At 44.4% G+C, this 264,083-nt stretch overlaps 6 protein-coding genes across 10 annotated transcripts; 5 read left to right on the top strand and 1 right to left on the bottom strand.

Moving 5' to 3' along the window:
- Positions 1-20,586: 20,586 nt before the first annotated feature.
- On the top strand, positions 20,587-91,153 carry LOC120024965 (talin-2). The gene is made up of 56 exons (XM_038969356.1): positions 20,587-20,746; positions 21,006-21,103; positions 21,611-21,740; positions 22,358-22,510; positions 23,439-23,581; positions 24,720-24,847; positions 25,242-25,305; positions 25,902-26,006; positions 28,121-28,276; positions 29,610-29,711; positions 29,955-30,031; positions 31,066-31,246; positions 31,406-31,519; positions 32,085-32,193; positions 35,983-36,191; positions 37,231-37,329; positions 37,505-37,672; positions 41,081-41,215; positions 41,334-41,493; positions 46,182-46,348; positions 49,969-50,097; positions 54,988-55,101; positions 55,265-55,378; positions 55,625-55,759; positions 55,944-56,072; positions 56,197-56,299; positions 57,461-57,669; positions 61,858-61,977; positions 62,215-62,412; positions 63,186-63,325; positions 64,078-64,171; positions 64,495-64,584; positions 64,774-64,896; positions 65,239-65,382; positions 65,682-65,843; positions 65,937-66,077; positions 66,263-66,444; positions 66,762-66,894; positions 67,179-67,280; positions 67,449-67,619; positions 69,868-70,014; positions 71,458-71,559; positions 71,872-71,991; positions 72,227-72,373; positions 74,753-74,919; positions 81,662-81,845; positions 82,100-82,225; positions 83,245-83,361; positions 83,957-84,142; positions 84,402-84,509; positions 84,610-84,715; positions 85,229-85,353; positions 86,449-86,637; positions 86,796-86,978; positions 87,203-87,328; positions 87,982-91,153. The coding sequence occupies exons 1-56, from the start codon at positions 20,611-20,613 to the stop codon at positions 88,108-88,110; spliced, it is 7,629 nt and encodes a 2,542-aa protein (XP_038825284.1). The 5' UTR covers positions 20,587-20,610; the 3' UTR covers positions 88,111-91,153.
- A 7,070-nt stretch (positions 91,154-98,223) lies between these two features.
- Positions 98,224-110,903, top strand: LOC120024970 (tropomyosin alpha-1 chain). Of its 5 annotated transcripts, none has more exons than XM_038969363.1 (9): positions 98,224-98,337; positions 98,916-99,041; positions 101,336-101,469; positions 102,366-102,483; positions 105,493-105,563; positions 105,745-105,820; positions 106,031-106,093; positions 106,322-106,391; positions 109,907-110,903. In XM_038969363.1, exons 1-9 carry the CDS (start codon positions 98,224-98,226, stop codon positions 109,978-109,980), a joined length of 846 nt encoding a protein of 281 aa, XP_038825291.1. In that variant the 3' UTR covers positions 109,981-110,903. The 5 variants fall into 5 exon arrangements, with proteins under 5 accessions (XP_038825291.1, XP_038825294.1, XP_038825290.1 ...); XM_038969366.1 differs by lacking the exon at positions 109,907-110,903 and adding an exon at positions 108,315-108,486 and having other exon boundaries at positions 98,916-99,020; positions 101,441-101,469; XM_038969362.1 differs by lacking the exon at positions 109,907-110,903 and adding an exon at positions 108,315-108,486.
- A 1,909-nt stretch (positions 110,904-112,812) lies between these two features.
- Positions 112,813-118,144, top strand: LOC120025228 (F-box only protein 22-like). The gene is made up of 7 exons (XM_038969706.1): positions 112,813-112,994; positions 113,554-113,686; positions 114,319-114,406; positions 114,652-114,750; positions 115,581-115,733; positions 116,051-116,216; positions 116,598-118,144. Exons 1-7 carry the CDS (start codon positions 112,864-112,866, stop codon positions 116,989-116,991), a joined length of 1,164 nt encoding a protein of 387 aa, XP_038825634.1. The 5' UTR covers positions 112,813-112,863; the 3' UTR covers positions 116,992-118,144.
- A 17,795-nt stretch (positions 118,145-135,939) lies between these two features.
- On the top strand, positions 135,940-193,386 carry LOC120024783 (transmembrane protein 266-like). The gene is made up of 11 exons (XM_038969066.1): positions 135,940-136,010; positions 136,069-136,290; positions 168,716-168,870; positions 169,821-169,894; positions 172,344-172,400; positions 174,595-174,733; positions 179,261-179,376; positions 187,143-187,329; positions 192,418-192,483; positions 192,602-192,867; positions 192,961-193,386. Exons 1-11 carry the CDS (start codon positions 135,940-135,942, stop codon positions 193,384-193,386), a joined length of 1,779 nt encoding a protein of 592 aa, XP_038824994.1.
- A 6,008-nt stretch (positions 193,387-199,394) lies between these two features.
- LOC120025155 (electron transfer flavoprotein subunit alpha, mitochondrial-like) lies at positions 199,395-215,447 on the bottom strand. The gene is made up of 12 exons (XM_038969609.1): positions 215,310-215,447; positions 214,536-214,685; positions 213,997-214,078; positions 213,700-213,782; positions 212,737-212,836; positions 211,844-211,954; positions 211,535-211,636; positions 211,366-211,434; positions 211,101-211,183; positions 203,719-203,784; positions 201,891-201,971; positions 199,395-199,647 (listed from the first exon to the last, which is right to left on the bottom strand). The coding sequence occupies exons 1-12, from the start codon at positions 215,346-215,348 to the stop codon at positions 199,612-199,614; spliced, it is 1,002 nt and encodes a 333-aa protein (XP_038825537.1). The 5' UTR covers positions 215,349-215,447; the 3' UTR covers positions 199,395-199,611.
- A 1,077-nt stretch (positions 215,448-216,524) lies between these two features.
- LOC120024732 (insulin gene enhancer protein ISL-3) lies at positions 216,525-220,677 on the top strand. The gene is made up of 6 exons (XM_038969010.1): positions 216,525-216,582; positions 217,017-217,206; positions 217,700-217,962; positions 219,124-219,404; positions 220,069-220,236; positions 220,561-220,677. The coding sequence occupies exons 1-6, from the start codon at positions 216,525-216,527 to the stop codon at positions 220,675-220,677; spliced, it is 1,077 nt and encodes a 358-aa protein (XP_038824938.1).
- Positions 220,678-264,083: the final 43,406 nt, after the last annotated feature.

Raw genomic sequence — 264,083 nt, 5'->3', positions numbered from 1 at the left:
TGGTGTCCATTCCAGTCATGGTCAATCAGTGCAGTACCAAGGCCACCAGCTCTCAGGGCTAATGGATCTCTGATTGAACTAGCACCATAATAGTAGCAGCTCTTTTGTGGTTAAGAAACGTTCTAGAAAACTGTAGTGAAGGTAGTTTCTTCATTTATGCATTACTTTACACATGCACACACACACGTTCAGTTGCCTTCATTTCCACAGTTTATAGATCTGGAAGATTAGTTTATCATCTTGAGAAGGAATGCTCAGTAAATAAAAAAAACTCTTGAGAGACGAGCCAATTGTGTGGTGAGATTGGACTCAGATGAGTGGCCGTCTTTCCTGTTTGGTTTTGCCTGAGTTCGTAGATAAGTAATCCAAGTTGTGCCTTGGATATCTGCCAAGTCTGGCTGTGTGAGATGTTTATTGGTGCTCAGCTACAGCATAATCACTACGGCAAATATCTGACTGTGTGAGATGTTTATTGGTGCTCAGCTACAGCATAATCACTACGGCAAATATCTGACTGGGGTGGTTTGTTGAAGGTTGTTTTCAATCTCCATGAAGACTGCACTGTTGCTTGGGTTGTGCTTGGCCTAGCTTTCACATTTCAAGCTATTGTATTATCAGCTAAGTGTTTCTTTAATGTGTTTTATTTAATTTGTCATTTATCAGACACTCTTATCCAGAGGGACTTACAGTAATGAGCGCATACATTTTTCATACTTCATACTCTGTACTGGTCCCCCGTGGGAATCGAACCAACAACCCTGGCATTGCAAGCGCCATGCTCTACCAACTGAGCCACACGGGACTGTTACACTACTTAGAATCCCGTTGTACCTCTTTTGTGCACTTGGTCCCCTTGCGATGAATAAAAAGCCTAGTTTGTACGGTGCTTTGGGATCGTTTCATTACTTCTCAATTAGGCAGAAGTCATTTACTTTCATGGGGATATTCAATGTTGGAAGCATATGTTCTGGCTTATTTCCACAGCCAGGAGAAATTGATATCCTAATAGCTTTTTACAGCTGGTTTGTGTTACACTGTTTGTTGCATTCAATTTGTAAAAACAGATCCATATATTATAATTACTTACATATGGATAATTGCCTAAATATGGGGCATTAGTTGAACAAGGGAAATTAGTTGTAATTTTCCTATTTAGAGCTCTAACCTCTCCTGAGGGAAGGCAGTGGTTTCCTACTCAATCAAGTAGTGGTTTCCATAAGTTTTCCAGGATGCTAGATCGAAAGCGCAGATCATTAGCAGCTCAGGTCTGAAAGCTAATTTCCTGCAATTCTATCCATTTTGCTATGGGGTTTGGTTCTGTGTATTTATATGCTGTATTCTTGACGTAGCTCATTCTAATATTTCTACTACTTTACATTGTCTTTTAGTTACACTGTTGATACACACCACATACTTTTATACTGTATTCTTGACACAGCTCACACTAATATATCTACTACTGTACATATTATTCTTATTATATCTTGTGTAGATTATCCAGTGTAGATTGCATTTGGATTACTTTTACAGTGCTATTTGGGTTGTTAATTATATTTTTTTCAGACATTTCTTTATATTCTTAAATTTCACTTTTTGGAATATGTTTGTTTTGTGTTGCTAGGCATTACTGCACTGTTGAGAGCTAGAAACACAAGCATTTCATGGCACCTGCGGTAACATCTGCAAATCTGTGTACCCGACCAATAAACATTGATTTGATTTTAGAAAAAATACAGGTTAAGACCATGTAAGAATTCCATGCGACACATCTGCAAATCAACACATTAATTGGGCCAGCGCTGTTGCTGATTTTACAGGATTAACATTGAAAACACGACTAGCGGTCGCAAAAACGTGTAATAAAGTGGTTGTAGATCATTTGAAAAATGTTTAAATTAATGATATTACAGGAAAACAGTTGTGTTTGAGTAGTTAGCTGATATTTTTTTATGGCAGACTTTCTTTACTGCTACCATTCACTACATCAGTTTTCTAACGATGCTGGTCCAATGAATTTATTTACACTATATATACAAAGGTATGTGGACACCTCTTCAAATGAGTGGATTGGGCTAGTTCAGCCACACAGGTTGCTGACAGGTGTATTGGCAGTAGAATGGCCTTACTGAAGAGCTCAGTGACTTTAAACATGGCACCGTCATAGGATTCTACATTTCCAGCAAGTCAGTTCATCAATTTTCTGCCCTGCTAAAGCTGCCCCAGGCAACTGTAAGTGCTGTTATTGTGAAGTGGAAACGTCTAGGAGCAACATCGGCTCAGCCGCACAGTGGTAGTCCACACAAGCTCACAGAACGGGACCGCCGGGTGCTGAAGCACGTACGATGTAAAAATAGTATGTCCTCTGCAACATTCACTACCGCATTTCAAACTGCCTCTGGAAGCAACGGCAGCACAAGAACTGTTCGTCGGCTGGGGTAGCATAAAGCTTGCTGCCATTGGACTCTGGGCAGTCCGACTGACAAATCTGGGTTTGGCGGATGCCAGGAGAACGCTACCTGCCCCAAATGCATAGTGCCAACTGTAAAGATTGGTGGATGAGGAATAGTGGTCTGGTGCTGTTTTTCATGGTTCGGGCATAGGCCCCTTAGTTCCAGTGAAGGGAAATCTTCATGCTACAGTGTACAATGACATTCTAGACGATTCTGTGCTTACAACTTTGTGGCAACCATTTGGGGAAGTCCCTTTTATGTTTAAGCATGACAATGCCCAGTGCACAAAGCAAGGTCCATACAGAAATGGTTTGTCGATCGGTGTGGAAGAACTTTACTGGCCTGCACAGAGCTCTGACTTCAACCCCATCAAACACCTTAGGGATGAATTGGAACGCTTACTGCGAGCCAGGCCTAATCACCAAACATCAGTGCCCGACCTCAATGCACTTGTGGCTGGAAGCAAGTCCCCGCAGCAATGTTACAACATCTAGTGGAAAGCCTTCCCAGAAGCAGCAAAGGGGGATCAACTCCATATTAATGCCCATGATTTTGGAATGAGATATTCCACGTGCAGGTGTCCACATACTTTTGGTCATGTGGTGTATTTTTCGTTCTCTTAACCTTTATCGTCAACCTTGCCAGGGTAGAACCTATCCTTTTGATTGTGTTCTCTTGCCAAGAAGATCAATTGAGTGTTGCAGTGTAGAGCCCTTTAAGCACTTTTTAAGAGCCCTTAATGGTATTTGTAGTGAGAACCATGCCAGACTGAAATAGATCAGGAAGGTCATTTCAAGGCTGACCTGACAGAAGAGTGAGCAGTATGATGTGAAGTGGAGAGGTTAAGGAAGGTCATTTCAAGGCTGACCTGACAGAAGAGTGAGCAGTATGATGTGAAGTGGAGAGGTTAAGGAAGGTCATTTCAAGGCTGACCTGACAGAAGAGTGAGCAGTATGATGTGAAGTGGAGAGGTTAAGGAAGGTCATTTCAAGGCTGACCTGACAGAAGAGTGAGCAGTATGATGTGAAGTGGAGAGGTTAAGGAAGGTCATTTCAAGGCTGACCTGACAGAAGAGTGAGCAGTATGATGTGAAGTGGAGAGGTTAAGGAAGGTCATTTCAAGGCTGACCTGACAGAAGAGTGAGCAGTATGATGTGAAGTGGAGAGGTTAAGCTACTGCCTAGACTATCCTCTCTGGAAGTAAGACAGGATCTTCACTCTTTTTTTGAACGCAGATGTTTATTTAGTGAGAATTTATGACACTACCAACAACATCAAACAACATAAAAACCTACTAAATGTAATAACAATTAATATATCCAACAGTGTTGGACTGAAGCAGACTGTTAGTTGGTGGTTGCTTATTTTTGACTTGTTTGATGTAATTTAACTACCTACAAAAATGCTTTGTTTATCCGTCTTCAAAGCTCTCTTCTACTATGAACAGTGTTGCAATAGCTTTATTCAATGGCTGAGAAACCAACACGTTTCAGTGCAGACATCACATTCAATTCCCATGGACTGTTGATGTGAAAATATTTAGTGAACAACATGGCGTCATTGAATTGCCTGTCTAAGCCTCCCTCAATTCATAAAATACCAGTTGTTGGAAAATGGTAAGAGACAAGGGCACATGTTGTTGTGGGACTGTAGCTAACGGCTGTGAGCTGTTGTGTGTTGAGGTTTACATGATGTGGTTAGGCTATTAAGTGTTTCCTAAAAGAGATAAATTACATGCTCGATAAATAAGTGATGTCGTGCTGTTGACAGGTTTCACATTTTTCAGAGGGGTGCAAGGAACTGAAGTGTTTGCCAGAATGTTCCATCTTTCGTTATTCTTCTCTAGTATTAATCAAATGAATCAACTGTTCAAATCAGTAAGCAAAAGTCAATAGCTCTATACGTTTTACAAGGGCATGTAGTTATGTATTCATGTGGCTTTAACTGTCAGAAGGTTCAGTCTGAGTATTGCTGAAGTGAAACCATGAGCTTTATGCCTGATGAGAACTCTGGGGGGGGGGCGTAGCTGCAGGCCTCTGCAGGCCTCTGCCTCACACGGTCATGGTCACACCGTCATGCTCTCACTCTCTCACACTCACACACATCTGTCTTCTTGCTAGTGGTTTTCAATTCACTGGTATGGCTGTTGGCTGGGTCTGGGTTAGAGGCCACTAGGCCAATGCCCTTGCTGCAGCTGGCTGGCACTGGAACAGTCGTTTGTCACCTTCCAGGCACTCGATGCCATCAGGGCCATTGTGCTTTCCACAGGGCATCACAGTCAACTTGTATAGCCTGGGCAGAAACCCAGTGGCCTGTACCTGCACCTGTCAGGACTGGGAAGCAGGCCAAGCAGAGAGATGTCTTCTGGAGCCGAAGCCTTTAGGAACTGGAGTTTGAAACTGGAATGTGTCCTGTGTGTTCTCATTCCAGCTAGCAGCTGCAGTGACGAGGCTTGAGGGGAATCATGAGTAGGAGGATTATGTGTACCTACAGTTGAAGTCAGAAGTTTACATACACATTAGCCAAATACATGTAAACTCAGTTTTTGACAATTCCTGACATTTAGGATCACCACTTTATTTTAAGAATGTGAAATGTCAGAATAATAGTAGAGAATTATTTATTTCAGCTTTTATTTCTTTCATCACATTCCCAGTGGGTCAGAAGTTTACATACACTCAATTAGTATTTGGTAGCATTTGCTTTAAATTGTTTAACTTGGGTCAAACATTTCAGGTAGCCTTCCACAAGCTTCCCACAATAAGTTGGGTGAATTTTGGCCCATTCCTCCTGACAGAGCTGGTGTAACTGAGTCAGGTTTGTAGGCCTCCTTGCTCGCACACGCTTTTTCAGTTCTGCCCACAAGTTTTCTATGTGATTGAGGTCAGGGCTTTGTGATAGCCACTCCAATACCTTGACTTTGTTGTTCTTAAGCCATTTTGCCACAACTTTGGAAGTATGCTTGTGGTCATTGTCCACTTGGAAGACCCATTTGCGACCAAGCTTTAACTTCCTGACTGATGTCTTGAGATGTTGCTTCAATATATCCACCTCATTTTCCTCCCTCATGATGCCACCTATTTTGTGAAGTGCACCAGTCCCTCCTGCAGCAAAGCACCCCCACAAAATGATTATGCCACCCACGTGCTTCATGGTTGGGATGGTGTTCTTTGGCTTGCAAGCCTCCCCCGTTTTCCTCCAAACATAATGATGGTCATTATTGCCAAACAGTTCTATTTTGTTTCATCAGACCAGAGGACATTTCTCCAAAAAGTACGATCTTTGTGCCCATATGCAGTTGCAAACCGTAGTCTGTCTTTTTTATGGCGGTTTTGGAGCAGTGGCTTCTTCTTTGCTGAGCGGCCTTTCAGGTTATGTTGATATAGGACTCGTTTTACTGTGGATATAGATACTTTTGTACCTGTTTCCTCCTGCATCTTCACAAGGTCCTTTTGATGTTGTTCTAGGATTGATTTGCACTTTTTGCACCAAAGTACGTTCATCTCTAAGAGACAGAACGCGTCTCCTTCCTGAGCGGTATGACAGCTGTGTGGTCCCATGGTGTTTATACTTGCGTACTATTGTTTGTACAGATGAACATGGTACCTTCAGGCGTTTGGAAATTGCTCCCAAGGATGAACCAGACTTATGGAGGTCTACAATTTTTTTTGAGGTCTTGGCTGATTTCTTTTGATTTTCCCATGATGTCAAGCACAGAGACACTGAGTTTGAAGGTAGGCCTTGAAATTCTTCCACAGGTACACCTCCAATTGACTCAAATTATGTCAATTAGCCTATCAGAAGCTTCTAAAGCCATTACATAATTTTGGGGGAATTTTCCAAGCTGTTTAAAGGCAGTCAACTTAGTGTATCTAATCTTTTGACCCACTGGAATTGTGATACAGTGAATTATAAGTGAAATAATCTGCCTGGAAACAATTGTTGGAAATATTACTTGTGTCATGCACAAAGTAGATGTCCTAACCGACTTCCCAAAACTATAGTTTGTGAACAAGAAATTTGTGGAGTGGATGAAAAACGAGTTTTAATGACTCCAACCTAAATGTATGTAAACTTCCGACTTCAGCTGTATCTAGTACATGACAGAGTGTTGATTTCCCTCTCTTTAGGATAAAATCCATGCTGCTGTGTCACTGATGGGACTCCCACATGGTGAAAGGACTTGAGGGACAGAATGTAGCCTGTAGAATATTGTGTTGTAAGTCATAGGAAATGATCAAGTGCGCTGAAACTGAAAATAGATAATATATGTAGGCTGTGTAATGCATTGAAAGTAATGTATTGAATAGTGTGTACACAGTACTCTATATGGATAATATGTACAGTACATTTTAAAGTATTCACACCCCCTTTTCCACATTTTGTTGTGTTACAGCATGAATTTAAAGTGGATTAAATAGAGATTTTTTGTCACTGGCCTACACACAATACCACATAATGTCAAAGTGGAATCACGTTTTTAGAAATGTGACTTGTTGACATGCTCCTCTCTTGCCTACTGTATTGAAATGAATTAAAATGAAATGCTGAAATGTCTTGAATCAATAACTATTCAACCCCTTTGTTATGGCAAGCCTAAATAAGTTCTGGAGTAGAAATTTGCTTAATAAGTTGCATGGACTCACTGTGCACAATAATGGTGTTTAGCATGATTTCTTAATGACTACCTCATCTCTGTACCCCACACATAAAATGATCTGTAAGGTTCCTCAGTCGCAGTGAATTTCAAACACCGATTCAACCACAAAGACCATGGAGGTTTTAAAATACCTTCACCTTTCAGCACTATAATAACCTATAACACAAGGCCAAATCTACACTGGAGTTGCTTACCAAGAAGACAGTGAATGTTCCTGAGTGGCTGAGTTACAGTCTTGAAAATCTATGGCAAGACCTGAAAAAGGGTTGTCTAGCAATGATCAACAACTAGAGCTTGAAGAATTTTGAAAAGAATAATGGGAAAATGTTGCACAATCCGTGTGTGGAAAGCTCTTAGAGACTTACCCAGAACACTCACAGCTGTAATCACTGCTTAAGGTGCTTCTACAAAGTATTGACTCAGGGGTGTGAGTACTTATGTAAATCAGAGATTTCTGTTTCAAATTTGCAAACATTTCTAAACTTGTTTTCACTGTGTAATTATGATGTATTGTGTGTAGATGGGTGAGAGGGAAAAAAGCTATTTAATCCATTTTGAATTCATGCTGTAACGCAACAATGTGGAATACATCTATGGGTATGAACACTTTCTGAAGGCACTTTATTTCAGCCATTTTGATGGAATTTTAAGTGCACCTACAGCCTTGTAATGCCTAGATCCCACCTACACTATTGTCTACAGAACAGACTGGTAGTACTATTCTTTTGTGAGATCTTCCTGTAGGGAAGTCAGTGGTCACATTTTTTCAAAAGCAGACGTTCTTGAGCGTCTCAGGAATCCCTCTGTTTGGAAGAGTGTCCCAGGTTGCATCCCAAATGCACCCTATTCCCAATTTGTTGCACAACTTTTGACCAGAACCCTATATCCCCTGGTCAAAAGTAGTGCACTAAATATGGATGTGGTGCTATTTGGGACGCTACCCAAAGCAAGTTGTGTGTTCCAGGGAGATTGATGTGTGCTGTATGGAGATGTTTATGCCTAGGCAGGCAGGCAGCGAGGCAGGCAGGCAGCGAGGCAGGATTGACGAACACCCACCCAGAACCATAGTATAATGACTCACTTCTGAGCTTGGCTCATCTAGTGCTTTAGCTCCTGCTGCCTCCAGCTGACATGGAGATATAGTGGAGTGTGAAGAGGATCTCACACAGGGCGAACCAGAAGAGGTGTGTGTGTGACTGTTTAGTTATCGACAGTGCTTGCTTACGCAGCATGTTTCAGGAGGTCCAGGGGTGGTAAGTGCAAATGCTGCTGTCATGTCTGCTCTGGCTCAGCCCTTCGTTGAGTGGCCGGTTCAGGAGCTGAGATTTATGCCTGATGCCTTTTACTTCCTGTTGCTGTCTTTTCAAAAATCTTTCACAACCTTCTTATGACTGCAGGGAAACAATCTAAGCTGGTGGAACAGAAACATGGAAACCGTATCTGTTCTCTGTCCCTGAAAAGCCCCTCACGAGGGATTTTACCAGACATGACTAGTAATCAGACTACATGTATGCAGAACTACATCATAAAACCCACGTTTGGCCTGTCATTTGATATCTGCACCTGACATCATAGGGGACTCCCTATTCCTGTTTCCCTGCGTTGTAGCTGGCTTTGATCATGTTACTCCTTGTGCATAATGTTGTGGGTGGAGAGTTGTGTGGGTGAGTGACCTCCTGGTGCTGTATAGGGGTTTGGTCTTGGAGAGAATGTGTCATTCAGTATCTGCAGGGTATATTTTACTCACTCACTGATCCAAGCTGACTGCCTTGCCTTTTTGATGTGGTTTTACTGCCTCCACTGAGAGAGGAGAATCTACTTATCGTCCATCTGGGACTGTTGCGGTGTGGGTACATTGACTGTGTGTAGTTGTTCCCCCTCTCTTTTGTTTTGAAAATGTCAGGACAAAGATTACTGCAAGCAGTTTATGTAACCATGGCAACCCATGACTGAACGGACATGTTGGAGATGTGGGCTGTCAGTAGCCATCAGGTCGCAGGTAGGAGTAGAGTACTAGGGGTAAATTCCCGGTATTTTGTTTCGGACCGGGAGAGGCTAAGCTGGTCCTAGATGTGTCCCTGCAGGCAGGCAGCCTTGGCTACATGGAGCGTCCAGAGACAGTGGGTTGAGAAGATGAGGGAGGCTGTAGCCATTAAGTTGATAGATGAGGCTGGAGATGGCCTCTGTCTTGCTCCTTTTCTAGTTACCCGCCAGCAGGTCTGTCTGGGGTCAGAGGCTCCTCTCCTCTCCTCTCTGGGTGAAACCTTACCTCTGTGTTTAATGCTGCTGCCTACTGACACAGACCTCCTGACCCCAACACACACACACACACACACACAGACACACACACGTAATTCAGCGTCGCCCACTGTGTTTGTGTATTGGAGAGAATCCAGATGCCGTGCTAATGAGATACATGTGAAGTTGATAAATCACCAAGTAAACCAGGCAGCAGGGACACACCACCTAACTTCTGCAACAGTGTGTGTGTCTTTTGATTGTACATAGTAGGTTTGCATGTGTGGTACCCATGCACTAAAGCACTGGCATACTGTGTCTCTACCACACCTACAGCCCTGGTCCTCACACACCGACCACCCTTTGGTGTTTCTTAGGACTTTTAATACACAATTCTGTACACAAGTAGACATGTCCACACACTCCATCAAACTAATATGGCCCATCCTGTTTAGTCTGAGAAACTCATGTATGTTTCTGTAATCATTCATGTGGGGACTGGCTGCATGGAGAAGATGGTCTGACATCACTAACCTATTTATTATCCACAGGCGCTCCATGTAAAATGGATGGATCATAGTCTGCTACATGCTCCGGGAATGCATTAGAACCTTTAGCCTCAGTTTATCAAGAAGATATTTAAGAAGCCTGCTGCGTCTCTCACTGTTAGCTTCGCACCAGATGTTGCTCTCTTTTTCTTTTTTACCACGCCCTTCTCCCCAAACAAATCTATCTCACTTGCAGCAGGCTAATTTGAGTTCATCTGAGTTCATCATGGTTGAATGTAGAATTGGCCGTAGGGATAAAATTTTTGCAAAATGGAACTTGATCAAATCTGAGGTAGATGTGATTCTATTCCAACCTTCATTGTGTTACCCCGAAGGCCATGTGCTGTTGTAGAGCCAGCCTGACGGTCATAAGATGAGGCTATATTGTATTGGTGGACACACACACACACACAGTATTGTATTTGCGACCACATTGATGTGTTCTGTCCGTGTATTGAATGTCCATCCCAGTGGCCCTCCAGTATTGTAGTCTCCTATTGGATTGGAGACCATGTTACAGTAACCAGGCCTGGGGATTCCCAGCAGGACCAGGCTCATTCATTGATCTATTGAATCACATGGTCTCTCTCTATGTACTCTCCTCCTTTATCTCCCTATTTATCTCTCTCTCTCTCTCTCTCCCTCTTTCTCTCACTCTCTCCCTCTTTCCATGCTCTAACCCTTTTCTCTTTCTCTGTCCATCCCTCTCTCTCCTCTGTCCATCCCTCTCTCTCCTCTGTCCATCCCTCTCTCTCCTCTGTCCATCCCTCTCTCTCCTCTGTCCATCCCTCTGTCCATCCCTCTGTCCATCCCTCTGTCCATCCCTCTCTCTCCTCTGTCCATCCCTCTCTCTCCTCTGTCCATCCCTCTCTCTCCTCTGTCCATCCCTCTGTCCATCCCTCTGTCCATCCCTCTGTCCATCCCTCTGTCCATCCCTCTGTCCATCCCTCTGTCCATCCCTCTCTCTCCTCTGTCCATCCCTCTCTCTCCTCTGTCCATCCCTCTCTCTCTCTCTCTCTCCTCTGTCCATCCCTCTCTCACTCCTGCTAAATGAAGTGGTTCAGATTTCACCTTGGGTTGTTTTCCTTACAATGTGTTGTTGTTGACCTGAAGTATGCTTCAGATACTATTCTGCTTTCAGATAATATTCTGCTTTCAGATACTATTCTGCTTTCAGATACTATTCTGCTTTCAGATACTATTCTGCTCTCCTTTATTAGACATTGAGATGTATGATAAACGTGAATCAGGTGTGAGGCTGTGTGCGCACAAGAGGGTCTTTCACCTCTCTCTGTCAGACCGCTTGCCTGGAGATGACCTTGGTACTGCGGAACAGGCAGAGGTGTTTGCCTTTGTACCCGTCTCTGCCTGCCTGCCTGCCTTGTCAATACGGGCTGCAGCCACCCAAGTGTTAATTGAATGGATGTGGTCTGGAGGACAGGACAAATGACAGGTGGCTATAGAGGTGATGTCACACAGTAGCAGGGAGTCAGACATGGATATGGGGTCATCTGGAAGCCAAGGGCTTAGCCTGCTCACAAATGACCATAAACACCACCCCATTTACTTGCCTACTGTAAACCTAATAATCTGAACATTAAGCTATGCCAATATTCTACCTTGTCATTTCACTGTACATTGTGGTTTCTATATCCCTTTCTCCCACTGTGGGTTTGCTTTTCAGTGTACTGGAAGGTGTTTCAAAACCCGACTAGATCTCAGCAAATCCTTCCTCGTCTGAGGGAGAGAATAGGAAGGATGGCAGGCTGGTGTGGTAATCCATGTTTGATAGCAGGGCATCCTCTCGTTAGCCTGCCGCAGTCATCTCATGCCAACCGTATTCTTATGACAAATATTTGTATTTATTATTGCAATAATCAAGACCTACTTGTGTAAATGATGAGTGATGGTTTGGTTGTTACTAAGAACATTAATTGTCAGTTCTCCCGTTGCATTTTTTTAAGGCTCCCTCTGGCAGCCTAATAAAGAGAGAGATGTTTCAGTTTATTGATAGTGAAGAAAAGAGCCAAATGGTTTTCAAGGCTAGGAAGTGTTTTAACAGCTGAACCTGACCTGTAAGATCCACTAAACTTCAATCAAATTGTATTTGTCACATGACTTTACTGTGAAATATTTACTTACAAGCCCTTAACCAACAATGCAGTTTTAGGAAAAATATTTACTAAATAAAATAAAGAAAAAAATTAAAGAGCAACAATAAAATAACAATAACGAGGCTATATAGGGTAGAGGTCGACCGATTATGATTTTAACGCCGATACCGATTTATTGGAGGACCAAAAAAAGCCGATACAATTTTTTAATATATCTTTTTATATATATATGTGTGTGTAATAATGACAATTACAACAATACTGAATGAACACTTATTTTAACTTATTATAATACATCAATAAAATACATTTTGTCTCAAATAAATAATTAAACATGTTCAATTTGGTTTAAATAATGCAAAACCAAAGTGTTGGAGAAGAAAGTAAAAGTGCAATATGTGCAATGTAAAAAAGCTAACATTTAAGTTCCTTGCTCAGAACATGAGAACATATGAAAGCTGGTGGTTCCTTTTAACATGAGTCTTCAATATTCCCAGGTAAGAAGTTTTAGGTTGTAGTTATTATAGGACTATTTCTCTCTATATGATTTGTATTTCATATACCTTTGACTATTGGATATTCTAATAGATACTTTAGTATTGCCAGCCTAATCTCGGGAGTTGATAGGCTTGAAGTCATTAACAGCGCAATGCTTGAAGCACAGCGAAGAGCTGCTGGCAAATGCACGAAAGTGCTGTTTGAATGAATGCTTACAAGCCTGCTGCTGCCTACCACTGCTCAGACTGCTCTATCAAATCATAGACTTAATTATAATGTAGTAACACACAGAAATACGAGCCTTAGGTCATTAATATGGTCAAATCCGGAAACTATCATTTCTAAAACAAAACGTTTATTCTTTCAGTGAAATACGGAACCGTTCCGTATTTTATCTAACGGGTGGCATCCATAAGTCTATATATTGCTGTTACTTTGCACAACCTTCAATGTTATGTCATAATTATGTAAAATTCTGGCAAATTAATTACGGTGTTTGTTAGGAAGAAATGGTCTTCACACAGTTCGCAACGAGCCAGGCGGCCCAAACTGCTGCATGTACCCTGACTCTGCTTGCACAGAACGCAAGAAAAGTGACACAATTTCCCTAGTTAAAAGAAATTCATGATAGCAGGCAATATTAACTAAGTATGCAGGTTTAAAAATGTATACTTGTGTATTGATTTTAAGAAAGGCATCGATGTTTATGGTTAGGTACACATTGGTGCAACGACAGTGCTTTTTTTCGCGAATGCGCTTGTTAAATCACCCGTTTGGCGAAGTAGGCTGTGATTCAATGATAAATTAACAGGCACCGCATCGATTATATGCAACGCAGGACAAGCTAGATAAACTAGTAATATCATCAACCATGTGTAGTTAACTAGTGATTATGTTAAGATTGATTGTTTTTTATAAGATAAGTTTAATGCTAGCTAGCACCTTACCTTGGCTCCTTGCTGCACTCACATAACAGGTAGTCAGCCTGCCACGCAGTCTCCTCGTGGAGTGTCCAAAAATACCGATTACCGATGTGTTATGAAAACTTGAAAGGCAGTGATGCATCCAGTCAGGATGCTCTCAAAAGGTTCTACAGCTGCACCATCGAGAGCATCCTGACTGGATGCATCACTGCCTGGTATGGCAACTGCTCGGCCTCTGACTGCGAGGCACTACAGAGGGTAGTGCAAACGGCCCAATACATCACTGGGGCCAACCTGTTCCACTGCAGCCCCATCGATGAGAATGGGGGGCATGCTCAGTCCTCTTTTTCTTGTAGTCCACAATCATCTCCTTTGTCTTGATCACGTTAAGGGAGAGGTTGTTGTCCTGGCAACACACGGCCAGGTCTCTGACCTCCTCCCTATAGGTTGTCTTATTGTTGGTGATCAGGCCTACCACTGTTGTGTCATCAGCAAATTTAATGATGGTGTTGGAGTTGTGCCTGGCCGTGCAGTCATGAGTGAACAGGGAGTACAGGAGGGGACTGAGCACGCACCCCTGAGGGGCCCCTGTGTTGAGGATCAACGTGGCGGATGTGTTGTTACCTACCCTTACCATCTGGGGGCGGCCCGTCAGGAAGTACAGGATCCAGTTGCAGAGGGAGTGTCACGCCCTGACCATAGTTTGCGTTGTATGTTTCAATGTTTTGTTTGGTCAGGGTGTGATATGAGTGGGCATTCTATGTTGTATGTCTAGTTTGTCTGTTTCTATGTGTTTGGCCTGATATGGTTCTCAATCAGAGGCAGGTGTTAGTCGTTGTCTCTGATTGGGAGCCATATTTAGGTAGCCTGTTTTGTCTTTGTGGGTTGTGGGTGATTGTTCCTGTGTTCGTGTTCACTATACGGGACTGTTACATTTTCGTTCGTTCACTTTATTGTTTTGTTAGTTTAAGTATTCTTATTAAAATTAATACTCACCACGCTGCACATTGGTCCTCCGATCCTTCCTACTATTCCTCCTCAGAAGAGGAAGAAGACGAGCGTTACAGAGTCACCCACCACCAAAGGACCAAGCAGCGTGGTAACGGGCGGCAGCAGCAGCGTTCGTAATCTCAAGACTCCTGGACATGGGAGGAGATTTTGAACGGAGAAGGACCCTGGGCTCAGGCTGGAGAATATCACCGCCCCAAAGCAGAGCTGGAGGCAGCGAAAGCTGAGCGACGGTGGTATGAGGAGGCAGCACGGCAGCGCGGTTGGAAGCCCGAGAGGCAGCCCCAAAAATGTCATGGGGGGGTACACAGGGGGTGTGGCTAAGTCAGGTAGGAGACCTGAGCCAACTCCCCGTGCTTACCGTGGAGAGAGAGGGACCGGGCAGGCACCGTGTTATGTGGAGATGCGCACGGTGTCGCCGGTGTGCAGGCATAGCCCGGTGCGTTACATAGCAGCGCCTCGTATCGGCCGGGCTAGAGTGGGCATCGAGCCAGGTGCCATGAAGCCGGCTCAACGCATCTGGTCTCCAGTGCGTCTCCTCGGGCCAGGGTACATGGCACCAGCCCTACGCATGGTGTCCCCGGTTCGCCAGCACAGCCCAGTGCGGCCTATTCCACCTCGCCGCACTGGCCTGGCTACAGGGAGCATTCAGCCAAGTAGGGTTGGGCAGGTTCGGTGCTCGAGACCTCTAGTGAGCCTCCACGGTCCGGTCTATCCGGTGCCTCCTCCACGTACCAGACCTCCGGTGGCAGCCCCACGCACCAGGCTGTCTCTCCGTTTCCTTCCTCCAGGTGCTCCCGTCTGTCCAGCGCCGCCTAAACCTATAGGGGAGGGTCTGGGTGGGCATCTGTCCGCGGTGGCGGCTCTGGTGCGGGACGTGGACCCCACTCCACCATAGTCATTGCCCGCTTCAGTGGCCTCTTTAGAGCGGCGACCCTCGCCGCCGACCTTGGACTGGGAACCCTAATAAAAGGCCCCACTGGACTGAGGAGCGCCTCTGGACTGAGGGGCGCCTCCGGACTGAGGGGCTGCTCCGGACTGAAGGACGGCTCGGGCGGCTCCTGACTGAAGGACGGCTCGGGCGGCTCCTGACTGAAGGACGGCTCGGGCGGCTCCTGACTGAAGGACGGCTCGGGCGGCTCCTGACTGAAGGACGGCTCCTGACTGAAGGACGGCTCCTGACTGAAGGACGGCTCCTGACTGAAGGACGGCTCCTGACTGAAGGACGGCTCCTGACTGAAGGACGGCTCCTGACTGAAGGACGGCTCGGGCGGCTCCTGACTGAAGGACGGCTCGGGCGGCTCCTGACTGAAGGACGGCTCCTGACTGAAGGACGGCTCCTGACTGAAGGACGGCTCCTGACTGAAGGACGGCTCCTGACTGAAGGACGGCTCCTGACTGAAGGACGGCTCGGGCGGCTCCTGACTGAAGGACGGCTCGGGCGGCTCCTGACTGAAGGACGGCTCGGGCGGCTCCGGACAGACGGGCGGCTCGGGCGGCTCCGGACAGACGGGCGGCTCGGGCGGCTCCGGACAGACGGGCGGCTCGGGCGGCTCCGGACAGACGGGCGGCTCGGGCGGCTCCGGACAGACGGGCGGCTCGGGCGGCTCCGGACAGACGGGCGGCTCGGGCGGCTCCGGACAGACGGGCGGCTCGGGCGGCTCCGGACAGACGGGCGGCTCAGGAGTCAGGACAGGCGGCTCAGGACAGCCGCCTGAGCCGTCCTTCAGTCCGGAGCCGTCCTTCAGTCCGGAGGCGCCCCTCAGTCCAGAGGCGCTCCTCAGTCCAGTGGGGCCCTTTATTAGGGTTCCCAGTGCAAGGGTCGCCGCTCTAAAGAGGCCACTGAAGCGGGCAATGACTATGGTGGAGTGGGGTCCACGTCCCGCGCCAGAGCCGCCACCGCGGACAGATGCCCACCCAGACCCTCCCCTATAGGTTTAGGTTTTGCAGCCGGAGTCCGCACCTTTGGGGGGGGGGGGGGGGTGTACTGTCACGCCCTGACCATAGTTTGCGGTGTATGTTTCTATGTTTTGTTTGGTCAGGGTGTGATATGAGTGGGCATTCTATGTTGTATGTCTAGTTTGTCTGTTTCTATGTGTTTGGCCTGATATGGTTCTCAATCAGAGGCAGGTGTTAGTCGTTGTCTCTGATTGGGAGCCATATTTAGGTAGCCTGTTTTGTCTTTGTGGGTTGTGGGTGATTGTTCCTGTGTTCGTGTTCACTATACGGGACTGTTACGTTTTCGTTCGTTCGTTCACTTTATTGTTTTGTTCGTTGTTTAAGTATTCTTATTAAAATTAATTCTCACCACGCTGCACATTGGTCCTCCGATCCTTCCTACTATTCCTCCTCAGAAGAGGAAGAAGACGAGCGTTACAGGGATGTGTTTAGTCCCAGGGTCTTTAGCTTATTGATGAGCTTTGAGGGCATTATGGTGTTGAACGCCGAGCTGTGGTCAATGAATAGCATTCTCACATAGGTGCTCCTTTTGTCCGGGTGGGAAAGGGCAGTATGGAGTGCAATAGAGATTGCATCATATATGGATCTGTTGGTGCTTTATGCAAATTGGAGTGGGTCTAGGGTTTCTGGGATAATGGTGTTGATGTGAGCCATGACCAGCCTTTCAAAGCACTTCATGGCTACAGACGTGAGTGCTACGGGTCAGTAGTCATTTAGGCAGGTTACCTTAGTGTTCTTGGGCACGGGCACTGGTGGTCTGCTTAAAACATTTTGTTATTACAGACTCGGACAGGGAGAGGTTGAAAATGTCAGTGAAGACACTTGCCAGTTGGTCAGCGCATGCTTGCAGTACACGTCCTGGTAATCCGTCTGGCCCAGTGGCCTTGTGAATCTTGACCTGTTTAAAGGTCTCACTCACATCGGCTGCGGAGAGCGTGATCTCACAGTCTTCCGGAACAGCTGGTGCTCTCATGCATGTTTCAGTATTGGTAAAGGCAGTTAGATAGTCCTATATAGGGCTGTGGCGGTCACAAAATGTAATCAGCCGGTGATTGTCAAGCAAATAACTACCGGTCTCACGGTAATTGACCATTAATTAACATAAACAAATTTAGCGTCACTTGGCTTCAATACAAGCATCTGATGCAGAACTTTGTAACGTCTATAAAAAGTCTAATAAAACCATGTAATATAGCCTACACCTTCACAATAAATACATTATTAATTTTAGACAGCTCTAAAGAAACATGATATGAAGAAAATGTAGTCTATTTCAGAAGAACAGGATAGTGTACTCTGAGTTGTCTTTATGTTAGGTCCTGGCTATGCCATATGGCTGTGGGCTACACTAGTTCATTTAGCAGACAAGATTTGCTTAGAATTCTGTGGCATTATTTTAGATTATTTTATAGTATGAAGAATACAATTGAACAAAGCTGAACAAAATAGAAATTATATTTTCTCCAAAGGATTTGAGGGAGTGTGCACACACTATTCTGTGATGAGCGGTTAACAAAGAAATAGGTACTCCTATATGCTTAATTTAGTTATACATGTAACTTTAGTTCTTCAAACGTTGGGCTACATGTTTAGATTTGTAAGACTGCCTGATGCGACTCTAATCGTGATTTGAAAAAAGTTGCATGAAATGCATGAGCTTTGCTTTGTTTTATGCGCAGGCTGTACACACTTCATCAGTCTCTCATTCACAATTGGACAAGCAGTTGATAATGCCTCGAATTTCCCGGCAGCATCCCCTTTGTGTGGCCGTAATGCCCCCTAAAATAATCTGTGCCTTTTGCGGCCAGTGCCCTTGGGCTGAATAAAATAATGATAATTCCCTTCTCCCTGAGTGCTGCATCCTCCAAAGCACCTCTCACTCAAATGGCTATCCATCATGTGATTGGGTCTTTCTCACAGGCTACAAATGAAGACAGACACATGCCAAGGTGCATATTGAAGATATTGGAAGAACTGTCCACATTTACTTTTCGTCAGCCAACAAGATGAGTAGGCTTAACGAACAGTAAAAGCACTAGCCTATGTCAATCTACTATCCCCCATAGTACAAAAGTTGACCTATTCTGTGTGAGGTGATAAATATTCCAAACATAGTCTGGGACAGTTGTGGGATGCGATTAGATATCAAATTAATACAGCCACTAGCATCAACAAAAACTTTTACGCAATGAGGCTGTTTTACATAAGCGTGAATGTTCCATTAGCGGGAAAACACCATTATCAAAAGTGACCGCAAATGCGATTATGCATGTAATGCTTGTTATTAAAAAGGTGAATTTTTATTGTGAAAATTATCATCCCCAAACTTGACTCACTCGCTGATTTATTGCTTTTATATATAAAAATGCACCTTTTTAATAACAAGCATTACATGCATAATCGCATTTGCGGTCACTTTTGATAATAGTGTTTTCCCGCTAATGGAACATTCACGCTTATGTAAAACAGCCTCATTGCGTAAAAGTTTTTGTTGATGCTAGTGGTTGTATAGCTATATATATATATATAAATAAATTAAATCACCAGCTTCTATCTAAAGGCCATCAGACTGTTAAACAGCCATCACTAACATAGAGGCTGCTGCCAACATACAGTCACTGGCCACTTTAATAAATGGATTTAATAAAGGTATCACTAGTCACTTTAAATAATGCCACTTTATATAATGTTTACATGCCCTACATTACTCATCTCATATGTATATACTGTATTTCATACCGTCTATTGCATCTCTATGCCGCACAGCCATCGCTCATCCATATATTTATATGTACATGTTCTTATTCCATCTCTTTACACTTGTGTGTATAAGGTAGTTGTTGTGAATTTATTAGAGAACTTGTTAGATATTACTGCACTGTCGGAACTAGAAGCACAAGTATTTCGCTACACTCACATTAACATCTGCTGACCATGTGTGTGACAAATAAAATTTGATTTTTATTGTTTTATTTGCGAGTTAGGCTCTACGCCCCTTGTAAAGCGGTTTAATGTGCTTAATTTTAAGAAGTTATTTATCCACTTTAGTTGTAATACAAACCTTATCAAAACATATAGGCCTATGGGCTAGGCTAAATGAAGTGTGCCACTATGATTTTTTTTTAAAGTAGCCAAAACAATGCATTGTTTCTTGCCTTATGCTGGGCATCATTCACAAATGATAATATATAATTCACAAGCTAATGTTGTCATCCATCAGACTATTCTTGATTTATTCTTGTCTTTAGATATACTAAATAATATATGTTGTGCAACATGAGCTCATGAAGTGTTTGATTTGATTTTCGATCACATTTGCATTGTCAGAGTGATTAGAAGGACAGTAGAGTGCAGAGTACCAGGCAGTTAGCAAGTTAGGTAGGCTATTAATGACCATCCGCAGCATCAGAGCTTGGAGAAGCCTAATTACCGTAACTAAACAGTCATGTGGAATTTTACTTCCTTCATGACTCGTGACCACCGGTGTGGCGGTAATATGGACACCGTAACAGCCCTACTCCTATAGATTGTTGGAGAGTGATTTCCTAACTTGAGCAGGTTGTTCTGGTCAGTCCGGAAGGTTGTATATGACGTAGGAAATCCTCCCCTTACGCTGTCAAATCAAATTTGATTTGTCACATACATTATTTTAGCAGATGTGATTGCAGGTGTAGTGAAATTGTTGTAGGTATATGTCTAGGTATATAGACTGATTAGACTTGCACCCTCTGAGTGTGTATCAACCAGGTGCAGTTATTTCTCCTTGTCAGAGTAATATGCAGGATATGTTCTCTCAGTCGTCTCCGAGTGGCACATGGCTTATTTCTGTCTGTCTGGGTTACAGATAAATTGAGTTTCAGGTTGTCTGAGTGGCTGCCCAGTCTGCCCGCTCAGTGAGACAGACAGATGGCAGTGTTCTTCTCACGTTGTTTAAATCCAGATACAGACATGACTTCAGTTTTGACCCCCTTCGTTTTTCCCCAGACAACAGATGGACTGTATTTGAAAACTTGTGAATTTGTCATCGGCTCTAACTCACAAGAATGAATTCTGTGAAATATTACTAATGCAGTGCGGTATGGTCACGTCTGTGTCTTGGCTTCATGGAAAATAACTAAGTAGTTGTATTTCCTTTGTTCTCATCCACATCTTATACTGATCTCACCCTCCATTCTCCGCAGGTGTAGACGTACCCCCCACACCGCCCGCCAAGATGGTGGCCCTGTCCCTGAAGATCTGTGTCCGCCAGTGCAACCTGGTGAAGACCATGCAGTTTGAGCCGTCCACGGCCGTCTACGACGCCTGCAGAATCATCAGAGAGAGGGTTCCCGAAGCCCAGACTGGAAAAGGTACAAGACACAGACATACAAGCGACTGAGGCCACGTTCAAGTTCCTTAATAGAGCATCCTTCCTTAACAGGTGAAAGCAAGGGCACCACGTGGCTTTCATCTGTCCAGTCATGTCTTAGCACTGATTACTTCAAGGAAGGGAGGATGCACTTTGGAAGAATTAGAATGGTACCTGCCTCTCAACACTAGAAACAAGGGCTTAGAAATGCATCATTCATCCTATTGCTAATGGTAACTTCTATTCCTATTGTCTTCCAGCCTCAGACTACGGCCTGTTCCTTTCTGATGAGGACCCCAGGAAAGGAATCTGGCTGGAGTCAGGAAGAACTCTGGATTATTACATGCTGCGGAATGGGGTAAAAACCTACCTAAAGCATACCTACAGTAACCCTTAGTAATCTGACCAGTCCTATACTGTAGCGAGGGTTCTCTACTGTAGCGAGGGTTCTTTGTAGTTGTTGCCATGGAGAAAGTATTTAAAGTATGAGAATCACATACTGTAACACACACACACACACTGACACTATTCTTGATTGAAGTCGGTCCTCAAAGATCACACACACCAAACGTGTTCATAGGATGTGTTTTCCATTGGTATTTCCTCTCTAGACAAGTGCTGTGTGTTTAATGCAGGGTGAAGTACCAGGCCTGTTGGAATGACAGAGTATGTAGTTCAGAGGAAAATCTTTTTCATATTGCTGTGTGTGAGAAATGAGAGAGTTGTGGGGATGGAATAGGCAACCGTTAAATTAGATTTTCTGCCCTCCATTCATCCTTCTCTCCTTCGACTGGCTAAATGTTTGATCACTCGCTCTACTTTTCGCCACATTAACAGTTTATCTTTTTCTCTCCCTCCTTCTCAGGATATCCTTGATTATAAGAAGAAACAGAGGCCATTGAAGATCAAGATGCTGGATGGAGCTGTGAAAACCATCATGGTGGACGACTCCAAAACAGTGGGAGAGCTGCTAGTGACGATATGCAGTAGAATAGGTTATTATTTGTAAAAACACCTTTCATAGGAAAGCTAGTGAGTTGAGGTTGTCTCAAAGTGATGATATGCAGTAGAATGTAAGTCTGCTTCCTTTTGTACCACAATTAATTCCCCTTAACAATTAACATTGTGTCACGAACGTCGTAGTGAGGAGACCAAAGCGCAGCGTGATGTGAATACATACTTTTAATGTAAGACGAATAAACATGAAGAACACTAAACAAACTAACAAAATGAACGCTATAAACAATGAGTGCAGACATGCAACTTCACATAGACAATAACCCACAAACCAAACTGGAAAATGGCAACCTAAATAGGATCCCCAATCAGAGACAACGATAAACTGCTGCCTCTGATTGGGAACCAATCTAGGCCACCATAGACCTACATATGTCTAGACTAGACACGCACACCTAGACATACACAAAACCCTAGATAAGACAAAAACACACATACCACCCTCGTCACACCCTGACCTAACCAAAATAATAAAGAAAACAAAGATAACTAAGGTCAGGGCGTGACACCTGGATTACATGATTTGTTTTAACACCTGTCAAAGGAGAGCCAGTGGTTTGAGGTTGTGTCTGAAAGCGTTTCCCTGTGATTTCAGGAATCACCAACTACGAGGAGTACTCTCTGATCCAGGAGGTAATGGAGGAGAAGAAGGAGGATGGGACGGGCACCCTGAAGAAAGACAGGACCCTGCTCCGAGACGAGAGGAAGATGGAGAAACTCAAAGCTAAGCTTCACACAGACGACGACTGTGAGTTTAGGCCAACTTTACTTATTATTTTTAACTCCTTGTGAACCATAGGGCCTCAGTTGAGGCCAAACATCTCTAGCAGACGCTCTTATCCAGAGCAATTGGGGTTAAGTGCCTTGCTCAAGGGCACATCAACAGAATGTTCACCTTGTCAGCTTGGGGATTCGAACCAGTGAACTTTCGGTTACTGGCCAACACTCTTAACCACGAGGCTACCTGCCATCTCTACAAATTGCCACTAGTTCTGGGAACATGTCGATGCTGAAGCCAATTTAATTTCCCTTATGGTCATTTTTTTAATAATTCAACCAAGTTGATCATTTGAGCCAAATATGTTTTGAATAAAGTTAGCAGTAACAGGATTATTTAGTTAGCTAACTTGCATCTGCTATCCTTGAAGGTATTGCTCTGTCTGTTCTGAAAATAGATTTTGATACATCTGCGTGTTTCATAAGAGTTTGGACAGAAGCAACATTATTTGCCGGTTATTGATTTGACAGACATTTTTGGTTAAGGTATTATTTTAATAGTGATTTGAGTTGGATACTGTTATCGCACATCAAATTGTATTTTCCTCCTTTTTTCCTGGGCGGTAGTGTCCATTTCTCATGTGCTGTAGGCAATGGATGTCTGTCTTGGCCTGCTGTGAAGTGTTCAGTCATACATGCCATGGACAGGACAGCTCCTCTCCAGCCTCTAGATATTGGCACATCCATCAAACTGATGGGCAGCTTTACACCACTATTGACATTATCACTACCCCCCTTCAGGGGAACACTGACGCCAACATGGATTTTGGTTTTACAAAATATTGAGTCAACACATGGGTTGACTATAATGGAGAGAATTATGGTTAGATTTTTAAGTTTATTGAGAAGGTCAGAATCTGTGCATTTACGAGTTAATATCAATGTGTGTGTGTGTTCAGTGAACTGGCTTGACCACAGCAGAACGTTCCGTGAGCAGGGGGTGGAGGAGACCGAAACTCTTCTGCTCAGGAGGAAGTTCTTCTACTCAGACCAGAACGTGGACTCACGAGACCCGGTCCAGCTCAACCTGCTCTACGTCCAGGTCTGACCCTCACCGCGGTCTCTCCTCTCCTACTGCTTTTAACACGTCTCTGTCCTTTCCTCTTCCCTCTCTCCTACTCTTTCTTACTCTCTCTCTTTTCATCCTTCCCTCTTCAATAACTCTTTCACTCTCCCTCACTCTCTCCCGCCCCTCTCCTTACCTTTTTCCTCTCTCATGCCTTCTCCTCTGTTGTACTTGTCCTGCATAGTAGTCAGCAATTAAGCTCTTCACCAGAAACATGCTGTAATGGATGAATGTTGATGGATAGAGAACATCTGTTATTCCATTTTTTTTGCCTTTTATAATAATAATTGAACACACACAGCCAGAGCTGGTGCTTCACACTCTGGTGTCTCATTATCACCACCACAATGATTACTGCCTCAAGGTGTGTGTGTGCACGCATGTATATTTTCCTGCATCTCTAAATCATTTCAGTCAGTGCATTTGCGATGTATTGTATTTTGATGTATGCAGCTGGCATATTGAATTTGTGTCATTGTCAAGTCATGGTGGGACTGGGACCCTATTCCCTTGTCTGCTGACAGTGTCCTCTTCTGTGTGACATATGGTCCCAGGGGTCCTGCCTAGTCTTTAACACACCTCTCCTCTGACCTCTGCTCTTCCTCAAAAGGACTAAAGCACCACTTCCATTGCTAGTCATGTTGTGCTGTCTGTGTGTAATTACCTGTTGTTGTAGTGTGTGTAAATGGCTGTGAGAGATGGTTCAGCCAGATAAAGGATCTGGTTCAATAAGTAGGTATATGAGACTCAGCAGGCTCTCTGTTCTGGGCTCATTATTCTCTGTATGAGAGTTGTCTCGATCAGGCTGATGGGCTGTACAACATTAAGGGATCAGGGTTGAGATGAGGTGATTAGAGGTACTAGGTGATTAGAGGTACTTTGTTTTGATAGGTCACCATGGTTGGGGTCAGTTCCATCATTTCAGGAAGTGAATTATTTCCCAGTCAAGAATGTAAAGAAAATGGAGTCAGCCGCTCCATATTACTAGTGATATATTGGGTTTCATCTTCATCTCTTACCATTCCAGAATTAAAACATCCTTGGAGAACTTTGAGTGGCACGTCTCTTATGACGGTGATTATATTAAATGTGTGTGTGTTTATCTCTCTCCCAGGCACGAGATGACATCCTAAATAGTTCTCACCCTGTGTCCTTCGACAAGGCCTGTGAGTTTGCAGGGATTCAGGCTCAGATCCAGTTTGGACCGCACATAGAACACAAACACAAACCTGGATTCCTAGAGTAAGCTTCACTTCCTTCTGAAGACTACTTTAACTTTACATAAGGTGAAGGGAAAGTGGGATACCTAGTCAGTTGTACAACAATGCATTCAACTGAAATGTGTCTTCCGCCTTTAACCCAACCCCTCTGAATCAGGGGAAGGATGATGATGATGATGAACATGGTGATGATGATTTTTATCATGAAGGTGATGCTATTCAATACAATGAAGACATATTGCTGGAAGGAATGTATTACTTCAGGGTACTGATAGAAATCTGTTATTTGTTTTCATAATACAAATCCTCACCATATTAAATGGGGTTTTGTTGTTTTAAACCAGCAGACTTTTCATGGTTTTATGTATGAACTCTCAACCTGTATGAGCTCTCAACCTACCTGTAATCTATTTTAGCCTCAAGGAGTTTCTACCTAAAGAATATATCAAGCAGCGAGGGAATGAAAAGAAAATCTTTCAGGTTGGTCCAGTTTGTTTATAAATCTTATAGAAGTAGATATTGGGGCGGCAGGTAGCCTAGTGGTTAGAGCATTGGGCCAGTAACCAAAAGGTTGCTAGATCGAATCTGTCATTCTGCCCCTGAACAAGGAAATTAACCCACTGTTCCTAGGCCGTCATTGTAAATAAGAATTTGTTCTTAACTGACTTGCCTAGTTAAATAAAGGTTAAATAAAAAAAATCAATATTGCCATTTTATCTTCAATTAAATTGCTTGTATCTGAATTAATTATTTATAGCTTTTGGTTCCTATTCTGTCAACTTCTTAGTCCCATACAACTGCTGATAGTCTAAATAAAAGTATAACCCTGGTGGTTCAAGCACTGAATGCTGATTGGCTGAAAGCCATGGTATATGAGACCGTATACCGCAGGTATGACAAAACATGTATTTTTACTGTTCTTTATGTTTGTAGCCAGTTTATAATGGCAATAAGGCACCTCTGGGTATATGGCTAATATACCACGGCTAAGGGCTGTTCTTAGGCACGACACAACGCGGAGCACCCCATCATGCCTTACTGCTTTAATATATTCTATTCTATTTTCAAACTCACAGGACCACAAGAACTGTGGTGAGATGACAGAGATAGAAGCTAAAGTAAAGTACGTGAAGCTAGCCAGGTCCCTAAGGACATACGGAGTGTCTTTCTTCCTGGTGAAGGTAAGATTGTGTGTGTGTTTGTGTGTGAAGCACTAGCAGGTGCAGAAATGAGTGGGTTACAGCTGAATATCAGTAGCTTGTTGTTGCAACACCAAGGCCTCGTTGCACTCTTTCATATCAGAGGAATGTCTTCTCTTTGGAGTGGACAGAATCCAAACCCACCTGAGCATTAGGTTTAAGACCAACCAGATGACTGAAATATGCTCATCTGGCTTCTACAAAACTACACGTTTCCTAGCCTGGTCCCAGATCTATTTGTGCAGTCTTGCCAGCAACAACCATAGGAGTTGGCTAGTACTGTACAAATAAGATCTAGTACCAGGCTAGAAAAACTGACATCATTATTCAGACTCCAGAGTCACACTTTCCTAGTTAAGATATGGCAGAGCAACACAAGGCAGTGTGGTAATGATTTGAATGAATTAGACTGAGGAAATATTGCACGTTTTGGCACACCCATTAATCTTATGTAGATATGAGCTAAACAAAAGGGTTAGACACATTTCTTACAAATGCTTCATATCTGGATATAGACGTTTGAGTAGGAGTTCAAGCAATACGTAGAAGTGATGAACAATAAACCTTTTGATTCAAACACATCCCACAGTGGTTTATGAGAAGGTAATATCAAGACAAAGGAGTCGTAGTTGATGGATTTAAATGGCTCTGGTTAAGGTGGTAGAACTGTAGCAAAGCAGTGAACACTAACTTACTCCCATCATCATCACCTCTGTGAGGTTCATTGTGTTCCTGGAAAGTGACCAACTGTGTGCCTGCAGCCTGTGCACTGGAGTGTGGCGTAATGATTACTTCCCTGTGAGCAGGGAGAGAGCGCGAGGGAGGGAGACAGAGAGCGAGCACCTGGAGAGTTAACTAGTGGCTTCTGGCTGCACCTCTGCCAGGCAGGGTCTGTCCTTTTACTGCAGACTCCACAGGGAGATAGGAGGGGCCTCTCCTGGCCCTCACCCCTCCAGCTCCCCTGGTCTCCCTGGCCCTCACCCCTCCAGCTCCCCTGGTCCCCCCCGCCCATCACCCCTCCAGTTCCCCTGTTAACCCCAGCCCCCCGGTCCTGGCCCCTCCAGTTCCCCTGTTAACCCCAGCCCTGTGGCCCTCACCCCTCCAGTTCCCCTGTTAACCCCAGCCCTGTGGCCCTCACCCCTCCAGTTCCCCTGTTAACCCCAGCCCTGTGGCCCTCACCCCTCCAGTTCCCCTGTTAACCCCAGCCCCCCGGTCCTGACCCCTCCAGTTCCCCTGTTAACCCCAGCCCTGTGGCCCTCACCCCTCCAGTTCCCCTGTTAACCCCAGCCCTGTGGCCCTCACCCCTCCAGTTCCCCTGTTAACCCCAGCCCCCCGGTCCTGACCCCTCCAGTTCCCCTGTTAACCCCAGCCCTGTGGCCCTCACCCCTCCAGTTCCCCTGTTAACCCCAGTCCCCCGGTCCTGACCCCTCCAGTTCCCCTGTTAACCCCAGCCCTGTGGCCCTCACCCCTCCAGTTCCCCTGTTAACCCCAGCCCTGTGGCCCTCACCCCTCCAGTTCCCCTGTTAACCCCAGCCCCCTGGTCCTGACCCCTCCAGTTCCCCTGCCCCCCCTGGCCCTCACCCCTCCAGAGCCCATAGAGACCCACTCCACCAGCAAGGCAGTGTTGAGCAACTCTTAAACACTCCTCCCCTCTGTCCCGTGTCACTCCCAATCATCTCTCCTCTCTCCCTCTGATCAGTCAGAAAAGCCACATGAGATAGAAGGATGCCATTTCTATTTTAGGAAAGTGTGAGTGAAAGGCAGTCCATGATTCTTGATGGATTAGACACATTAAGGACTATCTTAACCGTTCATGTAAATATGAAGTTTAATGAGGTTTTGGATGCTTATTTCACTCTGTTCTCTAATGAAGCTTTGTTGCTTTTTATTTTCCATTGTTTTCTATTGACTGTTTGTAATTGTATTAGAAGATGAATAGTATGAATTTGTTGCGTATTTTCCACTGTTCTCTGAGTGTTAGTTGTTGCTTATTCTCCCATTGTTCCCCAATACGTTTTTGTTGCTTATTCTTCATCATTCTCCAATAGGCTTTTGTTGCTTAATATTTCCCATTGTTCTGTCACACTGTTTCACAGGAGAAGATGAAGAGTAAGAATAAGCTGGTTCCCAGGCTGTTGGGGATAACCAAAGAGTCAGTGATGAGGGTGGAGGAGAAGACCAAAGACGTGGTGCAGGAGTGGCCCCTCACCACTGTAAAGAGATGGGCCGCCTCGCCCAAGAGCTTCACCCTGGTGAGAACCCCAGCGTGTGTGTGTGTGTGTCTGGTAAGACTCCCTTCCTCGGTGATGCCGCCTCCACTTCCTATAGTCCACTGGAAGACTGACAGTGTCCACAGAGACCTCTTGTATATTTTATATGCAAACACCAATCCATTATCTGCTCTCTAACATGTATGTCCTTTGTGCTCTATTTCTTAGGTAAATTACACATAGATTGACTCTCAGTAAATGAAATGTTCATCTGAATGTTTCTCTTCTCATAAACAATTAGTATGACGACTCTTCTCTTCACTCATTCAATTGTTTAACTTAATTTATTGAACAAACCCCCTTTGTCTTGCCTGCCAATGACTGCCCTTTGTGACTTTACTAAGAGTCAGTGACTAAAGAAATGCCTAATCTAGAAGATCTCTTTTTGTAGACATGCAGTCTTTACCAACACTCAATTGAATTAATCCTCTCTGTGTTGGTACAGTTCAGGAATGTTCCCTCTGTGTCCCAAATAGAACCATATTCCCTTTAAAGTGCTCTACTTTTGACCGGAGGGAATAGGGTGCCATTTGGCATGCAGCCTCTGTACCTTGATACTGAGGAAGCTGTTGAAGTTAAGCTGTACCATTTGGTGAATGCTTTTAAATATATTCATAGAATTTTATTCAACCAATCATGCGTATTCCTTTGTGGAGATCCTTTCATCCATTTTCAAACCCCTGTTGGCAGGGTCAGATCAGTTTCATATTCTAAAAGATGATGTCCAGAAATATGACTAAGAAATATAGAAGGATATTCTATGGAATGTCTCCTGATATTTAACGTCCGAAGTGATTTTCTTCTTTCCCCACACAGTTTCTTCCATGCAAAGTGTGCCTTTTATACGACAATAACTGTAATTGGTTTAATCTGACAGTGGCTACAGCCGGCTAACAGTTTGATGTCTAGCCTCCAGCAGCACAATGTCTGGCGTCTGTTATAACAAACTTATTCCATACGTTCACATTAATCCCCACACACTGAGCCAAGTCCTCTATGTAAACAAATGACAAGTGAAGCCACTGCAGTGGTTGGGATCTTGCTCTGAATATTATTCCAGTAAGAGATGCTGTATACAGTTTGCCATTAGCTGGAGCATTTGTCATGAACCTCTGCGTGTTATTCCAGTGTGAGATGCAGCATTTGGCGTTGCTGGCCTGTGTTTGACTGTTGTAGGATTTGGTATGAAGCAGTGTGTGTTTGTTTCTGGTAGGGATGTATAGGATTTGGTATCATCCTCTGTTTGTCTGTCTGTTGTAGGCTTTTGTAATAGTCCAGTATAAAATGCTATATTTGGTATGGACCTCTGCTGTAGGATTTTGGGGAGTACCAGGAGAGCTACTACTCAGTCCAGACCACTGAGGGAGAACAAATCTCTCAGCTCATCGCTGGTTACATCGACATCATCCTCAAAAAGGTGAGTGTGGAAAACCCTTTCCCATCGTAGCTACATCGTCCTTGATTATTGATTATCGATTTGTTAAAGTGAGGGACACTGCTTCTAGAAAACATCAATACTCCCATCCATGTCCAAATAGTTATGCCTAAACTTACCTGCCAATCACAATATGTGTTGCCTTTTAGAGATAGAATAGCCATTGTCACCTTTGATCCAAATGTCACTTTGGGAATTTCTCTCTCTTTCTCTCTGTCTCTGTAGAAGCAAAGTAAAGACCGTTTTGGTTTAGAAGGAGATGAAGAATCCACCATGCTGGAAGAATCCGTCTCCCCAAAAAAGTATGTGAACTGTTATATAATGCTCAGTAACACACAATAGTAGTGTCCTACAGACCAGGGTTGTGTTCATTAGGGCATGCAACAGAAAACATTTCAAAATGAAAAATAGTGTTTATTATTGGAGAGGTCCAGGTAGTCTCGTCTGTTTTTGTCTGTTTTCTTCCGTTCAGTGGCTAATGAAGCCAACATGGCCTCAGTCCCATTTTATGTTCCAGCTATAATGTATAGATCTCATAAATACACCTGCCTGTACTCATGAACACTTCCCCTCAGTGAGGATAGTTTTGTCTCTTAGGATCAACTTCCTCAGTTGGAGTTTCTCGTTCTCTCCGTCCGGATAAACAACATTTTTATCTGGACTTCCCTAATTACACGCGTATTAGTCCCTTTATCTACATAGAGCTGTCATTAAATAATGTAAGCTGTTTTCCTGTCTAGTCTCAATTGATGTTTCCTTTCCTGTACTGAGGGAATATTGGCCTTGGTAGTGTCCCAAATGGCTCCCTATTTAGTGCATTACTTTTGGCCAGAACCCTATGTGCCCTGATCAAAAGTAGCACACTAATTAGGGAATAGGGTGCCATTTGAGACGTGGACCTTGTGTTATTCCCTTATCTGGGCCAGTCAGTGTGGAGGATAGCATAGAGAGCCTAAGGGAAAACACAGGCATTCATTCTGCAAACTCACAGGAAACCAAACCTGGAAGGCTTCATCTGAAGAATAACAGTCTTGTTCCTGGAAGAACACAATGAAGGTTTGATGTCGGCCGTGGTTCCTGTTAGCACCACACACACACACACACACACACACACACACACACACACACACACACACACACACAGAGTCTGGCAAACAGACACCACCATCCTTCGATAGTTGGACCACCTGTGGATGGGAAAGGTGACGCTGTCACCTGAAATGCTATCGATAATTAAGTGATGAATATGAAGTATCACAGATGCGTTTTTTCTAAAATCATGCACAGATCATAGTTATTTCATGTAGAATTTGTCTGTTTATCTGCGTGTTTCCAGGTCGACGATCCTGCAGCAGCAGTTTAACCGTGTGGGTCGTGTGGAGCATGGTTCTGTGGCTCTACCAGGGGTGATCAGGTCTGGCTCTATAGGAGCAGAGTCTCTCAGCATGGGCACCATGCCTTCTGCACAGCAACAGGTCATCATGGGACAGATGCACCGAGGACACATGCCACCACTGGTGAGAGCAGGAATGCAATGTTACATGTTCTCTCTATCTCTATCTCTATCTATCTCTCTCTATCTCTCTCGCACATCCTCTTTTTATATGTTTCTCTCTCTCATATCTCTATACATGTTTAGTAGATATTGATCATGTCTGTGTGTTTATTCTCTCCAGAGCTCGGCCCAGCAGGCCCTGATGGGGACCATCAACACCAGTATGCAGGCAGTACAGCAGGCACAGGCTGATCTGGGAGAGGTGGACAACCTGCCTCCTCTGGGACAGGACATGGTGTGGACACACAAACTCACACACACACACACACACTTGTCTCCACTGGGACAGAACATGGTGTGGTTACACACACACACACACACACACACACACACACACACACACACACTTGTCTCCACTGGGACAGGACATGGTGAGGTGGACATACAACAGCATACTGACCATCACACACGGACAAGCACACACAGCACTCAGCTAATTTCATGCCCTATTAACTTATAATTAAGTTGTTAATACTCTTAAAGCTTCTGATCCAAATCTTTACATTTTATATTGTCATTTTCTGACGTTTGATTTTTATGCTTAATGGCATGTTTAATGTATGTACATAACACTCCTTAAAATAAATGTAACTACGTCTATGCTCACCCTAGTGCTCTTTCCTCAATGCCATTCTCCCTGCTTCAGCTCCTAGATCACCATTCATCCTTCAACTCCCATCCTGACTTTCTGATGTTTAATTGTTCTTATTTACTTGTATGTTCTGCAATTCAGCTTTTAGCTGCCAAGTACCACCTTCATGTAATAATTCTGATGAACCAGTACCATCTCTCTCCTCCAGGCGTCCAAGGTGTGGATCCAGAACAAGGTGGATGAGTCCAAACATGAGATCCACTCCCAGGTGGACGCCATCACCGCAGGAACAGCTTCTGTGGTCAACCTCACCGCTGGTACGTGGCTTTGGGATGACTCATGAAATGACATGCTGTTCAATGGAAGAGCTGAATATTCCAGTGCTGTTGAAGTGACAGTAAAAAGGTTTTGAGCTTACATTTTTACAAGCAGTTTTTTTCTTCATTTTTACATCTTGCGGTTTTAAATTATTCACACTTGACATTTTTCAAGTTAACGATCTGGTTTTCATTACATGTAAATCTACAGTAATGGTGAACTGTTATCCATTATAATGTGTGCTAGTGGGCCAAGCGAGCTGGCAGTATTCTTCATATCATTGGTTTGGTGCCATGCGGAACCCAGCCAAGGGACAGTCGGTGCTTCAACCATCTGTTTCAATATAAGGGGACTTCCCTGCTCTGTTGTCCAGTAGCAATCAGAGAAGAGTGCTGATATAGGATCAGTTTGGCCTTTTAGGCCATCGTATAGTGATTAAGATGACATTGACCGGGGATCCTGATCCTGGACCAGCGCTCTGAGATGCTTTATACGGTCCCTGACCCTTTTCCCCTTTTATCTAAACGTCTGGTCATTTCCACCAGCAGTCTCATGTCTAAACAGAATGATCTAATGTGACATGCTGAGTTGACTGGCTGAGTGTAACATGGGTACATGTTTATTGTGACACATACTGGCTCACTGTACTGCACCCTGTTAGGTGTTAATTCGAAATGACACAACGACAAGGTTCCAGTTTAACAAAGTTTACTCTACTATATGAACACACTACAAGGTAGCCATTACACTCAAGGCTAGGTCCAACAACGACAAGACTTCCTGCGCATGCGCACTCTTGACTGAGTGATAGCCCTGTAATAACAGAAATATAGGGATACTTGTGACATTTTTCCACCTGTATTCAGCATTGTTGCCTTGACTTTGTTGTACCAGTAGAGTGATCCATCTGCCAGTCCATACACACACTTTTTTATTTTCCACAGTGTTCCTTCACTTTTAGCTTCGGGCGGAGGTCGGATGTGAATGTCCCTTGACAGCTCTGTTCCCTGCAAAAATCCAGATTTGATGTCTATGGAATTAAGTTTCCATTTTTTCTGGCAGATCACTGACATCAGCAATCTGAGTGACTCTGAGGCGCATGTCGGTGAGTCTTTTGGGAGTTCTTTAGCAGCCAGCTCCTCAAAACCTCTAGCCACTAGACGTGCTTTGGGCACTATTCCAGTTAAGGATTCTTTAAGGGTACACACCCACCTTGTTGAGACGCACTTTTGGCCAATGTCTTTGACTTCCTCAAAAACTCAATTTTTCCTCCAATTACTGAGCTCATCTAGCTTAGCTGAGTCAAATGACACGTCCTTTGTTTCAAGTACATCATCATTTTGAATGTCATTCTGTTTTTCTCGATTTTCCATTGGTTCAATTCTGATATTATCTACAAGTGGCAGGTCAGCTGACCCTGTTGTACCAGAAAGTGTAGCTGGTTCAGAGTACTGCAAGTTGTACCAGTTCTTGTGTTTTGCTTTTCCTGCTCGTCCAATGACGGTTGCTGTATGTGGAATACCACTTTCTCTGTCCGTGTATTTAACAGTTTATCCAGTTTTCAGATTGGAACAACCATGTTCTCTTAACACATGTGGCTGTTGAATGTTTTCCTCATTTGAACGCTCAACAGTATTACCTGTGGCATGGTTGAAGGTCTCTGCTCCATTTCCTGTGTTAGTTTCGGTGTCCATATCATCGGATGCGACATCTGGTAGGTTTGTGTCTGTTACTGTGTCCTTTTTGTCATTTTCATTAGGAGACTGATTCTCAGCAACAGCCCCTCTATCTTGTTGATCATTTACTTTCCGCAATCTTGAGTGATGCACCCTGACAATCATGCCTCCGTGCCTCACAAATATCACCACACCATCTTGACCAATGACTACTCCCGGTCCTTTCCACTCTTGACAGTCAACTCGTTTGTAGTACACTTTGTTTCCAGTTTCGTACTTCTCATCATCATTATTCCCTGAACTGCTGAGTAACTTCTGAAGTCTGTCAACTGTATCATGTCCAAACTGTTTGTAAAGCTTTAACAATACTTTGTGTTTTTCTTTAGTGCTCATGTTCTCTGTGACTGTCAGAATCTTCATGTGCTCTGTGTCAGTCAGAATCTCATTTTTGCATGGACTCTGTGTGATGTCTTTGTCTAAAATGTTTACACAATAGTGGCCTGAGGTAGTAAGTTCAAGAGTCACTGGTTGTTTAAACATCACTGCCTTGTCATTTTTTATGTCTAGTACAGCCTCTGCCTTCTTGAGGGAAGCTTTGCTTAATAGTAAGGGGATATCTGTAGGGACCACCTCTGTTTCAATGTGACACTTAGTCTGACCAATTTTTGCTGGTATCTTAACTCTCTTGGTAGAATGGACAATTCTCCCGTCTCCAAATTTGAAAGCTCTGTTGCTTGGTGTGTCAATCATATTTTGTACTTCTTTCATATTTAGTTCACTGACATAGCTATCAAGCCATTTTGCACCACACACTGTCCGTGTACATGCAGTATCAATCACAGCAGATCCTAAGGATTCAACTATAAAAACTCAGTATCAGAAGCAGATTCATTTGAAAACAGTGTAATGTTACACTGCTCTATCTCTGTGTTTACATTTTCCTCTGTTAGTTTAACTTGTTCATTTTATGAGGACAGTCTTTAACCCAATGGTAAGTGCTTTGACAAATTGCACATTTCGATCTCCTTCCATATTTGTCCAGTGGATTTGTGCCGGGAAATGGCGCCCTCTTCTGGTTGTCTTGAGAATGTGACTTGTTGGCGCCTTTTCTGTGCTGCTCGGTGTAATATGCTGCGTCACTCACTTGCATTCCATCTGTTATTGGCGCGACAGACGTCTTCTCACCAAATATTATTTTTAGTGCCGACTTCATAGATGCAAAAGTCAGCACAGTACAAGCAGTCAAAGCCAACTGTTTCTCCCTACCATCTAGACAGGCAGTGTCTAGCAACTTGAACCCTAACACTGCATCTGGGAGAACCATGTCGTACTTGCGCATTCTATTGTACCTCTGTTCGAAATCAATGATGTAGTCTGCCATTGCAACCGAAATATCTCTCGTAACACTGTCAAAGTTTGAATATGCCTCGTAGGCACGGTCTTTCTCTTCTTTGAGAAATACAGAATCCAGTGCTGTGATCAAAGTTCCCATACCGTCATCCTTGTTCAAATCCTCAACGGATATTTCCAGTGCTGTATCTCTCGCTCTTCCCTCGAGCGATAATACCACCGCAAGTGCTTGCTTTTTCGCATCCAGATTAGTAACCCGTGTCCAGATTCCCAGTTCATTTTTCCATCTTTCGTACGACCTCTTCTCGTCGAAGCGAGGTGGCACGTTGTAGTTAGAAGCCATCCTCTGCTACCAATGTTAACTCGAAATGACACAACGACAAGGTTCCAGTTTAACAAAATTTACTCTACTATATGAACACACTACAAGGTTGCCATTACACTCCAGGCTAGGTCCAACAACGACAAGACTTCCTGCGCATGCGCACTCTTGACTGAGTGATAGCCCCGTAATAACAGAAATATAGGGATACTTAAAACATGAACTTAACATTAGGTACCCAGAGGACAGGCCAGAAGGGCTTGAGATGGTTAACTTGGCTCTCTTTATCTCTCTATCTGTCTCGCTTTTTCATTCTCCTTCTCTATCCTCTCTGCCTCTTTCCATCCCCACTCTCTTTCGCTTACTATACTCTATTCCCTCTCTCTCTCTCTGCTCTCTCTCGCTCTCCCCCTCCCCTCCTTCCTCCCTCCATCTTATAGGCGACCCGACAGACACAGACTACACTGCAGTGGGCTGTGCCATCACCACCATCTCCTCCAACCTGACAGAGATGTCTAAGGGTGTGAAGCTACTGGCTGCTCTTATAGAGGACGACACGGGCGGGAGCAATGACCTTATGGGTGCCGCTAGGAACCTTGCTGGGGCCGTCTCTGACCTGCTCAAGGCTGTGGAACCTGCCTCCGGAGAGGTGAGACAGGGCTGGCGGAGGCAGATAACTGCCTCAACTCTGGTCCAGGAGAGCCCAGAGTGTTTACGGCGTTTGTTCCAGTGCAAAGCAAGCACACTTGAAACAAAAGCCTGCAGACTGGCCTACTGCGGCTTTCCGTGGCCAGAATTCTATACCAACAATGCTTTAGCCCAACACCTGTGGTATCTGAAGAGCACATGAGCTAGCTTCTACACATGATTCAACGTTATAGACTTACTTGGACCTCTCATTAAGTTCCATTGTCCCTGATATAAGGCATTTTATATTGTCTTTAGTAACAGAACAAACAACACAGTTTATATTTTCCCAGTTGTATTGCCTGTAAAGAGAGGGTAACAGAAGGCTGTAGAGTTTGTTAGGTCTGACCTCTGATTGATTGGAAGTGTTTATACTGTACTTATCACTAATGCACCACTGGCCTCAATAATACCAACTGAGCTCTTACTGTATTCATATGGTGGCACTCCTCCCAGTTACAAGGCTTAATTTGATTACTATTTCCCTTTTTTAGGGAGTGTGTGTGTGTCATGTGTTGGCTGTCTATTGTATTCCTGCCCTCATGTCTGAACAGAGACAGGCGGCCAGAGACCGACAGCCAGGCAGAATCATAACAAAATATGGCCATTTGAGCTATTCACCCTTCCTTTGCTACTGTGTGTTCACGTTGAACAAAACAAAGCCCGGTGAGGATAATTCTGTTGTGAATGATTCATCACTGCCATGTTGAATAATGGATTTCACATAGACCTGCACCTGCAGGCCCAGTTCACTACGCTCACAATGTTCTCTTCAAGGCCAGTTGGGATAATAATGTTTTTGGGAGATTCTGTCTTGACAATATGAAAATACCCTGATGTGGATTCAGAAATACAGTAGCTCATCTAAGCTAGTCTGGTGTGTCGACTTTCTGGGGCTAAGCGTAGATGCCGAGCCAGCTGTAATTTAGGTCTACCTACCGTAGACCCCACGTGGGCTAACCCTTGTGCCATAGCTGTACTCTGACTTCCTGTTCCCTCAGCCCCGTCAGACAGTGCTGAGTGCAGCAGGCAGTATAGGCCAGGCCAGTGGAGACCTGCTGCTTCAGATAGGAGAGAACGAGTCAGACGAGAGGTTCCAGGTAAGAGTCTGTTTATTTTCAGTTTTCTCATTACAACCGTTCACATGCGATTCAGACTCAGCACATTTAGAGGGATTATTCTGCAGTTGCACCCAATCTGAATTTCAAGCGTAACCTTTGCTTATTAGAATTTATTAAGAGGGATGGACATGAATAATGGTGATGACGATTTCAGGAGGTGCTGATGAACCTGGCCAAGGCGGTGGCCAACGCGGCAGCCATGATGGTGCTGAAGGCTAAGAACGTGGCCCAGGTGGCAGACGACACGGTCCTACAGAACAGAGTCATCGCTGCTGCCACGCAGTGTGCCCTCTCCACCTCCCAGCTGGTCGCCTGTGCCAAGGTACAACACTGTAGACCTTTCACACACTCCCACTGACATTTCATCATGATGAGAATGATGTGAGAAGGTATAAGGTTTGTGGCAGTGCTACGGTGGATAATTCAACAACAGTAGCTATGATTCTTCCACTTCAGGAACCCCAGGTAAAGTTACTAACTTCAATAATATACACGTAGATGTTCAACGGAAGTGTTTTTGATCTTACATGATTTGTTTACTTCATCTTTTTTCCTCTTTGTTTCTCTTTCAACACATTCTTTTAAAAATCCACCCCTCTAAAAACAAGTCTCTCACCGTTGCCGCCTGCTATAGACCACCCTCTGCCCCCAGCTGTGCTCTGGACACCATATGTGAACTGATTGCCCCCCATCTATCTTCAGAGCTCGTGCTGCTAGGCGACCTAAATTGGAACATGCTTAACACCCCAGCCATCCTACAATCTAAGCTTGATGCCCTCAATCTCACACAAATTATCAATGAACCTACCAGGTACCACCCCAATTCCGTAAACACGGGTACCCTCATAGATATCATCCTAACCAACTTGCCCTCCAAATACACCTCTGCTGTTGTCAACCAAGATCTCAGCGATCACTGCCTCATTGCCTGCATCCGTAATGGGTCAGCGGTCAAACGACCTCCACTCATCACTGTCAAACGCTCCCTGAAACACTTCAGCGAGCAGGCCTTTCTAATCGACCTGGCCGAGGTATCCTGGAAGGATATTGATCTCATCCCGTCAGTAGAGGATGCCTGGATATTTTTTTTAAATGCCTTCCTCACCATCTTGAATAAGCATGCCCCATTCAAGAAATTTAGAACCAGGAACAGATATAGCCCTTGGTTCTCTCCTGACCTGACTGCCCTTAACCAACAGAAAAACATCCTATGGCGTTCTGCATTAGCATCGAACAGCCCCCGTGATATGCAACTTTTCAGGGAAGCTAGAAACCAATATACACAGGCAGTTAGAAAAGCCAAGGCTAGCTTTTTCAAGCAGAAATTTGCTTCCTGCAACACAAACTCAAAAAGTTCTGGGACACTGTAAAGTCCATGGAGAATAAGAACACCTCCTCCCAGCTTCCAACTGCACTGAAGATAGGAAACACTGTCACCACCGACAAATCCACTATAATTGAGAATTTCAATAAGCATTTTTCTACGGCTGGCCATGCTTTCCACCTGGCTACCCCTACCCCGGTCAACAGCACTGCCCCCCCCTCTGCTTCTCGCCCAAGCCTTCCCCATTTCTCTTTCTCCCAAATACAGTCAGCTGATGTTCTGAAAGAGCTGCAAAATCTGGACCCTTACAAATCAGCCGGGCTAGATAATCTGGACGCTTTCTTTCTAAAACTATCTGCTGAAATTGTTGCCACCCCTATTACTAGCCTTTTCAACCTCTCTTTCGTGTCGTCTGAGATTCCCAAAGATTGGAAAGCAGCTGCGGTTATCCCCCTCTTCAAAGGGGGGGACACTCTTGACCCAAACAGCTACAGACCTATATCTATCCTACCCTGCCTTTCTAAGGTCTTCGAAAGCCAAGTCAACAAACAGATTACCGACCATTTCGAATCCCACCATACCTTCTCCGCTATGCAATCTGGTTTCAGAGCTGGTCATGGGTGCACCTCAGCCACGCTCAAGGTCATAAACGATATCTTAACCGCCATCGATAGGAAACAATACTGTGCAGCCGTATTCATTGACCTGGCCAAGGCTTTTGACTCTGTCAATCACCACATCCTCATCGGCAGACTCGACAGCCTTGGTTTCTCTAATGATTGCCTCGCCTGGTTCACCAACTACTTCTCTGATCGAGTTCAGTGTGTCAAATCGGAGGGTCTGTTGTCCGGGCCTCTAGCAGTCTCTATGGGGGTGCCACAGGGTTCAATTCTTGGACCGACTCTCTTCTCTGTATACATCAATGATGTCGCTCTTGCTGCTGGTGAGTCTCTGATCCACCTCTACGCAGACGACACTATTCTGTATACTTCTGGCCCTTCTTTTGATACTGTGTTAACAACCCTCCAGGCGAGCTTCAATGCCATACAACTCTCCTTCCGTGGCCTCCATTTGCTCTTAAATACAAGTAAAACTAAATGCATGCTCTTCAACCGATCGCTGCCTGCACCTGCCCGCCTGTCCAACATCACTACTCTGGACGGCTCTGACTTAGAATATGTGGACAACTACAAATACCTAGGTGTCTGGTTAGACTGTAAACTCTCCTTCCAGACTCATATTAAATATATCCAATCCAAAGTTAAATCTAGAATTGGCTTCCTATTCCGCAACAAAGCATCCTTCACTCATGCTGCCAAACATACCCTTGTAAAACTGACCATCCTACCAATCCTCGACTTCGGTGATGTCATTTACAAAATAGCCTCCAAAACCCTACTCAATAAATTGGATGCAGTCTATCACAGTGCCATCCGTTTTGTCACCAAAGCCCCATACACTACCCACCACTGCGACCTGTACACTCTCGTTGGCTGGCCCTCGCTTCATACTCGTCGTCAAACCCACTGGCTCCAGGTCATCTACAAGACCCTGCTAGGTAAAGTCCCCCCTTATCTCAGCTCGCTGGTCACCATAGCAGCACCTACCTGTAGCACGCGCTCCAGCAGGTATATCTCTCTGGTCACCCCCAAAACCAATTCTTCCTTTGGCCGCCTCTCCTTCCAGTTCTCTGCTGCCAATGACTGGAACGAACTACAAAAATCTCTGAAACTGGAAACACTTATCTCCCTCACTAGCTTTAAGCACCAGCTGTCAGAGCAGCTCATAGATTACTGCACCTGTACATAGCCCATCTATAATTTAGCCCAAACAACTACCTCTTTACCTACTGTATTCATTTATTTATTTTGCTCCTTTGCACCCCATTATTTCTATCTCTACTTTGCACTTTCTTCCACTGCAAACCAACCATTCCAGTGTTTTTTTACTTGCTATATTGTATTTACTTCGCCACCATGGCCTTTTTTATATTTTTATTTATTTATATATATATTTTGTTTGCCTTCACCTCCCTTGTCTCACCTCACTTGCTCACATTGTATATAGACTTATTTTTCACTGTATTATTGACTGTATGTTTGTTCTACTCCATGTGTAACCATGTGTTGTTGTATGTGTCGAACTGCTTTGCTTTATCTTGGCCAGGTCGCAATTGTAAATGAGAACGTGTTCTCAATTTGCCTACCTGGTTAAATAAAGGTGAAATAAAAAATACAAAAATAAATACAAAAATTCACTCATTTTTCTCCATCATCCCTTCCTCTCCAGGTGGAGACTCTCACCATCAGTGCTCTGGTATTCCAGGAGCAGCTGATCCTGCCCTTCCTGTCCCTCTCTAACTCTATATCCCTCTCTCACATGCTCACTTTCTCCATCTCCCTGCAGGTGGTGAGTCCCACCATCAGCTCCCCAGTGTGCCAGGAGCAGCTGATTGAGGCAGGGAAGCTGGTGGACCGCTCAGTGGAGGGCTGTGTCCAGGCCTGTCTGTCTGCCACAGTCGACGGGGAGATGCTGAAGCAGGTGTGCGGAGTTGGGGTCAACTCCATCTCAATTTCAGTACAATTTTCTCATTTAGAAGCATTGAGGAACATTGAAATGGGATGTCAGTGTACTTCCTGAATTGAAACACATCCTGCAGGTGAGTGCTGCAGCCAGTGTTGTCGGTCAGGCCCTGGGGGACCTGCTGGAGCACGTATGCCACTACGCCTCCCACGGCGAGCCCATTGGTCGCTACGACCAGGCCACCGACACCATCATGACTGTAACAGAGAGCATCTTCAGCTCCATGGGAGACGCAGGTGAGGAGGGAAGGGGATTCCCTAGTAGTGGTAGTGATGAAGTCGCTAAATAGAACTGTGAAATTAAATTAAATGCCAATAAAGCTTGATTGAATTGTTTAAATTGATGAATGTTTGTTGATATTTAGATTTAAAGCCTCTTGGTGTATAGAAAGTGTCTGCCAGCTACTCTATAGAACCTCATTCTGTTCTGTACTGTGGCCAACCAGTTGAAGAATGCTGGCTTTCAGCCAACAGCAAATATGTGGGTTCCAGTCACACCTGACACAAAAGCCTCAGTTAGTTGAGTATAAAAATGTATTGGAAATAGACTCATTCTCTCTCCCAGTGGAGTGTTGGCAGATTGGCTTGAGTTCTCGATGCTGGCTGCCAGATGCCTGCAGTTTAAAGCCATGTGTTCTTTAATAGAGAGAATAACTACCCATCTCTCGTCTCCTTGGACTAGCAGGATTTAGTCATACAGTAGCCTAACTTCGTCTGGTTCTTTCTCTCCGCTTGTTGACTCGCTCCCTGGCTCTCTCGCTCGCTGGCTCTCTCGCTCCCTGGCTCTCTCGCTCCCTGGCTCTCTCGTTCCCTGGCTCTCTCGCTCGCTGGCTCTCTCGCTCGCTGGCTCTCTCGCTCGCTGGCTCTCTCGCTCGCTGGCTCTCTCGCTCGCTGGCTCTCTCGCTCGCTGGCTCTCTCGCTCGCTGGCTCTCTCGCTCGCTCTCTCTCTCGCTCGCTCGCTCTCTCGCTCGCTGGCTCTCTCCACTCGCTGGCCTGCTGGCTCTCTCCGCTCGCTGGCCTGCTGGCTCTCTCGCTCGCTGGCTCTCTCGCTCGCTGGCTCTCTCGCTCGCTGGCTCTCTCGCTCGCTGGCTCTCTCGCTCGCTGGCTCTCTCGCTCTCTCGCTCGCTGGCTCTCTCGCTCTCTCGCTCGCTGGCTCTCTCGCTCGCTGGCGCTCTCGCTCGCTGGCTCTCTCGCTCGCTGGCTCTCTCGCTCGCTGGCTCTCTCGCTCGCTGGCGCTCTCGCTCGCTGGCTCTCTCGCTCGCTGGCGCTCTCGCTCGCTGGCGCTCTCGCTCGCTGGCTCTCTCGCTGGCTCTCTCGCTCGCTGGCTCTCGCTCGCTGGCTCTCGCTCGCTGGCTCTCTCGCTCGCTGGCTCTCGCTCGCTGGCTCTCTTGCTGGCTCTCGCTCGCTGGCTCTCGCTCGCTGGCTCTCTTGCTGGCTCTCTCGCTCGCTGGCTCTCTCGCTCGCTGGCTCTCTCGCTCGCTGGCTCTCTCGCTCTCTCGCTCGCTGGCTCTCTCGCTCGCTGGCTCTCTCGCTCGCTGGCTCTCTCGCTCGCTGGCTCTCTCGCTCGCTGGCTCTCTCGCTCGCTGGCTCTCTCGCTGGCTGGCTCTCTCGCTGGCTCGCTCGCTGGCTCTCTCGCTGGCTCTCTCGCTCGCTGGCTCTCGCTCGCTGGCTCTCTCGCTCGCTGGCTCTCTCGCTCGCTCTCTCGCTGGCTCTCTCGCTCGCTGGCTCTCTCGCTCGCTGGCTCTCTCGCTCGCTGGCTCTCTCGCTCGCTGGCTCTCTCCACTCGCTGGCCTGCTGGCTCTCTCGCTCGCTGGCTCTCTCGCTCGCTGGCTCTCTCGCTCGCTGGCTCTCTCGCTCGCTGGCTCTCTCGCTGGCTCGCTCGCTGGCTCTCTCGCTGGCTCGCTCGCTCGCTGGCTCTCTCGCTCGCAGGCTCTCTCGCTCGCTGCTTCTCTCGCTCGCTGGCTCTCCACTCGCTGGCCTGCTGGCTCTCTCGCTCGCTGGCTCTCTCCGCTCGCTGGCTCTCTCCGCTCGCTCGCTCTCTCGCTCGCTCTCTCGCTCGCTGGCTCTCTCGCTCTCTCGCTCGCTGGCTCTCTCGGCTCGCTGGCTCTCTCGGCTCGCTGGCTCTCTCGGCTCGCTGGCTCTCTCGGCTCGCTGGCTCTCTCGCTCGCTGGCTCTCGCTGGCTCTCGCTGGCTCTCGCTGGCTCTCGCTGGCTCTCTCTCTCTGTCGCTCGCTGGCTCTCGCTCGCTGGCTCTCTCTCTCTCTCTCGCTCGCTGGCTCTCTCTCTCTCTCGCTCGCTGGCTCTCTCGCTCGCTGGCTCTCTCGCTCGCTGGCTCTCTCGCTCGCTGGCTCTCTCGCTCGCTGGCTCTCGCTGGCTCTCGCTGGCTCTCGCTGGCTCTCTCTCTGTCGCTCGCTGGCTCTCGCTCGCTGGCTCTCTCTCTCTCTCTCGCTCGCTGGCTCTCTCTCTCTCTCTCGCTCGCTCTCTCTCTCGCTGGCTCTCTCTCTCTCGCTGGCTCGCTCGCTGGCTCTCTCTCTCTCGCTGGCTCGCTCTCTCGCTGACTCGCTCTCGCTCGCTCGCTGGCTCTCTCTCTCTCTCTCGCTCGCTGGCTCTCTCTCTCTCGCTCGCTCGCTGGCTCTCTCTCTCTCGCTCGCTCGCTGGCTCTCTCTCTCTCGCTCGCTCGCTGGCTCTCTCTCGCTCGCTCGCTGGCTCTCTCTCTCTCGCTCGCTCGCTGGCTCTCTCTCTCTCGCTCTCTCGCTCGCTGGCTCTCGCTCGCTCGCTGGCTCTCTCTCGCTCTCTCGCTCGCTGGCTCTCTCTCGCTCTCTCGCTCGCTGGCTCTCTCTCGCTCTCTCGCTCGCTGGCTCTCTCTCGCTCTCTCGCTCGCTGGCTCTCTCTCGCTCTCTCGCTCGCTGGCTCTCGCTCGCTGGCTCTCTCTCGCTCTCTCGCTCGCTGGCTCTCTCTCTCGCTGGCTCTCTCGCTCTCTCGCTCGCTGGCTCTCTATCTCTCGCTCGCTGGCTCTCTCTCGCTCTCTCTCTCGCTGGCTCTCTCTCGCTCTCTCTCTCGCTGGCTCTCTCTCTCGCTCGCTGGCTCTCTCTCTCGCTCGCTGGCTCTCTATCTCTCGCTCGCTGGCTCTCTCTCGCTCTCTCGCTCGCTGGCTCTCTCTCGCTCTCTCGCTCGCTGGCTCTCTCTCGCTCTCTCGCTCGCTGGCTCTCTCTCTCGCTCGCTGGCTCTCTATCTCTCTCTCGCTGGCTCTCTCGCTCGCTGGCTCTCTATCTCTCGCTCGCTGGCTCTCTCTCGCTGGCTCTCTCTCGCTCTCTCTCTCGCTGGCTCTCTCTCGCTCTCTCTCTCGCTGGCTCTCTATCTCTCTCTCGCTGGCTCTCTCGCTCGCTGGCTCTCTATCTCTCGCTCGCTGGCTCTATCTCTCGCTCGCTGGCTCTATCTCTCGCTCGCTGGCTCTCTATCTCTCGCTCGCTAGCTCGCTGGCTCTCTATCTCTCGCTGGCTCTCTCGCTCTCTCTCTCTCGCTGGCTCTCTCGCTCTCTCGCTCGCTGGCTCTCTCTCTTTCTCTCGCTCGCTGGCTTTCTATCTCTCGCTCGCTGGCTCTCTCTCTCTCGCTCGCTGGCTTTCTATCTCTCGCTCGCTGGCTCTCTCTCGCTCGCTGGCTCTCTCTCGCTCGCTGGCTCTCTCTCGCTCTCTCGCTCGCTCGCTCGCTGGCTCTCTCTCGCTCGCTCGCTGGCTCTCTCTCGCTCTCTCGCTGGCTCTCTCGCTCGCTGGCTCTCTCGCTCGCTGGCTCTCTCGCTCGCTGGCTCTCTCGCTCGCTGGCTCTCTCTCTCGCTCGCTGGCTCTCTCTCTCGCTCGCTGGCTCTCTCTATCTCTCGCTGGCTCTCTCTCTCTCTATCTCTCGCTCGCTGGCTCTCTCTCGCTCGCTCGCTGGCTCTCTCTCGCTCTCTCGCTCGCTCGCTCTCTATCTCTCGCTCTCTCGCTCGCTGGCTCTATCTCTCGCTCGCTGGCTCTCTATCTCTCGCTCGCTGGCTCTCTATCTCTCGCTCGCTGGCTCTCTATCTCTCGCTCGCTGGCTCTCTATCTCTCGCTCGCTGGCTCTCTATCTCTCGCTCGCTGGCTCTCTATCTCTCGCTCGCTGGCTCTCTCTCTCTCGCTCGCTGGCTCTCTCTCTCTCGCTCGCTGGCTCTCTCTCGCTCGCTGGCTCTCTCTCTCTCGCTCGCTGGCTCTCTCTCTCGCTCGCTGGCTCTCTCTCTCTCTCGCTCGCTGGCTCTCTCGCTCGCTCGCTGGCTCTCTCTCTCTCGCTCGCTCGCTGGCTCTCTCTCTCTCGCTCGCTCGCTGGCTCTCTATCTCTCTCTCGCTGGCTCTCTATCTCTCTCTCGCTGGCTCTCTCTCTCTCTCGCTGGCTCTCTCTCTCTCTCGCTGGCTCTCGCTCTCTCTCTCGCTGGCTCTCTCTCTCGCTGGCTCTCTCTCTCGCTGGCTCTCTCGCTCGCTGGCTCTCGCTCGCTCGCTGGCTCTCTCTCTCTCTCTCTCTATCTCTCTCTCGCTGGCTCTCTCTCTCGCTGGCTCTCTCGCTCGCTGGCTCTCTCTCGCTCGCTCGCTGGCTCTCTCTCTCTATCTCTCGCTCGCTGGCTCTCTCTCTCTATCTCTCGCTCGCTGGCTCTCTCTCTCTCTCTCCCTCGCTGGCACTCTCTCTCTCGCTCTCTCGCTGGCTCTCTCGCTCTCTCGCTCGCTGGCTCTCGCTCGCTGGCTCTCGCTCGCTGGCTCTCGCTCGCTGGCTCTCTCTCGCTGGCTCTCTCGCTCGCTGGCTCTCTCGCTCTCTTGCTCGCTGACTCGCTCGTTCGCTGACTCAATCTCACGCACGCACACGTCTCCACCCCCTCTACTTCTACCCATCCCCCTCTTTCTCTGCTCTGTCTCCCCCAATCAGGAGAGATGGTTCGTCAGGCCAGGGTCCTGGCTCAGGCCACCTCTGACCTGGTGAATGCCATGCGGTCAGATGCTGAGGTGGAAGTGGATGTTGACAACTCTAAGAAGCTTCTTGCTGCAGCTAAACTACTGGCAGACGCTACAGCCAGGATGGTGGAGGCTGCTAAGGTACAGTAAGTAATAATGGCTTACTGACTGTGCTAAGCTTTCGGTCAACGACAACCTTTGTCAGAACCGGTCTGATGAAGGTCGTTGTTCATTAAAAGCGTAGCACATTAAGCACTGAAACTTGCATCTGATCAAGTGTGCGGAGACCTCTTTTCATTTATTTAGTTAAAGGGTTTAGAGACGTCAAACTCATTCCACAGAGGCCCAGTGTCTGCTGGTTTTCACTCCACCCTTGTACTTGATTGAGGAATTAAGGTCACTGATTAGTAAATAACTCCCCTCACCTGGTTGTCTATCAATCAATCAATCAATCAAATGTATTTATAAAGCCCGTCTTACATCAGCTGATGTCACAAAGTGCCTTACAGAAAACAAGCCTAAAACCCCAAACAGCAAGCAATGCAGGTGTAGAAGCACGGTGGCTAGGAAAAACTCCCTAGAAAGGCCAGAACCTTGGAAGAAACCTAGAGAGGAACCAGGCTATGAGGGGTGGCCAGTCCTCTTCTGGCTGTGCCGGGTGGAGATTATAACAGAACATGGCCAAGATGTTCATAGATGACCAGCAGGGTCAGATAATAATAATCACAGTGGTTGTAGAGGGTGCAACAGGTCAGCACCTCAGGAGTAAATGTCAGTTTGCTTTTCATAGTTGATCATTCAGAGTATTTCTACCGCTCCTGCGGTCTCTAGAGAGTTGAAAACAGCAGGTCTGGGACAGGTAGCATGTCCGGTGAACAGGTCAGGGTTCCATAGCCGCAGGCAGAACAGTTGAAACTGGAGCAGCAGCACGACCAGGTGGACTGGGGACAGCAAGGTGTCATCCGGCCAGGTAGTCCTGAGGCATGGTCCTAGGGCTCAGGTCCTCCGAAAGCGAGGGCGAATTGGAGAGAGCATACTTAAATTCACACAGGACACCGGATAAGACAGGAGAAATACTCCAGATATAACAGACTGACCCTAGCCCCCCGACACAAACTACTGCAGCATAAATACTGGAGGCTGAGACATTGTGGGGGGCCACAGTGTCGGGAGACACTGTGGCCCCGTCCGATGATACCCCCGGACAGGGCCAAACAGGCAGGATATAACCCCACCCACTTTGCCAAAGCACAGCCCCCACACCACTAGAGGGATATCTTCAACCACCAACTTACCATCCTGAGACAAGGCAGAGTATAGCCCACAAAGTTCTCCCCCACGGCACAACCCAAGGGGGGGCACCAACCCAGACAGGAAGATCACGTCAGTGACTCAACCCACTCAAGTGACGCACCCCTCCTAGGGATGGCATGGAAGAGCACCAGTAAGCCAGTGACTCAGCCCCTGTAATAGGGTTTGAGGCAGAGAATCCCATTGAAGAGAGGGGAACCGGCCAGGTGGAGACAGCAAGGGCGGTCTTATTTGAATGGAAACACTAAAAACCTGCACACATTAGGCCCTCCGTGGAATGAGTTTGACTCCCCTGGGTTATAGATTCTCCATTATGTATGTACTAGAGGAGTTGTCCAAATGGAAGGTTAGTAAAGTAGGTTGTAAGATCAAGAACCGATGATCTGTCCTGTTCGTTGTTTTCCCCATCCTGTACACACAAGGTGACCTTTTCGTTGTCTGCCTGGATGTGCTGGGGAAAAGAGGACCCGGCTGGAGTCCCTAGAGAGAGATGTCTGTTTTTGAATACCAGAATGTCTGTCAGAGCAGTGTATGGCTGCAGCAGGATGTCCCGTGTTGTCCCTCAGATCACCATGTTCCCATGAAGTGACCTCATCACTAATGAACCACCAGTGACCTCTGAGGTATCACTGATTGTACCGCTGTGACCAGCTATGGTGGCCTTCCTATTTAAACACCACCCAGAGACCAAGAGACTGAGCAGTTCTCACTGACTGGAGGAGGACAGGCATCGCTATGGGGTCTGAAAGAATTTGGCTAGTCTAACCTCTTTCTATGTCATACTTTCTCTAAAAATGGCCCTTTCCAGTGAAAAACTACAGGTTGTAATTCGCAGAGGTGCCAGTGTATTGTTTTTATTTTGTTTTTATTTAACCTTTATTTAACTAGGCAAGTCAGTTAAGAACAAATTCTTATTTACAATTTACATTGACATGCATTTCATGTATGTTTGATATGGTTATCCAAATGGGGTTGTATTGCATTTGATTACATTAATTCAAACCAGAGCTTTTTCCACAGTGCTATTTGGGTGCTTCCAGGTTGTCTAATTAAATATCCGTCTACTTTTATTCAGGCAGTCCACTTGATTCTTCATCTGCTCCTCAGCCTTACAGACAAGTATTAATGTCCCTGCCATCATGAATGCTAAATGGGGCCATATCTTACAGCTGGTTAAATGCTTTTGATTCCACATTAATCACATTATAGCAGCTATCTTTATCACTATCAATGCAGGATTTGCCCAGCCACTGTTTCCTTGGTAACTGTCAGAAAGGGGACTGTATTCAACACTACCCCTAGTTGCAGGTAGCCTAGCAGTTAGAGCGTTGGGCAGGTAACCAAAATGTGAAAAATCTGTTGATCTGCCCTTGAGCAAGGTACTTAACCCTAATTGCTCCAGGGTTGCCGTCAACATTGGCTGATCCCTGGCTGTAACCCCACTTTCAGAGGGTCTCGGAGGGGGGGGGGGGGGGGGGGTGGGTATGCACAAAAAATATATATTATATGATGCTTATAAAAGCATCATATAATTGATTGAGGGTAGAGAATGTTTTGCTGAGGCATGGAGAAAGGATTGTGTCAGTAGTGGGGAGTCCACAGAAGATGGCAGATCTTCGTTTGGCTTTCTCAAATCGTGTGTTGAGAAATCTGGACATAAGCCATGTGGTTTAATTTCGAACACTACTCTGTTTCATTTCCAATCCCTTTTATTATTAGGATACGATTGTTTTTCCCTTCAGTGACTATTTCCGATCACACATAGGTGACCAGTTAACCTGGCGTATAGGAAGCAGTGAATAGTATGAATAATAGCCTGTACTGGGCTGGCTAACATGACACACTGTTATGAAGAAAGTGTTTTGCATTTCAACAGTCAATCACATTATTCCCATCTACTCTTGAGGATTTAGTACTGTAACGTCTCTTCACATTAGTCTGGGCTTACTATAAACATCACCTTGTGGCTGTGGGTGGTATGCTTTTAGTGTGTGTGTGTATTAGTGAGATATAAGATGGCTGCTGTAATGTACTGTAGAGGGTTACATTCAGCAGCAGGTGAGGGAAGCGCCTGGCTGCTTAATTAACTAAATGGCATGGAGGCTTAGGCTCTAGATTCTCTTCATTCCCTCAACAATAGGACGCACAGAGGCTCTTAGGATATTGGTTTGTGTGAACTGAACCCAGTCACGTACAATCAGAGACAGCTGGAGAGAAAGAGAGAGGTAAAGAGAGCTGGAGCCAGAGGAGGAGGTAATGAAAAGGAATCTTGACGTTTCCTCATCAACAAGATGTTGATAGATAGACAAAGAAGAGCTGCTGTCATTACAAACGGACATGATTACAGTTGGTCTTTCCCTGGATGCATCTCCATCTGCTCCAGTTTAATGATGGATGAGGTGTCTTCCTTTGTCTCTGTGTGTCTGTCTCTGGGTGTGTGTGTGTAACAGGGCGCAGCGGCATACCCAGAGAACGAGGACCAGCAGCAGAGACTGAGGGAGGCGGCTGAGGGGTTACGCGTGGCCACCAACGCTGCAGCTCAGAACGCCATCAAGAAGAAGCTCATTAACAGGCTCGAGGTCAGTTGGATGGGTCTGAGCTAGGCTGGGCAGAGCCATATATATGTACAGTATACCTATGGGTGGCTCCACGAGTTTGGTGCTAAGATGGCGTCCCATTAATGGGTTTGCCAAACTCTGTATATGGCTCTGGGGCTGAGTAAGCAGGCACTTCCACTTGCTTCTCCTCATCATAGCTCTTGCTCTACATACACACCACATTGTCAATCACATGGAAAACACCAGGCTTTGAGTGAAAGTCTAGAAATAGTATTTTTTTATCTGCTGTATTATTTGGGGCTTTAGGTTAACGTGCAGAGGTGATTACATTACCAGAGTTATTATTTCCAACTGTTGATGTAAACCATGCAAGAACAGTTATATACAGTACAGGACATTACTGAGTGTGTTTGGAGAGCTACAGTGTACTGTGTACTGTGTACATTCAACTGTTATAGAAACTTCCTTTCCCTTCCTGTTTACATTCTGAGAAGTCCTTGTAGGTTTTCCTTCATATGAAAGTAGAGACCATCCAGTATCATTCTTCGATCGTCATCCTACTAGCCACTGAAATGTAAAAGGAGAATTTTACATATGACTGTTGAAAGCGGAATGAGGGAGAGCTCGGTTTGTTGTTTTGGAAAGTTTGGTGTTTTGAAAGTGTGTTATAAAGTTTCTTAGTATCTAGCTACCTTTTTGAGTTTGGATCCCGAGACGCAGTTGGCATCAGTTGCTGGGTCTGCTACTCTCTGTCCAGTGATCCTGCCGACCAAGACCGGTTCTGAGGAGCTATTTGGTGTAGCTGCTTGCTAGCTGCCTATCAAGCTAGCGGGGTTTTCTTGAGGGCTTGAACGCAGCTCGTGGCTGGGATCACAGATTGTCCCAGGCTTGCGGCTGTCTAGATCCCTGCTGTTTGTTGTTTTCAATCTTCCCTGCGACCTGCCCTGTCTGGAACTGCGAGGAGTAACAGCGTAACCTACGTTGCTAGGTACCATGACAAAGACCAAAGCCGGCAGGAGTACTGTTGAGGACAGTGGTGTGTCTCTCTGTCACAGGTGAACAAACAAACATCTACATGCAGTTTCAACAACAAGAAAATGGCTTGTAGTGTTTTGTCCAAATCCTGGTAGAGTCAACTAATAAAAGAATGGACGACCTGACCAGAGAGGTCCAGGACCTGAAGAACAATACTGGTGGACTCAACTAATAAAAGAATGGATGACCTGACCAGAGAGGTCCAGGACCTGAAGAACAGTTTGCAGTTCTCCCAGGGTCAGCTCGATGAGTTTAAACAGGAGAAGGGCAAGATGATAGCAATCTGTAAGTCATTGAGAGGGGACATCAGTTCTGTGTGTGAATCCATGATAACAATGACGGAGAACAAATTATCTTGAGGGACAATCAAGGCGGAACAACATGGTTGTGGACGTAATTGCAGAATCGCCACATGAGACCTGGATGGAGTCTGAGGACAAAGTGAGGGAAATGATCTCGGCGAAACTGAAGATGGACCACAAGAAGATTGAGGTGGAGCGCGCCCACAGAACTGGAAAACCCACCACCGGCCCATGTGACAGGCCCGTAGTGGTCAGGTTCTTGAGGTTTATTGCCTTACCTCCCTAATCTTACTACATTTGCATACACTGTATATAGACTTTTCTATTGTGTTATTGACTGTACGTTTGTTTATCCCATGTGTAACTCTGTGTGTGTGTGTGTCGCACTGCTTAGCTCTATCTTGGTCAGGTCTCAGTTGTAAATGAGAACTTGTTCTCAACTGGCCTACCTGGTTAAATAAAGGTGAAATAAAACATTGTAATAAAAAAGGACACGGTAGCTGTTCTGGAAAGAGCCAAGAACTTGAGAGGAACGTGTACCTTCCTCAACGAGGACTATCCTGAAGCTGTGCACCAGAAGAGGAAAGAACTTATCTTGGCCATGAAAGCTGCCAGAGTGCGTGGGGACATTGCTTACATCCGCTATGACAGGCTCGTTGTCCACCCTCCCTCCCAAAACCCTGGAAGGGATGAGAGAGCAAAGCCTATGGGTTTGTAGCTTCAACCCCACAGCACACACAGACTCACTTACACACACAGTGATTCATGGAATATTTATTTCTTGCAAAGAATAGAATAGGTCGACTTTTGTACTATGGGAGATAGTAGATTGATATAGGCTAGTGCTTTTGCTGTTCGTTAGGCCTGCTCATCTTGTTGGCTGACGAAAAGTAAATGTGGACAGTTCTTTCAATATCTTCAATATGCACCTCGGAATTGGATATGACAGAGAGCCGTGTGAGTGAGAGATGCTTCGGATTGTGTTGCACACTCAGGGAGAAGGGCACAACGCAGCACTGCAAAAGGCATTGATTTTTTTAGGGTGCATTACGGCCACAAAGGGGATGCCACTGTGAAATTCGAGGCATTATCAAGTGCTTGTCAAATTGTGAATGAGAGACTATTGGCGTGTGTACAGCCTGTGCAAAAACAAAGCCGAGCTCATGCCTTTCGAGAGTTTTTCTAATCATCATTAGTCTCATCATGCAGCCTTACAATGTATTAAAAATCAAAACATATAGCCCACTGTTTGTAGAACAACTAAAGTTACATTAATACATCAACTAAAGTTACATTAATACATCTAAATTATGCATATAGAAGTACCTATTTCTTTGTTAACCGCTCAACACAGAATAGTGTGTGTGCGCAAGTGCGCACTCCCTCAAATCGTTTTGGAGAAAATATTTATATTTTATTCAGCTTTGTTCAATTGTATTCTTCATATTATAAAATAAAATAATGCCACAGAATTATAAGCAAATCTTATCTGCTAAATTAAGTAGTGTAGCCCACAGCCATTTGGAATAGCCACATCAGGACCTAACATAAGGACAACTCTGAGCATGCTATTCTTTTCTTCTGAAATAGACTACATTTTCTTCATATCATGCTTCTTTAGACCTGTCTAAAATAAATAATGGATTTATTGTGAAGGGGTAGGCTATATTACATGGATTTATTAGACTTTTTAAAATGGCTTGTAGGCTATGTGTGGAAGCCAGGAGATGCTAAATGTGTTTGGTAATTAATGGTCAGTTACCGTGAGACCGGCAGTTATTTGCTTGACAATCACCGGCTGATAATTTCATGACCGCCACAGCCCTAAACAAGATTGTTCATGTATCGATCACATAAAGCGGCCTTTACTGGTTCTAACAGCAGACCTATCAGCTTGCTGCCAGCTCTTAGCAAACTGTTGGAAAAAATGGTTTGACCAAATACTGTGCTATTTCTCTATAAACAAATTAACAACAGACTTTCAGCATGCTTATAGAGACGGGCACTCAACATGTACTGCACTGACACAAATGACTGATGATTGTTTTATAAGAAGATTGTGGGAGCGGTACTGTTAGATTTCAGTGCAGCCTTTGATAGTATTGACCATAACCTGTTGCTGAGAGAACTTATGTGTTATGGCTTTTCAATCTCTGCCATATCATGGATTCAGAGCCATCTATGTAATAGAATTCAAAGGGTTTTATTTAATGGAAGCTTCTCTGTCAAACATGTAAAGTGTGGTGTACCGCAGGGCAGCTCTCTAGGCCCGCTACTCTTTTATATTTTTACCAATGACCTGCCACTGGCATTAAACAAAGCATGTTTGTCCATGTATGCTGATGATTCAACCATATACGCATCAGCAACCACAGCTAATTAAGTCACTGAAACCCTTAACAAAGAGTTGCAGTCTGTTTTATAATCGGTGGCTAGTAATAAACTGGTCCTAAAGCTAAGAGCATTGTATTTGGTGCAACTCATTCCCTAAGTTCTAGACCTCAGCTGAATCTGGTAATGAATGGTGTGGTTGTTTAACAAGTTGAGGAGACTAAATGACTTGGTGTTACCTTAGATTGTAAACTGTCATGGTCAAAACATATATATTCAATGGTTGTAAAAATGGGGAGAGGTCTGTCCGTAATAAAGAGATGCTCTGCTTTTTTGGACACCACACTCCTAAAAGCAAGTTCTGCAGGCTTTAGTTTAGTCTTACCTTGATTATTGTGTGGTCGAGTGCTGCAAGAAAAGACCTAGATAAGCTGCAGCTGGCCCAGAACAGAGTGGCACACCTTGCTTTTTATTGTAATCAGAAGGATGATATAAATACTATGCATGTCAGTCTGTCTTGGCTAAGAGTTGAGGAGAGACTGACTGCATCACTTATTTTTATAAGAATCAATGTGTTGAAAATCCCAAGTTGTTTGCATAGTCAACTTACACAGAGCTCTGACACACACACTTACCCCATCAGACATGCCACCATGGGTCTTTTCACAGTCCACAAATCTAGAACCGATTCAAGAAATTGTACAGTATTATATAGAGCCATTATTGCATGGAACTGCGTTCCATCTCATACTGCTCAAATGAACAGCAAACCTGGTTTTAAAAAAACAATAAAGCAACACCCTATTTGACCTAGATAGTTTGTGCGTGTATGTATTGATATGGAGGCTACGTGTGCCTTTTTTAAATTGATGAAGTTTTGTCCTTGAGCTGTTAATGTTCTGTATTGTTCATGTTTTGAGTGGGCCAGAGGCTCTCACAACAGCCAATGGGGATCCTAATAAAATACCAAATCAGGAGACTGTTTGAACCCTGCTGCCCGACATTAAAGATGGCATGACAAATATTTGATCTCTGACCTGAGGAACCCTGGCTCTAAACGGAGACTGTCTGCCTCCCAAATGGCACTCTATTCCCTTTAGTACGCTTCTTTTGACCATGGGCCTCCTGGTCAAAATAAGTGCACTATAAAGGGAATGGGGTGCCATTTGAGAGGCATCTTGTGTGTGTTTTGATTCGTCGAGGCAGTGATTCTAAACATGCCTGACGTGTGACATTCCAACAGAATGCGGCCAAGCAAGCTGCAGCTGCAGCCACCCAGACCATCGCTGCCTCCCAGAATGCAGCAGCCTCCAACAAGAACACCGCCGCTCACCAGCAATTGGTGCAGAGCTGCAAGGTACTGGGGATAAGTCTCTTAATGCCAGGGGACATTGCCAGTTGCTTGCATTGAACAATTTCTATGCCTACTGTAGTTATACAGTAGGTGCTACAGCTATATAGAAACTGTGGTTGAATACTGTATGTGTGTTGACTGTTTATGTATGTGTGCGGCTCACTAGGCCATGGCAGACCACATTCCCCGGCTGGTCCAGGGGGTAAGGGGCAGCCAAGCCCAGCCTGAAGACCTCACTACCCAGCTAGCCCTCATCATCACCAGCCAGAACTTCCTACAGGTACACCCCCAGTGCCAGTCTGGCTCCTAATCTCACCACATATTGAATGAAGGGATCTCAATATATTGTACAGTGCTGATATGTGTGTGTGTGTGCTTGAAAGCTTCTAAAGATATCTTATTGATGTCTTATACTTGGGCAAGGCTGGGTTTTGTAGTCATAATAGATTCAAATAAAGAAATCTATTCTCTGGTACAAAACATCTTCTTGGGATGAATTTGACATTTCCTGTTTCTCTCATGACAGCCTGGCAGTAAGATGGTGACATCAGCGAAGTCGTCTGTTCCCACGGTGATGGACCAGGCCGCTGCTATGCAGCTGGGTCAGTGTGCCAAGAACCTGGCCACCAGCCTGGCAGAGCTCAGAACCGCAGCACAGAAGGTACATACACACACACACACTTAAGTCATACCTGTCGCTTTGTCACTTTGTGAGGGTACCTATCCCCTGTTAGGACTAGCCAGCTTCTGATAGACTATGGCACTAAATACCAGCTCAGATGGGTTAAAAGCTGTCAGTCTAGAATGACTAATTCAATGGTCTGCTCTCTCCCTGTGCTCTTTAGGCCCACGAAGCCTGCGGCCCCATGGAGATCCACTCAGCTCTCACAGCCGTCCAGACTCTGAAGACTGAGCTCCAAGACGCCAAGATGGCTGCCATAGACATGCAGCTGAAACCACTACCTGGAGAATCGGTCAGGGAAATCTGATTCATTGAATTAATCAACGTCTCTCATTACTTCTAGTGATTACTCTTTCATCCATTGCTGAGTCTGTTTGTCTGGGTGTCTGATGTACTGTGTGCTGTTCTCTCTGCAGTTGGAGAAGTGTGCTCAGGACCTGGGCAGCACCTCCAAGTCTGTGGGATCCTCCATGGCTCAGCTGCTCACCTGTGCTGCACAGGGCAGCGAACACTACACAGGTACTGTACTACTGCCCTGGGGTTCCCATTCTAATTAGAGCAATACCACTAAATAACAAACTCCATAGCACCACCAGGATGTGTCTATAATAGTATATTTCACTTTTGACTACAGATTTTACTGTTACTACTGAAAGCTTCAACATATTTTGATGCTTCAAGGTCAATAGTAGATTAGATTTGGCCTTTACTCTCTGAAAGGTAGCACAAAGACTAAAGCAGAATAAATCCTTCCCCTACTTCAATAGATGTGACATTCCTTCAGTAATCTTGTCTAGATGAATGGGGTAATGCAAGCTGATTCAATTTACTAGATTCCTCCCCAATGTGTTGTGTTGATGCTGAAATGTTGCATTCCCTTGTTGAGGCAGTCAGTGGTTTAGACGTTATGAAACTAAACCAGAGGCTCTCGCTACCTGGTATAGCACACTGTCAACGTGAGAGGGCTATGGATATCGGAGGTCATAACATGCATTTATTAAGCCTTAATTCAATCTTCTGAATGTATTTGGATGTTTGACACATCTGAATGCAAACAGTCCTTTTCATTTAATACATTTTATTTGTCACATGCTTGGTAAACAACAGGTGTAGACTGACAGTGAAATGTTTACTTATGGGCCCTTCCCAACAATGCAGAGAGAAAAATATAGAAAAAAATAACAACACAAGGAATAAATACACAATGAGTAACGATAACTTGGCATTATACACGGGTACCAGTACCGAGTCGATGTACAGAGGTACGAGTTAGTGCAAAGAGGGTCAATGCAGATAGTCTGGGTAGCTATTTGGTTAACTATTTAGTAGTCTAATGGCTTGGTAGTAGAAGCTGTTCGGGGTCCTGTTGGTTCCAGACTTGGTGCATCGGTACCGCTTGCCGTGTGGCAGTAGAGAGAGAGCTTGCCGTGCGGCAGTGGCGAGGGAGCTTGCCGTGCGGCAGTGGCGAGGGAGCTTGCCGTGCGGCAGTGGCGAGGGAGCTTGCCGTGCGGCAGTGGAGCGGGAGCTTGCCGTGCGGCAGTGGAGCGAGAGCTTGCCGTGCGGCAGTGGAGCGAGAGCTTGCCGTGCGGCAGTAGGGAGCTACTTCTGCTACTTCCGTAATAACTCTTCTTTATTTGTAACATTCCAAACCCTACTCACCATTTGTACATTTGCCTCCAGGGTTAGCAGCCAGAGAGACAGCCCAGGCCCTGAAGACTCTAGCCCAGGCAGCGCGGGGCGTGGCAGCCTCTACCACCAACCCTCAGGCAGCGGCGTCCATGTTGGATTCAGCCTGTGATGTTATGGAAGGCTCGGCCATGCTGATCCATGAGGCCAAGCAGGCCCTGGTCTCTCCCGGTGACGCAGAGAGCCAGCAGAGGCTAGCCCAGGTGAGGAGGGGACTTCAGTACAATAACGTGCAGAGCCATATAGGGATGAAGCTACTGTACAGTCGTGGCCAAAAGTTTTGAGAATTACACACATATTAATTTCCACAAAGTTTGCTGCTTCAGTGTCTTTAGATATTTTTGTCAGATGTTACTATGGAATACTGAAGTATAATTACAAGCATTTCATAAGTGTCAAAGGCTTTTATTGACAATTACATGAAGTTGATGCAAAGAGTCAATATTTTCAGTGTTGACCCTTCTTTTTCAAGACCTCTGCAATCCGCCCTGGCATGCTGTCAATTAACTTGTGAGCCACATCCTGACTGATGGCAGCCCATTCTTGCATAATCAATGCTTGGAGTTTGTCAGAATTTGTGGGTTTTTGTTTGTCCACCCGCCTCTTGAGGATTGACCACAAGTTCTCAATGAGATTAAGGTCTGGGGAGTTTCCTGGCCATGGACCCAACAAATTGATGTTTTGTTCCCCGCGCAACTTAGTTATCACTTTTGACTTATGGCAAGGTGCTCCATCATGCTGGGAAAGGCATTGTTTGTCACCAAACTGTTCCTGGATGGTTGGGAGAAGTTGCTCTCAGAGGACTTGTTGGTACCATTCTTTATTCATGGCTGTGTTCTTAGGCAAAACTGTGTGTGAGCCCACTCCCTTGGCTGAGAAGCAACCCCACACATGAATGGTCTCTTGATGCTTTACCGTTGGCAGCGCTCACCTGGTCTTCTCCGGACAAGCTTTATTCCGGATACCCCAAACAATCAGAGAAAATGACTTTACCCCAGTCCACAGCAGTCCAATCCCTGTACCTTTTGCAGAATATCAGTCTGTCCCTGATGTTTTTCCTGGCGAGAAGTGGCTTCTTTGCTGCCCTTCTTGACACCAGGCCATCCTCCAAAAGTCTTTGCCTCACTGTGCATGCAGATGTACTCACATTTTGCCTGCTGCCATTCCTGAGCAAGCTCTGTACTGGTGGTGCCCCGATCCTGCAGCTGAATTAACTTTAGGAGACGGTCCTGGCGCTTGCTGGACTTTCTTGGGCGCCCTGAAGCCTTCTTCACAGCAATTGAACCGCTCTCCTTGAAGTTCTTGATGATCCGATAAATGGGTGATTTAGGTGCAATCTTACTGGCAGCAATATCCTTGCCTGTGAAGCCCTTTTTGTGCAAAGCAATGATGATGGCACGTGTTTCCTTGCAGGTAACCATGATTGACAGAGGAAGAACAATGATTCCAAGCACCACCCTCCTTTTGAAGCTTCCAGTCTGTTATTCGAACTCAATCAGCATGACAGGGTGATCTCCATCCATGTCCTCGTCAACACTCACACCTGTGTTAATGAGAGAATCACTGACATGATGTCAGCTGGTCCTTTTGTGGCAGGGCTGAAATGCAGTGGAAATGTTTTTTGGGGATTCAGTTCATTTGCATAGCAAAGAGGGACTTTGCAATTAATTGCAATTCATCTGATCACTCTTCATAACATTCTGGAGTATATGCAAATTGCCATCATACAAACTGAGGCAGCAGACTTTGTGAAAATTAATATTTGTGTCATTCTCAAAACTTTTGGCCATGACTGTATAACTCTATAAAAGGCTCTGCTATGTGTATGTACAGTTGAAGTCAGAAGTTTACATACACTTAGGTTGGAGTCATTAAAACTCGTTTTTCAACCACTCCACAAATTTCTTGTTCACAAACTATAGTTTTGACAAGTCGTTTAGGACATCTACTTTGTGCATGACACACGTAATTTTTCCAACAATTGTTTAGACCGATTATTTCACTTATATTTCACTGTATCACAATTCCAGTGGGTCAGAAGTTTACATACACTAAGTTGACTGTGCCTTTAAACAGCTTGGAAAATTCCAGAAAATGATTTCATGGCTTTAGAAGCTTCTGATAGGCTAATTGACATAATTTGAGTCAATTGGAGGTGTACCTGTGGAGGTATTTCAAGGCCTACCTTCAAACTCAGTACCTCTTTGCTTGACATCATGGGAAAATCAAAAGAAATCAGCCAAGACCTCAGAAAATGTATTGTAGACCTCGACAAGTCCGGTTCATCCTTGGGAGCAATTTCCAAACACCTGAAGGTACCACGTTCATCTGTACAAACAATAGTACACAAGTATAAACACCATGGGACCAGGCAGCCATCATACCGCTCAAGAAGGAGACGCGTTCTGTCTCTTAGAGATGAACGTACTTTGGTGCAAGAAGTGCAAATCAATCCCAGAACAACAGCAAAGAACCTTGTGAAGATGCTGGAGGAAACAGGTACAAAAGTATCTATATCCACAGTAAAACGAGTCCTATATCAACATAACCTGAAAGGCCGCTCAGCAAGGAAGAAGCCACTGCTCCAAAACCGCCATAAAAATGCCAGACTACGGTTTGCAACTGCACATGGGGACAAAGATCGTACTTTTTGGAGAAATGTCCTCTGGTCTCATGAAACAAAAATAGAACTGTTTGGCCATAATGACCATTGTTATGTTTGGAGGAAAAAGGGGAGGCTTGCAAGCCGAAGAACACCATCCCAACCGTGAAGCACAGCATCATGTTGTGGAGGTGCTTTGCTGCAGGAGGGACTGGTGCACTTCACAAAATAGATGGCATCATGAGGGAGGAAAATTATGTGGATATATTGAAGCAACATCCCAAGACATCAGTCAGGACAATGACCCCAAGCATACTTTCAAAGTTGTGACAAAATGGCTTAAGGACAACAAAGTCAAGGTATTGGAGTGGCCATCACAAAGCCCTGACCTCAATCACATAGAAAATTTGTGGGCAGAACTGAAAAAGTGTTTGTGAGCAAGGAGGCCTACAAACCTGACTCAGTTACACCAGCTCTGTCAGGAGGAATGGGCCAAAATTCACTCAACTTATTGTGGGAAGCTTGTGGAAGGCTACTCAAAATGTTTGACCCAAGTTAAAAAATGTAAAGGCAATGCTGCCAAATACTAATTGAGTGTATGTAAACTTCTGACCCACTGGGAATGTGATGAAAGAAGTAAAAGCTGAAATAAATTCTCTACTATTATTCTGACATTTCACATTCTTAAAATAAAGTGGTGATCCTAACTGACCTAAGACGGGGAATTTTTACTAGGATTAAATGTCAGGATTTGTGAAAAACTGAGTTTAAATGTATTTGGCTAAGGTGTATGTAAACTTCCGACTTCAGCTGTATATGGCTCTGCTAACGTCCATATTTTCCATCTGTTCAGTATAATTGTCCTCTGTCTGAATGGAGTGGACTGTGGTTGGTGCTCTTCGACAACCAAATCCTACTTGAGTTTTAATATCACCACTTTTATTCAGAAATGCTTGGCTTGTGTTACAGTGAAGGTCAAGTGAGAGGCAACTATTTTTATTGTAGAGCTTCCACAGATCACTTCTCACAACTACAGTATCTGGTTGAATAATAAAATAAATAACTTTTCATTGACAAATAATAGTTCACATTTTATCAGCCCAGCTGAACAAAACACTGATCACCTGTCAAACACAGTGAGGTGTTGATCCTCCGCCTGCTGTAGCAGGAGATTCACAGCTTTATGCACACATCAATTATTAATGCCTGGTCCTCCCCATATAACCTTCCCACCAGATGAATAAATGATGCATCTATAGATGCTTCTGCAGATAAAGGGACAGACGGGACATAGTATTGTGGTGCTTGTTCTGTTCCTTTGCAAAAGAGAGAGAAATAGGACCCATTTTACATGGTGTCGAAGATCCCTTTGTTTTTGAATGGAATCCAATAAAAGTCCTTGAATTCCTCTTTGGATGATGATCTCTTTTAAATCTTACCAAATAAAAGGCTTCAATTGTCTCTTTATCTTTTCAGGTAGTCCTAGTTGCGCATTCAGTAATCCTTTCAGCAGCACGACTCCTGTTCTGTTGCTAGGCCCCACAGGGACACAGACATATTGGTTGGCATATGTTCTGTTGGAAACATAAGTGCAAATTAGGAACATCAATTACTCCGCTATGCTTCTTGGCTCATTAGCATTTTAAGATTGTGATTGCAGCTCAGCAACATCACTACTGTGGAAAACACCTCCGTTCACGCATGAATGATCACACACACACACGCAGGCACGCTCACACACACACACACGCACACCTGTGCTCACACACACCTGTTCTCTCTGCTTCAGGTGGCCAGGGCTGTGTCCCACTCTCTGAATAACTGTGTCAACTGCCTGCCTGGCCAGAAGGATGTGGACATGGCCCTCAGGAGCATTGGAGAGGCCAGCAAGAAACTGCTGGGAGAAACGGTAAGTTCTACACTTCCTTAAGTAAAGGTTACTTTATTGAAAAAACATTCACGTGAAGCCACTGATTACCCCTGAGTTAATCACCCGTTTATTGATTTAAAACTGCCGCTAGGTCAAACACTTATCAAATGTTTTTAAACCAAACTTACATTTATTGCACCACAACCTAAACTCTGACTCGCTATGGCTGTCTTTGTTGTCTCTCTGTATTTCTCTTATCTTTCTCTTTCTCTGTAGCTCCCTCCATCCACCAGGTCGTTCCAGGAGGCCCAGAGCGAGCTGAACCAGACCGCAGCAGATCTGAACCAATCAGCTGGAGACGTGGTCCATGCCTCCCGCGGCTCCAGCACCCAGCTCGCAGACGCATCTGGGAAGTTCAGCGAAGACTTTGATGAGTTCTTGGACGCCGGCATTGAGATGGCTGGGCACACTCAGGTGCAGTCACAGTGGTCTGTCTGTGTGGTACTGAACCTGGAACGTGTTCATTAGGGCATGCCATACCATAGCAATGGAAACCATAATGAACGTTTCTTATTGACAAGTTCACATAGTGCCTCCCCGTTCCACGCACTTTTGTTGTTTTGTTTCGTGCCTAATGAACATAAACGAGGCACCATACTGGATGTGACTGTTTTAGTGACTCATTTATTTACGTAAGCCTCTTCATCACCTTTTGGACCTAAGAACCAACTGTATAATTTATCAAAGCTGATATGATGGAAAATAGAGGAGGAAAAGTTGACCAATTGGCCTCAAAAGACAGCTTGGCCAACCATCAGTCAATCTATTTGTAGATTAACTTTCCATATAGATACGGAATATTCAATTGAATTGCCTCAGAGCGGCGGTCTGTTAAATGTAGTCTAAATAAGATGACAGTTGAAGGTCTTTTCCGGGCTGCCTTGCTGATAAGGAAGGGGAGGAAATCTTAATGGCATGACACTGATTACCAAATCAGACCCAGGTGACTGCAGGAACTGCCAGCAGCAGAGTTGGAACCATAGAGTCTTTGTTTAGAACAGAGTTTGAGGGGAGCAATAGACATGTTAAGCATGGTGCAGCTAGAAAACCATTCCATTCTCCTATTCATCTGACTGATGGAAAGGTGGACCAGGGATAGTCAGTTGCACATGACTTTTGTATATGATTGATTTACAACTAGTGTTTATGACTTGTAATAACTGGTGATTCTGCTGTGGATGTTGTAGAGGAAAGATGAGCAGATCCAGGTGATAGGTAACCTGAAGAACATCTCCATGGCTTCCAGCAAGCTGCTCCTGGCAGCCAAGTCTCTGTCTGTAGACCCTGGGGCAGCTAACGCCAAGAACCTTCTGGCTGCTGCTGCAAGGTACCTACCATACACTACCCTCTATGTGGGCTCTCACAATACCACACCTGTTGATTGGTTATTTATTATGTCATGTTGGATTTAGAACAAGAGTTTTTCCACCCACAGTGCATTCAACTTTTGCAATGTGTTACAATACGCTTATGCCAGGGCCAAAGCAATGGGAGGTTTCACTGTGCCTTAGGAAGGGACAAGGCTTTTGATGTGACACACATGCACTTCTCAATCTCACACCTCCAGTGTAGCTCCACTTCACAGCAGAAATGTCCTCCTAGGTGGTAGATGAAGTGCTGTCTCCCTTCAGGCTTGTGGAGGCTGTTAATTTCCTGTCTGGTAATTGGAAGGTTAAGAGGGAGGTGTGTGACTGAAATGTCTGACTGGCTCACTGAAGCCTGCTGGAATTCTGCTGAAAAAAGAGAGAGAGAGAGAGAGAGAGAGAGAGAGAGAGAGAGGGAGGAGGAGGGGAGAGACCAGAGGGACCCAGAACACAATATTAGATTTGGAACCAATGGAGCCTGGGACCTTGTGTTTGTGTAATGGAGCTGAACGCTGGTCTAAGTGCTTCTCATTTTGAACTTCTCTCGCCCTCTCTCTCGGTTTCTCTCTCTCTCTCGGTCTCTCTCAGGCTCTCTCTCTCTCGGTCTCTCTCTCGGTCTCTCTCTCGGTCTCTCTCTCGGTCTCTCTCTCGGTCTCTCTCAGGCTCGCGCTCTCTCGGGCTCTCTCACTCCCCTCCCTCCCATCCTGTGTTTCAGAGCAGTGACAGAGAGCATTAACCAGCTAATCACACTGGCCACACAGCAGGCCCCGGGACAGAAGGAGTGTGACAATGCCCTACGAGAGCTGGAGGTACCATCAACATCAATAGCTTACATCAATAACATTAGCTTTACTGATAACAGCTGCAGTCATAGTGGTGGTAGCAGGAGTGTTAGATGGAGCAGTAAGGGTGTTAGTAAAAGCAGTGTCATCTGTAGCAGCCTTTGTTGTTATGAGAGATTGGATAGTAGCGTCATTAAAGTGAGTTATGTTAAATGTATAGATTATGGGAGTGCTCTAGGAGAATGTTTTCATGTAGCTCATTTAAGTTGTATCTGTAATGGGTTTCTTTGGTTTTAGTTAAATTAGCAGGTTCTGTTCTAGATGTTAAGATGTTTTCCCTCTCCTCTCAGGCGGTGAAAGGAATGCTAGCCAGCCCCAACGAGCCAGTCAGCAACCTCTCCTACTTCCACTGCATCGAGAGCGTCATGGAGAACTCCAAGGTAGGGAGGGCCATGACCCTGAGCGCTGCTGAAAGAGCAAGCATAACCACAACCTCCAGACAGATGGAAACGAGTAGAGATGGAGAGCAGAGAGAGAGCAGAGAGAGAGCGGTGACCTGCCTGGCTGAGGAATGCTACAGCTTAATCCCTCCCTTCTGCTCTTTTCCTCTGTTCCCCCTGTTCTTTCAGGTCCTGGGAGAGTCCATGGCTGGCATTTCTCAGAACTGTAAAACCGGGGATGTGCCAGCGTTTGGGGGCTGTGTGGGACTGGCCTCCAAGGCCCTGTGTGGGCTCACTGAGGCTGCAGGACAGGTTAGGACATGCTACGAACCTACCAGACATACTGTGTGTCATACTGTGTGAATATGTGAGCACCCTATGTGTGCTCTGCTAGGGAGTGTTGTGCTAGTGTAGAAAGAGAGTAGTGTGGACTTCTGTTTCTCCACTACTGACCATGTCTGGGTTTTCCCTTACTACATCAATATACCACACATGAGTTGGCTCTGTCCATCTGTGTGTAGACCAGATGCTGTGTTCAGTAAAAAGCTGCTATTTAAGCTGCTAACATTGTAGCCTACCTGTTTTCTGCTACTATGAGAGCCACGTCTGGTTCTACAGTATGTTGATGTCTCTCCTCCTGTCCTCTCTCCTCAGGCCTCCTACCTGGTGGGCGTGTCTGACCCCAACAGTCAGGCAGGGCATCAGGGGTTGGTCGACGCCATCCAGTTTGCACGAGCCAATCAGGCGATCCAGATGGCCTGTCAGAACCTGGTGGATCCGGACAGCAGCCCCTCACAGGTCAGTTGGGACATAATAACACAGGTTTGTTTGGTTTTATTTGTTTACTAACTAGTCACCTTGGGTTGATTTGAAGAGTCTATTGAAATGAGATGTTTGAGCCATCAGCTGTTCCCTTTGTCATGTTTATCTCTTGTGATCTACTTTAGAAAAATCCCGAGCTGCTGATTTGTTTGTTGTCGTCCTTCATCTGACGTGTTATGGTTCATCTGTCTAGACATCCGGGTTGCCTCCCACCACGTACCAATGTTCCCATTTAGGGTATGGCTTTCTGAGACTGTTATGGTGGGTGTTTTCAGGTGCTGTCGTCTGCCACCATCGTAGCAAAGCACACATCAGCTCTTTGCAACGCCTGTCGCCTGGCCTCCTCCAAGACAGCCAACCCCACAGCCAAGAGACACTTTGTCCAGTCTGCCAAGGAGGTGGCCAACAGCACAGCCAACCTGGTCAAAACTATAAAGGTAAGACTGCAGACTCCAATGAGGTTTTTTGAACTGATAAACTGGCCCATTATGTGTATATTGACCTGGGTTTCTCCATTTCTTTCCCTCTAGGCTCTGGATGGTGATTTCTCTCAGGAGAATAGGAACACGTGTCTGGTGGCCACAGCTCCACTCATAGAGGCTGTTGAGAACCTCACAGCGTTTGCGTCTAATCCAGAGTTCGCCAGCGTCCCTGCTCAGATCAGCAATGAGGTACGACTACACACTTCTGGCCATTTCTAAACATGGTGCTCCGTTCAACTGAAACCTTATTTTGGACTCTGTGAGACCAACTGCAATGACATTGTGGGTGTAGAAAACGTTTACATTAAACAGTTTATTTTTCATGGTTGTCATGGAGATGTTCATCTTTCTTTCATTCGTTTGTTTATGTGCAGGGCTCTGCCGCTCAGGAGCCCATCCTCCAATCAGCTCGCTCCATGCTGGACAGCTCCACCCACCTGCTGAAGACTGCACGTTCACTGGTTATTAACCCCAAAGATCCACCCACCTGGTCGGTCCTGGCTGGCCACTCTCGGACTGTGTCCGACTCCATCAAAGGTCTCATCACGGCCATCAGGTTAGCACAGTGACAGCACTGCACTTCTTACTGGCCTGGACATGGACAGCTGTTATAACTCATTAAGTTATGATAAGCAGTTATAATAACCTTCAGAGGTTGGACAAGACCATAATGTACATCCTTGATCTCTGATTGGCTGATTTGGCTCAAGGCTGTTGATCGGCTTACTCATGGTTTGTTAGAATTCACCATCTCTCCAGATCTCTCTGATCCTGTTGGATGCCTGCTAGCTGACATAAATAAACATGCTCTTTTTATTTATTTCATCCTCTTTCCCTCTCTACCCTCTCTATTTCTCTCTCTCCGCCTCTCAGGGACAAGGCTCCAGGCCAGAGGGAGTGTGACTACTCCATAGATAACATCAACAGATGTATCCGGAACATTGAGCAGGCCTCGCTAGCCGCAGTCAGCCAGAACCTGGCCAGCAGGGATGACATCTCACTGGAGGTAATGATCGTTAATGAGACACTACACGCTCTGCTGACCCACAGGCAACCCCCCCCTCTCTCATTCTCTCTCTATCCATCCTTCTCTCCCTTTACCCATTTCTCTCAATCTCTCTGTCCGTTAGTGGGCAACAGATCTTTGATCAGGTCTACTGCTAATTGAGACCAACTGCCATTTGAATAAAGTTAAAAGCAGTTTGGACAGGGAGCGTCAGAATTGCCACAGAACCACAATGACCATAATGACCAATGTTGAAATTATTTTACTCTGATCAATCCCATCAGGCCTTGCAAGAGCAGCTGACGTCCACAGTGCAAGAGATTGGATACCTAATCGACCCAATATCTACAGCCGCCAGAGGGGAAGCTACCCAACTAGGACACAAGGTAACTAGTTGCAGCATCATCACTGTTACCAATACTAGGTCTATATCTACTGTCAGGTGCAGTCAATAGCTGCGTTCCATGTTTTTATTTTATTTTATGACGATCTGGAACGTAACAATAATCAGTCTGACACATTAACCTCTGACCCTTGACCCCTTTCCATCCCAGGTGACCCAGTTGGCGGGCTACTATGAGCCTCTGATCAGGGCGTCGGTGGGCGTGGCGTCCAAGCTGCAGGACCACCAGCAGCAGATGGCCTTCCTGGACCAGACTAAGACCCTGGCAGAGTCCGCTCTGCAGATGATCTACGCAGCCAAGGAGGGAGGAGGAAACCCCAAGGTATGGAAAAATATGTTACAATATTTTTCAAATTTATGTCAGTATTTGATGGTATTTTGAGGTATCTGAATAATACAAGTTCTAAACCTGTTTTATGAGTGGTGCATGCCCCTGGGATGGCAAAAATGAATTATAAGTGTTTTTAATGGGCTTTTTCCATTATATTTGTTTTATACTCAACTATGGCAAAACTGACAGTGAAGTAATCCAACTTTCCATGTATTTAGCACTGTATCATATTTAGCACTGTGTCATAGACCGTATTGTAAAAATCCATACGGGTATGTGGATCCATACCTTAAAATAGGATACATGGCCCAACCCTACCCCAGGGTGAACCCTCACAGTTTAACAGGACTTTGGGTCTTTGAAAAAACACTATCTAAACCCTACCATCATTGAAACTTTAATTGATTGGATTGATTGGATTTATAAATCATTCAAAGTGCTTTATAACACAAGGGGGAAACTCCACCTCATCTTTATGAATTATGCAATATAACCTATACAGTTGCTATTAACTAATACGTATGTTGTTTGAACAATAACTAATAGATGCACTTCTCTAAGTTTAACTTAGGAAGTGAAGAGACTAGGAGTCTAACATATACAGTTGAAGTTGGAAGTTTACAAACACCTTAGCCAAATACATTTAAACTCAGTTTTTCACAATTCCTGACATTTAATCCTAGTAAAACTTCCCTGACTTAGGTCAGTTAGGATCACCACTTTATTTTAAGAATGTGAAATGTCAGAATAATAGTAGAGAATTTATTTCAGCTTTTACTTCTTTCATCACATTCCCAGTGGGTCAGAAGTTTACATACACTCAATTAGTATTTGGTAGCATTGCCTTTAAATTGTTTAACTTGGGTCAAACATTTCAGGTAGCCTTCCACAAGCTTCCCACAATAAGTTGGGTGAATTTTTGCCCATTCCTCCTAACAGAGCTGGTGTAACTGAGTCAGGTTTGTAGGCCTCCTTGTTCGCACACGCTTTTTCAGTTCTGTCCACAAATTTTCTATGTGATTGAGGTCAGGGCTTTGTGATGGCCACTCCAATACCTTGACTTTGTTGTCCTTATTTGTTGCCATTTTTCCACAACTTTGGAAGTATGCTTGTGGTCATTGTCCACTTGGAAGACCCATTTGCGACCAATCTTTAACTTCCTAACTGATGTCTTGAGATGTTGCTTCAATATATCCACCTAATTTTCCTCCCTCATGATGCCATCTATTTTGTGAAGTGCACCAGTCCCTCCTGCAGCACCCCCACAACATGATTCTGCCATCCTCGTGCTTCACGGTTGGGATGGTGTTCTTCGGCTTGCAAGCCACCCCCTTTTTCCTCCAAACATAACAATAGTCATTATGGCCGAACAGTTCTATTTTTGTTTCATGAGACCAGAGGACATTTCTCCAAAAAGTACGATCTTTGTCCCCATGTGCAGTTGCAAACCGTAGTCTGGCTTTTTTATGGCGGTTTTGGAGCAGTGGCTTCTTCCTTGCTGAGCGGCCTTTCAGGTTATGTTGATATAGGACTCGTTTTACTGTGGATATAGATACTTTTGTACCTGTTTCCTCAAGCATCTTCACAAGGTCCTTTGCTGTTGTTCTGGGATTGATTTGCACTTTTCACACCAAAGTACGTTCATCTCTAGGAGACGGAACACATCTCCTTCCTGCGTGGTCCCATGGTGTTTAAACTTGCGTACTATTGTTTGTACAGATGAATGTGGTACCTTCAGGCATTTGGAAATTGCTCCCAAGGATGAACATGACTTGTGGAGGTCTAAAAATAAATTGAGGTTCTGGCTGATTTCTTTTGATTTTCCCATGATGTCAAGCAAAGAGGCACTGAGTTTAAAGGTAGGCCTTGAAATACACCCACAGGTACACCTCCAATTGACTCAAATAATGTCAATTAGCCTATCAGAAGCTTCTAAAGCAATGACATAATTTTCTGGAATTTTCCATGCTGTTTAAAGGCACAGTCAACTTAGTGTATGTAAACTTCTGACCCACTGGAATTGTGATACAGTGAAATATAAGTGAAATAATCTGTCTGTAAACAATTGTTGGAAAAATGACTTGTGTCGTGCAGAAAGTAAATGTCCTAACCGACTTGCCAAAACTATAGTTTGTTAACAAGAAATTTGTAGAGTGGTTGAAAAAAGAGTTTTAATGACTTCAACATAAGTGTATGTAAACTTCAGACTTCAACTGTATGTATATCTGTCTGTATGAAGGCGTCCCATACCCATGATGCCATAGCGGAGGCTGCTCAGCTGATGAGGGAGGCGGTGGATGACATCATGGTGACCCTGAACGAGGCCGCCAGCGAAGGGGGTATGGTGGGCGCCATGGTGGACTCTATCGCTGAGGCCATGGGCAGGGTGAGTGGGGGTGACGGGGGGCAGGATGAGTGTGGTGTGGGGGGCATGGTGGATTCCATTGAGGCCATGGGCAGGGTGAGTGGGGGTGACGGGGGGCAGGATGAGTGTGGTGTGGGGGGCAGGATGAGTGTGGTGTGGGGGGCATGGTGGATTCCATTGAGGCCATGGGCAGGCTGAGTGGATGATGCAGCAACACCGCTCCATGTCAACAGACTGGCAATGCTCTCAATGCTCTCAATGCTCTCAATGCTCTCAATGCTCTCATTGCTCTCATTGCTCTCAATGCTCTCATTGCTCTCAATGCTCTCAATGCTCTCATTGCTCTCATTGCTCTCAATGCTCTCAATGCTCTCATTGCTCTCATTGCCAGTCTGTTGACATGGAGCGGTGTTGCTGATAGAGAGTGCTTTTGCCATTATGGTTATCATTTGCATTATAAAGAATCAATATCTTTGGCTGTGTAGGAAGAAGAAGCCTCGAATGTTGAAACAGCTTGTTTTATCTCTCTCTCAAGAAGTGGTCTGGGCAAGCTGTACAATCTGACGTGCTGTGTTTGTCTCCAATTTGATCTGCATCTATGCTGCGGTTTATGTCATAAATCATTAATGCACATTCCTATGAACACTGTATGAATGTGTCTGACTTGAATAAATGGGGATATTGAGATAATTTGCTGAGATAACAGCGTTCTTTAACCTGCATTTGTAGTGGAGGTGAATTACAGGTTTTAACATAGTGGATACCTGTCTATCACTTATCATCAGTACACATTCCAGCCAGTGTGCCAGAAGCATCCATTTGGAAACCATTTGTGTCTTACTCTGTGTTGATGTGGTGAAGTGACTGACATCGTACATTTTATGTTTTGTTTTTTTTACCTTTATTAATCTAGGCAAGTCAGTTATGAACAAATTCTTATTTTCTATGACGGCCTAGGAACAGTGGGTTAACTGACTGTTCAGTGGCAGAACAACAGATTTGTGACTTGTCAGCTCAGGGATTTGAACTTGCAACCTTTCGGTTACTAGTCCAACGCTCTAACCACTAGGCTACCCTGACGGGTGTCTAATAAGTGACAGTATATTTACAGACTGATAGGCTAATGATGAATTGGAATGAGCTAATGTGCATATTCATTATCATATTATGAAGGTGGATACTTTGCCAGGAAGATGTTAGTAACAAAGTATTTTTAAAACAGATCAGTATGCCAAGGGAGTTGGTAATGCAGGTTGAATAAGGGTTGTATGTTTCGCTTAAGGGTTTAATGTTTGGTTGAATACGGTTTGGTTTTTAGTTAGAATAAGGTTTTGTATGTTTGGTTGAAAAAGGGTTGATTTTTGTTTTTTGGGGGGGGTTAGAATGTTATTTCTTTTTTCATGTTTGAATGAGGGTTTATTTTTGGTTGAGTAAGGGTTTTCTATGTTTGTTTCCTTTCCTCAGCTGGACGAGGGGACTTCTCCTGAACCAGAAGGATCGTTTGTAGACTACCAGACTACCATGGTGAAATACTCCAAGGCCATTGCGGTCACCGCCCAGGAAATGGTAAATTAGATTCAGATGGAAATACCTATTTTTTTTTACAATTTATCTCGAGCGATCAATCAATAATATTGTATTTATAAAGCCCTCTTTACGACAACATTTGTCACAAAGTGCTTTGCGGTAACATAGCCAACATTCTTTGAAAGAATTATCCAAACGTCTTGTTTCAGGACTTAACCCATTTTTCTTCCTGTGGACCACAAGTCATCCACAAACTTCCTCCAGCAGACTCTGTGTTGTATAGTTTTCTCTATTCCTTTCAAGGATTCAGGAAGTCTTGTGTTAATGTTGACTGGTCTCTCTGTCCTCTAGATGACCAAGTCTGTGACGTGTCCAGAGGAGCTGGGGGGTCTGGCCTCTCGGGTGACCACAGACTACAGCCAGTTGGCGCTGCAGGGACGTCTGGCCGCGCACACTGCAGAACCCCAGGAGGTATCCAATCACTACAGTCAATCCCATCCATCTATCCACCCATCTCTATTGTCCCAATTTGACTACTACGTCACTCTAATCTGCTTTCTACTCAACAAACCTGGTTCCAGATAACCTGGATTCAAATGTACAACCAGAGAGTATTCAATTAAATCTTTATTTTGTCACCTTATTAGGTTAGCATTAAGTTATGTCTTGGGTTGATTGGTGTCTTCTATGCTGGTTCTGTCTTCAGATTGGTTTCCAGATCAAGGCTGGTGTCCAGGAGCTGGGTCACGGCTGTATCTTCCTGGTGCAGAAGGCTGGAGCGCTGCAGATCACCCCCTCAGACAGTTACACCAAGAGAGAGCTCATAGAGTGTGCCCGCACCGTCACAGAGAAGGTACTGTACTGTAGGAGAGGTCTGCCATCCCAATAAGGTGTCACATACCTGGTTTACCATACACCTTCCTTTTCAACTCCCATCAATTCAATAAGTCCATTGGAATTTGAGTAATGAAAAGAAAAATCATCTTTGAAATCATCTCTCTCTGTCGTCGGTCGGTCGGTCGCTCTCTGTCGTCGGTCGGTCTCGCGCTCTCCGTCTGTCGGTCTCTCGCTCTCTCTCCGTCTGTCGGTCTCTCTCTCTCCGTCTGTCGGTCTCTCGCTCTCTCTCCGTCTGTCGGTCTCTCTCTCTCCGTCTGTCGGTCTCTCTCTCTCCGTCTGTCGGTCTCTCTCTCCGTCGGTCGGTCTCTCTCTTGGTCGGTCGGTCGGTCGCTCTCCGTCTGTCGCTCGCTCTCCGTCTGTCGCTCGCTCTCCGTCTGTCTGTCGCTCGCTCTCTGTCTGTCGATTGCTCTCTGTCGTCGCTCTCTGTCTGTCGCTCGCTCTCTGTCTGTCGTCGGTCTCTCGCTCTCTGTCTGTCGTCGGTCTCTCGCTCTCTCTCTGTCGTCGGTCTCTCGCTCTCTCTCTGTCGTCGGTCTCTCGCTCTCTCTCTGTCGTCGGTCTCTCGCTCTCTCTCTGTCGTCGGTCGCTCGCTCTCTCTCTGTCGTCGGTTGCTCGCTCTCTCTCTGTCGTCGGTTGCTCGCTCTCTCTCTGTCGTCGGTTGCTCGCTCTCTCTCTGTCGTCGGTTGCTCGCTCTCTCTCTGTCGTCGGTTGCTCGCTCTCTCTCTGTCGTCGGTTGCTCGCTCTCTCTCTGTCGTCGCTCGCTCTCTGTCGGTCGCACGCTCGCTCTCTGACGGTCGCTCGCACGCTCTATCGGTCGCTCGCACGCTCTATCGGTCGCTCGCACGCTCTATCGGTCGCTCGACACGCTCTATCGGTCGCTCGACACGCTCTCTATCGGTCGCTCGCACGCTCTCTATCGGTCGCTCGCACGCTCTCTTTCGGTCGCTCACATGCCGCTCGCTGTCTGTCGGTCGGTCGCTCTCTCTCGCTCTCTGTCGGTCGCTCGCACGCTCTCTGTCGGTCGCTCGCATGCTCTCTGTTCGTCGCTCGCTCTCTGTCGGTCGCTCACATGCTCGCTCTCTGTCTGTCGGTCGCTCTCTGTCTGTCGGTCGCTCTCTGTCTGTCGGTCGCTCTCTGTCTGTCGGTCGCTCTCTGTCTGTCGGTCGCTCTCTGTCTGTCGGTCACTCTCTGTCGTCGCTCGCTCGCTCTCTGTCGTCGCTCGCTCGCTCTCTCTCTCTGTCGCTCGCTCGCTCTCTCTCTCTCTCTGTCGTCGGTCTCTCGCTCTCTCTCTCTGTCGTCGGTCTCTCGCTCTCTCTCTCTGTCGTCGGTCTCTCGCTCTCTCTCTCTGTCGTCGGTCTCTCGCTCTCTCTCTCTGTCGTCGGTCGCTCGCTCTCTCTCGTCGCTCGCTCGCTCGCTCTCTGTCTGACGGTCGCTCGCTCGCTCTCTGTCTGACGGTCGCTCTCGGTCGTTCGCACGCTCGCTCGCTCTGTCTGTCGGTCGCTCGCTCTGTCTGTCGGTCGGTCGCTCTCTGTCCGTCGGTCGCTCTCTGTCCGTCGGTCGCTCTCTGTCCGACGGTCGCTCTCTGTCCGACGGTCGCTCTCTGTCCGACGGTCGCTCTCTGTCCGTCGGTCGCTCTCTGTCCGTCGGTCGCTCTCTGTCCGTCGGTCGCTCGGTCTCTGTCGGTCGCTCGGTCTCTGTCGGTCGGTCGCTCGCTCTCGGTCGCTCGCTCTCGGTCGCTCGCTCTCGGTCGCTCGCTCTCGGTCGCTCTCGGGTCGGTCGCTCGCTCTCGGGTCGCTCGCTCTCTGTCTGGCTCTCTCGCTCTCTCTCTCTGTCTGGTGCTCTCTGTCTGGCGCTCTCTTGCTGTGTCTGGCGCTCGCTCGCTCTGTCTGGCGCTCGCTCGTTCTGATTTGACAAATATTCTCTCAGCTGAGTAGGTAGCAGAGGAAATAAGTGTGCCATGTAGCTGTCGTTTTGACTGGACGGGTTCTCTAGTTCCTATGGTCTGCATCTGATATGGATAGACATTAGACCAACACATCAATACATCTGAGAGCACTGCAGTGAAAGAAAACAAAAGGAGGCAAGAGCACAACCATAAAACACTGCAAAAACCACCACCACCTCCTACAACACGAGTCCTGTAGCAACACACCAACAAGAGAAACACACCGACAGCCACACCAACTCCCTTTCTCTGATGGAGCCCCAGTGTCAATGGAGGCTGTGATCTGTGATTGTTTGTTTGTGGCTCCTACAGGAGTCCTCAGTGTGTGTTGTCTCTGCGTGTGTCTTTCTGGATGTATCAAACTGAGCAGTTTGACTGTGTCTGTCTCCCTAGGTGTCGATGGTGCTGTCGGCCCTACAGGCTGGTAATAAGGGCACTCAGGCCTGCATCACAGCTGCCAGTGCTGTCTCTGGCATCATCGCTGACCTGGACACCACCATCATGTTCGCCTCCGCTGGCACACTCAACGCAGAGAATGACGAGTCCTTCGCTGACCACAGGTGTGTGTGTCTCTACAAGAATAGTAATGAAACAAAACCTTGAATAACTGGGGACATTTTGTTAGTCCCCACAAGGTCAAGTGCTATTTCTAGGGGGTTTAGAGTTAGAATTAGTGTTAGGGTTAGGAGCTAGGGTTAGTGCTCGGGTTAGTTTTAGGGTTAAGGTTAGGTTTTTGGGTTCGGGCAAAGCGTCAAACAGGCAAAGTGTCAATACAGAACTAAGATTGATTACCAGGACTTGTACTCAGAGCATGTGGGGACCAACTGGCAAGTGTCTTCATTGACATGTTCAACCTCTCCCTGACCGAGGCTGTAATACCTACATGTTTCAAACAGACCACCACAGTCCCTGTGCCCAAGATAGCGAAGGTAACCTGCCTAAATGATTTGAAAGGCTGATCATAGCTCACATCAACACCATCATGCCAGAAACCCTAGACCCACTCCAATTCGCATACCGCCCCAACAGATCCACAGATGACGCAATCTCAATCACACTCCACACTGCCCTTTCCCACCTGGACAAAAGGAACACCTATGTGAGAATGCTATTCATTGACAACAGCTCAGTGTTCAACACCATAGTGCCCACAAAGCTCATCACTAAGCTAAGGACCCTGGGACTAAACACCTCCCTCTGCAACTGGATCCTGGACTTCCTGACGATGACCCTCAGGGGTGCGTCCTCCTGTACTCCCTGTTCACCCACGACTGCATGGCCAAGCATGACTCCAACACCATCATTACGTTTGCTGATGACACAACAGTGGTTGGCCTGATCACCAAAAACAATGAGACAGCCTATAGGGAAGAGGTTAGAGACCTGGCAGTGTGGTGTCAGGACAACAGCCTCTCAATGTGAGCAAGTCAATGGAGCTGATCGTGGACTATAGGAAAAGGAGGGCCGAACAGGCCCCCATTAACATCGACGGGGCTGTAGTGGAGCGGGTCGAGAGTTTCAAGTTCCTTGATGTCCACATCACCAATGATCTATCATGGTCCAAACACACCAAGACAGTTGTGAAGAGGGCAAGACAACACCTTTTCCCCCTCAGGAGACTGACAATATTTGGCACGGGTCCCCAGATCCTCAAATTTCTACAGCTGCATCCTGACCGGTTGCATCACTGTATGGCAACTGCTCGGCATCTGACCGGAAGGCGCTACAGAGGGTAGTTCGTACGGCCCAGTACATCTCTGTGGCCAAGCTTCCTGACATCAGAAACTATATACTAGGCGGTGTCCGAGGAAGACCCAAAGAATTGTCAGACTCCAGGCAACCAAGTCATGAACTGTTCTCTCTGCTACCGCACGGCAAGCGGTACCGGTTAGCCAAGTCTAGGACCAAAAGGCTCCTTAACAGCTTCTACCCCCAAGCCATAAGACTGCTGAACAACTAAACTAATCAAATGGCCACCCAGACTATTTACATTGAGTACGGGTTAGGTTTAGGATTAGGAGTTAGGGAAAATAAGATTTTGAATGGGACTGAATTGTGTCCCCCCACAAGGTTGTGTGTGTGTGACAGAGACAGCTGGAATCAGGCCTTAGGCCAGGGGTGTCAAACTCATTCCACGGAGTCTGAGCGTCTGCTGGTTTTTGGTTTTTCCTTTCAATTAAGACCTAGACAACCAGGTGAGGAGTTCCTTACTAATCAGTGACCTTAATTAATCAATCAAGTACAAGGGTGGAGGGAAAGCCCTTTGTGGAATGAGTTTGACACGTGCCTTAGGCCAACCCCCGCCCCTGCACTCAGTGACAGGAAGACATATAGCCTAGTGATCAGGCAGGAGGAAGTGTCTGGACTGGAGTCACACTACAAATCATTCAGACTGGGAGGAGAGGAAGTCGCTCAGTACTTCAGACCAAACACTTCAGACGTACTGTACCTTACCTGACCCCTGCCTCTGCAGATGCTCTGACAAAGATCAACCTTTGATATGGAAATCTCTGAAGGTTGAATGATGTCATCTTTTTAACACTAGAACCGCTTGGCATCTATGGACCCCCCTTCAAGCTAATGAGCAGTCATTTTGACTGCAACATTCTAACAGTGTAATTAATATATTTCATGTTATAGCAAAAATTATCATTTGGTTGTGTTTATGAATGCCTTGGGTAACATGATAATCCGATTTATATTTTATTTCAAATTACACAATAGCATTTTCCTTTCTGTGATGCTCAAACACAAAAATTCTAGTTTTGAATATATTTTATTTGTGAAGTGCTTTGTTGCATCTATGAAACAGAAAGCATATGCTTAGGAGCATGGTAACAGCTTCTTTTTAGAAAGACTAAAGAAAATACACCAACCACCAAGAAGTAGGGTCAAAAGACGCGCAATCAAATGACAACATCAGTAGCAGGAACATCATTAGAAGTAGGGTCAAAAGACACATGGTTAAATGACAACATCAGTAGCATGAACATCATTAGAAGTAGGGTCAAAAGACGCACGGTCAAATGACGACATCAGTAGCCTGAACATCATTAGAAGTAGGGTCAAAAGACGCACGGTCAAATGATGACAACATCAGTAGCCTGAACATCATTAGAAGTAGGGTCAAAAGACACACGGTCAAATGATGACAACATCAGTAGCCTGAACATCATTAGAAGTAGGGTCAAAAGACACACGGTCAAATGATGACAACATCAGTAGCCTGAACATCATTAGAAGTAGGGTCAAAAGACACACGGTCAAATGATGACAACATCAGTAGCCTGAACATCATTATAGGCACCAAGTTGTCTTGATAAATAGTGAAACTTGGCACAACAACAATAATGACATTACAATGAATATCTGTTAATATGACAGTAGTCAAAAAATAAACAATTATTGTCAGCTCGTACTTCATCAGTTGGATTTAATTTAGCTATTATCCCTTGTCCTAACAGTTGACACAATTTTCTCAAGTTTCACTTGCTTGACACACTTGGACATACCTTTGTTTGGTTGTAGTGTGTAATAGTATCCGGTTTTCTCTTGCTTGTGTCCCGTTGTCTTGTCATTCTTCAGCACTGTTGTTGAGTACAATGGCTGTGCAGGTGCCTTATTTTGTGCAGAGGGAGGGTGCTCCCGTCTCTGTTTGTTCATGGTGCCTGCCATACTTGTTTTCTTTGCAAGCAACTTGTTCGCCAATGACAGTGAAGGGAAGAAATTGTCCATGGTGACAGTTCTCCCCTTGCTAATGTAAGGTTCCACAAGCCTCATTAACCGCATTCTCTGAAACTTGTGCCTGCTGCGAGATGTGGATATTTTCCCAAAGATTGAAAGCCGTTCAACATTTACGCTCTCGCTGTGTAGCGTCCTCCAAGTAGTCTAGAGTAGTCTCATAAGACTGGTTGGATTTGTTTTGCTGATATAGGGAACATACCATTTTGAGATAATGATTAGAATGGATCAATACAATAGAATGGCCCTCTCTGTTCTTCATTCACAATTGGTGATTACATTAGTAAGCTTCTTTCGCTTCCCCTCGCTCATCAACTCACCCTTTTCCACATCATACTTTACTTCATTTATTTCATCTGTTGTGTGTGTGAAATGAGTTTAGGTTCAGTTTAGGTTCAGTTTCAACTTGGGACTCCACTTTCAACTGTCGGAAGAAGGAGCAGAGCAGGCCCTACTGTTGGGAGGAGGAGGAGCAGAGCAGGCCCTACTGTTGGGAGGAGGAGCAGAGCAGGCCCTACTGTTGGGAGGAGGAGCAGAGCAGGCCCTACTGTTGGGAGGAGGAGCAGAGCAGGCCCTACTGTTGGGAGGAGGAGCAGAGCAGGCCCTACTGTTGGGAGGAGGAGCAGAGCAGGCCCTACTGTTGGGAGGAGGAGCAGAGCAGGCCCTACTGTTGGGAGGAGGAGGAGCAGAGCAGGCCCTACTGTTGGGAGGAGGAGGAGCAGAGCAGGCCCTACTGTTGGGAGGAGGAGGAGCAGAGCAGGCCCTACTGTTGGGAGGAGGTGGAGCAGAGCAGGCCCTACTGTTGGGAGGAGGAGGAGCAGAGCAGGCCCTACTGTTGGGAGGAGGAGGAGCAGAGCAGGCCCTACTGTTGGGAGGAGGAGGAGCAGAGCAGGCCCTACTGTTGGGAGGAGGAGGAGCAGAGCAGGCCCTACTGTTGGGAGGAGGAGGAGCAGAGCAGGCCCTACTGTTGGGAGGAGGAGGAGCAGAGCAGGCCCTTCTGTTGGGAGGAGGAGCAGAGCAGGCCCTACTGTTGGGAGGAGGTGGAGCAGAGCAGGCCCTACTGTTGGGAGGAGGTGGAGCAGAGCAGGCCCTACTGTTGGGAGGAGGTGGAGCAGAGCAGGCCCTACTGTTGGGAGGAGGTGGAGCAGAGCAGGCCCTACTGTTGGGAGGAGGTGGAGCAGAGCAGGCCCTACTGTTGGGAGGAGGTGGAGCAGAGCAGGCCCTACTGTTGGGAGGAGGTGGAGCAGAGCAGGCCCTACTGTTGGGAGGAGGTGGAGCAGAGCAGGCCCTACTGTTGGGAGGAGGTGGAGCAGAGCAGGCCCTACTGTTGGGAGGAGGAGGAGCAGAGCAGGCCCTACTGTTGGGAGGAGGAGGAGCAGAGCAGGCCCTACTGTTGGGAGGAGGAGGAGCAGAGCAGGCCCTACTGTTGGGAGGAGGAGGAGCAGAGCAGGCCCTACTGTTGGGAGGAGGAGGAGCAGAGCAGGCCCTACTGTTGGGAGGAGGAGGAGCAGAGCAGGCCCTACTGTTGGGAGGAGGAGGAGCAGAGCAGGCCCTACTGTTGGGAGGAGGAGGAGCAGAGCAGGCCCTACTGTTGGGAGGAGGAGGAGCAGAGCAGGCCCTACTGTTGGGAGGAGGAGCAGAAGAGCAGGCCCTACTGTTGGGAGGAGGAGCAGAAGAGCAGGCCCTACTGTTGGGAGGAGGAGCAGAAGAGCAGGCCCTACTGTTGGGAGGAGGAGGAGCAGAGCAGGCCCTACTGTTGGGAGGAGGAGGAGGAGCAGAGCAGGCCCTACTGTTGGGAGGAGGAGGAGGAGCAGAGCAGGCCCTACTGTTGGGAGGAGGAGGAGGAGCAGAGCAGGCCCTACTGTTGGGAGGAGGAGGAGGAGCAGAGCAGGCCCTACTGTTGGGAGGAGGAGGAGCAGAGCAGGCCCTACTGTTGGGAGGAGGAGGAGGAGCAGAGCAGGCCCTACTGTTGGGAGGAGGAGGAGGAGCAGAGCAGGCCCTACTGTTGGGAGGAGCAGAGCAGGCCCTACTGTTGGGAGGAGCAGAGCAGGCCCTACTGTTGGGAGGAGCAGAGCAGGCCCTACTGTTGGGAGGAGCAGAGCAGGCCCTACTGTTGGGAGGAGCAGAGCAGGCCCTACTGTTGGGAGGAGCAGAGCAGGCCCTACTGTTGGGAGGAGCAGAGCAGGCCCTACTGTTGGGAGGAGCAGAGCAGGCCCTACTGTTGGGAGGAGGAGAGCAGGCCCTACTGTTGGGAGGAGGAGAGCAGGCCCTACTGTTGGGAGGAGCAGAGCAGGCCCTACTGTTGGGAGGAGGAGGAGCAGAGCAGGCCCTACTGTTGGGAGGAGGAGGAGCAGAGCAGGCCCTACTGTTGGGAGGAGGAGCAGAAGAGCAGGCCCTACTGTTGGGAGGAGGAGCAGAAGAGCAGGCCCTACTGTTGGGAGGAGGAGCAGAAGAGCAGGCCCTACTGTTGGGAGGAGGAGCAGAAGAGCAGGCCCTACTGTTGGGAGGAGGAGGAGCAGAGCAGGCCCTACTGTTGGGAGGAGGAGGAGGAGCAGAGCAGGCCCTACTGTTGGGAGGAGGAGGAGGAGGAGCAGAGCAGGCCCTACTGTTGGGAGGAGCAGAGCAGGCCCTACTGTTGGGAGGAGCAGAGCAGGCCCTACTGTTGGGAGGAGCAGAGCAGGCCCTACTGTTGGGAGGAGCAGAGCAGGCCCTACTGTTGGGAGGAGCAGAGCAGGCCCTACTGTTGGGAGGAGCAGAGCAGGCCCTACTGTTGGGAGGAGCAGAGCAGGCCCTACTGTTGGGAGGAGCAGAGCAGGCCCTACTGTTGGGAGGAGCAGAGCAGGCCCTACTGTTGGGAGGAGCAGAGCAGGCCCTACTGTTGGGAGGAGCAGAGCAGGCCCTACTGTTGGGAGGAGCAGAGCAGGCCCTACTGTTGGGAGGAGCAGAGCAGGCCCTACTGTTGGGAGGAGCAGAGCAGGCCCTACTGTTGGGAGGAGGGGGAGGAGCAGAGCAGGCCCTACTGTTGGGAGGAGGGGGAGGAGCAGAGCAGGCCCTACTGTTGGGAGGAGCAGAGCAGGCCCTACTGTTGGGAGGAGGAGAGCAGGCCCTACTGTTGGGAGGAGGAGGAGCAAGGGGGAAAAACATTCAAAGAAATGACATGCCCTCCTATAACTGGTTATTACACCAGTTCTATTTGTGATATTAAGATTCTAACGACGGCGGTGTGTTTTTAGACTTATTTAGGAAAAGTCAAGGACGGAGTGGGCAAGAGTTAATGGCAGAGTAATAAAAACTAAACAGTTAATGAGCTGTCAAAATGAATGCTTTAGGGTTCTAGTGTTAAGAGCTATCATTTTGAATGGGTTAAGAGTTTTGACATATCTTTGTGTTGGTGGAGGGTCGTCTCATAGCAGGATGGTATTAAGACCATTGGAATTTAAAAAAAAACGTCATGTTTAACCATGAGCCATGGTAACACCTGTAGAAGTTTAGAGATTTGACTCCTTCGGTCTCTCTTTGTCTGCGTCCGTCTCTCCTCCCTCTCCCCGCACCCCCTCCCAGGGAGAACATATTGAAGACAGCGAAGGCTCTGGTGGAGGACACTAAGATGTTGGTGTCTGGAGCAGCGTCCGGTCAGGACAAACTAGCCCAAGCTGCCCGGTCCTCAGCTAAGACCATCACACAGCTCACTGACGTGGTCAAACTGGGCGCCGCCAGCATCGGCTCTGACGACCCAGAGACACAGGTGACCTATTATTCATTTTAGGTGACATATTCTGTTCCCAGAACAGTCCTTAGTGGACAGAATTACTGTACCATTTTAGACTGTTTTTAATTAATAAAACATAGGCCTACTGCAACTTTCCTTTCTTCAAAGAGACTGCTATTAAAAGTAGGAAGTACTGTAGCTATTTAGGGGGACCTATTGATGTACCCAACCTGGGATGGACTCTACCCCGGGTTGTGTCCTTAATAAGCTGATGTGTGTGTTCTGTATAGGTGGTTCTGATCAACGCAGTGAAAGATGTGGCTAAGGCCCTGGCTGAGCTCATAGGAGCCACTAAGTGTGCTGCGGGCAAGGCTGCAGACGACCCGTCCATGTACCAGCTGAAGAGTGCTGCCAAGGTAGGAGACCCAGTGAGACCCATATTGGACTCTCAGGCCACTGTCTCTAACAGGCATTGTTGCATCTTCATCCCTCCTGGCTGTAGCTTATTATACAGTTATTATACATCTTGTTGACAAAGTCTTTTTAGTCCAGCACTAGGCTTAATCTAGGCTTAATCTGTGTCCGGGTAACCACCCCATTCTGTTTGAACTATGTCTAGTGCTCTGAAATAAAATATTGTAAGATTAAATCTTGTAATCTACGCCCAGTTGTCCCCCAGAAACATGGCAGACGTGAACGGGATGCCTCCTCAGTCTGATATGTGCGTAAAGGGTGTTCTGGTGAGCGCTTCCAGTACACCAGATGAAGGCATGCTGTCGTTGTGTGCCATAGCAGCAGATTTCCTCCCCCTCCTTTAGGCCTAGCCATTAATCAACATCCCATCTACCTCTTATATGCTAACGCCATGCTCTCATCTCAGCGCTAGTCAATGACCCAGCCAAGTGGAAAGGAAGCAAGATCTAAAATCACTGTCAGCCACTACCTACCTAGCGCATGCGGTGGGAATGTAGTTTAACAGACTGATGGCCTGTGTCCCAAATGGTATCCTATTCCCTATATAGTGCTCTAATTGGGGCCCTGGTTAAAAGTAGTGCACTATATAGGGAATAGGATGCCATTTGGGACGTAGTCATAGTAATCCAGGGAACTCCTTTTAACCTGCTTTTGGACCTTCTCCAAGCCCTGAGGCAGACAGACGGTAGATAACAGGTAGAGTATGGCTTCTATTAATTTCAGCTCAAACTGCAGTGCTGTGGTTCATGTTGATGGCTGTTGTGCTCCCCGTCTTTCAGTTCCATATGGTGTTTATTTACATAATAATACCAACAGCACACGCAAACTGTCAACAGAAAAAAAGGTTCATCTCTCCGCCCACCAAAGGCAAGATGTCTCTCTGATGCCCCCCAGTGCTGTCTCTCCCACTGACATCCTTGGACCTGTCTCCCTCATTGTCCCCCCTCTGGTAACCCACCAGGTGATGGTGACCAACGTGACGTCCCTGCTGAAGACGGTGAAGGCTGTGGAGGACGAGGCCACGCGGGGGACCAGAGCCCTGGAGGCCACCATTGAATGTATTAAACAGGAACTCACGGTAAGCAATCATCTATAAAGTTATTTATTTAGTCAATGACTTGCTTAGGATAGATGACAATGGACATGCTCTCTCACTTACGCTTTGTGGCCTAAACGTGTCCTCAAACTAAGCTGTAAATGCTTTATTAGTTACGTACTATAAAAGCATTGACATATTGAATCATCAACCATAACGGTTTATATACTTGTCACTAGATGAACTCTAGAACGGCCCAGGCCTTGTGTTTTCCCTGCTATCCTTATCTTTAGTAACTGACAGAGGACCACAGATCTCCATTAGTTTGTGGTTCCAGCTCTAAGCTTTATCAGTATCCCCCCAGGACAGCCTCCTAGTGCAGCTACTACAACTAGAGCCTTGATCAAACACGGCTATTACCATGGGATCAATAAGATAAACCAGAGTTAAAACTCAACAACCAGGGTTGCCACATAGGGACACATTAGTATGCCTGTTGTGTGTTTGGTCATTATAGGACATAGCCCTGTTAGGTGTTACTGCACACAGCTGTACAATTCAACATTATATGGAGAGCTGTTTGATATTTTAAATCAGTGAGGTTTTTAAGAACATATTGAGTGTTGTATTTCTTCAGGTGTTCCAGTCTAAGGACGTCCCGGAGAAGTCGACCACGCCTGAAGAGTTCATCCGCATGACCAAGGGCATCACCACGGCAACAGCCAAAGCAGTGGCGGCTGGGAACTCTGCACGACAGGAGGATGTGATCTCCACAGCTAACCTGAGTCGCAAGGCCATCTTCGACATGCTGACCACATGCAAGGTTCTGATCAATACTCCTTACTAGGGAAGATGCCCCCTACCTTCTGTCCCCTACCCTTCTATCCTGTATAGTTAAACCCTGACCAGCACGGCCATTTTCAACATGCTGACTATATGCGAGGTTGTGATCATCCCTAGGCCCTAAACGTTGTAGATGTTAGAGGAAGAACAGATATTGATATTACTCCTCATCTCATCCATACTGACCACCTGGAAAGTGGATCATCTGACTCCTAACACTGTGTGTCTGTGTCCCTCAGCAAGCAGCTTACCACCAGGAGGTGAACAAGGACGTACGGAGCAGAGCGCTGCTCTACGGGACAGAGTGCACCACAGGTTACATTGACCTACTGGAGCATGTGCTGCTGGTAAGTTGGGTGGGGGTGGGTATGTCTGTGATTGAGAATAGAGTAATAGTGATGATGGAGATGTTTTCCTGAACCACCTCTACTCTGGGTGTATCTCCAGGTCCTCCAGGGGCCTACAGCAGAGCAGAAGCAGCAGCTGGTGTTCTACTCTAAACGTGTTGCTGGAGCTGTTACTGAACTCATCCAGACTGCTGAGGCCATGAAAGGTGAGAGAAGACACTTCACTCAACTACTGTACGCCTGGTTCATAATATAGGACAGTAATGATCATTTAGCAGATATACTGTATGTATCCAGAGTGTTCTTTTAACAGTCTGTTCCTGCCTTCTTTGCCACAGATGGAGGTAAGTTAAGAATGTAACCAGTTGGGATTCAGGGCCGACCATTCCATTGAGATTCATTGTTGAATTGTCCCTCTTTACAGGCTCGTTAGTCTAACAATATCCCCATTCATCCATCATGCTCTTCATTTTAGTTTCCATCTGTCCATAAAGACATGGTGAAATGCTCATCACCATGTCCATTGCAGTGTGGATGCTCTTCATTTGCGTATTTAATGTCACTGATAAGATAATTGCGATTCAATCTTAAACACGCTTAATTTGCTGTGCATGCCGTGTCATGTGGCATTTGTTCTGTCTCTGTGGTCTCCATATTGTGAGGCATGCTCTGTTCATACACTGCTGTGTGTGTGGTAACTCACTGTGTGTGTGTTTCAGGCACAGAGTGGGTGGACCCAGAGGACCCCACAGTGATAGCAGAGACAGAGCTGTTGGGGGCGGCAGCGTCCATCGAAGCAGCGGCTAAGAAACTGGAGCAGCTGAAACCCAGAGCCAAGCCCAAGGTAGGAGACTACACCACCCACAACGCACCTCACAAGTCACATGGGTATTTTTAACCCCCAATTTCTACACTAATAACATAAATGGGATGCATAAGTTGGAGCAAGAATGACAATCCTGTCAGTAATTTTGTCTTGGTGCTTGTCTCATTGTTGGGGTGTTTGTCATTATGTGTTTGGCTGTCTGTTTAGAGACGGTGTCTCATCAGTTTTGACACTAAGACTCTGTGGTGTTCAGTCACCGTGAGTCAGTGTTAGATCCAGAGGGTGATGCTCTATTCACTATTTGAATGTCTAATACTTGTATTGTCTCTCCTCACATACAGTGAAAGTAGTGGCAACCTCTCTGTCTCTGGATTTATTCATGTTTGTACACCCGTCTGTATGTACTTTGGTCTGTCTACCAGTCTATCAGTCTGTCTGTAGCTGATATCATGTACATTGTTCAGGAGGAACCCCCTACTCAATTCTGACTTTGACCTTCTGCTCACCGCGCCCTCCTCTCCCTCCTTCACTCTTTTCCTCTTTCAATCCCTTTCTCCCTCCACTTCCTGCTGTCTATGATTCTAACCCTTCTGTTCCTCCCTCTCTTTCTCTCTCTCCCTCCTCCTGTCCTGTAGTTCTAGTTGTAGCCCATCTGTCCCTATATACAAAGTACTCCTCTGATCAGAGTAAAAACCCTCGAAGCCTTCTCTGCAGGCCTCTGTCTGATATGTTTGATATATTAGGTTGTTATTCAATCCAACTATATATCAAACATATTTCTACAGTGTCCCGCCCTGTCTACAGACTGTGTGTGTGAGGGACTGGTCTAATCTTGGAATGACTTGGCATAGAATAGTTGTAAGTGTTTTGTGTTCTTACTTCGTTTAGTTTGCCCCAAATAACAGATGTTACTGAGAAGTTTCTGTAGTGCAGACAGTACGGATTTGTAAACAATCTGTGTCATTGAACTATTTTGAAATTGAAAGACTTGAACAGCTGTACTCTAAAACTCCAACATCAAAACCATTACGTTTGCCATGTAATATGATTGCTGCCTATCTTTGTCTCTTCCTGTGAGACGTCTGAGTTGTGACTGTCTCGTCTCCCCTTCAGCAAGCAGATGAAACGCTGGACTTTGAGGAGCAGATCCTGGAAGCAGCTAAGTCCATCGCTGCGGCCACCAGTGCCCTGGTCAAGTCTGCTTCAGCTGCCCAGAGAGAGCTGGTGGCTCAGGGCAAGGTGGGCTCTATTCCAGCTAACGCAGTGGATGATGGTCAGTGGTCCCAGGGTCTCATCTCAGCGGTACGTACACACACCTACACACACAATCTAAATAAAGCCTCCAAATAACGTTTATCAATCCTTTTTTTTGGAAGAGCTGGAATGAACACATCATTAATTGTAAGCGATTGCATCTTTGAAATGTATATGAAGCGTTCTCTCTGTGTTCTCTCCTACAGGCCAGAATGGTAGCAGCAGCCACCAGTAACCTGTGTGAGGCAGCTAATGCCTCGGTCCAGGGCCAAGCCAGTGAGGAGAAGCTGATCTCGTCAGCCAAGCAGGTGGCAGCCTCCACAGCCCAGCTCCTAGTGGCCTGTAAGGTTAAAGCTGACCAGGACTCTGAGGCCATGAGGAGACTACAGGTACTAGGATGATGAATAACAAATTGCCCCTTGCCTCCTATGCACTCCTGTAGATCTTACACGCCTATCTAATTGTTTCAGATCTGGAGGGGTGCAGGGGGAGACGGGGCTCGGGGTCAATTTGGAATTCAGTGTAACCCCACAAACACACATCTTGTAATTAGCATTGTGTAATAGTTGTAACATGTTATGTGGTATGATATTGATGGACTGTCCTCCCAAAGGCTGCTGGTAACGCAGTAAAGAGGGCGTCGGACAACCTGGTCCGAGCGGCCCAGAAAGCAGCGTTCCACAAGGCAGACGATGACAACGTGGTGGTCAAGACCAAGTTTGTGGGAGGAATCGCTCAGGTGAGACTTCAGGGCTCTGGCAGACTCCACAGTGACATGTAGACTGTTCAAACCAGATTTACTCTTGTCAAGCCTTTCAGTTCTGTAAGTGGACACATTAAGAACAACTCCAAGCATTTATCAGGAGCTGACAGCACTGTACAGTATGTTGTACAGGCTGCTTTGAATCAGGTGTTGTGTAGTAACTGGTGCCTGTTCTATCCTAGTGTTAATTAGCTAGATGTTGTGTAGTAAGTGGTGCCTGTTCTATCCTAGTGTTAATTAGCTAGATGTTGTGTAGTAACTGGTGCCTGTTCTATCCTAGTGTTAATTAGCTAGATGTTGTGTAGTAAGTGGTGCCTGTTCTATCCTAGTGTTAATTAGCTAGATGTTGTGTAGTAACTGGTGCCTGTTCTATCCTAGTGTTAATTAGCTAGATGTTGTGTAGTAAGTGGTGCCTGTTCTATCCTAGTGTTAATTAGCTAGATGTTGTGTAGTAACTGGTGCCTGTTCTATCCTAGTGTTAATTAGCTAGGTGTTGTGTAGTAAGTGGTGCCTGTTCTATCCTAGTGTTAATTAGCTAGATGTTGTGTAGTAAGTGGTGCCTGTTCTATCCTAGTGTTAATTAGCTAGGTGTTGTGTAGTAACTGGTGCCTGTTCTATCCTGTGTCCAGATCATTGCAGCCCAGGAGGAGATGCTGAGGAAGGAGAGAGAGCTGGAGGAGGCCAGGAAGAAGCTGGCTCAGATCAGACAGCAGCAGTACAAGTTCTTACCCAGTGAACTACGGGAGGACGAGAACTGAGCTATACCGTGCTGCATTGCCATGCTGCCGCTGTGTGTGTGTGTGTGGGTGGGTGTGTGTGTGTATTGAGTGCATTTGTACCTGTGTGTGTATATGTAGTATGTTACCACACACATGAGCGGTGGCCCAAATGGACTTTATTCGTGTGCAACAAGGTTAAGTTGGCCTTTTAATGTGCCCACTCAACCAGTGGGGTCAAGCCCAGAATGGGACATGGATAGCCACTGTCTACTACACCTGCATGGTCTTTAACTACCAGGAGTTGTCTACTACCACTATGACTTGGCTTGTAACGGTCTGTTACCATGCATTACCTGCCAGTTAACCTACACCGGAATAGTCTTCTCTAGAAGCAATGGATTTGTAACAGGTGAACAAGCTGAAAATGTGCATGCTAATAGTTTGAATGTCTTTCTCTATGGAGCTATACATTTGATGTGATTAGATACCAGTGTTGACATTGAATCTACAAACTAAGGGGATATTTCTAGATGTTAGCATGGTCTTAACCTTTTGGTCGGACTTTCTTTCATAAAGGAAGAAGAGTGTGATATGTTAGGTGCATACAGTACATTAGGCATTTACACACACATTGCTATTCATTTCCTCTTTTATGAGACAAGTGAGAAATTATAGCATTTCATAGATATTACTAGTGTTTGAAATGCCACACGTGGGTGATTTGACACTTATGTCACCTTGTGGTCTATATATATATATATATATATATATATATATATATATATATATATATATATATATATATATATATATCCTCCTTGTCAGACAGCAAGTAATTCAGACAGTTGAGGTATTTGGAGCATATTGAAGAATAGCTTATGAATCTTATTTCATGGAAGCATTTTTTGTCGCATTCACCGTTCGGGTTGCGTAGACCCTTTTTAAAAATCCTTGTTTAGATGTGCTCTTGACACTGAAGATTGAAATGTACCTAGTGTTGATAAACGCTTAAATGTGCGTCAAATTGCTAGAGACCTCTTTACAACAACCTCTTATGATGCATTACAATCTAGTACTTTATTATTTCTGTGATTTGGAGACGAAGTTACTACAGAATAACATTTTTAGCAAGTTAAGATACTCTGACATTTACAGTAAGCTTAACTAGTCTCATCCCTTCCACTACTACAGATCTCCTAGCCCTGCATAACCTGGACCGTGGACAGTCAGTTAACTGGCTTCCTTCTACTATTCTCATTAGTTTACAGTTGATATTGAGCCATACAGCTGGAACTGATGTTCATGAAGCAATACTATGAAGGCGCTGTAGGGGGCAGTGTTGGTGTCCTCACAGACTCCTGACAAGCAATGTAATGAAGTGCACTCTTGCTTGATCTTTTCAAACCTCAAACACTACAAACACTGCACCTCTGAAAACCGTTCTGATACTGTAAGAAAAAATACTAATGTAGGAAACAACTGCTGGTCTTGAAAATGTATTACGATTTAAGTAGGAGTTTAAAAAAAAACATCCAGGCAAAAAAATAAATAAAGCGTGATTTCTCTACAACTCATAATGCAAACTTAAATGGATGGCTCTGATATTGTAACACCCCAGACCTCTTGAATGAATGTGAAGTGGTAAATCTTTGTTGACTATACACAATGTACTGTGCTTCTGATGGTTACCCCTGCTGTCTTACACGGGGCAGAGTCCCCCATCCCTCCATAGGGGCCTGTTGGACCACTACCGTGGATCACGTCCTGTTGTTGTTCACCTGTTGAATCCGTCTCACTCTTACTCTAATGGTGCTTTGTGTAACTCTAGTGGGAAGTACTACTATTGCAGTATATTTACCTTCTGTTTGCCAGGGTTGTGTTCATTATGCACCAAAAGGAGGAAAACGGAGGAGTGACTACCTAGAATTGTCCAATATAACAACAAAAAAATCCTAATGAACACAACCCAGGTTTGGTTCTAGCGTTTGGTTTTACTAGTTTTATGGACAGTCAGTGAGTGTCGGTTAGCAAACAAATCATTATTGTGAGGTAAAATTCTGCTCTTGCGTGTCAGTCATATGCATGGCTTCTGGGTTCTATGATTTTCGGAACAGAAAATACATCTACACTTCGCACTGAATGGTATTGGTATTCTGAACTGCACATAAGTACAATAACCCCTAACAAACTGCAAACGGTCCATGTTAAACATGTTTTACTCCGTATTGATGTGTAACAGTAGGCTCTACAGTTCAAACGCTGATACAGTTCTGTCAGAGTTCACGCATCTGGTCTTTGTAGTATTATGTCATTAGTGCCTTAGTCTCTAGCTCATACAGCGTCTGGTCTGCTTGTGACAACTTATCTAGCTGGATAAAGGAGTGTGGTCAGTATCAATGAGTAGGGCCTTGAGTTGTTGCTGTCATAGCCTATTACCAAGACTTTTAGGTCCCATAGAGATGAAAAACACGGCCTCACAGGTACTACTGCGTTGTCCTATAAACTGTACCTCTGTCCCCATCTTTCTGCCTGATGCAACCATGGCCTTGAGGGCAGAGATGAATGTGTTGCTGTGTAAAAAGTACCATCACTATATGTATACGATATATATGAAGACAACACATTTTTGTACTGCATTCCATGGGCATGTACCAAGATGTTTCTGAACTCTGTATGACAGAATGGAGTCTGTCGTTCGGTTATTGTATGTTACAAATAAATCATAGGATTCACACACTCCGGACAATAGGTCTGTACTCTGCTGTCTCACAAAAGTTTTATGGATAGAATTTTTTTCTTTCTCTTTTAAGCCACGAGGAATAGTTTTTTTTTAAGGATAAATGTGATAAGGATATTAAGATGTATAGCTGTCACTGTTAACGTAGTGTGACACATTTCAATGGTAGGGAGAAACTGTTCATACCTGTGTGTTTGTCCCATAATGAATTCAATGATAATTAAAGTGCAGTTCTACAAGAAAGATAGATATGAAGTGACAATGACCTACAGTATGGAAACTATTTATCTGGCCACAAGAAAACATATTTTTTGTATTCACTGAAAATAAAGGGTTTCAAAGTAATATGGCCTGCAGAATTGTGTTTTTACCTGTTGTGTTTTTGTTGTCTTGTTGAATATAGGAGTGTGATCATGAATGGACAGGCTAACATTGTCTGATTCCAGCAGCCTTCTCCTAGACTAATCTACATTCTCAGGTTCAGGCCAGCTGGAAATCAAGTCACAGATGACCGAGAAGTTGTTGTTGTTTAAAGATGAGGTGACAGACTAATGACATGTATACTGTAGTAAAGCTTTAATAATCACAAATCCTAGCATCACATCCTGCACATAAAAACATGCACTACTAGCGCAATAACAGAACATGATCCTGTGGTTTGAGGAGACTTACTGCTCTAGAGGTGACTTTTTCAGGCAGGGTCCCTTTAAGCAGCTCCTCTGTCAGTGAAGGTAGATGGTATTTCTGAGTCAGCAGTGAGCCTTGTTCTATATTTAGCTGGTGTTGGTTAGAGCCGAGACAGGTACTAATTCTGGCCCGCTATAAAATCTGAGGAGGGAGGTGATTTGTAAATTACACTGGCACAGCTGCTCCCTCCTTCTGCAGGATAATACCCAGAATTATTGGCAGAAGGGTGACTCTCAATACTATAATTGCTGATCTCAAGGTGCTGGACAGGTGAAAGCAAAATGGCACCCATCCGATTCTTTAAATCAGTGAAGTAGGACAATCTACTGGTTCACAATTGGAATTGTGTAGCCCCATAAAATAGCCTACAAGCTTTATATGGTCAAGTATCGTGGGGCTGCCCTTCCAAATCTCGTCTTGTTGACACGTGAGAAGCCTGAGCTATATGTGGTTCAATGTGTTCCCTTCAATCAGTTTTGAAAGGAAACTTCTCTGTTAGAACATATTTGGAAGTAAAAGTCAAGCGTGTAGGTACTTTTTTTTAAAGAGTATAGTGCCACATGTCGTCACAATAAAACTTCCTGAATCAGCTTTTGTCTTTTGTCTGAGGCAAGCTGACTCTTAGAATCCTCCCACCCTAACTCTTTGGCGTACATGCTGCCACAGAGGGAAAATGAGACACCAATGACATAACGTTCCCAGGCCAGCTGCAGTCACCCTTTTGAATGCTGCACCCAGAGCTACACATAGACATCACTCATGGATGTTATCTGTGGGTGGGTGACCTCAGAGGTAGCAAGCTTCTGCTCCGCCCAAACCACATTGTAAATGAGATGGGTAGCTGTTGTCAAGCAATTGTTTAGCGTGCCGGTCTCTGTCTTTCGAAGCACCCACATGGTGTGAAAAATGAACAGGAATTGTTCAACTAGTCTTGACATTGTGAAGATGAAATCATCTGCCTTTCTCAAAGTTCTTAAACTATAGTGAAATGCGGGGGTTTGAAAACCTCTCTGCACCCATGTGTTACAGTACAGGCGCGCATGGAAGCCTTTGGAAGGAATACAATTTAGCTAATGATCCCATTGTGGAATTGTACTACTCTGAGAATGTAGACAATGTCTACTGCATTTCAAGCCCCTTTTCACCTGACCCATTGTGCTAAGATTTTTTATCAAAATACCTGAAAGTCCTGGTTAATGAAGAGGACTGCCAGAGGTTTGTAGGGTTCACATAGTTATTACCAGAGACCATTACACTGACACTCACCCACGACCGCGTTACAACCGACCGCATTACAGGACCACATACTTCCCACCAGCCTGAGAATTCTGGGAATACTCTACTCACCCCAATGCTATTGTCATTGGTGTGGGATTGAGGGGTATACTGTTATGATGGGCTTAGAGGCATCAAGGAAGCACATGTATTACATGACTGACAGAGAGATACAGTAAGTTTTATGTTATCCCAAGTTCCCAGTAATGGAGGGCCATAGAATCATAGGGTCAGATACTTCAGTAGTAAAAGGGTTTATCACTTCCCCAGTAAGAATACCTAAATAGAATTTACACAGTTAAGTTAACTCTGTGTAAATTAAATTCCATGTACTTTGTTTTGGCCCAGCCTGGTCGCTGAGCTATTTTGGAGTTGGCTATACAGCACAAACAGATCTGGGACCAGGTTTTCAGAGGCCCTAGATGCTTGGCTAGACTTTTTAAAGCATTATGATGAGTTGGCCAGGTACTGTGTTTGTGTATCTGTGTCTAGTATCTGTCTCCATTAGCCCCAAATGTCCTGGGATAGCATGGCTTCTGCTCTGAGCCTCTCTGATCTCTGTGTATGAGCGGTCTATGTGGTCTTTGATCTGTGTGTATGAGCGGCATGCTGTGCCTGGCAGCAGTTGGACAAAACCCAGGCTAACAAGAGAATGACAGCTGCCTGCCATAAAATGAGATGGGCAGACACCCCAGGGAGAACATTAGTGATCACTGCAAACTATTCATGTAATGCTAGTCTGCTTCAAAGTACATACAGTGCCTTCAGAAAGTATTCATACCCCTTGACTTATTCCACATTTTGTTATGTTAGTCTTATTTTTTAAATGGATTCATTTCCTCACCCATCTATACACAATACCCCATAATGGCAAAGTGAAAACATGTTTTTAGAAATTATTGCAAATGTATTGAAAATGAAAGTATTCACACCACTCAGTCAATACTTTGTAGAAGCACCTTTGGCAGCGATTACAGCTGTGAGTCTTTCTGGGTGAGTCTCTCTGGGTGAGAGCTTTCCACTTCTGGATTGTGCAACATTTGCACATTATTCTTGAAAAAATTATAGGATTCCACTAGGATTTTTCCTCGAGGATTTGTCCTGTGCTTAGCTCCATTCTGTTACTTTTTTATCCTGAAAAACTCCCCAGTCCATAAAGATTACAAGAATGCCCATAAAATGATGCAGCCGCCACTATGTTTGAAAATATAGAGAGTGGTACTCAGTAATGTGTTGTATTGGATTTGCACCAAACAACACTTTGTATTCAGGACAAAAAGATAATTGCTTTGCCACATTTTTGCAGTATTACTTTAGTTCCTTGTTGCAAACAGATATTTTGTCATATTTTTTTGGTCAATCCTCAGTTTTCTCTGTAACTGTTTAAAAGTTACCATTGGTAAAATCCTTGAGCGGTTTCCAAACCTCTCCGGCAACTGAGTTAGGTAGGAAGTCTGATTTCATGGCTTTAGAAACTTCTGATAGGCTAATTGACATCATTTGAGTCAATTGGAGGTGTACCTGTGGATGTATTTCAAGGCCTACTTTCAAACTCAGTGCCTCTTTGCTTGACATCATGGGAAAATCAAAAGAAATCAGCCAAGGCCTCAGAAAACAATTGGAGACCTCCACAAGTCTGGTTCATCCTTGGGAGCAATTTCCAAACGCCTGAAGGTACCACGTTCATCTGTACAACACCATGGGACCACGTATGGGACCACGTAGCTGTAATACCGCTCAAGAAGGAGACACATTCTGTCTCCTAGAGATGAACGTACTTTGGTGCGAAAAGTGCAAATCAATCTCAGAACAACAGCAAAGGACCTTGTGAAGATGCTGGGGGAACAGGTACAAAAGTATCTATATCCACAGTAAAACGAGTCCTATATCGACATAACCTGAAAGGCCGCTCAGCAAGGAAGAAGCCACTGCTCCAAAACCGCCATAAAAAAGCCAGACTACGGTTTGCAACTACACATGGGGACAAAGATCATACTTTTTGGAGAAATGTCCTCTGGTCTGATGAAAGAAAAATAGAACTGTTTGGCCATAATGACCATTGTTATGTTTGGAGGAAAAAGGGAGAGGCTTGCAAGCCAAAGAACACCATCCCAACCGTGAAGCATGGGGGTGGCAGCATCATGTTGTGGGGGTGCTTTGCTGCAGGAGGGACTGGTGCACTTCACAAAATAGATGGCATCATGAGGGAGGAAAATTAGATGGATATATTGAAGCAACATCTCAAGACATCAGTCAGGAAGTTAAATCTTGGTTGCAAATGCGTCTTCCAAATGGACAATGACCCCAAGCATACTTCCAAAGTTGTGGCAAAAAGGCTAAAGGACAACAAAGTGGCCATCACAAAGCCCTGACCTCAATCCTATAGAAAATTTGTGGACAGAACTGAAAAAGCGTGTGTGAGCAAGGAGGCCTACAAACCTGACTCAGTTACACCAGCTCTGTCAGGAGGAATGGACCAAAATTCACCCAACTTATTGTGGGAAGCTTGTGGAAGGCTACCCGAAACGTTTGACCTAAGTTAAACAATTTAAAGGCAATGCTACCAAATACTAATTGAGTGTATGTAAACTTCTGACCCACTGGGAATGTGATGATTAAATAAATCATTCTCTCTACTATTATTCTCACATTTCACATTCTTAAAATAAAGTGGTGATCCTAACTGACCTAAGTCAGGGACTTTTTACTGGAATTAAATGTCAGGAATTGTGAAAAACTGAGTTTAAATGTATTTGGCTAAGGTGTATGTAAACTTCCGACATCAACTGTATTTGTAGTTGTCCACATAATCTATGTCAGAACCGTCCAGAGTAGTGATGCTATTCGGGCGGGAGGGTGCGGGCAGCAATCGGTTGAAGAGCATGCACTTAGTTTTACTTGCAGTTGGAGGCCTCGGAAGGAGTGTTGTATGGCATTGAAGCTCATTTGGAGGTTTGTTAGCACAGTGTCCAAAGAAGGGCCAGATGTATACAGAATGGTGTCGTCTGCGTAGAGGTGGATCAGAGAATCACCAGCAGCAAGAGCGACATCACTGATATATACAGAGAAAAGAGTCGGCCCGAGAATTGAACCCTGTGGTACCCCCATAGAGACTGCCAGAGGTCCGGACAACAGGCCCTCCGATTTGACACACTGAACTCTATCTGAGAAGTAGTTGGTGAAGCAGGCGAGGCAGTCATTAGAGAAACCAAGGCTGTTGAGTCTGCCAATAAGAATGGGGTGATTGACAGAGTCGAAAGCCTTGGCCAGGTCGACGAAGACGGCTGCACAGTACAGTCTTTTATCGATGGCGGTTATGATATCGTTTAGGACCTTGAGCGTGGCTGGGGTGCACCCATGACCAGCTCGGAAACCAGATTGCATAGTGGAGAAGGTACGGTGGGCCTACATGTGATCTGCATAACATTCATGCGACAAACCAATACCAATTGTACATACCTTTGTGTGCCTCCTCGTCAGTATACCTGCAGACACAGACACACACAAATAAGTTGGCAGTTCAGTCATCTGCGCCCAATGCAGCTATAGCTTTCAACATATTCTTACCTCTTTGTTGATTTACATCCACTGAACTGTGTCCATTTTCTGTTTTAGAACTAATTTTAAAAGCGAGAAAGTGCCAAACACAGCCATATACACAAATATGAAAAAATAGATACTATCACCATAAAACAATATCAATTTAGATCATTCAAAGGAGAAACCTTAAATTGAGGAGATATTACAAATGTTTTTAAGTGCCTGAACCTGCTGTTTTCTCAAATTCAAATCCAAATGTTTCTGTTGGGCAGTTAGGCACCTGCAAGAACCCCCAAAAACTAAGGAGGTTCCTTCCTCCACCTCCTATGGGGCATTTTTCAGTGCCAATAACCCTAAGGTTCTTCAAAGAACTTTGAGGATCTTAGAAGAACCCTTGTTGAAGCCCTATGGACAGTATGTAACAGGTGCAACTTGTGCAAACAAGACGCTCCTATAAATACCCCTCAAGAAAACATGGGAGGAACAGAGAGGACAAGAAGAAGAGGTTGTTTGAGTAGATGTCGCTGAGCCAACCCAGGATATGGTGATATAAAGACGTCATTGTTTGTGTTGTTGTTCTGTTCTTCTCCTTTATGGGGTATAGGCCTACAACAGCAGTACCTTTCACACACATATCACCTAAAGTTTAAACCAATGTTATGTATGTATGAGTACTGTAAAGTAAAATGTACTATAAATGTAAGTACTAGACATCATTTTTCCATTATCTTCCCCATAAAGATATATCCTAGAAATAATTTAGCTAAAAGTGAACTTGAGGGTATATGTCCATACCATACAGCCAATCACAATGTGTTTGGACAGGTCTCTGGTTCCTCCTCCACTGTTCATGTGTGACAGCTGTGACTGACTCCCCTGGACCTGTGAACTGTCACAGAGGAAGAGGGGGATTGCTGAAATGCCAAAGCACTCGTTTCTTTCCCTGTGGCCATTTTGAATGAACTCCCAAGGCACTTATAAGCTCGATGATATGCCACTGTTGAATATAACACTATCTGATGCCCCTCTTCAGATTGTGAACAATATCTTGAGGGACTTGTTGACGTGCTCCTCTCCTCTCTACCGTGTGGTATCACTGACAGAACACTTCAGCATAGATAATATGACACCCCTCCCAGGGACAATCCCTTTTAAACATTAGACTAAATTTGTCTGCTTTAATAACTGCTTATTTTGTCTTTGGAGATCAGAGTTACATGACCCCATCTCTCAGGTGTTATGATTCATAGTGGAGACACGATTCATAATCAAGAGGGGTCAATGGCTAAACTAAGTGTGGGTGACACAATTATTTTAAACATGAATTTGGTTGGAGGAATGGTAACATAAACAACGATTACTATGCCATTATTTATTCCTATAAATATTACTCTATCAAGCCTTCTTTGAACTGCTGTGTTGAGGAAATGTAAGTTATCCTACCAGAATGAAATGAGCAATTCCAGTCAAAGATCATGTTTTTGTTGTCCACCTTCACTTCCTTGTGCATAAACTGACCCCCACTCCCCAAACTGACTTCCTTGGCCGTAGCCTACGTCTCAGCACAGTGTTTGAAAAAGGAACAGACGTCTTTGAGGGGGTGCCACTTTCTCGCCCATAACCCATATATAGTCTTATCAACGGTAAAATGTATTGGATCAGCGAATCGCCGAGGAGAGCCATAAAAAAGGCAGGACCCGCGGAAGAGAGCAGCTGCCGTCGTTTCCCCAAAAAGTATTTGGTATCCATGGGGATCCAGTAACTCCTCTGCTATAGTACATATTTGACAAGCTACAGTCAGCTCGAGCACTCCAGCTTCACGTTCAGTGTGGTTCAGACGCGCGGAGCTTCTCAGCGTTTTACTCAGTTTGGTTTTTGTTAGTTGGTGAGGCCACCCCAACAACACAGCAGTCATGGACGCCATCAAGAAGAAGATGCAGATGCTTAAGCTAGACAAGGAGAATGCCTTGGACAGAGCTGAGGGAGCTGAGGGAGACAAAAAGGCAGCGGAGGACAAGAGCAAACAGGTCGGCATCCATAGAGAAATCGGGTTCTGTCTTATTTCGCACGGGTGCCTTTGGCACTGTGCGTCAAATGTTTGGGCACGGAGTGCTTTGGAGCGTTCTCTCTCTCTCTCGATATGGATTAAATTAAGTCTCAGAGGATGCGTATGAGGATCAGTATTGATTGTTGTATTTAATCGTATTAGAAATATATTTGTTTTTGGGGTGTGACAATATTTTACTCCAGGAATTTTTTGATAATATTTCTTGTTTGACCGATTCATTTATACTGCATTATGCAGGATTAAGCCTACTATAAACTAATATTCTTTGATCAGCGTTAGATTTTTTACCATAAAACATGAATAGTGTAGTCTATTGATTAAAGTATGCCACTCTAGTGTTGTGAGTGGATTGAATAAATTAAATGTAAATACTTGTCCAAAGACAAAGAAGATATCATGAAGCATTTGTAAGTGTTTGCCTTTTTTCCATGACTCTTGGCTTTTGTTTTCTTCCCTTTGTTGTCTGTTTCTGGCTGTGCGTCCACGCTGCTTATGGCACACCCCAATTGACTGATGATATTCTCCACCAACTATCAGCTTGAGGATGACCTGGTAGCGCTGCAGAAGAAGCTGAAGGGAACAGAGGATGAGTTGGACAAGTACTCTGAGTCTCTTAAAGATGCCCAGGAGAAACTTGAACTCGCTGAGAAGAAAGCCACAGACGTAAGTTTGAAGAGGTGCGGTGGCATAAACCTTTCCGAAGTGTTAGAGTGGATTCAGGGGGACCACGAACAGTCTGCTAACATTGAACCTCAACATTTTTCATTCTAGGCCTAGTCATTATACATATACATATACGTTAAGATTATTTTATTGTTTCAGTTTGGAATAGCCTACATAATCGTTTATGGTTAATACCTGCGTCTTCATTAGGCTCGACCATTGGCCTGCCATGCGCAATATTCCACATGTGTTCATTGAAACTGAATAAGACTGAGTAGACAAACTGTAGGCTTAACAAATGTGCGTTGTGTGCCACCCTCCTCGAAGATGCAAGCAGAAGGTTAAATTTAGCTGTGTTTTATATGGCCAAGTTACAGCTGACAGGTGTTGGCAGTGTACCCTGTGCACCCCGCAACCTGTTGGGTTAAAATGGGGGCCCTTTAGAACTTCAGTTAAAAGTTTGGTGGAAGTTTTTGAATATTTTAAATACCTTTAATTTAGATTTGTAGGTGTCATACATTATATTCCACTCGTCAAATTAAAACTTTTACTTCTCCTTTTATTGAGAATGTTGTAGGGGACGCCAATAATTAAACGTTTGTTCTTATAGGAAACATGCATCTTATTGTGTCAGTTTAGAAAGAACACCAAATTATGATAGTAATTATAGTTAAAAAAAAACATTAAACAAAAATGGTACCAAAAATATTTATACTCTAAGTAGCCTATCATTATTATGAATTGGGATAATCATGTTACTTTTGTCCTTATGTAATCGATTTTTATTTTTAAATACAATTAATATCTTTAAATACATTTTAAATGCTTATTTTAAAACGTTTATTATAGGTTTAATCCCCCCATAATAAATGAATATCCCAGATATGATGCGCAATCACAACACCACTAACATGAGCCTGTTGGGGGGGGGGGGCTCTGAGCAGAGTGCCCATTATAGGCTAATGGCCAATAAGTCATTATGACATAATCATATTATCTCACTATAATACAAAAAATAAAAACCTCTTTAACAAAATCTTTCTGAATATTTTGAGGCAATTTTGCGCAATGTATGAAATGTGTTACTTCCGGTGTCATTTAGCGCAAGTCCCAGCCTCCCCAGTAGCTGTAGGAAAAAAACACAGAGACGTGAGCAGATTTTCTCATCCCGGCATCGTTGCGCGTTTCTGTCCCGAGAACCGTTAGAAAAAGGCGTAGGCAATAGAAAATAGGCAGTAAACAAGCGAAATGGCCGGGCTAACGTCGTTGGAAGCTGTAAAAAGGAAAATTAAAGCATTACAAGAGCAGGCTGACGGTGCAGAAGAGTCGGCAGAGAGGCGGCAGAAGGAACTGGGTCTGGAGAGGGATGCGAGAGAATCCGTAAGCCCTGGCTAATAATTTAAGACAATTAGTCTGCAGCCTGCCTGACGACAGTATTAGTATAAATCTGATCAACACGCTTGGTAGAACGATAGACAGAATATAGATGATTTTACGGTACTAAAAAATCTATATTTTGTCTGTCATGTGATGTGCTAAAAGGATGGAGAAATGGGACAGTGAGAATCGATTTAATGGTAAAACGTGGCAGGCAGGAAGGCTCCAAAATAAACACATTAGCCTAGGCTGCTGCAGTTTCAGCATGCTCCAGTCCATCATACACTATCATCCTACACCTCCTGTAGCTACATACATTTACATAATTGTCAGCTTATTATGTTTATATTGGTCACTGCCTTTCCAAACATACCAATTAGGCCTATATAAATGTATATTTTATACAATCTTGTCTATAGAATGTTATATATAATGCTGGAGATTAGATTAGAAATTACAGGGGCTCCCGAGTGGTGCAGCGGTCTAAGGCACTGCATCTCAGTGCTAGAGGCGTCACTACAGACCCTGGTTCCATTCCAGGCTGTATCACAACCGGCCGTGATTGGGAGTCCCATAGGGCGGCGCACAATTGGCCCAGCGTCGTCCAGGTTAGGGTTTGGTTGGGGTAGGTCGTCATTGTAAATAAGAATTTGTTCTTTAACTGACTTGCCTAGTTAAATGAAGGTTAAATAAATAAATAAAATACAGTGTGGTCTGGGCCCTTATCCCTTTCTCACACATTTAAACCTTAATCCCCAATAGTGTTAAGAAGCCCCCCACAGAGGTGTCCAAATGTGACCTCCAACCTCCTCCATTACACTACACATCTCTCCAGATACTGTATTATGCAAGAAAGTGTGACTGTCTGTGTGTGCATCAGGTTGACATTGTGGTTTCTCCATGTTGTGCTCACTTAGGCCGAGGCTGATGTAGCTTCCCTGAACAGACGTATCCAACTGGTTGAGGAGGAGTTGGATCGTGCTCAGGAGCGTCTGGCCACAGCTCTGACCAAGCTGGAGGAGGCTGAGAAGGCTGCTGATGAGAGTGAGAGGTGAGCAGCAGCACTCAGAGACTCCGACTCTGTATCATACACTACACTCTTAGACAAAAAAGGTGCTATCTAGAACCAAAAATGGTTATTTTGGCTGTCACCATAGAAGCCTGTGAAGAACCACTTTTGTTTACGGGTAGAACCCTTTTGGGTTCCAAGTAGAACCTTTTCCACAGAGGCCTCTACATGGAACCCAAAAGGGTTTTACCAGGAGTCAAAAAGTATTCCCCTATGGGGACAGCCGCAGAACCCTTTTGAAACCATTTCTTCTAGGAGTATAGACACAGCCATCATCAGACCCGTCAGTCTGTCTCAAACCCAGTCATCAACACCAAACCCATATAGATGACATCAATCCACAAGACCACAGTAATAATGTTATCATTTCACTCTTAAAAGTGTTCAGTAAAGGATGCATGATAAAGGTATTGTATCATTTCAGACAGTAGTTTTAGAAGAAGCCGAGCCAAAATGGAGCCCCGTAAATTGTGCACAATTGTGTACAACGACATCCATTTCTTATGATATGTTACATCCTGCTTTTTTTTTTTACAATATTCTGCAATTCATATGATACAGTATGTTATGAATTCCAATAAGTACAATATGTGACAAATTTGTAAGTGCTTAAGATCATGTTCAATCTCTTTAACTAGCACACTTATTGAGAAGAGTTCTTGTAAAATATGCATAAGCACACTACCAGATTTATTGTGTTACAATAGGCAAGTGCCAAATGTAGTTATGGCCCCCACAGTGTGTGGACTGTTGGGCTGCAGATTAATGTCCTCCTATTCCTTTTAGTTTATCAACATTTTATTTATTTAAAAAACAAGACAACATGCAATGTCCTCCTATCCCTGACATATGTTCCCCCCGTTTATTCCATCCTCCAGAGGCATGAAGGTGATTGAAAACAGAGCATCGAAGGATGAGGAGAAGATGGAGCTGCAGGAGATCCAGCTGAAGGAGGCCAAGCACATCGCTGAGGAGGCTGACAGGAAATACGAGGAGGTGAGTTTCCTAGCATTCCTTAGGCTGATACTTTATTATATACAGTGCCTTCGGAAAGCATTCAGACCCATTGACTTTTTCCTCATTTTGTTATGTTACAGCCTTATTCTAAAATGGATTAAATAAATATACATTCTCATCAATCTACACACAATACCTCACAATGACAAAGCGAAAACAGGTTTTTATAATCTTTTTCCAATTTATTACAGAAATACCTTATGTACATAAGTATTCAGACCCAGACCCTATGAGACTCGAAATTGAACTCAGGTGCATCCTGTTCCCATTGATCATCCTTCAGATGTTTCTACAACTTGATTGGAGTCACCTGTGGTAAATTCAATTGATTGGACATGATTTGGAAAGGCACACACCTGTCTATATAAGGTCCCACAGTTGACAGTGCATGTCAGAGCAAAAACCAAGCCATGAGGTTGAAGGAATTGTCTGTAGAGCTCTGAGACAGGATTGTGTCGAGGCACAGATCTGGGGAAGGGTACCAAAAAAATGTCTGCATTATTGACGGTCCCCAAGAACACCGTGGCCTCCATCATTCTTAAATGGAGGAAGTTTGGAACCACCAAGACTCTTCCTAGAGCTGGCCACCCGGCAAAACTGAGCAATCGGGGGAGAAGGGCCTTGGTCAGGGAGGTGACCAAGAACCCGATGGTCACTCCGACAGAGCTCTAGAGTTCCTCTGTGGAGATGGGAGAACCTTCCAGAAGGACAACCATCTCTGCAGCACTCCACCAATTAGGCCTTTATGGTAGAGTGGCCAGGCGGAAGCTACTCCTCAGTAAAAGGCACATGGCAGCCCACTTGGAGTTGCCAAAAGGCACCTAAAGACTCAGACCATGAGAAACAAGATTCTCTGGTCTGATGAATCCAAGATTGAACTCTTTGGCCTGAATGCCAAGTGTCACATCTGGAGGAAACTAGAGGTCGACCGATTATGATTTTTCAATACCGATACCGATTATTGGAGGACAAAAAAAGCCGATACCGATTAATCGGCCGATTTATAAAAAAAAAATATATATATATTATATATATATATATAACATACACACACACATTTTTGTAATAATGACAATTGCAACAATACTGAATGAACAATGAACACTTTTATTTTAACTTAATATAATACATAAATACACACACACACACACTGCTCTGAAGTGACAATGATACTGAAGAGTCTGCTTAGGAGACAAATACTCTCAACTGTTTGAATAAAAATAGAGTTTAAGTTACCTGTGATGAATGTTGAAAACAAAAACTTTAATTTCTATATGCAGGAAATCCTATTTTAATAATGGGCATGGTAAGAATTGACAACCAAAGTGCGAGTCATAATTCCCATGACACCTAGCAAAATCTGAAAAGCGGTTCCTTCATTTATTCCATAGGATATTTTTAGATTCACTTAAAATAAGGTCTGTGTTTCGTGTAGGCTTACATCACCGTGCCAATTTTATAACTGTGTAGATATCCATAGGACAAGGTAACTCTGATCAATATTGGCTAAATATAAGCGAAGATAAAAAAAATTGTAGAGTGGATTTATGAAAATATGTTGACAAATGTTACCTTGTCCTAGTGAGATTTACACGGGTATCAAAACGTCGAGGCGGTTTAAGCCTGCACGAAACACAGACCTTATTTGAAGTAGATCAAGACATTCTCTATGGAAGACATGAACGGTAAAATAACGAAGGAACCCCTTTCAAATTCAGCCACAAGTTATTACAGGAATTATAACGCGTCGACTATTTCTCTCTAAACCATATACCTTTGACTAATCCGGAAACTATCACCTCGAAAACAAAACGTTTATTCCGTTCCGTATTTTATCTAACGGGTGGCATCCATGAGTCTAAATATTCCTGTTACATTGCACAACCTTCAATGTTGTCATAATTAGGTAAAATTCTGGCAAATTAGTTCGCAAAGAGCCAGGCGGCCCAAACTGTTGCATATACCCTGACTCTGCGTGCAATGAACGCAAGAGAAATGACAGAATTTCACCTGGTTAATATTGCCTGCTAACCTGGATTTCTTTTAGCTAAATATGCAGGTTTAAAAATATATACTTGTGTATTGATTTTAAGAAAGGCATTGATGTTTATGGTTAAGTACACATTGGAGCAATGACAGTCATTGATTGATTGTTTTTTATAAGATAAGTTTAATGCTAGCTAGCAACTTACCTTAGCTTACTGCATTCGCTAACAGGCAGGCTCCTCGTGGAGTGCAATGTAATCAGGTGTTAGAGCATTGGACTAGTTAACTGTAAGGTTGCAAGATTGGATCCCCCGAGCTGACAAGGTTAAAACTCTGTCGTTCTGCCCCTGAAGGCAGAACGTTCCTGGGCCGTCATTGAAAATAAGAATGTGTTCTTAACTGACTTGCCTATTTAAATAAAGATTAAATAAAGGTGTAAAAAAAAAACGGCAAATCGGCGCCCAAAAATACCGATTTCCGATTGTTATGAAAACTTGAAATCGGCCCCGATTAATCGGCCATTCCGATTAATCGGTCGACCTCTAGAGGAAACCTGGCACCATCCCTACGGTGAAGCATGGTGGTGGCAGCATCATGTTGTGGGGATGTTTTTCAGCGGCAGGGACTGGGAGACTAGTCAGGATCAAGGGAAAGATGAACAGAGCAAAGTACAGAGAGATACTTGATGAAAACCTGTTCCAGAGTGCTCAGGAACAAAGACTTGGGCGAAGGTTCACCTTCCAACAGGACAACGACCCTAAGCATACAGCCAAGACAACGCAGAAGTGGCTTTGGGACAAGTCTCAGAATGTCCTTGAAAAATTGAAGGGGTCTGAATACTTCCCGAAGGCACTGTACTTCTGAGGTCCTCGTGTGTATGTGTGCGCGTGTGGGAAACAGACAGCATATAGACCTGTACATGAAACTAAACATATAACATATTGATTGCTTGGTGCACCAATGTGCTATAGTGATGTGTTGTCCTATTATGGGTGAAAACAGGTCGCCCGTAAGCTGGTCATCATTGAGAGTGATCTGGAACGTACAGAGGAGCGCGCTGAGCTCTCTGAAGGGTAAAAACTTTGGAACCAACCACAAAATACAGCACAATTTACTGCTTTGGAGACAACCTGCTGTTACTCTTATTGTGTACTTATTGCCCTGTTATAACTCTTGTTTCTTTCCCCCGTCGGTCCTCCTATTGCATTCGTTCCTTCTCCTCCTCTGCTCCTTCAACCATACCTAAAACACCAGCAAATGCGCTGAGCTTGAGGAAGAGTTGAAGACAGTCACAAACAACCTGAAGTCTCTTGAGGCTCAGGCAGAGAAGGTAGGTGTCTGTTTAGACAAATGTATGTCTTCTCAGGTCGTTGCAGTCAGGGGTTATATCCCCATTGCCTGCTAGTATAGCCATAGAGATAAAGGGAGGTAACTCTATTGAGTAGGCCCACTCATTTCTGCCTGTTATCCCTTGAACCAGTTCATGTCGGTAGTGCTGTGATGATGACTTTCTGACCTGCGCTCCACTATGTCACTACAGTACTCACAGAAGGAGGACAAGTACGAGGAGGAGATCAAGGTTCTCACAGACAAGCTAAAGGAGGTGAGTTCCCTTTAGTGTTAGCAAATTAGCCCCTGTTTCCATTCACTTTACCATTAGCTAAAGTTGGACATTAGCGTTAGCATGTTAGCCACTAGATGTTCTGTAAAGTGGGACCATAGAAAGGGTGGAGAACACTGGACATTGTATTATATATCTATGTTGAAACATGTTTTGGTGTGATGAGGATGGGAGACACTCATCACATCTTGTCTGCCTCTTGTGCCACAGGCTGAGACCCGTGCTGAGTTCGCTGAGAGGTCCGTGGCCAAGCTTGAGAAGACCATTGATGATCTGGAGGGTATGGACCTTTTTCCTTTCAGTTCATATATTGTGAAGCATTTTCTATGTGAAAATCTGAGGTAAGTTGTATAGTAAAACAGGACATATGCAGTGCCTTCAGAAAGTATTCACCCGCCGTTGTATTGTGTTACAGCCTGAATTTAAAATTGATTACATTTTGTCACTGGCTTACACACAATATCCCATAATATCAGAGGAATTATGTTTTTAGAAATGTTTACAAATTAATAAAAAATGATACGTTGAAATGTCTTGAGTCAATAAGTATTCAACCCCAAGCCTAAATAAGTTCAGGAGTAAAAATTTGCTTAGCAAGTCACATAATATGTTGCATGGGCACACTCTGTGTGCAATAATAGTGTTTACAATTATTTCTGAATGACTACCTCATTCATCTCTGTACTCCACACATAAAATTATCTGTAAGTTCCCTCAGTCGAGCAGTGAATATCAAACACAGATTCAACCACAAAGACCAGGGAGGTTTTCCAATTTCTTGCAAAGAAGGGCACTTATTGGTAGATGGGTAAAAAAACTAAAAACACACGCATTGAATAACCCTTTGAGCATGGTGAAGTTATTAATTACACTTTGGATGGTGTATCAATATACCCAGTCACTACAAAGATACAGGCGTCCTTCCTAACTCAGTTGCCGGAAAGAAAGGAAACCGCTCAGGGATTTCACCATGAGACCAATGGTGACATTAAAACAGTGAGGGTTTAATGGCTATGATGGGAGAAAACTGAGGATGAATCAACAACATTGTAGTTACTTCACAATACTAACCTAAAGGACAGAGTGAAAAGAAGGATGCCTGTACAGAATTAAAATATTCAAAAAATTCATCCTGTTTTCAATAAGGCACTAAAGTAAAACTACAAAAAATGTGGCAAAGAAATTACCTCTATATCATGAATACAAAGTGTTATGTTTGGGGCAAATCCAACACAACACATCACTGAGCAAGTGTGGTGGTGGCTGCATCATGTTATGGGTATGCTTGTCATCTGCAAGGACTAGGGAGATTTTTAGGGTAAAAATAAACAAAATAGAGCTAAGCAAAGGCAAAATCCTAGAGGAAAACCTGGGAGACAAATTCACCTTTCAGCAGGACAATAACCTGAAACACAAGGCCAAATATACACTAGAGTTGCTTACCAAGATGACATTGAATGTTCCTGAGTGGCCTAGTTACAGTTTTGGTTTGAAAATCTATGGCAAGACTTGAAAATGGCTGTCTAGCAATGATCAACAACCAACTTGACAGAGCTTGAAGAATTTTAAAAAGAGTAATGTGCAAATATTGTCAAGTCTAACCTTTCATCACCTCCTCTGTGGTGTCATCAGATACTGGATCTACATTCTACACAGTCAGTTCTGTGCTCGGCAGACTAAGCCAGTGCCACAGCTGAAATTATGGCAGCATGAGACATTTCTTTCCCTGGCCTGCACTAGCCTAACAAACACTGTTGGTGTGACTGTGATGCTGTGGAATTACAAAGCATTCACAATGGAGCTCTATATAATTTGGTTGGAGACCATGTCATTTCCTTTTGGAAAAGAAAGCAGCTACACACTATACCACTCCGATGTAATATGTATTAAATAGATACAAACATTTCGACAGCAAGCTGCCTTCATCAGGGTTTCAGTTAGTCGTTTCCTGATTGGTCTAAACAATCTAACAGGGCATTAGTGGCCTGTGCACATCCTATTGCTCCCTTATTCTTTTTCGGTTTGACATTCTATTTTATTTCGTTCAGTTCTCTGACAATCCTTTGTTTTTTCCTACCTTTTCCCCTCCTTTCTTTGCTCTGTCTATCATCTCTGTTGCTGTCCCCACCCTCCTTCATTATCACCCCATCAATGTCATCTCCTCCACCACTCCTCTCCTCCTCCTCCACTCCACCCATAATAGATGAGTTGTATGCACAGAAGCTGAAGTACAAGGCCATCAGCGAGGAGCTGGACCACGCCCTCAACGACATGACCTCCATGTAATCTATCATCTGCTTGTGTCTGCTTGTGCGTTGTGCATAGGTCCCACCCACTCACAATGTTTTCTACTGTATACTCCCTCTAGTGGCATATTTTTCTGTGTGTTTCATCTGTTTGGATTTTTCCACTCACATTTTAGTTTCAGTGCCTACTAATTCTGACTCACTTTACGCTTCTGCCATGCAACAGCAAATAGCTTTTGCCTTTTGTAGTTAACTAGTGGCTTTTTTGTTAGGCTGAGAAAACTATATAGAATCTAACATGCATTGTACAATTAAAGTTGTACGGTCAGTTTTTACATGCTTTTAGAAACATCTAAATTGAACTTCCAGAATAGTGTACCTCTCAACCCTTTTTGAGTACCTGGCTCTGCTTTCTGTTCTGTGTGCTGTGGTTTCCATCCTGCATGTCATATCAGTCACGTGCCTTTCTACGATTTGTCCCTCCAACACGTTCTGTTTTTCCTCTCATTCTTTTCCAGTTAAATTGTTTACATCATCTCACAACCATCACAGATACCACCCGCTGGTTGAGAGGCCTCTCTCTACTACAACTATGTGGCAGTATCGGCCAACATCCTGTCCCCTATGTCTCCACGTCTCTTCTTTACCACAGCACCACCGCACATTGGGCCTCTGCTGCTGCTGCCATCCTATAGACCACCTTTTGTACAGAACCCTGACTCATTTTGCTTTCTGTAAAATAAACTTTACATCCATCCATGTCAGCCATCCTTACCCTTCAAATCTGTAGTTCTTAATTTCCTTCATTTCATTTCCTGTCTTTAAATGTTTCTCTGTTAAATTTATTACTGAGCAGCTTTGAATTAAAACCGAAAGCTCCTCTTCCCAAACATATGTTTTTTGTTTTTGATTTGATTTTGGTTGGCATTATGGTACTATGGTAGTAGTATTAACAAAACATGTGCTTACATTTGGACAAAAGCACATCCACAGAGCTTATTCTTTAAAAAAAGTATAAAGTGTTTATTTACAGGGATAGGCAAGAAATTTAGAGGGAGAGAGATAGATAAAAAATATTGTGTAGAGGTGCGGTGGGACAGGGATTTGACCCCACTCAGGCAGTGGATTGTGTAAGTGCAGAGGGCTGCGGCCATGACCTCTCTACCAACCTCAGGCATGGTTTCAACTTCTTTAACCAGACGAGTTCAATTACATGGATTGATCAGAAACTGAAAATGTACCTGTTTCAGCATTCCCGACGGTCACACTTTGCTTCATGTTCAAAGCCAAAAGATAATAGTGACTTGTGTAACATTGGGGATATTTTGTAAACATATAATTGTCATTTCACAGTCACACCATCTCCACATTGAGGTGAGGGAGCCATTTCTTTGTTTGCAGATAGATGTGATCATTTAGGCAGGGGGTAGAAAACAATGGTATTTGTTGTGTGTGCTGTTGTAGCATGACACAAGACTCTATCTTTCTGTACTAACACACTTTGTTCTCTCTATTCTATTTTCTCCTAACCTGCTTTCTGACTGCAAAGACCCTCTGTACCGGCAGCTTGAGAGAAATCGTCTTCTTTCCAATGAACTGAGAGTGGTGTTAAATCAGGATTAAACTATTACTGGATGTGTTGTGAAATTAGCACTGTGCTCAAATTAGAAGAAAAAATGCGGAGCATCAGAGAAATGAAATGCATGTTCACATTGCAGGTGAAGAGGGCAGGTTTCACAGACTCACAGATGGATTTAAGCGCAGGCCTATTTTTGTTTAGTTAACCAACATCTGGAATTGTTATTTCATGAACAGCAATTCAATTTAGATAACATAAACTGGATCACTGTCTATAAGTCTATGACTGAAAGATTGTCCATTGTACAGGAGTAATTCTGGGCATAATCTGGGTCTGTGAAACTGACCCACAATGTATGATAAGGCTTGATATGAGTGTGCATTATAACAATATCTACTGACTGTGGTTGACTAAGGATATACACAGGGACCACCTTTTAAAGTTTTAACTATAACAATCTTCATTCAATATTATTGGGTCTGTGAAACGCTTGGTTAAGTCATTTTCATTGTGGTCAAAAATTTTAAATAGTCTGCAGGCTTCATTTTTATGTTGCACACATAGTGATGAATTTAACATGTTTAATGGTACTGTATATTGACAGACAAACTCTGTCAGGCTAATGATGAGAACTGTTGGATCAAATGTTGGATCAGACACTCATGGACCTCAATAACATGCAACAACATGGTCCATTATCACACAAGACTGCACCGCTCACCTGCTGTGACCTGGTCCAGCATTACACCATGATCACACCAACACTCACCTGCCGTTGCCATGGAGTGCTCCTCCGTGCCCTCTTTGTGGAGATCTCTGGGGCTTGACTGTTTTCTCAGCTCTCAGAGGGGCTGAGAAAACAAACACAATGGACTTTAACTGGATGTTAGCTAGACAGCAAAGCAGACATATGGCTGAGTAGTCACTTGACTCATATACCATTTATTTTTGTATGTTAAAGTGACATTTAATTGATAAAATGTGCACTTGATTTATTAAAGCTATTATAATGGACAGGATTATTCTTGACCAATTAAGCCATAACCGAAGCCAAGGTTTAACATTTGTACTTTTTTATTCTGCTTTTGTAACTTGTTCTTTAGTTATTTATTGTCCATGTTTCATATGTATGTGCTGGTGCCTCAGTGATATACAATACTTATATTTAAAAGAAAGTAAGCATGTGCAATATGTACACTGATACAATGTTTAGCGAGGCTGGAGGTACAGTATGTTCATTTAATCTCAAATAGATCGACCTAGATCATTTCATGTCCAGTGTCACTGCCACAGGAATGTTTTTTTTTGTCAAATATCATACATGTTTGATTTGATGGTGTGTGTCTCTTGTTCATTTTATTATGTGAATGTAATATATAAATAAAAACCCACAATCACATTTATGAAGTGTCACTTTCAGAAAACATGCTGACATCTGTAATCTGTGCTATTATTTTACAGTGGTTACACTTGTAGATAAGGGGTACAGTTAGAATTGTAGTCCAGTCTCCACTAAGTCAACTGTGATTTTGTTGAAATGTGTTTGACTTGTAAATGCCCTTTAGAAAGATCTGGCTCATATCTTTTACAAGTGGAAGCAGATGTAGTGTGTGAAGACTACACTCTAGTGTTGGTGTGAAGCTACTGCACAATGATCATTAACTCGCTCTCCAAGGCTGCGTTGACACAGGCATCCCATTTCTGAACTTTTTCCACTAATTGGTCTTTTGGCCAATTAGATCAACTTTTTTGCCCCAAAAAATCTGAAATAGGCTGCGTGTGTAAACACAGTCTAATACTACTTTCAACACATAATCATTATCATCAACCAAGGTGGTACCTCCTTGAATCGATCCATTTAATAATAAAAATGATATTTCCAGGACCATGCATAGCCTACTATTTTTGTGTTATTTTGCAGTGATATAGAAACTACAACAAAAAAAAACTTTCTTTGGAGTGATAAAATTTGTTTTTTTTAATGAGGATAATTCTTTCTCAAATGCCAATGGACTGAAAATGTAATCCATTAATATATGACACAAAATATATATATATATATGTGGTGAAAGGACAACAACCTCTCCCTCAACGTGATCAAGACAAAGGAGATGATTGTGGACTACAGGAAAAGGAGGACCGAGCACGCCCCCATTCTCATCGACAGGGCTGTAGTAGAGTAGGTTGAGAGCTAGTTCCTTGGCGTCCACATCGTCAACAAACTAACATGGTCCAAGCACACCAAGACAGTCATGAAGAGGGCACGACAAAACCTATTCCCCCTCAGGAGACTGAAAAGATTTGGCATGGGTCCTCAGATCCTCAAAAGGTTTTACAGCTGCACCATCGAGAGCATCCTGACGGGTAGCATCACTACCTGGTATGGCAACTGCTCGGCCTCCAACCGCAAAGCACTACAGAGGGTAGTGCGTACGGCCCAGTACATCACCGGGGCCAAGCTTCTTGCCATCCAGGACATCTATACCAGGTGGTGTCAGAGGAAGGCCCTAAAAATTGCCAAAGACTCCAGCCACCCTAGTCATAGACTGTTCTCTCTGCTACTGCACGGCAAGTGGTACCGGAGGGTCAAATCTAGGTCCAAGAGGCTTCTAAACAGCTTCTACCCCCAAGCCATAAGACTCCTGAACATCTAATCAAATGGCTACCCAGACTATTTGCATTGTAGGTTAAGGGCTTGTAAGTAAGAATTTCACTGTAAGGTCTACACCTGTTGTATTCGGCGCATGGACAAATAACGTTTGATTTGATTTGTACATACTAGGCAGATAAAGTGTACTCGCCACTAGGTGGCAGTAATTGTGTATTTTCTCCAGAACACTGCTTTCGATATTTAGCTATGCGATTTGCATTAGTGAAAGGTCAAAAGACAAATCCGTAGCTAGCTGCCAAGATCTTGCGAAGGAAATATGGATGGAAATACAGACTTTTCTGGCGTTTCAGATGAATGCACGGCAGAATACATTCTCAGTAATGTGGCAGAAGTAGTGGAGAGAATTTTGACGTTTGTACCAACCAAATCCCTGCTCCAAATTGCTTGGTAAGTGACTAGCTAGCTAACGTTAGCTAGCTAGCTAGATTAGCCACGGTCCGTGCTATCGGGGAACCTTGGGACGCCCCCCCCCCCGGTAAGGGTAGGGTTTCGGGGGGTGGGGGTAGGGATGTCCCAAGGATTCCGGATAACACTGACCGATTAGCCACAGTCAGCTAGCTAGCTAACGTTAGCAAGCACAGTGTTTTTATCAACAATGGCAATGCACGTTCCAAATTCTAAACAGGACTGGAACTGAATATATGTAGCTAACTAGCAATCTACACCAAATGTGTCTGTTAGCTGTATACGTTTTGCTTGCAAAAAAGGCGTGCAGCCATGTGAAACTAGCATACGTTAACTAGCGCAACAGTATTTTAGTAATAATCTTGTATTACAGATTAGTGTTTGACCGCTAAATTAGCTAGCTAAGAAATGCTTGGAATCTAGCTAACATTAGCTAGTTATCCCCAGACTGGTCGTAGGTATCATGTTTTTTTAAAACAACTTCCTTGTCATGCCAGGATGAGAGTGAGAGCTAACGACGACTGTCTTCCTTATTGTGCAGTGTTTGCAGACTGTGGATGAACTGTGCACGGAGAGTACTGAGGGTCCAGCAGAAGTTGACGTGGGTGTCTGCCTCTGGACCGTCCAACTATGACGGCCATGCTCTCTGCCACAGCCTGGCTGAAGAAGTGAAGGTCAGTTTGACTACTGGAAATACACAGGGTCTTTTTCAGGAGAACGTTCATGAATTGTTGATAGAAGTGTCATGAATAGAGCTGACATGATTGCATGCCAGAGAGTAGTATCTCGTGAACAGACTACATAAACATAAATGGTACCGTAGATCTGTCTTTATACTATGAGCTCCGATTGATAACGAGCAGAAGTAGTTCCAGTTTTTTGTCACTGGTTTTATATTTGGACAAATCAAGGTTTCACAGGTGTTAGCATATTTTCTAATTTTGGAAGGGGAGGGGACATCTGGCCCATACATTTACCTATAACTTGCAAAGAGTGGATCTCCTCAATCCGGTTCCACTCCTCGTTCTAGCATCTCTTCTATTAACATGTACAGACCCAGAACTTAATCGAGCATCTGACCAATTACGCAAGACTTTAGTTCTGGGTTAACTGAGATTAGCCAGAGGCATGCTTGTTTGACATTATGCATATCTATCTGTATGCTTTTGCAACAGTCCTACAAGTAGGCTAGTAGAACACAGTAAAGTTATAGCCTGGCACCTACAGTGGAAGACAGTCTGTGTGCAGTATGTGGAGTCTGACATTATTGAAAACTGTAGAAACACCTCTCTCTTAATGTTTGCAGAATGTTTACCTGCTGCCCAAAACAGTCTTGGTTATGGTGGACAGCGAGACCTTCAGTGGACAAGACTCTTGCTACAAGCAGAAAAAGGGTAAGATGTAACATGTACTACATTTACTACTCTGTAGTAAAGCACACTAATAATCCTGGGCCGAGAAGTAAAAAGTACTGTGGCCTCTTATCTACTAGCAAACTTCCATTTAGTTTATGTTACTAAACACGTGTTAAGTTATTAAAAGTTGTAGGCTAAGTTGTGAAACCTGCTGCTTATATTAGAGACCCAGTCAGTAACAATCTAAATGTAAGGCATGTTCTAACCTGTATCCCCTCTTGCAGCACGCAAGACTCACCACAGTCCAGACTCAGTGGAGGAACTGAACAGGCTGTTCCCCAATGGATGTGACATCATGGCCATTGCTACTCCTGGTGTTGTTTGTAAGAACCACAGTATTTTCATATTTCCCTTCCTAATGACCAGAACACCATGTGGTAACTATTTTGTGTGTTGTAATATGTTATAACACAAAATTCCTACAACACTAACCACTGATAGCTAGCTCTTGTGCCATAATTCATGACACAGGCTGCTGCCAGTGCATGACATTCAGGTCCTTTCCTCTTTGATGCGTGTTGTGCATTCTCATCTACCAGAGTTTTTGAATGTTAACCAGCTCACTTAAGCGTATCACAGAGGAATGGGTCACCTGTCAACAGGGGATGGTCCACATTAATCTCCCCCTGCCATATTAGCATAGGGTGCTCTACTTTGGAGCTGGGAAGAGAAGCATGGCGACTAGATATGTCGATAGATAGCCTACTATTCCAGGACTGACAACAGGGTCTGTGCTCTGTATTACTCTATATAATCACTAAGCTGGAGAGAAGTGACACTCCATCAACCAAGTATGCAGATAGTGTCTTTGCTCGTGAACTGAAAATCTGGCTAGGTAATATTGATTTGTTATGTGTTAAATATTGTTATGTCACATAGATTGGGTGCTTAGAGAAGCAGAGAAGTGGAACGCCATGCAATATGCTCAAATGCAATTACTGTTAGCTAGCTAACTACTTTAAATGTACATCATACAGGTGATACATTTACCAATATAAGGAAAAGGACATTGGTTGACAGTATGATTTGTCCTTTTGCCTTTTCCCACAGTTACCCTGAAGAAGGCATTTGCCAAAATGTTGATTTTTTTTAAGCAAACTTCCAATGTCCTCCCAAGAGTTGCTGCTGAGTCTCTTTTCATCTTCCCCCACAGTAACTCCCAGTGGCTCCCACTCGGGTCCACCGAAGGAGTTCCAAGAAGGAGAAGCTGGCTACGCTATCATGTTCCCTAGGATGGAGGGAGTGGACATCCGCCCCTTTCACTTCTGCAAACGCACCATCTCAGAGTCACACCTGGAGGAAGCAGGTTGGTGTGACCGACTGGGAGTTGAAGTTATGATGACCAGTTCAGAAATATACCTTTCTCCGCTCTCCCACATAGGGGTACCACAGTCAACCATTAAGCTGGTCAGTGCAGGTCTTGTTCTAGCCCAATACAAACCCTGCAGTGTAAAGTTGATACTAGGATTAGTATATGAGTGTGAGTGATAAATACCAATATTTACAGAAAAGAGATGGCAACAAACATTTCTACAGTATGCTAAACACATCCTTGGCTCTAGCCAACCGTCCACCATATGATTCCATCTCTGACCCCTCTCTGTTGTCTTCCTGTCCCCTCAGGGCTGGTGAATAACCCTGATCTGCGTGTGGTGCTGCTCTTTGGCTATGAAGCCTACAAACCCGGAGCAGCCCGCTTCCTTAACCAGGTCCTGGAGCCTTTGGCACGCAGCAAGGCTCTCATCGCTGGGGGTCATGTGGAGAATGTCTTCTCCCCTGAAAGAGAGTGGTGAGTACCTGAGTGATCTGTAACATGTACTGTTCTTTTCAATGCTGAGAAAGGTCAGGAGTTCTCAAACAGGGGTCTGAGGTCTTATTTATTGCGACCCCCTAGTAATCTACCAAGCGGCAAAACAACATATTTTTTAAGGTAGTGGGGGTCCTCAGCTGGAGGCTCATCATATTCAGAGGGCCTCGACATGAAAAGTTTGGGAATCCCTACTCTTACTATGCAGCTGTGACTTTGTTTTTGTCTGTCCCGCCATCGTTCTCTGTAACTTGATGGGGCTCGTGCGGTGGTGTAGGTCTGGCCCTGAGTGGTACTGGGGTTAGGGTTTAGCTTAGAGTATTACTATACAGTTATGTGACAGTGGTTTGTCTTTCTCCATAGCTGTGGCCGGGGGTCGTATGGCGTGGTGGGTCTGGCTCTGAGCGGTCCAAGGATCCAGGGGGCCAGTGTTCTCCTGGAGCAGGACGTGAGCAGCCCCAAGGCAGCCGAGGCCACCATACGGAGACTGAAAGCCGCCAACCTCCCAGAGAGGAACACCCTGGGCTTCATGTTTGCCTGCGTGGGCCGCGGACACAACTATTACAACAACCAACGTAACGTGGAGGCTGACACCTTCCGCACGGTGTTCCCCAACATCCCACTGTTTGGCTTCTTTGGTAACGGGGAGATCGGGTGTGATCGTATCGTGAAGGAGGACTATACTCTGTGTGACACGGATACGGACAGTCTGCAGCATGGATACACCACTGTTATGACCCTAGTTCACCTTGGCTGAGGAGTCGATGGTCATATTTACATTCAAACTACAGTTTGTTTTGTTCACTTCAGGTTCCTATTGATTAGGTACGAAACGGAAGAAGCAGAGGTACTATCATAACTGGTCCAATAAGAAACACCTGTTTTACGTTACAAAATGTTTTGAAACGGTGTGCCCTAATGAATACAACCCTGGTGTCTAGTTCAGAAGACTGTCTGTACACATAACAATCAGGATCAACAACATTTTGGTTGTAGAATCTTAACTCTCAGCCATGGTGGTATGTGATGCTGTTTGAAGTGGATTACAACATGTAGATGTCTTTCTTTTTGTTGTGTTCAACTTTTCCCAATGTAAAGTTTTAACTTTGTCAATTTTGGGGGGAAATGCAATGTTTTATTGGCTGCGATAGAGGCAAATACTTACTTGATCATGCATTGATCAGTTTGAAACTTGAAAAGAAAATATTGCTGATATGTTAGTGAGTTTAACAAGGTGCTGATGAGAATCAGAGAAGAAAATACTGTCCATTCATCTCAGTCCTCTGTTACAAAATAATACAGTGGACTTCCCCATGTAAAACACATATATATTATCCTGAATTACTCACCAAATGTTATGCACATATTCAAAACATAGAACTGAAACTAAGTAATAATCTTAACCAGATGGTTTCTTACACCTTATAGTGAAAAGTTACTGACACTTGATGTCCAATTAACAAATATAATTGTTATTAATTATTATAAATACTTGTTGAGATTACCGATCAGGCACTTTTTAGTTAAGAAGATAAGGAAAGTAACAGTTTGTCTTGATTTCAATGTTTTCTCCTGTATGTGCTTTGACACATGCCCCTCTTTTAGTGTTAGATATGGAGAAACCCTTTTTGAAATGCAATTAAATCAAGGCCTATTCCTACTACCTTTATAAGACTATTTCACACACTGGGCAATTCCACAATAACAGAGTGAGGCTGAGACTGATTTTTCACTTGAAATTTTATGTCAAACAGGAAGCAATGATTGCAAAGTTAAACAAACCATCTATGCATAAGGATGACTTTTATAAAGACATTTACTTGAAGAACAGTGAACAGTGGGGCGGCAGGTAGCCTAGTGGTTAGTGCGTTGGGCCAGTAACCAAAAGGTTGCTAGATCGAATCCCCGAGCTGACAAGGTAAAAAATCTGTTGTTCTGCCCCTGAACAAGGCCGTCATTGTAAATAAGAATTTGTTCTTAACTGACGTGGCTAAATTAAAAAAATGTTTTTAAAAGATGCAAAGTTTGGTAACAGAATGAGGGTTTGTGCTGTCATTCTGTTATTGTGGAATTGCCTCACTAGCTTCTATTTACGCAAATGGATTCCGTGGTTTAGACAAAATCTCTTTGTAAGGTCATATTTGTTGCTTCATTGGAACTGATGGTTTTAAAATGTGTGTTATTATTTTACGTGTTCCACTCCCAAACAGGGTATTCCCACCATTATATGATTGTGTGATAAACATACCATGTACAAACAGTTTTGTAGTTGGGATTCTGTACAATATTCTGCTTCATTCATTGAATTTACGAACATATTATAATTCTGAAGACATTCCTGATGACAGTATTTGTTTTGTTTATGAAGGTATGAGGTATGAAGGTATGAGAAATGTTTAGGAAGTTCAAAACAGTTCTTTGGAGATGAATGTGCAATTTTACTAACCTATATGTTTGACTAAATGGTTTTGATTGCTTCTGTTTTTTATTTAGAATAAGCTATTTTAAGGTATAACTTTTCAGGATAGCATACAAGTTTTCTCCTGATACTCTGTAATGGGGAAATGTAAGATCACTGTTCATAGTTTTCTGTGACCTAACTTTTCCCAAATAATACTGTACACTCAACATAGTTTTTCATCTGGATAACAAACTTTTTTTTTATAGCAGACATATTTTAGGAACATGCATCTTTGTCACCTTATACACTTTCATTATGTTCATTAGACAACACACCTAATGATAACACACAACCATTCTGTGTAGAGCTAATGGGATTATTTTAAAATTGTTCTTTAAATCGTTTTTTTTTTGCTTTAATATGATGAGCAAAATGTTTAAGGTTACAAGCACTTTTCAACTATGTGTGCCAAATATGTTTGATTTTATTTCAAATTCAATAAATGACTGCCATTGAAATGTCTCCTCACTCTCTGGCTTTCTCTATCTCTAACTCCTGCACAAGAGTCACAACGTGGACTTCAGGTTTAGGTATCCTGATTTATCATAATGGAGAAAAAATTTGCATCTAATTATTTTCAGAACATCTTCCAATATATTCTACAACCAATGTACTTATATTAACATTTAAATGAAAGAATAACAGAATAGTAAAACTTGCAATTTATATATATGTTTTCTTATATAACAGGCCTAATTGTTCAGAATTGCTCTATCATAGACTACAATTATTTCATATCGACCATTTCCGAAAGCCTAACCTTGACAAGCAGGCGTGTTTGATATAAGGCTGCGAAGACGCTATGAGATTGATTGATGTGCGCTCTAACCATCGACTGGCTATTCCTGGTGAATGACAAACTTCTAAACCAATTGGTAGAAAGATAATTTATATTCCCATAGTATCTTGAATTTACGAAACGATAAAAAACGTAAAGCCTATGGACATGGAGAAAGGCAGCTCGGGCATAAAGCTATAGGGCTACAAATCAAGTGAGGTGACTGTACCTCAGTTTTCATTCGGTTATCAGGATTTGGAACTAGAATCCACTGAGAGCAAACATGTGATTCGTGACCGAAGCAAGCAATGACAATGTTAGAGCTTCGATACTGCCACTATTCGGCATGAAAAGAGACGGCAATGTTTTTGACGTTGTTTCGCGGGGATTATGCTACTATTCTCGGGTTTGAAGGGAGAGAGCCAGGCATCACAGCGTAGCACTAGAGAAGCCGGAGGTTAATCACGTTTTCAGCACCTAGACAGCTCCTTGTGGAAGAGGAGGTCTATATTCGGCAGCAAGGAGTCCCTTCTGCGATCGCGGGGGAAGCCCTCAACCCTCACTAGCAAATTTGGTGCGGTGTAGCCAACAACACACACAACGTTCTGACCTTTCTTCCTCCACTCTCCAATGATGCTGTTAGCTGGTTATTTGGTGGTCAGTCAGGGACACTTAATATAATCTTGCTGAACGACGATGGTGCTTGCATTTCGGCTCCAGTCTTTTCGTTTTGCACAGGATTCTAAGCAGCAGCAGCGGCAGGGGTGCTTGTCCAATGTAAAAGTGCTAAGGAAGGCAGCAGCCTACACATCCCCACGAGCTTGGAGCACGAGCCTCACTCACACTGATCATCACAGAGGGAGACATTATCACGAGCACGCGGCCAACGGGAGGCTCGATTAGATTGTCAACAATGTAAATCAAGACAGGTAGGAAGGTTCCTCTTTGGTTCAACTGAATAATAGATTAGTTGTACATTGCCGGGGCACTCCCTCGGTGTAGCCGACAACGGGGACCACCCCCGCTTTACGCACTAGGCTACTATAGTCTCTCGAGTCTCTGCTTCTATATTCAGGTACTACAGCGACTAAGTATAGTCCTAACGTGGATTAATGCTTGGCTTAGTCCGTTTCAATTACAATTTCCAGTAGGGTTACATTATTATTAGTTCCCGAACAGGGAGGCAAACATTTGCATGTCAAGCTACCTGTAAGTTTGGTTTTGACGTGGATATGGGGCTGAGTTGTGCTTTGAATTTTATGCAGTGCTACAGAAAAGCCTTGTAAAATGAAGTTAGTGTGAAGAAACCTCAGTTATGAAGTAAGGGGCCGTTAGCCTACTTTACTATTCAATGAACTGTGTGAGACCCAGGGCATGTTCCAAATGGCCTACATAGGCTCACTTACATGTAGTGCACTATATAGTAAGTAGATTAGAGGCGAGATGGATCTGAACTGATAGGCTCCTGTAGCTTATTAAGGTCATGCAGAGACCAGTGGACAGACCTCTACTTGATATGTTGTGCTGATCAGGCAAAGCACAGTCTATGAACTCTCACCATTCAAACACCATGGTCGAAAAAAGGGTATTCAAGAGAATTTGCTGAACATAACCCTTTATACAGGAGGTTGGGATGTGCTGACAACCTTCAGTTGTTGTAGTCTTTAGTAGAAGTCTCTCAATAGACCTTCTCACCAGCACCATCTGAAATGTAATGATGGGCAACAGAAAGATTTGACCTGTAATGTCTCTCACATCTTCTCCATTTAAAGTATTGGTACTGTAGTGTATGTCTTGCGTTTAAAGTGTTATTGAATGACACATACCATACTCTCAGGGGGTTGTCATAATAGTGTGTCACTGTCTGTCATCAATCATATCTAAATAAAGACCAAGCACCTGGGTAGGTTTTCACTCATGCATGTCCTGTGTCAAGCGTAATGGATTTTCACAGCAGTAACTCAACAATGGACTCATTCTATGGTGAGAGCAGCTCTTCATGAGTATTATCCAGCAGACATGCAGGTGATGTGCTCTTACCATAGACATAGAATGAATCATCTTTTATGTTGAAGAATTGCTGTTGTAGGTTACTCTTCAAGCTACAATTATAGTTCTTCATTGTCTCAGTATCCCCATACGGTTTCTGGTGCCATTATACAATGTTTTACTGAACTCATAAACATCTTAGTGTAATATGGATGTAATATGGTTGTAGTACATGTCAGGTGTAATTGATATTTAATTTAATCCCCAGGTTCAACATGAGTCCAGCAGAGTCTATCTGGTGTGGTGAACTCAGAAGCTAAGAGAGGCATAGCCTGACTGAGAACTGAGTGAAGATCATAGCCTCCTCCTCTTCCTCTGTCCATCACCATCACCATCCACCAACATGGCTAACCCTCAGTAAGTATAGTACATTACACCACCCAGTGTGTGTATCTCCTCTCTGTCCCCCCCAGAACATGACCTGTGCTCAGTAAGCTCTCTCCCCCCCAGAACATGACCTGTGCTCAGTAAGATCTCTCTCCGCCCATAACATGACCTATGCTCAGTAAGATCTCTCTCCCCCCAGAACATGACCTGTGCTCAGTAAGATCTCTCTCCCCCAGAACATGACCTATGCTCAGTAAGATCTCTCTCCCCCCAGAACATGACCTGTGCTCAGTAAGATCTCTCTCCTCCCAGAACATGACCTATGCTCAGTAAGATCTCTCTCCCCCAGAACATGACCTGTGCTCAGTAAGATCTCTCTCCCTCCATAACATGACCTGTGCTCAGTAAGATCTCTCTCCCCCCAGAACATGATCTGTGCTCAGTAAGATCTCTCTCCCCCCAGAACATGACCTGTGCTCAGTAAGATCTCTCTCCCCCCAGAACATGACCTATGCTCAGTAAGATCTCTCTCCCCCCGTAACATGACCTGTGCTCAGTAAGATCTCTCTCCGCCCATAACATGACCTGTGCCCAGTAAGATCTCTCTCCCCCCATAACATGACCTGTGCTCAGTAAGATCTTTCTCCCCCCGTAACATGACCTGTGCTCAGTAATATCTTTCACCCCCCAGAGCATGACCTGTGCTCAGTAAGATCTTTCACCCCCAGAGCATGACCTGTGCTCAGTAAGATCTTTCACCCCCAGAGCATGACCTGTGCTCAGTAAGATCTTTCACCCCCAGAGCATGACCTGTGCTCAGTAAGATCTTTCTCCCTCCATAACATGACCTGTGCTCAGTAAGATCTCTCTCCCCCCAGAACATGATCTGTGCTCAGTAAGATCTCTCTCCCCCCAGAACATGACCTGTGCTCAGTAAGATCTCTCTCCCCCCAGAACATGACCTATGCTCAGTAAGATCTCTCTCCCCCCGTAACATGACCTGTGCTCAGTAAGATCTCTCTCCGCCCATAACATGACCTGTGCCCAGTAAGATCTCTCTCCCCCCATAACATGACCTGTGCTCAGTAAGATCTTTCTCCCCCCGTAACATGACCTGTGCTCAGTAATATCTTTCACCCCCCAGAGCATGACCTGTGCTCAGTAAGATCTTTCACCCCCAGAGCATGACCTGTGCTCAGTAAGATCTTTCACCCCCAGAGCATGACCTGTGCTCAGTAAGATCTTTCACCCCCAGAGCATGACCTGTGCTCAGTAAGATCTTTCTCCCCCCGTAACATGACCTGTGCTCAGTAATATCTTTCACCCCCCAGAGCATGACCTGTGCTCAGTAAGATCTTTCACCCCCAGAGCATGACCTGTGCTCAGTAAGATCTTTCACCCCCAGAGCATGACCTGTGCTCAGTAAGATCTTTCACCCCCAGAGCATGACCTGTGCTCAGTAAGATCTCTCTCCCCCATAACATGACCTGTGCTCAGTAAGATCTCTCTCCCCCCATAACATGACCTGTGCTCAGTAAGATCTCTCTCCGCCCATAACATGACCTGTGCCCAGTAAGATCTCTCTCCCCCCATAACATGACCTGTGCTCAGTAAGATCTTTCTCCCCCCGTAACATGACCTGTGCTCAGTAATATCTTTCACCCCCCAGAGCATGACCTGTGCTCAGTAAGATCTTTCACCCCCAGAGCATGACCTGTGCTCAGTAAGATCTTTCACCCCCAGAGCATGACCTGTGCTCAGTAAGATCTCTCTCCCCCATAACATGACCTGTGCTCAGTAAGATCTCTCTCCCCACATAACATGACCTGTGCTCAGTAAGATCTCTCTCCCCCCAGAACATGACCTGTGCTCAGTAAGATATCTCTCCCCCATAACATGACCTGTGCTCAGTAAGATCTCTCTCCCCCAGAACATGACCTGTGCTCAGTAAGATCTCTCTCCCACCCAGAACATGACCTGTGCTCAGTAAGATCTCTCCCCCCCAGAACACGATCTGTGCTCAGTAAGACGTTTCCCTCTTTACCAGACTTCTCTGACCTCCTCATCTCTCTCCCTGAATAATAAATATGGTATTGTACACACAGGCATGCACGCAAACACACTGACACACACGTACACACACACACACACACACACACAGACACACACACAGAGAAAGTGAGAGAGACAGAAAGGGAGACAGAGAGAGAGAGACAGAGAGAGGCTGAGCGAGAGGGAGAAAGAGAGAGGGAGAGAGAGAGAGGGAAAACGACAATGTCCCTGTTACAGACAGAGGCAGAGCTCAATGATATTGCTGAGGAGCACCTCATCGGTCAGCTCATTTGGAATTCTGCAGTCTAGCCACTCTTTCACAAATTCCTCTTACCTTGCCATTTTTTCTTGCTTCTTGCTACAAGATAGTTCAACATTTCCTTGCAGAAACATACCCGACTAATGAACAATTGCTTATGCAGTGATGATCTTCTTTGTGGTTACTCCCAGTTGCGTGATCAGTAGGGATGGTGAGAGGCCAGGACAGGTATGGTCTAATGGAGACGTGTAGTGTAGGGCGAGAGGACCAAGGAGACTGAAGAGGAGGCTTACGTCTTTAGGCCTGATCTTGACTGTGGTATCTATAGTTCCTTGAGCTTATTTGGTCTCACTTGACTTAATTATTAGTCTTCAGCAGGCTGTATGTAACTAGCCATGCTCATTATCAAACGTGTAATAAATGAATGGTAAATGAAAAGCCCTCCTTCACTGTTCTCTGTCCGTCAGTGTGACAGCCAGTCAGGGGATGTCACGAGAGACTAGGTGCGTAAGGAAGAATCAGGCGCAGAGAGCATAAGTTCCACAGGAAGAAGTGCACTTTAATAACGCACCGAAAAACAATGCCCACAACACAGGGCGCGGCAAAAATGTGGACCAACCCAAACACACAGGGTACCAGGTCCGGAGCACGAACACCAAATATCATACACACGTAACATAAAAATAATCCCGCACAAAACAAGGGCGGGTAAACGTACTATAAATAAGGAAGCCCATCAAGCACACAAAATAGACACAGGTGCAACTAATAAGACAAAACAAACAGACAACGAAAAAGGGATCGGTGGCGGCTAGTAGACCGGTGACGACGACCGCCGAGCACCGCCCGAACAGGCAGGGGAGCCAACTTCGGCGGAAGTCGTGACAGGGGAGTGGATTTATTCTGTGCCCTGTCGGTCCAATTCTATTCTGTCACTCTGTCTTGCTCAGTCAGTGGCGTAGGGCTGTAGCCTATCTTTGGGCCCAGTTGTTTAAGATTCTGAAGGGTTGTCGTTGCAGGACAGCACCATTCATCTTTCTCTCCGTCGCTGTTGACCCTGTTGTTTATTCAATGCCAACAGGAGGGTGGGGAGGTTGGAGGGCTCTGCCTCTGTTGTTCAGCATGCTGAGGTTGACAAGCACATGGTGTCTGTCTGAGCAGGGTCATATTCCTGTGAGTCTTTTCCAAGCAGAACAGTAACACAGGGATGGATGGATGCTTGGGCCAGCTCATCTATTGGACCTCATCTATTACAGAAGATAACAAGGAATCTGTTAGGAAGTCTCCATTACATGCATCTAGGTTTAGTAGCCGGAAACAAATCGTTTTTGTTGTTGTGAAGAGGCTGCTATTTCATGCTGTAGGTGATTTGCATCTTAGCAAATGTCTGGATTGAAACTGTACTTTATTTCATTCCTGATGATTTTCTGCCTAGAAAATCCTTTCTGGATGTCATATCGTTTAACATATTACAAATCAAGTCCACATCATAATACAGCCCATTCCCATTTCACTGATCACCTTTCTATGCAGACTCTTTAGCTTTGAGCCTCAGGTAACCTCAAACACACTGCAGTTCAGTCCGACTGTAAAGAGCCAAGACCTTTCCTCTGCTGACAGTACAGTACAGCACAGCAGCTCTCCAGGAGGGTCTCTCATCATCAGTGTGTCTCCCAGTCCTGGTATCTGTAAAGGTCAGATGAGACTGGTCACACTGTGCCTGTCTGAAACATGCCATGCCTACAGCTTCCTGAAACCAGACTCATTTATCATTATGGAAATTTCCTGCATAAAGTCAAGGCTGATGGAGTGTACCCATAGGCTACTGTAATATTAGGAAAGGCATCAAGACAAAGCCTAAGAGGAAGAGGTGAAGGAAGGTTTAGGAAGCAGATTCGTGTGTCTTTGTGGATGGGTTGAATGGAGTGGAGTGAGCATGTACATGGATTGGATGGAGTGGAGTGAGCATGTACATGGGTTGGATGGAGTGGAATGTGCATGTACAGTGCCAGTCAAAGGTTTGGACACACCTACTCATTCAAGGGTTTTTTCTTATTTTTGCTATTTTCTATATTGTAGAATAATAGTGAAGACATCAACACTATGAAATAACACATATGGAATCATGTAGTAACCAAAAAAGTGTTAAACAAATCCAAATATACACTGCTCAAAAAAATAAAGGGAACACTTAAACAACACAATGTAACTCCAAGTCAATCACACTTCTGTGAAATCAAACTGTCCACTTAGGAGGCAACACTGATTGACAATAAATTTCACATGCTGTTGTGCAAATGGAATAGACAAAAGGTGGAAATTATAGGCAATTAGCAAGACACCCCCAATAAAGGAGTGATTCTGCAGGTGGTGACCACAGACCACTTCTCAGTTCCTATGCTTCCTGGCTGATGTTTTGGTCACTTTTGAATGCTGGCGGTGCTCTCACTCTAGTGGTAGCATGAGACGGAGTCTACAACCCACACAAGTGGCTCAGGTAGTGCAGCTCATCCAGGATGGCACATCAATGCGAGCTGTGGCAAGAAGGTTTGCTGTGTCTGTCAGCGTAGTGTCCAGAGCATGGAGGCGCTACCAGGAGACAGGCCAGTACATCAGGAGACGTGGAGGAGGTCGTAGGAGGGCAACAACCCAGCAGCAGGACCGCTACCTCCGCCTTTGTGCAAGGAGGAGCACTACCAGAGCCCTGCAAAATGACCTCCAGCAGGCCACAAATGTGCATGTGTCTGCTCAAACGGTCAGAAACAGACTCCATGAGGGTGGTATGAGGGCCCGACGTCCACAGGTGGGGGTTGTGCTTACAGCCCAACACCGTGCAGGACGTTTGGCATTTGCCAGAGAACACCAAGATTGGCAAATTCGCCACTGGCACCCTGTGCTCTTCACAGATGAGAGCAGGTTCACACTGAGCACATGAGCACATGTGACAGACGTGACAGAGTCTGGAGACGCCGTGGAGAACGTTCTGCTGCCTGCACCATCCTCCAGCATGACCGGTTTGGCGGTGGGTCAGTCATGGTGTGGGGTGGCATTTCTTTGTGGGGCCACACAGCCCTCCATGTGCTCGCCAGAGGTAGCCTAACTGCCATTAGGTACCGAGATGAGATCCTCAGAGCCCTTGTGAGACCATATGCTGACACATGCACATTTGTGGCCTGCTGGAGGTCATTTTGCAGGGCTCTGGCAGTGCTCCTCCTTGCACAAAGGCGGAGGTAGCGGTCCTGCTGCTGGGTTGTTGCCCTCCTACGGCCTCCTCCACGTCTCCTGATGTACTGGCCTGTCTCCTGGTAGCGCCTCCATGCTCTGGACACTACGCTGACAGACACAGCAAACCTTCTTGCCACAGCTCGCATTGATGTGCCATCCTGGATGAGCTGCACTACCTGAGCCACTTGTGTGGGTTGTAGACTCCGTCTCATGCTACCACTAGAGTGAGAGCACCGCCAGCATTCAAAAGTGACCAAAACATCAGCCAGGAAGCATAGGAACTGAGAAGTGGTCTGTGGTCACCACCTGCAGAATCACTCCTTTATTGGGGGTGTCTTGCTAATTGCCTATAATTTCCACCTTTTGTCTATTCCATTTGCACAACAGCATGTGAAATTTATTGTCAATCAGTGTTGCCTCCTAAGTGGACAGTTTGATTTCACAGAAGTGTGATTGACTTGGAATTACATTGTGTTGTTTAAGTGTTCCCTTTATTTTTTTGAGCAGTGTATTTTAGATTTTAGATTCTTCAAAGTAGCCACCCTTTGCCTTTATGACAGCTTTGCACACTCTTGGCATTCTCTCAACAATCTTCACCTGGAATACTTTTACAACAGTCTTGAAGCAGTTCCCACATATGCTGAGCACTTGTTGGTTGCTTTTCCTTCACTCTGCGGTCCAACTCATCCCAAACCATCTCAATTTGGTTGAGGTAGGGTGATTGTGGAAGCCAGGTCATCTGATGCAGCACCATCACTTTCCTTCTTTGTCAAATATCCCTTACACAGCCTGGAGGTGTTGGGTCATTATCCTTTTGAAAAACAAATGATAAGTGCAAACCCGCATATCGCTGCAGAATGCTGTGGTAGCCATCCTGGTTAAGTGTGCCATGAATTCTAAATAAATCACTGACAGTGTCACCAGCAAAGCATGGAATTCAATCATGGGGCGGTAGATAGCCTAGTGGTTAGAGCGTTGGACTAGTAAATGAAAGGTTGCAAGATCAAATCCCTGACCTGACAAGGTAAAAATCTGCCGTTCTGCCCCTGAACAAGGCAGTTGATAAGGCAGTTAAACAAGACAAGGCAGTTAAAAATAAGAATTTGTTCTGAACTGATTTGCCTAGTTAAATAAAATAAAATGAAGGCCTGATTCACACAGTCTCCTCTGAACAGTAGATGTTGAGATGTGTCTGTTACTTGAACTCTTTGAAGCATTTATTTGGACTGCAATTTCTGAGGCTGGTAACTCTAATGAACTTATCCTCTGCAGCAGAGGTAACTCTGGGTCTTCCTTTCCTGTGGCAGTCCTCATGACAGACAGTTTCATCATAAAGCTTGATGGTTTTTGCAACTGCAAAGTTCTTGACATTTTTCAGATTGACTGACCTTAATGTCTTAAAGTAATGATGGACTGTCGTTTCTCTTTGCTTACTTGAGCTGTTCTTGCCATAATATGGACTTGGTATTTTACCAAATAAGGCTATCATCTGTATACCACTTTTATCTTGTCACAACACAAGTGATTGGCTCAAACGCATTAAGAAGGAAAGAAGTTCCACAATTTAACTTTTAACAAGGCACACCTGTTAATTGAAATGTATTCCAGGTGACTAACCTCATGAAGCTGGTTGAGAGAATGCCAAGAGTGTGTAACGCTGTCATCAAGGCAAAGGGTGGCTACTTTGAAGAATCTCAAATATAAAATATATTTTAAATTGTTTAACACTTTTTTGGTTACTACATGATTCCATATTTGTTATTTCATAGTTTTGATGTCTTCACTGTTATTCTATTATGTAGAAAATAGTAAAAAATAAAGAAAAACCCTGGAATGAGTAGGTGTGTCCAAACTTTTGATTGGTACTGTACATGGGTTGTATGGAGTGGAGTGAGCATGCACATGGATTGGATGGAGTGGAGTGAGCATGTACATGGGTTGGATGGAGTGGAGTGAGCATGTACATGGGTTGTATGGAGTGGAGTGAGCATGTACATGGGTTGTATGGAGTGGAGTGAGCATGTACATGGGTTGGATGAAGTGGAGTGAGCATGTACATGGGTTGTATGGAGTGGAGTGAGCATGTACATTGGTTGTATGGAGTGGAGTGTGCATGTACATGGGTTGGATGGAGTGGAGTGAGCATGTACATGGGTTATATGGAGTGGAGTGAGCATGTACATGGGTTGGATGAAGTGGAGTGAGCATGTACATGGGTTGGATGGAGTGGAGTGGGCATGTACATGGGTTGGATGGAGTGGAGTGAGCATGTACATGGGTTGTATGGAGTGGAGTGAGCATGTACATGGGTTGTATGGAGTGGAGTGAGCATGTACATGGGTTGGATGGGGTGGAGTGAGCATGTACATGGGTTGGATGGAGTGGAGTGAGCATGTACATGGGTTGTATGGAGTGGAGTGAGCATGTACATGGGTTGTATGAAGTGGAGTGAGCATGTACATGGGTTGGATGGAGTGGAGTGAGCATGTACATGGGTTGGATGAAGTGGAGTGAGCATGTACATGGGTTGTATGGAGTGGAGTGAGCATGTACATGGGTTGGATGGAGTGGAGTGAGCATGTACATGGGTTGGATGGAGTGGAGTGAGCATGTACATGGGTTGGATGGAGTGGAGTGAGATGTGCATCAAGTGTCTAGAGATGCTGTACACATGGAACACACTGTTAGATATGGTGGAGCCTTGAACACTAACTCATACTGATGGCTAGCTTCTCCACTGTTCTCTGTAGCAGCTGGTGGTTTCAATCAGACAGCTGCTGTGTTTTACTTGGCCAGGTTGGGTGTGTTTAGCTCTGCAGGGCTTTCCACAACCTGAGTACTTCAAGGTGTGTTAATCACATACTGTAGCCTAGTCCAACCAACCCAAGTACACTAGAATATGGATTGGTGTTGCTTTTCTGGATTATGAAACCACGGAAGGTTGGTGGCACGTTAATTGGGGAGAACGGGCTTGTGGTAAGGGTTGGAGCGGAATCGGTGGAATGGTATCAAATACATCCAACACATGGTTTCCATATGTTTGGTGCCATTCCATTTACGCCGTTCCATATATTATTATGAGCCGTCCTCCCCTCAGCAGCCTCCACTGTATGAAACACTGATGTGTCTGTCCAACTTACACAAACAACGGTACATTGCAAGTGGTGCGATGATATTCTTTGTGGTTGCTCCCAGTTGCGTGACCTTCTGTATGGTCAGTGGACTGCCTTAAGCCAATTATGCAACATGAATAATGACCTTTTCGACCTGGCCCATAACACTTCTAATTCTATCATTTGGCTGAAGGGGCAGGCTGTGTGTATGTGTCCCAATGCCCCAAGGGAGACTCTTCTTGTCTTTCCCACTGAATAATACACATAACCTCTGCAGAGTGCCATGGCTTTTCCCATTGTCTTAGAGTGAGTTCTATGTACTGTATGTATGTAGTGTATATAAAGTATGCTTCTGAGCTTTTCTGCTGTGGGACTTTGTAGTACACATATGTGATCCCTGTGGGAATTTAACTCACAATCTCTTACCAACTGAGATACACAAGACGGCAGGAGTCTTGGGCCACTACTGTCCATGTACTTCCATTGGCAGCTAGCCACAGCACTGGGTCCCTGCTTTGCATGCAGTTGTGCTGGGATGAGATGATGAGGTGTGGGGCTCTGAACAGCTTGTGTCTGCCATGACTGATCAGATGGCTGTGTTGATCAGAAGGGATGGTGAGAGGCCAGGACAGGTCTGGTCTAATGGAGACGTGTAGTGTAGGGCGAGATGACCAAGGACGCTGAAGAGGAGGCTTTTGTCTTTAGGCTGAACTTGACTGTGGCATCTATAGTTCCTTGAGCTTACTTGGTCTCACTTATAGTCGAATAGTAGTATTTATTTTCTTTTTTCATTGTCTCATGTACACAAACCCACACTGGGAAACACTCAGGGTCACTATCATTTAGGCCTACTGTGTTCAAGTAGTGTTTTGATCCAAGACGAGATGCTCTATATCTGTCTATATTCTGTCTGTATATTTTCTCTGCTGCTGCCTGCACCATTCCAGGTATATGTAAATGTAATTGGTGAATAAAGGTGATATACTCTGATTTACTCCTCACTCTGAGGTAAAAGAGTCACTACCTGACTAGTATTTCTTCCCAGAGGTCTCTGTGTACTTGGGAGCATATTAAGTAGGGATTAGTCATAATGCTGGCCTTCAAACATAGACCACATTAACATTTCAGATGGGGGTTCAGCTAGGGATGATGCGTGCAAGGCAAGAGCGAGAGAGAAAGCTATCTCCACTGATTATGTGTACCATGTAACCTCTCTGTTTCACATGACAGACACTGTTATCCGTCAGGCTTATCGTGAGAATTTCCTTAGAAATCCTTGTTAACCGCTTTAACTATTTCTTATGTGAATGTGTATCAGAAGAACACACCTGGATATGCTAGCATGCACAGTATGCGTGGGTGCAGCCTATGTGGGTTTAATTTGTGTATGCGCGTCTGTGTGTGTGCATGTGTGTGTGTGTGTGTGTGTGTGTGTGTGTGTGTGTGTGTGTGTGTGTGTATGTGTGTGTGTGTGTGTGTGTGTGTGTCTATATGTCTATGTGTGTGTGTGTGTGTGTGTGTGTGTGTGTGTGTGTGTGTGTGTGTGTGTGTGTGTGTGTGTGTGTGTGTGCGTTAGTGTGCATGTGTGTCTATGTGTCTGTGTGTGTGTGTGTGTGTGTATGTGTGTGTGTGTGTGTGTGTGTGTGTGTGTGTCTATATGTCTATGTGTGTGTGTGTGTGTGTGTGTGTGTGTGTGTGTGTGTGTGTGTGTGTGTGTGTGTGTGTGTGTGTGTCTATATGTCTATGTGTGTGTGTGTGTGTGTGTGTGTGTGTGTGTGTGTGTGTGTGTGTGTGTGTGTGTGTGTGTGTGTGTGTGTGTGTGTGTGTGTGTGTGTACGCGCATGTGTGTGTATTCAGTGTGTTTGTGTTTGTTTGTTCGTGGACATACAGTAGGAACCACTCCAGGTGTGGTCTGCTCCCAGTCCGCCGTGTCCGTCGTCCTTGTGAAGGTTAGTGAGTCACTGTAGAGATTAGGTTGGTCCTGGGTGCCTCCGAGGCCACTGACTCCCCACAACACAAGCACTTTACTGCACACCCTGGTCCTAGTGATGGTGATGGGGCTGCCCTCCAACTGCACAGGTCAACCCTGATCCTATCAGCAGACCATTACTGTTGACTTATCTCTTAATACTTAGAATGGAACTACAAGATGGTTTTCTTTCATTATGTAGGAGGTCGATATTGTTTTACTTAGCCTTGAGGAGTTGGAAGTGAAGGTGGAGGTGGACTCTCTAGAGACAGCAGGAGCGGTAGAGATACTCTTAATGATCGGCTATGAAAAGCCAACTGACATTTACTCCTGAGGTGCTGACTTGTTGCACCCTCGACAACACCTGTGATTATTATTATTTGACCATGCTGGTCATTTATGAACATTTGAACATCTTGGCCATGTTCTGTTATAATCTCCACCCGGCACAGACAGAAGAGGACTGGCCACCCCTCATAGCCTGGTTCCTCTCTAGGTTTCTTCCTAGGTTTCGGCCTTTCTAGGGAGTTTTTCCTAGCCACCGTGCTTCTACACCTGCATTGCTTGCTGTTTGGGGTTTTAGGCTGGGTTTCTGTACAGCACTTTGAGATATCAGCTGATGTACAAAGGGCTATATAAATACATTTGATTTGATTTGATGATTTGATTTGGAGGAGGAGGGGGAGGTGGAGATGGAGGAGAAGGTGGGGGAGGAGGAGGAGGTGGAGGAGGAGAATGTGGGGGAGGAGGTGGAGGAGGAGTAGAAGGTGGGGGAGGAGGTAAAGGCAGATGAGGTGGAGGAGCAGGTGGAGGGGAAGGAGGAGGAGGAGGGGGAGGATGAGATGAGGAGGAGGAGGGGGAGGATGAGGAGGATGACTGAGCTAGAGTACAACTGGAGCACTGTCTGACCTTCTAAACCCAGACCCCACAGCCCTGTGAAGTCTCATAATTACACAACCTAAAGGCACAGCCCAGTGGAGCGCCTCACAGTACAGCACAGTGGAGCGCCTCACAGCGCCTCACAGTACAGCCCAGTGGAGCGCCTCACAACGCCTCACAGTACAGCCCAGTGGAGCACCTCACAGCACCTCACAGCGCCTCACAGTACAGCCCAGAGGATCGCCTCACAGTACAGCACAGTGGAGCGCCTCACAGCGCCTCACAGTACAGCCCAGTGGAGCGCCTCACAGCACCTCACAGCGCCTCACAGTACAGCCCAGAGGATCGCCTCACAGTACAGCCCAGTGGAGCGCCTCACAGCACCTCACAGCGCCTCACAGTACAGCCCAGAGGATCGCCTCACAGTACAGCCCAGAGGATCGCCTCACAGTACAGCACAGTGGAGCGCCTCACAGCACCTCACAGCGCCTCACAGTACAGCCCAGAGGATCGCCTCACAGTACAGCACAGTGGAGCGCCTCACAGCGCCTCACAGTACAGCCCAGTGGAGCGCCTCACAGCGCCTCACAGCGCCTCACAGTACAGCCCAGTGGAGCACCTCAAACTACAGCCCAGTGGAGCACCTCAAACTACAGCCCAGTGGAGCACCTCACAGCGCCTCACAGTACAGCCCAGTGGAGCGCCTCACAGCGCCTCACAGTACAGCCCAGTGGAGCATCTCACAGCGCCTCACAGTACAGCCCAGTGGAGATCAAATCTCTGACATGCAGAGAGAGAGAGAGAGAGAGAGAGAGAGAGAGAGAGAGAGAGAGAGAGAGAGAGAGAGAGAGAGAGAGAGAGAGAGAGAGAGAGAGAGAGAGAGAGAGAGAGAGAGAGAGAGAGAGAGAGAGAGAGAGAGAGAGAGAGAGAGAGAGAGAGAGAGAGAGAGAGAGAGAGAGAGAGAACACAATCACTGACTGTGAATCAGTGGGAGACTGCTTAGAACCTCCATCTTCACTTCCTACTCCTCCTCATCTTCTCTCGTTCCTAACTTCACATTTGTAAGAGCTCCGATCCACTCATCTGACAATGGGAGGCTTGTGAGCGTAGAGGAGAGCAACGTCACAGCAGACATGATACATCCGCATCTGCTCTGGTCTAAAAATATGCACCACAGGGCACAACTGAGGCTTGTGGATGGGCTGTGTGATGCTGCTAGAGGCCTGGCCCACAATAGAAACTTCTGATATATTACAGTATGTATACATACTCTGGAGGTGCTGACAAAGCTGTATAGAGGTGTTTAACTATACTACAGAGGAGAATGAAACAACAGTATCAGGTGTTGTGCTTTGTGCTCCCTCAGTGTGTGTTTGCAAAATCAGTTGACGTACACTCTTAGAAAAAAGGGTTCCATAATGGTTCTTAAGCTGTCCCCATAGGAGAACCCCTTTTGTTTCCAGGTAGAACTCTTTTGGGTTCCATGTAGAACCCTCTGTGGAAAGGGTTCTACATGGAATTCAAAAGGGTTCTACCTGGAGACAAAAAGGGTTCTTCAAGGGTTCTTCTATGGGGACAGCCAAATAACTCTTTTAGACTCTAGATTCTAATGTAGGTACCGATTTAACGTCTATAAGTTCAGTCTGCCTGTTTGATGAAATGCTAACACTTGGCAGGAGTGAGACAGAATAATGTTGATATTTGTTCTATTGTTGTTATGTGCCTCCTAAGAAGAGGTAGGTGCAGGAGTCAGGAGCAGGAGAGCAAGGAAGTTCCAGTAGCACAATGTTGATTTGAAAGTCCCAACACAACAACAGGTGGGGAAACACACCCAACGAAGTCGCCACACACAGGGAAGTAACGTCACACACGGAGGAGAAACCTCTACTCCTAATTACAGTCCAAACGGTACAACGACCGCGAGAAGAAAAAAAACCTGTGGCGCAAACACGCACCCCTAACAGAGCAAACAACAGCAAATAATCCTGCACAAAGACTAGCAGGCAGAGGAGGTTAATAAACCCACCGAAATGAACTAATAGGACACAGGTGTAAACAAAACAGACAGACACAAACGAAAAAGAAAAATGGATCGGTGGCAACTAGTAGGCCGGCGATGACGGCCGCCGAGCACCGCCCAAACAGGGAGAGGAGCCACTTTCGGTGGAAGTCGTGACAATTGTGCGACAGGACAGAGCTTTTTCAATAACTTTCTGTGTTTGTATCATTTCAACTTTTGTTCCACCCCAACAGAGGAAGTCATGCATATCAGACAATAATCCATGTCAAATAACTGGATATGCTCAGTTTGTTCCCTTTGTCATGGTGCTCTGGTACCCCCCTGCAGAAGAGGCTCAGCCTCTACCACTACTCAGGTCACTGTGTGTGTTTGAATCAGATATCATTGATGCAAGGTGTGCTGTTTATCGCCAATCGCCAAGTTGGTGTTTTTCTACAGCACTTCAATGGACTTTATTTCCCTGTTTTGTTTGTTTCAAAGTAACACATGAACACCATCATCTCATAGTGTTGATTCTCAGACTTTGATATAGGATCTGGATCTCCAGCAGCCCACAACATTGTGTTTAGGGATATGGTTGAGCAGGCGGTTGGGTTGTCGGACCTGGAGGTAAAGGGTGAAGCCAGACCCAGTGGAGTTAGAAGGTGAAGAGGCTTGAGCTCAGTGGGCTAACACAGTCGTCTTCTCTCCCTGTGTGTTTAGTGACGTGGTGGAGCAGCAGGCTGGAGGCCTATCAGACCTGGAGATCATCTCCCAGCCAGACCCAGTGGAGGAGCATGGTGTGCAGGAGATGGACCCGTCCTGCATGGCTCCTGTCCAGCTGGTCAGCTTCAGCTACAGGGACCTTCCTCTGGCCCACCTGGACCTCTCCCTGGCCGGATCACAGCTCCTCTCTAACCTGGATGAGGACGACAACAGGGAAGGGTGAGGCAATACAACTGTATTCATCCATTGAAAGGCACTGACGCGTTCTGACCGTACAGTAGGTAGCTATTGATTAGGGAAGGGAAGGGTCAGGCGCTGTGGCTTTATTTACAGACTTCAGCCATTACACAAATAGGTCCAAACCTCAATAGGGAAGGGTCAGGCGCTGTGGCTTTATTTACAGACTTCAGCCATTACACAAATAGGTCCAAACCTTGCACGCATCTACAACGGTTCATAAGGGTTTGAAAAGATCTTGGGCAGACGTTTCTATTAATGACTTTCCACACCTTGGAAATGATCAATTCCCAATTATCCTCAGAAACGACCTGCTTCTGGTTTGAATGTGAGACGAAATGATGTAATTGAATATGGTGTCATGTATAATTATGCAGTACATCAAGCATTTAACAGAGTGAAGGCTGGGAAGGAGGGCAGGAACACACCGCCATGTACAGTGTCAGTTATGCTAATGGTACATTGGCCAACACAGAGGGAGAAGTATGGATGATGTTCAATCTCACATGATACATTGGTCCTGTTTAACTCATAGCCAGTACTGTAGCTACAACACAGGGGATGTCCGTCAGTGATAAACGGATTCATATTTGCTATTTGGTCTCCATAAATTTCCTATGAAGGTCTAAATGCATCCCCTGAATGTACTGTGCTCTTCCAAGACCTATATTGCAACATCCATAGTTTACCTTACTTGTGACACTGCCAGTTCCATTTTCTACCCTTAACCAGAATTGTAAGGTGTTAGGTTGATGTGTGATGGATGAGGTCCCAGGCTATTTTAGCTGCCCTGCACGTCTGTTACTGTATGGTCTTAACAGATTGTCTCTTTCATTATACAGTAAAAACACGGTCCCTGCACGTCTGTTACTGTATGGTCTTAACAGATTGTCTCTTTCATTATACAGTAAAAACACGGTCCCTGTATTGCCGTATTGCAATGGCATCCTGTCCAGTAATAGTGACTCAGACCTGGTTCTTACTGTGAGTCCAGATAAACAACACCATATGCTTTGGCTTTACGATCCAGCATCCCAAACAGACACACACCTTCCCTTCCAAGCACTCCGTTTGACACCAGATCAGGTCTCACTCCACTAGGCTCAGTGTTCGCCAGCTATCAGCCGTGCCCCTTAAACAGATGGATCCTACAGACGCACAGTCAACAGTGGGCAGTGCAATGCTGACACTAACACATTACTGTTGTTGTCTCATCATGATGCTGTGAGCTCACAGGCTACATCTCTCGTTTGCCCCATTTTCATGTCAAAAGTGCAACACACAGTAGCTTGCTACTCCCTGCTGCACAACAGAGAATGCCATGCCTATGTCACACTGTTTTTGTAGTTCTGCTTGTTGTGAAATCTGCTGGCTGTGTATGGGCCAAAACACAGGAATTGTCCATCATTGGTTTGAAGGTGATTTGACCTGTATGTTACCACAGCAGTACTACTTCAACTACATTACTGTCAGGGTCACTATTTCATATCCAAGTCATTAGTGCAAAATGGCTGCTTGTAAAAATCCTGTCAGTGGGAGTAGTAAAAGTTATCATTCTCTACATGACATTTAATGAAATCCCATTTCCCATATAGAGCCATTATTGCATGGAACTCCGTTCCATCTCATATTGCTCAAGGGAACAGCAAACCTGGTTTCAAAAAACAGATAAAGCAACACCTCACGGCACAACTCCTCTCCCCTATTTGACCTAGATAGTTAGTATGTATGTATTGATATGTAGGCTACGTGTGCCTTTCGTATTTTTTTTATTGATGTAGTTCCGTCCTTGAGCTGTTCTTGTCTATTAATGTTCTGTATTATGTCATGTTTCATGTTTTGTGTGGACCCCAGGAGACGGGGATCCTAATAAAAAACAACAACATTTAAATCCACGAGGCAGGAACTTGTTCTATCTGGAGTACACCTTAAATGGAACACCAATCATCATTATCAGGCGTTTGGTCCCTCCTCCCCTGGGTCGCTCCATTAGGATTCAGCATCAGAGGTGGCACTGGCTCCATAGTAAAGGACTCAAGGGTGAATCTCTGTTAAAGAAGGCTATTAGCCAGGTGATGGGAAGGTGTCAGTCAAACCTGTGTCCTCTAGGCCTGGGGGCACCATGGGTCAATTTCAATTGTATTTCCTTGATTCCTTGTGTTCTCTCACCTCTTTCGCAAAACTCATTGGAGGAGAAGGTCCGAGGTGAGGAACCTGCACTTGAGATTCACCCAATATTATTCTGTGGGTTTCAGCAGTGTTAGCTCCTGAATGCTTACGCACGTGCTTCTGTCTGCTTATTACCGTATCGATCAGCCCTCCTTGGACAACAGCAGCAAACCTCATTCCTCTTAGTGACCTTTAGTAGCACTATTTAATGGAGACACTCACTACTGTAGCAAGACAGCCATAATATTGTATCATGTTTACAATTTGATGGTGGTCATGGTGGTCACTCTCTAGCCTTTGAGTGTCTCTAGCCTTTGAGTTTAGGAAGAACCTGTCACGGCTCTCGTCGTAATGAGGATCGGACCAAAGCGCAGCGTGGTAAGTGTTCATGATTTTATTTGATCACAAAACACTCGAACAAAAATAAACAAGAGGGAAAACCGAAACAGTTCTGTAAGGAGCATAAACTATACAGAAAACAACTACCCACAACTAAGGTGGCAAAACAGGCTGCCTAAGTATGATTCCCAATCAGAGACAACGATCGACAGCTGCCTCTGATTGGGAACCACACTCGGCCAAACACACAGAAATACAACACATAGAATTCCCACCCTACATCACACCCTGACCTAACCAAATAGAGAAATAAAACGGCTCTCTCAGGTCAGGGCGTGACAGAACCCTTTTGGTTCCAGGTAGAACCCTTTTGGTTCAGGATTGACTGCTGTGGGAACAAGACAAAATTCTAAAGAGAGAGAAAGCCACCTTCATAAAGGAAATGGGAGGGAAATGTTCCTGCTTTATTGCCGTAGCTGCTGAATGATGAAGTGAATCTGGGAGGAATAGAGACGCTGGCGGCATCAATAGCAGCAGTACAGGGAGGGGGTGGAAATACAACATGGCCATCAAATTGATAATGTTCTCAGAGAGGAATGTGTCCTGTGGTCCACTGACTCTCTACAGAAAAGTGGATTGCCTTCCCTGTCTGCATTAGGTGGCTCATCTGCTCTTAGAGAGAGAGGGGTGGAGAGAGAGAGAGAGAGAGAGAGAGAGAGAGAGAGAGAGACTGTAATACACTGTAATACTGAATATTGTAACACTTACAGGAGCATGTACTCTGAAATGAGAATCTCACAACAACACAATGTAGTTATTGTTACGCACGCCTCTGAGAAGAGGGAACGCAACTCCCTGCTACAACTCAACTCTCTGAAGTGCAAGAGGTATGGACTGTAGGTGCGAGCAAGGATGACACAAAAGCAGAATTTACCGTTTACTAGGATTTATTTTCATACACGGTAATATGGGGAAAAGGGGCTGGACGGAACCAAAGCAAAGAAAGTAAATATCAAAGTTCCCCCTCTCCTATCTAACCTGCCTACCCACTTAACTTACCTAACTTAACACCACCTGGTGCCCTAACCAAAATACAGGGGGTGGTCCGCCCAGGTCTTACCTAGTGTGCCTAGACAGTAAATATACTACGGGTATATGTATGCCCGCGGGCCTCTTGCCTAAGCACTCCCAAAGTGCCTTCTCCTTCCCCCCTGGGAACAAATGAAACAGAGTAATTATTAACGATTTCACAAACACTCACAAACACAGGACATAGCAAAACTGCTACCAACAACAACAGTACATACCACACTTTCTGATACACAACCAACACTATATCACAATCTAATTTTTCTCTCTCTCAATCTCCAAATCTCTACTCCTTATCTCATCTCCTCTCTTTCTCTCCTGAGCAGAACACTGGCTTTTATCTTCAGGTGGCAATGTTAATTAGTCAGCTGCTTCTTGACGAGGGGGCGGGGTCAGCTCCAATCATCAATAGCCTGGGGTCGACCAATCAGCTGCTTGGGGAGTTTCAGGAATTTCTCCTGAAACACACACACTCAAATACAAAACAGAACACAGAAACTGGGGAACGTAACATTATTTCATCAAGAATGAGAGAAAGTGGACCGTCATACTGAGTAGAACCCCTCTGATTTCAGTCAGCATGTATCATTCTCTGTATGATAACTGTCCTACATTTAGCAAAGGAAACGTTTATTGTAAATGTGAACATCTCATCTCCAAGAGGTCAATTAGAACCATGTCTCTTATAACTTTACTCTGTGAATAATGTGCAGGGATTGCAGGGCTTGATCGGGTACCAAACTTGACTTTGCTATCGTGTTCATTGCTGACTTCATGGGTACAGTGACCGTATGCAGCTAGTGTTTGATCCACAGAGGCTGTATTTTATCACTGTGCTGCAGCAAGAGGCTGGGTGTAGTTCAGTAGCAACCTCTAGTGGGGCTGAAGTGGTGGAGATTAATCAAGAGAAAGCCTCTCATGTCAACCTGCTGTGTGTGTGTGTGTGTGTGTGTGTGTGTGTGTGTGTGTCAATGGGCCTGGTCAAAGTACTGCACTACATAGGGACTTAGGGTGCCATTTGGGATTCAGCCTGTGATGAAGCACCTACCATCACCGACCGACGGCCATGTTTGTATATCATGGCCTGTAGCATTGTGAAGATGGAGCTGAACTTTCTGTTATCTCTCTCTTATCCACAGCACCTACTCTACAGCCCCCCCCCCTACTCTACAGTCCCCCCTACTCTACAGTCCCCCCTACTCTACAGCCCCCCCTACTCTACAGTCCCCCCTACTCTACAGCCCCCCCTACTCTACAGTCCTCCCTACTCTACAGTCCTCCCTACTCTACAGTCCCCCCCTACTCTACAGCCCTTCCTACTCTACAGTCCTCCCTACTCTACAGTCCCCCCTACTCTACAGCCCTTCCTACTCTACAGTCCTCCCTACTCTACAGTCCCCCCCTACTCTACAGCCCTTCCTACTCTACAGTCCCCCCTACTCTACAGTCCTCCCTACTCTACAGTCCTCCCTACTCTACAGTCCCCCCCTACTCTACAGCCCTTCCTACTCTACAGTCCCCCCTACTCTACAGTCCCCCCTACTCTACAGTCCCCCCTACTCTACAGTCCTCCCTACTCTACAGTCCTCCCTACTCTACAGTCCCCCCTACTCTACAGTCCCCCCTACTCTACAGTCCTCCCTACTCTACAGTCCTCCCTACTCTACAGTCCTCCCTACTCTACAGTCCCCCCTACTCTACAGTCCCCCCTACTCTACAGCCCTTCCTACTCTACAGTCCTCCCTACTCTACAGTCCTCCCCTACTCTACAGCCCTTCCTACTCTACAGTCCCCCCTACTCTACAGTCCTCCCTACTCTACAGTCCTCCCTACTCTACAGTCCCCCCCTACTCTACAGCCCTTCCTACTCTACAGTCCCCCCTACTCTACAGTCCCCCCTACTCTACAGTCCCCCCTACTCTACAGTCCTCCCTACTCTACAGTCCTCCCTACTCTACAGTCCCCCCTACTCTACAGTCCCCCCTACTCTACAGTCCTCCCTACTCTACAGTCCTCCCTACTCTACAGTCCCCCCTACTCTACAGTCCTCCCTACTCTACAGTCCCCCCTACTCTACAGCCCCCCTACTCTACAGTCCCCCCCTACTCTACAGCCCTTCCTACTCTACAGTCCCCCCTACTCTACAGTCCCCCCTACTCTACAGCCCTCCCTACTCTACAGTCCTTCCTACTCTACAGCCCCCCTACTCTACAGCCCTCCCTACTCTACAGTCCTTCCTACTCTACAGCCCCCCTACTCTACAGCTCCCCCCTACTCTACAGTCCTCCCTACTCTACAGTCCCCCCTACTCTACAGTCCTCCCTACTCTACAGTCCTCCCTACTCTACAGTCCCCCCTACTCTACAGTCCCCCCTACTCTACAGTCCCCCTACTCTACAGTCCTCCCTACTCTACAGTCCCCCCTACTCTACAGTCCTCCCTACTCTACAGTCCCCCCTACTCTACAGTCCCCCCTACTCTACAGTCCTCCCTACTCTACAGTCCTCCCTACTCTACAGTCCCCCCTACTCTACAGTCCTCCCTACTCTACAGTCCCCCCTACTCTACAGTCCCCCCTACTCTACAGTCCTCCCTACTCTACAGTCCTCCCTACTCTACAGTCCCCCCTACTCTACAGTCCCCCCTACTCTACAGTCCCCCCTACTCTACAGTCCTCCCTACTCTACAGTCCCCCCTACTCTACAGTCCCCCCTACTCTACAGTCCCCCCTACTCTACAGTCCTCCCTACTCTACAGTCCTCCCTACTCTACAGTCCCCCCTACTCTACAGCCCCCCCCTACTCTACAGTCCTCCCTACTCTACAGTCCCCCCTACTCTACAGTCCCCCCTACTCTACAGTCCCCCCTACTCTACAGTCCCCCCCTACTCTACAGTCCCCCCCTACTCTACAGTCCTCCCTACTCTACAGTCCCCCCTACTCTACAGTCCCCCCTACTCTACAGTCCCCCCTACTCTACAGCCCCCCCTACTCTACAGTCCCCCCTACTCTACAGTCCCCCCTACTCTACAGTCCTCCCTACTCTACAGTCCCCCCTACTCTACAGTCCCCCCTACTCTACAGTCCCCCTACTCCACTGGCCCCCCTACTCCACAGCCCCTACTCCACTCCACATGCGGATTCAGACTACAGGCAATTCACACACACACACACGCACGCACGCACACACGCACGCACGCACGCACGCACGCACGCACGCACGCACGCACGCACGCACGCACGCACGCACGCATGTATGCACACACACATGTGCGCACACACACACCACAGACAGAGAGAAAGCGAGGGCAGACACACAAGCTCTCTGGCTGCAGTACGTAGTGATTGTTATCTAATCGTCTGTAATCATGGTTCACTTCATATTCAAGTTTATGTCTGCCTGTCACATTTCATTAGGACTAGCACAGCTCCTTCAGTGGTGCCTTCCAACATCCAGATAGGCTCTCTCTCTCTCTCTATCTGCAGAGCATTCTCTCTCTCTCTCTCTCTCTCTCTCTCTCTCTCTCCCTCTCTCTATCTGCAGAGCATTCTCTCTCTCTCTCTCTCTCTCTCTCTCTCTCCCTCTCTCTATCTGCAGAGCATTCTCTCTCTCTCTCTCTCTGTCTTTCTGTCTCTCTCTCTCTCTCTCCATCTTTCTCTCTCTTTTCATATATCTCTGTCTATGTCTCTCCTCTCTCTGCAGAAAAATCTCCCCATTGCTGAATATCAGAGTGTTAAATGTAAATAAAATGCCTTGAGTTTATCCCTAGACCTTATTCCCCTCCTGTCAAACACACTCATTCAGACATAACATATCTCAATGGACAAAAAGTTACAGAGGAACCATGCAGGAACCTTTGGTTTGTTTTGCATGAGTCCCTGTTTCTGTGAGGAAGGATGGAAAAGGCCCACACGTGCATGCAGGAGGTTGGTTTTACTGTAAGCACACTGCGCTGTTATAATGTAGCATATCTATCAGTAGGCAGGAGGCGTGGGCGACATTGGGGGAGGTGGTTGTTTTTAGCTAGCTTCAGGGGGAAGTTACAGTGTTAGCAGTTTTGGCGCGCACACACACACACACGCACGCACGCACGCACGCACGCACGCACGCACGCACGCACGCACGCACGCACGCACGCACGCACGCACGCACACACACACACACACACACACACACACACACACACACACAGAGGCCATGGTAAGTGGAGCTCAGTTATTAATAGAGTTGAGGTCATCCATCTTCCTGTCTAACCAGGAAGTGCCTCCCATTCGGAGGATCAAGGTGGCGTGGGACGGACTTGTGTTCAGCACTTTCATCGCACTCCCCCTCTCTCTTCTCTCTCTCTCTGTTTTTTCTCTTTCACACTCTCTCTCCCTCTTTCTCTGTCTCTCTCTGTTTCTCTCTCAGCAGTCAAGCTGTTTTTGTTTGTTGTTGCTTTTTTTCTGTAGGTGTCTTTTGTGTGGGTGTTTTTGTGTGGGTGTTTTTGCATTTCAGCTTAACTTGGGTGGTATGTTGTCCATGCTAGAGGAGCATTGGGTAGCTAACTATGGAGTCAAACAGAATGGGTGCAAAAAACACACACCACGGCACACACAACGTTACCGGAATGATGTCATCTCCCAGATCACTGACCAGCGTGCGGTTGGATGCCAGACATGGGTGGTATCGGGAGCAGAAGCATATGTCGCTGATCTCACCGCTGTGAATATGTGATCCGAGCTCAGAGAGGGACTGGGACTGGGAGCACTCTGCTGCAGGGCCAGATGGCCCATCTAAATGCAGTGTCCTGGTGGTACTGGAGGAAGAGGAGGAAACATAACATCCCATAAAAACAACCCTCTCTTCATGGCCATTACACCAGTCCAGGTCCAAGAGTCCAAATATTCCATATAGGAAATAATGATTTGGTTGGCCCATTTTCCCATTTTCATATTTTAGTTGATCCTGGTAGTCCCTTCTAGTCCCACAACAAAGTGCATTCTATCCTGGGTGATTACTTAAAGCCATTATGGCATTGAGGACTTTGTTTTTCTCTCAGATAGATAACTCTAATACAAATCAGTCCCAGTGACTGGCTAGGAGTGCAGAATGTTAAAGTACTACTTTGTGGCATTAAGCATTCTCTGGATTCGTAACCGGGCCGGCCAATTTGGACTGATGAAAGAGCAGAGGATGTTCAGCCACCATGTGTCACGTTCCTGACCTTATTTTTCCTTGTTTTGTATTTATTTAGTTGGTCAGGGCGTGAGTTGGGGTGGGTTGTCTATGTGTGTTTTTCTATGTTGGGGTTTTGTGTTCGGCCTGGTATGATTCTCAATCAGAGGCAGCTGTCAATCGTTGTCCCTGATTGAGAATCATACTTAGGCAGCCTGGGTTTCACGTTTGGTTCGTGGGTGTTTGTTTCCTGTGTCAGTGTTTGTGCCACACGGGACTGTTACGGTTAGTTCTTTTGTTATTTTGTATTGTGTCTTGTTTTCGTGGATATTAAAATCATGGAAACTTACCACTCTGCACATTGGTCCTCCGATCCTTCTCGCCTCTCCTCGTCTGAGGAGGAGGAAGAAATAGACTGCCGTTACACCATGGGAATCACCAGCCAGAGACCTTGTTATCTCCTGGAGACATCTGTCTGTCTGTCTGCCCAAGGGAGGACTACAGACAAGTGGTTCTGGGCCTGGACAGAGCTGAGGTGGAGAGTTGGGGGTGTATTCGTCAAACAGCTACTCTCTCTCGCTTTCTCTACACACATACAGTATATCACAATGCACTCCTGTACTTCCTGTTCACCCATGACTGCGTGGCCACGCACGTCTCCAACTCAATCATTAAGTTTGCAGACGACACAACAGTGGTAGGCCTGATTACCAACAATGACGAGACATGAAGGAAGTGAGGGCCCTGGCAGAGTTGTGCCAGGAAAATAACCTCTCCCTCAACTGCAACAAAATGAAGGAACTGATCGTGGACTTCAGGAGACAGCAGAGGGAGCACGCCCCCATCCATATCAACGGGGCCGCAGTGGAGAAGGTGGAAAGCTTCAAGTTCCTCTGCGTACACATCACTGACAATCTGAAAAGGTCCACCCACACAGACAATGTGGTGAAGAAGCCGCCAGCGCCTCAACAGCGCCTCTTCAAACTCAGGAGGGTGAAGAAATTTGGCTTGGACCATAAGACCCTCACTAACTTTTACAGATGCACCATTGAGAGCATCCTGTCGTGCTATATCACCGCTTGGTACAGCAACTGCACCGTCCGCAACCGCAGGGCTCTCCAGAGGGTGGTGCGGTCTGCCAATGCATCAACGGGGGCACACTGCCTGCCCTCCAGGACATCTACAGCACCTGGTGTCACAGGAAGGCCAAGAAGATCATCAAGGACCTCAGCCCCCCGAGCCATGGCCTGTTCACCCCTCTACTATCCAGAAGGTGAGGTCAGTACAGGGGCATCAAAGCTGGGACCCGCCCAGTACCCTGCCCTGAACTTTAGTCAGTGTCACTAGACGGCTACCACCTGGTTACTCTACCATGCACCTTAGAGGCTGCTGCCCTATTTACATAGTCATGGAACACTGGTCACTTTAATAATGGAACACTGGTCACTTTAAATAATGTTTACGTACTGTTTTAACCACTTCATATGTATTTACTCTATTCTAGTCAAGGCCTATCCTTTTTAACTATTGCTGTATATACAGTGCATTCGTAAAGTATTCAGACCCCTTGACTTTTTTCACATTTTGTTACGTTACAGCCTTATTCTAAATTGTATTAAATTGTTTTTTTACCTCATCAATCTGCACAAATACCCCATAATGACAAAGCAAAAACAGTTTTTTTTTAAAATGTTTGCAAATGTACATAAAAAAAACAACTGAAATAAGACATTTACATAAGTATTCAGACCCTTTACTCAGTACTTTGTTGAATCACCTTTGCCACACCTGTATTTGGGGAGTTTCTCCCATTCTTCTCTACAGATCGTCTCAAGCTCAGCTATTTCCAGGTCTTTCCAGAGATGTTCGATCAGGTTTAAGCCCGGCCTCTGGCTGGGCCACTCAAGGACATTCAGAGACTTGTCCCGAAGCCACTCCTGCGTTGTCTTGGCTGTGTGCTTAGGGTTGTTGTCCTGTTGGAAGGTGAACCTTCGTCCCAGTTTGAGGTCCTGAGCGCTATGGAGCAGGTTTTCATCAAGGCTCTCTCTGTACTTTGCTCTGTTCATCTTTCCCTCGATCCTGACTAGTCTCCCAATCCCTGCCGCTAAAAAACATCCCCACAGCATGATGCTGCCACCACCATGGTTCACTGTAGAGATAGTGCAAGGTTTCCTCCAGATGTGACACTTGGCATTCAGGCCAAACAGTTCAATCTTGGTTTCATCAGACCAGAGAATCTTGTTTCTGTCACGTTCCTGACCTGTTTTCTGTTATTTTTGTATGTGTTTAGTTGGTCAGGGCGTGAGTTGGGGTGGGCATTCTATGTTTTGTGTTTCTATGTTTAGGTCAGGTGTAATTAGCCTTATATGGTTCTCAATCAGGGACAGGTGTTTGACGTTTCCTCTGATTGAGAACCATATATAGGTAGGCTGTTCACACTGTTTGTTTGTGGGTGGTTGTCTTCTGTGTCTGTGTATGTTGCACCACACGGGACTGTTTCGGTTTGTTCGTTCGTTTGTTGTAGTCTGTACCTGTTCGTGCGTTCTTCGTCATTTTGTAAGTTCTCATAGTTCAGGTCTGTCTACGTTCGTTTGTTATTTTGTAGTTTGTTTTCGTCTTTACTTTAATAAACATCATTATGTCAAACTATCACGCTGCGCTTTGGTCCAATCCCTACTCCTCCTCTTCTTCCGAAGAGGAGGAGGACGACCGTTACAGTTTCTCATGGTCTGAGTCCTTTAGGTGCCTTTTGGCAACTCCAAGCAGGCTGTCATGTGCCTTTTACTGAGGAGTGGCCTGAATAAGGGTCTGAATACTTCTGTAAATAAGGTATTTCGTTTTTTTATTTTTAAGACATTTGCTAAAATTTCTAAAAACCTGTTTTCGATTTGCCATTATGGGGTATTGTGTGTAGATTGATGAGGGGAAAACAATATTTAATACATTTTATAATAAGGTTGTAACGTAACAAAATGTGAATACTTTCCGAATGCACTGTACTATTCTTCAGCTATACTACATATTCTATCCATATTGTTTATACATCCCATCACATATATATACAAGTACCAGTCAAATGTTTGGACACACCTAAGCATTCAAGGGTTTTTCAACATTGTAGAATAATAGTGAAGACATCAAAACTATGAAATAACACATATGGAATCATGTAGTAACAAAAAAAGTGTTCAACAAATTAAAATATATTATTAATTATTAAACATGCTTCAAAGTAGCCACCCTTTGCCTTTATGACAGCTTTGCACACTCTTGGCATTCTCTCAACCAGCTTCACCTGAAATGCTTTTCCAACAGTCTTGAAGGAGTTCCCACATATGCTGATGACTTGTTGGTTGCTTTTCCTTCACTCTGCGTTCCAACTCATCCCAAACCATCTCAATTGGGTTGAGGTCGGGTGATTGTGGAAGCCAGGTCATCTGATGCAGCACCATCACTTTCCTTCTTGGTCAAATATCCCTTACACAGCCTGGAGGTGTGTTGGGTCATTATCCTGTTGAAAAACAAATGATAGTCCCACTAAGAGCAAACCCGATGGGATGGCATATCGCTGCAGAATGCTGTGGTAGCCATGCTGGTTAAGTGTGCCTTGAATTCTAAATAAATCACAGACAGTGTCACCAGCAAAGCACCCTCACACCATTGAACAACCTCCTATATGCTTCACGTTGGGAACCACATGCAGAGATAATCCGTTCACCTACTCTGCGTCTCACAAAGACACGGCGGTTGGAACCAAAAATCTCAAATTTGGACTCATCAGACCTAAGGACAGATTTCCACCGGTCTAATGTCCATTGCTCATGTTTCTTGGCCCAAGCAAGTCTCTTCTTCTTATTGATGTACTTTAGTAGTGGTTTCTTTGCAGCAATCCGACCATGAAGGCCTGATTCACGCAGTCTCCTATGAACAGTTGATGTTGAGATGTGTTTGTAACTTGAACTCTGTGAAGCATTTATTTGGGCTGCAATTTCTGAGGCTGGTCTTCCTTTCCTGTGGCGGTCCTCATGAGAGCCAGTTTCATTCATCATGCCCCCTCCCCTCACCCCCACTTTACACCACTGCTACTCTCTGTTGTGATCTATGCATAGTCACTTTAATAACTCTACCTACATGTACATACTACCTCAAATAACCGGTTCCCCGCACATTGACTCTGTATCGGTACCCCCCTTTATATGGTCTCGCTATTATTATTTCACTGCTGCTCTTTAATTACTTGTTACTTTTATCTCTTATTCTTATCTGTATATTTTGAAACGGCATTGTTGGTTAGGGGTTCGTAAGTAAGCATTTCACTGTAAGGTCTACACCTGTTGTATTCGGCGCATGTGACTAATAAAATTTTATTTGATCTTGATTTGATCATATCGTTGATGGTTTTTGCGACTGCACTTGAAGAAACTTTCAAAGTTCTTGAAATGTTCCGGATTGGCTGACCTTCATGTCTTGAAGTAATGATGGACTGTTGTTTCTCTTTGCTTACTTGAGCAGTTCATAATATGGACTTGGTCTTTGACCAAATAGGGCTATCTTCTGTATACCACCCCTACCTTGTCAAAAAACAACTGATTGGCTCAAACGCATTAAGAAGGAAAGAAATTCCACAAATGAACTTTTAAGAAGGCACACCTGTTAATTGAAATGCATTCCAGGTGTCTACCTCATGAAGCTGGTTGAGAGAATGCTAAGAGTGTGCAAAGGGTGGCTACTTTGAATAATCTCAAATATAACATATATTTTGACTAGTTTAACACTTATTTGGTTACTACATTATGTGTTTTTTGATAGTTTTGATGTCTTCACTATTATTCTACAATGTAGATAATAGTTCAAATAAACAAAAACCCTTGAATGGTATGTTAAATAGGTATGTTAAAACTTTTGACTGGTACTGTATATATTTATACTCTGGACTTGATATTACTCGTCCTTGTCACGCGGGACTAGGTGAGCGAAAGAACCAGACGCAGAGAGAGAGAGCCGCTTAGGAAAAATAATCCTTATATTTACTTTTTTACAACAAACTGAATAAGCCCGAACATCCAGGGCGCAGTGAAAACACTTGCCAAACACCCAACATACACACACGTAACAAAAACAATCCCGCACAAAACAAGGGCGGGTCAAACTCCTAATTATAGGGAAGCTCATTACGAAACAAAAACAACAGGTGCAACTAATAAGACAAAACAACCAGACAAACGAAAAAGGGATCGGTGGCGGCTAGTAGGACGGTGACGACGACCTCCGAGCACCGCCCGAACAGGCAGGGGAGTCAACTTCGGCGGAAGTCGTGACAGTACCCCCCTCCTGACGCGCGGCTCCCGCAGCGCGCCGCCACCGGCCTCGAGGACGACCCGGAGGGCGAGGTGCCGGGCGATCCGGGTGGAGGCGGTGGAAGTCTCTCAGTAGAGTAGGATCTAAAATGTCCCCCACCGGAACCCAGCATCTCTCCTCCGGACCGTACCCCTCCCAGTCCACGAGGTACTGTAGGCCCCTCACCCGGCGTCTCGAGTCCAGAATGGCACGTACTGTGTACGCCGGGGACCCCTCGATCTCCAGAGGGGGTGGAGGGACCTCAGGCACCTCACCTTCTTGCAGGGGACCAGCCACCACCGGCCTGAGGAGAGACACATGAAACGAGGGGTTAATACGGTAATACCTAGGGAGTTGTAACCTATAACACACCTCGTTTATTCTCCTCAGGACTTTAAACGGCCCCACACACTGCGGCCCCAGCTTCCGACAGGGCAGGCGGAGAGGCAGGTTTCGGGTCGAGAGCCAGACCCTGTCCCCCGGTGTGAACACGGGGGCCTCACTGCGGTGCTGGTCAGCGCTCCTCTTCTGCCGTTGTCCTGCTAACTTTAGCGATTCCTGGACGGCTTTCCAGGTGTCCTTGGAGCGCTGTACCCAGTCCTCTACCGCAGGAGCCTCGGTCTGACTCTGGTGCCATGGGGCCAGGACCGGCTGGTAACCTAACACACACTCAAACGGGGACATGTTCGTTGAGGAGTGGCGGAGGGAGTTCTGAGCGAGCTCAGCCCAAGGAACATACCTCGCCCACTCACCAGGCCGGTCCCGGCAATATGACCGCAGAAACCTGCCCACATCCTGGTTTACGCGCTCCACCTGCCCATTACTCTCGGGGTGAAAACCCGAGGTCAAACTGACCGAGACCCCCAGTCTTTCCATAAACGCCCTCCAAACTCTGGACGTGAATTGGGGGCCCCGATCAGAAACGATGTCCTCAGGCACCCCATAGTGCCGGAAGACATGGGTAAACAAGGCCTCCGTAGTCTGCAGGGCCGTAGGGAGACCGGGCAACGGGATGAGACGGCAGGACTTAGAAAACCGATCCACAACGACCAAAATCGTAGTACTTCCCTGGGACGGGGGAAGATCGGTAAGAAAGTCCACCGATAAATGTGTCCACGGCCGTTGTGGAACGGGGAGGGGCTGTAACTTCCCTCTAGGCAAGTGCCGAGGAGCCTTGCTCTGAGCGCACACCGAGCAGGAGGAGACATAAAATCTCACGTCCTTAGCCAACGTGGGCCACCAGTATCTCCCTCTAAGACTCCGCACTGTCCTCTCGATGCCCGGATGACCCGAGGAGGGAAGAGTATGAGCCCAACGGATTAGCTTATCCCGGACCCCTCCCGGCACGTACTGAACCCCCGCTGGACAGTTAGGAGGGGTCTGCTCTAACCGTGAGGCTCTCTCTATCTCCGCGTCCACCTCCCATACCACCGGTGCCACGAGACATGAAGGTGGAATGATGGGAGTTGGCTCAACGGACCGCTCCTCGGTATCATAGAGACGGGACAGCGCGTCGGCCTTGGTGTTTTGGGAGCCTGGTCGGTACGAGATGGTGAACTGAAACCTGGTGAAAAACATGGCCCATCTAGCCTGACGCGGATTTAGTCTCCTCGCTTCCCGGATGTACTCGAGATTACGATGGTCAGTCCAGATGAGAAAAGGGTGTTTCGCCCCCTCAAGCCAATGTCTCCACACCTTCAGAGCCTTGACTACAGCTAACAACTCCCGGTCCCCCACATCATAGTTTCGCTCCGCCGGACCGAGCCTCCTCGAAAAGAAGGCACAAGGGCGGAGCTTGGGTGGTTCGCCCGAGCGCTGGGACAGCACGGCCCCGACCCCCGCCTCGGACGCATCCACCTCCACTATGAACGCTAAAGAGGGGTCCGGATGCGCCAACACGGGCGCATTGGTAAACAGCTCCTTCAGACGACTGAAAGCTCTGTCCGCCTCTGCTGACCAACGCAAGCGCACCGGTCCTCCCTTCAGCAGTGAGGTAATGGGAGCAGCCACCTGACCAAAACCCCGGATAAACCTCCGGTAGTAATTGGCAAACCCTAAAAACCGCTGCACCTCTTTCACCGTGGTCGGAGTCGGCCAATTACGCACGGCTGTAACGCGGTCATCCTCCATCACCACCCCGTAGGTGGAAATACGATAACCCAGGAAGGAAACGGCCTGTTTGAAGAACTCACATTTCTCCGCCTTGCAATACAGGTCATGCTCCAGCAGTCGCCCAAGTACCTTACGCACCAGAGACACATGCGCCGCGCGGGTGGCAGAGTAGATCAAGATGTCATCAATGTACACTACCACTCCCTGCCCGAGCAGGTCTCGGAGAATCTCATCTACGAAGGATTGAAAGACAGCTGGAGCATTTTTCAACCCATATGGCATGACGCGGTACTCATAATGGCCAGATGTAGTACTAAATGCGGTTTTCCACTCATCTCCTCCCCGGATACGCACCAGATTATACGCACTCCTCAGGTCCAATTTTGTGAAGAAGCGTGCCCCGTGAAATGATTCCACCGCCGTAGCGATGAGAGGTAGTGGGTAACTAAACCCCACTGTGATGGAATTTAGACCTCGATAATCAATGCACGGGCGTAAACCGCCATCCTTCTTCTTCACAAAAAAGAAGCTCGAGGAGACAGGTGATGCGGAGGGCCGAATGTATCCCTGTCCCAGTGATTCAGTAACATATGTCTCCATAGCCGCTGTCTCCTCCTGGGACAAAGGATACACGTGACTCCTAGGAAGTGCAGCGTTCTCCAGGAGGTTTATCGCGCAGTCCCCTCGTCGATGGGGTGGTAATTGGGTCGCCTTCTTTTTACTGAAGGCGATAGCCAAATCGGCATATTCAGAGGGAATGCGCACGGTGGAAACCTGGTCTGGACTCTCCACCGTAGTCGCACCAACGGCAACTCCTATACACCTGCCTGAACACTCCTCTGACCACCCCTTAAGAGCCCCCTGTTGCCAGGAAATCACCGGGTTGTGCTGAGCTAGCCAGGGAATTCCCAACACCACTGGAAACGCAGGTGAGTCGATAAGGAACAGACTAATCTGCTCCTTATGACTACCCTGCGTTACCATGTCCAGTGGTACCGTGGCCTCCCTGACCATTCCTGACCCTAATGGTCGGCTATCTAAGGAGTGCACGGGGAAAGGTAGGTCTAACGACACAAGGGGAATCCCTAGCCTTAATGCGAGCCCCCGATCAATGAAATTCCCAGCTGCGCCTGAATCGACTAGCGCCTTATGCTGTAGAGAGGGAGAAAACCCGGGGAAATAGGTTAACACATACATATGACTGACAGGAAGCTCTGAGTAAGTCTGGTGCTGACTCACCTGGGGTGATCGAGTAGTGTTCCGCCTGCCCTCCCGACTCCCAGAAGAGTTCCTCCAGCACCGGTCGGCCGTGTGCCCTCGCCGACCACAACTGGTGCAGGAGGACACTCCTCCTCCGGTCCCCCTTGATGCTGCCCCCCCTAACTCCATAGGGATAGGAGCAGGAGGGCTGGGATGTGGAAACGACAGGACCTGTTCCGAACGTCCGCGGGCAGCCAGCAGGTTGTCGAGACGGATGGCCATGTCAATAAGTTCGTCCAGCGTGAGTGTGGTGTCCCGACACGCTAGCTCCCTGCGGACGTCCTCCCTAAGGCTACATCGAAAATGGTCGATTAAGGCCCTGTCGTTCCACCCTGCTCCTGCGGCCAAGGTCCTGAACTCCAGGGCAAAGTCCTGTACGCTCCTCGTCTCCTGACGCAGGTGGAACAGCCGTTCACCCGCCGCACGACCCTCTGGTGGGTGGTCAAACACAGCTCGGAATCGGCGGGTGAACTCAGGGTAATGATCCCTCGCCGAGTCTGGGCCATTCCACACTGCGTTGGCCCATTCAAGAGCTCGTCCAGTCAAACAGGAGACGAGGGCGCTCACGCTCTCCTCTCCGGAGGGAGTAGGACGAACGGTCGCCAGGTAAAGCTCCAGCTGGAGAAGAAACCCCTGACACCCGGCCGCCGTTCCATCATACTCCCGTGGGAGCGCCAGCCGAAGAGCCCCGGAGCCAGATGCTGTAACAGGAACAGGAGGTGCTGGAGGAGGGGGTGCTGGAGATGAGGTGGGAAGGCCACTCCTCTCCCATCGATCCATCCTCTCCATCATTTGGTCCATAGCCGACCCAATTCTGTGGAGAACACTGGTGTGATGGAGGACCCTTTCCTCCATCGATGGGAGAGGAGACGCGGCTGCTCCTGCTGGTTCCATTTTTGTGGTGCGGGATTCTGTCACGCGGGACTAGGTGAGCGAAAGAACCAGACGCAGAGAGAGAGAGCCGCTTAGGAAAAATAATCCTTATATTTACTTTTTTACAACAAACTGAATAAGCCCGAACATCCAGGGCGCAGTGAAAACACTTGCCAAACACCCAACATACACACACGTAACAAAAACAATCCCGCACAAAACAAGGGCGGGTCAAACTCCTAATTATAGGGAAGCTCATTACGAAACAAAAACAACAGGTGCAACTAATAAGACAAAACAACCAGACAAACGAAAAAGGGATCGGTGGCGGCTAGTAGGACGGTGACGACGACCTCCGAGCACCGCCCGAACAGGCAGGGGAGTCAACTTCGGCGGAAGTCGTGACAGTCCTAATACTTCTATATTTCTTAATTCCATTATTTTACTTTTAGATTTGTGTGTATTGTTGTAAATTGTTAGATATTAGTGCACTGTTGGAGCGAGGGAACACAAGCATTTCGCTACACTCAAATAACATCTGCTGCTAAATATGTGTATGCGACCAATACAATTTAGACCTGTTGTGACATACAGTATAACATCACACTCAATGTCAACAAAACAAAGGAGATGATCGTGGACTTCAGGAAACAGCAGAGGGAGCAGCCCCCTATCCACATCGATGGGACAGTAGTGGAGAAGGTGGAACGTTTTAAGTTCCTCGGCGTACACATCACGGACAAACTGAAATGGTCCACCCACACAGACAGCGTGGTGAAGAAGGCGCAGCAGCACCTCTTCAACCTCAGGAGGCTGAAGAAATTTGGCATGTCACCCAAAACCCTGACAAACTTTTACAGATGCACAATTGAGAGCATCCTGTCGGGCTGTATCACCGCCTGGTACGGCAACTGCTCCGCCCACAACCGCAAGGCTCTCCAGAGGGTAGTGAGGTCTGCACAGCGCTTCACCGGGGGCAAACTACCTGCCCTCCAGGACACCTACACCACCCGATGTCACAGAAAGGCCAAAAAGATCATCAAGGACAACCACCCGAGCCACTGCCTGTTCACCCCGCTATTATCCAGAAGGCGAGGTCAGTACAGGTGCATCAAAGCTGGGACCGAGAGACTGAAAAACAGCTTCTATCTCAAGGCCATCAGACTGTTAAACAGCCATCACTAACATTGAGTGGCTGCTGCCAACATACTGACTCAAATCTCTAGCCACTTTAATAATAAAAAATTGGATGTAATAAATGTATCACTAGCCACTTTAAATAATGCCACTTTATATAATGTTTACATACCCTACATTACTCATCTCATATGTATATACTGTACTCTATACCATCTACTGCATCTTGCCTATGCCGTTCGGCCATCGCTCATCCATATATTTATATGTACATATTCTTATTCATTCCTCTACACTTGTGTGTATAAGGTAGTTGTTGTGAAATTGTTAGATTACTTGTTAGATATTACTGCATGGTCGGAACTAGAAGCACAAGCATTTCGCTACACTTGCATTAACATCTGCTAACCGTGTGTATGTGACAAATAAAATTTGATTTGATTTGACATATTGCGTTATTTTATGGCTGGTTATGACACCTACATAAAAGTGTAAAAATCCACAAAACAAGGCAAAACATTACATTTCACCATAGCCTACGTGTCAACAGTATGTTTATGTTATAACATTTTGGGGGAAACTGACCATATTAAATTATCATTATAATTGCGCACACATTGATGTCAGACATGCACCTACCCCAATGCTCTGTTTGTTGATGACTGGGATGAATGCAGGAGCAGATTTCAGGAGCAGGACAAGACACCCTCTTTTTGACTGATGACTGATATAAGGGCATGTACGTGATAGGCCTATCTGGCTTATATGATTATGATTTGATTTGATAATTTTTTAATTTTTAATTTAACCTTTATTTAACCAGGAAAGGCTCATTGAGATTTAAAATCTCTTTTTCAAGAGCGTCCTGGCCAAGATAGGCAGCACAAAGTCATTACAAAAATTACAGACAAACAACATGAAAAACTACAAGTAATCTAGTAAAAACCATAGAATTCACAAGAGTATAACAAAATCAAAAACAGCAAATTTAAAACATTGACAGGTCAGTGAATCAGTCTCAAGATCATTCATCAGGGATTTAAAAATACCAATCGGGACAAGTTCTTCCAGTTTAAAAGTATTTTGTAAGGCGTTCCAAGACGATGGCGCAGAGTACATAAAAGCCCTTTTACCAAATTCAGTTCGGACATTTGGAACAGTTAGCAGGATAAAGTCCAGCGAACAAAGAGAGTACCCACCACATTTCTGAACAATAGAAAATGCCCAAATAAAAAGGTAGTAAACCCAAAATGGCTTTGTAAATAAAAGTATACCAGTGACTGAGCCTACGAGTGACTAGAGAAGGCCAGCCAACCCTGGTATACAAAGTGCAGTGGTGCGTAAGGGTTTTGCAGTTTAAAATAAATCTCAAAGTGCCATGGTAAAGGGTGTCAATTGATCTCAAACACTGAGCAGAAGCATTCATATATAAAATATCCCCATAGTCTAGGAAAGGCATAAATGTAGCTGATACTAGCCTCCTTCTAGAGGAAAAACAGGCCTTATTCCGAAAATAAAATCCCAATTTCAGCTTCAATTTTTTTGTAAGTTGTTGAATATGCAATTTAAAGAGAGGCCGTCATCAATTAATATTCCAAGATATTTATATGAGGTTACAACCTCAATCTCCTTGCCCTGACAGGTAGTAACAGGTGAAAGGTTCAGAGGTCTATTTCTTGCATTAGAAAACACCATTAGTTTAGTTTTGTCAGTATTGAGGATAAGCTTCAATTGACACAAGGTATGTTGAACAGTATAAAAAGCAGTTTGCAAGTTCTGGAAAGCTTTTGTAAGAGACGAGGCACAACAGTAAATAACAGTATCATCTGCATAAAAAGGAAGTTGCGCATTTTGGACATTTTTGTCTAAATCATTTATATAAATAGTGAATAAGAGAGGACCAAGTACAGAGCCCTGGAGCACACCATTAAAGACAGACAATTTAACAGACATGAGCCCATCAAATCGAGTGCACTGAGTTCTATCAGACAGATAGTTAGCAAACCATGCAACTGTATGCTCTGAAAGACCTACACTCGACAATCTCTGATCAACTGTATCAAAAGCCTTAGAGAGATCAATAAAAAGTGAGACAGTGCTGTTTTATGTCAAGGGCTTCAGTGATATAATTTAAAACCTTCATGGCTGCTGTAATTGTGCTATGCTTCTTCCTGAAGCCCGATTGGTACATTGATAAAATAGAGTTAGTAAATAAAAACTCTTTTAGCTGTTCACTCACAAGGGTTTCAAGTATTTTCATCAGGGGTGACAGCTTTGAGATTGGCCTATAATTTTTTTAAAGAGTTGGATCTCCCGTATTTAAAAGTGGTAGGACAAATGCTGATTTCCAGATCTTTGGAATTTCATTACATTCCAGGGTTAGATTGAACAGATATGTAAGTGGTTCAGCTATGAAATCAGCTGCCAGATTTAAAAAGCAGGGATCCAAAAGATCAGGACCTGCAGGCTTTCTCTGATCTAAGGATTTCAGGGCTTTATGTACCACCTGCACTGAGAATGGCAAAAAGCTAAAAGTTTGACCAGCTCTCACTGGTTCATCCACACAGGGTTGTACAGAGACAGAGGACACTGAATCAAACAGCCTACCAGATGATACAAAGTGCTCATTGAAACAATTCAGCATTTCAGTTTTGTCATATACCGAGTCCTTCAAAACACATGACGGTAATTCATTAACATTACTGCTACCAGACATAGACTTAATAGCCTTCAAAAACCTTCTAGGGTCATTCTAGGGTTATCAGTGGTAACAGACATAAAATATTCAGATTTGGCCTTCCTGAGAAAAAAATAACACTTGTTTCGTAACTGCCTAAAAATAAGCCAATCAGCACCAGAACATGATTTCCTTGCTTTAGCCCAGGCTAGATTACGGTTGTGAATAATACAAGACAGCTCAGAAGAAAACAATGGATTATCCCGTCCTTTAACCCTGATCCTGCGGAATTGGGCATGTTTGTTTACTATTTGGAAAAAAACATCATGAAAGAATTTCCAGGCAGTTTCCACATCAGGGATAAACTCAATCTGCTCCAGTCAAAATAAAACAAATCATGAAAGAAAGCCGGCTTATTAAAACACTTGGTCATAATGCTTCGTGGCAGTGTCATAAAATGTATTTTCTACAAGTTATTTAAAATATGATGAAAAAAACATGACTGTAAAGAATTCATTACAACAACAACAAAGGATTTAAGAAACAAACTTTCAGGCGAAAGGAAACTTCTTGGCAGGGAAAAAACTCATTTGAATAAATGTGGGTTTTGACACTCTTATGTAGGTGTCATAACCAGCCATAGAATAACACAATATATGTCACAACAGGTGTAACTATAAGGGTCGTGTCAGTGTTATGACCATATTCTGACAGGTTATGACAAGTTATGTCAGCTGTTGACATATTAGGACATGGTTATGACTTTGTCAAAAAGTGTTATGACACTGGGTGTCAAGTGAAGTGTTGCCAAAATTTGACTTGAATTGAATGTTGAGATTAAACTTTACTGTAGTTGTGTTTTGCTGAGTCTCTTAACTGTCCTACCTCTGCATATGTAGACAAATGCTATAGGAAGTCTCCAAGGATATATGTGAGTGTTTCTGAGATTGTACGGTTTCAACACCTTATCCAACACATGGAGTATAGGCTAATCAGTGCAGAGCCCACAACAGGCCCTCCAAATAGACCCAGCCTCCCCGCTCTGTGTCCACATCCTGCCCCCCCCCCCCCCCCCCCCCCCCCAAATGGGCCCAGATTGAATCACCTTGACAGGAGGGAAGAGGCAGAGAGAGCCATGGCAGCGGTGGTGGTTGATATTCACAGACATGCAAAGTGTGAGATTGCTTTTCTGGCTAAGAGGGAAAGAGATCAACTGTCCTGGGAAAAACCTATTAGCTCAGAGCAGCTTGTCAGCTTCACTCCAGACGCAGGTAGATCTATCTCACTTTAACCTGTATTAAAAGGCTATTTCTCTGGCAAAGAACATCTTGAATTTTAAAACGTCTTTTTCTGCAGTGGGTGAAGTGAAACTCCCCTGGCTGGATCATGAACAGGGTGTGTGTTGAGGATTGAGAGTGTGATCAGGACTTGGTCTCAGAAACCCAGAACTAAAATCTTGCGTAATTGCATCAGATGCTTGAGGAATTCTGGGGGGAGATACAGTATGTTAGAAAACATGCTACAATGAGGAGCAGAAGCAGGGTGGTACCCCTCTTCTTCAAGTTTCGGGCAAGTCTATGTGCCAAATCTCCCCCTTCTGAAATTCTGAAGCTGTGAACACCTGCGAAGTCTTGATTTGTCCAAATGATCAGTGAGGAAAAATCTGTGCACCGGAACAAAGTTCCTCATTAGTTGTTGCATCCCACAGTCTGTTGACAGAAGCTACGATACCATTTATGTTACATGCGTCTGTCCACGAGAGATTAGGATCGGGTGAAGTTTGATAGAGGTGAGGGACGTACGTATGTCAAAGTCATATGAGTTTTTGAAGCTTGATATCAAGTGACACTACAACTGGGTGGTTTGATTCCTGAATGCTGATTGGCTGACAGCCATGGTATACACAATAGCATTTATATTACAATTAAGCAATAAGGACCTCAGGGGTTTGTGGTATATGGCCAATACACTACGGCTAAGGGCTATATCCAGGCACTCCACGTTGCGTCGTGTCCAAGAACAACCCTTAGCCGTGGTATATTGGCCATATACCACACCTCCTCTGGCCTTATGGCTTAATTCTAATCTAAATGCTATTGTGTTCTGTATGCTGAATCCTCAATGGCCCCCTCTGTATATCTCCAACATCCAGATAGGCTCTCTCTTTGTCTCTCTATCTGCAGAGCATTAAAACACTTAAAATTTCTCTTACGAATAAAACGTGGGTTTGTCTTAGGAACCTTAGTATTTCTAACAGCAACAACAGCACAATGGTCACTTAAATCATTACACAAAACACCAACAGCAGAATATTTATGTGGAACATTTGTCAAATCAAATCAATCAGGGTAGATTTATCTGGGCATTTAAGATTTGGGCGAGTGGGTGAGTTAATCAACTGGGTAAGATTCATAGAATTATAAAACATTTTTAAATCATCAGACACCGGCTTTAACCAACACCAGTTGAGATCACCACTCAAGATCATTTCACTGTAAAGAAGTTTAGACATAAGGTGCGTCAAAGAAGAAAATGCATCACCGAGAGCAGAGGGGGGTCTAACAGCCAATCACAGTTATAGAGAGACCCTTTGAAACCTCAATATTTAAAGCAAGAGATTCCAACTGTTTACAAATAGTTTCAGACTTTGCCACACTTACAGGGAATTTAGTTTTTACATATATTGCCACACCCCCACCTTTCTTAACTCGATCAGGGCGATAAACATTGTAACCACTTATACAAATATCCTTATCAAAAACAGACTTGCTGAGCTTCTCTCTCTCTCTCTCTCTCTTTCTCTCTCTCTCTCTCTCTCGCTCTCTCTCTCTCTCTCTCTCTCTCCGTTTCAGCCATGGGGGTCACATTACTACTGTACAATAGACATGTATGCCAAAAAATCTCACCTCAGATTCACTTTCAACTCCTCCAGTTGAGGTTTTTGTTGGAAGTTGGAACTCAAGCCAACAGAAACAACAGAAAGATAAAGTAGAAATTGTGTGTAGGGCCAATTCATTAGTCCCTCTCAGAAACGTATTCTCTGATTTATTTGTGCAGTAATGCTGCAGTGAGTGTTGCCAGGCATCGAACAGCGTATTGTTCAAATCAATCAAATCAAATGTTAATTGTCACATGCTTCGTAAACCACAGGAGTAGACTAACATTGAAATGCAAACAGAAAAAATATAAATAATAACACAAGGAATAAATACACAATGAGTAACGATAATGTGGTTAAATACACGGGTACCAGTACCGAGTCGATGTACAGGGGTAGATGGGGTAAATGTGGTCGATATGTACATTTAGGTAGGGATAAAGTGACTAGGCAACAGGATAGATAGTAAACAGTAACAGCAGCGTATGTGATGAGTCAAGAGTGCAATGCAGATAGTCTGGGTAGCTATTTGTTAACTATTTACAGTAACTAGCTTAGCAGTCTTATTGTTGGTTGGAGGTAGATGCTGTTCAGGGTCCTGTTGGTTCCAGACTTGGTGCATCGGTACCGCTTGCCATGCGGAAGCAGAGAGAACAGTCTATGACTTGGGTGGCTGGAGTCTGACCATTTTTAGGGCCTTCCTCTGACACCGCCTGGTATAGAAGTCCTGGAAGGCAGGGAGCTAGGCCCCAGTGATGTACTAGGCCGTACGCACTACCTTCTGTAGCGCCTTCTGTCGGATGCCAAGCAGTTGCCATACCAAGAGGTGATGCAGCATGTCAAGATGCTCTCAATGGTGCAGCTATATACCTTTTTGAGGATCTGAGGGCACATGCTGAATCTTTTCAGCCTCCTGGGGGGAAGAGGCGTTATCGTGCCCTCTTCATGACTGTGTTGGTGTGTGTGGACCATGATAATTCCTTAGTGATGTGGACACCGATAAACTTGAAGCTCTCAACCTGCTACACTACAGCCTGTCGATGTGGATGGGGGCGTGCTCGGCCCTCCATTTCCTGTAGTCCATGATCAATTCCTTTGTCTTGCTGACATTGTGGGAGAGGTTCTTGTCCTGGCACCATACTGCCAGGTCTCTGACCTCCTTCCTGTAGGTTGTGTCATTGTCGTCGGTGATCAGGCCTACCACCATTGTGTCATCTGCAAACTTAATGAAGGTGTTAGAGTTGTGCGTGGCCACGCAGTCGTGGGTGAACAGTGAGTACAGGAGGGGACTAAGCAAGCACCCCTGAGGGGCCCCTGTTTTGAGGGTCAGATTGGATGTTTTTTGCTACCCTTACCACCTGGGGGCGGCCTGTCAGGATGTCCAGGATCCAGTTGCAGAAGGAGGTGTTTAATCCCAGGGTCTTTAATTTAGTAATGATCTTAAGCTTCAGTTAGTCAGAAGTTGGACTCTATACATTATCAAAGGAGCCTGCTCCGCGCCACAGCATCAATGAGATTTGTGCTAGCTGAAGGATTGTTTATGAATTTGAATGCCATAATATAGTTCGGAGAAAGGCGTCCAGTCAATACCACAAGAAGTTCAGTTCAGAGAAATACTTCTGAATTGGTCCTCAATTGTTCTCTCTCTCTCTCTCTCTCTCTCTCTCTCTCTCTCTCTCTCTCTCTCTCTCTCTCTCTCTCTCTCTCTCTCTCTCTCTATTCACTCGGGAGCCAGTGAGTAGGTCTATATTTCCTGGAATGATATAAAAGGTCACGTCCTGATAATATGTTTGAAGGGAGGAAAGGGAAATGAAGGCAGCTCAATCCTCCTGTTCCCCCTGATTTTGCTGTGATGCTTGAGCAAATAGACTGTTATACAAATCATCTGTGATTGGCTGATAAGGACTGTTCTAATCCGAGCCCTGATGAAGGCAAATAGGAGATCAGAGAGAGAGAGGTGGTGTATCATCTGCTGCAGTCAGTCAGTGTGTGTAGGAGTTGCAGTCCTTTATCATGGACCGTCTGCACTCTGAGGGAGGGATGTTGGCTGATTGCTGTGTTTAGCACCACACTCCTTGCCCGCTCCGCTCGGTCATATTGATAGCATGATTTAATCTACCTCCTCTGTTTCCCTGTCCAGCCCGGTTCAATCTCCTCCCCACCAGGGCTCCACTGATGCCTTTATCAACCTGTCCTAAGCGGACGTGTGAAGAGGGAGAGAGATGGAGAGAGCGACAGAGACAGAGAGAGACAGGAAGAGAGCACCATAGAAAGAAATAGAGGGAGAGTGCATGAAAGACAGGAAGAATTAGAGAGAGAGGCACACAAAAGAGAGAGAGAGAGACAGACAGGAATAATGCATGAAAGAGAGAGAGAGTGTCAGTGTGTTCCTTTGGGACATCCATGTCCAGACATGAGTTAAGGACATAAGTGATGTCCATATTTAGGCTGTCTGGTGTGTCATTGTCTGTTGACTCCTCAGAGTGTAGCCTATGTGATGTCATGTCCATGATGAACCCCTTTCTGCAGGCCCTCGTCTGTGACATAGTCTGGTGTTGGTCCTTCCTTGAGCGGATGAGCGAAGAGGACTCGATTCAATCCGTATCGCGGAAGTTCAGTGCTATAGCGCGATTGAAATTTAAAGGCATTCACAGTAAACGCTGCATAGGTCCGCTCAATCAGAAATTACCTTTAAAATTGAATCGGTTAAAGTTCCTCTATATGGATTGAATCAAGCCCCTGATGTCTTTATTGTCTGTTGACCTACTGTTTGCAAAAACATACAGGGTTGACTTTCTAAAGAATGTGCCTACTCCTGGACTGAAAAGCATGTTCAATGTAGAATCTTTATTCAAAGTGGTTTTTAGTCCAGTTCTTGGCCAGGAATTCAGCCATTATTGTCTTTTAAGGGATAAGTAATTGTAATGTACAGGTAACTGCCAAAATAATGGAAACACTTGAGTAAATGTGGGATACAACGTATATTGAAAGCAGGTGCTTCCACACAGGTGTAGTTCCTGAGTTAATTAAGTAGTTAACAGCCCATCATGTTTTGGGTCATGTATAAGAATGCTGGGCAGGCCATTGTTTTGGCTACCATGGCTATGCCCCGATAGGATGACAATGGCCCCATCCACAGGGCACGAGTGGTCACTGAATGGTTTGGTAACTGAATGGTTTGATGCGCATGAAAATTATGTAAACGATATGCCATGGCCGTCTCAGTCACCAGATCTCAACCCAGTTGAACACTTACTGTATGGGAGATTCTGGAGTGGCGCCTGAGACAGTGTTTTCCACCATCATAAAAAAACACACAAAATTATGGAATTTCTTGTGGACGAATGGTGTCACATCCTTCCAATAGTGTTCCAGACACTTGTAGAATCTCTGCTAAGGTGCATTGAAGCTGTTCTGGCTCGTGGTGGCCTAACACCCTATTAAGACATTATGTTGGTGTTTCCTTTATTTTGGCAGTTACATGTAGTTACTCTTATGCCGTTTTTGCAGTTGTTTTAAAGTACCATTTCTCCTTTAGTAATGAGGCCCTGAAGTGTTTTTCAGCACATCCAGCTTGTGAACAGAGTCATTTATCTTTAATACTTTGTTTTACTACTCCTACTCAAGGCTTTTTATTGTTTGGGAGAAATGATCATATTTTATCCTCTCTGCGGAGGGCAGTATAAATGAACTATGAAACGATGCGTTCCTGAGATGGACTTTAATGTAGAATATAAATGCAGAGAATTGTCCCAAAGCAAATCAATGCAACCCCTTCAACTGTCAAGTAAGGTCACCACCAGATGTTAGAAAGTCAAATGTTACACAATGGTGTGTAGGTCTATATCCATGAACTAAAGACAATACATCACTTTCACAGCTGGAGCCTTTTTGATGGGAAAAATCAAATCAAACTTTATTTGTGACATGCGCCGAATACAACAAGTGTAGACTTTACCGTGAAATGCTTACTTACAAGCTATTAACCAACAGCGCAGTTCAAGAAGAGTTAAGAAAATATTTACCAAGTAGACAAAAATAAAAAGTAATACTAAAAAGTATCACAATAAGAATAACAATAATGAGGTTATATACAGGGGGTACCAGTACCGAGTCAGTGTGCAGGGGTACAGGTTAGAGGTAATTTGTACATGTAGGTGGGGGTGAAGTGACTATGCATAGATAATAAACAGCGAGTAGCAGCAGTGTACAAAAGGGAGGGTGGGGGGTCAATGTAAATTGTCCCTTGACGATTTTATTAATTGTTTGGCAGTCTTATGGCTTGGGGGTAGAAGCTGTTGAGGAGCCTCTTGGTCCTAGACTTGGCGCTCTGGTACCGCTTGCCGTGTGGTAGCAGAGAAAACAGTCTAAAACTTGGGTGACTGGAGTCTCTGACAATTTTATGGGCTTTCCTCTGACACCGCCTATTATATATTAAAATTGTCTCCATACCTTAGTGTTCTTTTGTTCGTATATACTTCACTTAGATGCTTAGGTACATTGTCTTTCTTCTATATCCCTGTGACAGCTAGAACAGTAGAATGGATTGAAGTTTGCTTGTCCGGGGCTCCAATAAAAATGTCTACTTGTTGGGGGTACTCGAGGACTGGAGTTGGGAACCACTGTCTTAATGGTTCATTTCCATACAGGATTAAGCCCAGTGTTTTACCCAAAATACTCAGACTTTTCTATTTCCATCTACGCAGGTCGGCACCCGGGTCTCACTGGGCCATGGATCCGGCAAACCTGCTCTCACTTGGGGCCAAAGCCAGGCCACTGGTACTTTTCAGCTGGCCTTTACATAACAATGGCTAACTGTGAACTTTAACACCTTCTCACAAAGCAACTGTTTTGATTCTGCAGAGGTTGTCATTCTGCTCTTCAAGTCCCCACTGTCAGCCCTAGCTATGGAACCACAATTTACCTAGTATAACATAAGGGTGTATACATTAGTTTAACACTGGTGTTACAGTCTAAAAGCAGCATAATGGTTAGGGTCTCATGGTTTTTAGCATGGCCATGTTTGGAGGGTTAAACAGGGATTGAGGCCTAGCAGCTTGCGTTTGTTCTAAGAAAACACCCCCTCTAGGATGGTAACATACTGTATGCTGTCAGGTAGGGTGGTTAGAGATGTTTCATTATGTATCACCAGCAGGGTCTAGAGGAAGGTGTTTATAGACACTGAACACTGAAGACATCAGAAGACTTTGTGTACACTTTATTCTTTCATTTCCAAAGTATTACTATTCTCCTAACAGCTGATCTGTGGCAGGTAGCCTATCGCTTAGGAGCGTTGGGCCAGTAACCGAAAGGTCAGTTGTTCGAATCCCCGAGCCGGCTAGGTGAATAATCTGTATGTGCCCTTGAGCAAGGCACTTAACTCTAATTGCTCCTGTAAGTTGCTTTGGATAAGAGTAACTGCCAAATGACAACAAACATGTACAAATCTGATCTGTCAAATCTATGGCAGTTTTCTAAAATGAGCTCTAGCATATGACTCCACCCTGCTGTCTGTCCCCTAAATAAGGGGATGAGGAGATGAGGTGTCCAGGCCCAGGCTGGCATGGTGGTAACTGCATCCTGTGAGTCTGGCTGAGACACGGCCACTGACGGTAGAGAGAGAGAGAGCAGAGTCAACACCATCTGGCCCACCATACACACTCCAGCCCCACCGAACCTCACCGAGCGCCAGAAAGATGATTGCTAACAGCGTGATTATGGCTCTATTAGATTAGCCTAGCATTGTTTACGGGCTTGTGGGTTTGCCCGTGCCAAGTGTACCTACCACTACCCTCAGAGAGAGAGAGAGAGACTGAGAGGAGCAGAAGGAGGTGAGGGGAACTGTTCAGCAGCTGCTGTAAGAGTCCTTTGCTCATTGCCTCGTGTCAGCCTATTCAGGGTGAAGTCTGAATGAATAGAGGAGAATAATATGAATCCTTCAGAGAGGATGCCTGTTTGTCACTCACTGTGGTATAATTGGGCACATCCTGTAAGCACACACACACCCAAATGGTTCATCGTCCTCATTTGCATGAGTAAGTAAGACACAGTTCATGTAACAATTCCTACATAATATTATGAGGCTCATACAGTATCACTTGCATATTCATATCCACATGTCGCTTAACATTTAGACTAAATGGCCCCATTTAAACATCTAAAGTCATTCCAGCCAAGCCTCATTCCCTACTAATGACTTAACAACAGCAGCAGTTGCCCTCAACTGAAGATGTGATACATACAAGCATCTCTACCCTGGGAATATATGTGTGTGTGAGGGGGAATGCCCTGATAGCCACACGCCCAAATCCTCCAGGACTGCTCTTTTCTGCTCTGCTCCCATGCCGTGCCTTGGTCCTATCAGTAACAGTCCAATGGCCACTCTATACAACTCCTGCCTGACAGTATGAAAATCTGATTTGGGGTCAATTTCAGTAAATTCAGGAAGTAAAAGAATTCGAATTTTAGTTTACTTCCTGACTGGATTGAAATGGAATCGACCTCAACCCTGATAAAAAAATACAGCTTTATTCCATTCCACCGCCACTGATTCTGCCCACTGCCACTGATTGTTTTAGCTCTAATTAGCACCATGCTAGGGAATGAAGACATGATCACAGAAGTGGTGTGATTAGCCAAGCTCACTGTATGCCAGGCCCAGTGCATGGGGAGCAGTGAAAGGTGTAGAAGAGGACGAGCCAAGTTTCCATTCTGGCTGGAGCTCTGGCATCGTTTCTCCTGTCTGTCTCCCACTGCTAATAGAGGGAGGGAACAGTGGGTCTGGGAAAGAGCTATGTATAAGATTTTATCCATGTGTTTTCTTTCATTAACTTGAAATTTGATACTGTTGTATGGAGTCTTCTAATATACAGTCGACCCCTTCATTGCCCTCTGAATAGAGTTGCTTTACTAATCCTCTCACTGATATGCCTGAAAGACAAGTCACCAACTCAAAGAGCCTCAGTGTCTTTCTGTCTTAATGCAGTCTCTGTTCTGTTCACACTCTTCCGCCTCCACTGCCCCGGTCCACCAAACCCAGGCTGGGTTTAGAAACTGGTTCACTACATTGCATTGATGCGGTTATATGTGTTAAATAGCACCCCCTGCTGGTAAATAGAAGGAACATCAGTCAGCATACAGTCGGCTGGTACAGTAAGATCTTTGAAAGAATTAAATGGTGAATACAAACCTGTGTCCATACACAAGTACTTTCTCCCTGTCTTTGGTGTACTAACACTGACTCTAGTCCCTCTCTCCTCCTCCTCTTTCCTCTATCCCTCTCTCCTCCTCTCTCCTCTATCCCTCTCTCCTCTATTCCCTCTCCTCCTCCTCTCTCCTTTATCCCTCTCTCCTCCTTTCTCCTCTCTCCCTCTCCCCAGGTCTAACTGGTTGAAGCCGTGCTGTGGGCGGAGGGTAGCCCTGTGGCAGGTGTGTCTGCTCAGTGCAGGCTTCAACTGTTTCCTGGTGGCCCTGGTCATCCTGGTGGTGGTCTTCTTGACCCTGGAACTCCTCATAGACACCAAGCATCTACAATGTAACTATCTTTCCCATTGACAGTAAAGGAGGATCCTTATACACTGTGTTCTAGTGACTGTAGAAAGTTAGACTTGGGTAGTCCTGTGCTTCCTTGATCCTGTGACCCATGTTTTGGGATTACAGCCCATAGAGACAATTATCATGATGCTGCATTAACATGCGTTCCAACCTGTTTTATAAACATGATTACATTTCTTACCAAAGAGAGGAAACTACGGCGACTAAAAGGCCCAAATGAGAGAGAAACAGCATTGCCAACCGGGATAGTAAATTAGTCTATGAACTGGTCTCTATTCAACAGCACTGACTGTCTGGGCAGGTGTCATCATCGCATTACATTACGGACTGTAAGCCAAGGTTACGTCCCGAATGGTATCCTATCCCCAATATACTGCACTACTTTTGACCAGAACCCTTTGTGCCCTGATCAAAAGTAGTGCACTATACAGGGAATAGGATACCGTTTGAGACGCACATCAAGAGACAGGTCTGTATTGACAGATGATTCTCTCTCTGCTCTGGGGACTACAGGACACCAGTCACAGATGCATTACCATAGACTCCGACTGTCCTGGCTGTCCTGTTGCCAGCTCTGGAAAGACACATGGAGGGAGTAGAACGGAGGGAAGGAGGATGGGGGGGAGATGGAGAGGTACAGGGAGATAAAGGGAGGGATAAATGGGCTGATGGACTGATGGATGGGGAAGGAGAAGTAGAGCGGGAGCATTCACAACACTGCTAGATAGAAATGAGGATTAGTGGTAAAAGGCATGATGTAATATCAATGCACCATTCTTCTGCCAGATTTGGAGAAAAAATAAATATGGCTGGACAGATGTAGACATTCACAGGACATGGTAGTGTTGCTCTTGATTCCATTAAGAACAAGCAGTAAAAGTGGAATCATCCTTTAAGATACACATTTTTCTCTTTTGTTATTTATTCCAGTTGCCAATGCTATTCAATTTGCCAGCGTCATCCATTGGATCAGCCTTGCCATCCTTTCACTCTTCTTCACTGAGGTAATGACACACACGCACACACACACACACACACACACACACACACACACACACACACACACACACACACACACACACACACACACACACACACACACACACACACACACACACACACACACACACACACACACACACACACAGGTGTCAGAGGGGAATGGTATTCAAGGTCTATATATTAAAAACGAAACTATAGTTACTGTAACTATAGAGACCTTGACTTATTAAATGGTCATAATAATAATATTTTTCCTATCCACCAATCAGAGAATGTCCCTCGCTGCTTCTCTCTTACAGTGGAGCCGTTGTTGTCACAATGTGCTACTGTATGATGAATGAGACAGGCCACTTTTACATTGTCACCCTTTCATCATGATTAGATTGTAACTCTATCATTTTCCTTTTCAAAATAAAGGACTCTCCCAACCCTGATTCAAATGTAACTATATCATCCTCCTTTTCAAAATAAAGGACCCTCCCAACCCAACACTAGTGTGTGTTACTGTACATACAGTAGATGTATGTAATGGATCAGGTAAGATCAGACAACTAGGAGGGCCATTGTACAGTGTCCAGGATCAATATCCTTTTCCCACATTCTAATTGATCGAAAGACTCTGGTGAAAAAGTACCCTTCAAAGATACAGTTGAAGTCGGAAGTTTACATACACTTAGGTTGGAGTCATTAAAACTTGTTTTTCAACCACTCCACACATTTCTTGTTAACAAACTATAGTTTTGGCAAGTCGGTTAGGACATCTACTTTGTGCATGACACAGTCATTTTTCCAACAATTGTTTCCAGACAGATTATTTCACTTATAATTCACTGTATCACAATTCCGGTGGGTCAGGAGTTTACATACACTGAGTTGACTGTGCCTTTAAACAGCTTGTAAAATTCCAGAAAATGATGTCATGGCTTTAGAAGCTTCTGATAGGCTAATTGACATCATCTGAGTCAATTGGAGGTGTACCTGTGGATGTATTTCAAGGCCTACCTTCAAACTCAGTGCCTCTTTGCTTGACATCATGGGAAAATCAAAAAAATAAATCAGCCAAGACCTCAGAAAAAAAATTGTAGACCTCCACAAGTCTGGTTCATCCTTGGGAGCAATTTCCAAACACCTGAAAGTACCACGTTCATCTGTACAAACAATAGTACGCAAGTATAAACACCATGGGACCACGCAGCCGTCATACCGCTCAAGAAGGAGACGCATTCTGTCTCCTAGAGATGAACGTACTTTGGTGCGAAAGGACCTTGTGAAGATGCTGGAGAAAACAGGTACAAAAGTATCTATATCGCCCGGAAAACAAGTCCTATATCGACATAACCTGAATGGCCGCCATAAAAAAGCCAGACAACGGTTTTCAACTGCACATGGGGACAAAGATCGTACTTTTTGGAGAAATGTCCTCTGGTCTAAACAAAAATATAACCGTTTGGCCATAATGACCATCGTTATGTTTGGAGGAAAAAGGGGGAAGCTTGCAAGCAGAAGAACACCATCCCAACCGTGAAGCATCATGTTGTGGGGGTGCTTTGCTGCAGGAGGGACTGGTGCACTTCACAAAATAGATGGCGTCATGAGGAAGGAAAATGATGTAGATATATCGAAGCAACATCTCAAGACATCAGTCAGGAAGTTAAAGCTTGGTCGCAAATGGGTCTTCCAAGTGGACAATGACCCCAAGCATACTTCCAGAGTTGTTGTAAAATGGCTTAAGGACAACAAAGTCAAGGTATTGGAGTGGCCATCACAAAGACCGGACCTCAATCCCATAGAACATTTGTGGGCAGAACTGAAAAAGCGTGTGCGAGCAAGGAGGCCTACAAACCTGACTCAGTTACACCAGCTCTGTCAGGAGGAATGGGCCAAAATTAACCCAACTTATTGTGGGAAGCTTGTGGAAAGCTACCTGAAACGTTTGACCCATGTTAAACAATTTAAAGGCAATGCTACCAAATACTAATTGAGTGTATGTAAACTTCTGACCCACTGGGAATGTGATGAAAGAAATAAAAGCTGAAATAAATCATTTTCTCTACTATTCTGACATTTGACATTCTTAAAATAAAGTGGTGATCCTAACTGACCTAAGACAGGGAATTTTTACTAGGATTAAATGTCAGGAATTGTGAAAAACTGAGTTTAAATGTATTTGGCTAAGGTGTATGTAAACTTCCGACTTCAACTGTATATGTTACTTTCTGTGACCATGTAGAAAAGGAAGGCTTGAGTCAAAGAAAGCCTACATTCACAGTATAAAAATGGAGACTGTACCTTGTCCTGTCTTTTTTTGTCCATATTCAAATGACGTTTCAGAATGTGTTGAAGATGTGTTGAAACCTGAGGAGAGTGAGAATATTTCGCATGTCATGGGAGAGGTTGTATTTGTCTTTTTTCCTCCCCTTCCATCCTTTCTCGCTCTCCCTCTTTTCACAGACTGTCTTCAGGATTGTAGTCCTTGGGATTTGGGACTATATTGAGAACAAAGTAGAGGTAAGATTAATTGCGTAAGCTTCATAGCAAGTAATGAAAATATAATATAATGAAAATATAATAACTTTCCCTCGAGAAATCATGAGTTTTATCATTGAACAATTTTTTTCCCACAAATCAATTCACATTACACTTGTTAAATGTTAAATGCTGCCAAAAAGTCTGCGTGCATTGTAATCTTCCTCATATAATAAACATCAATGTAATATCTCCTAATGACAGTGTGTAATATCTCCTAATGACAGCGTGTAATATCTCCTAATGACAGCGTGTAATATCTCCTAATGACAGTGTGTAATATCTCCTAATGACAGTGTGTAATATCTCCTAATGACAGCGTGTAATATCTCCTAATGACAGTGTGTAATATCTCCTAATGACAGTGTGTAATATCTCCTAATGACAGTGTGTAATATCTCCTAATGACAGTGTGTAATATCTCCTAATGACAGTGTGTAATATCTCCTAATGACAATGTGTAATATCTCCTAATGACAATGTGTAATATCTCCTAATGACAATGTGTAATATCTCCTAATGACAGTGTATAATATCTCCTAATGACAGTGTATAATATCTCCTAATGACAATGTGTAATATCTCCTAATGACAGTGTATAATATCTCCCAATGACAGCGTGTAATATCTCCTGATAGTGTGTAATAGAGGTTGACCGATTATGATTTTTCAACGATACAGATACCGATTATTGGAGGACCAAAAAAGCCGATACCGATTAATCGGGCAATTTTTATATATATATTTGTAATAATGACAATTACATCAATACTGAATGAACAATGAACACTTTTATTTTAACTTAATATAATACATCAATAAAATACATTTTGTCTCAAATAAATAATGAAACATGTTCAATATGGTTTAAATAATGCAAAAACAAAGTGTTGGAGAAGAAAGTAAAAGTGCAATATGTGCCATGTAAAAAAGCTAACGTTTAAGTTCCTTGCTCAGAACATAAGAACATATGAAAGCTGGTGGTTCCTTTTAACATGAGTCTTCAATATTCCCAGGTAAGAAGTTTTAGGTTGTAGTTATTATAGGACTATTTATCTCTACCATTTGTATTTCACATACATTTGACTATTGGATGTTCTAATAGGTACTTTAGTATTGCCAGCCTAATCTCGGGAGTTGATAGGCTTGAAGTCATAAACAGCGCAATGCTTTTACGCATTGCGAAGAGCTGCTGACGAACGCAGTAAAGTGCTGTTTGAATGAATGCTTACAAGCCTGCTGCTGCCTACCACCGCCTACCACCGCTCAGTCAGACTGCTCTATCAAATCATAGACTTAATTACAATATAATAACACACAGAAATACGAGCCTTAGGTCATTAATATGGTCAAATCCGGAAACTATCATTTCGAAAACAAAACGTTTATTCTTTCAGTGAAATACGGAACCGTTCCGTATTTTATCTAACGGGTGGCATCCATAAATCTAAATATTCCTGTTACATTGCACAACCTTCAATGTTATGTCATAATTACGTAAAATTCTGGCAAATTAGTTCGCAACGAGCCAGGCGGCACAAACTGCTGCATATACCCTGACTCTGCGTGCACAGAACGCAAGAGAAGTGACACAATTTCCCTAGTTAAAAGAAATTCATGTTAGCAGGCAATATTAACTAAATATGCAGGTTTAAAAATATATACTTGTGTATTGATTTTAAGAAAGGCGTTGATGTTTATGGTTAGGTACACATTGGTGCAACGACAGTGCTTTTTTCACGAATGCGCTTGTTAAATCACCCTTTTGGCGAAGTAGCCTGTGATTCAATGATAAATTAACAGGCACCGCATCGATTATATGCAACGCAGGACAAGCTAGATAAACTAGTAATATCATCAACCTTACCGTGGCTCCTTGCTGCACTCGCATAACAGGTAGTCAGCCTGCCATGCAGTCTCCTCGTGGAGTGCAGTGTAATCGGCCATGATCGGTGTCCAAAAATGCTGATTACCGATTGTTATGAAAACTTGAAATCGGCCCTAATTAATCGGCCATTCCGATTAATCGGTCGACCTCTTGTGTGTAATATCTCCTAATGACAGTGTGTAATATCTCCTAAGTCTGTGACAGTGTGGCATGTGATGTGTGTGTGTGTTTGTGTGTACACATGCCTGCATGTGCTTGTGTGTGTGTCTGTGTGTCTGCTCCCTGCAGGTGTTTGACGGGGCAGTCATCGTGTTGTCCCTGGCTCCTATGGTAGCCTCCACGGTAGCCAACGGCCCCAGCAGTCCCTGGGACGCCATCAGCCTCATCATCACCCTGCGCATCTGGAGGGTCAAGAGAATCATCGACGGTGAGACTGAGGGTGGAGCAGACCAGACGCTCCCTTGTGTCCCTGCTTCCCCTGTCTGTCTGTCTGCCTCCTGTCTGTCTGTCTGACTGACTGTCTGTCTGTCTGTCTGTCTGTCTGTCTGTCTGTCTGTCTGTCTGTCTGTCTGAGCCCTGCTGGTGGATGTCTTACTAGAGTGATCCTGACCTAGCTATAGTCATCGTCCCTCTCAGTCAACAGCTTTCCTTAGTGTTCTTGGTATTACTCTTAGATGGATGGTTAGTTAGTTTGGTAGGATTGGTTCTAGTGAGATATTATTGAAAAATTCAACAACCTTACGTTGTACCAACAGATGACTTTGAACTTGAACTATCAGTCCTTAATTATTACACCTGACTGATCTTCTACGAGAGGGACTACGACTGGGATACGTGGTTGTCTCACCTAGCTATCTTCAGATGAATAAACTTTGTAAGTTGCTCTGGATAAAAGTGTCTGCTAAATGACAAAAATGTAAAACATTTATTATATTTTTGATTTACAATTTTAGCGCTAAATTCGAAAATATCATACTTCACCTAAGGATGATAAAGTCTATTGCTTATTCAATACATGATTGGCAGCACGACCCCATTCTCCCCATGATTATACACATTATTTACTATTCACAACAATATAATTATTGATCGTCCCTCGGAGTAAATTGCCACCCGTTCTCCACTTAAACTGGTATTGATCCTAAGCCCTGTTTAAACAGATTTAGAAAAGCCATGATAATGACTATACTGACTGTTCTATGTTATGCTAATGTAATGCAGATGGATTTCTAACAGGAGGTCACCCTCAGTCTCAGTGAGAGCTGTGCATGATCAACCTACAGACCTCAGTCTCTCTAGCTATAGACAGTATACTTACATCACCTCACCATCAGCTCTGCGTGTCTGTTCGACCAATCTCCAGACCAGAAACAGTGTACATACAGTACATCACCCATGTAGTCTACATAAGAGCTACATAGACCTACATACAATGAGTGTACAAAACATTAAGGACACCTGCTATTTCTGTGACACAGGCGGACCAGGTGAAATCAGGTGAAAGCTATGATCCCTTATTGATGTCACTTGTTAAATCCACCTTAAGGGGAGGAGACAGGTTAAATAATGATTTTTAAGCCTTGAGACATCGAGACATGGATTGTTTTTGCACCATTCAGAGGGTGAATGGGTGAGACAAAAGATTTAAGTGCCTTTGAACAAGGTATGGTAGTAGGTGCCAGGCGCACCAGTTTGTGTCAAGAACTGCAATGCTGCTGGGTTTTTCATGCTCAACAGTTTCCCATGTGTATCAAGAATGGTCCACCACCCAAGGGACATCCAGCCAACTTGACACAACTGTGGGAAACATGGGCCAGTATCCCTGTGGAATTGCCCTGACCAATTGAGGCTGTTTTGAGGGCAAAGGGGGGGGCAACTCAATTTTAGGAAGGTGTCCTTAATGTTTCCGCCTCAGTGTAAGAGCTACATAGAATCTGAAATACTGTACATATAGTTTGTACTAGTATTTTTGCCAATACAGGTGAAGTGAACTAATTTGTCAGCTCTGCATGCTAAATACGATAGTAGCATTTTGAGAAAGTAAGTTAAAATCCAACACTAGTCATATCAGAAAATGGTGCAGTGATCATGATGTGGTACATCTAAATCATGTTAACTTGTTTTTATACTTCAACAGAAGAAACACCCAACGGCACTGATTCATTCTGCAGCAATTCAATCACTATAGAGAACAACTTAGTCCTTCACATTCCTTCACAGTATCTGTCTCCAGGCGTGTTCGTTTACATGTGTTTGAGTGATTGAGTTGGGCAGTTAGGCAGCCAGCCACACTCAGCAAGAACATCAAACTCACACCTATACAGTAAGTGCAGGAGTGGAGAGCAACATCGATTACACACCAAGAAATATGTAATAAGATAGAATATATTCTTTCCTCTTTCACTGAAAAAGTATCAGATAGATGAATGGTGGGAGAGAGAGAGAGAAAGACAGGGAGAGAGAGAAGACCCGAGAGAAAGAGATTGAGAGAGAGAGAGAGAGACAGAGAGAGAGAAGGGCAGAGAGAGAGGGAGGGAGGGGGAGAGAGTGAGATGGTGAGAGAGAGAGAGGTGTGGAGGGGGAGAGAGTGAGATGGTGAGAGAAAGAGAGGGAGGGAGGGGGAGAGAGAGAGAGAGCCAGAGAGAGAGAGGTGTGGAGGCCAGGGGCTTTGCACTTGGCCTGAGCTGAGAGGAGAGGTGAAAGTGGAAAAGGCTCTTGTGACAGAGGTGCTGTGGAATCAACCATGGTGCGAATTACACTGCTGCTTGGCATGTCCTGCCACGCCAGCAGCTGTCAGCAGTCACGCACGCACGCACGCACGCACGCACGCACGCACGCACGCACGCACGCACGCACGCACGCACGCACGCACGCACGCACGCACGCACGCACGCACGCACGCACGCACATGCTTATTATAGCCATGCACAAATTGGGTAGCTAATAATCCCCACTTCAGATTCCCCTTGGTGAATGTGAATTTGGCTGTGCCTGCCTGCCCCCTCTGCTCTGCTCCCTTCCCCTTGTTAAGTGTGAGTTCTGCTGTGCCTGTCTCCCCCCTTTGCTCTCCCCGGCCCTGAGTTCCGCTGTTTCATCCTCTCCCCTCTGCTGTCTCCCTCCCTCTTCCTGCGTGTTCACATCAACAGCTCTATTAATAGGCTATTGGAGAGCAGAACAGAGCAGAGCTGCTGTAGAGAGATGGTTGCAGGCACTGCCTGCTGTCAGTAGTTCACTAGTAGGTCTCCTCTGCTGTAGAGGGCTTGGTTATTCACTCTGCTGCTTCCCAGTCTGTATGGCCTAGTAATGTGGCCCTACTCAGGAGAGTCAGCAGTAGCAGGAGAGCAGCTGTGCACTAAGGTCACTGTGTAGAACAGAAGAGGGGATATGACTCAGCTGAAGTCAATACCAGAGCATGTGGACTTCTATGTCTTGTGTGTTTAAATATCACATGTATTGGAGGTGCTCATGAATACGTATAATATGTTTTGTATGGCTCTGAGGCCAGGCTGTGTGTGCATGTGTTTGGTTTTGAGTGAAGATATGGTCTAATCCTGTCTCTCTCTGTCTCTTCCCTCTCTCTCTCTGTCTCCTCTCTATCTCTTCTCTCTATCTCTTCCCTCTCTTCTCTCTCTCTCTCTTTGTCTCTTCCCTCTCTGTCTCCTCTCTCTCTATCTATCTCTTCCCTCTCTGCCTCTTCCCTCTCTATCTCTGTCTCTTCCCTCTCTCTCTGTCTCTTCCCTCTCTCTGTCTCTCTCTCTATCTATCTTTTCTCTATCTCTGTCTCTCCCCTCTATCTCTGTCTCTTCCCTCTCTCTATCTGCACTGATTATTGCACTTTTACATTTAATTTGAAAACATGGCTCAAATTTATACAAACCTGTACTCATGAGTTATCTGTGGTTCCTCATATGTAAGATGACAGTTGATGATAGTGTTTTTATTACAAATAAGTTATTGTTGTTGGAATGATGATATCTCTACTTTTATCCAATGTAAAAAAACACTTTCAAATGTTGCTACATAAGACCGATTTGAGCTGGTCACATATATTATTGGATGTAATCTATTGGTATGTTGTATTGTTTTAGTGGGTATGTGTATTGTGACTGTGTAAAGGTCCTTACCTGTCCTGGGACTACAGGTAAAAATTATATTTTGGCTAACCCCGGCACATTTACATGGATGTTGCATTATTGTAATATTGATGTTGATTAATGTGCATTGTCCCCTATAAATAAATACATATAAAATGTCTCTTCCCTCTCTCTCTGTTTCTTCCCTCTCTCTATCTGTCTCTTCCCTCTCTCTATCTGTCTCTTCCCTCTCTCTCTGTTTCTTCCCTCTCTCTATCTGTCTCTTCCCTCTCTCTCGCTATCTGTCTCTTCCCTCTCTCTCTGTTTCTTCCCTCTCTCTCTCTATCTGTCTCTTCCCTCTCTCTATCTGTCTCTTCCCTCTCTATCTGTTTCTTCCCTCTCTCTATCTGTCTCTTCCCTCTCTCTATCTGTCTCTTCCCTCTCTCTATCTGTCTCTTCCCTCTCTCTATATGTCTCTTCCCTCTCTCTATCTGTCTCTTCCCTCTCTCTATCTGTCTCTTCCCTCTCTCTATCTGTCTCTTCCCTCTCTCTATCTGTCTCTTCCCTCTCTCTATATGTCTCTTCCCTCTCTCTATCTGTCTCTTCCCTCTCTCTATATGTCTCTTCCCTCTCTCTATATGTCTCTTCACTCTCTCTATATGTCTCTTCACTCTCTCTATATGTCTCTTTCCTCTCTCTCTCTCTTTTCTCTCTGTCTTCCCTCTGTCTGTCTCTTCACTCTCTATCTGTTTTTTCTCTGTCTCTTCCCTCTCTCTCTCTTTTCTCTCTGTCTTCCCTCTGTCTGTCTCTTCACTCTCTATCTCTCTCTTCCCTCTCTCTATTTGTCTCTTCTCTCTCTAACTATCTCTTCCCTCTCTCAGCCTATGTGTTGCAGGTGAAGGTGGAGATGGAGTTGGAGATCCTGCAGTGTGAGAAGATCAAGGCTGTCAGGGAGGAGCAGCTGGAACGACTCACACAGATCTGCCAGGAACAGGCAGTAAGTCCCCGCACCATCACCTCACAGATAGCGTTGAGACTAGGGATATGGTTTTGGTTGAAGCTAGGTTATGGTTGAGGCTAGGGCTAAGGTTGAACCAGGATTTAAAAAAATATATAATAATTACATTTATTTCACCTTTATTTAACCAGGTAGGCCAGTTGAGAACAAGTTCTCATTTACAACTGCGACCTGGCCAAGATAAAGCAAAGCAGTGCGACAAAAACAACAACACAGAGTTACACATGGGATAAACAAACTTACAGTCAATAACACAATAGAAAAATCTGTATACAGTGTGTGCAAATGAAGTAAGGAGGTAAGGCAATAAATAGGCCAATAGTGGCGAAGTAATTACAATTTAGCAATTTACACTGGAGTGATATACAGTTGAAGTCAGAAGTTAACATACACCTTAGCCAAATACATTTAAACTCAGTTTTTCACAATTCTCTTAGGTCAGTTAGGATCACCACTTTATTTTAAGAATGTGAAATGTCAGACTAATAGTAGAGAGAGAGAAACTTCTGAGAGAAAGAAACTTCTAAGTTTACATACACTCAATTAGTATTTGGTAGAATTTCCTTTAAATTGTTTAACTTGGGTCAAATGTTTCGGGTAGCCTTCCACAAACTTCCCACAATAAATTGGGTGAATTTTGGCCCATTCCTCCTGACAGAGCTGGTGTAACTGAGTCAGGTTTGTAGTCTTCCTTGCTCACACACGCCTTTTCAGTTCTGCCCACAAATGATCTATAGGATTGAGGTCAGGGCTTTGTGATGGCCTCTCCAATACCTTGACTTTGTTGTCCTTTAGCCATTTTGCCACAACTTTGGAAGTATCCTTGGGGTCATTGTCCATTTGGAAGACCCATTTACGACCAAGCTTTAACTTCCTGACTGATGTCTTGAGATGTTGCTTCAATATATCCACATAATTTTCCTACCTCATGATGCCATCTATTTTGTGAAGTGCACCAGTCCCTCCTGCAGCAAAGCACCCCCGCAACATGATGCTGCCACCCCCGTGCTTCACGGTTGGGATGGTGTTCTTCAGCTTGCAAGCTTCCTCCTTTTTACTCCAAACATAATGATGGTCATTATAGCCAAACAGTTCTATTTTTGTTTCATCAGACCAGAGGACATTTCTCCAAAAAGTAGGATCTTTGTCCCCATGTGCAGTTGCAAACCGTAGTCTGGTTTTTTTATGGCGGTTTTGGAGCAGTGGCTTCTTCCTTGCTGAGAGGTCTTTCGGGTTATGTCGATATAGGACTCATTTTACTGTGGATATAGATACTTTTGTACCTGTTTCCTCCAGCATCTTCACAAGGTCCTTTGCTGTTGTTCTGGGATTGATTTGCACTTTTCGCACCAAAGTATGTTCATCTCTAGACAGAACGCGTCTCCTTCCTGAGCGGTATGACTGCTGCATGGTCCCATGGTGTTTAACTTATTGTTTGTACGGATGAACGTGGTACCTTCAGGTGTTTGGAAATTGCTCCCAAGGATGAACCAGACTTGTGGAGGTCTACAGTGTTTTCTGAGGTCTTGGCTGATTTCTTTTGATTTTCCCATGATGTCAAGCAAAGAGGCACTGAGTTTGAAGGTAGGCCTTGAAATACATCCACAGGTACACCTCCAATTGACTCAAATGATGTAAATTAGCCTATCAGAAGCTTCTAAAGCCATGACATCTGTTTAAAGGCACAGTCAACTTAGTGTATGTAAACTTCTGACCCACTGGAATTGTGATACAGTGAATTATAAGTGAAATAATCTGTCTGTGAACAATTGTTGGGAAAATTACTTGTGTCATGCACAAAGTAGATGTCCTAACCGACTTGCCAAAATTATAGTTTGTTAACAAGAAATTTGTGGAGTGTATGTAATATGGGGATGAAGTAGGTAGTTGGTTGGATGGGCTATTTGCAGATGGGCTGTGTACAGCTGCAGCGATCGGTAAGCTGCTCTGACAGCTGACGCTTGAAGTTAGTGAGGGAGATATAAGTCTCCAACTTCAGTGATTTTTGCAATTCGTTCCAGTCATTGGCAGCAGAGAACTGGAAGGAAAGGCGGCCAAAGGAGGTGTTGGCTTTGGGGATGACCTGTGAAATATACCTGTTGGAGCGTGTACTACGGGTGGGTGTTGCTATGGTGACCAGTGAGCTGAGATAATGCGGAGCTTTACCCAGCAAAGACTTATAGATGACCTGGAGCCAGTGGGTTTGGCGACGAATATGTAGCGAGGACCAACCAACGAGAGCATACAGGTCGCAATGGTGGGTAGTATAAGGGGATTTGGTGACAAAATGGATGGCACTGTGATAGACTGCATCCAATTTGCTGAGTAGAGTGTTGGAGGCTATTTTGTAAATGACATCGCCAAAGTCAAGGATCGGTAGAATAGTCAGTTTTACGAGGGTATGTTTGGCAGCATGAGTGAAGGAGGCTTTGTTGTGAAATAGGAAGCCAATTCTAGATTTAACTTTGGATTGGAGATGCTTAATGTGAGTCTGGAAGGAGAGTTTACAGTCTAGCCAGATACCTAGGTATTTATAGTTGTCCACATATCAGAACTGTCCAAAGTAGTGATTCTATTCGGGCGGGTGGGTGCGGGCAGCGATCGGTTGAAGAGCATGCATTTCATTTTACTAATATTTAAGAGCATTTGAAGGCCATGGAAGGAGTGTTGTATGGTGTTGAAGCTCATTTGGAGGTTTGTTAACACAGTGTCCAAAGAAGGGCCAGATGTATACAGAATGGTGTCATCTGCGTAGAGGTGGATCAAAGAATCACCCGCAGCAAGAGAGACATCAATGATATATACAGAGAAAAAAGTCAGCCCAAGAATTGAACCCTGTGGCACCCCCATAGAGACTGCCAGAGGTCCGGACAACAGGCCATCCGATTTGACACACAGAACTCTATCTGCGAAGTAGTTAGTGAACCAGGCGAGGCAGTCATTAGAGAAACCAAGGCTGTTGAGTCTGCCGATAAGAATACGGTGATTGACAGAGTCGAAAGCCTTGGCCAGGTCGATAAAGACGGCTGCACAGTACAGTCTTTTATCGATGGCGGTTATATCGTTTAGGACCTTGAGCGTGGCTGAGGTGCACCCGTGACCAGCTCGGAAACCAGATTGCATAGCGGAGAAGGTACGGTGGGATTCGAAATGGTCGGTGATCTGTTTGTTCACTTGGCTTTCGAAGACTTTAGAAAGGCAGGGCAGGATGGATACAGGTCTGTAACAGTTTGGGTCTAGAGTGTCTCCCCCTTTGAAGAGGGGGATGACCGCGGCCGCTTTCCAATCCTTAAGAATCTCAGACGATACGAAAGAGAGGTTGAACAGACTAGTAATAGGGGTGCAACAATGGCGGTGGATAATTTTAGGAAGAGAGGGGCCAGATTGTCAAGCCCAGCTGATTTGTAGGGATCCAGATTTTGCAGCTCTTTCAGAACATCAGCTGTCTGGATTTGTGTGAAGGAGAAGCGGGGGGGGGGCTTGGACCAGTTGCTGCAGGGGGTGCAGAGCTGTTGGCCGGGGCTGGGGTAGCCAGGTGTAAAGCATGGCTAGCCGTGGAGGCTAGCCGCATTGAAATTCTCGATTATCATGGATTTATCAGTGGTGACAGTGTTTCCTAGTCTCAGTGCAGTGGGCAGCTTGGAGGAGGTACTCTTATTCTCCATGGACTTTACAGTGTCCCAAAACTTTTGGGAATTAGTGCTGCAGGATGCAAATTTCTGTTTGAAAAAGCTAGCCTTTGCTTTCCTAACTGACTGTGTGTATTGGTTCCTGGCTTCCTTGAAAAGTTGCATATCGCGGGGACTATTCGAGGCTAGTGCAGTACGCCACAGGGTGTTTTTGTGCTGGTCAAGGGCAGTCAAGTCTGGAGTGAACCAAGGGCTATATCTGCTATTCAATTTTTTTGAAAGGGGCATGCTTATTTAAGATGGTGAGGAAAGCACTTTTAAAGAACAACCAGGCATCCTCTACTGACGGGATGAGGTCAATATCCTTCCAGGATACCCGGGGGTGGTAGTTTGACCGCGGACCCATAACGGACGCAGGCAATGAGGCAGTGATCGCTGAGATCCTGGTTGAAGACAGCAGAGGTGTATTTAGAGGGCAAGTTGGTCAGGATGATATCTATGAGGGTGCCCATGTTTACGGATTTGGGGTTGTACCTGGTAGGTTCCTTGATAATTTGTGTGAGATTGAGGGCATCTAGCTTAGATTGTAGGACAGCCGGGGTGTTATGCATATCCCAATTTAGGTCACCTAGCAGTATGAACTCTGACGATAGATGGGGGGCAATCAATCCTCATATGGTGTCCAGGGCACAGCTGGGAGCTGAGGGGGGTCTATAACAAGCTGCAACAGTGAAAGACTTATTCCTGGAGAGATGGATCTTTAAAAGTAGGAGCTCGAACTGTTTGTGCATAGACCTGGATAGTATGACAAAACTCTGCAGGCTATCTCTAATTTCAGAATTTTTGGTGGCCTTCCTAAGCCAGGATTCAGACACGGCTAGGACATCAGGGTTGGCGGAGTGTGCTAAAGCAGTGAATAAAGCAAACTTAGGGAGGAGGCTTCTGATGTTAACGTGCATGAACCCAAGGCTTTTACGGTTGCAGAAGTCAACAAATGAGAGCGCCTGGGGAATGGGAGTGATGCTGGGGGCTGCAGGGCCTGGGTTAACCTCTACATCACCAGAGGAACAGAGGAGGAGTAGGATGAGGGTACGGCTAAAGGCTATAAGAACTGGTCGTCTAGTGCTTTGGGAACAGAGAATAAAAGGAGCAGATTACTGGGCGTGGTAGGATAGATTCAGGACATAGTGTACAGACAAGGGTATGGTAGGGTGCAGGTACAGTGGGGGTAAACCTAGGCATTGAGTGACGATGAGAGAGGTTGCATCTCTGGAGGCGCCAGTTAAGCTAGCTGTGGTCTCCGCATGTGTGGGGGGTGGGACAAGGGGGCTATCTGAGGCATGTTGAGCAGGACTAGGGGCTCCGCAGTAAAATAAAACAATGAGAGCTGCCCTAAACAACAGTATACAAGGCATATTGACATTAGAGAAAGGCATAAAGCAATCACAGGTGTTGATTGGGAGAGCTAAGACAACAACAGGTGAGACAACAACGGGTAAACAGCTAAGACAACAACAACAGGTAAATGGCGATGGACGGGCAGAGAGGGTCAGTTAGCTACACACAGGGCCTGAGTTCGAGGCTGGGGCCGACAGATAAACAAAATGAAGTACAGTGTTAATGAACAGTCCAGCAGGCATCAGCTGTGTAGCCGAGTGATCATAGGGTCCAATGAGCAGAAATAGATATTTGGACATGAAGGTAGGATTAGGGTTAGGGCTGTGGTTAACGGTTGAGCTGGCATGTGGACATGATGCTATGATAATAGTTAGGGTTAAGGTTGAGGTTAGGGTTAGGTTTGAACTGGGATGTGGACCTGAAGGTAGGGTTAGGGTTATTGTTGAGCCTAGGGTTAGGGTTGAACCAGGATGTGGACCTGAAGGTAGGGTTAGGGTTATTGTTGAGCCTAGGGTTAGGGTTGAACCAGGATGTGGACCTGAAGGTAGGGTTAGGGTTGTTGTTGAGCCTAGGGTTAGTGTTGAACCAGGATGTGGACCTGAAGGTAGGGTTAGGGTTGTTGTTGAGCCTAGGGTTAGTGTTGAACCAGGATGTGGACCTGAAGGTAGGGTTAGGGTTATTGTTGAGCCTAGGGTTAGTGTTGAACCAGGATGTGGACCTGAAGGTAGGGTTAGGGTTGTTGTTGAGCCTAGGGTTAGTGTTGAACCAGGATGTGGACCTGAAGGTAGGGTTAGGGTTGTTGTTGAGCCTAGGGTTAGTGTTGAACCAGGATGTGGACCTGAAGGTAGGGTTAGGGTTGTTGTTGAGCCTAGGGTTAGTGTTGAACCAGGATGTGGACCTGAAGGTAGGGTTAGGGTTGTTGTTGAGCCTAGGGTTAGGGTTGAACCAGGATGTGGACCTGAAGGTAGGGTTAGGGTTGTTGTTGAGCCTAGGGTTAGTGTTGAACCAGGATGTGGACATGACGCTAGGGTTAGGGTTGAGGGTTAGGGTTAAGGTTGAACCGGGAGGTAAACATGAAGCTAGAGTTAGGGTTGTGGTTGAGCCTAGGGTTAGGGTTGTTGTTGAGCCTAGGGTTAGTGTTGAACCAGGATGTGGACCTGAAGGTAGGGTTAGGGTTGTTGTTGAGCCTAGGGTTAGTGTTGAACCAGGATGTGGACCTGAAGGTAGGGTTAGGGTTGTTGTTGAGCCTAGGGTTAGTGTTGAACCAGGATGTGGACATGACGCTAGGGTTAGGGTTGAGGGTTAGGGTTAAGGTTGAACCGGGAGGTAAACATGAAGCTAGAGTTAGGGTTGTGGTTGAGCCTAGGGTTAGTGTTGAACCAGGATGTGGACATGACGCTAGGGTTAGGGTTGAGGGTTAGGGTTAAGGTTGAACCGGGAGGTAAACATGAAGCTAGAGTTAGGGTTGTGGTTGAGCCTAGGGTTAGTGTTGAACCAGGATGTGGACATGACGCTAGGGTTAGGGTTGAGGGTTAGGGTTAAGGTTGAACCGGGAGGTAAACATGAAGCTAGAGTTAGGGTTGTGGTTGAGGCTAGGGTTAGGGTTAAAGTTGAAGCAGGATGTGGACATGACGCTTGGGTTAGGGTTGTGTTTGAGGCTGTTTCAGATTTCCAGAGGCTGCAATTTCAATTGCTACCACAGGGGGGCAGTAACACGTCACAGAAGAGTTCAATGTGTAGCCAACGCATTTTCAACAGACATCAGAGACGATGTTTCTTCAAATTGTTTTACAATATTCAATGATTTGCAAATCCGTAATAAACAGGCACAAGAAAAGTTGATTTTGTGATATTATGAACCCACAATACTCATAAGCACGCAACATAATACAGTAAAATATATTTGGAAAGATGTTTCCCATATAGATGTAAACAACACATATTTTCCATGTTGTTATTTTTATCACTGTCACTGGTCACCTATGAACACTTGAACATCTTGAAGAACGATCTGGCCTTAATGGCCATGTACTGTTATAATCTCAACTCGGCACAGCCAGAAGAGGACTGCCCCCCCCTCAGAGCCTGGTTCCTCTAGGTTTCTTCCTAGGTTCCTGCCTTTCTAGGGAGTTTTCCCTAGCCACTGTGCTTCTACATCTGCATTGCTTGCTGTTAGGTTTTAAGCTGGGTTTCTGTATAAGCACTTTGTGACATCTGCTGATTTAAAAAGGGCTTTATAAATACATTTGATTGATTGATTAATGACTGCACTCCTCTAGTCAGTTGAACTAAAGGACTACATTTCTTTCAAAGACTCAAGGTCCCAAGATCAATACAGGGAGAAGCCATAACTGTACATCAATGGAAACATGTTGTTGTACAAAACAGTCCAGTAATGATGGGATCCTCAGTGTAATGCTAGAAACAAACAGTTCATGTGTAATCTGACTGTCTGTTTGTCAATATGAGCCATCAGGCCAGAGGAAACCCCAGTGAAAGCATTGATCCTATAGCTAGTAATAGAACCACTTAGCTGCAGAATGCCTGGGATCATGCTAAAAGGGCCTGTCTGGGACTAAAAGGTTAGTTAACACTGACATGTTGTTACATCAATACACCAAGATTTCAGCTAGAAGAATACATGTGTGTTCGCCTTTTCCAGACCAACTCTCTCTCTCTCTCTGTCGCTCTCTCTCTCTGTCTCCCCCTCTCCCTCAGTTTGAGATCAGACAGCTCCGGGCCCACCTGGCCCAGCAGGACTTGGACCTGGCTGCGGAGCAGGAGGCTGCTATGCAGATCCACCATGTGTGGGGCAAACAGAGGAGCAGCTACCAGGTGGTGGAGGGCCAGGGCCCTGGGGAGTCTGACGATGAGGGACATGGAGTCCTCAGGGAGACCCCAGCAGGTACACTCGCCTATACTGTACCTATAAGCTACACTATATATACAAAAGTATGTGGACACCCCTTTTGGTCATGTAGTGAACAGTGGGGCAAAAAAGTATTTAGTCAGCCACCAATTGTGCAAGTTCTCCCACTTAAAAAGATGAGAGAGGCCTGTAATTTTCATCATAGGTACACTTCAACTATGACAGACAAAATAAGAAAAAAAAATCCAGAAAATCACATTGTAGGATTTTTTATGAATTTATTTGCAAATTATGATGGAAAATAAGTATTTGGTCACCTACAAACAAGCAAGATTTCTGGCTCTCACAGACATGTAACTTCTTCTTTAAGAGGCTCCTCTGTCCTCCACTCGTTACCTGTATTAATGGTACCTGTTTGAACTTGTTATCAGTATAAAAGACACCTGTCCACAACCTCAAACAGTCACACTCCAAACTCCACTATGGCCAAGACCAAAGAGCTGTCAAAGGACACCAGAAACAAAATTGTAGACCTGCACCAGGCTGGGAAGACTGAATCTGCAATAGGTAAGCAGCTTGGTTTGAAGAAATCAACTGTGGGAGCAATTATTAGGAAATGGAAGACATACAAGACCACTGATAATCTCCCTCGGTCTGGGGCTTCACGCAAGATCTCACCCTGTGGGGTCAAAATGATCACAAGAACGGTGAGCAAAAATCCCAGAACCACACGGGGGGACCTAGTGAATGACCTGCAGAGAGCTGGGACCAAAGTAACAAAGCCTACCATCAGTAACACACTACGCCGCCAGGGACTCATATCCTGCAGTGCCAGACGTGTCCCCCTGCTTAAGCCAGTACATGTCCAGGCCCGTCTGAAGTTTGCTAGAGAGCATTTGGATGATCCAGAAGAAGATTGGGAGAATGTCATATGGTCAGATGAAACCAAAATATGGTAAAATATGTTTTTTTTTGGTAAAAACTCAACTCGTCGTGTTTGGAGGACAAAGAATGCTGAGTTGCATCCAAAGAACACCATACCTACTGTGAAGCATGGGGGTGGAAACATCATGCTTTGGGGCTGTTTTTCTGCAAAGGGACCAGGACGACTGATCCGTGTAAAGGAAAGAATGAATGGGGCCATGTATCGTGAGATTTTGATTGAAAACCTCCTTCCATCAGCAAGGGCATTGAAGATGAAACGTGGCTGGGTCTTTCAGCATGACAATGATCCCAAACACACCGCCCGGGCAACGAAGGAGTGGCTTCGTAAGAAGCATTTCAAGGTCCTGGAGTGGCCTAGCCAGTCTCCAGATCTCAACCCCATAGAAAATCTTTGGAGGGAGTTGAAAGTCTGTGTTGCCCAGCAACAGCCCCAAAACTGCCTCCCGGGTGGCGCAGTGGTCTAGGGCACTGCATCGCAGTGCTAGCTGCGCCACCAGAGTCTCTGGGCTCGCGCCCAGGCTGGGCTGGGTTCGCGCCCAGGCTCTGTCGCAGCCGGCCGCAACCGGGAGGTCCGTGGGGCGACGCACAATTGGCATAGCGTCGTCCGGGTTAGGGAGGGTTTGGCCGGTAGGGATATCCTTGTCTCAGTATGTAAAAATGTAATAAAATGTATGCACTCTACTGTAAGTCGCTCTGGATAAGAGCGTCTGCTAAATGACTAAAATGTAAATGTAAAAATGTAAAACATCACTGCTCCAGAGGAGATCTGCATGGAGGAATGGGCCAAAATACCAGCAACAGTGTGTGAAAACCTTGTGAAGACTTACAGAAAACGTTTGACCTCTGTCATTGCCAACAAAGGGTATATAACAAAGTATTGAGATAAACTTTTGTTATTGACCAAATACTTATTTTCCACCATAATTTGCAAATAAATTCATTAAAAATCCTACAATGTGATTTTCTGGAATTTTTTTTCTCATTTTGTCTGTCATAGTTGAAGTGTACCTATGATGAAAATTACAGGCCTCTCTCATCTTTTTAAGTGGGAGAACTTGCACAATTGGTGGCTGACTAAATACTTTTTTGCCCCACTGTATATCACATCCAGGGAAACTAGGGCCCAGAGTTTATCCCAAATTCTGTCCCTAACTATAACGGTATATGTAATACTCCATACCATAATCCTCAGACCATGAGATAAAATAGATACTAGCTCTTTGATATTCTTCATGGATATTGCTATATTCTGGGACATGTAAGTATATTGAGTCTGATGAATACTGCTGTTCCAAGAGGCAGACAAACCTGTAAATCCTAATTATGAATTACTTCACCACAGACCAAAAAGAATGAACTTGACTCATTTTATTATTTTAACCCCTTTTTCTCCCCAATTTCGTGGTATCCAATTGGTTGTTACCGTCTTGTCTCATCGCTGCAACTCCTGTATGGACTTGGGAGAGGCGAAGGTCAAGAGCCGTGCGTCCTCCGATACACGACCCAGCCAAGCCGCACTGCTTCTTGACACAATGCCCGCTTAACCTGGAAGCAAGCTGCACCAATGTGTCAGAGGAAACACCGTATACCTGGCTCGCTAGTGCGCGATGGGACAAGCACATCCCTGCCGGCCAAACCCTCCCCTAACCCGGACGATGCTGGGCCAATTGTGCGCTGCACCATGGGTCTCCCGGTTGCGGCCGGCTGCGACAGAGCCTGGACTCGAACCAGGAGCTAGCACTGCCTTAGACCACTGCACCACACTGCGCCACTCGGGAGGCCTGTGACTCATTTTAATAAAGTTCTACATTCGTCTGTTTGGTTGAAAAGGCATCCTGACAGAACCAGGAGAGAGGTTTGTACATAAAGTATGTACATAATTATGTGGGACAAAAAGTTCCATCCAATGTAACATCAGGTGAATGGGGTGTCAGAGCAGTGTCAAACTGATCTATCAGCAGTAGCCCTGAGCTAGTCTCCAGGCCCTAGCCTCTTAAAACACTGACGTTAACTCACAACACCCCTCTGACCGCAGGCAAGGCACGCACACACACACACACACACAACACACACACACCACACCTCTGACCACAGGCAGTACAGTATCAATAAGAGGGCAGAAAAGCTTTTAGGATGTGCTGAAACCTGGGGACAACAAGCATGTTCTCCTAACGTCACGTCACACACACACACAGGCACACATGCAGTCATGCACACACACACTCACACACACACAAACATACAGACATGCACACACACACACACACTCACCCACCCCACCTCAGCCAGGCTGTTTGAGGTAGAGTGCTCTGTGCATTGGGCCATGTTCTGAGGTCTGAGGTCTGTTTACATCTGTTCCTATTCACCTGGAAACCACAATAGCGCACCAGGAGACGCCACACCACCACCCCCAGGGGAATGTGGGAAATCTGGCTCTTAGGAACAAGCGTGTTTTTTTCCCCAGAACATGGAAGGAGTATTGGGACAGGAGGAGCACTTAGGCTTCAGGCAGGCCTGCAAGGACAGACCGTGGACTGGGTTAGGACTCCTCACGTCTCTCTCTCCCCCCTCTCTCTCTCCGCCGTCTGGCCAGAGGGATGCCATCAAAGTGTCATTCATTCTAATTGAGGCACTCTACTGCGAAGTCTATTTCCTTGTTGAAAACTAAGCTTGTTTCAAAAGGAGGTAGAAAAGGTTAGAAACATTTTGTCTACTGGTCACGAGGGATTTGTGGTTTTGTCACTTCTCAAGAGAGCAGCTGTAGATTTTGAGGAACATACAAAATTGATCACACAGAGTTGTGGGTGAAAAGCACAGTAATTGCTTTCAGATCAACTTCTTGGAAGTTCACATATCTTCTCTATGTGTTGTACTGCTGGGGGAAGGGGACATAGTACCAAAATCCAATGTGAATACCTCACTTAAAGGAGAAGTTTTATTTTTACAACCAAATCTCTCTTTTTGATGTAAATGGAATTTTATAGAAGGGTCCAGACACTTTTTTTGTGATTTCACGTGTTTTTGATAAACTTACCCCAAACAGCAAATCCCTTCCTCATCCTTTTTGTGTAGTATGGGGACCCCAAAATACCCAAATACATCCTTTTAGAAACGGCAAAGCTCTCAGTATAGTGATGCAGTGCTTTAGATGTTGTACATGTGAAATTGTGTCATTATGAACTTTATCCACAACGTTAAAATTCCTTTTGTTGCGTATTAGTGTTTTTTCGGGGCCCCCATACTACACAACGAGGATGAGGAAGTGATTTGCTGTTTGGGGTAAGTTGATCAAAAACGTGAATAAAAGGTGTTTGGACCCTTCTATAACATGCCATTTACATCAAAAATAGAGATTTGGTTGTAAAAAAGAAAACTTCTCCTTTAAGGTAGCAGAGCTGCGTGAATACGGCTCTGCTACAGTACCTACAGATCATCACAAAGTATTGCACATGCATATTGATTTAAACCAAACTAAATGACCTAAATGACGTCAGCTCCACTTCATAGATGGATGGTAGCCTTACTGTTAGAGAGAGAGGGCCTTTCATGTTGTCCATCCTTTCTTTTTCTCTCATTCTTTCTTTCTCTCTGAGACCTCATCCTCATGTGTTATTAATCACTGAGTGATTGTCTTGGTCGTGTTTTAGTGAGTGCAATGCTTCCTCTCCAGGGGTGCCCCCCCCCCCCCCCCCCCCTCCCCTGGATTAATATTTTACGCTGAAAAATAGATGAAATTACCCATCAGAGTCTGCTGTGGTCCTGGGGGATCGGCCCAGGCACTCAGGGTACTTTGGGCACCACTCAGCGGACAAACACTGAGCTCAGGCCCAATCAAGCGAACACTGAAGAGCAGATCAGGGCAGAACCATTCACCACTGAGGCCCTAGCTGTCTGGCTGAGGACACAAAGAGAACTCTATACCAAAGCCTGGTTGGTATCTCACATTCACTACTGTACTTGAGCCTCACAACACCATCTGGTGTGATTTGGAAACCAGGGTTAAGTCGGTAAAGCACCTGTACACTTGGATTGATAGATAAGATGTCAGATGTCTCGCCACCTATAAGTGAAATGTACTGTTCCCACATCTAGGGATTGCTTTGCACTGTGTTTACAGTGCATTGAAATCATACAGATTGGGTCTTTAACCTCATCATGCTTCTTTTATCTGTTATCCAGACCCTGTTGTCCATCATGACGACATGAACAACTATATCAGCCAGTACTACAGTGAACCAAGTAGTGGTGAGTGACTTAGTGGATCTTGGGTAAAGTGTATAGCTGGTAATGTATATGGGGCAACTCTGCTGTATACCTACTGTATCTTCCCCAGTCTGATGTACTGGATGATGTGTCATTTCAGACATAGGGGGTCCTCGTGTCATCACCACGGCAGCCATCGACGTCCACCTCCCTAAGACCCATTACCCCGCCCACAACAACCCTCTGCTGGGCGTGGAGCAAATGAGTAGTGCTGTGAGTGACACCTCCACCAGCGTATCACTGTCCAGCGGCAGTCTGACGGCCCGCCCCCATAGTCTGAGCAGCCACACCCTGCGCTCGTCTACTACGGACTGCAGCAGCAGCACCACGGCCAGGGACTACCACACCCAGGCTAGGAACTACAATGCCCATACCAAGGCCCGGGGGCCTTATCTGGACTACAAGTCCCAGAAGCAGACCCAGGACAGGGACTTTAACACCGAGCACCACAACACCCAGGGCCAACGCTGCTTCCCCCTGCCCTACTGCAGCCCTCTGGGCCTGGGTCTGACCTCAGCCCAGCCTCCCCTTCCACGGGACCCCAGCGTGGTAGTCCAGGAGCTGCTCTCGTCCCTGTCTGAGGACTCCTGTCTGGCCCAGAAAGGCCTGGTTGACCCAGTTAACCTGAAGCTTCCCAGCCCTGCCGGCTCAGCCAAGGCCAGCCCAGAGCTGGAGCACAGAATCAACATCTACAACTGGAAGAATCAGGAGGAGAACCAGTACCAGAGTCGGGGCCAGAAACAGGGCCGAGCCGCAGCCACTGTGCTCCTACAGACTAAGCCTCTCATCCACCTGCAGGGCGGCGCTCCTGAGTCCTCTTTGGAGGAGAAGTATAGGCTACTGGGCCCTGCTGATGGTCCACTGGGCCGTCTGCCTGATACATAGGGTTGATTCACACTACTGAGCTGAGCCAAGCCGAACCGAGCTGCATTGTGCTGGCCTGGTTATGCATCCACCATAGTTGTTTGAACCGTGCTGGAAAGGACATGTGAAAAGAATATGTCAGAGCCAGCACTGGTTGGCTCGGGTCGGCACAACAGTGTGAAAAGGGCAATAGCCCATCCCAGAGGACAGAGCATACAGCTCAAGACAGAACTGACTGACCTGGCTTCTCCAAATCCTCATGCTTCAAACAAAGTCAGAGCCTGGTCCAAGACCAAACCTGGCGTTACAAAGACCATCTGTTAGCAAGACAGCACAAACAGATCTGGGACTAGGCTACCGCTCTCATGTTAGTCTTCCCTTCTCTGTGGGGCTCCAGACAGAGACAGACAGACAGACACAGCCCTCCTCGACCTCAATCTTGGGGTGACTTTGAATAATTCCCCATTTGCACAACAATGACCCAATGAGGACAGAGGAGACACGTGTGGGCCTAGAAAGAAGCAGCATCAGGAAATCCCACTTTAAATGGGGCCCCAAATGTGAAACAAAACAGTTTGAAATAAAACCAGCAATGGGCCATATTCAAGCCTTTACAGAACGCGCCTATTCAAGTGTTCCTATGTTAACTACAAGACAGATTTGACATGAGATTTCTCTAAGTTGGGTGGGAGGCTTTCTTTTTTATTTGTATTAGCTACTGTAACTGTGCAGTTCTCTCTGCTCTAACAACCAAGCCACAGGGTGCTTTCTCTGGACAAACTGTCTGTGCCAAATAAACAGACCATTTCTTACTATACTTTTGTCTTTCTATAACAGAGATAAAGAGGTTTGTATTGAAGTAGAGGAACAGTAACCATATCAAGCCTGACATTTTCTAGCCAGATACAAGAACAGGCAATTGAAGAAATGGAGGAATTAAAAGTATGAGGATAGGTAGTGAATGGCCCTAAAGGATCCCAAGAGGTACAGTATAGGAAAAGTATGTGAATCTGATTATGAGCAGTGATAGAGGATTGATGTTTTAGATTGGAGTGCTGGTAGCATGAACCTTTCTTTAAAAGATCTACAGCCTGAACAAGCCAATCCTGTGCACTTTAATCTTTACAGATGTTTTGTAAACTTAATGAGGGGAACTCATTGCCAAATTGCAGGTGGTGCCATTCAAATAATAAATAAACCTTTGTAACATTAACAATATTGTGGTCCCATTTTATTGCTTTGTTGTACATGAGCCATGCCATTTTCAATTATAATATGTTGTACATTGGTAGCAGAGATTTTCGTATTCACTCTAATATTGATTAGTTGCATTTACCAAGGGATATGATGTATATATGGATGCCCTTTACAAAGCAATACATGAAATGACACAGTAGAATACATTCCAGACCAAAAGGTACTACGATGTATTCTAATTTGCATAATTCGAGATAGAGTCCTCTACATTAATATGAAGTTAGTTTTACATGTGGGCTCTTTATCAGATATGACTGAGCCTTCCTATTGGCTCCAGACTCTACAACATCACCCTACAACACTTTTGCATTAGCAACTGTCAACTTATTTGCATATCGCTCTGAAATTAAATAAATGATTCATATCTATTAACATTGGAGAGAACTGTCACAACAAAAATGTAATTGGTTAATGAGGTTTGTCATTATAAATGTCTGGTAATGATTAAACCCCCTAATTAACTTTCGATCAAATAATTAATTTAGGAAAAACTACCCATTTTGTTGCTTGTCAAGTGTTTACAAGTAAATGATATGTTTAATTGTTAATTAATAACAATCAAGGCTTCAATCAAGCAGGCCTAAGTGTTTCAGAAGTATTCATTAAGACATGGGGATAGTAAAGTGGGGGTTGGGTGTAATGTTATTTGAGGACCTGGATCATATGAAGTAAAGTCATTATGGGTTTCAATAAGAGCTGATGTAGCATTTTATTTACAGCTGAACGATTACACCACCCTCCTTTGGCGACAATGCTTTTCCTCTACTTAGGGTTAGCGGAAGAAACATTTGGTGTGTATGTCTTAACAAATGTATTTGCATTCTTAATTAGATATCCTTTGTTATAGTGTAATTGAGCACTTCAATGTTCATTCAGAAACTATACAACATTTTGAAACACACTGATTTTCTTTTGTCCTTCATAAATGTGCCATTATCCACCGTGATATATAACACTATTATCCTGATACTGTAGCTTTCCATTATCCACCGTGATATAACACTATTATCCACCGTGATATATAACACTATTATCCTGATACTGTAGCTTTCCATTATCCACCGTGATATAACACTATTATCCTGATACTGTAGCTTTCCATTATCCACCGTGATATAACACTATTATCCACCGTGATATATAACACTATTATCCACCGTGATATATAACACTATTATCCACCGTGATATATAACACTATTATCCACCGTGATATAACACTATTATCCACCGTGATATATAACACTATTATCCTGATACTGTAGCTGTCCATTATCCACCGTGATATATAACACTATTATCCTGATACTGTAGCTTTCCATTATCCACCGTGATATATAACACTATTATCCACCGTGATATAACACTATTATCCACCGTGATATATAACACTATTATCCTGATACTGTAGCTTTCCATTATCCACCGTGATATATAACACTATTATCCTGATACTGTAGCTTTCCATTATCCACCGTGATATATAACACTATTATCCACCGTGATATAACACTATTATCCACCGTGATATATAACACTATTATCCACCGTGATATAACACTATTATCCACCGTGATATATAACACTATTATCCTGATACTGTAGCTGTCCATTATCCACCGTGATATATAACACTATTATCCTGATACTGTAGCTTTCCATTATCCACCGTGATATAACACTATTATCCACCGTGATATATAACACTATTATCCACCGTGATATAACACTATTATCCTGATACTGTAGCTTTCCATTATCCACCGTGATATATAACACTATTATCCACCGTGATATAACACTATTATCCACCGTGATATATAACACTATTATCCTGATACTGTAGCTGTCCATTATCCACCGTGATATATAACACTATTATCCTGATACTGTAGCTTTCCATTATCCACCGTGATATAACACTATTATCCACCGTGATATATAACACTATTATCCACCGTGATATATAACACTATTATCCACCGTGATATATAACACTATTATCCTGATACTGTAGCTGTCCATTATCCACCGTGATATAACACTATTATCCTGATACTGTAGCTTTCCATTATCCACCGTGATATAACACTATTATCCACCGTGATATATAACACTATTATCCACCGTGATATATAACACTATTATCCACCGTGATATATAACACTATTATCCACCGTGATATATAACACTATTATCCTGATACTGTAGCTGTCCATTATCCACCGTGATATATAACACTATTATCCTGATACTGTAGCTTTCCATTATCCACCGTGATATATAACACTATTATCCACCGTGATATAACACTATTATCCACCGTGATATATAACACTATTATCCTGATACTGTAGCTGTCCATTATCCACCGTGATATATAACACTATTATCCTGATACTGTAGCTTTCCATTATCCACCGTGATATAACACTATTATCCACCGTGATATATAACACTATTATCCACCGTGATATATAACACTATTATCCACCGTGATATATAACACTATTATCCACCGTGATATAACACTATTATCCACCGTGATATATAACACTATTATCCACCGTGATATATAACACTATTATCCACCGTGATATATAACACTATTATCCACCGTGATATATAACACTATTATCCACCGTGATATATAACACTATTATCCACCGTGATATATAACACTATTATCCTGATACTGTAGCTGTCCATTATCCACCGTGATATATAACACTATTATCCTGATACTGTAGCTTTCCATTATCCACCGTGATATAACACTATTATCCACCGTGATATAACACTATTATCCACCGTGATATATAACACTATTATCCACCGTGATATATAACACTATTATCCACCGTGATATATAACACTATTATCCACCGTGATATATAACACTATTATCCACCGTGATATATAACACTATTATCCACCGTGATATAACACTATTATCCACCGTGATATATAACACTATTATCCTGATACTGTAGCTGTCCATTATCCACCGTGATATATAACACTATTATCCTGATACTGTAGCTTTCCATTATCCACCGTGATATAACACTATTATCCACCGTGATATATAACACTATTATCCACCGTGATATATAACACTATTATCCACCGTGATATAACACTATTATCCACCGTGATATATAACACTATTATCCTGATACTGTAGCTGTCCATTATCCACCGTGATATATAACACTATTATCCTGATACTGTAGCTTTCCATTATCCACCGTGATATAACACTATTATCCACCGTGATATATAACACTATTATCCACCGTGATATATAACACTATTATCCACCGTGATATAACACTATTATCCACCGTGATATATAACACTATTATCCTGATACTGTAGCTGTCCATTATCCACCGTGATATATAACACTATTATCCTGATACTGTAGCTTTCCATTATCCACCGTGATATAACACTATTATCCACCGTGATATATAACACTATTATCCACCGTGATATATAACACTATTATCCACCGTGATATATAACACTATTATCCTGATACTGTAGCTTTCCATTATCCACTGTGATATATAACACTATTATCCTGATACTGTAGCTTTCCATTATCCACCGTGATATATAACACTATTATCCTGATACTGTAGCTTTCCATTATCCACTGTGATATATAACACTATTATCCTGATACTGTAGCTTTCCATTATCCACCGTGATATATAACACTATTATCCTGATACTGTAGCTTTCCATTATCCACCGTGATATATAACACTATTATCCTGATACTGTAGCTTTCCATTATCCACCGTGATATATAACACTATTATCCACCGTGATATATAACACTATTATCCACCGTGATATATAACACTATTATCCACCGTGATATATAACACTATTATCCTGATACTGTAGCTTTCCATTATCCACCGTGATATATAACACTATTATCCTGATACTGTAGCTTTCCATTATCCACCGTGATATATAACACTATTATCCACCGTGATATATAACACTATTATCCACCGTGATATATAACACTATTATCCACCGTGATATATAACACTATTATCCTGATACTGTAGCTTTCCATTATCCACCGTGATATAACACTATTATCCTGATACTGTAGCTTTCCATTATCCACCGTGATATATAACACTATTATCCACCGTGATATATAACACTATTATCCACCGTGATATATAACACTATTATCCTGATACTGTAGCTGTCCATTATCCACCGTGATATATAACACTATTATCCTGATACTGTAGCTTTCCATTATCCACCGTGATATAACACTATTATCCTGATACTGTAGCTTTCCATTATCCACCGTGATATATAACACTATTATCCACCGTGATATATAACACTATTATCCACCGTGATATATAACACTATTATCCACCGTGATATATAACACTATTATCCACCGTGATATATAACACTATTATCCTGATACTGTAGCTTTCCATTATCCACCGTGATATATAACACTATTATCCACCGTGATATATAACACTATTATCCACCGTGATATATAACACTATTATCCACCGTGATATATAACACTATTATCCACCGTGATATATAACACTATTATCCACCGTGATATATAACACTATTATCCACCGTGATATATAACACTGTATTATTCTGATACTGTAGCTTTCCAAAAAGGAAAGGCCATACATCCATTTGATCAGATTTCAAATCCTCAACAAAAACAAATGGAACGGAACAAGTTGTGAGACATTGTAGCATATCCACGAGCTTTATTATTCATTAAAAATATACCACAATCAAAGATGTATTAGATCTAGACATTTTAAGCACCTATTTCAAAATGCACAAGAAGCATGAAATGCAGTTTAAGGCAGGATTTTCTTTTGTTCTGGCAGCTTATAAGTGGTTAATGTTTCATCTTCAGATTTCGGAGTATTATAGGATCTTGGTTGGATCACGATGGCGATCATTTCTTCAATGCTGCAGTCATCTCAGGAACAGCCTACAAGTACAAACAGTTCTCATACCCCTGACAGTTTCATTGGCAACAACAACAAAAGACACATCCATTCTCTGACTGTTATCAGAGTGTACGTAAACACAGGTAAGATGAGAACTGTTGTCACAGTTCTGGACCTGCCTGTTATTATTATCTCTACTTACCCATCACTTCAGCAGAATATTACTAACTTAAACACCTAGTCACCTACACCGGCCGATCACACGCAACGGCACTGGTTAATAAATGATGAGGCACAGCCAAACAAATGGAAAAAGCCACTAGGCTTTCACTTCTCACAAAGGGTCCCTCTTGAAGTGTGTGGCAAAGCTTGGGCACTGGATCTGGATCTGCCACCTCCGTCTTTATGCCTAAACTAGAGGGTAGAAGTGCTGCCTGGAACCCTGTGGCGTTGAGCCCTGCCAAAGTTACCTGAGCATGTCAATTAGGAGTGAATAGGTGAAGAGGAACACAGAATCAATATGAAACACCAGGCAGTCCCCTTAGTTTAACTATCAGGTGGTATTAGTTCCTGTTATGGTTGAGGAACTATCCACTGATACATTCACCAGTTCAATAATTCAGTACATCTGCTTTTTCATTAGGTGGAATAATATACAGTTCCAAATGGTTCCTATTCTATCAATCCCAATAACTGATTTACCAGGTTTGGATTCAGGCACTCAGAGAAATGTTTACAGTCGGAGAGAGTAAGAACTCAACTGCATATTCATTTAAACATGATTTCACTCAGTGTTATTTTAGGCTTATCCCAGAAACCTAGTTAACGGATTGTAACTGAATAAGGCACAACTCAGTAAGGCACAAGGTCTCTAGAAGTTTTGCTTTCTGAGATTAAACAACTGAATAATGTGCAAATGTATGAGAGGGAAAACCAGACATTAACATAGCCTTTAAACTGGTCAAATAGATGGCTGCACCACCAAGCTAATGAATCCCCATTGTTTAAGACTGAACGGCAAATGGAAGGTGTCTTTTAATGACTTATAATGATAAACCTAACTATTCACTTCATTTTATCAATCAAACTCATTTATAGAACCCCTTGTAGATAGGCAGTTATCACAAAATGCTTCTACAATGACATTATTACACAGGAATACTTTTAATGAGCGTCTAACTGACAGCCTGGGCCTCTGATCACAGGAAATGGCATGCGGGAGGTCTCTAGTGAACCAGGAAGTGCCTCAATGTCACAATCAGAGAAGAAGAAGAGTGAATTAACAGTGACCATTAGACATTTCCCTTAATAATTGAAATGTTTGAATAAAGGCTCAGAGGGAGTCAGTTTAAATGCATTAACATTAGTCGATGGGTCTTATTACAGAGTCATTAACAGAGGAGGAAATCTAAGATATCACCTCTTTCGCTTTTCAAATATGTTTTGCTATGGTATACTTAAGCAATAAGGCACGAGGGGGTGTGGTATATGGCCAATATACCACAGCTAAGGGATGTTCTTAAGCACGACGCAATGCGGAGTGCCTGGATACAGCCCTTAGCCGTGGTATATTGGCCATATACAACAAACCCCTAAGGTGCCTTATTGCTATTATAAAACGGGTTACCAACATAATTAGAGTAGTAAAAATACATGTTTTTTCATACCTGTGGTATACGGTCTGATATACCACGGCTGTCAGCTAATCAGCATTCAGGGCTTGAACCACCCAGTTTATAATAATGTATAGCTAATTAAGGACCTAATTCAGTCAAAACCAATGTTATGTTTGCTTTTATCAGAAAACCACTTTTGGTAGAATAAGGTCCATATTATTAATATAACAAATACACATCGTTTTAATAAACCTATTTTAAATCCTCCTGAGGGTACTAGAAGAATGACTCTTAAAGGAGAGATGGACAGGGTGTGACAGGGATCTGTAATGATGGCATGAGGGTGTGATGGATATTTCCCTCAAGACTCCTCACCACAATTTACCCATCAGGACTAACCAGATCAAGGACATGAACACTGACACTTTAAATGCTGTCATGAATTAGATATACTGGGCACCATACAGGTTAAATCCAGTGTATCAGTGTTGACTTGGATAACACTCATAGCACTTCACTAAACCTATATAGGGTGTGGTGTACAATACTTAATTTAGCCAATGCTGAAGATCTAGGTTAAGATGAACTAAATATCTACCTCCATATAGGGATTCATTTCACACCTTTAATATCACAATATCTAATGGTGTCATCATTGACAGTCTTACCTTGAAGAGATCCTCCACCAAACCGTAGTCAGCTACCTGGAAAATAGGTGCCTCTGGATCTTTGTTGATGGCAACGATTATCTAGAAATAAAACACAGAAACACGTGTCACAGTTCGTCTCAGTACATGTACTAACCTGTCCTCTGAATGAAAATGCAAAGCGGTATGCATACTGTACATGGAGGCTAAACCAAACACTTAAATCATAAATTACAAAGATACATTGCTATGTAAACTGTTGATCCACATCCTAAAGCAGTGAGTCAGCATCCGGCATTAGGACAATATCAGTGACTATGATGAGAATCAGAATTAAGTTTAAAATAAATAAATAATAAAGAACAAAATAAAATAAAGTTGTATTACCATCCCTTACTACTCTCTCATGTTATATATACACGATGCTTTCATGACATATTGCATAGCTTGTTAAAGCAGCAAACATACAAACCCAAATTAGCTGCACTTAAGTGATGTCACTTATGAATGTGTTTTTTTTTAAGTGGATGAAAGTGATTGAAAACAGCTCCATGACATCAAGCGGCTGGATATACGTAGAAGCAGAGTACATCTCATTCAAAACAAATAGATATGGGACTATGGCTGCATAATAGTACATAATACTGTGGTCTGACACATTCAGAACACATCCCACACAAGACACCCTACTCTCCTCTTAAGAAGCTCCGAAGCAAGAGAGAAAATACAAATAAATTATACATCATTCTTTAAAAAGCTTCTTCAGGTTCCCTTTTAAAACACACTTCTTAAGTGCACGGGATCCCGGAGCAGATAGCTCGCCTTGGTGGAAGAAATCCACTCAGGAGACTGTTGTCATGGCTACGAAAGAGTTTTTCCATTTTGCATTTACATAAAACAGTTCTCTTCCAGGGACAGACGTATTCTGCCTTCCACTTGTTGTAAAAGTGGGTCAACTACAGTGAAAAAAGAGGAATGCAAATAAGAAAAAGTACTTTGACCAAGTTAATTCAAATCCTCCTCATATATAGACATTCTCAAAGAGTGAATTGTTGTAATACTATTAATTAGGTAAATTTTGGCTTTTTCAAATCAGCCTATACAGTAACAGTGTTAACTGGACTGATTATTGGAATGGGTGATCTTTATACTTTCAGATAACTTGAAGATATCAAATGATTGACTGAAGATAAAAATAAAAATAAAAGTTTCAAAGAGTCGTAAATGATTTAAAATTAATTAAAGTTTTTCCATTAATACAATTTATTTAAAATCAATATGACATTTAATCAGTATCCCCATTGTTTTACTGTATGTATATCTTTACTTGTTAATCCATCACTAGTGCAAATTCCATAAAAGGCGGTAGAATAAGCTTAGCTACATGAAATTATGATAAACATGAGGGTGAGACGTATTTATCACTCTCTTGGTGACAAGGCTCTACATCACAAAGAGCTCAGAAGAATTGAATAAAATAAATCAACACCACAGTTAACTTAGCAATCAGACGCACAAGCCCCATAACTATACGTACTTATGTATGACTTGCGACAGCAATAATCACAACTTGCTTCAAAAATATCTTGCTGTATAAAACATATCCTGTATTTTTTTGGAGTACTAGAAAAATTCTTGCATCCTCAAATATAAAAATAAATAAATAAATAAATAAAAAAATAATCATTTTTTTTTTAAATCAACAAAAAAAAAAATCTGTAGAACAAATCTATTTACATTTGTTTAAATGAGAAGTATTATCCACAAATAATAACACAGCTATACCACAATAATACCACTAGCTTATTTAGACTGCTTAGTTTGATGTGTGTGATGTGGTGTGCTGTACCTTGCTGTCCTTCATCCCAGCCAGGTGCTGAATAGCTCCAGAGATGCCCACTGCGATGTAGAGTTCCTGGGAAAAAAACATAAAATGGCCAGTCAGTATATAATAATGTATTATCAAAAATGTAATTCATATAACGAAAAATGTATATTATTGCAATAATACTACAGAGACATAATACATAAATAAATAAATCAGCTTTCAAGTTTTAATAAACAGAATGTTTATTGTAGGGAGAACAAAAAAAATTATATTCTGAAAAAAAAAAAAAAATCAGTCTCAACCAAATGAATGAAAAGGTTTGGCCACAATATGATATGTAAGACTATTGATTTAACCATTACTTTTCAATAACTTAAAATGAGAAGATGATGCGTGTTTTCACACAGACATACACAGCATGGCCATCAGAGAATTCCTATGACCACAGCCGTACGAGATAGGCTCTCCTAACCTGTAGTCTGGTGAACCAAGTTGCTGTAACCATAAGTGACCAACACCAGAACCACAAACTGAGCCCCAATCCCCCAGAACCCTTTACATCATACTCTGACCCGTTAGGCAGTCAATTCCTGACCATACATCTCAATGGCTCTGACCAGAGTGTGGTCCTTTAGGGTGTCTGCCAGCCAGAGTGTGGGGGCCTTGGCCCCTGGCTGCAACATTACCATCCATTCTCCAGGGAGCAGCACATCAATTGCTTTCAGCTAAATGCACTCACATATGAATATTTCAGTAGGATTTAATGTTTCAGCTGCAGCCCCAGAGGAACAGAGCATCAATTTGTGAACACAGTTCTCCCGGAGTTAAAAGCCAGGCCGGATAATACAGTATGAAAGGCACTGTCAATCCAGAGGCCTTTTTTCCCCCCAGACTGGGAGAGAGAGAAAATAAAAAATAGAAAAGCTTTTCCCCGTTAGCCTCCAAGTAGGTCCCCAGCTGGGTATAAACAGCTTTTTGAAAGTTTCCCACTACAAACTGCTATACTTGGGGGGGTCATTTAGCCCTGGATGTTTTTAAAGTATATGTAGGGAGAGGAGGAAAATGGCCAGACGATTTGCCAAGCTTGGGTAGTTTTTCCCTCCTCTTCTGCCTGTCTGTCTGCTTGCCTGTCTGGTGTTTGGTCTCTCCACAGCTGCTGTGAGCAGTGGCAGCAGGGCAGGGACTCGGTGCACCCGCTGGCCTGTTAATAAAATCCCCCAAAGTGATGCTGAAACCCAGTGGTTCACACAGCACAGCTCCCCTCAGGTGTGAGAACACAAGCTCCTGTACACATAGCCAGATTGTGACACAACTGAGTTAATCAACCAGGTGATCACGGGATGCTGCTGTGTGCAAACAGACAACAAAGGACAACAGGTTGGCTAACGACACTAAATACTGTTAGACTGGCTCAGTGGTATCTCAGGACTGAGTCCTATAACTGGTTTGACAGAAGAATCTATGATATGCAATGCCTTGAAAAGCATATGAAAAAAGGGTAAAAGTGGTCCCATTAGAAGTCTTTATTTTGTTATATTTGTACTATAGGCCTACATGTGACAAAGCTTGTGAAGATGAGAAAATTATAAAAGTTATCACTTGAAATTATTACTTTAGTCCTCTAAAATCATAATCAAACTCATTCAGAAACCACCAATGCCTATACAGTGCTCTCACTTAACAATAGCCTTATATTATAAATCTTTCATTATTTGTTCCTTATGACAAAACCTGAAACAATTGTATGTCATTATTTTAATCAATTGTTATCGTAACCCATTTCAAGTAAATACTTAGTCTTTGTAAGTAATTAACAAGAATACAGTAATTGAAAACATTATTAATTTTGCCAGTGTTGTTTTGACAGGTACATTGAGTCAAGCGGAGGTGTTGCTCTCCTCATTTAAGTGACACGGCGTCTTGTAAAAGCCACTAATAAGTTTTATCCTGATGAGTGCAGTTCATAATAAAATACACGACAACGCATGTGTAAACTAAAACAGGCCACTGACAGTTACACTAATAAGGTCATAATGGCCCAGGTTCCTGAAGCCAACAATGCAGAAATGCCCACAGGCAACAATCAAAAATGTATCCTAATTATCATGTGAATACTGCATTACCTCTGAAGAATGATAAATTATAAATCCACAACATGGTTCCCCTCTCAGACTAGCATGAGGAAAGATGTGATTTATTCTTTTTTGGGGGGGGGGGGGGTCAGAGCGTTCCTGAAGGCTTGTCATGGAATTATGGAGAGACTTAGGAGGTAGAATTAGTAGACTTACCATCCACTGCTTACTGTGTAGGAAATATACCTACAACTTTAAATACATACAGTACCAGTCAAAAGTGCACACCTACTCATTCAAGGGTTTTTCTTAATTTTGACTATTTTTTTTACATTGTAGAATAATACTGAAGACATCAAAACTATGAAATAACACACATGGAATCATGTAGTAACCATTAAAAAAATATATATACATAAAAATAGAATTTTGATTCTTCAAAGTTGCCACCCTTTGCCTTGACAGCTTTGCACACTTGACATTCTCTCAACCAGCTTCACCTGGAATACTTTTCCAAGTCTTGAAGCAGTTCCCACATATGCTGAGAACTTGCTGGCTGCCTTTCCATCACTCTGCGGTCCAACTCATCCCAAACCATCTCAATTGGGCTGAGGTCAGGTGATTGTGGAGGCCAAGTCATCTGATGCAGCACTCCATCACTCTCCTTAATGGTCAAATATCCCTTACACAGCCTGGAGGTGTTGGGTCATTATCCTGTTGAAAAACAAATGACAGTGGGACTAAGTGCAAACCAGATGGGATGGCGTATCGCTGCAGAATGCTGTGGTAGCCATGCTGGTTAAGTGTGCCTTGAATTCTAAATAAAATCACTGACAGTGTCACCAGCAAAGCACCCCCACACCACCTCCTCCATGCATCACGGTGGGAACCACACATGCAGAGATCATCCGTTCACCTACTCTGCATCTCATAAAGACACGGCGGTTGGAACCAAAAATCTCAAATTTGGACTCATCAGATCAAAGGACAGATTTCCACTGGTCTAATGTCCACTGCTTGGGTTTCTTAGCCCAAGCAAGTCTCTTCTTATTGGTGTCCTTTAGTAGTGGTTTCTTTGCAGCAATCCAACCATGAAGGCCTGATTCACGCAGTTTCCTCTGAACAGTTGATGTTGAGATGTGTCTGTTACTTGAACACTGTGAAGCATTTATTTGGGCTGCAGTCTGAAGTACAGTTAACTCTAACGAACTTATCCTCTGCAGCAGAGGTAACTCTGGGTCTTCCTTCCCTCTGGCAGTCCTCATGAGAGCCAGTTTCATCATAGCGCTGGATGGTTTTTGTGACTGCACTGACTGACCTTCATGTCTTAAAGTAATGATGGAATGTTGTTTGCTCTTTGCTTATTTGAGCTGTTCATGCAATAATATGGACTTTTACCAAATAGGGCATCTTCTGTATACCACCCCTACATTGTCACAATGGATTGGCTCAAACGCATTAAGGAAAGAAATTCCACAAATTAACAAACACCTGTTAATTGAAATGCATTCCAGGTGTCTACCTCATGAAGCTGGTTGAGAGAATGCCAATAATGTGCAAAGCTGCCATCAAGGCAAAGGGCAGCTACTTTGAAGAATCTCAAATATATTTTGATTTGTTTAACACTTTTTTGGGTATTACATGATTCCATGTGTCATTTCATAGTTTTGATGTCTTCACTATTATTCTACAATGTAGAAAATAGTAAAAATAAAGAAAAACCCTTGAATGAGTAGGTGAGTCCAAACTTTTGACTAGTACTGTATATATAATATTACTGTAAATAGTATATTATTACATTTGATTACATCAATTATATTTCCATTGACCTGATTTGTTTTGAATATTAATTGCAATACACATGCAATGAATGGTTACTGGTTTAGGATGTTGCATATCATACCCTTCTGTGATTGTACACAATGTAAACAGAAAACAACACTATTGGCAGAGTTGTCCATTTTGAGGGGCAGGGTGGACTCACAGCACTTAAGTCTCCTTCCTAATGGGACTTGTAAATCATTTAGGACCTTAAATCAGCCATTAACTACATTACAGCCGCTTCAGACTGCCCTAATGTGGGTCTGATGACAGCTGGGATATCCCTGTCGCGAGCCAAATGACCCATTTAGCCTTAAGCTTATTAAATTTAAAATAATGTCACAATACAGAGTATTGTCACACATTGTGATTTTGTTTGTATTGTTTTGGATAACAAGTGTGTGCTTGCCTGTATTAATTCCCTTTAACCTGACGTAGCAGGCATAAGAGAAACGCCTGAGCGGAGTTCCCACATTCGGTTTTCAGCGGAAAAGGAAGCTAGGTTGAAAATAGCTGTATCCCTGAAAACCGGAATATGCAACTCAACTAAGGATAATTCCCTTTGCTGTGAGGGGTCTGTCTTGTGGCTTGTTGGCTTTGCCAAAACATACACAGCCTCCCCAGACTCTTGGCACACATACACACCCCAATCCACACACATCTGCTAACTAACACACTGTACACACAATTGAATGTAGGAGACAGATAGGCCACCTTTGGAACATCAAGATCGAGAAAATACAGTGCATTCAGAAAGTATTCAGACCCCTTGACTTTTTCCACATTTTGTTATGTTAGACTTATTCTAAAATTGAATTTTAAAAAATACTAAAAAATGTCCTCATCTACGCACAATACCCCATAATGACAAAGGGAAAACAGGTTTTTAGAAATGTTTGCAAATTTCAAAAAAATAAAAAAACAGAAATATCTTATTTACAAAAGTATTCAGACCCTTTGCTATGAGACTCGAAATTGAGCTCCTGTTTCCATTGATCATCCTTGAGATGTTTCTACAATTGATTGGAGTCCAGCTGTGGTACAGTCAATTGATTTGACATGATTTGGAAAGGCACACACCTGTCTATACAAGGTCCCACAGTTGAAAGTGCATGTCAGAGCAAAAACCAAGCCATGAGGTTGAAGGAATTGTCCGTAGAGCTCCGAGACAGGATTGTGTCGAGGCACAGATCTGGGGAAGGGTACCAAAAAATGTCTGCAGCATTGAAGGTCCCCAAGAACACAATGGCTTCCATCATTCTTAAATGGAAGAAGTTTGTAACCACCAAGACCCTTCCTAGAACTGTCCGCTCGGCCAAACTGAGCAATCGGGGGAGAAGAGCCATGGTCAGGGAGGTGAACAAGAACCTGATGGTCACTCTCACAGAGCTGCAGAGTTCCTCTGTTGAGATGGGACAACCTTCCAGAAGGACAACCATCTCTGCAGCAGTCCAACAATCAGGACTTTATGGTAGTGGCCAGACTGAAGCCACTCCTCAGTAAAAGGCACATGACAGCTTCCTTGGAGTTTTCCAAAAGTCACCTAAAGACTCTCAGACCATGAAAAACAAGATGATCTGATCTGATGAAACCAAGATTGAACTCTTTGGCCTGAATGCCAAGTGTCACGTCTGGAGGAAACCTGGCACCATCCCTACGGTGAAGCACAGTGGTAGCTGCATCATGGTGTGGGGATGTTGTTCAGCAGCAGGGACTGGGAGACTAGTCAGGATCGAGGGAAAGACGACCGGAGTAAATTACAAAGAGATCCTTGATGAAGACCTGCTCCAGAGAAGAATGGGAGAAACACCCAAAATACAGGTGTGCCAAGCTTGTAGCGTCATACCCAAGACGACTCGACGCTGCAATCGCTGCCAAAGGTGCTTCAAAGTAGTGAGTAAATGTGATATAATTTTTTTTTTTTTATATACACTACCATTCAAAAGTTTGAGGTCACTTTCAAATTCTTGTTTTTGAAAGAAAAGCAAATTTGTCCATTACAATAACATAAAATTGATCAGAAATACAGTGTAGACATTGTTAATGTTGTAAATGACTATTGTAGCTGGAAACGGCAGATTTTTTATGGAATAGGCGTAGAGGCCCATTATCAGCAACCATCACACCATCGCAGCTTCATTAAATAGTACCCACAAAACAGTCTCAACGTCAACAATGAAGAGGCGACTCCGGGATGCTGGCCTTCTAGGCAGATTTGCAAAGAAAAAGCCACATTTCAGACTGTCCAATAAAAAGAAAAGATGAAGATGGGCAGAAGAACAGACACTGGACAGAGGAACTCTGCCTAGAATGCCAGCATCCCGTAGTCGCCCCTTCACTGTTGACATTGAGACTGGTGTTTTGCGGGTACTATTTAATGAAGCTGCCAGTTGAGGACTTGTGAGGCGTCTGTTTCTCAAACTAAACACTAATGCACTTGTCCTCTTGCTCAGTTGTGCACTGCCGCCTCTCACTCCTCTTTCTATTCTGGTTAGAGCCAGTTTGTTCTGTGAAGGGAATAGTACACAGTGTTGTACCAGATCTTCAGTTTCTTGGCAATTTCTCACATAGAATAGACTTCATTTCTCAGAACAAGAATAGACTGGCGAGTTTCAGAAGAAAGGTCTTTGTTTCTGGGCATTTTAAGCCTGTAATCGAACCCACAAATGCTGATGCTCCAGACACTCAACTAGTCTAAAGGTGGCCAGTTGTTTTGCTTCTTTAAATCAGCAGAACAGTTTTCAGCTGTGCTAACATAATTGCAAAAGGGCTTTCTAATGATCAATTAGCCTTTTAAAATGAGAAACTTGGATTAGCTGACAACGTGCTATTGGAACACAGGAGTGATGGTTGCTGATAATGGGCCTCTGTACACCTATGTAGATATTCCATTTAAAATCTGAAATTTCCAGCTACAATAGTCATTTACAACATTAACAATGTCTGCACTGTATTTCTGATCAATTTTATGTTATTTTAAATGGACAAAAAAAATAGTGCTTTTCTTTCAAAAACATGGACATTTCTAGGTGACCCCAAACTTTTGAACGGTAGTGTATATACAGTTGCAAAAATGTCTAAAAACCTGTTTTTGCTTTGTCATTATGGTGTATTGTGTGTAGATTGAGGGGGGGAAACAATTTAATCCATTTTAGAATAAGGCTGTAATGTAACAAAATGTGAAAAAAGTCAAGGGGTCTGATTACTTTCTGAATGAACTGTAGGCTAATGAAGGTCAGCAAAAGTGCACATACAGTTCAATTAAAGTCATTCAACAAGACCAAACATAATTAAATTTGTAATCCAAAATAACTAAATTAAAATATAATTTTACAGAACATTTAATGTGATAGTGTGATGCTGAAAAACTGAAACAATCATATACAATTTATTAAAGTTCTGTTATTATTTTCTTGTCAGGTTGCTCACTAAGAAATATTGTACGTTGGTTTCCGCTGTGACACAGTGAAATAACAGAGACAATAAAAGGGTGTGTGTTGTATCACTTACAGGTGCTACAATCTTGCCAGTCTGGCCGACCTGCATGTCATTGGGGACGTAGCCAGCATCCACAGCAGCTCTGGAAGCCCCCACTGCATTCACAACATACAGCAGGTTATTAATACACATGATCATACCATGCAGTTACACACAGACAACTGACCACATGAAGAGCACACTCACACACTTTCCACTGTCCCTCACGCATGCACCCACTCACTCAAAGATTCTCACTCTCCTTCTCTCTGATGTACACACACATCGTTATTTATACCTGCAGCGCCCATTTTGTCAGCGAGGTCGTACAGCAGTTTGAAGTTCTCACCGCTCTTCAGCCCTCGTCCTAATGGGACAAAGAAATCAAGTGTTTGGTCACAATGACCTAACAGAATGAGAGGCCAGGGAATGTGAATGACACATTGGCTGAAGCAGTCAGCCCTTACCTCCGGACACCACCACTTTGGCACTAGTGAGCTCTGGTCGATCGCTCTTGGTCAGGCTCTGCTCAAGCCATTCTGACATCCCCGCAGGAGAGGGTGAGGCAACTGCAACAGAACGGACAGACATAACAAAAACTCAATCTCAAAACGCAGTCAAATTAAATATGCAAAATATTCTTTAGACTAGCATCTGAATATGCTGCTCGCGAGCCATAATCAGGTATTGAAAACATGAATACCTGTTATGATGAGAGACAGAGAAAGGTTAATGAGTGGTGCTGCTGACAACAGTGTAATGGAAGAGTACTGTACCCTGTTCAGTAGCAGCACTGCCTCCCTCCACAGCAGCAGGTTCAAAGGAAGTTCCCCTCACTGTGAACACCTTGACTTTCTCATTGCACTTCACTGTGGCCAGGGCATTACCTGTAGCAAAGACAACACATTCAATAACACCACATACAATGTGTTTGCTTGGTTATATTGAGATATATTCTGTATTTAATTTTTATTTAATTATTTAATTAAAAACATGAAAGAACAGACTTTCATTGTAATTATTTGCATTGTAAGAACTTGCATTGTATGAAGCTAGGGCGGTTCCTGGCATATGCATTGTAAATTACTAATTGGACTGTCTGACAACACCAAAACATCCAAGTGTAAGACCTTTCTCAAAAATGCAGCAGCATAAAAATAAAAAAACACTGAATTACCAACCAGGAAGAATCAGGCTCTTGCCAAAGTTTAAGTGGATAATTTTAAATCAGACCCATCTATATTTTATGATTATAATGTGCCCAATCAAAATATGATCTGAGCTTATTCTTCTTCAGGGAGGCTTTTAGTCTTTCAGACTGACAGCTGGGATGACTAGGGTGGATCTCTGTAGTCATTAAGAGGTCAGAAACAACAACAACATGAACTACTATAGCCTCATCACTTTACTAATGAATATAGAACAATCATCTCCATTTAACCCCTGACCCCAGCCCATTAGCAGAGCACTACACCAATACTGAAATATATCCAATCATTTATTCTGCTGCTTACATATGCATTATAGGTTGTGCTAAGAACAGGCCTGCAGCGATAAGAAACTATGTTGTAATGCATAATAATTAGTGTGCTTACAAAATATTTGGGGTCATTTTATACCTCAATGGAATAGTTGTTAATTATAAAAGATATTACAACAGGAATCTCACCAGCGTAAATGGTTCTAACGAAGGTGTCTTGAGATTTGACCTCGGTGATGTCAGAGAGAGTTGCAACATCCAGCTTGGCTGACACTCTGGGAAGGAGATTCTGTTGAGCATAATAAAGTATTGAGATGATATTCTTTAATTCAACCATATCACCCTGTGGATCTCTCAGGACACAGAGGTGATGGGGAGGTTGATGTTTTAAAATGGGAATGTTTCTCAACATTTTAAGGACTTGGCAAAGTTTGGTACAATAAAGACAAAATTGAAACTATTACAAATAATGTGTCCCTGCAGAAACAGTTTATAGTAGATGACGTGAATAATGCTATAGTACCATGACGGATACAAACTGCCCTCTGTGAGTTGGATAAAACTAGCTTGGGCTACGGAGACTCAAATACAAAACTGTGTGAAGTTTAGCCCAAGGATGGACAATGGAATTCAAAGTCATCTTTGACAAATGATTGCTGATGATGTTTTTAGTAAAATAATGAAATCAAATAGCAGACAGTATTAGGATGCATCATCTAAAACACATTCATCTCCTCGGGGAAATCGAGACCAGACAACCCAGCCTCAGTCAATATGAGTTGGATTACAATACAGAAGATATTGTTTAATGCATCCTAATTCAATAGAAATACCATTAGATCAGCAAGTTGACAGTTCTATTGCAGAATGACAGATTACTGGGGTAGTAATTGAGGGGTAGTACTACACTTACTTGGTAAAATTGGAAGGAAAAAAAACTTTCAGAAGCATTAAAGCATAATGTTTAAAAATGGTCAATCAGACCAACTAGATGTTGCTATGATGATAAAATGCGCTATTATTCATGCATGTCTGGATACATAATAAAATAAACTTCCCATGATAAGGAAGGAGTTGATCATTATATAGCTATTAATAATATGGGGGAAATGCAGACATGTGAACACTGTTGTGTTACAGTCAGTAACTCACCTTCCCAAAAGCAGAAGCTCCTGCACAGATGTGTGTGAAGTTGAACTGTTTCTGGGTAGCAAGAATCAAAGGAGTCAATTCCTCTGTATGGAGAAAAGAGGACCAGGGTTAAAGTACATATTTAGACCAAAAGGAAGTATCATGCCATTCCATCATTCCAACAGTAAATATCATCTAAACTGTAAATAAACATCTCCGGCATCTGTATTTGAACTAAGCATATCCACACAGACCTCAGAACATAACAAAAATATCCCATCCCAGAATGAAGGGACTTTCATCATTTCCAAAAATCACCTGGTAACAGTCCTTTGTAGCAGTCATGTTGAGCCACTAGAATCTTCTTGACCCCCTGGACTTTACTGATCTGGTCTGCAACCTGTTAAAGAAGGAATCCAACACAGAAATAAACAGTTAACCATATCAGCCAGCTGTATATCATGAAAGAGCTACATTGTACTGCACAAGGGTGACATATGTACGAAATACCACATTAAAACATAACTTCCATTAATGTGTGACTGAACAGCTGTTAGGGCAGGAGTAGCCAACCCTCCTCCAGCAGAGCTGGGTGTATGCAGGATTTTGCTCCAGCCTTCCTGAAACACACCTGATTCTACCCACCAGAATCACGATTAGACTAGCTGAAATAGGTGCATTAGTGTAGGGTTGGAGCAAAATTTGGCCAGGTCTCTCCGTCAGAGATGTTTAATCTCAATGAGACCAACCTGGTAAAATAAAGGTAAAATAAAAATAAATAAAGTTGCATGCACACTGGTAGCTCTCCAGATAAGAGGGGTTGCCACCTCTGTGGGGCACCATAGTGACAGTCCTACCTTGGCACAGTTGGTTCCAGCCACCAAGCAGGTGACCTCTCCTCCCACCTTGCTGGCAGCAGTAATGGCGTTCAGTGTGATGGGTGTGAGCTGGTTGTTGTTGTGCTCTGCTATTACCAGAGTACTCTGAAACCTCTGGGCCAGACAGGGCTGCAGGAGAGAACACAACCAATCTCCATTATGAAACTGCTTTAAAAAGAAGACTTAGTTTAGGCCATTGAATTGACATTTCTGATTGTCAATAACTACTATTTTGTTTTTTTGGCCTTGAATGATAAACTAGACAGCTGGTATAGGCTTAGGGCACATTATCAGACTGGCTCTATCAAATTAACAGTGTAAACAGTAGTGTGTACAAAGGTCAATATAAAAACACACTGTGCACGACAGGGAATAAAGGCAATATGAAATATGTTTGTCGAACACCAAAGGGAAGGCTATAGCCATGGCAGGTCAACTGTGTGTTTTGTCCTCCAAGATAACAAAATCACTTGCTAGTTTAGTTTAACCCAAGTCAAGTGACACACTGCAAGTTATGTTGCCAAAATGTGAATTAGTTTCATGCTCTATCTACTCTGACACGATAACCGTTAATACCTACTATGTATGTAGCTAACAGTGCAGTTGCAAATTAGAGTGAAAGTATGTTGTCGACATGCCATGTCCTCAACTGACCTCAAACAGACTTCAGTCAGACTAGCCAACTAGACGTTGGTGGCAATCTGAAACGGTAGAAGAAATTGCTGCATTTGTCAACACTGGAGTTTTACTTACCAATTGTCCCAAACTTCTTCTGTTTATTGCTGTAAACATAACGGGCTAGCTTTCTAGCTAATCAGCTAAATTTTTGCTAGCTATTTGTCTTGATATAAACAAACACACAAAACTGAGAGGCATCAGTTAATTCTCCACTCTTGTATCTCGCGAGAACAATGTACTCTGATCTCCCCGCGTCTCTTTCACTTTAAAGTTTAAACAGTGAACTCGGAGAATAGCCCTATCTAATAATTTCATTATGAATTCAAAGGCCCTTTAAAAGTGCAAAAGACCAGGGATTTGAGAATGCATGTACTGTAGGCTATAAAATACATGGTGTAAGCATTCCATTCCATCCATAGACATATATTTATTCCATGACATAAACATTTATATTTAATTGGAAAAATACAAGCTGATGTCAAATTAAATAATGAGAGCCCTATACTCCAAAATTGCGAGACAATGAAAATAACCTACCTACATTTTATTAATTTGATATATGAAATAGAACAAATTCAATACAGAAACTTTGTGGATACATTTTATTTGATTTATAACTAAAAAGCAGGTACCAGTCTAGAGTGGCTCACTGCGCTGCTCTCCTGTCCTGGCATGAAGCAGTAAAATTGTACTTCTAATGTTCCTCCAGTAGGTGTCCTTGTTGTTCTCGAGTAGATGGATGGACTGATTCACATGGTGTCAGGTGTCATGACGGGATTTCTGTGTGCATTCTCCTTGTCTCAGGAAAAACATGCAATTTAATGCTTACTCCTGCTAATTCCAATTCCAATGTAGGCCTAATAAAAGTGTATAGATTTAAAATTATTAGTAGTAATTGTCAGGAAATAATGGATCAACCAAAAAAGCTCTCCATAAACGTAGGCAAATATCCAAGCCTCAAAATTACCTTAGAATTACCTATTGCATTCTAACAAATAACCAACTCTTTCAAAATAAATAAACATTTTGAACTACTTAATTCTTTAAAATCTCTAGCGAGACTTGATATGACAGTGGGAATATGTTATGTGGGACGAATGGATGTCCAGTTTTACGCGTGACGTCAGAGAGCGTGTGGGACACTGCAGCGCCACTTCTCGGGGCCGTCCCACAGTCCGAATTGAAGTTATCAGACAGCCAGGCACAGGCCACTCACCTCCCTCCTTTCTCCTCTTCTTCTCCTTCTTACTTATTTTCTGCATTTTATCGCAATCCCGTCATCATTCCTGTATGGTGGATATTATTTTTAACTCTTCTTTCTTGGGTGATATGGGGGATCATTCCAAAAGTAAGTGGCATTTTTTTGCAAGTATGTTTATCCGCCTTTCACAGTGTTGTAGATTACCCTACAAATCGTAGCCTCTGAAATTAAAACATATTCTGTTATCGCATTCAAATGCCATCGTATTTCATATATTTATTTGCATAAAGCAAATATAATATATTCGTATTGGTATTGTTTTGTTATCCATAATGCGGACTTTTTCTTGTTTATAGTTAATTTTATCTTAGATTACTTTCAAAACGATTGTGCATAATTTCAGAACAGGTCTTAGTCATTGGAATGTAATACAGTGAGAAACTGGGAGTATTTCGCCCTGTATAAGACAATTTAAGACGAAGAAGTGACATGTAGGCCAGTGGCTCTCAAAAAGTGTGATTTAAGGTGTCAAGAACTGTGTACATGAGAAAGAATGGTTACAATGTCTGTGCTCTCTGCAGAGAAGTCCGGATTCGCGATGTGTGTAGGCTGTGGAAGTCAGATACATGACCAGTACATACTGAGAGTTTCCCCGGACCTGGAGTGGCATGCAGCCTGCCTGAAGTGTGCAGAGTGCAGCCAGTACCTGGATGAGACATGCACTTGCTTCGTACGGGACGGAAAAACCTATTGCAAAAGAGATTATGTAAGGTAGGGACTGAAATTCTTTGGAGATAATTTGTTAGTGATTGAACGTATTTTAACGTTGGTGTGAATGAGGAGGTAGCCTACAAACTAATATATAGTATATTCCATATACATGCAAGACTTGTACCTAAATCACAGAGGCGTATTAGGCCTAAAAATACAAATGTCCTTGTTTTGAAAGGTTTATAAAAAAAAGTGTGCTCAGTCTGCGTAATTCCATGCAAAATGTATCTGTAGTTCAACGCATAAAAGGCCATTTGACCTACAATTAAGCAGCTTTTCTACAATTAGAAAAGTTCGTTCAAATTAACTTTTATACTTTGATCCTGGCTAAACAATGCACAGTAATATTTATCTTAGCCTTGTTTCTGACGTTCGACGTAGACCTAGTAATGTAAAACTTGGAACAAAAACCGCAGTAACAACAAATCAAATGGCTGTTAGAAGTTGTTGTTTAATTCAATTACATTTTTTTTTCTTCATTTATTCCTTGCAGGTTATTTGGAATAAAATGTGCAAAATGTAACCTGGGATTCAGCAGCAGTGATTTGGTGATGCGAGCCCGGGACAACGTGTACCACATCGAGTGTTTCAGATGTTCCGTGTGTAGCAGGCAGCTCTTACCGGGGGATGAGTTCTCTCTCCGGGACGAGGAGCTGCTGTGTCGGGCGGACCACAGTTTACTAATGGAGCGGAGCTCCGCCGGAAGCCCAATCAGCCCCGGACATATCCACTCCAACAGATCACTACACTTAGCAGGTCAGTTGCACATACAAAACAACCACTGACTTCTGTAATAATAATAAGAAGAAGAACAACAACAACAATAATAATAATATGGAGGCAATCATCTTAATCATAATGATGATATTCATTGTTATATTAATGATCATAATAATAGCCTGATAATAATAGTCCCTAAATATATTATCTAGAATTATCGATAAGCCTAATTTTATGATCATAACGATCGGTAGACTCCAGAAAAACAATCAGATGCAAGCTTTGAGTCATTAAGATGTCAATAACTAGGCTATATTAGGCAATTGGCGACCAATATCAGACTGACCTTTAAACTTTTCCATGGAAAATCACTGAAATATGATTTAATTTTAAACCAAGCTTTTAAAATGGATAGATTTTGAACATAAGTGACGTTGGAGTTTTTAAGGATTTTGATAGCTTAATTTACATGACTATTTAATAGTGTTGACCCAATAATACAAATACAGTAGGCTATAATAACTTCAAAGATTAGGCTAATCCCTACTCCTTGACATTAGGCCTATCAGGATCATCTGGATAACAATACATACGATTTTACAGATCATCTCTTAATGTGCAAATGAAAGAATTGTAGTAGATAGAAATGTTAACGAGTAGGCCTACACACAGTTGCTGTTGACTAATTGACTATTCCTTTTTAATTTAACAAAAACTTAATGCATGACATAAACAAGGAGTGCGTCATAGTGCGTGGATGGGAATCTGTAGCCTATTGAACTATAATGCAATAAAGCTTACATGCTTTTAGAATTACATTGTCATTGGGGCCTAGACATAATTGTTGCTCAATATGGGCGATGTATTTTTAGGGGGGAATACCAAGATCAAATGGAGTACGTGTGGATGGAGAGACTGTTAATTACTATATATATACGACAACAGTCTCTCCATCCACACGTACTCCATATATTATAACGCATGGCAAGAGTTGAATAAGTTATATTTTAAATGAATAAGAGTAACTAATGGTCTATATAACCTATGGCAAGGAACATGCTCCAGGAAAAAAAACATTTGCATAGCCTAGAATAATAATGAATAATAACAATAATAACAATAACACTAATAACAATATAAGTCAAACTTTAGTTAATTTCCTTTTTTATTAAATATAATTCCGCCTCTCTTCAGCAGAGCCGGTGACAGTACGGGCACCACACCGAAACCACGTCCACAAGCAGTCAGAGAAGACAACACGAGTGCGAACCGTTTTGAACGAGAAACAGCTCCACACGTTACGGACCTGCTACAACGCCAATCCGCGGCCAGATGCGCTAATGAAGGAACAACTGGTGGAAATGACCGGCCTCAGCCCAAGGGTTATTCGAGTTTGGTTCCAGAATAAAAGATGCAAAGACAAAAAGAGATCTATTCTAATGAAGCAACTTCAGCAGCAGCAACACAGTGATAAGACTGTAAGCATCTTCGTAAGTTAATCTCGGAAACATTTTTTATACTTCTACTAGCCTACTACTTTTTCTTTATGTTTGGTTCATCGTTGAATCCTTACATTTTTGCGATAGTTGAGGTATGTCAGCACAGGCTGGTCTCATAGACTAGACATAACATAGTAAACGAGAATCCGGGATATAAGAATTGCAATTAGTAACATATCATACGAATTGTAATTCGTAACATTTCATACGAAATGGATGATAGACATCCACAAATTAATACCATACCAAACGTACATATCATACTAATATAACTCTCCAAGATTTTCGTTTACTATGTTACGTCTACCATTGAGTCCAGGTTGGTCAGCAAAGAAGTACTTGTGGCCAAATGGTTACCTCTTAAAGGCAAAGATTTCGTTTTTCTGGAATGATTTGACCAGTGCCACACTTGAATAACCCTTGGTCCGAGGCCGGTCATTTCCACTAGCTGTTCTTTCATTATTGTTTTTCTGTATTCAACCTGCCAATAAATAATTAATCAAGAATTCAATTGTGCATGACCTGTATTGGAAAGCAAAGACTACAGAACAAAATCCTGACATTCTGATCTGGGAATTTGATTATTTTCTTCCTCTACCAAAGTGTAGATTTAATTTGGATTTCCTATCTAATCTCGTATTAGAGTCTACAGGGGCTCACAGGTACGCCTCTGGTTGCCAGAAGCCCTATGAGGCACGACAACACGGTGCAGGGTAACTCGGTGGAGGTGCAGACCTACCAGCCGCCCTGGAAGGCCCTCAGCGAGTTCGCCCTGCAGAGTGATCTGGACCAGCCGGCCTTTCAACAACTGGTAAAATAGAGGAGACATTCTATACTTGCATGCTAATGTTGGTGCACATGTGGGTACGCGTATTTACGCACGAATACACATTCAAACTCTCTCTCACACACGAACGCACGCACGCGCGCAAACACACACACACACACACACACACACTCATTAATTTAGATGACGACACTTTCTGAGTTTTTTTCATCACTTTAATGTCATCAATTTAAATTGTATAAGTAATAACGTTAAATGGCAATTTTCAACGTCAGAAGTGGCAACATTTGTAGCCTAAACAAAGCCAGAACAGATTTATTTTGACATCACTGTCTTTGCACATTACAGGTGTCTTTCTCGGAATCGGGTTCATTGGGAAACTCCTCCGGCAGCGACGTGACTTCTCTGTCATCGCACTTACCCGACACCCCGAACAGCATGGTACCCAGTCCCGTGGAGACGTGAGACCGGGCCACCAGCCTCGGTCCCAGGCCTAGCATGTTCCCGCCCCGGTCCCCTGCATGTGACCAGCTCATCACAGCATCCTAAAGACAGAGGAGTCGTTTCGGACATGGAGGAGAAAGTGACATATTCTAAATGTTGAACAATTACCTAACGGCACTATAAAGCAACGCGTACGAAAGCCCTTCTTCTTAAGACTCAGTTCAGCATTTTTGAGGATATCAGTGACAAAACAAAAACCGAACTTCGTTGCATGAACCGAAAGAAGATAGAAGATTCTCGTGATGGATTTACAAAACAGCCTCCCTCCATATTACATTGGAGCCATTTGATGTCGAACCAGGTGGACATTCTGCAATTCATTGTGAACATATCGTGTCTTGGTTTCTTTATGTGATTTTTGATACATTTATTTCGTTATCAAGTCCATAGACTCGTGTGTTTGTCTTAAAAAGGAGCATGATTTCCGAAGATTATATAAAACAGATTATTGTTGTTAAATATTTGATCTTAATAGGAAGAGGGAAGGTTGTTTGAGCCTCTCGAACAAAAGTAAGTTATTGTTATTTATTGTCAGGACAACGATTCATAAAGGAAGTAATAACTGATCAAAAATAAAACTGTTAAATCTTTATAATGTCTAAGGTACACAGTCTTTGCATGAACTCTTGTAGAATTTCCCAAGATAGGCTTACACCCCCGTTCCCTCACTCAGCCTGTGACATGCAGTTAATCAAGTTGACCAGTGGTTATTTGAGCTCAAAACCTTCAACCAAAGGTATTCCCAAAACGAGTATGCTTCACGCAAACCTTATAGGCCCCCAGTTCCCCGAGTTTCTAAACCACAGAGGTGTAGGCCTATATACAACAAATCAAACACCAATATATTTCTGAATTTATCAAAATAATAATTGTGCTAACAAGGTGAATAAGTTTTAGTTCCCTATTTATCTCTGCATTAGGTTTTAAACCACTGCGAAAAGTAGGCCTATTTAATTGCGATACAAAATTATGGATTAACACGTCAATGATCGAATACTTTCATTGATGAATGCATTTACATATAAATGTTGAATGTTATGACTATTATCAGGCTAATCTGATAGGCCTATTGATTTGGGGGAAATCCTTATTATCATGTTATTATGTTGGTTTTATTACGCAGGCTATTTGATCATTTTAACTTTAAAAAACATTGGAGCTTAAAACTTGCATGTGGAATGAACAATAATATATTTTTTAAAGTAAATAAGACACCCTCAATTTGAGGGTTAGCGCAGGCTACCTAATGCTTAACATAACAGTTTTTCTGAGGCTGGGAGATTGGAATTAAGGTGGATTGGCTTCTGGTCATTTACTTTCTAGGGGCGAATTTTTGTTGTGATCAATCCAGTTTCACTGGTTCAGTCACAAGTCTAGACAGCCAACAAGGATCGGCGGCTTCTTATCTGCGCCTGGCATCACCTGCAAACGATACATTGAATGAAGCCACAACAAACCCACTTCTCTCTTTGGAAAGAGCTAGTTTAGGGGAGAGACCAGCTCGTAAACCCACCCTAATCTGGCCGCAGTTTATTTTCATTCCACTCAGTCAATTGCGTTATTACGCACGGGTCAGACGTCTCAGTAATGACATCTCAGACCAAGTACCTTTGTGTGTTTTTAACCGGGCAACGTAAAGACTAGGCTACCTGGACACAATTAGTTAGCACTCATCAAATAATTTGAGATAATAGGAACAATTAACAAAAAAAATACAGTAGACTAAGACGAAATATATAGCCTATTATTAATTATCCCATTTGTAGTTGGCTATAAATTCCGTTTAAAAGTGGGTCTAACTTATTATTTTAATGTCTGACCATAATTTCACAGGATCAGAATAGACTCAGGAATGAAACTCTATATCTTGTAGATTTAATTTAATTTGTATTAAACATCATTATCCTAATTCAACTCAACTATTGGCTAGGCCTACGATGTATTGATTGATTGATTTCATTATAGTGTCATGCATCTTCATGATTCCCAGCCCACATGGGCTTATACACTGTAATAAAATTATCATACTTAAATATGGACCTACCTACCTACCTACCTACCTACCTACCTACCTACCTACCTACCTACCTACCTACCTACCTACCTACCTACCTACCTACCTATACCTACCTACCTACCTACCTACCTACCTACCTACCTACCTACCTACCTACCTACCTACCTACCTACAGAAGTTACATACAGAAGTTACATACAGAAGTTACTACGTGCATACATACATACCTACATACACACATATATACTGTACATACCTACATACACACATAAACATTTGCATTCCTAATGAAATCAAAACAACACAAAACAAAAACCTATATCTAAATTGGAAGTTCGAATGACAATGGGTAGATAATAGATGTGTAATTGAGCTGTTTTAGAGACGTTGCAGGAAACAATGCTGCCTGTTAGAGATAACCGGAGATAAGCAGAAGTTACTGACAGAGGAATAACAATATTGGTGCAACTAGCCTGGAGAGGAACGTTTCAAGAGACAAATGTCCTAGATACACATTTATTATACTGTAGATTCATAACATTTACAAAGTTGTATTCTTCACTTTAAGGTAAAAACACATTTCAACCCTATACACTCAAAATGCCTGGAATATTTCATTTCGATTGTGAATTAAGAGTAGGCAAAATAGTGTGGGAAACGGATAGGCCTATGGTAATTTTGATGGAATTGGTAGGCTATTTCAAACACAATCGAAAAATCTAAGCGAGATCATGGGTCAAATTAACATGTGAACTTTATCAAACCTTAGTCAATCTGACCTATTTCATTGCAGGAATTTCAGAGTAGGCCGTAGCAAAAATAGTGCATGATATCCTGTCGAATTGGTTGAATTTTAGATGGATTTTAACCTATACTTCTCATATCTATTGATATCTTACAACATAAAAATATAAAAATACTTAATAATATGAAATCATTTTTTATTAGACTTTAAAAAAAATACCACACGACAGCCATCACATAATCCTACAACATCAACCTGAATTCGCTTTAATTGATGCTTTGCACAGGGCAGCCTGAAGAAGACCACTGCATATTTACATTTATTTTATTACGTTTCCAGTTGAGCTTGCTGATAACCGCGCCAGTTAAGGCCTGTATGATTTAATCACTGTTGGCAACACTAATTTCAAGAGAAAATATAAAATCATGACTTACGAAATTCCATGAAAACGACTGGCCAGTGTAAACAGAACATTCAAGGAAAGTCATGCACGCAAAGTTCATGACAAAAGTTTGGAACGTTCTAAAACTTAAGATAGTGCAACATCTATGTAGTATCTGTTGTTGATCTTTTATCAGCTTTTTAATGGGCGTGTCTATCCATTGCGTTAAACCAGAACCACAACAAACACTATTAACACCCGTTCCCGGGAGCGTTCTGAGCGCGCGCGCGCGCGCACACACACACACACACACACACACACACACACACACACACACACACACACACACACACACACACACACACACACACACACACACACACACACACACACACACACACACACACACACACACACACACTGAGATAGCGCAGGAAATAAATGACATGTATTAATGCTAACTAGAGAGACACTCCAGAATTTCATTATTACAATAATATATAGTCTAACCGAATGACAACCCGTTTTCTGAGCTAGTCCTGTCAACCAATGAATTGATCCCATTCTGAAAAATGAATAGTTATGTTTTAGAAGAGTAAAGAATTACTTGAATGATTTCAATCCATTTATTCAGTCATATAGCCTACCTTTGCATTTGCATCTGTGATTGCGTCTTTAGTTCAGCGGACACTTGCATAATATATATAATTAACATTTTATTGATTCCTCACATTAATGTGTTTGAGAAAATAAGGACTGCTTGCCTGCCAACTGTCTCGTTCTAAAAATAACAGAGGGCATTTAGTTGCTACCTGGTCACTCAGTGCAACTGGACTCTTCTGAAGAGCATTGTACCACATCATGAATGATTGAATACACCAAACAATTTACATAAGTCAAGGTGTGATGCAACACTCTAATTGGTTGGACTTGTGAAATCGAATAGCAGGTCCTGTTTGGATAGATTCCAGCGTGTTGTCCCAGTCCCATCCGTGGCCGTGCGCAGTGAATGGAGCAGTACTGTATAGCGCGGCCGGTTACAGTGGCCCAGACCTGACTCACCAATGTTCCACACAGAGAAGGGGTGTGTGGTTGGCATCATTCTTCCGCTAATTAGTGTAATACCAAATTAGCTCCAAATATAATTATATTGGTTTAGCTTATCATAATAAAAGAGCCAAATACAAACTAATAATGCATATTTTGGGCTGTCATAAAACCATAATAACTGTTGTATAAAAAAGAATGACAGATACATTTAAGGTTTAAGGTTTAATTGAATAGTAGCCTATACACATTTGCAGTTAAAAGATGAATGCCAAGGCATGAGTGTGGAAGAGAGGCCGCCATACTGACCTGGAAGGAAAAGCTGCAAGTCCAACATCTCAAGGGAATCACTCTGACAGCTTGATTTAATATAGAGACTATGTTTTTTTTAAAAGAGACAAATAAGGGGGCTGGGAGGAGAGAGTAGCATGCAACATTGTATACTGAGGAATAACAATGAAAACTAAGGGTTAAAGTCAGGTTAAATGATGAGCAATGGCAGTTACCACTGATGTGATCCATGCAGAGAAATGAGAACGGCTTATTGACCCTTATTCGACTATGAAAAGGCTGGGAGGAGTTAACGCAAATAATGTGTCCCCTTTACAAAGGAATTTTCACTATCACTAACTACATCACATACAATAGATAGTATTATTGTTCCTGCTTACAATGGGTTTGTCAAAATACTGTACGTTTTTTTTGAAGGATCCTCCTTTTTGACTTTCGGTATTTTCCAATACACATGTCCACAGCTAAATGTTATTTTGACTCCATCTGTCAACAAATAAATTATGAACAGCACCGAGTATTCGCACTTTTTCCTCCCCCCATGCACTTCCTGTCAGGTCTCTTAAATAGGACATTTAAGGACCAATTCATCTTAGATGGGTAATGGCCAATTTAACTTCTAGTGACAAGAATTTAATCATCTTAGGTTACACAGATAATGAAAGAGCACTGTGTGTGTGTGTCAACATCCCAATGTAATACTGGGTACTTGTGTTCTATCGATCTGGCGGAATGGATGCTGCTTTTATGGGAAAGTGACACCATGAAGTAAATATTCAGATATTGTCAACCTTAAAAGCATGGAGAAGAAGGAGGAGGAGGAGGAGGAGGAGGACGAGGAGGAGGAGGAGGCGAAGAAGGAGGAGAAGGAGAAGGAGGAGGAGAAGAAGAAGGAGGAGAAGAAGGAAGAGAAGGCCTGGGCCATACGGGGATAATTGTCAATGGCTTAATAACACAGTAAGTATTCCGTAGCTCTTGTTTTAATATTTAGTTGGTGTGGTATGAGAAAAACATAAAAACACACTAGCCAACACATTCTCTTCTCACCCAGCAGTTATATAGGCTATAACATTCGAAATATTTATATATTCTGAACTCTATATTCAATTGACAGTATGTATAGCTCCAGGAATGGTCAGATATCCTACTGTAGATGACCTTGTGTGTGTGTGTGTGTGTGTGTGTGTGTGTGTGTGTGTGTGTGTGTGTGTGTGTGTGTGTGTGTTATATCCTACTATAGATGACCTGGTTTGTGTGGGGGGCTGTTACAGAAAGCACAGATAAGAGAACTGAACAGGGTTGAACTCCTATATCAGCCAAGAATCAGGTCACCAGAGCACAGGGGAGACAACAGAGATATTGTGTGTGTGCGTGTCTGTCGGTCTGTCTGTCTGTGTTTCTGTATGCATGTATTCATTTATATGTGTGTGTGTGTGTGTGTGTTTATGTGCATGTATGTGCATCCGTGCATATGTGTGTACAGCTCACCGGGCTGGTGGCCAGACTGCATGGGATCACCTGGAACACACACAGAGTACAGTCAGTCACTCTGGTCCCACTGCCGACAGTGTCAGAGCGTCGTAAATCACCCAGCCCCACCCACCATAAATCTAGCGCAAAAACAAAACACACAAACGCCCATTAAGAGGAGAAATAAAGGTCAAAGCCACCCACTCAACAATTATTCCCTATAAAACACAGTGAAGGGTTAGCTATACTACATCTCTTTCCACTGAACCAAACTGTTATTAGGCAGTTAGTTGTGAAATACATCATATATTTACCTGTCATTGCTGTGAGACAATGAGGCATTGAGGAAGAGTCACTTAGTGAAGGGAAAAAACAACTGCATCAAAGATAAGCATCAAAGAAAATGATAGGTTAGACGCTCTGGTACGCCTATTCATGTCAGGGTTGGGGTCAATTTCATGTCAGTTCAGGAGAGGTTTTTAAATGGTATCAAATGAATCCAACTCTGACTCATATCTCAAAACCACTGACTGAAATAGTATTGCTGAATTCAACACCTTGAATTCGTGGGATGGCCTGCCTCCATTGTTACAGTAATAGCCCAGTCCAGGACAAGACAGCTGGGCAGAGCAGAGTCTGCAGGGTCTGGCTCTACCAACCACGGTGACCCAGCTCCCACGGTGTTACCGTCACTTTAAGAAATTAAGCAATACCATTAATGGAACCAACCCTGGGTGGGGTTGAGCAGCTGACATGTTGCTCCAATCCACCAGGGCCCTGCCGACCATCCCCTCCATCCGTCCATCACACCATTATGACTGGGCCCAGCAATATTAAAATCCAATCACTCCCCAGATAGTTTGATTAAGGAGGGGAGGAGAGGATGAGAGGAGGAGAAGAGGAGGAAAGGATCAACACACAAGGCAGAAGAAGCCAAGGGGTCTGGTGACTCTTCTGGGTTTGCGTCCCAATGACACCCTACACCCTATATAGTGCACTACTTCTGAATGTTGCCCCATAGACCCTGGCCAAACTTAGTGCACTAAACAGGCAATAGGGCGCAATTTGGGACGCAGTTAGTCTGCTGGTCTGAACCGTTATTGTCTCTCCCTAGAGGCTGGGGCCGGGCCAGGGCAGGCGGTGGTCAGTATGGAAGGAAGGTAGATAGAGAAACTCTTTGGAGGTCAGATCAGTAAATTGTGTCTGGAAAAAAGGCACTACACTATTACTTTTTCCCAGCTACAATTTACTGACATGACCTCCGGTGTGTTTCTCTAGCTTCCAAAGTGTAGTGACTGCAGCATCCTAGTCCCAGGTACAGACTAACCCAGACCCAGACTGTCACGTTCCTGACCTGTTTTCTCTTGTTTTGTATGTGTTTAGTTGGTCAGGGCGTGAGTTGGGATGGGCAGTCTGTGTTGTTTGTTCTATGTGGGAGTGTGTTGGTTAATTAGCCTTATATGGTTCTCAATCAGGGACAGGTGTTATTCATTTCCTCTGATTGAGAATCATATATAGGTAGGCTGTTTTACACTGTTAGTTTGTGGGTGATTGTCTTCCGTGTCTGTGTATGTTGCGCCACACGGGACTGTTTCGGTATGTTTGTTCGTTCGGTTTTTGTGTAGTCTATTTTCCTGTTCGTGCGTTCTTCGTGTCATGTAAGTTCGTTTGTTCAGGTCTGTTGACTGCGTTTGTTATTTTGTAAATTCTCAAGTGTTTCGTGTTTGTCTATCATTTAAATAAATTCATTATGACTGCATACCTCGATGCGTATTGGTCCGACCCATGCTTCTCCTCTTCAGACGAAGAGGAGGAGAGCAGCCGTTACACAGACAGCAAGGCCTAAATTGGAACCAGAAGGCCAGGGTGAAGGTTCTTGACCATGACGACATAAATTACAGGGATTTACAAGATTTTTAAAATACTTTTAACAATACCCCTTTTAATGCGTTCTCTGTTTAATAATGCACTTTAGGGTTTAAGAGCGTGATAAACAAACCAATAATTCACTGTTTTATCATCTGAAAGGTGAAGCCCTCTGGACTAGGTTCTACAGCAGCGTTCAAAGGCTCTCTCCAAACAGTGCAGTATCAAATGAAGAGCTATCTTAAGATGCTTTGGAAGAGGTTTAAAACAACACCACTGATCTCTATCTCTCTCTCATAAGGATGAATGCACGCAACGGTGGAATTGAGACATGTTGAAGGCAAAGCTAGAACAAATAGATGGGAAGTTCACGTCATGTTACTTGAAGTTGAAGTTCACATCATCAAGTCAGAGAGCTATGAAGGTATCTGTACCACAGTTTTCACATAATATATGTATTTTCACATGGTATGTATCTTACCCATTCATTTTGAATTTAATTATGAAATTATTTTGATTATTATTTTGATCAAGTTATTATTTTTTCTGTCATACGAAAATTCCAAGTTCCGATAGCACTAACTAAACAGAAGAAAAAGATCTGCTTCTAAAAATTATGAATGGAACTCTGGAAATGTCAACTCCACATTCTCTCTCTCTCTCTCTCTCTCTCTCTCTCTCTCTCTCTCTCTTGCTCACTCTCTCTCTGCATGTGTGATCTGGCTATCCTCACAGTAGCGTTTGGTTGTTTTTGAGAGAGCACCGCGAAGCTTCACAGTGAATCAATGATTATCTTCTCTGCCAAGATGCTTAAAGAGAACCTGGCAACAGAGGCGTTTCATAAATCCAAAATGAAATCCCGGGGAAATGAATCTTTCAGCAGGACATATACCTGTAACGTAATAATCCATAAAGCAATACCGAACAACCATCTTCCCTGAGGGACCATGGGACCGCATGCAGGCAGACAGCCTCATAATGTAAGCATTCAGAAGTTAGCGGGACTTTAGGACAACTGATGTCTGTGTTAAAGCAAGAGCCTGGAACCAAATGCACACTACTGTAGCCGTACCACCACTACCACTAATCACTGAGCCATCACATATAATCCTCTACCAGCCTGTGTCTAGAGGAGCATCAAACAGCCAAACAAATTGTTCTTCTTCAACTGTGTGTGTGTGTGTGTTTGTGTATGTAAGTGTGTGTGTTTGTGTATGTAAGTGTGTGTGTGTGTTTGTGTATGTAAGTGTGTGCGTGTGTGTGCCCTGCAGAGAAGACATAAAACAAGACTCGCCAGCCAGTGCCAGGGCCAGTGGGTTGTGTCAAAAACTGTGGCCCTTTCAAAGCTGCTTCCCCCCAGTCCAGTAACTATACAACCGGGGGAGAAAAATGACTTTGCTCTCATTGTTCCTCTTCACCCACAGGCCTTTGGCACTGAACTAGTTAGATACCTCATTCACAGAGGTATCTAACTACCCAGACCCAGACCCTCAAGGTAATAAAAGTAATGACAAGCGTTCGAACTGATGAATCAGCCCTCAATTACAGGGAGACACCGTAAAAAGCGACCTAGCCCTGACAGATCTGCCCTTTCTGAAGTACAACTGGTGGGTGTTTCTCTCAGACAGGGCTGCTGCGCTTTTACGGCATCCCATTACATAAGTCTTAAAGAAGTTATTCTGGGAAAACAAAGGGTACGTAAACTTAACTTTGTGAAACACAAACACAGCCCAAGACTAGGTAGTTCAAGACAGTCAACAGTGGGCCTTTAGTCGGGCAGTTGGTTTTAAGTCTGTAACGTTACAATGACTGTTGACCGTGAGGTTAAGGACGTCACACTGAAGATGTACATTTGGATCAGCTTTACAAGTGAATGGAAAAACAAAGAAAGTGAAAAAGAACAGACGGTACGGAGGAGCAGGACATAAACAATTAAAGGAGAGAAAAACGGATGACAAGTTAAAATGTGAAATAGGCCTACCTAAACATGAACTCAGGTACCTCAGAACTACCTAAATGTGACCCGATTCAGGAAACTAGGCATATGTCGCAAGTCACGACTTCACAGGAGAGCTGTTTGAACATAAAACATATTTGTTAATCAAAATGCGTTTTTTGGCAGAAATGCCTTCTTGAACATGTGAACTTTCATGCACCTTAATAACAAACTTGTATGCCTTCTGTAAATACAAATAAAATAGTTAAATTAGGAGCCTTGTTGGTTAAGCCACAGAAAAAGTAACAACTTTCCCACTAGCCATGATTGGCTGAGATAATGAGTGGGCTGGACATGCCGAGAGAGGAGTTTGGATTGGTCTGCCATGTTGAAAGCGTCTGTCTATTTGAGGTCGAACACGGCTTTTAAAAAAATGTATTGTGTGGTGGAGCTGCATAAGTGTTGCTCTCCATTTTCTGGAAGATTAAGTTTTGAAATCAGTGGAATTAGAGTATGATAGCTAACGAGATGGAGAAAACACCTGTCTCTGGATTACATCTTCAAATTAAGGGCAACCGTGGTATGGCATTCCTGACAGGGAGATGCGTCCATGATGCATGTTGATGTATACAGGTAAAATAGTCTAGCGTTAGCTAGCTACATTTTCAGATATTACACGTTTGTAATTTTGACAGAAAGTGGTTTCATTTCAAGCTAAAGTGTACTGTTAGTTAGCTAGCTAACGTTAGCTGGCTGGCTCCCTAGCTGATGTTATTATTTGTTTCCCAGAGCCGTTTGCTTTTCTAGTTAGAGCCTAATGTTAGGCATTTTTGGCACTTTGTTCATTGTTGTTTAACTAGATAACGTTAGCTGGCTGGCTCGTTAGCTAACGTTACATGTGTGGTCTTAAAAACGTAGTTTACCTAGTGTGAACGCTGCGTGTAACACATCCGGTGTCAGGATAAATAAAAAGCAAGGTCTGCTAACTTTCTTTAATTATGTTTAATTACCGCAAACAATGAATGGCAAATGCAATTTTCGTATATACGGGTTCGCTGTATCACCGCGCAGGGTAAACAGGGAACTGGCAGGAAGTACGTAAACAGCTGTTCTTATACCGTGATGACGTAGGTCCAATGCGTCTGTTGGCCTATCACAGTAGAGGCTGGGCGCGGTTTAGACTTTGCCCCGCCTTTGCTGGCCCTCGGACTTGTCCAAGCCCCTTGGCGCTTTCCTTTGTCCACATCTGGTTGCTGGGTAGATTAGCTCCGTCTTGTGTCTCCCCTTGATTCTTCACTCAAACAATTCCTAATATGGTACTAAACAGTCTCCCAACCTCCCTGGTTGGCCTAGAGTGATGCACCCCTCCCCTCTCCAGACTGACCACAGCTTTTATGGCCTGTGTTGGTCAGTCCTTACACACCTACACACACACCCATCTGTATTGTTTGTGTGTGTGTGTAACAAAACAATATTCATCTTCAAACAATATGCTAACAGGCTATAGTGCATAAACATAAATCCTAACACTAGCTAGCCAACTATATGTCTTAAGCTAAAGTGTACTGTTAGCTAGCTGGCTCCCTAGCGGACGTTATTATTCGTTTCCCAGAGCTGTTTGCTTTTCTAGTTAGAGTCTAATGTTGTTCATTGTTGTTTAACTAGCTAACGTTAGCTGGCTGGCTCGTTAGCTAATGTTACGTGACGTGTGTACAACACCCGTTGAATACGGCCGGTGTCAGTAAACGTCTGCAAAAAATCATAATGAAATTGTTGCCAGCAGAGCTAGTTAGGCTGTTTTCATGTTATACAGAGGTAAACAAATCATCGGCCAGAGCGTCAAGTGGGCACTCCAAGAGCGAAACGAGATGGGTGGGGCTAAAGCTTAAGAGGGTGTGAACGATGCTGAATGGTTGTAGACAAAGAGCTCTTCACTAGATACCAAAACATTCAAAGGCAATTTTCTAAAAAGTGAGTTTACAAGTTGATCAACTTTCAAAGCAGAATTACTTTCCCTTGTTCCTCAAATGCAGTGTATGATATACAGTTTTGTAGCTCTGAGTCTCTACTCTTATCCAATGTAAAAAAACACAATTTCACATTTTGCTACATAAGGCTGAATCCAGGTGGTGAGTCACAAATGTTCTTGCTACAGAGATCAGGGTACCTAATGGAGAACACAACACTAATTACTCAGGGGGCTTAGCTGGTATACACTGTACTCTCTCCTTACATAAGCACTCAGTGAGTGAGAGAGGGAAAGAGATATCAGTACACACACATTGCTACAGTTCCTGTTACCTTGCTAGTCTATACACCTTGGCCATCCTTAACTTTGAGACTTGAGTGTGTGTGTGCGTGCATGCGTGTGTGTGTGTGTGTGTGTTACCGCTCCACAAATCTCAGTCTCATCTCTACCCCCCCAAAACACACATCAACAGAACAGATCTCCATCTTCTCCGTAAACATTTGCGTTAGCTGGAAGTCTGGAAGTGGGCACGGTCAAGTTACTGATAAGAGCCGAGGCTGTATCAGAGAGATGAAGAAAGAAGAGAGAGAGAGACCAAGAGAGAGAGACCAAGAGAGAGAGACCAAGAGAGAGAGAGACCAAGAGAGAGAGAGACCAAGAGAGAGAAAGACCAGGAGAAAGACAGAGAGAGAGAGAGACCGAGAGAGAGAGACCAAGAGAGTGAAAGACCAAGAGAGTGAAAGACCAGGAGAAAGAGAGAGAGCTAGAAAGAGAGAGAGATTGACCGAGAGAGAGAGACCAAGAGAGTGAAAGACCAGGAGAAAGAGAGAGAGCTAGAAAGAGAGAGACCAAGAGAGAGAGAGACCGAGAGAGAGAGCGAGAAAGAGAGAGGGGGGGGGGGGGCGAGAGAGAGAGAGCCCTCGTGAGGAAGTGACTGATGTAAGGACTTCACTTAACAGCTCCTACCACCTACTGACAGATAGTGAGATGAGAGCAAACTAAGGTTGTGTAAATTCCGCTGCCTCCTAAAACTGTCTCTGTTCAGACAATGAGACGACAGTCTGTGCATTGATGTATACTGGGGTAGGAAGAGAACAGATTTCGCAAGACAATGAATAGGGAAACCAAGAACAACAAGATCTTATAAACGGATTTAAATATCCATATCTGGTTAACTGTGTTTGTCAGCAGTGGAACTTGAAAGAAACAAAGCACAAACTGACATAAAATGTTTTAGAATTTTTTTAACTAAAGATAAATATATTTAATCACCACCTTATACATCTATAAGTGTTTATTTTAAACATCTAGGCCACTTTCATACTGCTGGAGAGATCATTACATTACAACCATCTTAAAAAATAATAACTAGCAGTTTGTCCAACAGAAACATAAAGACATAAAAGCTATGCCTGCTGGTGTAACTCCGCTTACCTATAATGATAATAAAATAATCAACTAGCAATAACTGAATTACAGTAGCCTAATGGAGTTAATAAAAATGGTAGCAAATTAAGCATTTTATTTTAAATATCGCAAAAAAACATCAAAATAAAAACAGTATTTCTTCACTATAAACTGTCGTCTTCAGAAGTTAGAAGTGTAGAACGCCAGGAGGATGATTCAACCCCTAGTCTGATAGGTTCCCAGTAGAGAGAGCGGAAACATGCCCCAATGTTATTGTACAAATGACGATGTATAAGTCACTCCTGAAATGACTTTTGTGCTATTGGATGGATTATTTATACCCTTAGAGCAGGCAACATTTATCATCCAGGGTAGTGGGTCCCCTTCAAAGTTCTCCTGTTTTATGCTCTGCATTATTTCTTGTGCACACACATAAACAAAGCTCCGGGCTGGGGGCGGTGAATCAGGGGGCTGTGTCACGGCGTGCCCCCCGGGTCAGGACAGCTTTCTTCTGCCGCCAGTGCTTACATTACCATGTGAAAGGCTAAAGCTGCTCCAAATATCCCCTCTAAACATTTATCCTGCCTGTATGGACGCCTTGGAACCTGGATCCAGCGTGGAAACATTCCAGGGAGCCTTGTTCTACATTGTCCAGGAGGACATGTCTTTAGGATTAATAACATAAGAGGGACGCTTACAAATGTTGTGTAGAAATAAAATATTTTTCTCAACATGGTTCTTAATAATTAAAATGCTAATTTGCAGAATTTGAACATTTGTATAATTGGAATGTGGAAATGTAATTGTCATGAATACAGACACTTAAAACCATGTTTTACTTTAAAAAAAATTATAACATCTTTGATAAAAACATTTTTTTATTTGTGTTTTCTAGACCAGACAGGCATCAATAACGCCATGGCAGCAGCAACAGTTCTAGATGTAACAGACTCCAGCTAGGAGTAGTCTGTGTTTACACTAGAAGTGCTCAGAAATGAATTTCCCAACACTGCTCCAATCTGTCTTATCATTCATCCTGTAAAAGTGTTGCCTCAGTGATGAAGCTACACTTTCAAAACATGTTTCAATTCACCAAGTGTTTTCTTTCATCTGACATAGCCTTCACAGCTCTCTCTCTCTGTGTCCAAAATGGCACCCTGATTCCTTTATTGTGCACTACTTTTGACCAGAGTCCTATAGGTCCTGGTCAAAATACTGCACTATATTGGGAATAGGGTGCCATTTTAGACAGACGTATATCTGTGACAGGGTCTGAAGAGCATGCCAAGCAGGAAGGAACACAACACAGCAGCTTGTGATCTGCAGTAGCGAGTAAAGAGCAGACTCACAACTTCACAGCAGTGCAGAGCCTATTTCAAATTAGCAAGAGTGCAACCAGCCGGGGAACAAAATGAATATGCATGAAAATTAACTAGCTCTAATTCCCAGCTTGGTCATTCTGTTAATTTTTCCTTACGGACCGGGAGCTGAATCATCTGTCATTCCCTCTAATTTAATCACCAGCCTCCTCATTCAATTATCAAATATAATATGCAAATGAGCTGAACAATGGCCAGCTCATGCTAATGAGGTATATCAGTATAATTAGATTGGAGAGGTAGCAACAGGGGGGGGGGGGGGGGGGTGGACTGTCATAAACCTAGTCAGTCCGCTGACTTTAATTAAGACTACAACATTTTTATTAGAATCTGTAATCTCCCCGTAAATTGTTGAATGGTCTCGGGCGGCGCGACGGACGCGAGGGAAGACATTACTCTTATTGGAAACCTCCCTGAAGACCCACTCCACTGATGGTGGTGTGATGGTATCAAGGGACATGGCTGACTTAAGTAGCCTGGGGAACAGAGATAGTGAACAGGCCAACTGTGGCACACTGTGTCCCCTGTGCCAAGGCGTTGGAGCATGCATGGCAGCCAGTTAGACACAGGACAGGGAACCAACCAGGGCTTTAATCCTCCAGTCTGTGTCACAAATGATATCCTATTCCCTACATAGTGCACTATTTTTGACCAGAGACCACTTGGGACGCAAACCTAGTCAGTCCGCTGCTGTACGCTATGCATGCAAGCACTGCTGCCTCCTTAAAGGGCGCACACACACACACACACACACACACACACACACACACACACACACACACACACACACACACACACACACACACACACACACACACACACACACACACACACACACACACACACACACACACACACACACAGTGAGTTATCAGGGCAGCACACGGCACAAAGCAGGCCTCTCCTCACCACCCTCACTGTACACAATGGGTCTCTCTGAGAGGCAACAGACTGCCTGCTGTGGGACACGACCAAGGTGTCAAACCAGCTGAAATATTTACAGAGGCACCTTTTGTTGCTTTGGTTGATGAATGAGGAGAAAGACCTCATCCACCCCCTCCTCTGAACATCCTGCAGCAGCCAGGCTGGATGCCTGCCTGCATGCAGTGCACTGGAGATCCATTGGGAAGAATTAAGATGTAAAGATGATAGTCTCATTTACATGTACGATTAATTCTCACCTCTTTGTATTTCTTATCACATAATCATTGAATATCAACATAGATGTGAACTGGCTAGAACATTAAAGTAATTTGAAGTCAGTATGTGAATTCTGAAGACACTAACCTATTATGATTTAGGTTGTCACATCCTGAACATAATTTACTATATCATAGCTTCTTGAGATAGACAACAACTTGCTGCCCCCCATCCTGACACTTCCTGAACATGATTTACTATATCATAGCTTCTTGAGATAGACAACAACTTGCTGCCCTCCACCCTGACACTTCCTGGACATGATTTACTATATCATAGCTTCTTGAGAGAGACAACAACTTGCTGCCCCCCATCCTGACACTTCCTGAACATGATTTACTATATCATAGCTTCTTGAGAGAGACAACAACTTGCTGCCCCCCACCCTGACACTTCCTGAACATGATTTACTATATCATAGCTTCTTGAGATAGACAACAACTTGCTGCCCCCCATCCTGACACTTCCTGAACATGATTTACTATATCATAGCTTCTTGAGATAGACAACAACTTGCTGCCCTCCACCCTGACACTTCCTGAACATGATTTACTATATCATAGCTTCTTGAGATAGACAACAACTTGCTGCCCCCACCCTGACACTTCCTGGACATGATTTACTATATCATAGCTTCTTGAGATAGACAACAACTTGCTGTCCCCCACCCTGACACTTCCTGAACATGATTTACTATATCATAGCTTCTTGAGAGAGACAACAACTTGCTGCCCCCCATCCTGACACTTCCTGAACATGATTTACTATATCATAGCTTCTTGAGAGAGACAACAACTTGCTGCCCCCCACCCTGACACTTCCTGAACATGATTTACTATATCATAGCTTCTTGAGATAGACAACAACTTGCTGCCCCCACCCTGACACTTCCTGGACATGATTTACTATATCATAGCTTCTTGAGATAGACAACAACTTGCTGCCCCCCACCCTGACACTTCCTGGACATGATTTACTATATCATAGCTTCTTGAGATAGACAACAACTTGCTGCCCCCCACCCTGACACTTCCTGAACATGATTTACTATATCATAGCTTCTTGAGATAGACAACAACTTGCTGCCCCCCACCCTGACACTTCCTGGACATGATTTACTATATCATAGCTTCTTGAGATAGACAACAACTTGCTGCCCCCCACCCTGACACTTCCTGAACATGATTTACTATATCATAGCTTCTTGAGATAGACAACAACTTGCTGCCCTCCACCCTGACACTTCCTGGACATGATTTACTATATCATAGCTTCTTGAGATAGACAACAACTTGCTGCCCTCCACCCTGACACTTCCTGGACATGATTTACTATATCATAGCTTCTTGAGATAGACAACAACTTGATGCCCATCACCCTGACACTTCCTGGACATGATTTACTATATCATAGCTTCTTGAGATAGACAACAACTTGCTGCCCCCCACCCTGACACTTCCTGGACATGATTTACTATATCATAGCTTCTTGAGATAGACAACAACTTGCTGCCCCCCACCCTGACACTTCCTGGACATGATTTACTATATCATAGCTTCTTGAGATAGACAACAACTTGCTGCCCCCCACCCTGACATAATAGTATGTCCTGCCCCCAGCCCAGACACTATTTGTTAAACATGTCAGTGTGACAGAGCAGCAGAGGGTCGGGAGCAACACAGATCAAATCGTGTGTGTGTGTGTGTGTGTGTGTGTGTGTGTGTGTGTGTGTGTGTGTGTGTGTGTGTGTGTGTGTGTGTGCGTGCGAAAGTGCAACTGTTAGTGTGTTGGGGCATCTACAAACTGACACATTACTAAACACAGCAACAACACTAAAACAATCCTGACCTATCCACTACCCCCCAACTTGACAAAGAAGATCTTTCAAAACATGTTTTCCTTGGCATAAATAAACCTGAATTGTAATTTTGTTTCATGGCTTTTGATCCAACTCTGCCTGTATCAGAGGCTTGTTACAGACCAAACCGCGCACACAGTCATTAAAAACAACAATAAAACATTGAAAAGAGAAAGAAAGTGCAGTCCGAACCAGAGCAGTATGTGACTGATATCTCCCTTCAGTGCATGTTAAGAACCCCACTTAGGTGGGTTACTGGGCTGGAACACACAGGCTGAGCCCACCTGAGGAACAGTCCTAAAACACCTGAAGGTTCCCCTGCTTAAACTCACTCTAATCCTTTCCTTGTTTTCTAGAGTACATGATCTGGGGAATGGCAGAGCCATAGGAGATTTTCATCAGATTGTCAGAGAAAAGGAGAGTGGGTTCAACCTCTGCAGCCTGTGGCGCTTATTTGCTGCTTGCTGCAGTATTGGATGTAGATAATATGAACCACAAGGTTATTATACCACTGACATGAAGAAAGTACATTATTTAAAATGTAAATAAAACAGTATTTTACCCCCAGCTGGTTCGAATAGGGTTAGGGTTAGCATGGTGTGTGTGTGTGTGTGTGTGTGGTGTATAACCACAGGAGGTCAGTTCAGCTGTAATTACAGTACACATCAAGGTATGAATAACGGCATGGCTCGGCTTTAGCTTCCTTCCTTCTCGCTGTTTGATTGCTCCTGATTTAGTGCAGCCATGTTGTCCCCCCATCCTCCAATGTCCCAGATGAGAAGAGACGACCTGTGTTCAAATACTAGTTGAAATCATTTCAAATACTTTATCTGTGTTTGATTGAGCTTACCTGGCAAAATAGAACCAATGGAATATTCGCAAAAGTGCATACCCCACCCATCTGGCACTCCAGCCAGGCTACAGCCAATGCTAAAAGTATTTTAACCCAGGTTTGCAGCAGAGATGATTTGTGAGAGACTATGGCTCCAGTGGCCATTGTGGGTGTATGTCCAGTCCAGCAGCTATGTGACTGTTCAGGTTTGCACTGAGCCTTGAGTGTTCCCTGACCTGTCTGTCCATGACAGATTAGCCCAGGTCAGAGGTCATCCTCGGTGAGGAAACGTCTTTTCCTAATGGTAGCCCTGCAGGAGCAACAATGAGAACACCGAAACATCAAGTTTGGGCTGCAAGGCAATGGTGCTGTGTGTCTACTGCTTGAGTATTGGGAATGGGATGCATGATAGTAGGACATTGTATAGTTATTTCTAGTGCTTGTAGGATACATCCTATATGCTTTAAGAGTGTAGCTTTGAGATTGACATTTATTTATTGGTTTTATGACAATCAGAACAAACACAGTTTACATCAATATTTCTGATTGAATATACCGGGAGGGAAGGAAAAGGGTCTAAACTGAGGGGAACTAGCTGACAACCTCTATGACAACCTGAAGATTTTATAAATTGGGGAAATATTATCTGAGCCAGACTGGTGGAGTTAGAAACCAGAGCCATGTTGTTGTCAAGTGGTTTACCAGTTAAGTCTGCTGTCTGTGGGTGCCAGCTATACCCACTAACCAGGCCTGTCTCTTCCCATACCAATACAGCTGTGGGTTGGTATGGCTTTTTAAAAATGTAACATTTATTTAACTAGGCAAGTCAGTTAGGAACAAATATGTATTTACAATGACGGCCTACCCCAGACAAACCCTAACCCGGACAACGCTGGGCGAATTATGCACCGCTCTATGGGACTCCCAATCACAGCCGGTTGTGATACAGCCTGGAATTGAATCAAGGTCTGTAGTGATGCCTCTAGCACTGAAATGCAGTGCCTTAGACTGTTGCGCCACTTGGTAGCCCTTCTTTAACATGCCTATCAGGTTAAGGAACTCACTGGGTAACTGAAAGCAAAGACAGGATTTACAGTGGCTCTGAGGCACGTGGGCTTGTCTGTATTCGGCTGTTGATGATGTCAGGGTAGAGAAGACCAGAGCTTGTTATAATCAATTAGTTAATTCATTCATTCAAAAAAATCCTAGATCATAGTGTGTAGCACAAAATGTGTTCACCTGATTGAATACTCAGACCTCTTACTCCTTTGGCTGTTTTGAAAGATGTGTGCCTTCTGTTACACAGAGGATGCACTTAATTCACCCCCACCAAACTCTCTGTTTTCTAGTGGTGCTAAAACAGAAGCTGGTAGGAATACACTAAATTCCATAGGAATGTGACTTTGACAGCTAAAGGATGCATCCCAAATGACACCCTATTCCCTACATAGTGCACTACTAATGACAAGGTTCCATAAAGCTCTGGTCAAAAGTAGTGACTAGTTAGGGAATAGGGTGCCATTTGGGAAGCAGTTCTAATGGTATGGGTACTACGGTAGGACTAAGCTGGGGTCTGGACAAGGCTCTGTACATTCCTGCACATGTCATTATACAGTTGAACCATTTAAACCTGCATTGTGATGGAGAAGTGAAGTGATATCTGACGTGCTAGGAGGACAGGTAATGTCTCCCCCCCAACACACACACACACACACACACACACCATGGTGGAGGTTTCACAAAGCTGATGAGCTGAAGGGATCTTTGCTTTGGATGAGGGTTTAAGCTTGTTTTTTCTGACTGTCTAACTAACTAATGTCATCCTTGTTACAGCAGAGTACGGAGTCTAAGGAACGGGAGTCTATGGACAAGAGTTAGAGCTAGGAGTCAGCAGACAACCTTCACAGCCTTAATGGAATCCTACTATTACTGCATATATCAATGTGTGAAAGAGCTGGTCTTCCTGATAACTCCCAAAGAACTCCCAATGTGATAAAAAAAGACATGCAGTCTTTGGCTCCAGAGCTAAAAGAGTTTTAAAATGGAGAGATTACACACTCCAGACGTCTGGTGAGCTGGAGAGCAGAGCCATATCCTGAAAAGACCTTGTTCCTTACTGGATGAAAGGGGGACGCAACTTAATACTAAATATTTGATTCAACATAATTACCTCTAATAAACTCATTATGTAATTAGTCTTGGTCGGTCCACAGTCAGTTAAACCCAATAAATGTCAGTGTTGTCTGGCTGAGGCAGACAGGCAGGACAGGCAGGTACACAAACAAACAAACATCAATCTGCCTGATCTTGAAGAGCTGAAGCAAGTTGGTGTGTGTGTGTACTGTATATGTGTGTACCAAGTTAAATCCCAAACAATTTTGTAATGGTATAATGAGTCAGCAAACATTTTCATTTCTAAATTGGACTAGATTCCCCTTGGGTGGTGAGTCTAAACTTCCTGTCATAAATGCGACACGCGGGTATCCCTAACTCTGGGGTACGCTAAGCACAGGATGGGAAAGTGTATGCCAATACCTCCACAATCTAAGGGCCTGATTGTGTGAGAGGTTGCCTGGGGTCAAGGCTTAATGCTGTACTGAGATATCTGGGCATGGCTACTACCATTGTAACTGCAGCCAATTCCCCTCCATCCTCCATCCCTCTGCCGTCTTCTGAATCTGAGCCAGATGGACACTAAGTTTCCACAGCTTCCTACTGAAATCAATGCGTCTCCCGGACACTGCCGGGTCAGGGCTGTCAGATGGCACTAAATGGATGCCATTAGGGCTCTGAAAGGTCAGAGGTCAGTACTTGATGTCCTCAGCACTGAAGACAAGTGTGTCTTTGTTGAGTTAGGGGGGAAATCCAAGTAAGTTTATACCCGTCAAAAATGCCTGGCCTGTATAATAAAGGTAAAGAATAGGGGGATGCTATGTGAAATATTGATGCATTAAAGGCTGCTGCCGTGTAAGTTATAATTTCAATTAGAAAATAAACCATGGGGGCGGGTTAGGGGAGGGTTTGGCCGGCATTTCCTTGTTACATCGTGCTATAGTGACTCCTTGTGGCAGGCCGGGCACCTGCAAGCTGACTTCGGTCGCCAGCTGGACAGTGTTTCCTCAACACATTGGTGCGGCTGGCTTCCGGGTTAGGCGAGCAGTGCGGCTTGGCAGGGTCGTGTTTCGGGGGACGCATGGTTCTCGACCTTCGCCTCTCCCAAGTCCGTAGGGGAGTTGCAGCGATGGGACAAGACTGTAACTACCAATTGGGGAGAAAAAGGGGTAAAACAATATATATGTTTTTAGCACAAAGACATTTAGACATTTCACAAGAACTCAAACAGAATCATCACAAAACCCTACCAGCCAGCAGTATGCCAACAGAATCCAAACCAACATCCCTCACTATTGAACGGTGCTAAAAAACTTGCATAGATAAACTGGGTATCATGCGTTCCTCACCATAAACAATTACCATTCCCTGGCTACTGTGTGGTGGAGTGGAGTGGAGGGGTTGTGGTGGGCCTGTCGAATGACTCAGTGAGTGCGTCTCAAATGGCATGAGCCCATGTCAAAGTAGTGCACTATAAAGGGAAGAGGGTGCCATTTGGAACGCATTGTAATGTCATTGCAACACACGTCAGCTGGAGTGGGCGCTGAGGTAAGCAGTATGCACAGAGCATTCAGAAGACACAGGCAAGATTGTCTGAGAAAACACTACAACATGGATTTTGGCACCATGCATTGATGTTGTTATTACATAACTTGTGAAATGAGATTATGTGGTTAGTATGAAGAAAAAACATGGTTGTTTGATTCTACTGCCACTGTTAATACTTGGTTTGATGTATCTGAGTAGCTGTGGTCTGGCTCCTTAAGATACTGCGGACACTGTGCAAAGACAGAGCCTCCATCAGATTGACCACATCCACAGATACTACAACTATTACTTCAAAGCATCCATATAACATGGAGTCCAATTATATCTGTCTTTCTCACAGACACTGAAACACAGATGCCCAGTCGGTAATGGAAGTGAGACTTTATGGTGAGTAGTTGAGAATGCAGGTCAACCTCTTCCTGTTGTCTGTGTACCCTATAGATCACCATCACAGGACGTTTCCCAAATTGCACTCTATTCCCTATATAGTGCACTACTTTTGACCAGAGGCTCATGGACCCTGGTCATAATAGGGAATAGGGTGCCATTTGGGATGCAGCCACATTCACAACCCCAGAAAGGACTGATGGCTTGGACAGCAGCAATCATCCAGCGACCAGCCGTTGTCTACAGACCAGAGGAAACGACTGCATTACTGAAATGGAAGCCTTCCATCCTTTCCGTCCACCACCGCGTCTGTCCAGGATTGGAAAACCAGCAGCTCGCACATTTCATTGGCCCAATAAAAACCATTCGCTAGATGACAGACAGACCCACTCTGAGAGGAGAGAGCCTGGGAAGAATGATGAAGCAGAACATGATATAGCTGTGGGGAAGTGGTGGGCATTCAACCCCTCGCTCTAGACAGTTAGTGTACTGAGGCACAGTGCCAGAGCATGTTAAGCAGCACTACTTAGCATTTGGAAGGAGAGCTGCCAACTGTGTTAGAATATGGTGCGTTAGGGCTTCAACCACCTAAATATAAATATATTTATTTAACATTTTAATAAAACAAATTTTCATAAAACAAACTACTGCTGTTTTAATGTATACTGAACCAAAATATAAACGCAATATGTAAAGTATTGGTGCCATGTTTCATGAGCTGAAATAAAAGATTGCAGAAATATTTCCATACACACAAAAAGCTTATTTCTGTCAAATGTTGTGCAGAAATGTGTTTACATCCTTGTTAGTGAGCATTTCTCCTTTGCCAAGATAATCCATCCACCTGAGGTGTGGCATATCAAGAAGCTGATTAAACAGCATGATCATTACACAGGTGCACCTTGTGCTGGGGACATTAAAAGGCCACTCTAAAATGTGCAGTTTTGTCACACAACACAATGCCACAGAAGTCTCAAGTTTTGAGGGGAGGTGCAATTGGCATACTGACTGCAGAAATATCCACCAGAGCTGTTACCAGAGAATTTAATGTTAATTTCTCTACCATAAGCCGCCTCCAACATCGTTTTAGACAATTTGATACTATGTCCAACCGGCCTCACAACCGCATACCACGTTTTAACATACCAGCCCAGGACATCCACATCTGGCTTCTTCGCCTGCGGGATCGTCTGAGACCAGCCACCCGGACAGCTGATGAAACTGAGGAGTATTTCTGTCTGAAATAAAGCACTTTTGTGGTGAAAAACTTATTCTGATTGGGAGGCCTGGCTCCCATGGCTGCACCCCTGCCCAGTCATGTGAAACCCATAGATTAGGGCCTAATGAATTTATGTCAATTGACTGATTTCCTTATATGAACTGTAATTCAGTAAAATCGTTGAAATTGTTGCATGTTGCGCTTATATTTTTGTTCAGTACATTTTAAACTTTGAACTAAACACAATACATTTGAAAGTGGGTGAAGGGATGAGAAAACAAAGCTCTGACTGGAGTGAAAAACTCAAATGAATCCCTCCTCCTCTACACAAAAGTCACAATAGAATTCCCTGTAGTTGTAGCCACAATAGTCTCAACGACACTCGATACCTCCACCTTTAAGGGCTGAAACCCAGTAGCCCACCACGGCCATCCAGCGATGTATTATTGTGATATCGCTAATTTGTCTGCCAATGACCGGTCCAGGGAGTACTCTCTCTCTGCCCACTCCGTAACAAATCACTGGTAATTGGGCTATTACTCTGTCTGTCACCATGTCGACTGGCTGTATCGTTGGGTGACCGGTCAGCCTGAAGGGAGGAGCCCTGAGGGGAGGGGCCAGAAGGATCAGGGGGATTAGGGATCTGTCTCACCTTGTCTGTCTAGTCTCAGGCATGTCTGTCTGCCCTGAGGATGGACACATCCCTGCCCTGCCCAGCTACAGTTCAGTGATGTCCAGGGGGAGAGAGCTGTCAATCAATCACCTCTCAGACAGGACCTCCCAGTCTGTCACAATCCCAACATTTACTTTAGGTTCTTTAGAACACACCAGTATTCTAACTGTTCTGGGAGTATTGTTTATAACTCTAAACCTCCCCTCGCCTGCCCCCTCTCCCCATTGACCCCCTCCTCTCTCACGCTCCCTCTCTTTGTTACGATTGTCAGTCAAGACAGGCCACTTTCACATACTGGTAATTATGAACATTTCTATGTCTCCTCCTTCTCTTCTCCCAAGCAGCACTCAACAGGTCACCTGTCACTTGAACTAAAGCTGCTGTTATGACATTATCCTCCTCTATGGGTTCCCTGCAACTCAACAGATACTTTTTGAGTGTAATTTGTCTGGCTGACTGAGGAGGCTCAACGTTATAAGGGATAGTAGCCAGTGCCACAGTGTAAAAGTGTCTCATTTTTAAAACATTTTCATATGAGGAACGCCAAATGAGGTCAAAAGTGTTGTCAAAAAGCGCAAAGACCTTATGGCCCTCAAGTATTTTAATCTGGTTATTTTCTGCTAGGGGTTCTCACTGACAGGGCCTGTGTGTGTGCACTGGCCTGGGACAATGAGAAGAAACTACATTATGGTCCTTAACATTAGGGTCATCATCTGTTTTTCCTCACATCTCTGTCCAGCTAGACTCTCTTCCTACTAGTACCGACTACATGGCCTAACCCTAACCTAACCCCAACCTAACCCTAATCCTAACCTAACCCTAACCCTAACCTAACCTAACCTAACCTAACCCAACCATAACATAACCCTAACCTAACCCTAACCCTAACCCTAACCCTAACCTAACCCTAACCCTATAAAAGATGAGACAAGCCTGATGTGTTTCCTTGATATCAATCTGACAGCTAGTTTACGTGACCCACTGCACTGGCCACTCAATGACTTGTAATCTTGCATCCACCAGCAGTGTACGTAGTAATATTGAATGGAGCATTGCCCAATAACATACTGTATGGATCAGACCGAGATGAGAGGCCAAAAGGCCAAATTGCTTCCAAGTTAACATCCAAGGATATTTTCTTCAGGGCATCTTTCCAAGAGCTTCAAATTTAGAGTGATTCTGTTGTCATATTTATAGCTTGTTCTGAAGGTTTTGCTCTCTATTGATCACATAAAAGCCTTTAAGATGATGTGTAGGGTGTATAGCTACACATCCTGAACTCATCAGGTGAAATACACCCTTTAAAAAAATTACAAAAATCCACCTATAATTTAAACTATGATATTTTTAGAACTGAGAAATACAACGGCTGAAATACAGCAAATTGGCTGGGAGGTAGCCAGAGCAGTGGTTGGTGGTAGATGACAATTAGCACTGTGTGTGTGTGTGTGTGTGTGTGTGTGTGTGTGTGTGTGTGTGTGTGTGTGTGTGTGTGAGAGAGAGAGAGAGAGAGAGAGAGAGAGAGGGGGGAGTGAAGAGTATAGGAATTACAGTATGTGTATGTACGTGGTGTTTCAAGTAGGGAGTATACAGTAGTCAATCTTGTTAAGGCAGGTACGACACATACAGTTCTGCAGTATCTTACAAGTCAATCCTCCCGGTCGAGCCACTATTTATCGAAACACAGTGATATCCAATAATGGAAGAACACCCAGGGAGCCCTACATCAACACCGGCTAAAACCCTACATCAACACCGGCTACAACTAAAGACCCTTCCCCTGCTAGCCCTGCCTGCCACTTTCTCTGCCAGCAACACAGCAGTGAAAAGTGGGCTCAATTAAAAGCACTTCATAAATATTAAACATTATCTATTAACAAGTTATTCATATGAATGATGTGTCTGCTTGAAACCCCAGAGTATCAACAACATCTTAGGATGCGTCCCAGATGGCACCCTATTCCCTATGTAGTGCACTACTTTTGACCAGGGCCTATGTAGGGTGCATTTGGGACTCAAGCTAAATGTCCCAAATACTGCTCAGCCATGGAGACCTGGCTGGAACCCTAGTCAGCTGTAATTCCAGAACCCTGGCCATGGTAGGTTTTTCCCCAGTAGGCAGAGGGCCAGCACAGCACTTCACTGCTAGCTAACACACAGACGCAGTCTGAAATACAAATGTTTGGCTCATGTTAACATGGAGGAGATCAGTTTCATCACCAGGCTACGGGGAGAACCCTGCCTGGTCAGCAGACCTGGTCAGTTCAGACTTGGGTACAGACCAGCAGACCTGGGTTCAAATATTATTTAAACTATTTTAAATACCCTAGACTGCCTGGAATACCAGATGGTCCATTAAGCCAGGCAAGCAAAATCATTTCAAATAGTATTTGAACCCAGGTCTGTTGGACAGTGCTTTTACGTCTGTCGCTTTGGAGAGAGAATATTGAGATGTGTCTATGATAATAGCTCAGGGCTAAAGTTAGTGGTTAAAACTCACCGTGACAGATTAGTTCTGGTGCTGTGCCAGAACCAGGAGGGTGAGAAGCCTCAGAAGTATTTCTCAGGGTGTAAGGGTACCCTACGTCCCCCCTGTTAGTGTGTGTGTGTGTGTGTGTGTGTGTGTGTGTGTGTGTGTGTGTGTGTGTGTGTGTGTGTGTGTGTGTGTGTGTGTTAGCCTGTTCAGATAACCGCTGAGAGGCTAACTACCAAGGACCTTCAACTGTCATCGTCTGGCTGTGAACCATTTAGACCCACAGCAGGACAACAATAACTTTGGCACAGAAAGAGAGAGAGAAAGAGAGCGAGAGACTGTGTGTGTATCTGAACATAATCTGGATTTACTAACATTTCATAACAGCAATTGAGTTGGTTATGACACCTGGCTTTGCTGTATAATATTACTGCATGTGCCACTCAAAATTTGAACCGACTAGCAGCGAAACAATGTCAACTCTGCATATAATATCTTCCTTATGTTGTATGTTTGACTGAATGACAGTATACTAGACTGAGTTATTTAGTTGAGTCTGTATGGGTCAGTTTACACACTGACACATTCAGTTTTATTGTATTTCCTTTAGATGAACAGATAAGGACAAAGCATTACGTGGCAGATGTCAATGCAAAGAAAAACAATCTGAGAATTTCATAATAACATCTTTGCAAATTGACAGTTATTCCAACCCGTTTAAACAACACACACCTTTAGTTAACATGCATGTATTACAAACAATACTATCCAAAAATATTGATAGAAAAGACATCTTTCATCTTGTAGTTGTCATACTGTGAAGCTCTGTAGTCTCTTCTGTACAGTAACAAACTAGGAAGCTCTGTACAGTATAGTACCCTCAAACTCAACTCTGGACCTCAAAGCCAGTCCCACTGCATTTTTCATTGTTCCCCTCTAATCAGGGACTGATTTAGACCTGGGACACCAGATGGGTGCAATTCATGATCAGGTAAAACAGAAACCCAACAGGCTCCGGACCTCGTAGGGTAAGAGTTGAATACCCCTGCTATAGATAGTGCATACTAGCGGATGAATTGTCACCTCCATGCTGTTCTAATTCCAGTAGCGCTGTATTGAATTATTCATGCCAAGAGAACATAACTTTTCAATTAAAAAATTGCCAGGCTCAGGAGACTCTGCTGTAGACTAAACATGCTCCCACTGAGGCAGGTCACACAGCTATGGAGTGGAGGAGAATTATACTCTACAGTCATACAGTAATACTCATTGATATACATTCAAAATGAAACTGACATACAGTTCACTCAAATGAAATAATTTAGTAAATACTAAAGAGGACAAAATGCATATGAATACATTTGTAATTACACAATCGGTCTTCTGAATTACACCAACAGCCAAAGTGTGTCTTGTTCTATTGGCCAATGAATGTCATTTTGGATATTGTTTTAATTAGCTTAAGACTTTTTGTAATCTGTCAAGCGCCTTTCTCAAAACGGTGAAATCATGATGAGATGTTGGTTTCTCGTAATTGTATTAATAAACAAAAGGTGGATCAAATTGTAATATTATTTTCACAAGGAATCACCTTTAAAACTTAATGTCCATTTTCCATTTGACACAGTACCAGTAGTCATAACAAATAATACACAGTGAGTAGAATCAGCACTCAACTAAATGTGATCCTGCTGAGTAACAGTGTGTGTGTGTGTGTATGTGACAATACAGCTGGACACCTGTCATAGAGCCTTCCTAGTTCCTACAGCTGAAGCCTGACAGTTGACACACACAAATATTGACACTTTGTTAAAATATACAATAATGGGTTTCTCAAGTTGTGGTTATAATCAATAGTTGGTCTGACGTTTCTGGAATGCTTTCCCTGTCACTGAGGTTTATGGTATTACCAGAGTGGTTTGACACATTCCTATGGACAAAGAGAGAAACAGAGTGGCGGGATGAGTGTGTGTATGTGTGTGTGTGTGTGTATGTGTGTGTGTGTGTGTGTGTGTGTGCTTACCTGCGCGTGTGTGTGTGCGTGCCTGCGTGTAAGTGTATTTGTATGCGTATGTGTGTGTGTAGGAAGTGTCCCACTCACTTGTCTTGTCAGATTCCACCTTGTCATCCACCAATCTAATCTGTGACCGGCTGACCAATACTCAGAGAAAAGTGATAAGAGAGACAAGCAGGCAATTTTGGGTTCCCATCAGAAAACCATCGATCATCCACTCAATGACCTGTCCTGTACAGGTCCTGTAGCACAGAGCAGTGAGAGCAGCACAGTCCATTACATCCCAGGGCACATTCACAGAGATGAAGGAGGAGGTCAGAGACCTGGACGTGTGGTGCCAGGACAACAACCTCTCCCTCAATGTGATCAAGACAAAGGAGATGATTGTGGACTACAGGAAAAGGAGGACTAAGCACACCACCATTCTCATCGATGGGGCTGTAGTGGAACAGGTTGAGAGCTTCAAGTTCCTGAAAAGATTTGGCATGGGTCCTCAGATTCGTCAAAGGTTCTATAGCTGCACCATCGAGAGCATCCTGACTGGTTGCATCACTGCCTGGTATGGCAACTGCTCGGCCTCCGACCGCAAGGCACTACAGAAGGTAGTGCGTACGGCCTGTACATCACTGGGGCCAAGCTTCCTGCCATCCAGGACCTCTATACCAGGCGGTGTCATTCTGTATTATGTCATGTTTTGTGTGGACCCCAGGAAGAGTAGCTGCTGCTTTTACAACAGCTAATGGGGATCCTAATAAAACACCAAATAGACTGTTCTCTTTGCTACCGCACGGCAAGTGGTACCGGAGCGCCAAATCGAGGTCCAAAAGGCTTCTTAACAGCTTCCAAGCCATAAGACTCCTGAACCATAAGACTCCTGAACCATAGCCATAAGACTCCTGAACAGCTAATTAAAGGGCTACCCACACCCCTCTTTACGCTGCTGCTACTCTCTGTTTATTATCTATGCATAGTCACTTTAACTCTACCTACATGTTCATATTACCTCAATTACCTCGACTAACCGGTGCCCCCGCACATTGACTCTGTACCGGTACCACCTGTATATAGACTCGCTTGATATTTTACTGCTGCTGTTTAACCTTTTCTCAATAGGGGGTGCTGTTTTCACTTTGTAAATATTTAGTTCCCAAATTAAACTGCCTCGTACTCAATTCTTGCTCGTACAATATGCATATTATTATTACTATTGGATAGAAAACACTCTCTAGTTTCTAAAACCGTTTGAATTATATCTGTGAGTAAAACAGAACTCAAGTTGGAGCAAACTTCATGTCAGGAAGTGAGAAATCTGAAATCAGGCAGTCTGTTCTAGGGTCAGTTTATTAATTTGCATGTGTTCTATTGGTCGACACGCCTTCCCCTAGATGTCAGCAAGTAGTGAGAATTTAAATGGAGCTGCTAGGCAGATCTGAGGCCATATAAAGGGTCTGGGTACGTGGGGTACACTCTTTTCAACATTCGCCATGACGCAAGACAGACCTCAGGATGGCGTTCTGGAAAGCTCCCGTTATAGGCCTTAGATATATCCGGCTCTGATTTTATTCGATATAGGTGTTAAAGACATCATAATGTAGTTATTTTAAACCGAGTTATATCAGTTTATATCAGTATATTGCAATTTTCGGATATTTCTTTGTGCTGCGTTATAGTGAGTTGGGCACGGCTTCGCCACATGGGTAATGTTTACTGCTAATTCCAAAGTTGAAGGCGACAATCTACAACCGAGCAACGATTCTTCTGGACAAAGGACAACTTGCTCAAGATTCTGATGGAAGCTCATCAAAAAGTAAGAAGTATTTATGATGTTAATTCGTTGTTCTGTTGAAAAATGTGAAACTACTATTGCGCCATTAATTTCGGTGCGGTCTCGCTTTAACGCACGCTGTATGTCGTAGTAACGTTAATTTGAAAAATCTAACACAGCGGTTGCATTAAGAACTAATGTATCTTTCATTTGCTGTCCAACCTGTATTTTTTTGTCAAGTTTATGATTAGTTACTGATTAGATTAGGTGCCTCTCCCAAGATTTCTCCCGACATTTTGTTGGCAGCTTGGCTACTATTCTCATTGTATAACCACGATTTGTGCCGCTAAATATGCACATTTTCGAACAAACTCTATATGTATTGTGTAATATGATGTTATAGGACTGTCATCTGAAGAAGTTTGAGAAGGTTAGTGAAAAAATTAATATCTTTTGCTGGTTTATTCGTTATCACTATTGTTGGCTTGAATCAATGCTGTTGTGTGGTTGGCTATTGTAGTAAGCTAATATAATGCTATATTGTGTTTTCGCTGTAAAACACTTAAAAAATCTGAAATATTGGCTGGATTCACAAGATCTTTGTCTTTCATTTGCTGTACGCTGTGTATTTTTCATAAATGTTTTATGATGAGTATTTAGGTAATTCACGTTGGTCTCTGTAGTTATTCTAGTTGCTTTGGTGAGAGTTGTGATGGTGGCTGCAATGTAAAACTATGATTTATACCTGAAATATGCACATTTTTCTAACAAAACATATGCTATACAATAAATATGTTATCAGACTTGTCAGAGCTGCTAGGAGTCCTGGGTGGATGGAGTCAAGCGCAGAGAGCAGGTTTCAAGAACGTGGATTTATTTTCCAATACACAGGGAAAACGATCATGCCCTAAAACACACGGGCGCATGAAAAGACGAGTCCAAAAACACCGGACTAAACTGTTCCGAGAAAATAACAAAATCCACATTACAAATCCAACACCAACATAACAGAATACAAGCCCGCACAACAGCCAGCGGGCTACCTGCCCTTAAATAGCCTACCCACCAAACTAAACTCAAAACAGGTGCACCCAATCAGCCCAAACTAACAGAAACAAAAAGAAAAGAATCGATGGCAGCTAGTAGGCCGGTGACGACGACCGCCGAGCGCCGCCCGAACAGGAAGAGGCACCATCCTCGGCGGGATTCGTGACAGTACCCCCCCTCTGACGCGCGGATCCCGCAGCGCGCCGACCCCGGCCTCGAGGACGACCCGGAGGGCGAGGCGCAGGACAATCCGGGTGGCGACGGTGGAAATCAGCCAAGAGGGAAGGATCTAAAATGTCTCTCCCCGGTACCCAGCACCTCTCCTCCGGACCGTACCCCTCCCAGTCAACGAGGTACTGCAGGCCCCTCACCCGGCGTCTCGAGTCCAGAATAGCTCGTACAGCGTACGCCGGGGACCCCTCGATATCCAGAGGGGGCGGAGGGACCTCCGGTACCTCACCTTCTTGAAGGGGACCAGCTACCACCGGCCTGAGGAGAGACACATGAAACGAGGGGTTAATGCGATAGTAAGAAGGGAGTTGTAATCTATAACACACCTCGTTTATCCTCCTCAGGACTTTAAATGGCCCCACACACTGCGGCTCCAGCTTCTGGCAGGGCAGGCGGAGGGGCAGGTTTCGGGTCGAGAGCCAGACCCTGTCCCCTGGTGCGAACACAGGGGCCTCACTGCGGTGGCGGTCAGCGCTCCTCTTCTGCCGCTCACTGGCCTGCCTGAGAGAGGCCTGGACTGCCCGCCAGATCTCTTTAGAGCGCTGTACCCACTCTTCCACCGCAGGAGCTTCGGTCTGGCTCTGATGCCACGGAGCCAGGACCGGCTGGTACCCCAATACGCATTCAAATGGCGACATGTTAGTTGAGGAGTGGCGGAGTGAGTTCTGGGCCAACTCTGCCCACGGGACGTACCTTGCCCATTCTCCTGGCCGGTCCTGGCAATACGACCTCAGAAACCTACCCACTTCCTGGTTCACTCTTTCCACCTGCCCATTACTTTCGGGGTGATACCCAGAGGTAAGGCTGACCGAGACCCCCAGACGCTCCATAAACGCCCTCCATACCCGGGACGTGAACTGGGGACCTCGATCAGATACGATGTCCTCCGGCACCCCGTAGTGCAGGAAGACGTGGGTAAATAGAGCCTCCGCAGTCTGTAGGGCCGTAGGGAGACCAGGCAATGGAAGGAGACGACAGGACTTAGAAAACCGATCCACAACGACAAAAACGGTAGTGTTCCCCTGAGACAGGGGAAGATCAGTCAGGAAATCTACCGATAAATGAGACCATGGCCGTTGTGGAACCGGGAGGGGTTGTAACTTCCCTCTAGGCAGGTGCCTAGGAGCCTTACTCTGTGCGCATACCGAGCAGGAAGAGACATAGAGTCTCACGTCCTTAGCCAAGGTGGGCCACCAGTATTTCCCCCTAAGACCCCGCACTGTCCTCTCAATCCCCGGATGACCCGAAGAAGGTAGTGTATGAGCCCACCGAATCAATCGATCACGAACACCAAGCGGTACGTACCTAAGGCCCGTCGGACACTGGGACGGCACAGGTTCTACCCTCAACGCCCGCTCGATGTCCGCGTCCACCTCCCATACCACCGGGGCCACCAGACACGAGGCTGGAAGGATGGGAGTCGGATCGATGGGCCGGTCATCCGTGTCATAGAGACGAGACAGCGCGTCGGCCTTAGTGTTGAGGGAACCTGGTCGGTAAGAGATTGTAAATCTAAAACGAGTAAAGAACATGGCCCACCTAGCTTGACGCGGATTCAGTCTCTTCGCCTCTCGGATATACTCCAGATTGCGGTGGTCAGTCCAGATGAGAAAAGGGTATTTAGCACCCTCAAGCCAGTGTCTCCACACCTTCAGGGCTTTTACCATAGCTAGTAACTCCCGGTCCCCCACATCATAGTTCCGCTCCGCCGGCTCCAGCTTCTTAGAAAAGAAAGCACAGGGACGGAGCTTCGGTGGTGTGCCCGAGCGCTGTGATAGCACGGCTCCAACACCAGCCTCGGACGCATCCACCTCCACTATGAACACTAACGAAGGGTCCGGATGCGCCAACACGGGAGCCTCAGTAAACCTTGCCTTCAACTGGTTGAAGGCTCCATCTGCCTCGGCCGACCACCGTAGACGCACCGGCCCCCCCTTCAGCAGTGAGGTAATGGGTGCCGCCACTTGGCCAAAACCCCGGATAAACCTCCGGTAGTAATTGGCAAACCCTAAAAACCGCTGCACCTCCTTTACCGTGGTTGGAGTCGGCCAATTACGCACGGCGTTAACGCGGTCACACTCCATCATCACCCCCGAGGTGGAAATGCGATAACCCAGGAAGGAAACGGCTGGTTTGGAGAACACACATTTCTCAGCCTTGACGTACAGGTCATGCTCCAGCAGTCGCCTAAGCACCCTGCGCACCAGGGAGACATGCGCGGCGCGTGTGGCAGAATAGATCAAGATGTCATCAATATATACTACCACACCCTGCCCCTGCAAGTCCCTGAGAATCTCATCTACAAAGGATTGGAAGACGGCTGGAGCATTCTTCAACCCATACGGCATGACGAGGTACTCATAGTGGCCTGATGTGGTACTAAACGCTGTTTTCCACTCGTCTCCTCCCCGAATACGCACCAGATTATACGCGCTCCTGAGGTCCAGTTTTGTGAAAAAACGCGCTCCGTGGAATGATTCCATCGCCGTAGCGATGAGAGGTAGTGGATAACTAAATCCCACTGTGATTGAATTTAGACCTCGATAATCAATGCACGGACGCAGTCCTCCCTCCTTTTTTCTCACAAAAAAGAAACTCGAGGAGGCGGGTGACATGGAGGGCCGAATGAACCCTTGACCCAGAGCTTCCGTGACATATGTCTCCATAGCCAACGTCTCCTCCTGTGACAATGGGTACACGTGACTCCTGGGAAATGCAGCGTTCTCCTGGAGGTTTATCACGCAATCCCACCGTCGATGAGGTGGTAATTTAGTCGCTTCTTTCTTACTAAAAGCGATAGCCAAATCGGCATATTCTGGGGGAATGCGCACAGTGGAAACCTGGTCTGGACTCTCCACCGATGTGGCACCGATGGAAACTCCCACACACCTACCTGAACACTCATCTGACCACCCCTGAAGAGCTCCCTGTCGCCAGGAAATGAGGGGATTGTGAATGGCTAGCCAGGGAACCCCCAACACCACTGGAAACCCAGGTGAATCAATAAGCTAAAAACTGATCTGCTCCCTATGATCCCCCTGGGTTACCATGTCCAGCGGAATCGTGGCCTCCCTGACCAACCCTGACCCTAACGGTCGGCTATCTAGGGAGTGCACGGGAAAAGGTGGGTCTATCTGCACCAGCGGAATACCCAACTTACGGGCGAGTCCGCGATCCATAAAACTCCCAGCTGCGCCTGAATCGACTAGCGCCTTATGCTGAAGAGAGGGGAAAAACGCAGGGAAAAAAATAACCAAAAACATGTGACCAACAGGGAGCTCTGGGTGAGTCTTGTGCCTACTCACCTGGGGTGGCCGAGGAGTATTCCGCCTGCCATCCCGACTCCCAGATGGACTCCTCCAGCACCGGTCCGAAGTGTGTCCTCTCCGGCCACAGTAGGTGCAAGAAGAGCCACCTCCTCCGGTCCCCCTAGATGCAGCTCCTCCCAACTCCATCGGAGTTGGAGCGGGAGGGCTGGGAGGTGGAATGGACAGGACCCCTTCTGAACGCCCGCGGGCAGCTAGCAAGTTATCTAGTCGGATCGACATGTCTATCAGTTCATCGAGGGAGAGTGTGGTGTCCCGACAAGCTAGCTCCCGACGGACGTCCTCCCGGAGGCTGCAACGGTAATGGTCTATTAAGGCCCTGTCATTCCACCCCGCACCAGCAGCCAAGGTCCGGAACTCTAAAGCGAACTCCTGGGCGCTCCTCGTCTCCTGTCTGAGGTGGAACAGACGCTCACCCGCCGCTCGGCCCTCTGGTGGGTGGTCGAACACAGCCTGAAACCGGCGGGTGAACTCCGCGTAATGGTCCCGAGCCGAGTCTGGGCTGTTCCAGACTGCGTTGGCCCAGTCCAGGGCCCTCCCTGACAAACAGGAGACAAGGAGGCTTACACTCTCCTCACCCGAGGGAGTCGGACGCACGGTAGCCAGGTAAAGCTCAAGCTGGAGCAGAAATCCCTGGCAACCAGCCGCTGCTCCATCGGACACCCTCGGGGGGGTGAGACGCAATGTGCTGGTCCCAGCCGATGACCCTGTAGGAGTGGGTTGTGTCGTCTGCAGGGGAGCTGAAGGGGCCGTCGGGAGACCACTCCTCTCCCATCGTTCCATCCTCTCCATCATCTGGTCCATCGCTGACCCGATACGATGAAGGACAGCTGTATGATGATGGACACGCTCCTCCATAGTTGGGAGAGGGGTGGTCGCTGCTCCTGCTGACTCCATATGGTGGTGCGGGCTTCTGTCAGAGCTGCTAGGAGTCCTGGGTGGATGGAGTCAAGCGCAGAGAGCAGGTTTCAAGAACGTGGATTTATTTTCCAATACACAGGGAAAACGATCATGCCCTAAAACACACGGGCGCATGAAAAGACGAGTCCAAAAACACCGGACTAAACTGTTCCGAGAAAATAACAAAATCCACATTACAAATCCAACACCAACATAACAGAATACAAGCCCGCACAACAGCCAGCGGGCTACCTGCCCTTAAATAGCCTACCCACCAAACTAAACTCAAAACAGGTGCACCCAATCAGCCCAAACTAACAGAAACAAAAAGAAAAGAATCGATGGCAGCTAGTAGGCCGGTGACGACGACCGCCGAGCGCCGCCCGAACAGGAAGAGGCACCATCCTCGGCGGGATTCGTGACAAGACTGTCATCTGATGAAGTTGTTTCTTGGTTAGTGACTATTTATATCTTTATTTGGTCGAATTTGTGATAGCTACCTATGCAGGAAAAAAATGGTAGAAAAAAAAAGTTGTGTCTTTTGCTATTGTGGTTAGCTAATAGAAATACATAGTGTCTTCCCTGTAAAACATTAAAAAAATCAGAAATGATGGCTGGATTCACAAGATGTGTATCTTTCATCTGGTGTCTTGGACTTGTGATTTAATGATATTTAGATGCTAGTATTTACTTGTGGCGCTATGCTAGGCTATGCTAGTCAGCTTTTTTACTGATGAGGGTGCTCCCGGATCCGGGATTGTGACCAAGTAGAAGTTAATTATTTGTTATTTTTCTTTTCTATTTTCTACTTTTCTATTTTTTACTTAACACTTTTCTTTTTTTCTTCTTTTTAATCTTAAAGCATTGTTGGTTAAGGGCATGTAAGTAAGCATTTCACTGTAAGGTCTACACCTGTTGTATCCAGCGCATGTGACAAATAACATTTGATTTGATGTGATCTTTTGCAGGGAAACATGATAATCAATGACCTCAGTAAACTTCCCGCTGTAGCACCTGTTTCAGCAAAGATCTGTACAACAGTGTATATAACCATGGTTCATCATCGCTAGTTTCAATGACCAAGTGACTTGAGCAGGGAGAACTCCTGCCCTAGTTTTTTCCTGGTCAGATCACGTTGTCAGGAAAATGTCTGGCCCTGTTCATCCTAGCTACATACTCCCATCTAGAATCCAACATGGGCGGATATTCTCAGAGTATATTTCACAAGGAACGAAACAAACCGATCTGACTCATATAATGCATTTTTCAAAGTAAAACCATGTTTAATTCTTGACATAAACATTTCCATATCGACACTAACTTTCCCCATCTGCTCCTTGTTTTCAACCAAATCCTCATCGGGCATAAACATCATAAAACCTCATGCAGTTTATAACGTTAGTCTGGTGAGGCACTGTATACACAGCACTCCTGGTAGCTACTGATCGAGGAGATTTGAATATTGTGAAAATATATCTGCCTCAGCTTTCAGGAAGGTAAATGTCTCTACAGTGGAAATGTCATAACTGATCGCTGGGATCTCAGAGAGGCATACAGCCAATAGAGGAAGACAATATGACATGTTCCTCAGATCAGATGCAACAGTCTGTTGAGCTGGGGAGTGGAGTGGAGTGGAGTGGAGTGGAGTGGAGTGGAGTGAGAGGGAAGGAGGAGAGGAGAGGTGAGGAAGAGAAGTGCGAAGAGAAGGGAAGAGAGGAGAGACAGAGAATAGAAGAGGAGAGGAGAGAAGGAGGAGAGTTCTGGAGTGGAGGAATCAGAAGTTATAATACAGGCTCCTTTCAGTCAGTCAGTCAGTCCAGTCACTCAGTCAGTCAGTCATTTAGTCAGTCAGTCAGTCAGTCAGCAGAGCAGAGTAAGCTGAGACACCCTCCAAACTGTGCTTTCTGGGCAGGGGTCCAGCGACAGCCCCACCTCCAGCCCCCAGGCTGCCTGAACGATATGCCCAGAAAGAAGGCCCGTTTGTGTGGCTCTGCATGCTCTGCTTCTCCCCTAACCCACTGCTGCTCCCACAGGGACAGGAGACCAGACCTCGCTAACCAACATTTACAGACTCCCGCTAAGAAGTAATCAGGCTGTATTTGCAAGGTGAAATATTGTCTCATGTTTTTTTATGTATATATATATATATATTTTTACCTCAGACCGTATCAGGCTGTTTGAGGTTAGTATTTCTCTGATCCTGTGTTAATTGGGGTGGCAGGTAGCCTAGTGGTTAGAGTGTTAGGCCAGTAACCGAAAGATTGCTAGATCAAATCCCCGAGCTGACAAGATAAAACTCTGTCGTTCTGCCCCTGAACAAAGCAGTTAAACCACTGTTCCTAGGCTGTCATTGTAAATAAGAATTTGTTCTTAACTGACTTGCCTAGTGAAAAAGGTTAAAAACATTTTTTTTTTTAAATTGCTGGCAAGGGTTTAGCTGTTGTCAATAAAGGCACAGTAGTACAATACACAATGGAGACGTCATTGTGTGCACATAGACACTATGCTGATCATTGCTGGGCCCTCTCTCTAGGGTTAATGCTCCCCTCTCTCTCATTAGCCATTCAGAGTGTAGAGGACAAGGCAGGCAGATAGCCCCAGGTGGCCTCCACTGTTAAATGGCAGATTAAAGAGACCACTACTAATTTCTTTACTCTAATCGTATTAAAGGCAAAACAGCTGTCGACTGTCAGCAACCTAATACAAATGGTCTGGGACAGAACATAACTGCTAAACGTGTTGGCTAGATGCACAGCGGCACTGGGACTGCACGTGCTGCCTAACGTCATACATATTCATCAGCTGCAAATTGGAATATTACACAGAACATCTAGGCACATAAAACCCCCAGAGGGTATTTCAAAGACTATAGGATGTTATAGAGGGCCTGGGCCGCTGCTCAATGAACCTGGATTCAAAACGGCAGTTTAGAAATAGAACACACAGGTTAGTTTGTTGTTTGAATTTATTTTGGTTGGATTTAATTTATTATCACCAACAGATATGTGTTTCAACTGGTTATTAAAACAATACATGCTACATTTGAATAGGATTATCCACTTAATCAGAGTTAAGAAAGATATGGATTAGGATAATCTCACTGGTATGTTTTGTGATTAGCAATCATGGAACCAGGTGAATTATTATTACTAATATACCTTATTAGTCTGGACCACACAGACATCCCTTTTAAAAAGCTGCTGTTAAAAGGTCCATCTGTTTATTGTCCCCATCAACACCAGCTCATAGTACCACAACAGTGTACCAGTCAGTAACTACACATACATCAGCCGCTCCCAGTCCCCAGGGATTATAACATTCACTGTTCAATGTTCCAGGAACAAACGGGTTGAGACACAAGTGGTTTATGATGACACAGCCCTGTCTTCCACCCAGCCAGGCCTTCATCTACATCACTGCCTTTTGATTGCTCCTCCTCCCTATAATTGGCAGTGATTAACCTGCGCATAATACTACTGGTGTGTGTGTGTGCCTCCCTCTCCCCCTCCTCTTCTCCATCCCTCCATGCTGACAGGCCATGTCAGTGGTTTGGTGGTTGACATGCCTTCCCCATTCTCCTGTTACTGGGGAAGTATGCAGCAGAGTCGGGATTATCTCAGCCGGCTGCATTGTGCATTCCTCCCCCCTCTTTCCCTTACTCTCTCTCTCCCCCTATGTCGCTCTCCCGCTACCTCTCTCTAACCCCCCCTCTCTCTCCCTGTCAGAGTTCATATCCGACATCTCTGGCCTCCTAATAACCCGACTCTTCGCTTTAGTGCCCGCTCCGCCTGCACTGCCCGTGCCCGCCTGCCAGACTGCACAGGGCAACAAACAACGGGCATATTGTTAATCTCCCTCTCCCATAATACAGCCTTATCTTGTAGACATGGGATTAGGTTTCGGAGGGAGCTGGGAGCTGGCCTATGCTGCCTGGTGGACGGGGACTGAGGAAGGGGGAGAGAGAAGAGGAGATGCGGATAATAAACTGTGTAATCTCCCCACCTACTTTAAATAGATTAACCTTGTCAGCGGCTGCTGCTGGACCAGCGGATTGCAGGCCCAGGATATAAAGGGTTAATATTACAGTATAGTAGTATAGAGATATGACAGGGTACACCCAGGGCCAGACCAGGGCTCATGTTGGACTCTTAAACATGACCTGAAAGAAACCTCTCACATAGTCTCCGTAGTAAACAAATACTTTTAGACAAAAACTGATCCTTATCTTGTGGCTGATTGCTACTTTGGTATAAATCCTGCCAAAACAATAAACAGGAAATGATTACTCATATAGCCAAGCAAATATCTGAGTAACCTGCCAAGTTATTTCATGCAACATGTCCTCTAATACTCTCAGAGAATTAAATTACAATCAGTGCCAACGGAACCCTGATGCCATCATACCACTATGTCCCTCTGCAGTCTTAGTCACTTTTCACTAGGACAGCATATCTGCCTTTCACCTTCCCCTATCATTTCCCCTATCATTTCCCCGATCATTTAATTACAATTTGTGAGAAAGTACAAAGTAATAGCTACTGTATAACAATGAAGCATTTTCTATTACGTTTCTACTCAAAACTAAGGGGGAAAAGAAGGGTCTATGACAAATCATTGTGTGAGGAGTAGTGTTTGTTTACAAAACTCCCTAAGCCTGTTTAGTCCTGTTTATTTACTCCTGGTGTTTAAAGAACTTGTTAATATGATCCTGACTGTAGTAGTGTCTACCAACAACAGTGTGAGGTATCAGACCCCTCATTTCTCTCATATAAAAGACGAGTTCTCTCTCTCATTCTGAGAGTCGTTGCTCTGTCCTTCACTGATCAGACAAGAGGTATGTATGTGTGTGAATCAGTCAAGGGGCTAGCAGAGTGTGTGTTTGTGTGTGTGTGCGTAGCTTTGTCTTGTTGAGTCTCTGGAGGGGTTGTGAGTATTGGGCTTGTATATGCTGACAGCAGGCTGGTGCTGAGCCCAGATTCTAAGGACCAGAATCACACACACACCTCCACTTCTACATGTTCTACTGCACTCCAGCAGCACCTACTGGAGTTACAATGGATCTGCACAAACACACACACACACACACACACACACACACACACACACACACACACACACACACACACACACACACACACACACACACACACACACACACACACACACACACACACACACGTTGCATCCATGCATAACATCAAATTGATCATAAATACAGTGTAGACATTGTTAATGTTGTAAATGACTATTGCAGCTGGAAACGGCAGACTTTTTATGGAATATCTACATAGGCGTACCGAGGCCCATTATCAGCAACCATCACTCCTGTGTTCCAATGGCATGTTGTGTTAGCTAATCCAAGTTTATCATTTTAAAAGGCTAATTGATCATTAGAAAACCCTTTGCAATTATGTTAGCACAGCTGAAAACTGTTGTGCTGATTAAAGAAGCAATAAAACTGGCCTTCTTTAGACTAGTTGAGTATCTGGAGCATCAGCATTCGTGGGTTCGATTACAGGATCAAAATGGCCAGAAACAAAGACTTTCTTCTGAAACTCGTCAGTCTATTCTTGTTCTGAGAAATTAAGGCTATTCCATGCGAGAAATTGCCAAGAAACTGAAGATCTCATACAACGCTGTGTACTACTCCCTTCACAGAACAGCACAAACTGTCTCTAACCAGAATAGAAAGAGGAGTGAGAGGCCCCGGTGCACAACTGAGCAAGAGGACAAGTACATTAGAGTGTCTAGTTTGAGAAACAGACGCCTCACAAGTCCTCAACTGGCAGCTTCATTAAATAGTACCCGCAAAACACCAGTCTCAACGTCAACAGTGAAGAGGTGACTCCGGGATGCTGGCCTTCTAGCCAGAGTTTCTCTGTCCAGTGTCTGTGTTCTTTGCACATCTTAATCTTTTCTTTTTATTGGCCAGTCAACTCTCTTCACTGTTGACGTTGAGACTGGTGTTTTGGGGGTACGATTTAATGAAGATGCCAGTTGAGGACTTGTGAGGCGTCTGACCCCAAACTTTTGAACGGTAGTGTATATTGTTATTTTTATTATTACTTTATTTAACTAGGCAAGTCAGTTAAGACTTGCCTAGTTAAATAAGATGGGCAAACATGTTTTTATTTATAATGACGGCCTACCCCGGCCAAACCCGGACAACGTTGGGCCAATTGTGCACCGCCCCATGGGACTCCCAATCAGGGCCGGATGTGATTCAGCCTGGATTTGAACCAGGAACTGTAGTGTCACCTCTTGCACTGAGATGCAGTGCCTTAGACCGCTGCGCCACTCGGGAGCCCAAAATGAGCCAATAATAAGAGAATGTAGCTGCAGAGGGCCACTCAGAGCAGACATACTGGGATCATTAGTCCCCCATAGAGACAAAACCGACTCGCAGTGATTGACACGCACACTGTGCACGTACACCCGGGCGCGCACACCATGCACGCACAGATAATTTAAAGGGAAGCAAGTGACAGCCTGGAGAATCTACTCCATTAGCAGTTTGTCTCCAGGGGATTACTGTGGAGAGAAGACACTTGAACTGTACAAACTGTACTTCAACTGAAGAAAACTATTGCAGCATTGTCATGTATCATTACTCAAATAGATACTGATAAAGACTTCTATTTGAATTGAATATCCAGATATTGTGTACTGTATAAACAGGTTGCTTCATTGTTAGCATTTCTTGACATTTCAGTAATATTTCAATAATGTTCATACATTTAGCAGTGATAAAAAAACTCACCACACCCCATAAGAGAACCCTTTGAAGAACCCTTTTTGGTTCCAGGTAGAACTCTTTTGGTTCAAGGTAGAACATTTTGGGTTCCATGTAGAACCATTTCCACAGAGGGTTCTACATGGAACCCAAAAGGATCCTACCTGGAACCTAAAAGGGTTCTCCTATGGGGACAGCTGAAGAACCCTTTTGGAACCTTGCAGAGTTAGATTTGTAGAACTAACTAACACTGTCGTATATCACATCTTTGTAATTCCAAACATAATCTATCTTCTCATAATCTCTCCTCCCCTGCATCACATGAATTACAGCAACACTTAGCGTGGCCAATCTGCTGCCCGCTTGGTTCAAGGAGACTCTGAGAGGGTGTAACATTACCAAAACAAAAATCAATCATTACAGGCCTCTGGGAGAGATGGGGAGGGTGCATAAAGAGAGAGAGAAAAAAGCTGAGAGAGAGAGATAACATATTGCTAATGTTGTGTTATTGGGGACGTTGAGGGGTCATATTAAAATCAA

The sequence above is a fragment of the Salvelinus namaycush genome, chromosome 30, assembly GCF_016432855.1.
Source record: "Salvelinus namaycush isolate Seneca chromosome 30, SaNama_1.0, whole genome shotgun sequence".
NCBI lineage: Eukaryota > Metazoa > Chordata > Actinopteri > Salmoniformes > Salmonidae > Salvelinus > Salvelinus namaycush.
Note: the sequence above shows the minus strand (reverse complement) of the source record. Positions and strands in the feature narration are given on the sequence as shown.

Coding starts and splice junctions, on each gene's coding strand:
- LOC120024965 (XM_038969356.1), top strand. CDS start 20,611: ATGGTGGCCCTGTCCCTGAAGATCTGTGTCCGCCAGTGCAACCTGGTG. Junction 21,104..21,610: donor ATTACATGCTGCGGAATGGG/GTAAAAACCTAC, acceptor CCTCCTTCTCAG/GATATCCTTGATTATAAGAA. Junction 83,362..83,956: donor GTATTAAACAGGAACTCACG/GTAAGCAATCAT, acceptor GTATTTCTTCAG/GTGTTCCAGTCTAAGGACGT.
- LOC120024970 (XM_038969362.1), top strand. CDS start 98,224: ATGGACGCCATCAAGAAGAAGATGCAGATGCTTAAGCTAGACAAGGAG. Junction 105,821..106,030: donor TTGAGGCTCAGGCAGAGAAG/GTAGGTGTCTGT, acceptor ATGTCACTACAG/TACTCACAGAAGGAGGACAA. Junction 106,094..106,321: donor TCACAGACAAGCTAAAGGAG/GTGAGTTCCCTT, acceptor CTTGTGCCACAG/GCTGAGACCCGTGCTGAGTT.
- LOC120025228 (XM_038969706.1), top strand. CDS start 112,864: ATGGATGGAAATACAGACTTTTCTGGCGTTTCAGATGAATGCACGGCA. Junction 115,734..116,050: donor GTCACACCTGGAGGAAGCAG/GTTGGTGTGACC, acceptor CTGTCCCCTCAG/GGCTGGTGAATAACCCTGAT. Junction 116,217..116,597: donor TTCTCCCCTGAAAGAGAGTG/GTGAGTACCTGA, acceptor CTTTCTCCATAG/CTGTGGCCGGGGGTCGTATG.
- LOC120024783 (XM_038969066.1), top strand. CDS start 135,940: ATGGTTGAGCAGGCGGTTGGGTTGTCGGACCTGGAGGTAAAGGGTGAA. Junction 136,011..136,068: donor AGACCCAGTGGAGTTAGAAG/GTGAAGAGGCTT, acceptor CTGTGTGTTTAG/TGACGTGGTGGAGCAGCAGG. Junction 187,330..192,417: donor CCTCAGGGAGACCCCAGCAG/GTACACTCGCCT, acceptor TCTGTTATCCAG/ACCCTGTTGTCCATCATGAC.
- LOC120025155 (XM_038969609.1), bottom strand. CDS start 215,348: ATGTTTACAGCAATAAACAGAAGAAGTTTGGGACAATTG. Junction 214,079..214,535: donor CTGGAACCAACTGTGCCAAG/GTAGGACTGTCA, acceptor CTTCTTTAACAG/GTTGCAGACCAGATCAGTAA. Junction 203,785..211,100: donor CTGGCAAGATTGTAGCACCT/GTAAGTGATACA, acceptor TTTTTTTCCCAG/GAACTCTACATCGCAGTGGG.
- LOC120024732 (XM_038969010.1), top strand. CDS start 216,525: ATGGTGGATATTATTTTTAACTCTTCTTTCTTGGGTGATATGGGGGAT. Junction 216,583..217,016: donor TATGGGGGATCATTCCAAAA/GTAAGTGGCATT, acceptor TGCTCTCTGCAG/AGAAGTCCGGATTCGCGATG. Junction 219,405..220,068: donor AGCAACACAGTGATAAGACT/GTAAGCATCTTC, acceptor ATCTCGTATTAG/AGTCTACAGGGGCTCACAGG.